Raw genomic sequence first — 288,358 nt, 5'->3', positions numbered from 1 at the left:
ATTAATATTTAAATAAATTTGCATAAATATTCAGAGTTTTCAGCTCCAAATAATTGAATTGGAATCATTAAAATATCGTTACATGCCAAGTATTTACGACTTTTTTAAATTGTCCTTTTTTCTTACCCTTATCCAAACACAATGATGTATGGGGCACTGTATCAAATATCCTCTCTGTCTATCCCTGTGGAGAAGCAGCGAAATGGTTAGTTAGCTGGTTAATAAATATTATTGGTCCCTTTGGATTCTTCCGATTTTTTAACGATCGTCTTCTTGGGCCCAACCAATCTGAAAAAAAAAATTGTATTAACCGTATATCTACAAGATTTTGAGTGTGTCCAAACACTTGTTCACAAAATCTAGATTATCTCCAGGATTCGGACTTCACATACTAATATAAGTGTTTTTGCTTAGTAAAAATCTTCTTAACATCTCACCAATAGATGTCTCTAGTGGAGTTCTAGAGATTCAAGAACAAGGTTTCTAAATTGGTTCATATATATAGAACTTCCAAGAATTTGAGTAGTGTGGTTGTCAATAATGGGTAGAATTGGTGAATGTTACATGTGTAAAGTGATCACTTAAACCAGCCTATGACTGTCGTCAGCCTCGTAAATGCACAGACTTCCATATTCATCTTCATCTTAGATGAGTCAAAAAATAACCGTAAGTATATCTAATTTTTTATTCACAAATGTGAATTTGACCACTTACGAGTTATTTTAAATTAACATTTCAATAAAGATGTAGAATAATAGGAAGTATGGGTATCTATAGGGCTTATGCCCTGGCATATGGTAGTTTGAGTGATTTGAGTGGTTTGACACTTTAAATACGTTTAACTTTCAACATTCTTTCATGAGAACCATGTGAAAAATGTGTTGATTGAAGCGTTATTACAACTTTTGAAAATTTAATTAGTGTGGTCGTCAATCATCGGTAGAATGGTTAATGTTACACGTGTGTAAAGTGATCATTTAAGCTTCCTTAAGACAGGGCATACGCGCTTTAAATACCCTGATTTCTATATTGTTTTTCCATTTGTGTTGAGAAATTGATATCTTCTTCTTTCTTCCCATATCCGCACATCCGTTATTCCTGTTTCACTTTATTTTTATGGGTTCTCCAATATTTCTGATATGATATTTCAAGTATGACAGAATGACAATCTAATACAAACAATCTATCAACGAAAGAAAATCATTTTGATTTCGTTTAATACGCTTCCATCTATCAATATTAAGAATGGTTGATTAACTGATCACAATAGTTTATTTCGTATGTTATTTATAACAAATATCAACTATCTAGTAGAAATTCAAAGTACAAAGTATTCTCGAAGAGCTTTTAGTGATCAATCAAAATTGATCTTGGTCTTACGTTGTTGCAGAGGGAGGGCTGAAGGATGATCAATCAGTTTGGAGAGAAATGGCACCAAGCAGAATTTTATGTACTCAAAAAGCTACAAATTTCGTTGATTCGCCTAGAAAGATTGACTTCCTTAAACAGTGAATGTGACATATTGTGATACAGTTCTTGAAAAAATAATGAAACTTAATATTATCATATTTTTTCGGAAATATTTTTTATAAGATGTTGGATAAAAATACTGAGGTATATAATTGCTTTATGATTTCGGATCAAAAAGTGTCAGAAAGACCGATGGGTGTTATTTTTTTATTCAATACTTTTATTTTATGACGTCAAAGATGAAGAAGAATATACAAGTCTGGGCATTTACGGGGCTGACGATCGTCAAGGCTGCTTTAAGCGGCGGTCAATTTACACACGTGTAACATTCACCAATTCTACCTATTATTCACAACCAAACTACTCAAATTCTTGGAAGTTCTAAATATATGATTTAATTTTGAAACATTGTTCTTGAATCACTAGAACTTCACTAGAGACATCTATTGGTGAGATGAAAAGAAGCTTAAAATAAATGCCCAGACTTCCATACTCGTATTCATCTTTGATCAGATGTCAAAAAATAAAATAAAAACTCCTATAATTGGAGATAATCCAGATTTGTGAACAAATATTTGGACACACTCGATATGGATTCAAAACTCATTTTTATCTCAAAAGACAATTTTTATTGATATTTTTAAATGAGTATTTTACGAAAAGAAGCATTCAATTTTCATATAAAGATCCAAAGTGTATAAAAAAACTCAAATGTTTTTTTTAATTTCCTCGTTTAAACTGCATTTCATAAAAATTATATACTTAAAACTGACTGTTTTGCATTATTATAGTTTCATATTTTTTAAGCGAAAATATGAAACTAAATCACTTAACACTCACTCACAAAACTAGTGTTTTAATAAAAAAAATACATACTTATTTATTTGCAAAAAAATAATTAAATAATAAGCAAAACTATTTTTGTTCCCCGCAGTTATCAAATAAAATAAATTCAAGTAAAAAACATTAAAAAAAAAACAAACAAAAAATATTTTACAATGATTTATTTTCTTCCTTTTACTAGTTTAATTATAAAATAGTTTTTTTTGTAAAAAAAATATAATTATATCGGCGGGTACGTATGAGGAGATGCATAAATGTGGATGAGGCGAAGATTGTTAAAGACATATTGAAATGGCGTTCTTTATTCTCTGCCCTATCTTACGGAAAAGCGGTGCTATGGTTAGTTACTTAGTTCTATTTTGACGGTTGATAAAAATGTAATTAACGTATTTTTCTTCATCTTCTTTTTTTTCACTTTACGATGTACATATTCAGCCTCTGTTCGTCATAATATGCTGAACTCAAAGTACTTCATATTTTTTAAAATTATTAATCGGTTGCAGTTTTTAACATTTTTTTTAATTCACTTAATAATAGTTTTTTTTATGTTTTAATTTAATAATGTGAATATCACTAAACCAATGCCAATTAAATGTTTTAATAGGTGAAACACTAAATTAAGCCTTTGATTTTATATCTTTAAGATTTTTTAGTGTTCTTTTCATTTTACGAGTTTTGTTCCTCCCCTCCATAACGCAGCGAATCAATATCGTGATTTTTCTTTTCGCAGAAAATAAATCTCTCACTTTCCTATCGCGAATTCGGGCCTTTGCCGCTCTTGTTAAATTTAAAATAATCTACGTCTTAAGTGTATTCAGGCAGACAACATAAATGGCATTTTAAAAGAGAGAAAACGGTCCTCGGTATCTAATAAAGGATCAAAAATGAGATTGTTAAGCGAAGAAAGAGCAGAGAACCAAGCGAAGTAATTTGAAGAAAAAACATCACATAATCGGATTCATTTCTCACTGCGAAATAATGTATCCAGCGGCCGGTAACCCAAGGCGTTATTTATCGCTACGATATATTTTACTTAGCTATGCTCCTCAGTACAAATTTAGTTCGTCGTTCAATCCTGAATCGATTATTGCAAAATAAAGCGATGAGAATAGTTCTTAAGAAAAATAAATATAATAATATAGAGAAAATGAGAGAAGAACTAAACTGGTTATCTATAAAAAAGAGGCTAAAATTTATTATGCTGATATATATATATATATATATATATATATATATATATATATATATATATATATATATATATATATATATATATATATATATATATATATATATATATATATATATATATATATATATATATATATATATATATATATATATATATATATATATATATATATATATATATATATATATATATATATATATATATATATATATATACCAAATAAAAACTTTTCTACTTCTTTTCATGAGTAAAGTATAAAATGTACTTTATGATTATTAAGTTTATGATATCTAACCTTTCTTTAAATGAAATAATCTCATACTTTATATTGTCCTTAGGTCGTCTGAGAATCGCTCCATTTACTTATTTCATGTAAACTAAACAGCCCAGTTTTCATATTTCTAATTCATAAATAAACTATACACCTTTGAGTTTATTAATTTAAGCACAACTAGTTTAGAGAATATGTGTAGTTCTCAAAACAACTCGTGTTTGCATAAATAAACTCGAAATTGATCTAAGGATGTGTATAATTCATCATGTTTTCCACGAAGTTAATGTCAAATCAATAAGTTTAACAAAAGATAATTCAATTTCATACATTTTTGCACTCTTATTCATAATATTAGGTATCAAAGATCTAATATTAAACACAAGACTAGCATAAAAAGTTTTGTTTGTAATTTTTTTTTCTCAATATACATATTTGTATTCATTTACCATAATATTTATTATCCGTTTTCACAAATCTTGCTAATATTTGACATTGTAAGGAAAACTATGCAAGAAAAAAGCTGGCTCTCACTCTCTGCAAACCTCATCTAGTTAAAATTTGCTTTCTGCATAGATTTTTTTGTATATAAGTCCAGAGCGACAGTAATTAAATAAAGAATTTGATGCTTTTAATTAGATGAGAGATAAATAAATGTTATAAATTAATAAACATACTTGTTAAATGATTGTAACGATGATGGGTAAAACGAAAACGTTCAAACGACTAGCAAATAAATATCTGACATACGTACATATATACTTGAGTCCAAATGTTTTGTGGGGAAGCTTGGGGGAGAAAGGGAGTGACTCTGACATAGCTCCATTAGATCACACGTAGCACTACATATCTCTTACTCGGCGCAAGAAACAATGTGTAATTGTATCGCCTCAAGGATCGTGGGGGCTTTTTCATTTGATCAGTTTTTCACTAAATAACGTTTTACTTTCAAATATGACATTTATAGGAAGAAAATAATAAAACAAAAAATATGAAATAAAACTTATTTTATTTTTTGACATCTCATCAAAGATGAAGAAGAATATGGAAGTCTTGGAAGTTCTATATATATGAACCAATTTAGAAACCTTGTTCATGAATCACTAAAACTTATAACTTATATATAGAACTTCCAAGAATTTGAGTAGTGTGGTTGTCAATAATGGGTAGAATTGGTGAATGTTACACGTGTGTAAAGTGATCACTTAAACCAGCCTATGACGGTCGTAAGCCCCGTAAATACCCAGACTTCCATATTCTTCTTCATCTTTGATGAGATGTCAAAAAATAATATGAAAATAACTACTGTAATTGGAGATAATCCAGATTTTGTGAACAAGTATTTGGACACACTCAAAATGTTGTAAAAACTTATTTTTATAACAATCAGAAACGTAAGAAAAAATAAACACGAGAAAAAAAACTTAACATAAAATTTTTAATAAAATCTGCAAATTCCGACGTTGGAAAGTAAAACATTCATAAAAAAACTGTGTAATAAATTTGGAATATAAAAAAAATGTTCTCATGTTTTTGTTTTTAAAAATCTAATTAATACTTGTTTAAATGACTTTAAGAGATGATAACAGAAAACTTTTAAGAATGAACGTTTTTCAACTACCTATATATAATGTCATATCTATCTGCTGTCTTGTATTCTGTTTATTTTTTACCATGTTTTAGTAAAAAATATTATAATGGCTTATTTTTAAAAAATGGCTGGGCTTTGAAAAACTGATCCCTGTGACGTGTGCGAGATCACACCCCTGGAATACAAAAACTTCACTACGGTCCAGCGAGCTTTTTGCCTTATTTCATGGTATTGTGAGAAAAGCTCGCCTTCCTGGAGTTGTCGACCTGAAACACTTTCAAGAGACAATTAACTTTACTGTTGTAGGTAACTTCCTACCCTTTTAAATAGAATAATTTTATGGAGTCAGAATTCGTTTTGTTGGCTTTTTTCTTTAAATAAGTATACATATTTATGTATAGTAAATATTATGTATGTTTCTGCAACATCAAAAATTAAAGTTTTATTGGTATTTTATCAGTTTCATATAAATAAAACACTCTCATTATCATTCATTGTTTACTATGTGTAATACCGCTTTTACAAACACTTATTTGTGAAGACTGGTTTCAGAAAATCATTCCATCATCAAGTCCTTTAAATTTAAAAAAAATATATCCAAATCATTAAATTTGTCACATAAGCTAGCCGATGACAAGTCATAACCTTTTAAAAAAAAATTCCAGATTCCATATTCACTTTAAAAATAAACTCTTATTCTCGGATACAGATATGTTGAGAGTTTTATTGACACACTGAGTTATTTACCTACCAGTAGAAACTGTATGTAATATAACTGACTTTATTGTATTTAAAAAAAAAACAAAGAAAATAAGACAAAGCAAAACAAAACAAATATAATTAACTAGAGTTCATTCAAACCCTTATCCACACCCCAATGGCATCATATAAACGCAGTGTTATCTTGATCATTAACACATGAAGGAAAGGTGATCAGCCCCCCGCTTCAGGTACCAGTCCAGGGTTACATTGAATAAATATTACAGTGAAAAAATCACTTATATTTATTCGACCCTCCCTGGGAATCGAACCCGGGACCTCCAGAAGGGTAGCCGAGCGTGCTGACCATTACACTACGGAGGCGGACAATTAACTAGAGTTAGAGCATGTATATGTTTCTTCTCCGTGATTTCCGTTCCATGTTGTTTTTTCAACAAGAAACAGATTTTTACACCAAGCAAGAAAACAATAGCGTTAATCTTATGTTAAGGATTTTAAGTAAGTCCACTTGGGGTTGTTAGTAAACTTTCCACTTTACGCAAGCGTTACGTTTCAATTGGTCTCATCTGTATTTCGCTGAACTTTAGATCTCGTACCAATGCCATTTTGTCGAGAAACTCGAATTTCTTTCAAAAGCTTTGTTTTTTTCTTTTAATGACTTAAGAAAATATCTGAGGCTTTGGAATATATACAGCCAAATCACGTATAAATATCATGATATCAAAAACTACTCCAGACTAGATTTTTAAAACTAAAACGTAATGACTAAAAGCCGACAGAAAAGCCTAGAGACAGTTTGTGGACTCCATATGCTCCACCTAGGGAGCGGATATGGTTAATATAAAACGTAATACAAGAAGAGCATGAAGAGTTTAAGAATTATCACGCTCTTGAGTAACATTGTTCACATTACAAGTGTATATTGTTCGTCCACCTACAAATTGTTGAGGTAAGTCCGTTTTTTTATTATGCTAGAGGTCCCGGGTTCAATTCCCAGAAGTGTTAAAATCATAACCTGATATTTTTTTCTATATTTATTTCATATTACCCTGGACTGGTTTCTGAATTCTATAATGATCCCTTTACTTTAACGATCAAAATAACATTACTTATTAACTAACTATTGGTTTCGTCGTTACCAATATCATCACACATCAGCCGTGTATATAAAAAAAACATGAACCAAGAACGCATTTAAAAAAAAATAGGTGTAAACGGCTGTCCGTTATATCATTGTTAATTATTGCATGTGACAGTGTAACAATTATAAGATACCACTGTAATTGTGTTTAAATTTCAAATGTGCGCGTATTTAAATGCAAGATTGTGACAAAATTTCAATGCAATTGGTTAATAAGTTCAGAAGATGTAAGATTTTGAACGAATTAACATAAACATTTTAATTTATACAGATTTAAAAAAAACGGCATAAAAAGTAATTATCTCGAAAATGAAGATGAATAAAAAACATACAGGGTGTAATTTGTATGAAAAATTAAACTGTTAAATAATTTTAATGTTTTCGTTAGGTCTCAAACAGTTGAAAGTTTAATGCCTTTTTTATAGCGAAAACGAAGCTTCTTTTGTTCTAATTAATTCTTTATGGCGCATCTACATACTAAAAATTCACACAGCACAGCCTTTCGTAGTTTACGGAACTGTTTCATATTATTATATTCTCTTGGGGGAATTCCGACCCGGCGTGTTTAAGTAACGTGCCACTGAATATTTCATATAGCCAAGTCCCCTTTGGACCAGTCTGCCCGTACAGGATGTCCCATAAAATGTTTCCGGGCTCTGATAAGGCCACGTGGGCAAACACGTGACGTCACCGGACTGCAAAATATCGCCACAGCATCTCCCCTGGGTAGCAGAAATCGGTTTTGTATGCAGCTATTGTATCCATTTCGTCTCTTATTGAAATTAAATAATATATAATGCTTCAAGCAATGTTTGAAACTGCTCACAGTAATATGAAACCGATTTTTAATAGAGAGATTCATCATTATAATACAGGAGGACTTAAATAATATACAATGCCTCAAAAAATGTTTGAAACGACTCACAGCAATACCAAACCGATAATTAATAGAGAAATTCATCATTATAATACAGGAGGACTTAAATAATATACAATGCCTCAAGTAATGTTTGAAACCATACTTGAAAATGAAAAATGCTTCAATTAATATTTAAGTCGACTCACAGCAATAACAAATCATCATTATAATACACGAGGACATAATGAAATACATGTGGAGCCGATAATCACATCTAAGCTTGGAGTAAGGTCCTTGCAATGTATTGCCTATAAGCAAATTAACCAGCTGCCTGACATAAAATAGAACTCATCGGGAATATTATATATGTGACTTATGTATGTAATTTGTTAAAAATAAATTAGTAAAAAATCAAAAGTATTTATTATTGGTGTCTCATCTGATATGAAGCATCTTTTGTTTAAATATGAATACAGGGGATGAGCATTCTTCGGCTTACGACCTGGCATTTATTCGGATCAACTGATCACTTCATACACTCGCAACGTTCATCATTCTGCCCATTATTTAACATTTATATTTAAATAATTTTATAAAAGGTGTATGTTAGCACTGTGGCTGTATTCTTGTCGATAGTAAGTTGTAATTTAGGTAAAAGTGGAATTTTCGCTATAGTGGTATTTTCCAGTTGTTGAAAAGTAGATGAATACATACATTCAAATATACAAGGGCGTGCATATAGACAGAAAAACGATGCCTACCCAACCTTATTCACGTGTCACGACCAGTGTCTACCCTATACTACTCAGTAGTACTTACCCACCCTACCTTGCTACCCATCTCTACAGCCTACCTTGAATAAAAACTCAATGAACGCCACTGCACAGACAACAATTTAAAAATACCTGCGGGGAGAATAATTGATTTGCTGGACAGCCTATAGAGAACAAGATAAATTTTTATTGAGAAAATACTATACACAAATGTTGACAATACCTTTATTATTTTTCATATGTATGATTTTTTTAAATGCTAATTTTTTAATATATTCATAAAATATTTTTTTACTGATATTGTTGTGATGAACTTAGAAATTGGATTGCAGTGTTTCCTTTATTCAATAAAAATAAATATTTTTCTAAATATTTGTATAATATATGAAAAAAATTAATAGCCGAAGTATTTTATAATAAAGTTTTTTTTAAATGAAAAAAATATATTTATATTTATTCATTCAGCAGTCATTTTATAATATGTATCTATTTTTAATTTAAGCATTACTTGGCAAAAACCACTATTTCTTTTTTAAAAATTGACATGATATGTTTCGATGCATTCCGCATCATTTTCAAACACTGATATATGAAGTAACACCGAAAGTCTTAATTCAAGAGTTGTATCCTTGCTTTCTCTCAAATTTAGACTTGGCTTCACATACGGTGTTTTAAAGTGAAACACGTTTCACAATAGATTTTAAAAATAACATTATTGTATTTATATTATGGAAAAGATTTTTATGATGACATTGGTATTATCAAAATATTCACCATAGAAATATCAAGACCACGCTGTATATGAGAGGAATACACGTTGAAATACCCCATAGAATTTGCTTGAAAACGAATATTGTCAGCTTAAAGGATGGATCGAGACTGAAGTACGAAACTGTCTGAAGTAGTTGGTTCAGTAATGATCCCCCGCTATGCATAATACCAACTCGACAAGTATGATTCTCGAGCCAATCAACGTAATTTTATTCATACACAGCATGCGTGTTAACGATGAGTGCAAAGAACTTTAATAATGTAATAAAATTAAACATTTTCCACGTGTTTTTATTTTTAATTACATATGTTTTAATTCGAATTGCATTATTCATTTTTCTTAAAAAAAAAACACTTTTCATTCTTCGTCAATCGATTTCAGTCCTAGCAGCCAAACTACGGACTGAATTACTATTTCTGACTGATCTCTGATGACTTTCAAAAAACGCCTGAAATATGATTATCTATTCTTGGAACCCTAACTGTTCATAATATTAATATTTTTTAGCTCCTCTACCTCTAATTCTCAACTCTATACCCCATCCTACTTCCTCTACTTTCCTTGTTTTCATCAATGTACAGTTTCATTAAAAAAATATATATATTTTATACTTAGTAAAAACCACTATTAGTGGTATTTACTAAGTAAAACATTGATTAAAATGGATAGATTTTACCAAAAAGTGACTGCCGAATCAATTAATGAAAAAAATCTTGTTTTTATATTTGCATTTTCAATTTCATGCAGCTTGCAATTCGACCAGATATTTTATTCACAACATTTTGAGTGTCCAAATACTTGTTTGCAAATCTTGGTTTTTCCACTAAGAAGTTATTTCTACATTTTTCGACATCTTTACTAACATGAATAAAATATGAAAATCTAGGTATTTACGGAACTTCTGACGTTACTTCTCAATTATTTTACATAATGGATATCAAATAAATAAAAGTGATAAATATCCCTTTCATATCCGGTATTTTTAAATATTATTTAAAGTTATTTTAACATATTTAACATTTACGAAGAAAAAGACAGTTTAATCTTAAGTTTTAGATTGACAATTTTAAAAATATTAAAAAATGAATAAATTTTTGTGTTTTTTATTCGAATAAAAAACACAATAAAACTTATAAATATAAATTATATCATCAACAAACATAAACAATAAATATTAAAGGTAAGTCCCTCTCCAAGCACAGGAGCTTAGTTTCTTTATTGAAGAGAACAGCGTACTTAATATAGTTAAGTAGAAATTTCTAGAAAATTATTAAATTTATAATGAGAACTTAAAAAACTCATTTACAACATTTTGAGTGTGTCCAAATACTTGTTCACAAAATCTGGATTATCTCCAATTACAGGAGTTATTTTCATATTATTTTTTGACATCTCATCAAAGATAAAGAAGAATATGGAAGTCTGGGCATTTACGGGGCTGACGACCGTCATAGGCTGGTTTAAGTGATCACTTTACACACATTTTCCAACTCGTTTAAATTATTAAATAAAAAAAAAACGTTTTTTCTGAACATCAGGAACAGATTCCAAGACACTGTATAACTTCAATCCATTTATGTCTGGATACCTTTGAGTTTACTCGTTGACATATATTTAATCCATTTAATCCTGACAATACCAAAGTTGCGTTGTTTTGGTGACCCTGCTACAGATGGAAAACTTGCCCAGTGCCGAGAAGTAGTGGAGTTGAGCCTTGTCGCTTGGCAGAGATAAATCGAGGGTTGTGCCGCGTGCGCTTGATTGTTTTCCGGATCCCTCGCCGTGCTACAATTTCCAAGAAATCCATTAAACTCCTCTTCCGCCCCACACAAATTTCACAAAGTTTCTGATTCACAAATGTGCGAGATCAATTGAGCGACCGAGTGGATTTTAAGAATACGTATCGAATTCAATTTTGACTAAAATCTTGCATTTCGTAGAATAAAATATAAAAGATATAGATTTAAAGTGAAAAAAAAATTTAATATAAAGAAGTAATTTGGACGATAAAAAATCTTAAAGATTAAATAATATTACGATATATCGTATTATTATTTCTAAAATAAGATAATTTTTTAATTTCACTTGTTGAGTTTTATTTCATTCAGTACTAGTTTCGAAAATCACAGTTGTTTTCATCGACAGGTGATTGTTAAAACTAACTAGGGTTTGTATATACAAATCTAATTAGGGTTTGTATATACTCGTTGAAGTTAGAACATGGTCTAATGTGTCATTCTACAAAGTTAATGCCAAATCAATAAATAATGTGATGTTGTGTTATTATGTAAAATAATTGTGTTTATACTTCTATCATTTAAATCATTTATCAAAATAAAAATTAATTTTGTTTCCATTAAAAAAATATGTATCTTTGCCCAAAAATAAAGATAATCGTCATTCGATACCTTTGTTTACATAAAAATATTTTAAATTTCTCTTCACATTAGTAAGAAGTGATATTTGAAGTGAAGTATATCATCGGATTTGTGCGCCGCAACTATTCATTTACTTATCACAAAAAATAGGTTTTTCTACTTTTTTTGACAAAAGAAAGGTAAAATTGCAAGTTTGATTGGAACAATTAGTAAATAATGTGCATTTAGTAACCTCTATATTGGTATATTAATCATATTTTAAATAATATATCCATCTGACAACCAACAATTTGTGATTAGTATGTTTGCCCTCAGAGGCATCGATAGATAATAATAATAATAAAATTGGATAACTTATATAGCGCCATTTTCGTAAAAAAATACCTCAAGGGCGCTTCAATATGTATTTATATTTTAGGTTTCATCAAACCTCTCAAAACCTATTTATGGTAGATTAATTTTTAAATATGATTAACAAAATAAATAAATAAGTAACAGTATTTTTCAACTGCAATAACACACTCTTAATTGTATCTTGTATAAATTACCATATACAAAGCATTGTTAATTTTGTGGCGTAGTAATATAACACTCTCCTTATCATTCTTTGTTCACTTTGTGTAAATACTACTTAAAATTTCTATTTCACAACTAGCGGTTTCAGAATATATATTCCATCATCAGGTCAATTGAAGACTATAGTTTACTCTTATATCTCTTGAATAGACTTGCAACCAGCACATTAACAGTTTTTAATTATGTTTGCTTCTTAGTTTTTTTTATACATTGTACGTATGTAAAACAAGCTTTATTATTTCTGTTATAACGTTTGTGTAAAAACTAGCCGTGCAACGTAGGAAAATCATATTTTGAAAAAGTTCTAACTTGAGTTTCAACATACCACCTTTCTATGGGCATTTTTTTGAGGACGAGCTTCAAGAAAATTAAAAATAACAATCCGTATACGACACTGCCGGCTCTCTATGACATTGTGGAAGCGTACACTCTCGAGTTTTACAGTAATTAAAGTTGTACACCAACCCCTTCTCTGGAGAATGGCAACCATCCCCTTCACCTTGCCGTAAAGTAAGGGTGAACTTGTCTGAGGCTCCAACACTAACTTGATAAGAATCTCGGCAACAATACACAGAGGAAATGTACGAGCCTCCTATGCACGAACTTTGGCAGATCAAAGAAGAAATTAACCAGGAACTTCATAAATATAGGTACCAATATATCATCGCGTTTCAAAAGCAAGAGATATTTTGGCGCCTGTTTACATTTGTCAAAATAATTGGAATTTCTCACGATTTTCAACAAACATATTTTAGGTTATACTGTAATATAAGCTACATATCTAAAGATTGACCAATGTGACAAGATACCTGAATATGTGCTTTTCACGTAACATTTCAACATAAACCGTATTTTTTTCAACTGTTAGTATATCCAGTGAGATCAATAAACATAAATGCATGTAAAGTTTGCACAATATAAGCAATGGTAAGTGCTTGAAAAACTACCTCCGTCCGTTTATAAGTATTGAAATAAATAATGTGTGGTAAACGCTGTGTTCTGATAAGTTATGTTAAATTATGCTTTTATTTTGTAATAAAATGTTCCAAAATTAATCTACATAAATAAATGACTTAAAAAATATTCGTATGTTTAAAATTTAAATGTTATTAACTGAACGTTTTGAAAATTTAACACAACGTAGAATTTGAATACGCGCGTGCTAAACATCAATGGCAGCGCCACCAGTTGAAAATAACAGCAATAACTGTAATGCTAAACAATTCTCATGGTGGACAGTTTACGTTTTGACACCTGTTTTCATACAATCATTTTTTTAAATGCACTGGTTGTTCCACAAGATATTTTTTTTAAAATCATGGGCTCACAAGTTATACAAAAATTAGAATTTAGATTTTTTTATTTTCTTTCTTTCCTATAAAAAAAATATTTTTTTTTACAAAAGTCTAAGTCGGGGAGTCACTTACAGCTAGTTTTAAATGAACGTTTCAATACGCTAATGCAGAATGTTCGCCTTTTAAAATATTAATATTGAAAATTTTTCACAATATTGTAAGGAAATTCGGAGGGGAAAACCTTTTTATATGAAGTTATCTCGCCAACATAATTTTATAATTTAGTTCAATGTCTCGTTGGCTGTTTTCCATAACAATAATGTCATTATTGGCGATACACGTCATATCTGTTATGTCATCTCTAATTAAGTTTAACACCAAAGCTCTTTCGGAATAGGCTCTATTAATAAAGAGTAATCAGTGTGTTTTATCTTTGAATAACGAGCCAGTGTAACAAACAACCCCACACCCCCACTTATTTCACTTCTCTTTGTATTGGGATAATTAATTGGCTGAAAATAACGGCTGCACTGTCAATAGGGGTTAATCAGCGAGGGTAGTTCCAGCATTCTCTTTTATCTTGTTTACACTAAATTAAGGACAATATTTTCGAGACAAAATGAATGTGATTTATTTACCCTATTAATCATGTATTCTTCTACCTATGGTATATATGAAATAATTTCTGCTTATTGTTTGTTTTTCTCTATTGTGTGATTCTTGTTTTTCTTTATGCCAACATTTTTCCTTTGTTTCTCTCGCGTATTTTCCTTCATCTATTTTTAGACGAAGTTTCAGTAAATCTTCATTCGATTTAACTGGGTCAACATTCAATACACAAGCTCGCATACGTTATAACTACTAATGTATCACAAAATAAATTATTATTATGATTTTATTTATAAGGATATCTATCAACTATGTTTTTTGATATCCTGAAAAACTTAATTGATTTTTAAATATTGCGGTTATATACATATAATAGACACAGCGTGAAAAGCATTTTTTTCCGGCTTTTTTTAAACATGCTTTGTTATGAGAAAACCCGTTTTCCATAGCGAATCTACTGCTGTAACGAATAAAAACGTTATGCAAGACATCACAATATGAAATTAAGATAGGTTTTCAGAAAGAATCTTCATGATTAAAGAAAACGCTTGTTTTTTACCACTTGAGTTTTATTATAGACTACATGTTTCAGAAGTTAAACTTCCATCATTCAGGTCTGAATAATAACTATTATTATAATAACTGTTATGTATAATAACTGTTATTTTACAGACCTGAATGATGGAAGTTTAACTTCTGAAACATGTAGTCTATAATAAAACTCAAGCAGGTATCACCCAAAATTGGGTGCTTTGCCAGTAAATTAAAAAAAAAATAAAACACAAGTGGTAAAAAAACAAGTGTTTTCTTTAATAATTGTAACATGTCTTACCAAAAAGTTAATGCCGAAACAATAAATAAAGAATCTTCATATCTTTAGATATAAAAAAAATTAAATAGGTGCGATTTAACCACAATCCCTATCTTGTAATTGCATTTCAGTTTGTCATTTTATATACATACCGATTATTTATCATTAAAATATAATTGAATTTAATTTATGCATGCGTTGGAATTCCGGATGTTATTGATAGATGGCCTGTAATCGCATATTTATCATTGCCCATTGTTCATAGCTCATTGACCATTGCCGTAGTGTTGTTATCTAAATTAACATCTCCTAACCCTTTCCTGCTCGTTAATTACGAACGGTGCTTTCATCACACCACTAATTACTTACGTTGATTTCATCATATGTACTACTTATTGCGTTCATATCCATATTTTTTTTACAGTATTTATTCAATTCACGGTACAAAGCATTATATGCATATACTATATTAAGTGTTATACAGTATATACATAAAAGGCGTATAATTATATGTATACATGTATATATATATGTATGAATAGATGTGTGTGTGCGTATTTTACTGAAAAAAGCTGTGTTATGTATTGGACATGTTATTATACAATAAAAATTTGAAAAAATATATTATCAAAGTAAAATATGTATATTCTGCTCTTTACTTACATTTTACCTTTTACGTTCATATATCTCTAACCTTTCATACAAATACTATTATTAATAGTGTTATTTTTATATTTTTGGAATTTCAACCTAGATGAAGAAATATATATAAGTCTGGGATTTATAATTATAAAAATAAAAGCATTAGTTACAAATACCAAAAAAATGTCATAACTCACATGTAACCTTTGCCATAATTAAAATGTTATTTATTATTATAAAATACTTTTCTTTAAATCAGTAAATTAAAATTCATTTTGTCAGAAAAAAAATTGTAAACTGATGGTCTTGAATCTCTGTTTTTAAAAAAAAGAAATTTGTTTAGCCTCTGAGATATCGGTAACGACGAAACTCCGTCACTAGTCAAATGAAATATACATATCGCACACTCCTTTCAACAACGTCATATATCAAAAATCGTCAATTTTCAGCTGTGTACGTTTTCGGAATGTCCAAAAAAACGGCATTTTTTTAAACTTAATATTTACCCGGTACAGGACATAAAGTGTTTTTTTTTGCATTTTGCAGAAAATGTATTGTTTAATTATTTTTTTAAATAAACATAATATTTTTCAAATGGAGAAAAAACATTCAGGTTTTACATTAAAAAATCTATTGCAAATTAAAAAGTTCAATTAGTGGCTTGTAATTTATTTTTAATATATTTTATCATAGTTTTAAACTTTAAAAATGATCTCCTGAAAAATCAAGTTTTTTTTATATACTTTTGACGTTGTTGAAAGGAGTGAGCGATATGTGAAGAAAACTTTTATTTTATAACATTAAATATATATTATTTAGAAAATTCATTTAAAAAACATAATTAGTTTCTTTTATTCCAGGTGTTTTGGCACAGAACCGAAGTAATTTCACTCTGGGACAGACATTTAGCGTAGTCTGCTACGGTCGCAATGGCGAGTAATAGGCGCGGAACACTGCACTCAGACTTTACTTTTATGCATGCTTTCAGTTTTACTGCATAGCGCTTGAGCGTACAGAACAAGCGTTCCAGAAACCATCAAATGTGTTTCGCCCTTAAAAATGAGACCAAAATTCAATAGCATAGCAAGCTTATAAAATCACATAAATGTTTTATTCTTAATAATACATCGGAAGCATATGTCTCTGTCCTAAAGATAGCATAACATATAAAATAGTCGCTCTGAATTCGAACGCATGACCAAATCCGAAAATTATATTATTAGCTTATTATTTTTCAGTCAACTGTCTTTTAACTTTTTACGTAGAAATGTTTACGTATGAAATAATATAGAATTTTTTTTAATACACAACTGTTATTCAATAGCAACTTAGGTATGATAGGTTTGAAAAAAAGTGTATCTAACTATCAATGTGCGTAGTCATTTCAAAATTTTAAACACCATTTTGCTTCCTTTTTTTCTTTTCATTATCACCTTGATTTTACTATCATGACCATTTTATTTACTATCAAAAAAATGTCTTTTTTCGTTAGTATACTTCTGTTTTGTATGCATTAATATATTTTTATTTTTCACTTGGTAAATACCAGTATTTCTTAAAACTATTATTACTCGTGTTTCGATACGTTTTCCGTCATTTTTAAACACCGTGTGTGAAGCTTAGTAAAAATTTTTGATTAAATCAAAAACTGATAAATATTATCAGGATGTGATTGCCGAATAAATGAGTGAAAATTTTTAAATGATTAAAAAAAACATTTGTTTTTTTACCACTTGAGTTTATTTTATGACGACTAGTTTCGGAAGCTAAGCTTTTCCATCTTTAGGTCTTAATGTAAACTAAAACATAATAAATAATTATCTGTTCTATAAATAAGGAGAGGAGTAAGTTAGGGGGAAGAGTGATTAGTCAAGGAGGTGGAGTTAAAAATTAAGGAAAAATGGAAAGCAAACGTGAAGAATTTTTAAACAATATATTAGTTATTAAATTATTATTAGAACTTAAGTTATTGTTTGTTATTTTTTTAAGTAATTAATAATTTGGTCTTTGTGTGGTACTAGGTGTAATAATTTTAGTTTAAGAGAGTGGTATGAGTGATTTGCATCTATTATGTAATTTGCAAATTCCGAAAAATAATAATAAAAATATTTTTTGCAATACAATTTAAAATAATAAAATTTTTAACATTTTATTTTTGTTATTGTCAACATCAACAATTTTTCTGGACAGTTATTTTCACCTGCAATAATTTTTTCCAAATTTCTACCTTAATCGGAACGAGTTTTTGATAAAATAGGTCTATTGTTTGGAATCAAGCTACTTTATGGAGAGTAAACACTGAAATAAACGTACAACTGCATTCATTTGATATAATTATTCATTGGTGTTTTGTCTGAAGGTTTCCAAGCACGATTCTCAAACTAGCTGTACTATTTTCATCTTGATGAATTATTTACACGTAACACTAAAAAGAAGTCGAATAAGAAACGTCCAAATCGTATGGAGATAAAATTGTAAGTATTTTTTTTTGCTTTTAATAAATAATATACGGGTTCTCCATTTCTGTAAATTCGTCTGTTTTTCAACTTACTACTCGACGAAAGAACATTGAATCGATATAAAATATTCAAATAGATAATATTTGAGTTTCTTCGTCAATGCACTTTTTTATAATCCGTACCATATCAATTTATGAAATGCATTTAAATTTCGTTAAATTTTGACATATGGAATGTAAATATGTTGGTAGTTAGCTAAAAATATAGTCAAAATCATGTTATTCGGGTACAATTATTCGTTAAATAAACAATTATTACAAAGAGAAACTTGTAACAAAAAAACTTTTGGTTTATAATGTAGAAGATGTTTTATTTCAAACCAGAAATACTTTTATCAAATATGCTACATTTTTCTGAATACTTTGAGTATTAACATGTATTCCCTGTACGCATTATTGTTATATACTGGTCAATTACTCATAATATTTTAATATTTAAATTGCTTGAAAAATACGAAAATCACACTTTTTTTAAACTGTTAAAGATGTTTTTTTTAATATTTCGGATGTAAGCGGTTTATTGTTAAACCTTATAAATATTTATTTATATTTCTTTTGAATTTATCTTTAAAAAATGTGCTAGAAGGGTAAAAAGTTCTTTCTTTTCAATCAAATGCTTTACATTTCAACTTTACCCAGGTGGATTGCAAGTGAGAAGGAGTTTTCCGAAAAACAAACAAAGCAAGAACTGAATACTCAAAAATAAACTTTGGTATCATTACGAAGTCTAAGCAATGCGAGTGCTGAATAAATGAACCCAAACTTAGTCCTGGAGAACAAGGTAAAGTGAAAATTCTTTGTTTCATGGTCATTGTAAGAATAAAAAGTTATAATGGAGTCGGTTCTCAAGATAAAGAGATCTTCTTAAAAAAAACTGAACGGGGATGAAAACACACGAAAGGAATTATTTTTATGTTGATTTTCTTCGTAATATAAGAAGTGAATCTGATATTGTTTGAATAGTAAATCTTGAGCTTAGCTTGAGACGAAACACTTTTTGAACTGAGGCAAATATTATCTTGAATACTGAAGGGGATATGCCATAAACCGGAGCATGGAGCCAAACATGATTTTAAATTTGTATGCAGCATAAAATTTTACCAGTTATTTTATTCTCAACATTCTGAGTTAGTCCAATTGCCCATTCACAATTCTGTGTTTCTCCACTTAGGAGTTATTTTCAAAATTTAACATCTCAACATAGATGAAAAAAAATATGGAGTCTTGGTATTTACAGGGCTATTGACCTATCATAAGCTGGTTAAGAATTCACGTTATATAATTTTTTAAACCCTTATCCGCGCTAGATAGTGCATTGGACACTGCATCAAATGAACGCAGTATTATCTTGATCGTAAACACATGGAGAACGGGTGATCAGCCCTCCGCTTCTGGTCGAAGTCTAGTCTAGTCGAAGGTAAGATTGAATAAATTGTAGAGTGAAAAATCACTTATATTAATTTGATACCCCATGTGAATCGAACCCGGTACCTCCAGTAAGGTAGCCGATCGTTCTAATCATTATACTACTGAGATATGCCCTTTCAATACCCAGCATTCCATATTCTTCTTCGTCTTTGTTAAGAAGTCAAAATTTTAATATATTTAATTTGTCAAATATTTTAAATCTGAGAACTTACAAGTTTCTGATAGAAGAAGAAACAAAAACTCGTTGATTTATTATATTTGCTTCGTATTTACTAGTAACTTGATAACTTTATTCCATAAACCCTGTTACTAACCAGACTTTCATATTATTCTTAATCTTTGTTGATATGTCAAAATGTAACTACATTCAACTCCTCAGAAATTTTAAATCTGAGATCTTGCAGGTTTCTGCCAGAATTTTGCCGCATGCTTTTTGGTAAAGTGAAACCAAAACTCGTTGATATACTTATTTATTTATATTTGCTTATTATTGACTAGTCCATAAATAACTTTTTATCAAAAGCTTGTTTATCAAAAGATGTTCTTCTTTATATAAGTTGACATATAAAAATAAAATTACATTTAATTCGTAAAATATTTTAAATCTGAGATCTTGATCTTGTTACTGCCAGAATTTTACCGCATATTTTTTTCTAAAAAGAAACAAAAACCAGTTGTTTTATTATATTTGCTTTAAATTCAACTGAGACTGCTCCAGCGATCCGGGAGCAAGACAGTTCGGGCAGGAAACATTCTGGACTCGGATAATCCAAGGTACGGTTTCCTTGTTGAATTTTACTGCGGATATTCTCCGGGGATTTGGGAAAATGTACTTCCCGAACGAGTAAATATACGACTGATCTTAGCCTCGCCTTAAGACTCCTAAAATGTGATGTCCTTTATATTGTTCGTAAATTTGACATTTATGTCAGAAAAATATGACACTTAGTATTATAAAGGAGTAGCATGTGTATGCCAAATCTTTACATACGTGACAAATTGTCTGGCTTAGTACGGGGATGACCCTAGTTAGTCAGACAACATAATGAATAAATAATGTATAAAAAAACAGCACAAAAAACCAAGCATAATTGTGATTTTTTTTCATATCAATGCCTTTTCCTCATTTCCATTATTCTTTATTTGTCCTTATTTCTTCATGCTTTTGAATTTCATAATTATTAATTTCTTTCACATTTTTCATAATGACACATTCTTTACGTAATATTTATGCAAGAAATCATGTAATATAAATATATTTTTAAAAATTGCACGTGCAGCACTGTACGCGTGATAGAATTAAAATTTCTTAAAAAATAAAGAATAAGAGAGATTTAGTACGAGAGACAGAGAAAACGAGAGTCGTTATGTTATTTTGATTATAAAAAAATACAGAATCCATAATATTTTTTTACAACTTTTGTAGTAAATTGAAGGTTTTTATTAGATATTCATGGAACATGGTATTACGAATTTATGACTTCTTTGACAAAATGATGTTATCATAGATGCCAAATAAAGTTTTTTAGGGTGCGTTAGAATAATATAATAATATTTATTTATACTTTTTTTGCAAGCGCAAACAAAAATATTATTTGCAAATAATTCAGAATAGTTTAGAACGCTTAACCAATCAAACATCTTGGCTGAAGGTATTCTGATAGAGACCCCAAGAAGAGCTTTACGAACTTTTTTTTTGTGCAATATCTATTAAATGTGTAGAGTGTAAAAACTCAAGTATTCTGTGCGACAACTATATTTTTCATTTATTCTTACACAAGAAAGTCCAATGTGGTTATTTCATTTGAATATTCAACCGCACTAAGCACTGGAGGTGTGTATGTATTCAAATCACGTAGGACAAAAGAGTCATTCAATATTTAACTTTTCCTACTTGCAATATTGTAACTTTTTATGTACCCATGTATGTATTACAACGCTTTACCTCAGTAAAAATTCCGCAATAAACCTTTAATGGACTTTTTTATCAAGTTATAATACGATATTTTTGTTTATTTTATTCCGATTTCTCCTTATGTTTTTTGTAATGTAGACATCTAAAAATAAATTATTAATAAAAATGAGACATGATTACTAAAAAAAGATTAGATTCACATACTACGCCTACGTTTAGTTTCTTTCTATTAGTTGTCATTTATAATTAAACTATTGAATAATATTAATAAATATATTTATATTAAAGAGAGATGTTATGAGATGAAATAATATATTTTATTAAGTATAGATCTCACAAGAATAATCTCTAAAGAACAATATATATGAAATCCATAATAAGACATTTTTATTTATATTTAAGTACTTGTAATACCAGGTCACGTGTTTCTGTAGCTCAGTAAAGTTAAATATAAAGAAAAGGAAATTGAGAATTCACAAATATTAATTATATTTCACAATGCTTGTGAAACGAAGAAAATAAAAAATATATGAAACAAAACTGCAGTTGAAAATGGTAAATGACAATTTATCAAGAGGTATGTTGTCCATCATTATTAACATTTAGATTGCATGTGTTGCTGTTATGTTCAACAAATGGCACTGCCATTGCGGCAAAATACTAATTTAAAGTAATATAAAAACATTCATAATTTAAGTCTTGTTCGGTAAATACAACTATCTATTTAAATATATTGCGACACGTGTTTCGATGCATTCTTCATCATGTGTGTTTAAAAATGATATAGAGTGCATCAAAATGCGTGACACAATAGATTAAGAAAAAAAGTAATATTTACCAAGTAAAACACAAAATGACTGCTGAATCAATTAATAAATCAATGATTAAAGAAAACACTTGTTTTTTAACACTTGAGTTTTATTATAGACTACATGTTTCAGAAGTTAAACTTCCATCATTCAGGTCTGTATAATAACAATAATATGAGTTATTATACAGACCTGAATGATGGAAGTTTAACTTTTGATACATGTAGTCTATAATAAAACTCAAGTAGTAAAAAACAAGTGTTTTCTTTAATCATTGTAACATGTCTTACCACAAAGTTAATGCCGAAACAATAAATAAAATACAATTAATAAATATTAAAAAAATACCAAATTCTTAATATGAAATGCTGTCCTCCCGTGTATTTTTTTAATAAAGAGCTTGAAGATGTCGCTTTGTGCGATATTTTTTCCAAATAAACGTGATTGGAAAACGATACTATTAAATTTACAAAATGGGAAAAATTACGTGGTAAATATATCCTACCTTTTCTGTTATATTTGATAGCAATAATCGCTTCAGAACAAAAGTATCCTTGAGATATTTCTACCTCTAAACGTATTAATTAATTGAACGTATCGATAGCTATTTAATCCATTCGCTCCATTTTTCTAAGACAATAAAAATCCCATTGGAGACATAATTTAGGAAATTCAGCCATCGACTCCAAATTTATAACCGAGTTGTAAGTCTCTCTATGAACTGAATGGGCATTATAAGGCTTTATTGGGATACTAAAAATACTGAGGTACTTAATGTTGTCAACCGTTACGATAAATAAGGCTGTACTTAAAACTCCATAGATTGGGAACATAAATATTTGTATATTGACCAATAAAAATCATAAATATATCGTTTTTATAACGATCGAACCAAGTTATTTTGATTTGTGGACTGATTAGCTATACCACTGTAAATTTGGTATTTCAAACACATACGATATTGCGTAGTGTTGTGAAGAATTATTTTTTTTATTATTTTATCTTCGTCTAATGTGTTTTAGGCTCTGGATTGTTGCATTACTGTCTTGATTGAGAATTAAACGAGGGTGAGGTAATTAATTTTACGGCTAACTTTATCGAGTAGTGCTTTAGCTCATAAAATGATTATTTATTTGCATCGTCATACGCTTATTGATGTTTAACTTTTATTTAATCGTTATCAAAAGGCGTTGCTCCGAGTCATTTCAATGTCATACTATGAAATAAATGTTGAAGATCTCATTCTTTGTATGTATGAGTGTTTAAAGTGATCACACGCAAAAGCCAGTTAACCCCTGGAATTATCAAACTTTCATCTTTTTATGTATAATAAGCAATTGATGCTTCATCACGGTAATGACGTCTTTAATATTTAAATATATATATATATATATATATATATATATATATATATATATATATATATATATATATATATATATATATATATATATATATATATATATATATATATATATATTTATTTATATATATATATATATATATATATATATATATATATATATATATATATATATATATATATATATATATATATATATATATATATATACATATATATATATATATATATATATATATATATATATATATATATATATATATATATATATATATATATATATATATATATATATATATATATATATATATATATATATATATATATATATATATATATATATATATATATATATATATATATATATATATATATATATATATATATATATATATATATATATATATATATATATATATATATATATATATATATATATATATATATATATATATATATATATATATATATATATATATATATATATATATATATATATATATATATATATATATATATATATATATATATATATATATATATATATATATATATATATATATATATATATATATATATATATATATATATATATATATATATATATATATATATATATATATATATATATATATATATATATATATATATATATATATATATATATATATATATATATATATATATATATATATATATATATATATATATATATATATATATATATATATATATATATATATATATATATATATATATATATATATATATATATATATATATATATATATATATATATATATATATATATATATATATATATATATATATATATATATATATATATATATATATATATATATATATATATATATATATATATATATATATATATATATATATATATATATATATATATATATATATATATATATATAGGAGGTCCTAAGTTCGATTCCCAGGGGGAGGGGTCAACCAAATATAAATGAGTTTTTTTATTGCAATATTTTTTCAATATTACCCTGGACTGATACTTGAAGTAGAGAGCTGATCACCCTTCGTTTGTGTGTACACGATTAAGATAACACTGCGATGATATGATGCAGTGCCATATACACCATTGTGTGTAGATGAGGGTAGAAAAAAATACTTTACATACTTTAATCATCCTGTATTTTTTTGGTTAAAAATGCCTGTTAAAAATGGTGGTACCTCACTCTAGCTCAGACGTTTTTATGTGATAAATATAAAGTAATTTACGAACCTTTAATTATACACAAATTAATTAAACCGTTTTTTCCTTTGTCAAAAGGAAGCAATTAATCACTGAAATCTTAATGAAGCATCGAATTTTATCGAGGCGCGCCGCGCTACCGAAAATATTTTTCCTTTCCTCGAGAGAGAAAGAAGAAGTTCATTTATTCCGTGCCTCGTTGTCTCCGCACAATGAAACAACACTGCCATTAATTACGAAATTCAATGACTTACGCCGAAATTTTCACCCAAGCATAGAGAAGCCCTTATCTCGACCGGGCCACGTACACCAGAGTATTTGCGCTTCGCAAGTCTGGCTCCTCACACTGTTCACGTATTCAAGGCTCCCATGCCGGCGTACTCCGCGGTTATTTATTCATGCTAACTGAATCAATTCCCATAGATTCTAAGTAAACAATGAAAAGTACCGAGGAATGTACGCTACATCAGCGCAGGCAGAGACTCGGAAACGTATCATAAGATACAAAGAGATTGTGAAGATATTGGTTTTCGCGCCGTTGACAAATAAAGGCGTGCAAATTTAAAACGTCTGGTAAATAAATATAAATGGTTACCTACATACTTAACTAGACTTGATATCGCGTTAACAGAATTCTATTCGAAATCTAATAGATTTCATTCGTCTTTTCTATATCTCCCATATAATACAAATGGATTTTCATTTTTACATTTTTTTTTTACTAAAACATCTCACAATTATTCACTGCAAAAACGTGGTTATGTGTCGAAAATCTGATACTTAACATAAGGGAAAGAATATTCTCAGCAAAAATAATGAAATTAAGAATTTATGAAAAGTGAACTTTATTTTCGCCAATAATTATTATTATTGATAACGTATTTTGTATATACAAAGCATTGTTAACTTTGTGGTATGGCAATATAACACTCATCTTATCATTCATCGTTTACTTTTTATAATACCATTTTAATAAACACTACCGGTAATTCATACTTGTAATCATTCCATCAGTAGGTTATTAAAATAAAAATTTTACGTTCTGACAATTAAACAACATAAAATTTTGCAGAGAGAAAAAACACAAAGGAATCACACTGAAAATATTTTTTGTGTACTTTAAATATAGTTGGTTATTTATTAATAAAGACCATAATTAAAATGACTCAACAAAAAGCACTTTACTTTAAGTATTTTTTTTTATTATTAAAAATAAGCTTTGTTTGCACTGTACGAAAATAAGGTTTGATTTAATGTTTTTAAAGCCTTAAAGAAGACTGTTTCGGGTGAGGTTCATTCATGAACAGACTATACAATAACATTATTATCGCCGTTCTTTATCGGATTAATTCGGTTTATTTAAACTAGGGAACAGTTATTTCAAACTTGTAATTAATTACTGGAAACAATAAAACAAAACTAGTGTGTAGAGCAACTATGGAAATAACTCGTGTTCAAACTTTACTCATCAGGAATAGTTTCAGGCGACCGAGCTTAAAACCGCTTAAAAAATACTAAAGGGAGTATTATTTCTAAGCTTTACATATTAATTAACTACTGCGTCTATGGATATATGAAATACTTATATGCAAAAATTATGAATATAAACATTTATAAGTATATGTAAGTATATGTATTTTTTAATATACAGTATACAAACCAATTAAAAAAATTACAATTTTAAAACTTTGCTTCTCACTATATATTCCTATAAATATTCTTATTCCTGTAAAAATAATGTTAGATTTTAAAATGTTTTGAGTGTTTACAAAATACCTGTTTACAAATCTAGGTTTTTTACAGATAATTGAGTTAAGGGTTAAATGAGATAAGAAATAATAAAACGCAAATTTGAATGAAATATTTTTTTTCATATTAGTACATACAAACTAGAACATTAATAAATATGACAAAAACTGTTACTGCCAACAAAATTTTAGCATTAAAAACAACTTGCTTTACTCAACCACGCAGGGTTGTAGCTCAAATTTGGTCAAATGAAAGAGTACGCATATCTAATTTGTTTCATATAATGTTTAATAATAATATTTTTTTAAATAAACAAAGCTTTGAGACAATGAAAATATTATATATAAGAAAAAACAATTAATTTAATTTGTTAAGTGACTGCACTTGTCAAAACTTGTCATCACGCTGTCCGCCATGAGAAATATATAGTTTTACTGTAACGATCAAAAGATAGCGGTTAATTTATCTGGGTTCCAAAGAAAGCATATTTGAAATCTTTCTGCCACATTTTTATTCTTTTAGATAATCCAAATCCTTTTTTACACATTACAAAAGGATTTCTAATATCTTTAAATATACCACATATTCTGCGTTAATCTTATTTATCTTATCTAGAATAAAAAAGTATTTTGTTTTAGAAAAAAATATCAATAAGGTATTACATAAATAGTGCAAAGAATTAACATGCTAATTTTACTTGTAAATATTGATGTGAATTTGACGTAATTTAAAACCTGGATCCAAACAACAAAGAACTTGAAAAATCACGTGCATTAAAATAACGTCATCGCTTTGATAAAACTGTAAGGCACTTTTTATCTTGTAATACGGAGTTATGATCCTTTTGAATGACAAATGGCGTAATTACAAGGCTATAAAAAAACAGTACATTGGCATTGGTTGAAAAGCGTGGAAAATTATTGACTATTTATTAGCATTTAATAAAAGAATGTAATATATAACATATTTATGGTTTGTTATAGGATTCCATGATAACATTTTTTTTAATCAATTAAATAACATTTCAATCATCATAACACATTTATCAATTGTTCGAATTTTCCATATGTGATGGGTTTTTAAAAAAAAAAATACCTACATTCTATATTAACTATTGATTTATTGTGGACATAAAAATTTAACATTTTTCATTTTTATTTCGTCACTAAAACAAAATATTGAAATTTCGAAGCAGCTGGTTAATAAAGGGTGATTTAAGATTGTGAGCAAACGAACTTTTACACTTCAATTAATATTTTTTAATCAGAATTATGACCCGTTATTAGCTGAATGTAAGTGGTCACATTATGCGCTTTAAAACGATCACTAATATATTAATGATAAACCATATCACTCGAAAGATCGACAGATGTTAATTAAATCACTGTGATGTGTTATCGATTTTTTTCGGTATTTTAAAGTGAATTTTTTTTTACAATTTGGTGTTTTGTGAATAATTTAAGACGGAATCTCGAACCTTTAAAAATTTTTTTCTTGAGTACTTTTTCATAATATAAAAATAAATACTTTTGTATTTTTTTTTATGTTTTAATCGTTTGTTAAATATAAAATTCTTTATGATTTTTTGACATCCCAACAAAGATGATGAAGAATATGGAAGTCTGGGCATTACGGGGCTTACAAACGTCATTGGCTGGTTTAAGTGATCACTTTATACACGTGTTACATTCTCAAATTCTACCCATGATTGACAACCACACTACTCAAATTCTTGGAACTTCTTTATATGTATATATATATATATATATATATATATATATATATATATATATATATATATATATATATATATATATATATATATATATATATATATATATATATATATATATATGTAATAAAATAACTAGGTACCTACCTATACATTTTATTAAGTACTTACAAAAAGTACCTACATAAAACAGTTCTACCACCAGATGCCGCATGCGTCGCTCACAATAAAACAAAAGACTTCCGATAATATTATTAACTGTCAGAATCAGATAGATAGATAGATAGATAGATATAAAAATTATTATAAAGATAAATTAAGAATAAACTTTAATTACAAAGCAACACATTGTTTATTTTATTATTATACACCCACTTTACATATTATTTACACTTAATTTTCAAAAGGAAAATATTACCACGTTATAAAACGACAATTTTGTTAATATGGAAATGGATTATGAAACATTAGATGTATTAAAACAATTACTACAATATGTTCGGAGTGAGAGAGAAAAATTAGAAGATGATCAAAGAAAACGATTAAAAGATAATCAAAGAAGACGTGGAAATCTAAGAACTAGTGATAAAATTAAAGATAAAAGTCCATGTAAGATTTGTGAAAATTTAAATAAGGGAACTCGATATCACTCTGAAGCAACGTGCTGGTTTAAAACAAAGGAGGATGATAAGATTAATAATAAAAATGAAGATTTACAAATTACACAGAAACAGTGCTTGAAGAATGAAAATAAAAATAATGTGGAAAAAATTTCTACAAAATATAAAATAAAATATACTCCAGAAAAGAAGAATTTCGAAGCAGATTGTGTGGGCAGGAATCCAGTATTAGAATCGAAGGAAAATGCAAATGAACAATTAAAAGTTGTAAATTTGGTTAAATTAGAAGATATTTCAAAAGATCAGAATAAAAATGAAGACATACAAATAACACAGAAACAGTGCTTGAAAAATGAAAATAAAAATAAAGTAGAAAAAACTTCTACGAAAGATAAAATAAAATATTCTCCAGGAAAGAAGAATTTAGAAGTAGATTGTCTAAGCAGGAATCCAGTTTGAGAATCGAATGAAAATGCAGATGAACAATTAAAAGTTGTACATTTGGTTATATTAGAAGATACTTTAAGAGATCTGAATAAAAATGAAGGAATTCAAAAGAAAAAAACAAATGGATTGAAAAAAACTGTGTCTACTTTAAAAGGGTCAAGAAAAAAAAATACAAAAAAAAGAAAGAAAGAAAAAAGAACGAAAAAAAAAGAAAGAAAGAAAAAAAAAAAAAAAAAAAAAGAAGGAAAAAAAAGAAAGAAAGAAAAAAAAAAAAAAAAAAAAAACTTTATCATATCACTAAACTTATACCAGTCCCTTCACTACAAGAAGATGATCCGGAGGACGAGTGAAAATTTTACTATGAATTTTCATCCCCAAGGGGGGAGATGTAATAAAATAACTAGGTACCTACCTATACATTTTATTAAGTACTTACAAAAAGTACCTACATAAAACAGTTCTACCACCAGATGCCGCATGCGTCGCTCACAATAAAACAAAAGACTTCCGATAATATTATTAACTGTCAGAATCAGATAGATAGATAGATAGATAGATATAAAAATTATTATAAAGATAAATTAAGAATAAACTTTAATTACAAAGCAACACATTGTTTATTTTATTATTATACACCCACTTTACATATTATTTACACTTAATTTTCAAAAGGAAAATATTACCACGTTATATATATATATATATATATATATATATATATATATATATATATATATATATATATATATATATATATATAAATATATATATATATATATATATATATATATATATATATATATATATATATATATATATATATATATATATATATATATATATATATATATATATATATATATATATATATATTTATATTTATATATATATATTTATATATTTGAGTGTGTGCAACTTGTTCACAAATCTGGAATATTTCCAATAAAAGGCGTTATTTTCATCTGATATTTAAATTTAGATAAAGATAAATATCAATATTCTTCTTAATCTTATTAATGATAAAACTTGAGATATTAAAAATAACTCCAAATTCGTTAAGTATTTGGATACACTCAAAATGCTATAAGAATTCTAATCTGAAGCACTTTTCAAGTAGATTAATTACATTTGAGTACTTTTTGAATACGACAAAAAATCATAACAATTTCCAACACAACTTTCCCAACTCAGTCATACCTATCCCATTTGCGGGGGCAAAGTTAATGAAGTTGGTTAATTAAACGTTAGACGCGAAGTGGTTTTCCCTGTAAACTAAGTGTGAAAGATGTGCCAGTTTCCTGATTTTCCCTAAGGACCCCGTAAACAGCCTTACTTATATTAAACGTGAAATGAAAACGAGGCTCAAAGGTTAAAAATTTTGATGGGAATACTGAGTGTCTTCCATTTCGCTTTTAAATAAATCTCGATTAAACATACCTGACGGAATGTAACATAAAAAAATGTTTGAAATAATTATTAAACTATCAAGACGTCAACCTTACGAAGTTAGGTTTTATGAGTTTTTCTTTCTATTTGTTGATTTGAATAATAATTATATTTGAGAGTGCTGAAATATTCGTTCCCAAATTCTGCATTTCTCCACATAGGAATTATTTATTTCAACTAAAATATCTAATTTTTAATCGAACTTACTAACTAACTAATCCATCTTTTACAAAAAAATATTTGCCTCTTCAACATTCTTGCATCTTATCGTACAAACCCGCCGATTTATAGAAAAATGTAAAAATGTAAAAACAAATATTATAATTCATAAACCGCTTTCTAAAGGTGATTTTTTCACAAAAAATGACTTTGGTAAATCGATCATTATTTATTATTCAAAGATATAAGATGAAAAAAAAATCACAAATGTATTTACAATTTATGAATTTTTATGGGGACAAACTTATTTGTTTAAATTATCGTTCTTATATTGAAATTCTTGCCAATCGCTCCGAAAATTTTACATTATTTGAGATAGTTGTTCAAACAAAGATAGGCACTGGCCTTTCCACAGTAAATTGAGAACTGGAGTTAAAGGTAAATAATGAAAAAATCTAGTAAACTTAAAATCTAGTAAACTAAAAAACGAAAAATCAAGTAAATTATTTTGGGTACGTTAAAATAAATAAATCTGCATTTGAATTGGTGATATCGCATAACTAAATTAGTTTTATAATACGTATTTACAAAATTTTGAGTGTGTCCAAATACTTGTTCACAAATCTGGATTATCTCCAATTAAAGGAGTTACTTTTCATATTGTTTTTTGACATCTCATCAAAGATGAAGAAGAATATGGAAGTCTGGGCATTTACAGGGCTGACGAAAAAAAATATATAATTGGTATTAGGTTTACGCTTTAAAAATTAGTAAGACGCCTTGAAAGTAAATTGATATAGTTTTTAAGTGGCAAACAATCCAGTGTCACAGTCTTCAAAGACGATTAGTTGGAATGGAGCCAGGAACAAGGTTTGACCTGCACTTCATTACGCATAGTAAATTATGCGAATATGCTACTAATTTCAACTATCAGAATAAAAGTTTATTTACGTATAAAATAAGGTTCCAAGCTTTATGGATACGATCAAAGAGTTAACCTTAAATGTACTATATAGAAGAACTTTCAGGGCGTCCATCTTATCCGAATTTTCCGATTTTCAGGTATTCCAAGTGTATTAGATATTTTCGAATGAAAGGGAATTTTACTTCCGCCCAACTTTATTTACTACTCTGAAAATTCAACCAGGGTTGACTTGTAACTTAAACCCCTATTTTGAGGCCTTAGTCACGTATCACGACCCCCTTTGAGCCAACTTATCGGATGTGTGGCTCGCAATACGCTTATATTCGTTCACAATCGTTGAACACATTTTGTCGCGAGTATATTTGTACCGAATTCCCAATTTTACGTTATATTTCACCCAAATGGATTCTTTCATTCGTCACTGTGAACTATGTACACTTTGCTAAACAAATTGTTTGCGTATATTCACTTGATGCTTACTGTGATATGATTCAAATAAAATAAAAATGTATTTTTGTAAGTATACTAGGTGATTCACTCACCTTTGGATATAATATGTGAAAATGAGCTTTAAAATCATCATTCAGAATCACGTAAAAAACTGAAATTTCACAAAGGATGCTTTTTTTAAACAAACCCAAAGTTTGTTAATTTGTCTAAATTTGGAAAAACCTTTAAATTACAAATGAAAATGTGATTCAAATAAATTATCACTAGACGGATAGTAAATCACATTTTCCTTATCATTTATTGTTCACTTTATAAAATACCACTTCAAACACAAGACAACCGGTTTTAGAATAACCATTCCATCATCACAAACGAAGACATTACAGAAGGCGAAGTAATCAGACATTTGCTCCAGGTTCTTCAATCTAAATGTCTTTAATTGATGGGATACAGATATTGAAGCTCAAAAAGCTCAAGGCGAAGGACATTATTTTTCTATAAAGAAAGTTATATTAAAATGGAAAAGGAAATGAAAATAACAGATAGGGCGCTTAGGTTTATATTCCCGTACTTACACATAATTGTGTACAAATCTTTTAGGGTAAAAAAAAAACAACTTTCTCATTGAATAAAAAATATGTTCCTAACTAAAACATCGAATCAAAAGCTTTTTTTTAGAGAAAAAAATTGATATTGCTTTTCTAAAAGGCAAACTCACTAGTGCTTATTTTATCAAAATACTTAAAAATGCAGTTTTATCAGGAAATGAAATCTTATCGAAATTGCGTGATATGTCGTAAATTAGGGATTTTAATAAAAATCAATTTAAATCATTTTTATATAGCGCCATTTTAGCGAAATATTACTCAAGCGGATCATTTATTAAATGATATCTTTGTTAAAAATATCTCACCTCTTATCTGTGCTCCATAATTTGTTGTATAAGGTTAGAACTTGTGGCAACCCACACATATAATGTACATCGACTATGGCAACTCAAGCTCAACGTAGCGAGCTACCTTCACGAGACCAGCAACGAACGGAACGAGCGAGCCCGCCACACTTCGTCGCCGCCCGTCCTCAGATCGACACGTACTTCGACTCTTCTCATATTAGAACCACGCGATTATCCTTAAGTATTTTCTTGATTGTAATTTGATAGAACTAAATAAATTTGTGTTAAAAAGTAATCCGCTTTCATCTTGCTTCCCTTCTGATAAATTAAAGTGGTATTCAACTAGAAACCATAAACTCTTCGTTAGTCTATCCTAGTATGGTATGTGTGCTGAGGCGAACATACCACTGGCGCTACAATGTTGGAGTAACTTCATGGGGCCCTGTATCTATTGTTGTAATGTATCAAATTTACATGGCATATCACCTGTGTGTCACTGTGTAAACTTCCACCAAAATTTACTCTCAAGATTTATCTTATTTTGAGGTAACCTAAATCTTATCTTAAGAAGATTGGATCTTATTTTTTTCTGTTACCATGATTGACTCTCGGATCTAGTAAAAATATACAATTTTTCCTATTTTATTTTAATAAAAATATGTGATTGACAAGTTTTTTATTGTAACGTGAATTGAAAATCCGTTTTGTAAAGAATAACTGTAATTGCTTATATCAAAATAAGCAACAGCATTTTTGAATAAATTCTATTAAAGGTATTCCTAGTACCACAACAAAGAAAACTACTTTATAGAGAAATTGGATTTTACTTTGAATGACAGCTATTTCAGGTAAGTCATCGAGGAAAGGTATTTAATCAAAAAATATAATATATCGGAGGTCGAAGTAGAATCGAGTACTCACTTTAACAAAAGCCATAGAAATAGCTTGAGAGAGGCTTTTCAACTAGCTCTCCAAAAGCTGTTACAAGGTCTAGTCACTTTCTTACAAAGCTCAAATTATTCTTCCCTTATTCTTAACTGCATTTAAGAATTGTAGATTGGTTAAGAACAATTAACAAAAACAGTTCTACGAAGCTTAAGATATAACAATTAGGGGCATGAGTAACATTTATATTTTTGAATATTGACAAATTTTTTTGACCTATTATTTTTTTACGTATAAAATAAAGATTGTTATTAAAAACGGAGTATTTTTTTAAAGAATTTAGTGTTTGAAAAGTAATGCAATCAATCATAATATCTGTTTTACTATATAATTAATATAAAAATCTCGTAATTTTGCTGACTTTTAGTCCCTCGATGTGTAGAATTGTAATAAAACCATAACGTGCGTAAATGTTGTGAATATCATCTGAAAGTAATTTAAATGTTAATATCAATCTAAAATTGCTATTGAGAAGCATTATTTTTTAAATAGTAAATGGGGAACTTACATCTTTAAAGTTTATAAAGACACATTTATAAAGTTTTGGATAGAAGAAAATTTAAAAAGTCGTTTTTTAAATACTTACATTTTTAACTTTAGATCACCTTTCTCTCACTATTTCTAACTTCTGGTGGAAAAAAACATTCCACGCTATTAGGCACGAAACATCAATGCTACACTGTCGTTGGATTTGTTCTGTATGATAGTTGTTATTTTGATAGATTGAGAATTTGGTCTCTGGTGGTACCCAACCTTGAGAATTTTTTAAGAAATCATGTAAAGTTTTTTCCAAATATAAATATCGATAACTATCCGTCCACTTAATAATCAAGTAATTGAAAAAAATTAAATTCTTCAAATAATAATTTGCCAAATGATTTATTTTAGAATACCAATTACAGATGAGTTAGCGTTTAAGTTAGGCAATGAAAATTACAATTGGATATCGAAACTATCCTAAGTTTGTTATTTTAGTTTAAAGATATTATTATAAAATAAGCAAATACATTATTTCAAATATAATAACAAAAAAAATTAAATCATGTATTCAGGCGTCTCCTTATATGTAAAATAAATCGAGAAGAATTGTACATGCGTTTTATAAGGGGTCTACCAAATAAAAAAGTTACTTTACTCAACCAAAGATACCATAGAGAACTCGTATTTGAAAGAATGTATGAATTATAGAATGTATATATATATATATATATATATATATATATATATATATATATATATATATATATATATATATATATATATATATATATATATATATATATATATATATATATATATATATATATATATATATATATATATATATATATACAAGTTCTAAAGAAATTAGTAGTGTGGTTGTCAATCATCGGTAGAATGGTGAATATTGCACGTGTATAAAAGTGTAAATTTAAACCAGTTTATAACTGGTCCAAAGCCCTGTAAATACCCAGACATCCATATTCATTTATATATACATTTGATATACATATTTCAATATGTTAAGATGTCATTTGAATACCCCCTAAGTGGAGAAACCTAGGTTTGAGAACAGAGATTTGGAAATACTCAAAAATGTTGTAATTCAAATTTGTAATCAATGAATGTTTGAGGAGCCCATGAAAATTTTTCGTAATGAAACACAAACACATACCGGCAATTCTTCTTTGTCAATTACGGCCATCGTTCCTTCCTTCGGGACAAAAAAAAAGAAATTGAATTTTGGATGTTTCGTTCGGCTCAAATTTTGGCAAAAGGAAATTGATTTAATAAACTAAAGGTAACGTGACAGAAATGTTCAATCTTCGTTGTTCGTCCGTCGAATTGTATATATCGCGTCTTCTCCGGCATAATTTGATCTCCCGAGTATTCATCCAAATCTTTTTAATACTTAAAGAGCGAATTGATTTGGAAATGCGAGATATCCTTCGCGTCTCTTTATTCCAATCAGAAAGGCGTGTTTGTGAAGATATTGGAATATTTTTTCCTTCCATGACGTACGCATTCGATGGAGATGATAAATAATTCAATGTTTATCACGTTTTCCGAAAATTCTCGTTGCACGATTATTAGGAGCTTAAATCAATGAGAACTTACCGTACATAAGTTATAATTCTCTTCAAATGTTTGTTCATTCTCGTATTGAAACATTTTAAAAGAGACCATAGAGAGCAGTTCTTTAAAAAATATATGGTTACAAGTTTTTTTAATATATTTTAATTCATTTTCTAAACATTTTTACTTATAAAAATCTTAAAATTAGTTTACTTAAAAATGTTCTCTTCAATAAAGAAACTAAATGTGCTTGGAGATGGAGGAAAAATAAGTTTTTTTAAAGAAATAACTTACAAAACATCCATTTTCATGCGTTTTAAATTTTAACATTTTGATACACGAAACAATTGGGCTTCTTTTATTGGTTATTCAAAGTAATATGCTATTTAAATCTTTAGTATGTAATTTACTGTTTATTCTATGGATTTTATGAACTTTAAAATTTGTAAATGCAAAGAGATTTTAGTAATTTAAGAAAAAAAGCATAAAATTTCTTCATTTAATGGTTCTTTATACAGTGGTATTGACCATGTTCATTAATTTTTTTTTTTAGTTAAAAGTGAATACAGGCAGTTTTTGCTGAATATTTTAAAATCGCAAAAATTTAACAAACTATTGTTGTACATCGTAAATATTTTATAAAATTGTTTTATATATTTTTTTAATATTTTCAATACATTATGTATTTTTGGTACAAATTGAGGATCCAACATTATCCGTTGGGCGTGTCAAAATACCACTCCGTATGTATAAGTACACATTATAGTACATCCCTCTCCATATAGATACTGCAACCTTATCTCGATTTCCTCCCCTAAATCTCTTCAAATGGAATATTCTCAGTGTGTCATTAAGATAAGTCAGCAAGGATTACACGTGTTAAATGGAACATCGTCTAGGATATCCGCAATTAGGGTAACCGTTACCGTATGAACCTTTTTCCAAGGGAGTAACCTCGACCAATAAGGACTCGGGGACTTACATTAAGGGTCCTGACGTAATTCACCTAACTGTTCATATCTTGTATTGTAACTTTAAAACATCTCTACCGGTTCTAGCACAAATGTCTTCTGAAAATATTTTATCGTTAGTTTACACAAAAACTCTATTTTACTGAGAAACTTATGAAATTATACAGTAAATATTAATTAAATTTATGGCGAATTATGTATGCTATGAAAACTAAAGAAAACAAAAATATTTGAAGAAAATAATTCAATAAAATGGTACTTTAATTACAATGTAATAAAATAATATAAAACGCGACGATTTTTAAGCTTAACAAAGCCATTGATACCGAAATTTAAAAAAAAAATACTCTTAATTAATTAGTCAAATATTTAATATCGATCGAAAAATACTATAATTTTAATTTGAAAGTCACTAAATCACATTTTAAAATAAAAATTACAACATTTTTTCACTGTGTTTCTGATATCATAATTAACTTCAATTTAAGCACCTAGAAACTATATATGATTTTAAGGGTGAATTCAAAAGACATTAGTCGTATTCATATAAATATTGCATGTAATAACGTTATGGAGCTCGCCACAAGCGAGATATTGTCAGTAGCATATTCATCCACTGAATGAATGACCGATGCTAATACACTCAACTGCGTGAAAAGTAGTGAAAATAATCGAAGTCTCAAAAAATCAATACAGTTCAGTATAGCTTTGTTGCTTCTATACGGCTGTTGCGCGCAGTAGTTGAAGTGAAAAGAATAATATAAAAGAAATTTTATGGGTAAACAAAGATCATACGTTAAAATGTATGCAACTTGCGGCGATATGGACCAGTCGAATATTGTAATAAAATAATAATAAAACCCTTATCCGCACCCCAATGGTGCATAGGGCACTGTGTCATATAAACGCAGTGTTATCTTGATCGTTTATACATAAAGGAAAGGTGATCAGCCCTCCGCTTCAGGTACCAGTCCAGGATAGTATTAAATAAATATTGCAGTGAAAAAATCACTTATATTTATTTTACCCCCCTTGGGAATCGAACCCGGGACCTCCAGAACGGTAGCCGAGCGTGCTGACCATTACACTACGGAGGAGGATTTATTGCATGGCTTTGAACAAAAATCGCAAGTATAATTATCATAACGATGAACATAGAATCACAATTTTGAATATTTAAGTTAAAAAAATGCTTAATACATAACATCATTTTTTTTAAATTAAATTGATCAAGTTTTCGATTAAAACGTTGTTTCAGGGGATTCTTAATCCCTCTCTTAAGTCCAGGTAGGCTAAGGGTATCTTATACGAGTATATGATAAATCAATTTCTACATATATGCATAATGTTCTAATAGATTAATCAAGCATTATCCTTCGAAAATACATTTCAGTTTTCAATTTCACTTGATACTTAAGCGGAAAATGATACGCTTTTCAGAAAATATTAAACTTTTAACAGAATTAATTAAATGTCTATGTTGACGTTGTAACTTTAACGGAAAACTCTTGGAAAGTGTAATGCAATTTAAATATCTTACATTTATTTCGTCTGAAGTGACATTCCGGGTTACTAATGAAACTGTCTTAAACTTTGACCCGGATATCCTCTTAAGTACACTTTAGAGGAATAATGGGCTCTTTCCCCACCATTACTCGAGGCGTCATATTTTATGAGGTTTTTTAACTGCTTGTATTGAAATACTTGACATAACTTTAACGTACTTGTATGGATGTACTAAGCACAAACTGAAAATAGTTTTGCAAAATAAACAAAGTTACTCATCAATATAAAATAGTTGTGTATTTTTTCTAAAAACAAAGTAATGTTCACAATCTTGAAGGTTACACATTGTTTACGGCTTACACATATTTCGTAGTCACACAGAAGAAAGTGACCAAGTGCATTTTTTATGAAAACGCGATCACTGATTATAATAATATCTTATGTACTAGCTTAATATTGCCCTGAAAAAAATCCCAAAAGATTTTAAACTTGGAAGTATAATATAGTGACTTGTTAAAAATGACTAACTGCATTGATGTTTATTTTCTTACCAAGCAAATGTGACTTAAATGGCATTCAAAAACATTTTACGATTTGTTAGTTGGTCACTTTCTCCTGTACGACCACGATTTGTTTGTTTCAGGAATCTTATGTTGTGAAAGTATGCACAAATCTGTGCATTACAGAAACCTTATGTTATGGCGGTGTGCACATATTTGTGCGTTTCAGAAACCTTATGTTGCGGAGGTGTGCACATTTTTGTGCGTTTCGGTTATTTTTTACATTATATATAAAAAAATCTATTTTCCTATCATGTTTGCTTTGCTGTAAAGTGGAATACTGAATAAAGTGGAAAGGTCTCACATTAATACAAAAAAAGTATTCATTCTTTCCTTGTTTCAAAATATGGGTAAAAGCCTATCGATGCAATCTTATATCACCCGCTTCAAATCAAATTTATTTTACCAACTTCTGCGTAGACGATGTTTTAATTGGAGCAATTTTATAAAATCCCATATTCAAAGCCAAGACCAGCAAACACTTATGATATAGATGTAAAATGTTAGCAAGGAATATAATTTACTGATAAATGTTGACAAATTTAATGTCATGTTTTTTTTAAGATGAATGTAGCTCCTCGTTTCACAATTTATGATGTATTATTAAAGAAGCCAATTATATCAGTAAACTGATAAATTGATGAATCAGTGAACCAATGAATCCGTAAATCAGCCAGTACGCTGGTCAGTGTTCGTGAACGAAATTCACTCTAACTTGCGATCCGGTCACTCAATCAATTTATTTATGAACGGGTCATTAAGATCTGGTCGCTCGCGAAAGACCTATGTTTACAAGATACCCGTTGTTCCAACCCCTAGCGTACGTACACTCGTTATAAAGGCAGCTTTATGCATGACTCTATTACGCCAGTCCCATTGACAGCAACCATCCATCTGGCGATCTCCACTTCATGCGGGCCCTCTTGTACGCCATATAGAGCCTACGTGGTCCTTCAATGCCAGGCGCTAAGAATTATTGTTCCTGAATAAAAAAAACCCGTCGGGTGAATTTCTTGTCGTAGATTCAAAAGACTTGGCGTAAACGGGAAGAAATTTCATTCTTTAAAAAAAAAAACTTATAAAACAATGTATTTTTTTTTTCACAATATTTTGAGTGTATCCAAATCTATGTTCACGTATTCTGGGTGAATTTGTAAACAAAGGATTGGACACAGTTAATATATTGCGAATTGATAACTGGTCAAAATAAAAGTTTCTTCAAAATTAAAAATGATGTTTTCAGGCGTCTCAGATAATTTTGGTATAAAGGAGCATATGAATAGTATTTAACGAAATCTCCACTACTTTAAGCGCCTTTGAAGTATTTTTTACGAAAATGGGGCTAAATAAATAATCCAAAATTAAGATTATTATTATTAAATTACACTTTTGATTCGTATGAAATTTAAACAAACGAAAATTTGACTCAAAAAAATGATAGACATAGTGATTTCAACATTTAAAAAATGAAATAATTTCGAATTTCATAACTTAAAATCACTATGGTGTTAATATATTTTGATAATCGATAAATGATACTTAAATAAATAAACACCATAATTAGGTTAGCATCATCAATTGTGACTGTATCACTTTGTATAAATACATGATTTTTTCGAATCTAATATATGTCCTTAAAACTGTTCTGAATATATAAAATATTTAACGATGTTAGTAAAAAAATAATATTTGTTTAATCAAATAAATAAAATATTAATGTAAGCATCATCAATTTTGACAGTATTTCTTTGTAAAAATATATGATTCTTCGAACGTATTAATGTCATTAAAACTGTTCTGAAGCCGATATCGAACATATAAAATATTTAACGTTGTAAGACTTATCGGATTTCAAGAAATAATGAGCAGGAATTCGTTTTGAAACGCTACACCGCGCGAACCATAAAATAAGCTGAAAAGTTACGGTTCTCGGTCGTACAGCCTTCAACCCTTTTCAAGGTGGTGAAACTATTTATTTGTGTGCGGAATGACGTAAAGAAGACGTTAATGGCGTCGCCCCGTTAGCGGCACAATAAAATAGTCGTTTTGTCACCAATCCCTTACGGAAATATTTACTTTACGCTGCAAGACGATGCTTCAGCTTAAATTAAGCAATGAAAACCGTGTTTTATTGCGAAAAGGAGATTCCTCAATTTTGTACGCTTTGTTGCCAAACTTAAGCAGCCAGAGTATAAATTGTTGTAATTTCCATTTATTGCATTTCACGAATTTAGGATACACAAAAAGTGATGTGTGTTAATATGTTTAATTGTATCAAATAACTATCGTTACAATTTGCTGTAAAGTTTTGGTCAGATACAAAAGTAAACGAAATCACCAACAAAAAAAAAATATGGATATATATATATATATATATATATATATATATATATATATATATATATATATATATATATATATATATATATATATATATATATAAATATATATATATATATATATTTATATATATATACATATGTATATTTATAAATATATATATATATATATATATATATATATATATATATATATATATATATATATATATAAATATATATATATATATATAAATATATATATATATATATATATATGTATATATATATATATATATATATATATATATATATATATTTATATATATAAACATATATATATATATATATATATATATTTATAAATATATATATATATTTATATATATATATATATATATATATATATAAATATATATATATATATATATATATATATATATATATATATATATATATATATATATATATATATATATATATATATATATTTATTTATATATATAAATATATATATATATATATATATATATATATATATATATATATATATATATATATATATATATATATATATATATATATATATATATATATATATATATATATATATATATATATATATATTTATATATATATATATATATTTATATATATATATATATATATTTATATATATAAATATATATATATATATATATAAATATATATATACAATATATATATATATATATATATATATATATATATATATATATATACATAAATATTTATATATATTTATATATATATACTATATCTACATTGTTGCTTTACGCATGCGAGTAGTAGCACCTCACCAAAGCTCGGAACAAAAACCTCTAATCTTTGGAAAAAACGAAAACTGGATGAAAAAAGTTGGTATTACTTTGTCAGCTATGAGGAAGTAAGGAAAAAAACACAGCGGTGCCTCATATCAGTGGAGACCTCTCACGTTCTAAAAAGAAGGAGATGGATATGTTTAAGACACGTTTGGAAAATCCCACCTTAGAGAATTAAACCCTCATGTCTTTTTTTCCAACCCCGAGCATTTTGGTGCCCTGGAAGACAGCTGATGAATATTCACAGGATGTAAAACTTTAGAATGCTGGCTTTACCTGAGAGGAAGCCAAAAAGTATACGGGTAACAGGATTGCTTAGAGACGAGTCGTAGTCTGATTGGGAACCCAGTAGAAGTCCACCCAAATGCAGTCTAATTTTCTTTAAAAAAACCTTCCCTTGTCCCTTGTCTTCTGTTACCTTTCATTAATTTATTAATTTTAATACGGAATATAGACATATTACCGTAAAAAAGGTTTTTCTAGAAACCATTACACATTTTATAATGAATTCTATGTTAATATAATCCAAAAAACCCAACCTATTTAGTGTAATAACCCTTTCTCGAACTTTCATTATATCTATGTTGGTTTATCTTGTTTCTGCTTCTTTGGTAACGTGCTTTGTGACGCTTGAGTTTATTCAATATTCCCAGCACAAACGAAAACTTTGAACTCCGGAGCAGTGGACATTGAACTGAACTTTCAACAAAATAAATACCCACTTGAATATAATTATGCTCTATATTTATTTACTTTGTTTCGATCATACAATATAAAGACAAATGTAAATATTAAATTTAAAATGGGATTTCAAAACTAAAACACTTTAATTTTTAGATAATTCGGATGAAGAAGGTTAAAACGACACGTTATTAAAAACATTTTGTATCGCAATGGCAGTGCCATCTGGTGATTGTAACAGCTAAACAAAAACTTTTCATGGTGATTTTACTTTACATTTGTAATGTATTCAATTCCATTGTCGATTCATGGATTTTTTATATTTTTATTCCTTCTCCAGTATTGCGAAAAAAATCATAAAAGAAATGTGGGCTTTGTTTTTTCTTTCCTTTTGATTTAATTAGACTAAGCCATTGTATTGCGTGGCCGAGTAAAGCTAGAAATAAATTCATATTCATGTTTAACAACGACGATGCAACTAAATTAAGTTCGGTCGACATTTACATAAATTAGTAAGAGAGAATTTTTAAATTGTATCTTGTAAAATTGTAAAATTGACGATAGGTACGTCAATTTCATAAATGATTTCAACTCGAAAGATGTAAAAAAACTATTTTTATTTTAATAAATAATGCAAATATTCATAATTTTCATACATTACTAAGATACGGTTCCTAAATAAATCATTAATTACTTTTTATGGGCTACCTTTTACATAACTTTTTTTTTCGACAACCCTGTACTCGGTTTATTTTTCAAAGGCTTAACTGAAATAAGATATTTTGAAGTTTACGTTCAAATTAAATATTAAACCTAGAATAAGAGAAAAATATAATTTTCAGATCTTTTCAAATATTCTCCTCTCATTAGTTGATTTCTTTAAATATAAGTATGCATGTAGTTATTTTTCAAAGTTATAAAGTGTCTTTCTGTCTGCTTATATTACATTCTTTCAAGTTCATCTGTTTTTAAGGTTCAAAGTTTTTTTATATATTTTTTAAGTAATAATTATCTCTCTTCTTGAATGTTTTTCGCAGATACTTTGTGGCACATTTTATAAACTTTATAAAATAAACAACCTAACTTTGAGTATTTCAATGTTTTAGAATTAGTACATAGACCCTGAGGATGACAAGGTTCTTGACAAAACCGGTTGGAAAAAAGTGTACCAATAAAAAGTGGTTAAAACAAAGTTGCCTTATTTAATAAAGTTAATAATAATCTCCTCCCAAGCAGTGAAAAGACAACCATGATGTATATTTTTTCATAATGAAGGATGTAGCGCATAATGAAATGTACATAATTCCGTCTTGAAAATAAATTCGGTATACTATTTTTCATGGAAAACAAATAAACGTCGACTGGAGGCAAATAAAAAATAAAATGGAAAACATTCACGATAATACCCGCGAGCAGTTTTTAAATCGGGTTTATAATATTTTTAATAATGTTTATATTTAAAACAGAATAATCAAACCACTTTTCTAGAAACTTGGACATAAATTATGTATATTAGCTAGTTTATGAAATAATATTTTTTTATTATTTCTTTTTTACTCGGTAAATAACAATATTTCTTTTGTGTAATAAATCAATTCTGTTACATATTTCTTTGCATTCAGTAAAATTGTATTAACAAGTAAAATAAAATCGACATTTATTACCATAAAATTACTGTCTAGTAATAAAAAAAAATAATATCTACCTACATTAAAGGTGTCTTAACTTGACATGAAATATCTATCGTTTTTACATGTAAGGAAATGGAAGTCTGATCATTCGAGGTTTTGAGGCTTGCCATTTGACAGGCGTAAGTAATATTTTTATACAATTGTGTAATGTTCACCATTCTGTCCATTACCGAGTTTGTGCATTTCCTTTTTTTAAGTATTATTAATGCGCCGCTATAGAATTCCTTTCCTAAGTAAGTTGAAATTTTGAGAGATGTAGAATTTCAACAGATAGTTCTGCCATAATAAAAAAAAAATTGTAAAATTTAAAGCAATATAAATATATTATTAACAAAACATATATATTTTTTATTGTAACCTTTCCCATCCAGTGCTAAAATAAAACGCGCGTACCGGTGTTGGGTAGTCACAACAATAAAAAAAACTATCGAAAAAATACGGACATTCATAGTTATTACCCTTAATTAAATGTAAATGAAGTAAACAATTATAATAATAAAGATTTATTTGCTGAAAACATTGAAAAACCATCTGGCAACGCTCACGGTAATAAGCATAGGTCCACTCTTGTCGGAAGCTCAAAAGGTACTGCCGCGGCATGCCGCTAGCTCACTAGCTAGCCAGAGAACATTGAGCTTTGAGCTTTTCACCCTTGCTTAGTGCATGTATGCAAGAGTGAGATGCGAATATAGTGTCGCGGTTCCCGCACACTCTTCAAGCGCTGTTTATACGCGAATTTGTTTCCGATATTCACAAAATACCTCCAATGTACCCGATAGATTCTGATTATTGTTAATATTACTTTTTAAATCAATGCGTAAATGATTTATAGAGGAATACCTAAAATCTTGGCCTTGTACTTTTTATATTTATAGAGATATTATGGTTATTCGAAGCAATGTGTAGAAGATACACAACATCGGGAAGGGAGGGTTAAGATAGATGAAGATGAATATCTTAATAATCTTGAAGTATGAAAAAGGATATTTACAGGTTTTAAGACTTTCTTATCCTGGCTTAAGTGATCATTTTATAAACGCGATACATTCATCTATGATTGACAACCACGCTGCTCAAATTTCGGAATCAGAAAACTCATGCTAGTCCTCGGCACCATCTTTGGTTGAGATGAGTATTTTTTATTTAATTAGCATATACTTTTATAAAATATATGTAAGAGTCTTTCTAAATTTGTGTACACACTAAGAAACGCTTGAAAACCAAATTCTCGATTTTGATTAAACTGATACTTTGACCAGATCTGGTTATTCACAATAGTATGGGTGTTGGTAAATCTTTACTCACAAATCGGCAACAAATTTCATGTTGTTTTCAAAGCCTTGTTCTTAACATTTCTGCCCTTAAATAGTTACTTTAATATTAATACTATATAAATAAAAGGTAACTGAATTGCCTCTAAATAGTAACTTCAATGCTTCATTTCCAAACAGCCCCTTAATAGTAACTTAATTAAAAAGCCCCTAAATAGCCCCTAAATACTTACATTAATTCATTAATACAACATCTCTTAATAGCCCTAAATAATGCTTTAGTACTTTAAAACTGCATTTCTAAATAGCCCCTACATAGTTACTTTAATACTTAAATACTACATCTTTTTGCGATAACCAAGCTACCGCAAAGATATGCGAATTTAACAACAAAAAACCTTTTCCAGTGTAAACATTTTTAATGATTCATTTACCTCCCAGAATGTCAATTTTCGATTCTTAAGAGCTAAGTTAACCAGCTAAAACAAAGGGATATGTTTTCTCTAACATTTTTTTTTACTTCAAAGATTGTTTTAGGAACTAATTACTTTAAGTGGCACTTAGAACGAATACTCCGATAGGATCGTTTTGATAATCCGGGCCCTTTTAAACGTGTGTCATTGTTTCGTCAGTGAGCGATTGCTCGAGCCTACCTCCCTCTTCATTGTTCCTAAGGGATGATGGATGCTGGACACACTCGTATACAACCTTCTCTGTGTATAATGTACATATAGATACACGAACGCGTTTTTCTAAAACATACAAAGCCAGAACGCATTATTCGTTGTTCAGTGGCACAGTATAGAATGAAAAAAAACACTCTTAGTTTTAATACATTATTCCAGAATTAACAGTTTTTGAAGATTCACTTCATTTCTGATTATTTTTTTTTTCAGAATTTTTCTCCTTTTTCTAATACTTATTGACCGGTAAACATGGTGCATAGGGCACCTTATGAGATTGACAAAATATTAACATAATTAATAACTTTACGAAGTCAAGGTCATAAACTCTTGAGCGTTTCTATTACTAGTTTTATTAAATAAATAAAAATGTTTGAACTTATTTTGTTTTGACTGCTTTACGAATCGAACCCGGTTTCCGGGAACAGCATAGCAGTTAAATGCGCTAACCATAGCTCATGTTACATTTGATTTCGACTATTTATAAGTTCTAAAATATTATTTAATTACTTGCTAACTGTATCGGGCCATGCGTTATTGTCTTAGTCTGGTTAAGCGGAAAAGAAAGAAAAAAAATGTTACTCATTTCACATTGCTTGTGAAGCAATGATAAAATAATAATCTTTGAATCAACAATGCAATTGAATACAATAAAAATGTTAAGTGACAGCAATTGTCAAGAAACACCCTGTCCGCCATGACTAATGTTCACGATTCTAAAGCAAACACGACGCATCTCTGCTATGTGACGATATGTATTTTAGTAGTATGCCATACACCCCCTTTCAAAATACCATATAATATAAGGGTGGGCACATATTGTATAGATACATTCCGCTATCTGGTCCATTCAGCGTCACTGGACCATGAGCAACAGATAATCGCGGTTAATAGACAATAAGTTAAACAAAATTACATATTTTTCAGTAACAATTTTACTATTATTTTTTGACATCTCATCAAAGATGAAGAAGAATATGTAAGTCTTGGCATTTACGGGGCTGATGACTGTCAGCCCCGTAAATGCCCCGACTTCCATATTCTTCTTCATCTTTGATGAGATGTCAAAAAATATTTATTTTAAATCCTGTAATTGGAGATAATCCAGATTTTGTGAACAAGTATTTGGACACACTCAAAATGTTGTAAACAATTTTACTATTTACTACCTGCACCTTGAAATGCGTTGCTGTCACCCAGTCTGGTTAAATGAACAAGAAAGAAAATAGTAAGAGAGTCAAACCACAACTATATTTATATACCTTTCTTTATTTTATCGATGATGCTTGTTACAGTCTTACATGCTTTCCTCATATCACCATTCAAATATCATACGTCGTTTTGCCGAACATTCGTCTGTCCAATCGCATTTTGATTGTATTCCGTATACCTTTTTTTCAAACTTAAGCTTCACTTACATGAACTTGAGTTGGAACCAGGACTGCAATGTGCACTGCCGGTTAAGCTTTCACTGAAATATTTTATTTTCTTCAACTGATTTCAGTGCATCATTCACTCGGTTCTCAAAATTCGCTTTCCGTTGTATTTTATGTATCCTTATCAATCCATCCCTAAAAAATATACTCATCAAACATACGGAACATACGAAATCATCAATATATTCTAAAATTTCCCCATTTAGTATTATTTTACATCCAAATTCAACACTTTAAAAAACTATAAGTTTGGATTAGTCAATATTCATCAGCAAATTACTTTCTTTGCACACATCCTTATACATCTTTACCGTTAGCGCTTGTCGGTCTAAATAAATTGACTAAATCATCCTTTTTAACTCATAGGTCGCTATGAAGTTTGTTAAATAAATGTGATTTGACGAGGGCGATGTAAAATCGCGTGAAAGGAATGATGAATTTATGTCACATATACTATTTTATAGCCACATCAAGATTCATCTCTTTCAAAAATTCATGATTAGATCAAGGGTTTAAAATAAAGGCTTCAAGGCCCTAACCTAGCGTAACCTAACCGAACCAAACATTTCCATTATTATGGATTTTTTTTCATACAGTTCATTTCAATTCACTGAAAGAAAAATAAAACGTGTTATTTTTATACACAGCAAACATCCCTTCTCGTGGGGTGATATTTAGAATAATGGGAGCTGAAAATCGCCGAGAAAATGTGGGATGTTTCGCGAACTCATTTCGTTTCCAGTTACTTTATTGTGTTGACGTATAAGTATAGTTAATGTTTGAGCGGAAGAAAGATAGTGTCAAGTAGTGTCGGAGGAAGAACGTTTTCATTTCCGCTTCCGACTCGAATTTACTTTCTTAGGATGCAACACTCGATGTTCATTTACACCCCGATGGCGGTAGAACAAATTGATTGGAATGCTAAGTGGGTTGTAAAGAGATTGTTTTTTTTTTATTAGTAAGAGCTTACGAATAATACAATTCCTTATTGGTTGATCAATGTTTCTCAACGTTTAATGAATACATTAAATGTATTTCTACTTTGTTGTTAAAAAAAGAAAAATATTTGTGTTTTTATTATTTACAAATATGTATAACTCTGACTCAAGAGTCCATGACACCAACCACGGGACCACAACTCGAAACAAATTTAATTTTTGTAATTACAAAAAAATGATAACATACTTTTTACATGTATAACGTTCACTATTCGACACAAAATAAAACACCTATTTAAAAAAAAAAAAGTAGTTTATATTCACTGCTGTAAACTATCTTTGTTTATGGTATAAGTTGAAATTTTGAAAGATATGGAAGCATAACAGATGACGATTTATAAGTTGATAATTTGTGAAGTTTTTTCTAGTAAAATATGGGTGAGCTTCATTGTTATGTTTATTTGTTCTCATACATATTTTTTAGGATAAATAACATGAAATAACATTATATTTACACACACATCCAAAAATCTAAGCATTTATAATGTAGTTTATTCATATGGTACATATTAACTATGTTATATATTTTCCATTTTGGCATTTCAAGTAAAACTTCACCCTTATAATTAATTATTAAACGTGGTATGCAAATAATTAAAATTAATAATTCCAGAGAACTAATTAATTTCGTTAGTATTGTAGAATAGCTGAAATCTAAAGCAATTAACATCTCGCGTAAGTCCTAATACCAATATCACATTCCTTAAAGAACATAAGAAGGTAATATATTATTCCGCTTTCGTCTGCGTGATATGAGAACATAACAATACGACTGGAAAGCCTCTGGATTTATTGCGAATCTTTTGTGGCTTCCACATTGTATTACTAAGCCAAACCAAATAATGAAAGACGCAAGAGTAACATTCGTTTTAAAATCAGTATTAAAATACTTCGTCAGCAGTTTGTATCCCGGTATTTTGAGCTATTAAAATCACATCGTTCATGTTTTAAATGAATCATGATTTCACTTAAAACATTTGAATAAACTTCTTGAACGAAAAATTATAATATCTTTTTTCGAACCGAAAGAAGTTTTTTGACTTATAAATTTTATAAAATAAAACTCAAGCTTTGTTTCAAACCACATTTATTTTTAGTACATTTTCAAATCGGTTTTGACAAACACCTCATCATCTTCTGGAACGGATATGCGTGAAAATGGCAAGTGGCAAGGTGCTTGACGAGACCAGTTGAAAAAAATACTTAAAATAAAAGTGATTAAAAACAAAGGTTTAATTTTCTTTTCCTTTGAAAAGTCCTTTCATAAATTATCTTGATATATATTTTTCAGATTATGTAAAAAAATCACAATATTTTCCATCTAGTATTCCAATTAACCTTTCCTACTCATACTAGGAATACAACTTCTACAAACTATTTGTACCGGAAATTTATATGCAACCTAGGCATTCGTTAATCGAATATTTTGTTTGGAGAGACGCGTCAGTTTTGTTGACCCAGTCGAATCCCCCGTAACCTTTGATGCTGCCCTCTGAATAGTAACGTGGTGGAATTCAACGAGAATTCCATCAGTGCCTCTAAGAATTTACATTGTTAATAAGGGAGCAGTATAATTAATTTGAGGGATATTTAAACAAAAACCTGACATTCGTCTGACGGAGAACGATTGGCTGAAAATAGTTATTGAAAAAAAAAAACAATGTGTTTTTTTGGTTGTTCTAAAGGTTGAAACCTACTCCTATATTTACTCCTTTTTTGTTAATTTAGGGATAATTTGAGTATTTTAAACATCAAATGGAAATTGGTCACTTCTTTGTTCGCCTTAGATATGTCCTTTTTTTATTGAGTAAAATTAAAATATACTGTTACATTAATTATTTATTTGATCTGTTATTATAAAATAAACTAATCAGAACAATGCTGAACTTAGCGTACCAGGTGCTAGGTTTTTAATTGATGTTTTATTTCTTTTTCGGGTTTCATTAAAATAAAACCAGTGAAAAAATGTCCATTAACATTTTGCAATATGCATTTTTTAGTAGTTAAAATAATCAGTAATATAATCCTGAACGAGTTTCTGTGTGAACGTTTTTGTCCAGTAAAAGCTTGGAAATAAAATACCAACAATCTGAAAATAAAATTATTAAAATAAATTGTTAAATAATGTGAAAAAACGTACAGCCAATAAAACGCAGTAAAAACATATTATATATAATTGGATATAGAGGCTTATAGAGTGGTAGAGACAAAATAAATGTACAGGTATTATATTGAAATTATATCACAGTGTATTTTTTTCTACCAGTTTAGCAGAATAAAACAAACGCAAATAACAACTTTAATACAATCGCTTTAAAAAAAACTAACTTACCATCACGCCGCTTCCCCGCAGGGGTAGGCAGAGAGAATAGAACGCCACACCACTATGTCTTTGCAAACATTCTTCGCCTCTTCCACGTTCATGCATCTCCTAATACATACCCGCAGATTGTTACGACTCCTAACCTGACCACTTTCAAGTATTTGGCATACCTGATCGTGCTAAGTTTTTCTCGGTCTTCCTATGCTCTTTTTTCCACTTACATTCGCCTCATAAATTTGTTTTACCGTTCTTTCCTCACTCATTCGTTCTACATGTCCAAACCATCTCAACACACCTTTCTTAATTTTATCGATAATGCTTACCTCAGCTTTGCATTCCTTCCTTATTTCACTATTCGCACATCTATCATACATCGTTTTGTCGCACATTTCTATAAACTTATTTATAAAGCTCATTTAGCGCCATTTTAAGTGCTTTTTACTTGATCTGTTTGTGATTAATTGTTTGCAAAGAAGTACCTTATAAAATTCTCCCGTACTTTTTTTTTGTTTTACATAAAATTTATTAAACAAACCCTTGTTTATGAATCGAAAAACAATTTGAATAAAGTAAAGTTCCGAAAGTACTAAAATTCATATGGGCTGATCGTTTTCTTCCTCCTCGTGTCATCACTTTTCAAAACCTTGGGAAATGTATTGGAAACAGGATAACTGGGTACCAGGGTAACAGGATAATATAAGAGTGAGGGTTGAACATATTCCAACATTACCTTACAGCTTTATGTCAATAGGGACTAAAGTGCTGACGAAGCCTTGACCTCAAACTTTGCATAACAAGCAAAACTTTTAGCGTTTGAATAAGTTCGTGGTCCATAATAATTTGACCCACACTTTTCGAGGCACGCTGTCAACAAAAAGTCACACTTTATTTCTGGTCAACATTTATCCGTGTGAAATTAATTAAAATTAAATATTTTATTCAGCGTTTCATACGAAAAAATCTTATTTAGGTATAATGTCGTTATCTGTTAAATGTTCAACGGCATCAAAATAGACAAAATCTTATTCCATAAATGTTCTATATTTTTAATATTATTTTTTGACATCTCATCAAAGATGAAGAAGAATATTGGAAGGCTGGGCATTTTCGGGGCTATCGACCCTCATAGGCTGGTTTAAGTGATCACTTTGCACACGTGTAACATTTACCAATTCCACCCATTATTGACAACCACACTACTGAAATTCTTGGAAGTTCTATATATATGAACCAATTTTAAAGCATTGTTCTTGAATCACTAGAACTTCACTAAAGACATCTATTGGTGAGATGAAAAGAAGCTTTTTAATGAACAGAAACTCTTTTATTAGTATTTGAGGTCTATATTTTGTAACAAAAATTGTATAAAGTGTGTTTTTGGTACTGATTACAAAATAAAATTAAGACGACACTTATTGTTTTAATAAAATAATGTTATATATGTACATTAGTTTAAGGTAGATTTTTAAAAAATATATTAAAGTTAATATCAAGGTGGCTTGGTGGTCTCTGCCAAAAAAAAATCAAAATATGTGTAAATTGTGATTTAAATAAATGTTTATAAATAATTTAAAAAAATAATAAAAAATAATAATAATAAAAAAATATAAAAATAATAATAAATAAAAAATAAAATAAAATAAAAAGTTTTTTTGAGATGATTTGGACGTGTGAATGAAATGAAAACGCTGAATAGAATGAGGAATCCGCAGAAATCTTGTTCCAGTATTTGAAATACTTGATAGTGATCAGGTTGGAGTAAAAATAAATGGCGGGTGAGAGTGAATTAACTGAATGTGTAAGTGCCGAAGATTGTATGCAAAGACAGATTGGTATGGCGTTCTATTGTGCATATACACTCACACATAAACACGTATGTTTGGTAAGCTAAAGCAACGAAATATTTTATTATATTTTATGGCCTCGTCAAACCAACAACTTTAATTGTAATTTTATGCAAGACTATTAAATAACATTAGCAATCAATTTTGCCGGAAAAATATTTTGCATGACTAAATAATATTAGACGAATATGTGGGTTCAATTTATTTTAACGAGCTACTACTACAATAATACCAGTATAAGGGTTCGTTCGATGGAAATTCAAATAGGAATCTGTTCAAAAATGCGCTTTTACGTAAAGTTTCATTACATGGAATAAATAAATGTAATCAATTTGATATTTCACGTTTAATATATATTTTCTAATTACTTTTACTAAATATGTTAACGTTTACATTGCAATCAGTTTCTCGAATAAGCACATTATTTAAAATAAAATTTATTTTAGTTTATTAATTTAAACGTGTTTATTTCGTTTATAAATTTATTTTCCTGGTCAGTTTTTGAAACATCCTTTTTTGGTCCAATTGAACTGCTTGTTTTAAATTTATTATTGGGTAATTACCCACATATTTTTGAGTTGTAGGTGAAAGTTTTAATTTTGTTGTATTATAAATTTACATAATATTTTAATAAAAATGAATAAGGATAAACACGACGGAGTATTTCAACAACGAATGAATCGCATTCAAAAGAATACCGATGTATGAAATACAACTTAATTTTACTTTTCATATAAGGGTTGATAAAGTTCGAAAAGATGTTTTGCCTTTCAATCTTAAACTAGACAAAATATACATTCACCAATTTTTTTAAGTACTTTTTTTTTAAGTTTTTCGTTTTAAAACTGAAACAAAAATATAGATAAATTATTAAAGAAGCCTTTTACACACTCAAACAAAAAGGAAGAAAAGTTTTTAAAAGTTAACCGAACCGTAAAGTTAATGATTTCCTAACAAGAACTTGCACGTATTTTTTTAATTAAACCCCAAGCATCTACTTAGAAAACCTTAATATTTTTTGAAAATTGCGATTAATCATGTTCAGTGATCCCTTAATTGACATCCTACCTTTAATAATTAATAAACCCTCCAAAAGAAACGATTTCATCGTTGTTTCACACATCAATAAGTCGTGCCGAAAAATCTCGGGGCGCCTCGGAAACCTTCGGGAAAGTTCGGCTTGTCACAGACCGCATCTCTGATCTACGTAGTCAGTGTGCTTAAAGCTCTCGGGGTGGACGTAAGCTAGTTTCAACAAGTAAATTAAGTTTCATTATTAATTGAAATACTTTGGATACTGAAATTGTGAAAGTGAAAGAAAATTTTAATATAAGTTTCGATGAAAAAGTTCGAAATACTTTTGTTAGATATTAAATTAAATACACTCTTAGTTTGTGCTTGCGCTTTGACTTTCGAAAGTGTAAAACTTAAAATTTGGAACGAAAGTTTTTAGTTCTCTTTGCGCTGAAATGTTTTAAATAATTAAGTTAAAGTCAAAGTTAAACTTTGCATGAAAAAGTGATTATATCAAAATATTTATGATTTAAATCAACAGTTGTATTTAAACCATACCATAATAATTGTACTGCTTCACATAAAACTGGTTTATAAAAGTGATTTTCAGATTTGAAATTTTCGAGGTGAGTTAAAATTGTTTTTTTTTGTACTGTCTTAAATATTTAAAATACTGTTTTTGGAGAATATTTTTTTTTGAAATTTGAGAAAACACAGAGTATATATTTTAATAGATTGTGGTCATATTTCTATGTGTGAATTTGTCTTCTTGTTCTTTGAATTTGTCTTCCCACAATTTGAATTTTGAATAAGCTCAACCACAAGATTTGCTTTAATCCTGTAAAGATCTTTGTGATTTTAGGTCCTCTTCAAATCTTCAATAAAATTTATAACCGAAAATTAAACTTACTTCGTAAATTAAACCAAAATATTATTTTTAGCTCTAAAATTATTAGTAAAAAATGTTGTTGTATTTTTAAGTATAATATTTTTTAATATATTACAGTAATATCTTTAAAATATAGTTTTAAATGACTTCATTAATGTTAACCTGTTTTTTGTTGAATTGTTCAAAATTTCAAATTTATTTAAATTTATTCATCGATTTGATTCAAAACAAAGTGTTACTTTTTTTTCTTTTTTGATGTTCATCTTTTTTTGACGCAATGGCATCGCCATATATTTTACCAAATAGCAACACGCGCAATTCTAAACATTGATCATGACAAACCTATTTCTTAACAAAATCAAAAGCCTACAAATGGATATACATTTTTTTGCTGGATGTTCATCAAAGGGTCATGATTGTACAATATAATATTTGGTATTAAAATTCAAGAAAACTTTATAAATTCAATGAAATTTATAATTTTTATTGATTTTTATTCTTTGAAAAATATCAAATTGACCGAAGCTTTATTTTAATTTCAAAACAGGTCAGTCAAAAACCACTAGATTTGGTAGGCATGCGGTACAGATTTCACCAATGAAACAACTTTTTAGTATCATAGGATTTTTTAATATTTGTACTGAAGGCTATTTTTTGCGATGATTGGTCTGCTTCTTTCATGGTCAGTCTCCACTTTTCTCAATCCTTCGCCCATCTCTTCAATTCGTCATACCTGCTCCAACGTATATCAGAAATAATTTAATACATGTATGTTAAGCGGGGTCATCCTTTACAGCTTGTGCCTTTGCACATGCCTTTCTGAATCGCAAGAAGGCCATAGTTAGGCCTATCTATTTGACTAACTATTGTGTAACTTTGTTAAGTAAGCATCTAATCTCCTTAGCACTGCTTAAAATCTCAATGTTTCCTTTATATTCTGACCAATGTATTCCCAACATGCGCCTCTAGCACCTCAACTCAAACGCCTCAAGCCATATTGTAGTAGTACAGGAGAAAGTGACCAACTTACCAAACGTAAAATGTTCAGGAGGGCTATTTTAATCATTTTTTCTTGGCAAGAAAATAAACATCAATGCAGTTAGTCATTTTCACCAAGTCAATATATTATACCTCCAAGTTTAAAATCCTTTGGGATTTTTTTCAGGGCAATATTAAACTAGTAAGATATCAAATAGTCAATGATCACGTTTTTGTAAGAAATGCACTTGGTCACTTTCTCCTGTATGACTATGATATATTTATATAACGTTAAAATAATCATCTTTATGAAAAATCTATGTAGGAGATAAAAATTATACATTTAACCTTTAACTGCTGAGGTGGGGGCCGCTTAGGCCCCGAGAAAGTAAAAATATTGAGTTATTCTCTTCCCTCACGTACGATACACTCGTATCTTCCAGTAGGTACCTTCGAGTTTAGTTACACTGAGGCTGTCAACGGCAATCCACGTGTTTGCGTAAGCAATTTCAGTAAGTAAATTCATTTTGAAAATTTTCGTGGGCCTAAATGAACCCACCTCAGTACCTAGTTACGTAACTTTTTTGTAAAAAAGTTTTGATTTAGTTTTCTTTTTTTGTTGCTTCAATTTGAAAACTTTTACAATATGGAACCCATTACGATATCCGAGAGAAAATGGTTTATCGGTAATAATTATAACATGTAGTGAAAAATAGAAGAACCGTAGTGCCAGGAAACAATGATTTTGACTCAGCCGTGATGTCGCAGATAGATCGTGAAGACTCAAGTGGTTCGAAGGCTGAAGATATTGATGACACCTTTACATCGGAGCTTCACAAGCATAACTCAGATACACATAGTGAGTCGAAACCCTAATAACAGGTTGACAATGTTCTCGAAGAACAGACGTCTCCCGATGACGATGTTCCTCTGTCATCAATTCAATCCTTTATGGGAAAAATCGCTACAAATAGGTGCGTCAACCACTATCTAGAGCCATTCGAGTTCCATAACTTAATACATTTAGACGAACTAACCTTTCAAATCTAAAGCTAACGAGCGTTGAAAGAGAGGTTTCCACGTGAGCTGCGTTTGAATTTGGCACGTTGTGCTGGGAAAGGATATGCCTGAACCTGACCGTCAAGAAGTTGACGAAGAAAATTTTAAAACAAGAAGAAGGTGCTACATATGTCCTTCGAAGCTTCAAAGGAAATCTACAAACACGTGAAAAAAACATGTATGCCTTCAATGTGCAAAACAGGTTTGCCCAGATTGTGTGTAATTCGCAATAATGGATGCGTGTAAATTTTTTTGTTCCAATTATATTATAAAAATAACTGATGTGCCATTTGCTAGAAAAACTATTCAAAATTAAGATTCTAAGATAATTTTTTGATTTTTTAAAATATTTTTTTAAAACTTTGTTATTTATGATCACATGTAATTTTTTTCCAAAAAATGCTAAGTGTTTTCTTAACATTGATGTTATAGTTAATTTCAAATAAATAAATTTACCAAAAATGATTTTATTTTGTTTAAATATATTCACTAAAGCTAATTATTAAACACTTAGCCTTAAAACGTAAAGATTTTTAAATATTAGCAAATATATATACGGGCCTCTGCGGCCCCCACGTCAGTGGTTACGTGAAATTAAATCCACCTCAGTAGCTACAGGTCAAAGATATTTTGATTTAAAACCCTTTTGAAATTTTTCAAAATTAACAACTTCATATTGCTGATATCCTTAGAACACTAAAACAAAAAACGCGTACACCAAAATGTAGATAAATTAACCGGAAATTTGCTGGTGAGGCGCCTGAAAATTTTAAATTTTTCAAGATTTTCAATTTTTATAACCTCATAATTAGATTATCACTCATTATTATCAATTATCACTATGTTAACTATCATCTTTCAAAGATGCTGGCATGTATCTCAGCTCACAATCATACCTATCTAATAAATAAGAAAACATATTGTTTATCCGCCGAGTCCGCCTCCGTAGTGTAATGGTCAGCACGCTCGGCTACCGTTCTAGAGGTCCCGGGTTCGATTCCCAAGGGGGTAAAATAAATATAAGTGATTTTTTCACTGTAATATTTATTCAATACTACCCTGGACTGGTGCCTGAAGCGGAGGGCTGATCACCTTTCCTTCATATGTAAACGATCAAGATAACACTGCGTATATATGACGCAGTGCCCTATGCACCATTGGGGTGCGGATAAGGGTTTTTATTATTTATTATTTATTGTGTCGGCATTCACTTTGTAGTAAGATATAATGAAATTATAAATAACACACTTGTTTTTTACCACTTAAGTATATATGTAGTAATCTAGTGGTAAAAAAACAAGTGTTTTATTTATAATTTAATAAGGAAATGTATGGAAAAATTACAGATTGAGAACGATTGACATAAAGTTGCATTTTTAGGCCCAGGAAAAATATACTCATCATATCAATTCCAAGCCCTTGTAATTACATAAATATTCCCTTCCGTTTAGGTGGAAAACATCCAATTTGACCGCAAATGCGACCACGGTGGTTTGCTCCGCACACACGGATGGATGTTCTCTATAATTAATTAAAATAATTCTCGTGCTAGAGCTGGGTGTGGTGACCTGGTGCTGGCTGGTATCACCGAACCTCATTAGCGACATGTTATGAACTTTATTTACTCTACCTGACCTTACTCAGTTTAACCAGAATACAAACGTGATGTAATAATTAGGCAGGATTTCCATATAAAACACGTGACACTAAGAACAGACTAAAAATAATAAATTAGGTACAATAAAAGCGTTGTTAACTTTGTGGTACGGTAAATTTTAGGAATTGGTAAAAATCACTTTCACTATGTACAACCAAATAACAAAAGCATCAAAAGTAATGTATGGCCTAGTACAGAGGATTGATGGTAACGTATTACAATAATTTGTTCACCTATGTTCTCTGTATTTTCCAATGTCCTAAATAAATATGTTTTACCTTATTAAAAAGGAAGTTAAAACTTTTAAATGGATTTTCCCCTTTTATTTTATCATGAATTGTTATTTTTTAAAGCAGTTTAAATATTAGTATAAAATTTGAACGAGAAATATTTAAGTCATTTATAACCCTTGAATTTTATCGCTTCTTATAAATATTTTTTCTCAGATATTAGGGATTTTTTAAACACAATAAGCCGACTACCCGCAAGCTTTTGCTTTGGGTCAATATTATCTCCTTTTTATGAGAATAGAGTATTCATTTATTCACTCATTTAAAATAATGCTTTTTTAGGGTCGGGATTTAAGTTTTTTCAGAAATCTTTATCGACAGATCCCCTGTATTCCTTAAGCCCAAATAATATTGGAAAAAAATATCTGAAAATTAAAAATATTTATCCAGTCAAGTCAAAGGGATTCATAAAAAATAATTTATCAAAAGTTTATTCAATTTGGTTCAAAAGTGTATTCAATTCAAGAATGGTACACTGAAATCAGTTATAGCAAATAAAAACCCATTAGCGAAAGCTAAACTGGCAGTGCACAACGGAGTCCTGGTTCTAACTCTAATGTATGGAAGTGAAACATGGAGTTGACAAAAGAAGGATGAAATTAGACTGAATGCAGGCGAAATGAGATCTCTCAGAAGAATCTGCGACAAAACGATGTATGATAGATGTTCGAATAGTAAAATAAGGAAGGAATGCAAAGCTGAGATATGAATTATCGATAAAATTAAGAAAGGTGTGTTGAGATGGTTTGGACATGCAGAACGAATGAGTGAGGAAAGAACGGTGAAACAAATTTATGAGGCGAATGTAATTGGAAAAAGGAGCAGAGGAAGACAGAGAAAAACATGGCATAATCAGGTGTGCCAAATACTTGAAAGTGGTCAGGTTAGGAGTCGTAGTAATCGGCGGCTGTGTATGAGGAGATGTATGAACGTGGAAGAGGCGAAGAATGTTTGCAAAGACAGAGTGGTGTAGCGTTCTATTCTCTCTGCCTACCCCTGCGGAGAAGGGGCGTGATGGTCAGTTAGTTAGTTAGTTAGGATTCTATTTGAATTTTACCTATAGTTTCAACGATACTAACACATTGAGATGTTGTTGTTGTCTCAAGAGAGTCAAAATAATAAAAATTACCAATTCTTTCTTATCATTTTTATATCATCCTGGACTACATTAAGAAGCTCAAGACCTTGAATTCGTTCAATAAATGATCATGATAGCAATTTTTTCATACAATTAAGTGCCCTATGCATCACTGAATGCGAATATAAATATATCAACCATCATTGTATGTAGACGAATTACGAAAAATATGATTTTATCTGCAATGCAGTATGTTATGTTATTACTAAAGGTGTGCAAATGAATATCAATGAAATTACGTTAATTTGTGTATTGATTGAATAAAATAGTAATGTGAAGACAATATTGTTAGTCTCAGTCAAAAAATCATGTTACAATAAAACATAATATTTACTTGCGTTTACAGTTGTGTGTTGAGTATGTTGAGATGTTTTGGACATGTAGAACGAATGAGTGAGGAAAGCACAGTAAAACAAATTCATGCGGTGAATGTTATTGGAAAAAAGAGCAGAGGAAGACCGAGAAAAACTTGGCTCGATCAGGTATGCCAAATACTTGAGAGCGGTAAGGTAAGGAGTCGAAACAATCGGGGGGTGAATGAGGAGATGCATGAACGTGGAAGAGACGAATAATGTTTGCAAAGATAGAGTGGTGTGGCGTTCTATTCTCTCTGCCTACCCGTGCGGGGAAGCGGCATGATGGTTAGGTAGTTAGTTAGTTTGCGTTTTCAGTCAATAGACTTTAGGTCTGCCAATTTCACAGTTTGAACATCAGAATGAACAGTCCTCAGATTTAAATGACTTAAATTCAAGGAAAATAAAAGGCAGTTATATTTTCCAGTAACCATGTTTAGCATCATCTAACAACAGATGGTGTCGAAGACGTGGCATGTGAAAGAAAGTTCAATTTAAACATAAAAATGTCCTCCTAAATTTAAAAGTGTAGTTATTTATCATGCATATAATGGTGAATATTACACGTCAAGTGATCATTTAAACAATCCAGTAACAGGTCGTAAACCCTATATATTCCCAGACTTCTATATTTTTATGTTTTTTATTGTTTTGGCGCTCACTTGGTTTGTTTTTACATGATAGAATTATAAATAAAACACTTGTTTTTTACCACTTAGGTATTTTATGTATTTATACATTTAAAGTTTATATTTATACCCGTAGATAAGAGCATCTACGGTTTCCAAAACTTATCATAATAATAAAACATTTGAGTGATAAAAATTAAGTATTTTATTTTCAATAAAATTCCATGTTCTTCTTCTTCTTTCTTGAAAATCAATCAAATCTATCTGTAATTTCTTGTTTGTCGGATAAAATAATCAGAATTCGAAAATTGGTAAAAGGCAAGTTAAAAGCTAGTTTTTTTTAATGTTTAATTTCATGAGCAAACACTCGACCTTTCTGCTTTCGGAGATACGTACTTTTATACTTCTTCGTTCTACGTTTTCCACGTGGTAACAAAACCGCCAATAACGTCAATAGTCATCCGTAAATTACTTTCCTTTGTGGCGGTCTCATACAAAGGCAAGTGACTGACTTTAGAATGATATCAACTAGATTTCTTGATCTTACAAAACACAAAAACAAAATTAATCACTAACCCTTTGACATTTAGTACGTACAAAATTAATGCTTTAATATTGATTTTGGGGTTATAATAAGTTATCAGTTTTAGATTTTTAAATTACCTAAAAAAGTTAAGACTAACGAAAAATACAGCGAAAAAATTCCATGTAAAATTTATGGTTATTTTTTATTGAGTTTACACAATTATCTCTAAAAAACACAATCTTTAAGTATAATAATCTGATTAAAACAATTCATCGTTGAAAATGACAAAAATGTGATCGGGACAAAGGATCCTTTATTAAAGACATGCTTTGTTAAAAAAAATAATGATGTAATTGATATCGCAAAACATATGTGGATGAGGAAGTGTATTAAATAAAGATGACGCAAAATCTTTATAAGAACAATTCTAAAACCGGAAAAAACTCAGATTTTGTGAACAAGAGTATAATACTATAAATGCTTTTTATATTATTTATTCAGTAATTTGTTTGAAGTGGGATGAAAATTTATATTTAAATATTACATTTATTAATTATTATGTTACAAAAAAAATTAATTTAAATAGGGTCATTAAAAATTATTGAAATTTTTATATGCATGAAACATAAAATAATGAATTTAAAAAAATATATTTATATATATATTTGTACGATACATTAGTGAGATAGCCATGGACACAAATGTATTGATACTCACATCTTTCAATTGATGTTTCGAGTGTAAATAATACTTATTTCATCAAATTATCATTTAAAGATGAAAAGAGAAACTAAAATTAAGATTTTAAAAAAGTTTTAGATATTCGTATAATATAATCTACACCACTGGAAGTGTGGAGCACGTGAGACAGCCATGAACATAACTCAACACAGATTTATTGATTCGTACATCTTTCACATGAGTTACGAGTGTAATGCTTATGTCATTGAAAGTATAATATGAAAGATGAAATACAAAATTGGAACAATATTAGATTTATTTGATATGTTCAGTTTCATCAAGAGTTGTTGTGAGTGATCGGCTTGCTTCATTCGTGACTCGGATGGGAAATACGATTGCAGGAGGAAAACACGAAAACTGAAAAGCCTTCGTACATATAAATTAGATATACAGAATAGAGTTGGTTCATCTATTGAATAACAATGGGAATCCGAATATGGATAACAGCACGCTATGTTAACTTGTCAAAACCCTAATATAAAATACAAAATTTACTTGCATTTGCAAGGCTGAAATGCTTGAGGTTAGTTCATACTAACATTTGAATATATTTTAAAAAAATTCAAATGAAACTGGCAAATCAATCCTACCTTTTTCATATTCTTATAATATTATGTCGTTAATTATGGCACAATTTTATTAAATTAAATAACATTTAATTTTTATATGCTTGAAAGTATAATATTTTGTTGCAATGTTTCATTTTACATGTAAAGTAGGTATAACTCCAATTCAAAAGATGATCACTGTCCTATCATTAATATTTTACTTTGGGTAATACCACTTTTATTTTTTGACATCTCATCAAAGATGAAGAAGAATATGGAAGTCTGGGCATTTACGGGGCTGACGACCGTCATAGGCTGGTTTAAGTGATCACTTTACACACGTGTAACATTTATCAATTCTATCCATCATTGACAACTACACTACTCAAATTCTTGGAAGTTCTGTATATATGAACCAATTTAGAAACCTTGTTCTTTAATCACTAGAACTTCACTAGAGACATCTATTGGTGAGATGTAAAGAAGCTTTTTATTGAGCAGAAACTCTTATATTAGTGATTTAAGATATTCTACTTCATCTTTGATGAGATGTCAAAAAATAATATGAAAATAACTCCTGTAATTGGAGATAATCCAGATTTTGTGAAAAAGTATTTGGACACACTCAAAATGTTGTAAATACCACTTTTATTAAAGTAGTAGGTATTACACAAAGTGAACGATGAAGGATAAGGAGAGGGTTATATTACCATACCACAAAGTTTACAATGCTTATAATATACTAAATACAATAGATGAACTAAAATACAAAATACAATAGTTTAACTATGCTTTTCACCAAGTTTTATTCTCCTCAAGATTTAGGTATGTCTAATGAGGTACCTACGTAAGATTTAGGTTTTCCTAATGAAGTACTTAAGTAAGATTTAGATATTTTTAATGAGGTACCTGTGTAAGATTTATATATTTCTAATGAGGTGCCTAAGTAAAATATCGGTATTTCTAATGAGGTATCTAAGAAAGATTTGTTTATTTCTAATGAATTATTTACGCAAAATTAAGATAATTCTAATAAAATACTCACGTAAGTCAATCACAAAACGTAAATATAATCGCCAAAAAGATTACAGAAAAAAATACCTATATTGTAAGAAAACATTGAATATCAAATATTTACAGATATTTAATTTTAAACTTAAGGTACAATCACGATATAAATATCTATACTCAGGTTAAAAAATAATAGACAATTATTTTTTTTTTGAATTGGTAGATTTTATTTAAATTCTAACATTATAAGGAACTTAGTAAAATGAAATGGAGTATTGTTCTTCATAAACGAAATCGGATGAAATTACCATATTTTGTGAAAAGCATTTTTGCCTCTAATGGACTCTCTAATGACTCCTAGCCTGTTTTCTAGCTAAATGACATGTTGTGAATACAACGAAAACGATGAAAAATTACAAATCCAGCTTTAAATAAAAAAACACCCTCATTATTTAAAAAAATGTTTAAATAATGAACCTATATCAATTTATATTAATTTAATTTGTATATTTTAATCGTATCCTGAATCTGCTTTTCAGTATTGGTAGTATCTTCATAGTGAAATTCATAGATAAGACTTACTAACCATTATGAAAGGGTTCTTAAAACATTTATTCCTTTTTTAATTAATCTTTTACATAGTAAATACCACTATTTTGGTAGTAAATACACACAATAATGGTATTTACTAATTAAAACATTAATTAAAAATGGACAGATTTTACCACAAATTGACTGCCGAATCAATTAATGAAACATTTATTCAGGTGTAATTTGTTCTCATCTTTTTCACAGTGAATTTTGTAACTCTAACTTATATTTGAAACAAACAGAAGGTGAAGCATATTCATTACTGAGTAAGGATATATTTATTATACCCAACAGAATTTTAAAAATGTTTTTGTCTTAAAACTGAAAATGAAAGTAAAATGGTTATCTGATGTATCAAAATTTAATAGGATTTTCCTGAAATCAATTCGTTTATTTTCTTTCAGTCTGAAAAAGTGAATGAACGACCAAAACAAATTTTATTTATCATTTATAATATTACTATTTAAATAAAAATACGCAATTTTTTTCAAAAATATTTTTTTGTTGTTTTCAAAATCATATTTTAATTAAAAATTTAAACGATATCAATATTCATTACAATATAACTATTTAAATCCCGAATGGCCATTTTAGATAAGACTTATGTACCAAATGAAAAAAAAACTGAGAATAAATATGAAAAATTAAAAATAGACTTTGGAAAATACACAAAACTATTAACGTATAGTATTGAAATATTTATTTCAACATAGACGAAAAATAAAATGGAATTCTCGGATTAACGATTCATCAAAGACTGTTTTAAGTAATATAATTTGACTTTCACCATTTTTTACTCAATAACAGCGAAGGTTGATATAAGTAAATTTTTTAATTTATGAAAAAAATATTTAGATACATCTAAAATATTGTGAACCTTATAAAATATTTTACACATAGATTTGATATGCTAAAAATTAATTTTATAATGAAAATTAAAATATTATTCTTACCCTCTTCCTTACCCAACGTTGACAGTGCACTGCATTAAATTTATACAATATTAAGTTGATCATCAACGATTAAAGAAAACACTTGTTTTTTACCACTTGAGTTTTATTATAGACTACATGTTTCAGAAGTTAAACTTCCATCATTCAGGTCTGTATAATAACATTAGTTATTATACAGACCTGAATGATGGAAGTTTAACTTCTGAAACATGTAGTCTATAATAAAACTCAAGTGGTAAAAAACAAGTGTTTTCTTTAATCATTGTAACATGTCTTACCACAAAGTTAATGCCGAAACAATAAATAAAAGTTGATCATCAATGAAATGAAGGGAAGGTTATTATTTATTTACGTTTAAGGTCATATTAAATTATTATTAGAAGGGAAAAACACTTCTTTACTTTGACACCTCTGGGAATCGAACCTGGGACGTCCAGCATGGAAGCCAAACGAGGTTGCCACTGCACTTTAGAGGCGGACATAAATGTTCACCACGGAAATCGAACCCGGGACCTCCAGCACGGTAGTTAAGCACGCTGACCATAGCACCGCGGAGGCGGATCGATATATGGATATAGAAATACAGTGAGTTTATAGGCGACACGAATTCGATTCACATATTTATATGTTATAATAGTTTACATAATTTTATATTCATAGCTCTGTAAAAGTCTTAAAATATATTTTTAAAGACCAATCTAGTACTAAAACAAAAGCTCTCGTAGAATTTAGGGTAGAAATTATAATAAGTAATGTACCTTTCGTGAACAAAACCTTAAAAGGGCTGAATAAATTATGTCTGCATTAGTAAAAGATTACCCCCTAAAAATGGTTACAGGAAATGTAATAAATGTAATGGAAGGGTTTATGGGGGGTCAGATTGTTAAATATACATTTGTGATAATTTAGAAAACAATTGAAGAAAATATAATTAATTCTGGTGATTTATTTCGGCTATCGTTAAAACATTACTGTGACCTTAAATGGTTAAACCGCAAATATTATTTTACATATTACTTTCCCCTACATTTACTCTAGTAATAAAATTATTACTTTAATTTCCACATTGGAAACTAAGAGGTAAGGATATTATGTTAAATTATCATTACCATTTACATATTATTTTATAATAATACCCTATCAAAAAAAAAACCTTTAATAATTATATGTAACAATATAATATGTTTATAACATTATGTTTTTCTTCCACTGTAGTCTGTTTTTCTGTGGTGGGTATTAATTTTGAAATTTGATTTTTGGTCGGCAAAAGTTTTATAAGTTATCAGTAAAATTTCAAAATGAAAAGTAATTATTTTAAAAAAATGTTGAAAGGACAGCAACTATCAGAAAACACGTTTTATTTCATGATCAATGTCTAGTATCGCGTGTGTTGCTATTACGTTCAACAGATGGCGTTGCCATTGTAGTAAAAAATGTTCTTTTAAATTTATTTCTAAGGTGTATGTATAAACACGTGGATACTTATAAGCAATTCGGTGTCAAAAATTCAAAGTTATCGGTGCATAAATTTGGAAGGTTTTAAAATTTCAACAAATAAATATTTTAAAAAAAATGTAATTTACTTTCATTCATCGACTATATTTATCGATAGTTTTTTTGTGAAAAAAGCTTACTTGCTTCCTCAAAGTTATCTCAAATATTTATTATTACATCAAACAATTCGGTTTTATTTGCCAATCAAAATAATGAAAATTGATGTATTATACTGCACTATAAATCAGTTCATTACATAAATATTACGCAACTATGGCCTAAGTATACTTTTATCTTATTACAATTTGATACGGATCAAAAAATTACTGACATATTCAGTGTTCGAAAAAATATTCAATTAGCATTTGTGATAGCGACTCAAAATAGGTCAAAAAATGGCGAATCCATTAGACGTGGATCTAAAGGTCTGACGTTGCGTCGCGACGCAAGTGACGGGTCGTCTTTTCCCGATGAGTTTTTTTTTGTAATTTATCATTGCAAAGGCAGATGCCAATAAGTTTCCACGAACATATTAACATTCCACCATCCTGTTCGATTTTTAAAGAAAAATAAGTAGGACTTTACAATATATTATAAAAATATTTCAAATAAAAAAAAATACCTGTAAATATAAGCCGAATATATCATACACATGCAAACTGTAACTCAAGAAAAAAAAAATTAAAATAAACGGATTTGAGGGGCATGATATTTCAATAGTTTAATTATGTAACCATATTTTTTTTTTTAATTTGAGTATATATAGCTCTAAGTCATTGGTTACTAAAACTGTTCGTATATTCTTATTATATATATTTTTTAAATCTATATTAAAAAATAATATTTGTTTATTGACCTGTAAAATCACTCCGCCAATAGTCTGCCTCCATAGTATAATAGTTAGCGTATTTATCTACCGTCCTGAAAGCATTGGATTCGACTTACAAGGGAGTGGGTTAAAAGTATTTTTGAGTGATTTTTCACATTAAAAGTATACTCATTTTATTTTGTCCTGGATAAGTACCTGAAGTACTGGATTAGTCAAATTACCTTTAAATAAGTAACGAAGAAATACTACGTTAATACGAAACAGTTCAAAATTATGTGGGGAAAAAGAAAAAAAGGAAAAACAAACGGTTGCCGAACAAAATTAAGCAGGTTTTTCATTGATTTTTCAAAAAGAATTTTGACCATATTTTGAATAAAATTTTACATATTTTTAAGTCAATTGAATTGTTATTTTATTTAAGTGAGATAACACAACGTTATAATTTGGTTAAAACAAAAAGCTTTCTTTAACAAAACCCTTTTTTACAAATGAATAAAATATTTATAGCCACCATAAAATTGCATTAAATCTAGTGGAAAGGAATAATGATATCATTACTATTGCGAAATGGAACAATGGAGCAATTTGTATGCATAAAAGTTACGAAGGCCTCGGAAACTTCATACGTTGGTTTCCTTGGCAAGTGCTTTGGGAACTCGCCTTAGCCTGCCCGTGCAACTGTCAAATTTCGCGCCAAAAGCACCTCAACCGGAAATTGATTATACGGATATAAAGTGCACTTTACGAACGCAGCCTTTTTCAATCTTAGAATTATCAATATTTTTAAAGATTTCAAAAAATTATTTTTGACATCTCATCAAAGATGAAGAAGAATATGGAAGTCTGGGCGTTTACGGGGCTGACGAACGTCATAGGCTGGTTTAAGTGATCACTTTACACACGTGTAACATTCACCAATTCTACCCATTATTGACAACCACACTACTTAAATTCTTGGAAGTTCTGTATATATGAACCAATTTAGAAACCTTGTTCTTGAATTACTAGAACTTCACGAGAGACATCTATTGGTGAGATGTAAAGAAGCTTTTTATCAAGCAGAAACTCTTATATTAGTATGTGAGATCCGAATCCTGGATTATAATCACACACATGAGAAACGCCAGAAAATACCATTTTCATTTTTATTATTTAAGCTTATAATTTAACCAGACAATTTATTTACAACATTTTAAGTGTGTCCAAATACTTGTTCACAAAATCTGGATTATCTCCAATTACAGGAGTTATTTTCATATTATTTTATTTATTTTATTTTAAAAAATTATGCATTTTAGGATTAAAACATTTTATCTTGAAATTTATTCCGTACTCAAGTCATCCGTTATTGCAAAATCTTATTCTGAGATTATGCAGAAAATAATTTTTTGGCAGACAATGAATTGAGTCGTATAATTTATACATTGTATAAAAAATCTATTTATTAATCGAAAGTCATTTAAAAAATTCAAAATAATTTAGCACTATATCATTGGGTATTTAAATCAAGTTGTTGATTAGTTTTAAAATTAAGATTACAGATTTGAAACTACAAATACCATTTTTATATTTATCACGTATTATAAAATGAAACCAAGGGGGGTAAAATAAATTTAAGTGATATTTTCACTCTCATATTTATTCAATATTACCCTGGACTGGTACCTGAAGCGGAGGGCTGATCACCTTTCCTTCATGTGTAAACGATCAAGATAACACTGCGTTTATATGACGCAGTGCCCTATGCACCATTGGGGTGCGGAAAAGGGTTTCATTATTATAAAATGAAACCACGTAAAAACCAAGAAAAATAAATAAATAAAATTCTATAAATAACGCTCGTACAACATATAAAACAGCAGAATAAAAAGATCGAGCAATAGATACATAAGTTAGAATCTATAAATAGTACATCACGTATTTTTACACAATAATAATCAGTTACGGTATTTCAAAAGGAATAAAACAATTAAAATCCATAAATCATAATTGACTTGTTTAACACGATAATTATTAACAATGAAATATTACAAGAGATATCAAACACTACATCTATATTTCACAGATTAATTAGCAACTATAAATAAAATATTGCTTGTTTATATAATCAAATCAATTGGAATGGAAATATTACGGATTGATGCATAATCCTTTCTAGGTTATTCATATTATATGAAACCCTGTTTCAATTTGAAGTACATTAGACGTCATGGAAGGTTAATCGTATGGAAAATTATTTAAAATCAGTTTTAATATTTTTACCATAAAGCATTTTTTAATGGTACGTTTTAATGACGGTTTTATAGTTATTGACTTTTGAAATTGATTGACTACAAGTTCTTTGATAAGCCATATTGATTTTTGTCGTGTAAGTAAATTTAAAAAATTTATTAGTTGATTTGGCGTTTCATTAATAGAACTCCATTTAAATATATGTAAATATTAATTTTTTAAATTGTATTTAATTGAAAAAACACATAAAAATGAAAATTGTGACAAAAATTTATATTCTGATACTTGTGTGTGTTGTGTTTGATGCCATAACTAGGCAAAACAATGGTTGCAATACTAATATTTATTTCTTTTTTAATTATATATAACTTGGTAGACTCAGAAATTAGTAAATGGATTTGAATAATGATTATCTAAAGCATTTTTAATTAATAAATTGACGATTTTTATTCACCTACCCTTAATTTTACAATATATTTTCTATATTTTTGGATTGAAATAATGTTTTATAACTTTTACACAAACATTACTTACTCCAAATGGAATCTTCAAATATTTTTTTAACGTTAAAATAAAACAGTTTAACATTTTTTTATGTTCAAATTAATGTAAACGATTGAAAAAAATATTGACCATCCCATATTTCAAATGGAATTATAAAAATTGAATTCGAGTAATTTTAAAATTAATTGATTTATTTATAAAATTTGATTTTTTAACGTAATAAGATGAAATTAACAATTTTTTTTCACTTTAATTTGTGAAACTTACCAACATAACATACCAATAGGAAAAAAATATATTATTCAATTTGATTTTTGATCATGAAGGATTAATCGTTTATCGATAATTATGATTACTTAGCTACCATCATGATATTATTACATTGGATAAACCTTACGCAGAATATATTGGATCAAGATAACACTTCTTATATACGATGCAGTGCCTTATGTACTTACTATTGGGTGTGAAAATATTTAGAAAAAACTCCAACTGTACAGCAAAGAGAAAAAAAAAATCTATCACACAGAGTCGAAAATTTATAAAAATTATGTTAATTCTTCAAATAAAAGCAATACACAATAAACCAATATTATATTTAAAATAGAATTACGTGGGTTCATAAATTACTCCGCGAAGTAAGAACTCAATAATTTAATGGCCTCTGTCGTGGAACTAAAGATATAATTATTAATTAATAGCATCCTGGCACCCCGTCCCAGGACTATGATCCAGTTCCCTAATTACACGTAAACACCTTTACGGCTAAAAGCATCTGACAATTTACAACGCCAACTTTAGAAAATACAGTTTTCATAATTTCGCTAGAACTCGAACTAAACATAAAACGAACGCACAGAAAAGTTTTGTGACTTGAAAATAAATTATGTCCACCAAAAAGGGTTGTGCCTGGCTTACTTTAGTTTACCTACAAACCATATAAATATTTACTAAATCAAATCAAACATTCTACCATTGTGAATACATATTAACATGAACAAATTGAATAAATACCGGGACAGAATAGAAAAGTGTACCTTATATGTATCGATCTATCCTATCAAACCATCGTAAGCGATAATTAGGTAAAAATCGTATTACTGATACAAAACAATTTTTATCCATCAGACCTGAGATTCTATACGTGAGTCTAACATTTAACTACTTTATATAGATAACATTTTTTTTATTATTAAGCCATATCCGCTCCCTAGGTGGAGCATATGGAGCCACAAATTGTCTCCAGGCTTTTCTGTCGGCTGCCAGCTCCCTTGCATCCTCCCAAGTCAGATCCGCGTCCCGAAGTTCTGACGAGAACTGCCGACGAATTGTCAGCAGTCGTCGTCCTGGGCGGCGCGAACCTGATGCCTTGTAAAAGAGGCTAGCTTGAAGGCTCTCAGGAGGCGTGCGGAGTACAAGCCCAAGCCAACCAAATCGCCTTTTCTTGACGACGGTTGTGACCAAGATGAGTTATTAATATTGCTTCAATACAATAAAAATTTATCGTAAAAAATTGATAAAAACATCAATTAAGTTAATTATTGTACTGATTGACAACCGGTTTAGAAATGAAAAAGGAATTATGAAAAAAACGTGTAATTTTGATTATATTTCAAAATCTAATAAGATAAATATTTGTGTTTTTTTATTCGTGTTTTTTTTTATTCACCCAAAAATTTCAATTTCATACTATTTCTGTGATCCTAAGCGGCTCATTAATAGAAATAGGTATTTAATTGTGGTAGAGCGGGTTCGAACCGAGAAACTCTGATTTAAGAGTCCGCGACAAACCACGGGACCACAACCCGACACTTTTTTTTTTCATTCAGTCAATATACTCTGTATATGTAAGGTGAACCATTTAGATTTTCACTTTTCACCTCAAGGTTTGGAAGAAAGTTAAAAAATATTATAAATAAATGAAATAATTTTAAACGTATTTATTATAACCGATAAAAGTTCTTAGTATATTTTAAATATAATTAATAATTGAACATTGTGTATGAAAACGATATTTTTTTTTTTGACATCTCATCAAAGATGAAGTAGAATATGGAAGTCTGGACATTTACGGGGCTGACGACCGTAATAGGCCTGTTTAAGTGATCACTTTAGACATATGTAACATTCATCAATTCTACCCATTATTGACAACCACACTACTCAAATTCTATAAATATGAACCAATTTTTAAAACATTATTCTTTAATCACTAGAACTTCACTAGAGACATCTATCGGTATTTGAACACACTCAAAATGTTTTGTAAAAAACATTATTTCATTAGACTCAAAGTTCATCAAGTCGTTCGTACAATGGATGTTTTTCATTTGTGTTTTGTCTATACTAAGCTTTTCAAATCGTTTTATTTTATAGGTAGGCAAGTATTCAATTTCGGCCTGACTTAGAAAACTGTTAAAGGGTTAAATGATCGGATTTTCATCATAGCATTTAGTCATTAAAATTAATTGTTTGGATATCTCCCAGGGTTTATAATAATCTTCTGCAGAATCCGTTTCTCAGTTCCAACTTACTCCATTAATATACATACATACTTATCTATGAGTGTGAGCTTACATACAAGTTCCAGTTGTAATGTACCCATACATCTACATTCTTGACTAATACTTGTTAATGGCTCCATTAAATTATTTCTGGGGATTTTAATGTTAGCGGGGCATTTAGTTTATTGCGAATTATGTAAATTCCTACATTCGTATTGTTCAATGAATGTTTTTCGCGAAAGTAAATTCGTTTTTTTAATGACGATCACAGAAATAATTGTTGTTTTTTTGTTTTTGTTTTTAATAATATTTAAAAAAAGGTGGAGGTAAAAAAAGACCAAAATTGTTTGCAAAGACAGATTTATGTGGCGTACTTACCCCTGCAGATAAGCAAAGAAGTAGTTAGCTACTTTTAGTTTATAATATTTCAATCTCACTTTTTTTCCAACAATAGAACCATCGTACATTTTGATTATTATAAAACAACATATACCTAGTTGCTATGGCTCATTCTGATTTAATAGAAAAAAATCATAATCTTTCGATGTTTGAAGCACTTGAATCATTCTTATTTGTGTTTTAAAATTGGACATACTTAAGATACTGTTATTTAATCGTGTCATTGAGCTTTTGAACATCTGTCGTATCTGTTTTTAACAACATTTTAAATGAGGACGTTTTTATACGGTTATAATTACTTATTAATTCATTAGTTATTACTCTAACATATAAATATTCGATACTATTTTTTGAGATCTCATTAAAGATAAAGAAGAATATGGAAGTCTGGGCATTTACGGGGCTGACGACCGTCATAGGCTGGTTTAAGTGATCACTTTACACACGTGTAACATTCACCAATTCTACCTATTATTGACAACCACACTACTAAAATTCTTGGAAGTTCTATATATATGAACCAATTTAGAAACCTTGTTCTTGAATCACTAGAACTTCACTACAGACATCTATTGGTGAGATGTAAAGAAGCTTTTTACTAAGCAGAAATTCTTATGTAAATATGAGAGGTCGAAATCCAAAATCCTTATCCTAATCTGAACAAGTATTTGGACACACTCAAAATGTTGTAAATATTCGATATTTAATTTAAGATTAAATTTGTGTATTTATTATAAAAGAAAAAACTTTTTTTGTTGTTGTTTAAATCAACGATACTTGTTCAATGGTAAACAGATACAGGTGTAAAATTGAGTACATGCACGCTTAGAAAATCTAAGTTAATCTTTTCTAACTTAAATTTCGAAAATTTCAATCATAATACTGAGTAAAAAATAATAATAATGAAAAAAATATTTAAAAAAACGATTAAAAAGAAAAAAAAATCTATAAAAACAAATATAATATTATATAGAATTGAAAATTAATCAATTAGAGAGCCGGAAGTGGAATTTTGCAATGTAGCAAGTTATCTATTTCATATAACATATAAGACGAAAATGGTGAAGAGATAAAATATGTAACCATGAATTTTATATTACACTTTTTATATGTTGAACACTGATAAAATATTAACAACTGATGTTTTTATGTTGTGTGTTTCGTAAGCAATCGTATGTTTCACGATTACGGTAAACTTAAGTTCGCAACTTGTTATTTCGAAGTTACCAATCAATACTCTTATAATAAATTTGCTGATTCGTTCAATCGCTCTTCATACGAGGGAAATCTTAATCCAGACTTCGTCGCTCGGTTTTGTGGGGTTTATTCAAAGCCAACCCTTGTTTCGTTACATCAAAGTTGGGCCGTGGAACATCCAGGCAGCCTTCGGCCATAATGGAAGAATATAGAGGAAATGAGAAAAGTAGTAATAAGGAAAAGCCTACCCCGATATAACACATAAGTGGAAATAGTACAAGTATAAGAAAACTACGCTTAAAGCTTAGAAACTTTGAGAGCCTTGGCGCACTTATAAATTGTGACGTACGCCGAGAGAACGGTATTTGTTTTCTCCAAACTACCAACCTTATGAAAGCTAATACATGTTTTTCTAATATTATTTCTAATATTATTAACAGAGTGAATGGTGCATTTAAATCAGTTACAACAAATAAAAACCTATCAGCGAAAGCTAAACTGGCAGTACACGATGGAGTCCTGGTTCCAACTCTAATGTATGGAAGTGAAACATGGAGTTGGCAAAAGAAGGATGAAAGTAGACTGAATGCAGTCGAAATGTGATCTATCAGAAGAATCTGCGACAAAACGATGTATGTTAGATGTTCCAATAGTGAAATAAGGAAGGAATGCAAAGCTGAGATAAGCATTATCGATAAAATTAAGAAAGGTGTAAAATTAAGACATGTAGAACAAATGATTGAGGAAAAAACGGTTAAACAAATTTATGAGGCGAATGTCATTGGAAAAAGGAGCAGAGGAAGACCGAGAAAAACATGGCACGATCAGGTATGCCAAATACTTAAAAGTGGTCAGGTTAGGAGTCGTAATAATCGGCGAGTATGTTTGAGGAGATGCATGAACGTGGAAGAGGCGAAGAATGTTTGCAAAGACAGAGTGGTGCAGCGTTCTATTCTCTCTGCCTACCTCAGCGGGGAAGGGACGTGATGGTTAGTTAGTAAGTTAATTAGCTCTAATATTATCAATTTGTCTGCCTTCGTAGTGTAATGGCCAGCACGCTCGGCTGCCGTTCTGGAGGTCCCGGGTTCGATTCCCAGGGGGGGTCAAATAAATATAAGTAATTTTTTCACTGTAATATTTATTCAATATTACCCTGGACTGATACCCGAAGCGTATACAATATTTCCTTCATGTGTAAACGATCAAGATAACACTGCGTTATATGACGCAGTGCCCTATGCACCATTGGGGTGCGGATAAGGGTTTTATTTTATTAATATTATCAATAAAAAAACATTTTTCTTTGATCAGTAAGTTTTGACAGTTGTCCGCCTCCGTAGTGTAATGGTCAGCACGCTCGGCTACCGTTCTGGAGGTCCCGGGTTCGATTCCCAAGGGGGGTAAAATAAATATAAGCGATTTTTTCACTGTAATATTAAGTGATTTTTTCACTGTAATATTTATTCAATATTACCATGGACTGGTACCTGAAGCGGAGGGCTGATCACCTTTCCTTCATGTGTAAACGATTAAGATAACACTGCGTTTATATGACACAGTGCCCTATGCACCATTGGGGTGCGGATAAGGGTTTTATTATTTTATTTGACAGTTGCTTATTTTTTTTTATAACGTGGAGTTATAAAAACGTTTTTATAACGTGGAGTTATAATATTATTTTTTATAACGTGGAGTTCGCGAGAAAGAAAATCCATCACATTAAGGATACATGATTGTAATAGCAATTCATAAATATTATTCGTTTTCAACATTTCGAGTGTGTTCAAATACATGTTCACAAATCTAGATTATCTCATTAGTTTTTTTTTGACATCTCAACATAGATGAAGAAGAATATGGAAGTCTAGGCAATTTGTGTAGTATGGTTGTCAATCATGAGTAGAATTAGTGAATGTTACACGTGTGTAAATTAATCACTTAAATCAGACTATGACGGTTGTAAGCCCCGTAATTGCCCCGCCCTCCATATTCTTCTTCATCTCTGTTGAGATGTCAAAAAATTATAAAAAATTATTCGTGGTGTCCAATGACGTTAAGTCTATTTGTAAAAGATGAGGAAGATTTAAATAAAAAAACGCATGAACCTAGTACTACTTTCCGGATCACTTCCGTGATAAAAAGTGAATTGAAAGTTATAAAGAGCTGAAAGCAGCCGTGCTTTCGTATCTGAATACACTGGCAGTGAAGGAATATGACGCTGTGATACAAAAACTTGTCACTCGTTAAGACAATTGCTTGAATAGGCTATGTGACTATGTAAAAAAGAAGTCAAAGGTACATTTATTTACAAATAAAAATTCAATTTTTTTCATTTAAACCACGTTTTCTATATTCCTAAATAGGTTTTACTTTCTGGTTTTACTTCCTCGATTAAATATATTAAATTATATTTACGATAATCGTACAAAAATGATTGCGTTATTTTCTGATAGTAATATTGTGTTATATTCTGAAGGTATATTTATCATTGCTTGGGAAGATATTTTTTTTCTCAGTTATATTTTAAAAAATTTGAGTTTATAAATAATATATATCCAAATATATGAAGAAACCTTTGTTGGTCGTGCGTGATGTCTTTAAATAAGAATTCAAATACAGGAAAGTACGGTTCAGATTCAACGGAATAATCGAACTTCTTTAGCTTTACATAATCACCAAATTTGTTTATTATTCAAATAACAAAGAAAGAGAGACATAACGCAAATAAAACTTATCGATTTACGAATAAGACGATGCCGGTTATAAAATAGAAATAAAAATAAAATGTTATGATCACAGCTACTGCTCACGATAGTTTTTCTAGCAGATTCTGATCATAGTCTGGTAAGAATTTATATAATTCAGGAAATACGACTGTTATCTGGATTATAAAACTTCTTAATATATAATTTGTTCGGTCGCAATGCGATGCTAAATAAGAAACTTGCTTAAGAGGGAAGTCCGTTCCTGATAATGATCCGTTACCTTTTTTTTAAGTGTGTATTTCTTTTATTCATTTATAAAATAATGAAATAAAAATAGCGCACACACATTCATGTATAATATAAGGAAAAGAAAATAAGACACTCATATCACAATATCATAACTGCATTTTAAAAAATATATAAATTAGGTTTAGTTTAATGGTGTTAATATATGTATTTTTAACATATAAATTGAGTGTTAGTAACTCAAAATTACTGTTGGTACAATACTTATTAAACTGATACGTGAATCTTTGATGAAGGTAAAATATTTTCTAATTAATCTCTTGTAACCTAAAACCGGAATTTAAATAAAAAAATCAACGTTGTGAGTATCAATCAATTTACAAAATCAATACCTTGTGCTTTTAGAGAAATAAATTAACGTTAAAATAGACACTAAAATAAAAATAAAGTTCAAACCTTATGGTATAATTTTAATGTAAAGTTTAATTCAACCATATCCTACAAGAAACGCAAGTTTCTTCGAAATATTCTTATCGAAATAAACGTTGGAAATGTCATCTTATCTGTTCACTTTATCGTTAAGATTTATAAATCACTATAATATATGGTTAGTGCCTTGGCTGTGCTCGGCACTTTTTGCGGACTGTCTTGTACCAACTAATATTTTACACATATCCGGGAGTTTGTGTTAGTGTTTGTAATTTTGTTTATTGTGCCTGGAGCTCCGATTTAGAAAAAATAGCTACAAAAAATATATATTCAGGTCTGTATAGTTATTATACAGACCTGAATGATGGAAGTTTAGCTTCTGAAACATGTAGTCTATAATTAAACTCAAGTGGTAAAAAACGAAGTGTTTTCTTTAATTATTTTAGCTACAAAAAACACAAATCACTCCATTTTTTTCAAACCTTAGATGCGTTTGCGAAGATTTTTGTACCTTAAGTTCATTGATTTTATTTTACGTTTTCAAAGCCGTTCAGATTTTTTAGGCTATAGATAAAAATTTGGGCCGTCTGTCTGTAAAATTTCCTACCATAATTTTAGATTACATCTAGCGTTCATCATCGGTGCTGATAATACATATTATAATTCGACCCGAAACATCCGCGTCGGCTAAAAGTGCTAAAAACGCTTCTTATAACCAAGAAAATTACAAAACGTATAAATTCACTAGTTAAATATTTATAACGACAATAATAAAAATTGTTAACTTTTTATTCAATTTTAAAACGTAGTAAACAAAAATATAAAATTGAAAAGATTGCAACGCTTTTTTTTAATAAACAAGATTTAAAACAACGATAGTATTTTTTTAAACTAACCTTTTCTGTTTTTTAAATCTTTTAAAATAAACACAAAATAATCATAATATTATACAATAAAAAAATCAAAGAACTTATTTATATTGACAACAAATTTTATATTGGATTTTTATCTATGTTTTTTATTATATCAATAACATTTAAAAAGTAAAGATGTCCCATTATTTAATTCAAAGTGAAGGTGCACCTTGATAATTTCATTTGCCTTACATTTTATTAAAAATTAATATATTTTGAAAATAAATTCCATTTCTTGAAATATATTTTATAAAAATTACTTTCATCTAATTACTATTCACAATTTTCAATCTTTCTCGTTTGTTTTCGCTCAACGGAGGTAAATTTTTGCAATAACGACTCTTATCCTATTCATCATATAGTAAAATAACAGACTGCCCTCTTAAGCAGGCTGATAGAATGGAGCTTGAAAAACCGTCACACGGAATATTGATTCTGAGAATAATATTTCCCAGGTTAACAGGAAGTTCGCGGGCCCTGCGCCCAACTTTATGTGACATTTCAGCGGAGAAATACATTTTTCCGCGATATCTCCACGGAAATTATGGCGCCCACATTTAGAGCAGATACAAATTTATAATACATATTGAAAGCGAAATTACGTGAGTGCTCTTTGACAGTAGGTCGCTTTAACTTCACAATGTTCCGCTATGCCTTCTTGTTTGATCGCTCAGTAGGTAAAAATTCGTGAATATTTATATCACATTTATTTATTTAATATTATTACATGTGACTTAATATAACATATGTAAGTCATATATAATATTCCCGATGAGAAATTTCCATTTATCATTTTGAACATGGAATTAAGATTAAAAAGATTGAAAATCAGATGAGAATGTAACATACAAGAAAACACGGGCAAAATGGAAAATATAAAGCAATAAAAGGTACAGTAAATTGACGTATATAAAAAAAAAAACAAAAGGTAAGAAGCATGTTTAAAGAAAAAAAAAGAAAATATAACAAATCATTAACACAAATATCTTTCGATAAAGTATTTTTTCAGTTCATTCATTTTGGATCCCTGACTGGATTCAATTTTCTATAGTTACTTTATTTTAGGAGGCTGGTTAATTTTGGTATAGGTAACTAATTAATTATTTTATATGATTTATGAAAATATCTCACATTTTATTGTATAACGCACATGTCAAGTTGTTCTTCTTCGGCGTCATTATCCCCATTGGCGAGAACCGAAACCATCCTTTCTTCTTATCAGTAAAATTTTTTATTTAGTTGCCCTCCATTTCTTCCGAGATACCATCATCCGTATCGCTCCAACTACTGATGAACTTTCCCAACATAAAATCCTAGCTTCCTTCACGTCCATACATCTAGTCATACATTCCCTCCGATTACGTATATTTTTGGCCCCAACTGCTTTAAGGTTCTGATTGACCTAGTCGTGCCAAGTCTTTTTTGGCCATCCTCGTTCTGTTCTCTCATTCACATTTGTGGATAACACCAAAATGTTACATTTCCAATATTGCCCAAAAAATCTTTTAAATGTAAATCTGTTCTGTTAAGTGTATTTTATCAAAATCTTAATTTAAATTGCTACAAAACGTGACCAATCCTGTGTAAAACTAATATGAAATCACACAAAAACGCAACAATTTTACAAGCTAGAATTCCTGATTACTAAAAATCATGTATAATGGAAATTTAACGTTTAGCTGAGGACCTCCACATTTGCCAAATATACTTTATTAGTATCTTATTTCACATTTTATTGTTATTTGTTCGCAAACCGTTACACGATAGATTAAATAATTTAAAAAATCTAAAATATTCAACGCCATGATTAATTTATTTAATGAATTTATTTTATGAAAATGTTATCAACGCGAAATCAATCATCAAAACATAAATTACATTTCCAAAGTTATAAACTGAGAAGAAATAAAACATTATTTGACATCTGGCACCGAGACCATAAACTCGGACGAGTAGATGCACTAATGCAGGGATGGCGAACCTTTTTGAGCCTGAGTTCCATTTTTTTTCAGTATGATAATATGTCGCATGCCATGGAAATAAAAATGCATCAAATGTTTGTGTTATTTCAGATTTTTAATATAAACAAAGCATTACTACATCGAAAAAAAATAATTACTTATTGATGGCAAGAAAAAAATTAATAAAAATTAAAACTCAATGGAAAAAATGCACAACCATTAAAACGTCTTTATTCGTGAGATGTTTGTTGTTGGATGCTAGATGTCATTTTTTTTATATCGGGTTCATAGCTGTTAGCTTTTAATATAATACAAGCAGTAGTACTTTTGTCTGTAAGTATACTTATTATTATTTATTAAATAAAGTTCATTGAAGATAATAATGATTGAAGAAACGATTGATGAACAAAGAAAATACATGTGGCTATTTAAAGTTATAATTTTTTTTATGCTATTTCTAAAACTTTTTTGTTTTTTTTTTGCATAATCACTTTTACTTTCCACTCCATTTGCGTGCCAAGCAAAATCGTCTCGCGTGCCATAGATTCGCCATCCTTGCACTAATGGCATTGCAAGTGTGCTGGTGCGATCCCATGTGTAAACCGCTACGAATAGTATATAGATTAAATAGTTTAAATTTTCATTACACACATTGCAATATATTAAATGTTTGTCTCAGTACAGGACACTACTAATATATCCTAGTGCCAAGTGCAGTGTGAAAACCACATTGCCACGAATCTACAATACCACCCTTATTATTTAACACATTATTTACGGTGTGCACATATATTTGTGCGTTTCGAAAACCTTATGTTTCGGTGGTGTGTGTATTACAAAAATACTATCGATTCTTTTCTGTCGTCATTCTAACGTTCCGATCTAATATCGCCCGCGTCAAATAACATCTTTTTTACAAATTTCACCATTACCGATATGTTTTTATCCTTTTTTGCAAACTTTTCTTGTAAAATTCTTTTTACAATGCTAGCGAAGAAATTTTTAAATTTACAAATATATATGAATCGAGAATGCAATAAAAAATAAATAAAAATTCTATATGGCAACAAATTTGTCAAGAAGTACGTTGTCTAGAATTGCATGTGTTGCTATTACGTCCAACAATTGGCACTGCCATTGCGACAAATTTTTTTTTAACAAGATTTTAAACATGTCACAGGTACATAAGAACATGAGCATATTCAAATGCAACGTTGCGTTGAAATGTCAAAACAAACTGGAGACTATTTTAATTAATTATAGATTTAGAAAAAAACGAACATTTACATGTTATTCATAAACATTTTTTAATTTTAAATTGTACACATTCTTTTCATGTGATAATATTGGATCCTACTCTTATTTTGTATCAAATTCAATTCAAGTTATTTTAATTGGACTTAATCTAATAAAAGCATTTCGTCAAATTTAGTTTTAAATTTAAAATAATGGGTTTAAACTAAATTCAGTTTTACCGATTCCAGTTAGCTTGTGGAATTTTAATTAAACATAGTACCACATGTATGTATTTGAGCAAGTGTGTTCCTCGTTTGTAATCTAATCTACTGGATAACACGATATTCAAAATAACAGAAACTATTAATTAAGACGATATTACTTTAATAACGTGCTAACTGTATCATTTCAACATATGATTCCACTCCTTTTGCCTGAAAAATACGTTAATTTACATATTTATGGCTTTAAATATCAAATAAGCTTCCTTACACAGGATTCCGTCACACCGAGGAGCCATGGTAATCCTAAAGGACACTTTATATTAATTACTTATTTCAATATTAAGTAGTTGTGATGAAAAGGGTTTAATTAGCATACAATTACTTTTGGATATGAAACCCTTAAGTAATTTAATACTTTAGCTTTAAATAATCCTTTCATTCCCATACATAATTTAATTCATGAATCTAACATATAATTCATTCGCGATATTTTGAGTTTGTTCAGAAATTTGTCAATATAAAAAACGTGGAGAATCCGAGATTTGGGCACACTCAAAATATAACTTTGTTTTAAAATCACTATATATGTTACATTTTAATTATAAAATGGAAAATTACAAAGTTAGTGCTTCAAATATAAATTATACACTCAAAATATTGTCAATAAATACCTAGTCAAATTATAAGTTTAATAAAAAATTGTAATCTTGTTTTCAGGTGTTTCCTAGAATAAAGAATAATTCATGAAGAACCTTTTAGTTATAAAAGTTTCTTACAAACAGCCTCAAAATATTATTTTAAATGTTAAAGTTATACAATAAAGCATTATAATGAAGCATAAAAAATGAGAATGATAAAACATTGTATAAGACCATTTCTTGAAGTTTATGAACGTGAAAACTACAGATGTTCTCATAAACAGGTGTAAATACAAAAAAAAAGTATTGATGAAAAATGTGTCCTTCTTGAAACTAGTGTTTATATTAAAAATCTAAAAAAGTCGTCTTTTACAAGTGCTTATTTAAATATTAAATGAATATGACATTTCACAGAATACATGCTAAATCAACAAATTATTTATTAATTTACGCTACGAAAATAAATAAATAAATTTTAAAACAACTTATTAGAATTAAAATGATTACTACGAATACAATCAAAAACACATTGGCCCACAGTTTCCCCTATATAATAAAAATAAACAATAAATATTTATTTACCTGTAATTTTTCATTCTACCCTAATTCATCAAATAAAGTTAATTACTACGATATTTTGACACTGATTAAACTATTATATCAAAGCCTCTGTCAATCTTACTCATTTAAGGAGAAAGTTCATATTTTAAAGCTGGTATTAAAAGATACTGATCTATATAACATATTTATCTTAAAAAACAACTATCTACCAAATAAGAACTCACAAGATTTAAGTTATTCCCCAAAATGATTGATGGAAAATTTTCCAGAAAAACTTATTAAAAGAGAATTTAAAATCATATTACCGCGGGTGGCGTGGTAAGCGAATCTGAAAACAAAACAAAATTGAACACGCCTTCTAGTTTATTTTCAGTTTGCCCCGAGGTAAGCTGAAAATAAATTAAACATACGAAAGGTTTTCCCTAAGCCAAATGAATAACTCAGAAAATACAATCGGTTTTTAATACCTGCTTAGGTTTTTGGCTGAAATATAAGTATGAAATAAATTTATACTAAAAAGCAAATAAAAATTGTACAATTTGTTAGTTTATACTTCTTTAACCTACGACTTATTAGTTTAATATTTTTGAAGGTTTTTTTCTTAAATAAGTTAAATGAAAGAAAGTTTTTTTGTAATTTAATCAAGCTAAAAAATTTAACAAGCTAACTTATTTGTTGATATTTGTGTTTTAAGTTTTAAAAAAATTTACACCTAATCGAGACCGGAATCGAACCCGCGACGGCAGTTTCGCAGCCGAGCGTCTCCTCAACTACGTCATGGCGCCTGCCATGTTTTCATCGTTATAGCAACCCACCCAATACTTAATGTTGTTCATGGCAGATAGCGTCTTTCTTGACAGCTGCTGATACTGAGCATTTTCATTTTTTTTCAATTGCATTATTATTTCAAAGATTTTTAATTTATTTATCGCTTCAAAGGGCTTTGGAAATAATGCTCACATTAGACATGGCTGCTTCCTTTTTTCTTCTTTTCCATTTTACTAGACTAAGCGGTGACAACGAGGGTGGGTTTAGCTGGTTTTCTTACATAAAAAGCTTTTTTAATCCTTTCTTGTTAAACACATAACAATTTTCAAAAATAAAACATTATTCATATGAAATACTCGAATATACATATAGTACATATTTTACAGTACTAATACCTTGCTAAACTTTTAAAAGCTTCTTCGAGTTTGCACCTGGAAACCCACGTGCATTAGTTAGATTTTTTAATCATTTTGCTACGTATTTCTTTGGTTCATCTTCTTCCTCATTTGGCATTTATGTCTTTCTACCTGCACTCCATATATTACATTAAACATACCCTTTTAGAAACATATATTTTACTCCTAGATCCAAGAACCTAGTTAGCGGAACTGAACACCATACCTTCATATACATATGTTATTTACAATGAAAGGATCCTTTGCACAATTCGTTGCTGATAGGAGTTAAAAAAAAACATTCCAAATTGAAAAAATGAACTTTATCATAAAAAAAAAACATCTTTTTTTTATGATAAAGTTGATTTAACAAACTGAGTAAAAATTTACATTATTGTAATATTCTATTTAGTACTTTTTTCATACGGTTGACTTTTAATGTTCCAACGTTATCAAGATTAGTAATCGTCCACAACAAAATGTAAAACAACTGTTTCCTATTTGAATTCATTCAAATTATGTCGCTCCACAAAAAAATATACCAGATTCTTCAATTTTATTTTGCTAAATATTTTTCATTAATTTTAGCCTAAGTTTAAGGGAAAAACATGGTTTTGGTTGCTAAATCAGGAGTTTTAAAATAATTACTCTATTTTTTTACTATTATTGGTAAAACATTTTTTTTCAAGGGTGTTTAAAGTGCGTTCGGTGACTATTATGCGGCCCCAACGGACCCGAGCTAGATGTACCAGATGCGATAAATTTGAGTAGGTAATCTGATGTTTTACCCAAAGAACAGTAACATTTTGACTTTTTTTCTTCTTCTTATTTTGTTCAACAATAAACAATGTGTCGTGTAATATTACAGCAAAGCGCCCTTAAGGAAATATAAAAAGAGCAATAAAAATTATACAAATGTAGTTTTAACTAACTAACCATCACACCGCTTCCCCGCAGGGGTAGGCAGAGATAACACACCTTTCCTAATTTTGTCGATAATGTTTATCTCAGGTTTGCATTCTTTCCTTATTTCATCATTCGAACATCTATCAAACATCGTTTGGCCACACATTCGTATGAGGGTAGTTTTAATATTATAAAATAATGTTTCACGTCATGATAAATATATGAGTATATGGAATATAAAATCATTTAAATTCTGACGTCCAAATATCATCATCAATCCATGAAACGTATAAATTAATAAACATCCCCTCAAATATAATATTTGATTTATAACAAATTATACACCCACCACGAATTCATTGAATGATTTTAAATAAAAAAATATTTAATATACGGTATTTGAATAGACAAATGAGTAGATTTTATCACTTCTTTTTGTGCCATTCAATAAATGATGGAATACTCACAAACTTTACCCATCAAAATAGTTTTGATATAATAATGTATGTTTTTGACGACACTAATACGAAATACTAATATGCTTATATTTCGACATATGTTTTCTTCAACAAAATTTTTGACACAAGTGTCACAGTACTTCCCCATTAGACCTTCACTATATTTAGTATTTGGGGACTGTGTTTCCATGTTGATTCACTCGGGTGACCATTACGTCGCGTTATCCTCTTCGCTTGTTTTACTCAAAACACGGATGAAAGCAGGTCGTCTAAAAGTTTGTTATCCTATTTATTTTGTTCTCAACTTTGAAACTAAAAGTTGAATACAAAAAAAATTCAAACGTTTATTTGAAACAAGTTTCAAATTAAAATTTTCCGATAAAAGGGGTATTATGGAGGGTTATAGGATTCGTAGAAAATATGTTATCTCTCAGTACTTAAATTTTAAAGGTTCTTTTTGTATTTTATTATAAGCCTATCAAATAAAATCATGGCATTTATATAAGGGTATTTACAATATAACAAGTAATATATTTATATATTTGTTACGTAAAATATTTTGGTTATCATAAAATATGATTTAATTTTCAGTGAATACTACGCAATCAAATATCACACAAAGACTATTTGTTCGTTATTGTTTCAAAAATAATTTTATTAAATATTTTAATATATTTTTTGTACTGGTGTGCATGATTTCCATTGATTCTCAGAAGAAGAAAAAAAGTTTTTTTTTTTTTTTCAAAATAATATTCATTTATCAATTATTACGGTACATTAGGTCAGCAATTATCAAATAGCCTTTTTGTGATGAACGATCAAATAAACACTACATTAATCCGTTTCGGTAACTATGTAACATTGATTTGCATAAGACCTTAGATAATCAAGTTAATATCAAATATATGTACGAGAGAAAAAATGTGTTCTGATTAATCAAAAAAATATTTTTGTACTGAAATACATATTCAAATACAAAAATAATGTATGTGAATTCACATTCCTACAAATAAAATCGTTCGTTTATATTCGAACAAAATATATACAAACATGACATTGAGAAATATTTTAATATCGTGACATTTTAATTCTGCTTTGAAATTGAACGAAAATAATAAACATATACGTTTTTCACCGAATGTAGAAATTTTAGGTTAAAAAAATGGTTTAGAAAAACACGAATATTTATGTATAAAAAACGTATTATTCATATTTACACCTACTTAATTCATTTTAAGTGCCATACCGACGCCGATCCATCACACATAATTTCAAATCCATTTTGAAACACGGGCAATTTTTACTTCGTAAGTGGTCGAGTATTAATCGATAAAGGTCCGCTTCGACTTACAAAAAATATGGCTAAATAACAAACTAAAATGGAATAGTTAAAAAGCAATTAAAAAAATGACATTTTCTTACCCTTATCTGCAGCCAATGGTGCATAAATCAATGCATCGAATTGACGCAGTGTTATCTTGATCGTTGCTTACATTAAAGCAAGGTGATCACTCCTGCGCTTAGGGACCAGTCCAGTGTAATTTTAAATAAATATTCGAGTGTAAAATCAGTAACATTTATTTTCGTCCTCCCTGGGAATCAAACCCGGGACTTTTAGTACAATAGCCAAGCGGGCTGACCATTACACTACAAAGGCGGCCATTATTAGAAATAAAATTTAATAAAATATTTATGTTAAAACGGTAACTAATGTTGGAAAATTGGTATGCGTGTAATTCTAGTTTGAAAAAAAAACGAATTATAGATACTGACTAATTGTCTCTATAACGAGAGTGCTTAGCTCGTCATGGCTGCCTTATATTTTGTTAAAATGCTCTGAATTCAATTTCCTTTTTAAATAAAATATTTCTTAAATAAAATTAAAATTAAATGTTTCAAAATAAACTTGTCCGTAAGTCAAATTAGAAATACAAATCGTGGTCTTACCAGCTAACAAAACGTAAAATGTTCAGGAGGGCTATTTAAGTCACTTTTGCTTGGCAAGAAAATAAAAATCAATGCAGTTAGTCAATTTTAACAAGTCAATATATTATACTTCCAAGTTTAAAATCCTTAGGGATTTTTTCAGGGCAATATGAAACTAGTAAGATATCAAATAGTCAATGATCACGTTTTTGTAAAAAATGCACTTGTTCACTTTCTCCTGTATGACTACGATTTATTGATCATCATAGTCGAAACGCGCCTTAATATTTTTTTCAACAGAACGAAACATATTATCAAACGTTTGAACATTTTTGTAGTGTGTAATACATACCCCCGGCACGCAATACTATTCGATTTTAAATAGAGAAATGAAACGACTTTTTAATAGGACGCATTATATTCCTTTATATTGAATGTAAATACCCAGTACGGTTGTATTCGCGTGCAGGCAGAGTACAAAATAAAAATATTAGTGAGTGGCGTGGCCGACCAACCTTGGGAGAATAAACGAAAAAATGTACCGTAATAATTTTGGAAGTTAAGTATGTATGTTGATAATTATTTTTCGTATCGTAACACGCTCAAAGGATTAAATAATATTTCTCGCGGCCATACATACTAAAAGAACAAAATAATTTAACCGACCATTTTCACACCTAATATATATATATATATATATATAAATATATATATATATATATATATATATATATATATATATATATATATATATATATATATATATATATATATATATATATATATATATATATATATATATATATATATATATATATATGTATATATATATATATATATATATATATATATATATATATATATATATATATATATATATATATATATATATATATATATATATATATATATATATATATATATATATATATATATATATATATATATATATATATATATATATATATATATATATATATATATATATATATATATATATATATATATATATATATATATATATATATATATATATATATATATATATATATATATATATATATATTTATATATATATTTATATATATATTTATATATATATATATATATATATATATATATATATATATATATATATATATATATATATATATATATATATATATATATATATATATATATATATATATATATATATATATATATATATATATATATATATATATATATATATATATATATATATATATATATATACACAACTACAGTCGGTTAACAGATATTTTAGCTGTAGTTTTTTAAAAAATATGTATTTATACTGCCAAATAAATAATTGAAAAAAATGTTCACAGTTATTTTACAACTAGTTTTTTTTTTTTGTTTTGTTATTTATACTGCCAAATAAAGATAAAAAAACTGTAGGTAAAACAACTTTGAACAGACGTTATATACCCGATAGCTCAATTCGAAAGTTGGGACGCGTCTACGGTCCCGTTGGAAGACGTTTGAGCATCATGAGAAAGATACCTAGCTTTTTTCCTGACTATTTTCTTTTTTTGTTATTTATTTCATCATATGTTTCTAACCCTTATCCGCCCTCAATGGTGCATAGGGCACCGCATCCAATTGACGCAGTGTTATCTAGATCGTTTCTTACATTAAGGCAAGGTAATCACTCCTGCGCTTCAGGGACCAGTTCAGGAAAAATATTAAATAAATATCAGAGAGTAAAATCTCTTATGTTTACTCTTATGTTTATTTTTACTTCCTTCTGAGAATCGAACCCGGGACTTCCAGCGCGGTAGTTATAACGCTAACCATAACACCACGGGGGCGGCCGTTTTCATCACGATTTCATCAAATACAATACATAATTAGAAATCACAATAATTTGCCCTTACTGAGTTTTCTCGTCCCGCACATTTTACAAAAATTGTTTTTAAAACTATATAAAAGAGGATTGTTTATGACATGCAATTAAATACGACTTGAAAAATGGTATGCTATTTCAAATGTACCCACTTCCATTATCCATTTTTGAATTTCTCTTTTATACTAAGTAACTTTTTTATTTAAATCACTTTATAGATAGTGGAAGCAGTTTGTACAACTTTATTGCATAATAAAAATTCTTTTAAGCAAAAGAGGTGTGTAAGATTTTGTTTGAATAATGAGTAAAAAACGGTAAAAGATATTGATGAAATGCATGTACTTGAAAATAGGAGCAAAAGAAGACCGATGAAAACTTGACATGATCATGTAGTCAGAATTCATAATATAAGGAGCATAGGCAACGCGTGGTGTGTACAGAATTTAAATAATAAAAATAGTATATTATAAGTGAAAAGTCGTAATTAATATCTCAATTAAAAAAATATATGAAGGTATATTTATTTATTCTCCATAAGAATTTTTTTTTTTAATATTCAATTTAAAAAAATATTGCAGTTTAAAAATTGCTACTGGGAAGACACTGACATAAAAACTGGTGGTGTAGTTTGGATTGCTTTTCATTCATTTCAATTTAAACTAGATACTAACAAGAACTCTCAAAGGACGAAGATATTTCTTTTGGGTGTCGTTCGCATTGCTGTGTTTTTTTTTCATATCGTTCCTCCCGATCTTTTTATACCGTCTGTACTTTTAAAAGGTTACGCGAGCTGTTTTAGTTTTACTAAAAAGGTTTTAAATTAAAAAATAATACCCTTATATGAGACTTTTTTTTACGGGTTTGTTAATGTAGTAAACGCGATAAGTTTTGAGAATATTTGTAGTTCTCAAAACTAGTCGTGATTAAATTAATGAACTCTTAAAAGATTGTCTCATACAAGCAGATTATTTTTGTGTTTATTTCATTATGTTAAAAATCCACAAAGCCTACGCCAAATCAATACATTATATTGTTTTCACGTTTTATGTATTTAAATAAAATTCAATATTAAAATTGAAGTATTATTATTAAATCAGTTAAGAAAGAATAGTTAAACAAATTTATGAGGTGTATTTGGTTGGTAATAGAAACAAAAAAGACCGAAGAAAACTTGGCAAAATCAAGTTTTTCAAATACATGAATATGGAAGTGGCGAAGATCGTTTCCAAATATAGATAAGTGTGGTGTTCTATTCTCTCTGTCTAACCCTTTCGGGAAGCGATGTGATAGTTAATTAATTTGAAGTTAGTTTAATTGAATATTAAATAGGATGTCAAACTTATATTTATTATCATTATTTCTTCATTATTATTTCTCCGGGAAACATTACCAAATTCATAATATATTTTTCTATCAAATATCAAGGAATTAATGTTTTCACTTTGTGAGGTAATAAATTGAAACTTTAAATATACGTTTACGATAAATAACAAAGTTCATTATCATTTGATGTCATACTTTCTGAGTTGCTTCAAGGAAAATATTTCTTTTAATTCATATTTATCATTCTCTGAGAAATATTACCAAATTCAATATTTTTTCTATCAAATATCAAGGAATTAATTTTTTCACTATGTGAGGTAATAAATTGATACTTTTATTATACGTTTACGATAAATAACAAAGCTTATTATCATTTTATGATGGGAATCAAAATGTGTTCAGTAAATGGAAAATTAGACCTTGGGTTCATTTCATTGTCCTTATTTAATTTTCGTCAAAATGGGCCAAACCGTAAGCTTTTATAATAGGCCTATATGTATGTCAGTAGTTTGGATACCCACATTTATATCAATCTACATAAAAATGTGTTTGTTCGTTTGTTCAAGATTCTGAATCCCCTAAAGTAATTCATCGATTGTATTTAAAATGTTTAAGCAAACTACTTCAGGCAGGTGTTTTTACCTGTGATAGCTTCAAACATGTTTTGTACAGCCTTATTTAGCACAATTGCAGGGGGCATCTCTTGAACGTAATAGAAATGCACACAATACTTGTCATTGCTAATGGCAGATAGCCTGCTTCTTGACAGTAATTTAGCATTTTTAATGTTTTCGATTGCATTCTTGTTTCAATGATTGTATACATATATATTCTCTGTTTTGTTTACTTTTCATTTAATCAGACACACTCAAAATATCGTGAGTAAAAAAACTGGACAAAATATTTGTTCCACGAAAAATTAAGAAGGTCTTTTCAAGTGTCTCCTAGTATGATAATCATTTAGAAACAATCGTACATACATTTCACAGAGGTTAAAAAGTTGAAAACCCCACCAAAGATGGATATAATAATAAATATCTGAAAGATTGAACTGATCATTTGAAACATAAATACAGCATCCGAAATTTGAGAAGTGTGGTTGTCAATCATGAGTAGAACGGTAAACGTTACACGTGTGTAAAGTAATTAGTTAAATCAGCCTATGTTAGGTCATAAGCCCTGTAAATACCCTGACTTCAAAAGTATCCATTATTTTTGTTGATATGTTTATCAGTGAAGTTAAAGTTTGTAAGAAAAAAAAATTGTACATTAAAAAAGAAAAAAAAACGAATGTCATTAATTTGTTATGTGCCTGACTCACGGTTAAAACAGCCTCTGTTATTTCTTTATTAAATATATCGTATTTAAGAAATAAATAAAAAACTAGTTAAGTGAGTTATTCAATAGATTTATTTTTAATTTCTAATTTTGATTTAACTTTTATTTCCTTATTATTTTCATACTTACAAAGATACAATAACTATAGTTCACTTACTTTAACATTTCCGTTCCAATTATTAAATGTATCCATTACGTTCAAGATCTCTTTCAGTTTATATAGAATTTCAAAAATCAATCTGGGTTGAATTTCTTAGAAGGTATAGGATCGGGTACTAACACGCTTCCTAATGGGGTTAAATTCAAGGTTTAAGGGTCAAATTAAGGGTCCACATTCAACACAGATCAAACTATAAAATCAACAAATATCTGATAATCCATTGAAATACCTTCAATATTGTATTTAAGTATTCAGATCATAAAGTTTACTATTTGCAATACATTTCATTTCATCAATTTTATTTAATTCTATATACCTCATGTTTTGTTAGACCATTTTATTTCAGAAAATATCTGTCAATGATTAAGAAAAAAATAATAGGGTTTTATATCTAAGAGGTCCCAGAAATATTAATGACTATAAAATTACTTTATTTAAATAATTTTCATACAGAATGAATTAGAATAAACTTTTAGAAAACAAAGGATTATGTTTTCTTTATTAATGCTGAAACAATTAATAATAAATTAATCATTGTTTTTATTAGCATCATAAGTGTCTCCAGTTGAGATGGAACATCTATTGTCTTTTTAATCATACAAAAAATGGAAGTCTGAGGATTCTAGGGCTTACGGCTGGCTTAAGTGATCACTTTATATAATTTATAATTATTTATGCACTTTATATAATTCGATAAAAATTGGGATTTGGATTTATAATTTATATTAATTATGGTTTTTATTGAACACCACATTGCATTAATTTTTGGTACTTGTACGTATGTAATGGTATTGAATCTCTTTCACGTGTAGGTACAATTTGATAGGTTTGGAACTATGATTGATTGAGGCGTCATGAATTGAAGTGTAGATTTGCGTCTATGTCAAACCACGGTTATTACATGTTATTATGCAATCGTTAATGCAATATGGTCCTCAGATCAACCAAAAACGCATGTAATTAATGTTTTGTGTAGTTCTAAAAGTGTGAATAGTGGTATGGTAGTGACGTGTAATATTGTTTGCATGCTGGTGTAGTGATTGTCCCGACGAAGAGACGGGTACGTCTCGAAACCGGTAGACTAAAATCTCATGAGTGGGAAGAAATGAGATGTAGTAAAATTATATATTTTCTTATACACTTGAAGTTTCCTCACACAAATAATCCACTCAAGATAAATATACCCCCTCTTTTCATTTGTCTAATTTCATTATTAATTGTACAAGTCTGTATGAAAACCATTATAAGCATTACGGGAGAGAAACAGAAAATAATATGAACCTTTTCATTGGGTTTTCAAAAGCACTCTTTTTCACGGTAAAAAAACGTGAATTCTTTCCTTTTATATTTTTGTATTCCAATACACTTCCATTTGATTTAGCAATCGATTTCGGTTTCCATTTTACCCTTTGAAATCAAGTTTCCATACATTTTTCTTCTTTCAAAATGGTAGGCTTTTGTTTATTGGTCTACCACTTTACATTGACGTGAATACCTTTTATCCTAAATAAAACGCATAGTGCTATATATTGTCTTCTATAACCATTTCTTTTCAAACCATTCTATTACAGAGTCTAAAATATTACTAAATTTACAAGTTATGAATGTTGTAAAGCTCAGTTGAAACAAAAAGAAAGGAAGCGAAAAAATCCTGCGCTACCTTCATAAAAATGTCTCTTTTAAACGTGAAAACTCATTTCCACCGGCAGATTTGTACCAAGTTCACAATATCTGCTTTTCTATTTGAAGTTTTTATACAGCACTTAAATGAATTACACTTTTCCGGATTTTAAATGCAGTACATCACCCGTTATTAAAATAGATGCATTTATGTCTTTGCAGAAATAATAAAGGTGAAGTAGAATATGGAATATTTATTATTATTATTAATGTTTTTTGGCCTATTATTTATATTTACCTTTCCCATCCTTACAATTAATAATCCTCTGAAATAGAAATTTTGTTAATGCACCCTTTAAAAATATGTATTGTGATATTACCTATCATAATATTAACAATAAAATTTTCAAAACAATTATTGTCTAAAGCTTCAAAAATATTTATTGCTTCACAAAGCTTTGTCAATAGATTCTTCTACATTTTTCCTATATTATAAATTTTCCTAAAAACAAATATAAGTACCTACATTTCCCATTACCTATTAAACACTTGGCCTCACCCTTAACAATTGTTTCTCCCATAATTATTACTATACAAGATATACCTGATAAGATTAAATATTACTTTCTTAAATACTTAAGTACCTAGAATTGTATGGCTGTATAAGGACCCTCAGTCTATTTAATCTTTACGGTTGTTTTAAAATGCCATAACAAGGCGAAACAACTGTCACAAACTTTATTTTTATGTGTTTTTAATAAAAAAAATACAATTTAGTAGAATCTAAAAATCTACGTTTACTTCTAATAATTTTTAAAAAATGTATTCCATAGAACGGGGCTAATTGAACTTTGATGTGTTACTTGAGCCCAGTACAAAAAAAGGTTTAAATCTTTATTTGGTCTACAATAATGAATGTATAAGTGTCACCTGTCAGGAAAACAATGAATCATGTCGATACGTTCATTATTGTATACCAAATACAGTTTTTTTGTACTGGGCTCAAATAACACATCAAAGATCAAGTTGCCCCATTCTACGGTACAAACAAATATATAACCAAAATATTTATGTTATGGTTTAAACAAAAAAAAGTTTTTTAAGTATTAAGAAAAAATATAGGAGGCACTTACCTTAAATCTGCGCAGTTGGACATGGCTCCATTCGGTAGAAATGTAAATGTATGCAAAAAAGAGTTGATTTATAAGGCGTGTGCGTACCTACATTCGAGTATTCCAAGGTAAAGAGACATTTCAGCAGAATGTCAGCGGCAGAAGAGTAACGTATTATGTTGTGCCATAAAGCGTAAAGTGCGCTATATCCCAAGTTTACATAGCAATAAATCTCCGGGTTTTTTGTTGCACGGGAAAGAAGATTGCGCAACAAATCACAAGTTTAAACTGTAGGTACGTTACAACTCGCCCCGGTATGACAGTTAATAATAACCGTTACTGCGACTGCCGACTAGAAAACGCTACAAACTTTACCAATATCCTAAATTCCTGAAACAAAGTTAGGCGGGATACTTACAGCAGTACTATGGCTACATCTGTTGACGTTCGGCGTAGGCTTCCGCTTTCGGTATGACATTTGTCAAACTCGGAAGTTAATTGATTGTAATATTTCACACTTTCGAAGTTATTTTAGCCCAAGATCGATGACTACAGAACCCTCAGGCATTACAATCATTTTCGGTGAAATATGTCTTTCTGAAAATAACAGAGAAAATAAATATAAAGTTGGTCATTTATCACAGTAACGTAGGAAGTTATTTAGCCGCATAATAAAGAATATAAACGTATGACAGATTATTACAGGACCTCCAACACGGTAGCCAAACGCGCTGACTGTTTCACTACGGAGGCTAATATACAAAATATTTGTTTTGTATTTCTATAATTGGAGCCAGTTTCGTAAAAATTAAAATAAATTTGATTCATAGAAAATACAAAGATTTTAGAAATATTGTTTTATAGTTTTAAAAATTTTGAAAGAGTTTGACTTTTATCGTTTTATCCATTTATTTAAAAAAAATCTATTTTAAAGAATCCCGTATTTCAAAATATGGGTTAAGATTTCCAATAACCACCTCAATAAGTAAAATAAACTGCTATGTTTATTCAACGACTGTCATATGATTTTTTTCTCAGATTTTACCATCAAGTTCAGTGGGTAGGATTAAAACACGTATAGCTTACTTATTGAATATGGCAAATATGGTTTTAATATTTAAACAAATATTTTTTTAAAAACTATGCTATTTTACTAGTAAAAGTGGGAAAAAAATTTTTATTGACTTGGTGATATGATTCCTTAATAATGATGATGAAAATACAATACTCAAAAAATAAGCGAATTTTCGAGAAAATGTTAGTAATGTTTCGTAAGAAAAATGGGATGACATTTTGATTGATTACCTGGCATATATACAATTTTCAATTAAATAAAGTTCAAGACATATTTCCTTAAAATTATTTTTTTCTTTCGTTCTCAGAATTTAAATGAAATTATTTTAAACTGCGTACACCTTATTTTAAATTACATTTTAACGCAAATCAAATTAAGTCAAACACATCTTGGAATTATATTTTTTTACAATATAATATCAAGATATATTTCACTGTACGGGTCTTAACCGTAACGTAGTTTCTTTTGTTTGCTATAAGATGTTATAAGAAAATTAAAGTTTTAGCATTTCGGGGCATAAAAATTAAAGTTTTGCTCAATATCAAATATTAAAAATAGATTTCTTAATGTTATATTTCCATATAATATAGTAAAATATGTTTGAATTAACTTAGAATAAATCTCACCTATATTTAATTAGAAAATTCTATATACTTACTTCAGAAATTCTCAATAATGGTAGCACCGTTTATCCATGTTGAAAATTTGTGCCTTTGAATAAAATTATACCTTTTTCAAAGTTTTGAATAACATGGGAAAGTAATTACACAAATTAAAAAGAAATAACTTCTATAAATGTGATATTATTTATACATCACTTCATGTGTCCATTTTGTTTTTTTTTAAAAGTAAATTGCGTACTGGAAGCACAAACCTTATAGAAATTAATTGAAGAAATAAAGAATTTCGTTCAATTTCCAAGGATATTTTTGCTGTGCTCCAATTCATCGAAATTTTAATGAAGTCAAAGAATAAAATAATTTATTTCCATCAAATATTTTTAATATTTCAAAAGACTATCTAACATGACAAGTTTTATGAAGGATACCAATCTCTGTGTTATTATATTTGGGTTGCCTGAAACATTATAGTAACCAATTTTAATCACAAACATTCTCATATTTTGCTTTGGATATTTTAAACATGTTGCGAAATTAAATAAACCTATTATATTTTGATGCTTGAAAGCATAGAGACGAAGGCTCTGTAGGTTCAGGAAGGTTATGTAGGTACATAATATTTGTTCAGGTAGGGAAAGGAAAGTGCCAAAGCGTGTTACGAATGAAATATGAAGCTTTTACTTCGTATAATCTGAATATAAATACAAGACACCACCGGAATCTTTAACCATTTTTATGAGTATTCTGACTTTCACTCACATAATGTATTATCATAAATATAATAAATAAAAATATTTCCGTCACCAAAATATTAACAATATTATATTACACGTTTTCATGAAATCTCATTTCATAATCTGTAGTCTGCTAGGGTACCAGAGGTCCATATCTTTAATCGTATGAATTGTACAGGATCTAAATCCTGTATGAACTGCATTAAGACAATCACACTACCAAAGCGGTAGACTAGTAAACGTGGCGGGTTGTGGTCCCGTGGTTAGTGTCGTGGACTCTTGAGTCAGAGCTTCTCGGTTAGAACCCATATTACCAAAACTTGATACCTATTTCAAATAATAAACCGCTTAGACTCACAGATATAGTATGAAATTGAAATATTTTTGTAAACAATAAAAATCAAATATTTCTCATTCATTTCATTGTTTATATGCACACAATATTTTTATTAATATATTTTTATTTATAAAACATGCAAGTGTTTTTAACACATTTACTATTGCCAGGTGAACTGCTTTTTAAACAGATGTTAAATCTTGCATTCTTTGAATTTTGAAGGGTTTCAATCGTAGTTCATTTTTTAATGTGCCCCTCATGTTACGAGCAGACACAATTAGATTGTTTACATTGAATTGATGTTGCTGTTTTTGGATGTCCTTTTTGATGGCGTTTTTTGATGCTACTGGTATCATTATAACTTGTTATGGTCCGATACACAAACATTTAGTTCACATGTAAATGTCGTATCTCATTTACAGTGGCTGGTTGAAAATTTCAGCCAAATACAGAGCTATCACGCTGTTGCCTTTGAATTCCATTTTGGTAGTTTTTTTTATCAGCGACATAAAACAATATGCTTTCATATGCTTGTTAACAATATTACAGGCCGACGCATGTCAAAATATGAGTGCGTTGTCATCATCCGTTTGGTTGCCACTGCAGCGTGAAATTGGTAACACTTCGAGCGCCAACCCCTGTACTTATGTTTTTATTTGCTCAGTTTTACTATTCTTCAAACCCTCAACCGCACTCCAATGGTGTACAGGGCACTGCATCATATAAACGCAGTGTTATTTTGATCGTTAATACATGGAGAAAGATGATCAGCCCTCCGCTTCGGATACCAATACAGGGTAATATTAAATAAATATAAGAGTGAAAAAATCATATATATTTATTTTAGCCCCCCCCCCCCCCTGGGAATCGAAACCGGGACCTCTAGAACGGTAGCTGAGCGTGCTGACCATTACACTAAGGAAGCGGACTAAAACGGAGGGAGGCATTATTATTAATACCATATATAGTTACTTAATTGTAAAAAATATTTATACATACCTACCACATATATTATGTAGGTAACCTTAAGTTTTTTTTTTTTAATAATGGCTCAATTTTCTTGCAGTAACATATCCCAATATGACAGTTATATTACCAGTACGTTTAAGCCGAGATAGAGTGGGAATATAAGGGATTTTTATGACTCCGATATTTTAGGTCTCCAGAAACGACTCAATTATATGAGAAACAAGTTGCCCAAACTAAAGTGCGCTTTATGAACCGCCTCTGTGAGCTCTCGGCGGTGGTTTTTCCCTTGAAACACGTTACTTTTGATTAAAGTGGTCACATTATTTCGCAAAGAGATATTTTATAAAGTAACGGTATTAAAATTCCGCGGCGAGGTACGCCTCCGCCATTAGATCCTCCCTTACCCAAAATGAGGAGAGAATTTGGATACTGACGCGTGCTCATACTAGCTTAGCATTGCTTACTTGTACATGGGTGTATGGGCTCTTTAAACTAAACTTCTTTATTCATTACCTTCTGTCAAATAAATGTTCTAAAAGCTCGAATTCATATATATTTTTTAAATATATATAAAATGATATTTGTTCACATCAAATATAATTCTTCTTAAAACCTATTGTCACACCTGTTTAGATACATTCCTTATCATTTTCAAATGCCATATTTGAAGCTTAGTATTAATTAAACGTTGTTTGAAAATTATGCGGAATGCATAAAAATACTAAACTTATAAAAAACGAAGAAAAGCTGTATTTTATATTATGATAGATGTATATACTAGTCAACATCAGAGACTGTACTATATATTATGATAGATGTATATACTAGTCAACATCAGAGAACTTAAAGCTTTCTCGGTAAATTAAAGCTTTTCGTGGATAGAGAAAACTAAACAAATAAATAAAAAGAAACGTAAGCTCGTTTTATTACTGTCTTCACTTAGAACGAAAACAATGCTGAGAAGTGCATAAATTGGAGGGAAATGTAAAAACTCGCTCTGTTTTTCATGTTTAATCCAGGAAAGGATGAATTCTTTCTGAATAATTAAAAAAAATTGCGGTGTATTTAAATTAATTGTACCAGGATATTTGTTGAAATATATATTTACAAATAAGTATATAAAATAAAATAATGTGTAATGTAAAAATTAATTCAATAAAATATAAGACATGTACCTTTATAAAATGATCATTTTGTTAACAAAGTTTATTCTGCACTATCTAATAGTTGATTTGTGTGAGAAGTTGAATCTACTTTTGGCGAGATTCTTGTAAAAATAATAGCAATCTTCCTCATATAAAAATTATTTTAATTAATTAACACATTCTTAAGAGACGCCAGAAATTTCAATGAAACTTTATACATTAAGGTTTTGTTTGTATTTTGTTTTTTTTTTTTATTAAGATTATCATTTGTGTTCTTACTATTGAAAAAAAACAATTTCTTACTATTTCTGTGAGCCTAATCGGCTCATTATTAAAAATAGGCATCGTAGAGTGGGTTCGAACCCTGAAACTCTAACTTGAGAGTCCGGGACACTAACCACGGAACCACAACCCAACACAATCTATTAATTGCGTGTGTTTTTAGGGAACTAAGTGAGTTCACCCAAGATGTGAGCCTTGATTAAATTATTTTACTGTATCTTATGGTAAATACTATCAAATACCATATTTAAAGGTTTTTTTAAAAAATTCAGTTAAGGAATATATTTTGACTTAAGGTATAATTTTAAATACAAAAAAAGACATTAAAATAAGGTAACATTAATCTTATTTGTGGGTTGCTTAGGTCGCATCAAATTATCATTTTACGAGTACATATCAGTCTGAGGTTCATATTCTATGCAGCTATATTTAGTCTTAAATTTTAACCTCCCTTACGCGAAGTATCAAAAAATGTATTCCTTGCTTCCATGTTGTTGTGGCGCACAGTAGTTAGAGCGTTAAAAATAAAATGTTTCTGGTAAACGTAAATAACACACGGTACACTGACCATTCGACCATTCAATTACGTATCGATGTATTTGACCTATGAAATATTTATCGAATCAATGAATTGAAAATTTAATATTTAAAACTAAAAATACCAAACTATTCCTAAGAATACAACAAGTATTTATAATTTTTCAAAAAATTATAATTAATTGCTTGAATGAACATCAATTTATCGAGTGAAATGTTGTTCAAGGTGGATTTCCAATCCCTCTCTTAGTTCCAGGTAGGTCAATGAAACAAAAAAAACCCCTGTGTATAACCGTAATAGAATTAAAATTATCAACTTTAATACCTACCTGAATACAGAAAATAAATTATTAAGGGACGTGTCGAAATTCCGGCTTTAGTCGTAGCAGCGATCAAACTGATATTACTTTAGCTACCTACGGAGAAGTTATGGAGCCTGAGGTAAGGTTTATAGCTGAATTTTCCTGACTTTGATATCTCATATTACGTAATATTACTTTATTGATCGTCTAAAGTCTTGTCGAAATATTCTCGATAAACGGTAAATTTTCATTATTTATATTGATTCTGTATTAAGTTTGTGAAATAATATGGGTAGGCTTTGGAATAAAACACAAGTTATGACTGCTTTTATTTATGACAACATATTAAAACAAAACAAGCTTCTAACGGTAATGATCATGGGTGAAATTGCGGCTCGCTTTATTACAAAAAATACAAAGTCATCCACATAAATATAAATAAACGTTTTTATATTATATAAGCTATAACTGGCCACATAAAGAGTTTATTAAATAATTTCTATAAAAATCTACATTATTATTTTCCCCAATTAAATCACAGTGAAGTGCCCTTGAGACATTTGAAGTATGTTACGAAAATAGCGCTCTACCATATTTAAATTATCGTCCAATTTTCCAAGCAATCGGTGAATACCTTAAAAATATTTTTTTTGCAAAAGTACATTTGCATTTATATTTATAAAGATTCAAACCATTATTTAAATTTAAGTATGCATTAAATTATATACCTGGTGTATGTTTTCTTGACCATTCCTTAAAATAAGAAACTATGATATATTCGGCATATTTAATACGTGATGTTTATGTCAAATCACTAAATATAAAAAAAATGAAAATGATAAAGGTCTCAAAATTTAAATCAGTTAAAATAAACATAAGTTTTGGAATTTGAGTATGGCCATCAATCATTTGTAAAAAAAAGTATATATTACTGTATTAAGTGATGACTTTAATAGGCAAATATTAAATTTTAATTCCTGTGAAAACCCTTACTACCTTATTTCCACAGCGGTATAACACAAGTTCATCGTTACATGTTTAATCAGCGACAAAAAATCTTAAAAACAACCTCAAGTGATGTTTTATCATCCTGAATTTGTGAACAACGATATAAATACCATGAAAATATTGTTGATATCAATTTGCTCGATTGAGGGTAAAATTAAATAACATTATTTTTTCGGAGTTGAATTTTTTTTGTAAAAAATATCTCCTATCTGCTTGATTCGAAGTTATGCCAACACGTATTTTCGTGAAATGTTTTATTTTACAAAGGTGCGAGGATTCCCGACGTGAACATTTGATTCCATCAGAAAAACGTGAATAAATTGTGACCAATCATCTATTCCCATACATTCCGTGATCTGTTTTTTGTCCCTACCTCAAATTTTCCAATAACAAAAGAGGGTTGGCAATTTGTAGAGACATAGCTTATACAACACGTGGAGGGTATTCAAAAGGCCTGACTATACATTACGCTATTCGATGGTCACCACAAGAGATTTCACACTTGAACTATGAAAAGGGTGAAACAAAGGAATCCTGATTGCGTTCTATATTTATTTTAAACCCTTTGCCGTCAACTGTTAAACTGAATAAAAAAAAAATAATTTAATTAATGCAAACGATATTTCTGCAATCAGAAAAAAATGCCATACTGACCCGAACATGGAACTTATTAGACCTTTGGATCTACAAAATCAGAGATCTCGCTTTATATTCAATCTAAAAAAAAACATAACCATGACCTTCTTGCTCTGAAATAAATAGCTTAATTTCGATCTCTTTATTTATTTTATAATATTCTTAACCCCAATGCACCTAAATATCTAGTAGAAAAGTTTATGGACTTTTTAGAGCATGGTATTTTGCGTCATTCTTTTCAAAAGAGAACACATAACATTCCTCATCATAGCACATAATTCATTAGTAATTCCTTTTTTTCCTAGCAGGCAGACTCTTTTCAGAATTTTCCTTTACTATAACATTCAAGAAACGCATGAAACTACCATTAGAAACCTAACTGTCCATCACATCATTCTTCTGCGGTTTAATTCCTTACAGTCGCGGCTCATTTGATATTATGAAGTAAATATTTGTGGGTTTGTTTTGCATTTTTTTTTTTAAATATTTTCGTCAGTTCTCATGTACTAGTACTATCTGCCCTATACAAAGTAGGTATAGCCTTAAATGAAAGTAAAACATGGAGTTGACATAAGAAAGATGAAAGTCAACTGGACGCAGTCAAAATCCGATTACTCAGACGAATGAAAAAATTGCTTTAATTTTTTTTAAAGGTGTGTTGAGACAAGTGGTATAAAATGACCATGTTATAATCAGTTAAATAAACGATTTAATTGTAATATAAACTGAATTTTCACTGGTCGATGAGAACATCTAGTTCTCGAAACTAGCCGTGTTGTCATCAATAAACTCAAAAACAGTCGGTTACAAAGTGTTTTTAATTTTATACTTAAAATATTTTCAACGAAAATAAACGATATATTTTCTTCATCGAATTTTTAAGAAATCAATTCACGCGTTATGCCGGATAGAGAATTTAGTAAAATATAAATTAATATAACGCTATATTGTAACACTGAAAGGGTTAGTGACTGTAGATGAGATCTTCCGTTATTCATTTTGTGGTTGGGTACTTGAGATGAAGGGTATGTACTCTTTTGTTCCGGGAATAATAATGATATCACAGGAACGGCCAATATATTTGTATTTGGTATAGAGCAGTGAATTACATACTGAGTATTATTTAATTATTTCTAGTCAATTTATAATAAAAAGAGATAAAGTTCAGAGTTTTTATTGATTTATCTACATGTAAAGAAGAATATGGAGGTCTGAGTATCACAGGGCTGACGACCTGTCATTGGGTGGTTATTTAGTGATCATACACTCTATTACATTTACTCTTCTACCCATGATTGATAACCACATTACTCAAATTTTGGCATTGTATTTTTATGTTTAAATAGGAAAATTCAACTTCATAATTACTTCATCGATGACATATCGCTCACTCCTTTCAAGAACGTCATAAATCAAAAATCGTCAATTTTCAGCTGAGCATGTTTTTGGGATGCCCAGAAAATGTACAATATCCCAGCAAAAGCGGCATATTTTTAACTTAATATTTACCCGCTACAGGGCAGAAAGTGTTGTTTTTACATTTTGAAGAAAAGGTTAATTATTTTTTTTTAATTGTACTAAATATTTTTCAAATGGAGTTTTAACTAAAAAGATATGTTGCAAAGTAAAAAGTTCAAAAAGTGGCTTGATATTTATTTTTAATACATTGTGTTCTATTTTTAAAATTTAAAAACATTCTCCTGAAGTTTTTTGATTTAGGACGTTCTTGAAAGGAGTGAGCGATATGTGATAACATCAATATCGTCAACATGTAGATATGTAAATCAGATTGTTTTAGCAAGTTAAGTTTAGTTTAGTTTTAGTTTTTCTCAGTTTTCTTCTGTTTCTTTACCATTAACATCCCCCTCATTCACATGTCCAAACCGTCTCAACGTACCAATCTTAATTTTATCGATAATACTTGTCTCACCCTTGCATTATTTTCGTATATTACCATTTGTACCTACATCTTTAACTGATTTTTTTGAGCGAATTTGTCTCAGAGGTCGAATTTCGACTGCATCCAGTCAACTTTAATCTTTCATTTGCCAAATCCATGTTACACTTCCATACATGAAAAAAATAGCTTGAAAATATTCGATTCTCATTTAGGATAAATCGTATTCACTGTATCCTTACTACTCGTTTATCATATTAGCTTATACATATAATCTCATTGCTACCCTAGTTTTTATTTTGTTGGTTAGTTTCTTCTTTCCAATATGTTCAAAAGATACGTTATGCGGGAGCAGATAAGTACTTTGGCTAATGGACCATTTCTTCTTGTATCGAAAATTAAGTGTTGTATCAATATTTCATCTACAACAAATGTTCCGTTCAATAACTCCTACAAAATGTTTCATCATAAATTATAACTTGTTTCTCGTCAGTAATAATAGTATGCCAAAATTACGAATTCATCAGAAAATCACAAAGAAAAGATGAATACTTTTCATTGACAGAATATCAAATTTACTTAAGAGCAAAAAACTGTTGGTATTTTTTCATATCTGTCTGGTTTTAGTAACATAATGGTTTTTTCTTCATTTCGGATACTAACAAGTATAGTAAAACATCGATTTAACGGACCTCTATTTAACGAACTTCGGATATAACGAAATAAAAATCCGGTCAAATGAAAACAATTAAAAGTTTTACGTCCATATTATACGTGCTTAAATTCAAGTGTCACCGCATGTAAACATTTTTTTGCGGCCATGATAATCACAATTTATGTTTTAAAACATAAAAAATGCAAACAAAACATAATTCCTTTTTCGAAGAAGGATTACTGAAAGCAAACACTTTGATATCAAACAACAACGTCACTTCACGGCGAGTATTCGAAGACAATAAATAGAATTTCGTTTGTATTTTGTATTGTTTATTTACATCTTAATACAGTATTTATTTTTCAAAAACTGTTTTTTCAAATTTATTTTAAACCTAATTTTATATAACGAACTTCTGGCTTTAATGGAACCCCTACACCCTTAGTTAGTCCGTTATATAGGGGTTTCTAACTGTATTTTCATAAAACCTTGGCTTTCACAACGGTAATGTAACCACTAAAACACAAATAATATAGTATTCGAATTTGATGTATCATATAAAGCGGATAAAAACATTTTTCGTGTGGACATTATGTTTTTGACATCTTATTAATTTTGTGAAATAGTTCAAAGCTACAAATGGTTTGTTCGCATTTTCACTAAAAGTGTGGAAACGATTTCAAATGATTTTGGGAAAAAAAATCTTAGTCAAAAGAAAGTTAAAAAACGAAGAGTTTTCAAATTGCGAAACTAAATCTTGTTATTGATATGTTCAGTGTATGCTTAAGGTTGATGAGAGAAATTATTTTTCCAAATTTAGTACATCTATGCAAGTAAAAATATATATGTTGATTATTCACCGATTGCTATGAAATTTTGACACAGTGTTACATTCGTAAGCGTGTGTTTTAATATACATATTTTCCAGTTTTATTAGTTTTTTAACAAAAGTTTTGTACCATAATGGCAACACCATCTGTTGAACGTTATAGTATAATATATAAAACTTAACATTTTTCATAGCGGACAGCGTGCTTATTGACATATACTTAAATACTGTTTACCCACAAGTATTGTGAAATTTAACATTTTATAAATGTTTGTTTTTTTCTTAAATATTTAAACAGATTGAGCCACATCAATGCTTGGCCAGGTACAATTAGAAAAATCATTAAAAAGATTTCTTAATTTTTTTACTAGAAATGGCAAATTTTATCTTATGTAACCACGCGACTTGATGGCATATCTTTCTTATCGAATAGTTATGTATTTTATGTATCAGGTAAACACATAAATCTTGTAACAATTCAATAGCTACTTTATCGCGCTTGTCACCTAATAAAGCTATACAATACAAGAAGAATCTCTCTCATAAATTTAGGATTAAAGCAAACCGCTTTTGATCCAAAGGGTACGGAATTGGTTTATGCAGTGTTATCTTAATCATAAATTATATCTTAACGTCGTGGTTAGCCTAACATTCACGCGAAAGTCTAAATCGAATAACGTTGTTGATTAACACGTTAAATTCTCAGTTGTGAATTGAACTTTTTACGTATAATTAAATAAAAAAATTCTGTGAGTATTTTTTTGACTAAGGTCGTGAATTAATACAGTTGAACCTGTATATGACGAGTCTCAGGGGGTTTAAAAAAAAGGTAAATTAAATGATTTATTGTATGAAGGCTTGGACACCTAAAAACCCGTTTTATTAAGGTTCATTCTTTTTATGGAATTCCTGTTAAAACCATTAATGTGTGTGGTATGAGAAATAATACAGTTATCATATTGTTATTGATAACTTAACATACTTCTGGCAATCAAAGTTTTATTTTAGATAAAACTTCTGTGTTCTTGTATTGTACATACTAACATTACATTTGCATACAAAATAAAAACTATCTTGGTTTCTTTACATCCAGCTTTGTTAATATGCAGTTTTAGTTAAATGGACTTATATTTTTCATTTAATTCTATTGCTAATTCAACGGGATTTCAAGAAATTATGTCGTGAAAAAATCAGTTTTAGTCAAGTTGGTTACATTAAAGTTCCACTGTTCTATTAATTGGGTAGTCCTAGACTACATTTTTTTGGGAAAAATCATGCTTATTTACTCTTATCAACATTTCGTCCACAATTCCAGGGACCATCTTCAGTCCGCTATTTAGCAACGATTATCTGTGATATGTATATGTGATATTTTGTTCGCCTCCGTAGTGTAATGGTTAGTACGCTCGGCTACTGTTCTGGAAGTCCCGGGTGCGATTCCCAGGGGGGTGAAATAAATATAAGTGTTTTTTTCACTCAAATATTTATTCAATATTACCCTGGACTGGTACCCGAAGCGGAGGGCTAATCACCTTTCCTTCGTGTTAACGATCAAGGTAACACTGTGTTTATATAATGCAGTGCCCTATGCATCATTGGGGTATGGATAAGGGTTTGAATATGTGATATAAAAATTAAATGATACGCATTTTATAACGTAATAACAATGCCACGTAATTCTTTTTAAATATGACAGAAATACGTCGTTAGTCAGAAAAACTTAATATTTTTTCGTAAATACACTATGCTATAAAAACTCATATTCATTAAACTAATAAATTATATTACTAAATGTGTTCAGCTGAAATCGCAACCATGGGTAAATATTTAGTAGGCCATATTTCTTGGTTTTAACCCAATATCTTTAATCCTTTCCCATCTCAAAACTTATCTTGACGCTTTTCTTAACACAACACCCATAAATTATTACGCGAAGCATTCAGATTTGGGAAATATTTCACACGTTTAAAGTGTGCCAACAACATTAAATATAATTAAATTTAACCAAAAATGTGTACGCTTATAAATACAGAGACTGTGTTCTCTCTACTAGACCTTCATTATCTCAAGCATTCAATCCCACCATGGAGCAGAGAGATACGTTTTAATCTAATTTATTTTTATAATATTTTGGGTGTGTTATAATTTTTGTTCCCAAAATTCAGGATTTGGTCCACTTAGGAGCTTTTTATATCAACATTTTTCAATGATATCTCACATATCGCTCACTCCTTTCAAGAACGTTATAAATCAAAAATCGTCAATTTTCAGTGGTGCATGTTTTCGGAATGCCCAGAAAACGTACTATATTCTAGCAAAAGCGGCATATTTTTCACATAATATTTACCCGCTACAGGGCAAAAAGTATTGTTTTTGCATTTTGAAGAAAACGTATTCTTTAATTATTTTTTTGAATAAACTAAATATTTATTAAATGGAGAATAAACCGCCAGGTTTTACTTAAAAAGATCTGTTGCACAGTAAAAAGTTCGATAAGTGGCTTGATATCTATTTTTAATACATTGTATTATATTTTTAAATTTTAAAAACGTTCTCCTGATTTGTTAATTTTTTTTGATTTAGGACGTTCTTGAAAGGAGTGAGCGATATGTGGAAGTCCTGAGTAAAAAATTACATTTTCAATATTGTACAAACAATTCTTTCAATGCAAATCTATTTTTTTAATTGTATTTTATCGAAATCTTAATTTACGTTGCGACAAAACGTAACCAATCCCGTGTTTGACTAATATAAAATCATGAAATTGCACCAAAACGTAACAATTTTACAAGTTATATTTCTTGATTACTTAAAATCATTTTTAATGTAATGGAAATGTAATGTTTTGATGAGGTCCACATACTCGTATGTAGATGAAGAAATGTAAACGAAAAACTACCATATTCTTATCTGACATCCCAACATAGATCGTAAGCCCTGTTAATGCATAGAAGTCTGTGCATTAACAGAGATTACGACCGTCATAGGCTGGTTAAAGTAATCACTTTACGCAAGTATAACATTCACCAATTCTACCCATGATTGACAACCACAATATTCACATTCTTGAAATTTCTAGATATATTGGTTAAACTCGTAACACAGTACTTGAATCCAATAGAATTCACGAGAGACATCTATGGTGGGGGATGAGACAAGCTTTTTACTAAGCAGAAACTCTTTCATTTGTATGTGAGGTCCGAATCCTGGATTGTTTTTACATATGCTTTCCTACATTCTTCTTCATTAATGTGAAGAAAAAAATATTTTTATTATATTGATTTCGACGACTGAATTAATTAAACCAATTTGGGTATTCTGTTACTTAAAAAAAGAGTGTTTTTTTTGTACTTATATACTTTTTTCTTCAGAATACTAATGTACACTGGCAAGCTAAGAAGCAGTATATTACATCCATCTTAAAATTGATCAATGATACTGTTCAAGATTCATACTTTAGCCGGTCCACACACTTTGTATCCAAACCCCTATGTTGTAAAGAATTCATGTATTCATATCTAATAATTACTGAATATTTCTTTAACTTTTTATATTCTCTTATATTCATGACTCGTATTTATCAATTTTTCACTTACACAAGATAAAACACAAATTCATTTTATGAACATCCGGGATTTTTTTCCTTACTTTGACTATACGATACCTATTGACCGTTTTTTATTAAGTAAAACATGGTGTTGAAATAAAAACTCATCAAATTGTATTTATGAGAAGATCTTATGAATTCGTTTGAAAAACGAGCTATTGGATATTTTTTCTTCAATAACTAACAATATCTCATAACTGCTTCAACATTGCCCGTCTGATTTTTCATTTAAAATTTTTTCATTTAAAGATTCCCTTTTTTCTTTCCAAGATCAAATTTTGAGACGGTAGTAATTGAATATTACTCTTTCATTAAAAATGCTTTTTCCTGGTAATATTTCAAAGAAACCCATTTAGTATTTAATCGAGTTGAAAATCGCAAGCAGAATTTATAAGAAAGTGTTCACGAAAATTTTATTATTTATTATTTTATTTATAAAAATTTAGAAGCGATTTAGGTTACGAGGAAGGAGAGGTACGTTAATGAATTCAGGGAAAGATTTTATTAAATAAAAACCTTCGAGTAAAACAAGAAAGGGTTTACATAATATTTGCCATTGGGTACCCATTTTACCTACAACAAAACATTATTAAATAATACCCCTTCGTATGTATTCTTGTGAAATATTTTAACATACCAAATAACATGTTTGTATTAAAGATACTATGAACAACAGAAAAAGCGAAGTAAAATACAAAGTTTGTTAAATATAAAATTGTTATTCAGCTATTCTTTGTCTATCGAATTTGGAATTAATTACTTCTTCATCTCCAATGACATAAAATACACGAGTTCACCTGAAACGTTAATACCTATTGGAACCCTTACTGTCCATCTAACTACTTTTCTTTGATTCCTTAATCTTTCTCTTCTCAATCTTTACCTGATTCTACTGATTTTCTTGATTCTCATACATTTTAAACACAGTCAAAACAGTACATTTTAGTCACAGTAAAAAAAGGATTGTTAAAATTAAGATTCAAAAGAATATAAAAGTCGTATAAATATACGACCCATGACCTGTTATTGGCTGGTTTAAGTGAAATCAACATACACTATGTAATATTCACCATTCTACCTGTGATTGACAACCACAATACGCAAATTTTAAAAATTGTATTTGTATGCAACATTTGAAAATATCAAGTGCAATCAACTTTGATTCAAAGTGTTTTTTTAAAGTTTTTTTTTGTAAACAGAAACCTTCTTAATTTGTACGATTGATAGTTTTTTTTAAAAAAAAATTATTAACATACGCAAAGACGCCTTAAAATATACTGAAAAAAAAATTCCTGTTTTTTTGTTCGCAATATTTTGAGTGCAAACAATTGTGGGCAAAAATTTAGACACACTTTGAATATTGCTGTTTAACATTTATAACTAATTTTGATCAAATTTGAATAAACTGATTTAATTAGATATTGTCGAACAAGTTCTTAAATATTTCGTAAAATTTTATTCACTAGCAAACTTCTTCAAAACAAACCCAATGAGGCGATTAGCACATAGTTAAAAACGTCCATTATATATTGAAAAAACCGTTTTGCTATTATTTTACGAAAAAACCTTTTAAAAATAATAATAACAACCCCAATGTGTTTCGCCATTTCGACGAATAGGGGCTCATAATTCATATTTCTGACTACCCTTAACATAAAGTAATCATATTGCAATATATGTATAACCTTCTAACGTGTAAGTGGATAATTTAGTTTTCCATGAAAACTTTTAACCCCTTTTTACAAATTATCTTGGATCTAATGGTTACTTAAACTATGGCTCTAAAGCCTGGTTTTTATTCTAACGATAAAACAAAAGTATTAAAAAAAATATTTACCTTGCTATCCATTCATATCTTAAAGTGGCTATTTTTAATTTTTTTTTTGAGGTCAAGGAATCTTGCATCCCTTATGTCACTGCGACCATATTAGGTCTATTACGACTTCCCTCTGTATCACAGCTCACTGCCGAGGCCTACGTGAGTCATGTAACTCACGACCTGTCTTGGTGGTAGGAGCTTCACCCTCTCGGAGACCAGTAGAGGTCCTCCAAGGATGTGACTTCGTTTGCGAGCGAGTACGTCACAATTGTAGAGAATGTGGATTGGCGTTTCGTTATCCTCCATACAAAATCTGCATACTGGGGAGTCATGAAGTCTAATTTTTATCATGTATCATGCAGTGTCCTGTCAAGGTCCTGGTTAGAATCCTTATTTGTTTTTTGCTAAGCTTAAGAGCTTTTGTGGTGAATTTCCGCTAGTACCCCTTGATCATATTTTCCAAAATATTTCCCCAAATATTTTCTTTGCTATCCATTCGTATCTTAAAGTGACCATGGTGTTTATTCAAATGTCAAATTTATTTTTCTTCTTCTGACCCTTAACGGGTATCACTTGTTACAAAGAGTACTGCATGGTATCGATGCAGTATAATCTTGTTCGTTAATTACTTGAACGCACAGAGAGATCAGTCGTGCGCTTCTTGTGAGAGTTCAGGGTAATTAAAAATTAATATGAGAGTAAAAATCACTTATATCTATTATGACACCCTATAAATTTAACCCTGGACCTCCACCACCGTAGCTTATCGCAGCTTACACTACACTGAGGAGACGGAAGATTCGTTTCAATTATGACGTTTATTATTATTGTTAATATAACTGTCAATTTAAAAGCGACCGAGTTTTGTCTTTACAATATTATATCTAACCAGCTCACATTTAAATTATACACCTATTTAATATTAAAAAAGATATTCAAAACTAATCATTAAATAATATTCCTGAAAAAAAAGCGTCTCGATGTCATTTCCTGTTATAAATATCTAAAAAAAATACAAATAGGTACTGATTTTATTATGTAATTTCACTTGTTATTCAATAAGCCGAAATTCATATTATTATTATTATTTATATATGAAAATTCTTTGAACCAGCTAATAAAGGATCAATATATAATTCCTGCGAAAGTATTGGTTTTGTATGTAATGTACACGGATGGGTAAAAAGCAATTATTTTCTTGATTACTTCGAAGAAATTCCGCAAATTGAAATAAATACGCTCTGTACTAATTAATCAAAATAACTTTGTTTTGTGAACCGTTGAGATCTATTTCCTGAAATTTGATCGAGATCAACATGCAAGACAGTTTGATATACTGGACTGGATAAATATGGAGTTTAAATTATAGCGAAGCCTCGAGTTACGACCTATTGGTTTCATAAAACTGTTACTAACCTAACATTAAAGTTTCTACAAGAAAGGAAAAAAAAAATTATAAAACCTGTCCAATAGGATTTTTTTCTTGGATTTTATTGTAGATATTGATGAATTCAGATATAAGTATTACAATACCACCAATTAAATTGATACTGCAGCAAATGAGTGCACTCTACTCCATGACGCACAGATTTCATTCAAAAATATTTAGAAACATCCTTAGTTTATTATTTATCTTTAAAATACACAAATATCTATCATTGTCCTTTAAAGTCTCCTTTAAACTGTTCAAGTCGAGTTTTTCATTCGGTAATAATGTAGTTTTCTGTTTGACAGCCAACATTTTGTTTTTAACTGTAATTCCAGTCATCTGAGATATTATTTTGTCGGAATTTTCGTTCTTAACTCGGAGCGATCGTATGTAGAGATATCATCGTAACCCAAAGTTCTTTTTTATGTACAGAGAAGAAAATAGAAAACGACAATAATCTCTCTTCACGAAAAATCTTTGCCTCTTTCACATTCACGAATCTCCTCATACTTATCCCTGATCACTTATCAGGTATTTGAAATACTTAAGCATGTCAAGTTTTCCTAGATCATCTTCTTCTCCTATTTCCAACTACATACGCCTCATAAATTTGTTACTCTTCTTTTTTCACTCATTTGTTCTACATACCCAAGTATCTCAACACACCTTTCAAATTTTTTTGATAATTCTTAACACGGCCTTAAAAACTGTATCACTGTTTTTTTTTATAATTCCCTAATATTAAAAATTACTTAAGTTCATTTAAAATACAGTTCTTAACACTTTCCTTAAAAACTGTATCACTGTTTTTTTTTATAATTCCCTAATATTAAAAATTACTTAAGTTCATTTAAAATACAGGCGTATACTTCTTTATATCAAAACATCAAGCAATATTTTGGTAAATAATTATTTCACCCCATGTAAGATACATAATACCATTTTTTATTTATCTTTAAAAAAGACCGGTTAATTTCCACTTATATTAATTAAAAATGTTCCTTCAGTATTTTACAATAATAATTATTTTTACAAATTAGTATTCCGAAATGAAGCCGATAATCTTTATAGAATATTGCCGGCTTAGTTTGCAAAACGTCTAATTCCATCCCAGCTTACTTTACAGAAGATTGTAATGTAAAAACAACAAATTTAGCTTGATGATAAATTTAAATACATATTTGTTACTCTCTCTCTCTTCTTTAATAAGCCCAGATGGAGTTGTACACTTTACGCATTAAGTAAATTATTCAAAACCATGTCTAGCTGACATTTATAAAATAAAAATATTTATAAACGGTTAAAGTAAAACTAAACACTAAAAAATAATTTAGTGTGGTAAAATTAATCGATTATGGTTCAAGGTATTTTAACGGTAAATGTTTACTTATTCCAAAGTCTAAAATGACAATGGCTATCATCTATGTAAATATAGAATCGTAGATCATAAATTATTCAAGCATTTGAAAAGGCTAAATGAAATAATTGAGTAACCGATTATACTATATTATGCCGATATAATCGAATGAAATACATTCGTAAAGAAAATTTATTGTAAAAAATAGATTTTTTAGTATCTGGAATTGCTTTACAATTGGTCCTAATCTTTGAAGCATTTAGTTAAACTACGTCAACATTAAATACTCATATTATTTTTGTATTATTTTTTGACATCTCAACATAGATGAAAAAGAAAAAGTCTGGGCATTTACAGGGTAACGACCTTAAAGGCTGGTTTAAGTGATCGCTTTACAACTAAACTAGGAGTGTATGTCAGGATAGACTAATTTCATTTTCTATCCTCTCTTCTTACCTTTGCAGAGAAAAAGCATGATAGTAGTAGTATAAAAAGTTATAGAACTTCGCATGTGGGGATGTCTCCACCACTGATTTGTTCAGATATTGATTTTCAGAATATATTACTATTTGGAAGTCGAAATACAGTTCAAGTTACTTTTCCACTTGATGCAATTTAAATCGGTTAAGAATCACATTTGTGTCTCAAAATCGGCCGTAAATATTCCGTCTAAAAAGTTTCACACGAGATCCTACCAGCGTGAATTATGAAGAAGGATACCGTGCCCAAAAGCTTGAAAGCTTCTGCCGTTGAACTTTCGGCTGCTCCGTGTTGCTCTATCTGTAATATTGCGTACAGCTTATCTCGAGATAATGGCCAGAGTTGGGAGCAAAACCAGCCCTAGATGTAATAAGTACTAACGCCCGGCAGTAGTTATACCGTATGCCCCGCGCTGCCTACACCCCGGCTGGGTATATACGCATTCAAAGGTGTACTCCAGTTGATGGTTCACCCCATTTCAGGCATGCCCTAGTTATGCGTTATGTTCCAACCTGTTTTGGGGTTAATGTGCCCACGTACAATCAACAGTCTCAATTATCAAAGTATCCACTCTATACATTGTCCCTTACAGCTAGAGTGTCTCAAGTCGAAATTGGCATTGAAGAAAACAAGTTTTGTAATTGGTTCGCTTCAGCAGCCATCACAGGGTCTATCGTCGGGGCAATGCGTTAAGACATTGGATTTTTAACAAATTTTACCTGCGTTTTGAAATTTATACCACAAGGAAGCAATTACGATATCTTGTTTGCATTTTTTTTTCATAAGAACCATCAATTTTTGACTACAGTAATATATTCACGAATATTTTGACCATCAAGACGATTAAAATACCCGTCTACGTTTTGAAATAGATATCATGTTAAACATAATACGAGTGGTAATTGATACAAAACAATGATCTTACTCTCCTAGTAAAACTTAATTTCGCAATTATTATGTGGTGCTAGCGAGATGCAGATATATTTCATCGAATCACGATAAATTTCTAAATCAAAATTATGTCATGTAACTTTATATTTTTCTTCTGCGTTGTTCTCTGTAGTATCAAGAACTAGCTACATCTTAAGCCAAAAATCATTTAGACTCAATATTTATTCCCAATATAACATCGATTTTTTTTTCAAAAGTTATCTTTGAGATGATTAAAGAAAACACTTGTTTTTTACCACTTGAGTTTTATAATAGACTACATGTTTCATATTGTAAAATTATTACACCTTATTCCATATAAAGGCCAAATTATGAATTATCTTGAAAATTTAGAAATCCAAAAAAACCTAAATTCTAATAATAATTTATTAAATAATATAATGTTTCAAAATTCTTCACCTTTGCTTTCCATTTTTCCTTTGTTTTCAAACTCCGCCCCTTTACTAACCCCTTCCCCTTACTTTCCCCTCTCCTTATTTATAGAACAATTTTATATTTTATATTTTAGTTATTATACAGACCTGAATGATGGAAGTTTAACTTCTGAAACATGTAGTCTATAATAAAACTCAAGTGGTAAAAAACAAGTGTTTTCTTTAATCATTGCAACATGTCTTACCTCAAAGTTAATGCCTTAACAATAAATAAAATATCTTTGAGATATTCCAACAAACACTTTTGACTTAAACGCACTGGTAACAAGGAATGTGGTATACTCCCTGCTAAGGCAAAATAAATATATACATATAACCAACTCCCACTCGTGACTCAAACACATTAAGAAATTAATTTATCCTAATATTACTAACAATATTATTACAACTAAACCTTAATAAAACCGGAGGATATTCATATATACATGTGCATGAAATAATTTAAATACGTTCTGATATTATTTCTCAAAGCCCTCATTAAGATTTAATCAAAACAAAAAACATTTCCAGTCCCATTATTTTTTATTGAGAAAATATTTTACGTAACACAATGTCAAACAAAATGGAAATTAAACCTTGTAAAATGTTTATATAAATTACTTTGTAATAATAGGTGTTTGCAAATTTTCATTTGCGTGTCTTCGCGATATTAGGACTCCAAAATTTCGCATGAAATATTAATAATCCATTTAAGCAAAACTCAAATTATTACCACCTTTTTGGAAATAATTTTTCGAAATTAATATTTTATTTAGTGAAGTTCGTACTTTGGTTCGCAATATTTTGAATGAAACATTTACACACAAGTGAGATAAATATGAACCATAAGGTTGTTTGCAGGTTGGCTAGAGTATTATTTCCAGCAACATTTTGTTGGTTGTACGTTTTGTATTAAGCAAAAGGATCAATTCGTCAAAGTTTATAAGTTCACAATCGACATATTTCCCACGTTAAAATAATGTTTTCTTCAAATGAACCTGCAGACTTGTATTGACAAGAAATACTCCCAAAATTATTTAAGATAATCATGTAATAGTTTGTATATTGTCATATTTATCTGTTCCTTTATATTTATTTACAATTGTCTTAGTAAATTCTATATCTTAAAATCTATCAACGATGCATTTAATATCATTATCAAACACCCTTTTAAATTAAAACAATATTAAAAACAACAAAATTTTTATTACTACGTTGCTGCCGAATAAATTTTTGAAATAATAACTGTTGTTTAAACCACCATTTAATTATAAAAGCTTATTTTAAAGCTTATTGATATAAGTACGTATTTCTTTTGTCCTATCCATCTGATGACCTATTTGATAGCTAAAAAGTTCAGAACGAAAGACAATTATTTATTTAAAAATCACTAGTCCACATTTGAAAACGTAAAGAAAAGTTTAGAAGCAAATAAAATACACAGACGTGATCAGATATAAAAATAAACTTTGTTAATTAAAATCGTTAAAAGTTTTAGTAATTATCTCAGAATGTCTTTTTTACTGGAGATTTTAATTTTAAAACGTATAACCTTTATTTGGATGTACATTTTTATTACTAAAATTTTATATCTTTTTAAAATTATTTAAATTTAAATATGCAAAGAGAAGCCGGTTACCCATATTTTTGAATAAAATAATCATTATTTAGTATGTGGGTACTAGTAATAGTCCCCTTGGTCAAACAAATGGCAGTATAAACCAAGCATTTTTAGCTTATAACACAAAATAAAAAATAAACCATTTAAGGTTGTTAAATCATAATTAATTCAAATATTTAGCAATAATGTTTACTGCGTTGAGCAACGAACTGAAAGGAGTCACACGGTGTTGATTAGTTTATGACTTTATCAAAATGGGAATAGTGATTTTAAACGCAGAAGATGAGTAAATATATAACTAATTTTAGAATTACTTCTAGAGTGGGAAGGGGGTAAATGTATCGAAGGCCAACCCACAATATTGTTCTCTTAAATGATTTTACGTCTCTTCCATATAAAATTTCCTCGTAGATGCATAGACCTAGTATCGATTCATATGTATCGATTGTTCGTTTGTCCATTTTCAAATATATCATGTATCTAATCACGTCACATATCGCTCACTCCTATCAACAACGTCATATATAAAAAAACTTGATTTTTCAGGAGATCGTTTTTAAAGTTTAAACATATAATAAAATGCATTACAAATAAGTATCAAGCCACCTTTTGAACATTTTACTGTGCAATAGATCTCTTTAGGTAAAACCTGAAGGTTTTTTCTCCATTTGAAAAATATTAAGTATATTTCAAAAAATAATTAAACAATGCCTTTTCTTCAAAATGTAAAAACAACCTTTTCTGCTCTGTAGCGGGTAAATATTAAGTTAAAAATATGCCGCTTTTGCTGGGATTTAGTACATTTTCTGAGCATTCCGAACACATGCACAAATGAAAATTGACGGTTTTTGAAATAATACGTTGTTGAAAGAAGTGTGCGATATGTTACAGTTTTACTTGATTTCTCTTTCCAGTTACATAAACAGGTATACTGATAGTTCTGATGTCTGATTTGTCCATTTCCAAATACTCAATGTACCTAATCACGCTACATATTGTAGTCTTCTTTATTTCTTTTCAAGTAACATTAACATATGTAAACCGTTATATGTGTGGTCTGATTTTTTCATTTTCAAATATATTATGTGCCTAACCACGCCACATATTTTATAAAAGCTTTCCTTAATTTTTATTTTCAGTTACATTTAAATTATAAATAATAAACTTGTTTTTATTGCATAATCTCTAGTGGTTAAAAAACAAGTATTTTATTTATAATTTAATCATGCTGTACCACAAAATTGATTCCAAAACTATAAATAACATACACATATCTTATATAATCGTTGCAATATGTAATATCTTTAAGATTAGAATAATGGGAAAGAAAATAATTAAAGTATTCATGAAATACGAAAACAATTTACTTTATCTCCAGCACATGAAAACGCAACACAATTTTCTTAAAACGTGTGTTTATTTAGAAGGATAATGGATGTAAAATTAAATTTTCGACACTTTTTCGTGCGTCCCTCAGTGCCTACCTCCTACATACGTGATAATGGCTGAACGTATTACACGCCTACTATTATATAAACCGTTTACGTTATAATACGCAGGTACCTACGTACAATATAACAACCCAGCACAAAGTCACCCCTGTTATTTTGCTTACTAGCATTATCGGATTTGGTAGGGCTAAGAACACCTGAGGTGTTTTTTGGCAAATTCGCCGAGTTTAACCTAACCATGTGTGAAAATTGAAAGCGAGCAACACTTAATAAACTTCTTTCAGTCTGTAAATATATTCTGTCCAAAACGTTTATTTTTATTAATATTAAATTTGTTTATTTATTTATTTTAACTTCATGTACAGAAAATAAACAAGTACAATGACTGGCTTATTGCTAAAAATCAATTATCTTCCAACCTACCAAAAACAGACTAGTGATTTGATCAAAACGTTTGAAACCTTATTTATTTATTTCACAGGGTAGATGCAAGATACAATCAGAGGGTAGATGGTCTCAGAACATAAAAAAAAAATGATTTTCAATTTTTTAATTATTTGTACTATTTTTTCAAAACATTTTCAACATGCTTGTATAATGGCGAGTTACTTTAAGAAATTATTTGCAAGTTATCATAAATTGAGAAGTTTTACAACATTTTGAGTGTGTCCAAATACTTGTTCACAAAATCTGGATTATCTCCAATTACAGGAGTTATTTTCATATTATTTTTTGACATTTCATCAAAGATGAAGAAGAATATGGAAGTCTGGGTATTTACGGGGCTTACGACCGTCATAGGCTGGTTTAAGTGATCACTTTACACACGTGTAACATTCACTCAAAATGTTGTAAATAAATTATCTGGTCAAATTATAAGCTTAATAATAAAAATGAAAATGGTATTTTCTGGCGTTTCTCATGTGTGTGATTATAATCCGGGATTCGGATCTCACATACTAATATAAGAGTTTCTGCTTAATAAAAAAGCTTCTTTACATCTCACCAATAGATGTCTCTAGTGAAGTTCTAGTGATTCAAGAACAAAGTTTCTAAATTGGTTCATATATATAGAACTTCCAAGAATTTGAGTAGTGTGGTTGTCAATAATGGGTAGAATTGGTGAATGTTACACGTGTGTAAAGTGATCACTTAAACCAGCCTATAACGGTCGTAAGCCCCGTAAATACCCAGACTTCCATATTCTTCTTCATCTTTGATGAAATGTCAAAAAATAATTTGAGAAGTTTTAGTGGTAAAATAACGCTTGTAAAAATACGAAAACTAATTTGGCGGTATACTATACAGTATATTATTTTTCCCAGAAAGGATTTTCCGCGATGCACTGCAGAAAACTAAACGGAATATATAATATAAGTTTTTACATTACAAGTAACATTTTATTTTTCACGTCTTTGCAGCAATGCCTCGACGCCTGTTTGTAGTGAACTTACGTAAATCCGACACTGTAAGGTATTATTTATTGACTTGGCGTTTAATTTGTGGAACTGCATTTTAATTTATGTATTAATTTTAAATCAAACACAGATTTTTTGAGTCTACTAAGTTGTATTTTATTAACAAAAAACACATAAAAAATTATATTGTGACAATTGTTTCGCCTTGTTAGGGCATTATCAAACGAATGACATTCGTTTGATAATGCCCTAACAAGGCGAAACAATTGTCACAATATAATTTTTGATGTGTTTTTTGTTAATAAAATACAACTTAGTAGACTCAAAAAATCTGTGTTTGATTTAAAATTAATACATAAAAAAAATAATAAAAAAAAATAAAAAAATAAAAACTGTAAGGTATTCTCTACTCAAAGAAATTCTCAAAAATACTATGAAACTGTTTAGTAAAACACCTACTGTTGATTTGGGTAGTGGTGTCACTTACGTGAAGCGTTAGGGTAGTCAGAAGCTTTAGGTTCGACCCCCACTTCGCCATAATAAGTGTCGCTTGGGCTTTATTAAAAATTGTTTTAAAAACTCACATTTTTGTTATTGATAACTAAACGCATAGTGAAATGGTCAGCACGCTCGGCAACAGTAGGTACTGGAGGTCCCAGGTTCGATTCTCAGGGGGAGTCAAATAAATATAAGTGTTTTTTCACTCTAATATTTATTAAATATTATCCTGGACTGGTACCTGAAGCGGAAGGCTGATCCCCCTTCGTTCATGTGTAAACGATCAAAATAACACTGCATTTTTATGATGTAGTGCCCTATGCACCATTGAGTGTGGAAGAGTGTTTTAAAAAAACCTAAATGTTACAAATGAAATTATTTTCCTTTTTGAATGGTTTGGAGACAGATATAAATTGTTTTGTATTTTACAACGTGGCTTTTCATGTTTAATTTATCTTGATATTCTCATTTTTGACAATTCAAAACCTCTTTATGCATACATAAAAACTTTCATAAAAATTCACAACAAAATACACAATGAAAGAGATTGAACAATGCAACAATTAAGAAACAATGAGTCAAAATTGCGACGAGACGTGCTGATCAGCCTTTGATAACGCTTTGCAGCCAAAATATCGCTTTGAAATGCTTGTAAAAAGAATATTCTGTTTTTGATCTTTCAATTTTATTTTGTGTATTTTTAAAAACACTTATATATTAATGAAAATTAAATTTTGCTAAAAATATTAAAATTTTCGCTTAATTTAATTCTCTGAATGGAAGACTTGAAAATTTTTACGTGCGTTGGTTTATATCATATGTAAAAACAACAAAAAAACTCTTTGGATCCTTTATTCTTATAAAAGTGATTTTTGTATCGAACGATAAAAGATTGTTTTTTAAATCTTACGTTGTTTTTTTTTATACAGTACAAGTATTAGAATAGAAATATCAATAAATTTGCTGTATTGTATAGATATTTATATACAAATATAAATAAGACCCCTACAATTTTAAGACGGAGAAGACCTTGGGAGAATAAGGAGGCGTCGGTAAACCTCAAAAAAGATGGTCCGACGACATAGCCTCTGTGGGGGGTAAAAATTTGCTGTGAGCAGCAACCGACCAAGAAAAATTAAAGAATATGGAAGAAGCCTACATCCAGCAGAGGTAGATAGAAGGCTTAAGAAGAAGAAGAAGAAAAGGATAACAATATATCAAATATTAAAGCAGATACTGGGTAAAAACCTTGTACGGCTATTATACAACGCGGACTTGTTATGTAGGGGATTACGCTTTTACCTTTCACGCTAAGATAAAATGGTTCGCCTTTCCTTCGTTCAGAATGAATCCGTTTTATGTAAAAGCACCTGCCATCGACTTTCAAAGTTTACCATTTTTCTTCAAAACGTAATATTTTAAGGGAAGGATTTTCCTTCATGTACGGAAATGCATGATTAAAAAATAAAAAAAAATAAAAAAAACAAAAAAAAAAAAAACAAAATAATATCTTTATATGTCAATCATGTGAATGTTTTATTGCCTTACTTAAAACATATGATGTTTTCACGCTACTGAAGTATCAAATCAATCATTTCTGTGGCCATTTTGGATAAGTGGACAAAAAGAAAATAAAACGCTAACATTTCTAAAATGTTTTACTTCACAATGCATATATGTTGGTATATAATATTTTAGCAGCTCTCAACAACAACGTTGTCCAGCATGAGCAATTTTAAGTATTGGTTTTATTAATGTTAAATTCATAAGATAACTCTGTAAATTGTTGTTAAAAAATCTCTTAACAAATCGCCTACTCCTTTCAAAAACGTCATAAATCAAAAAACTTGATTTTTCAGGAGACCGTTTTTAAAGTTTAAAAATATAATACAATGTTTTTAAAATAAATATCCAGCCACTTATTGAACTTTTCACTACGCAACAGATCATTTTAGGTAAAACCTGAAGATTTTTTCTCCATTTGAAAAATATTTAGTTTATTTAAAAAAATAATTAAACAATACCTTTTCATCAAAAAGCAAAAACAACACTTTCTGCCCTGTAGCGGGTAAATATTAAGTTAAAAATATGCCTCTTTTTCTGGGATATAGCACATTTTCTGGGCATTCCGAAAATATGCTCAACTGAAAATTGACGATTTTTGATTTATGACGTTCTTGAAAGGAGTGAGCGAAATGTGTTTTTGCATGTCACAGGTATGTAAAAACACCGAATATTTTTATGAAACTTTGTCAAAATTTTAAAACAATCAGTAAAATACTATAGGAGATTAAAGTATTTTGTTCAAACGAAATTTCATATTTTTACCTATAAAGATAAAATCTGGTTCATGCATCGTAATTAATGGTTTCTTAAAAAAAAGATTCTGAATAGATTTGGTGGATCTTAACATTTATTTGATGAATTCGAGGGTTAAAATACAAGAGACCGTAAATTAATTATAGTCAGAGACAGAAAATCATTATGCTTTAGGTGTGAGAATCTAATTTATACAGAATTGAAGTCGAAGCTTGGTTAGGTATCAATTGAAATGTATAAACTAGACATATCAAATGAGATACGAACTAAGTTCATTATTGTTGACATAGTTCAAATGGACAAATTTGAGGTATCAATTTGAGTTTATTGCTATATCTAAATATATCAAAGAATGGTGTTTCAATGCTTACACAAATTAACAATAAAATTCTCGTACCAATTTATAACACTTTATTTTATTTAAATGTGAGATTATTCAAATCATAAGTAAATCCCATTAAATTTATCAATAGACTTTTCATACAAAAGAATATCTTGGTTTTATTAAATTCGATCGACATACGTCATAAATAATAATCCTGACTAATTTATTGGGTTATACTAATTTATTCGAAATATATTTTGTAAGAAAGAGAAGGGTTATATATAAAATTAATGTCAAATATTTATATATATATATATATATATATATATATATATATATATATATATATATATATATATATATATATATATATATATATATATATATATATATATATATATATATATATATATATATATATATATATATATATATATATATATATATATATATATATATATATATATATATATATATATATATATATATATATATATATATATATATATATATATATATATATATATATATATATATATATATATATATATATATATATATATATATATATATATATATATATATATATATATATATATATATATATATATATATATATATATATATATATATATATATATATATATATATATAAGGTAGTAAGAAAAAACAAGTCTGGAAAAGTAATGAATTTATATTCATTCAAAAGCCTTCAATAGTTAATCAGCAGGTACTACATTTTTAATTTCATTCAAATAGGTTAAAGATATTGATTTTACATTTTCTCAAAATTATCGGTTATCCAAAATATATTGAATAAATAATCGTTGAAAATATCGAGGTATTTTAAGCGTAAAATTTACTTTTACTGTCATTTGAAATAATAAAGAAGAAACGGAAAACGTTTTTCAATCATCTTCGATCACTGGAAACAAAATAAATCATGAAAATACATAAACGAAAAACAAGTTCGCTTGACCAATCAAAGTACAGGAACCTTTCTCTGGTATCTTTCCATTTAATAATTGATTCGATAAATTCCTTACAGAAAACGAATATGGCGTTTATTATTTTTCCGTCTCATTTTTCAAAGGGCCTTTGAAATTCAATAAATAATATTTTTTACTTTACTTGTTTCAGAAAACAGATATCGGGATCTTAATCAACATTGGAATCCTTCGACTTATTCTGGAATAAGAATAAACTTTTCAACGTAAATAAGGACTCGAGTTACGTTCACTTTTGCTGATGAAAATTTACGATCTCGGTTTTTGTAAATAACAGAAAGCCGATTGAAATAATGTCGTCTGACTTTCGGTGACTCGGTGTAACTCCAACTTTGAATCGATGATAAAACTCCAATGTATTCGGACCAAGATATTTCGATGAATTTGTACCAGGAATTGGAACTTGGTAGAAGTTGGTGACCGACATTTGGTCGGCATGGGGGCGGTTCTGCTGCTGATGCTGTGCCTGCCAACGGTCCTCCTGTCATCACCAAAACACTCAGGTAATAATTTATTCACAATATTTTTAGTGTGTCTTAATCTTTGTTAAATTCACCATTCTACCAAATTTGTCTTATAATTTGGTAGAATGGTAAATGTTCCCCTGTATGAAATGATTATCTGAACCACGTCTTGACAGGTCGTAAGCCCAGACATCCATAATCTTCCTTCTATAGAGACACCTCAGCATATGTATATTGACACCTCAACAAAGTTTGGGGTGTCAATATAATCATCGTTTGTTTATTTTATTTGAAATCATGAAAATAATGTTATTTTACATAAATGTTAATTTACCTGTATAGCTGAAATACAAAAATTAATATGCCACTACAGTATTAGACAGGAGTTTTTCTCTTATTTAATAATAATTTTATCAATAATTTAACAGCAGGTAATGAAAGAACAATATATCACCATTAAAATTATAATATTTTTTATACTGAATGTGTAAGTGATAAATTGGATGGAATTTAAATGAAATGGAAAAAAATGATTGGTAAAATCCATTTTAGATAAGAAAAAAAAGATGACATCAGAAAACATGTGAAATAAATAAATACTCTGTGTTAGTCTTTTGCTAACCATAGGTCTCTTTTTTGGAGAGTCACATCGCAATTGGAAAAATATATTTTATTAAGTTTATAAGTAGGTACTTTACAAACTAAAGTTTAATTTATTTTATAATAATCTTTTTTTTAATTGTTTTCAATTTTATCAAGATATACCATAAAACAGAAGTCATATGTGCTATAAAAATAAGTGAAAATAATATCCTTTTTTTTTTGACAAAAGTCAATATCGTTTTGTAAATCTACTCTAAATAAATAAGTATATTCAACAACAACAAAAATTATTTTTTGAAAGGATTTTAATTTACCATTAATATGGTAATTAATTTTATTTTAGGTTATGCTTTCTTCATTGTCTCTTTTTTTAGTCCCTGTTAGTCTGTAAAAAAAATCATTTCAAAATTTCAAAATACAAATTCAAAAAGTCAATCATCTCTTAGACTATCATTTATTACGTCAACTCGACTGGTCAAACAAACAGTGTAAAAATCATTAATTTATCAGATGATTGTTATTTGTGGTATTCGAAAATTCTATAATAAGAAAAGTAAATTCGTATATTCAAAGCACAAAAAATAAACGTTAAGATATACTTAAAAAGAATGTAGAGTCCTTATGGAAGCATCACTTTTGTTTTTGAACCTATACGTTCCTCCAAATAAAACAAAAATTTATATTTTTACTTAGAATAAATAATATTCACTAGAGTGCTCATGTGAAATGTATTCTATTTTACATAGATGATTCAACCTTTTGTTCCCAACTAAACGAGTTTCTTATGTAGAGGTAGAAATTTATGAGAAAAAGTATAAAATTTCTTTGTTTCATTCATTCCTCGATTCACATATTTTTCATGACATACTCGTAATATTTAGAATGTTTCGAGGCGTATAAAAATCATAATACTGTAATAAATTCAAATATAAACTAAATTTAGAGAAAAAGAAATATAACGTTATTCAAATGAAAAAATGTACATATTTCATCAACCCTGCTGGCAATCTACTTGTATTTCTAATAATAATAAATAATAAAACACTTATCCGCACCCAATGGTGCATAGGGCACTGCGTCATATAAACGCAGTGTTATCTTGATTTTACACATGAAGGAAAGGTGATCAGCCCTCCGCTTCAGGTACCAGTCCAGGGTAATATTGATAAATATTACAGTGAAAAAATCACTCATATTTATTTTACCTCCCCTGGGAATCGAACCCGGGACCTCCAGAACGGTAGCCGAGCGTGCTGACCATTACGCTACGGAGGCGGACATTACTACTTGTATTTCTAGGACAACTTGTATTTCTAGGTCTAAACTATTTAACTACGTTATGTAGATAACTTGAACTTTACCTCAGAGTTTTAAAAATAAAAGAAACAAATAAAAGTTAAGTTCAAATTATCGAAATTAAAATGTAAAAAGGTGAAAGGGTCACCTTTAAGCAAATTATATGGAAGAAGGATGCTGAGTTTAAAAAAATATTAAGGTAAAATTATGGAAAAGATTTTTCCGAAATACTTTTGAATTATTTAAGCCTTATTATTAATCATAAATTTTCATGTTTTCATTTATCTTTTTCAAGAACTTAAGTAATTTTCCTCTATTTAGTTATAAGCGTCGATTTTCTCTTTGGTATTACCTGATTATAATCCCTTTTAAGTATTCAAATAAGATAAAAAGGATTCGATCCTCAGAGGCATAAGAACAACAATTTGGGTCCGTAATTGACTGTGATTATATTTATAGATGGTCGTAACAAGGATAAAGCATGGAGGTACGAATGGCACAGCAACCACAAAGGATACAACAAGCTGGACAGACCCTTGGAAAATAATACTATCACTAACGTGACGATCCAACTTGGGACCACGGCTTTCCTCCACTGTCCCGTGAGGCACTCTAGTGATAGAGGGGTAAGTGACACGTTTCTACCTCATTATTCATTGTTAATCTTACCTTTTAAGGAAAACTCCTCCACAAAGGTACCTTAGGTTTTGTAAAACAATTTTAATTACCCTTTATCGTTAAACATTTTTTTTATATAACAAAACACTTATATAACCACTTAATGAGTTTTATTTCAATCAATGGTTATACAAACGTTTAATTATAAAAAAAAATCAACATGTCATTTCACAAAGTTAATGCCGAATAAATAAAATATATTAATATTTTATTGTTGTTTTTGTCATAATGTACGAATATTGAAGTCAACAGGAGAGGTTCAATAACATTATCCTTATCATCATCGTTTACTTTGTGTAATACCATTTAAAAACAGGTTTTTAAGTAGCATTTCATAAATTGAACGATGAATGATAAGTAGAGTGTTATAGTATCATACGACAAAGTTTACAATGCTCTTAACATACGAAATATAGTAGAGGTTCAGCCTAGAATTTTATTTTATTTTGTATTATAAAAGCATTTTTTACTTTGTGGTATTGGTAATATAACACTCTCCTTATCATTCATCATTCACTTTGTGTAATATCACTTTAAAAAACTAATTTTCCTGAATAATCGGTTTCGGAATAATCATTCGATTTTCAGGTCAAATTTGAACTTAAGTGAAATTATTATGGTCTGCTATTTATGTATATAAAACTATTTTTTTAGAGAGAGACAGAAGATAAATGAATCACATTTTTTTTTATAAACATAGCTAATTATAACAATTTTATTTAATAAACACAAATGGTATTACACAAAATGAACGATTAATGATTAGGAGAGTGTTATTGTACTTTTTGTAAGACAAATATAATCACTTTTTTTCAAGTTTAAAGATAAATATTATAATCGTTGTTTTCCACATATCCCAAGGTTATTTATGTTGATAGGAGAGGCTCAGAATACAATTTGTAAAAAGGTAATTAACCACCAGTCTCTTTCTGCTGGATGAGTTCTGATCATTCCCCTCGTTTTCATCTACAGTATGACTTCTTTCAGGATTGGTACCTTTTCAGACCGCAATAGTAGAGCCTTCGGAAAGTGTGCTTCTTAACAGCTACAGTCACTTAATAGTTTTAGTGTTTCCGGTTGTAATTTTATTTCAATTAATATTTGTGTCATCTTGTAGTTAATGTTTCAGTCAGTCTCTTGAAATTAATCTTAACCTTCCCTGAATAATAATGATATTAAATAAAAGTTTTTTTTGAGGACAGAAAAATATATAAATTCGTTCTCATAATTTGAAGATATGACGTGTCTGGGCATTTAGGAAAATGAGATATTTAATTATGACCTGCGTCTATTATTCCATATGATTGATGTGAAAATATAAAGCTCCAAAAATAGCTTTCCCATTATTAACTTTTAAAGCGGCATCAGCATGAATAAAAGTCTAAAGCTTTTCTAACACATAATATTAAAATTGGGATCGATGTTTCGAAAGTTATCTAATTAATTTCAAAGATAAATCACAATTTGTCACGGAATTTCAATTGGATTTTCATTTATTTTCAGATTTAAATCACCTTTTAACAATAGTCAATCAACATACCTGACATGATGTCTAAATTAATTTTAATCTTTATTACATAAATTTATTAAAGTTCATTTAAAAAAAAACTATGAGAGGTTTCGTATTTTTGTGGCTCAGTCTGGTTGAATGCTTAAATAATGCAGCAGTAAATTGTATTTTTTTCTTTCTCATTAATACTTTCTGTTCAAACACTATCTACTCTCTGATTGCAAATCGCTATATATGTAAGGTATCAAACATTTCGATTAATATCACTAGTCTATTATTGGTTGTTTGGAAAATATTGCTTCTTTGCAATAAGCCCAACAATGTACATTTTATTAACGTTAAAATAATTAAATAAATAATTATCCTTTAAACCCGTATCCACATCCAATGGTGCTTAGGGCGATGCATCTTTCAAAAACAAAGTTATCATGATCATAAGACACGTGAAGTAAAGTTGATCAGTTCAGGAACCAGTCCAAGGTTATATTGAATGGATATAAGAGTGAAACATCTATTTTATTTATAAGTCCCCCCTGGGACTTCAAACTCGGGACCTCCAGTACTAAAGTTGAGCGTGCTGACCATTACACTATAGAGAAAAACGTAAGATAAATAAATATAAGCAAATTTCAGCACTAAAAGGGTTAAGAAAAGAACCTAGGACCCCATATAGCTAAGAGGTCTATTCAGCGGTATTCTTCTTCATCCTTGTTGAGAAAACAAATAAAAATATGAAAAATAACTCTTATAATTTGATATATTCTAGATTTATGAACAAGTATTCGGACACACTCAAAATGTTGCAAAAGCTCCACGGACTTAAACAGACAGACATTAGATTTATGCTGCGGAACCCGCCTAGATATTATTCTCTTTCCCTGTGTCCTTAAGATTGTCCCTAGGGGATGGTAGTTTGTACTATTCTTAGTGCTACTGACACATAAATTAGGTGTAGTGAAGATAAGTACGTCCCCAATCTCTTTACGCACGTTCGACGAGGATAAACAAGCCGGCTAATGAACCTGGTTACTTGGCACTTTTATTTATTTTTATTATTAAAGCCCCAATCTGCCAGAAGCCGTTTCAATAAAGATGGAAAAACGAGAATATCTCCCGAGCGTATTTTTTCCATGGCGTTTTATTTGTTTTTCATTCTTAGCCTGGAGAAAAGTCGATTTCATTGGGAAAATTTGATATTTTAAACTTAAAATTCAGAAAGAAACATTTTGAGGAAATAATTCTAAGAGTGTATTCATTGAATGGGTATCTTTAATTTCTTTAATTTGGGGTTTCAAACAATAGGGTTAATATGTTGGTACTATTATTTGATTATCAAAAATATGGCTTCATTTTTTTAATGCCAAAACTGTGTCACCATTATTAAAAAATTACAAGTATTAAAAAGTATTTTTGAAGGCCCAAGAGCACGTTTTCAGAAACATTGGTCAAGTTTTTATCCATTGTATTGGTTATTGCAAGATAAAACATACTTATCAAACATAAGTAGATATACTTGTACATACGTAGACACGTGTGTGCGAATTCACTTCAAAGGGTTAGTACCCTTAAATTTGAATTAACTGTTTAGAAATGGCTACACACATCCCCGTTAGGTGGAAGCAGTAGGAGTTTGTGTGAAATATTTCAACCTAATGTGACAGTAATTAGGCTCAGCCAAACAAATTAACCGTGAGTATTACAATACCGTGATTTTGGGTGTAACCATAACAGCCTCAATTTGTCGATAAGGTTTCAATTCATTCATGATGACGTATTATTCCCCCCCCCCCTGTCCACCAACGTAGTGCAGTGATCAGCATGTTTGGGCATTTTCATGTGTATAAATTTTTTTGAGAATATGTATTTAACACCTTTACATCATATTATTAGATTAAAACCAATATTTTTAGCTTTTCCACTTTATTTTTATTTGACCAGTGACCGGGTTTCGTCGTTACTGACATCATAAGACTGGATCAGCTAAAAATCAAAAATCAAAATCATCAGCTTAAAATATTGGTTTTAATCTTATAATATATTAAAAATGCAATTCCATCACGAATTGTCAGTGGAGAGTATAAACCTTTGCATCAATATATTTTCCGGTTCAACTGAACACAAACAATTTTCATATTCGTAAAATATGCAAATACATACCATTATTTATATTATTTTTTGACATTTCATCAAAGATGAAGAAGAATATGGAAGTCTGGGCATTTACGGGGCTTACGACCGTCATAGGCTGGTTTAAGTGATCACTTTACACACGTGTAACATTCACCAATTCTACCCATTATTGACAACCACACTACTCAAATTCTTGGAAGTTCTATATATATGAACCAATTTAGAAACTTTGTTCTTGAATCACTAGAACTTCACTAGAGACATCTATTGGTGAGATGTAAAGAAGCTTTTTTATTAAGCAGAAACTCTTATATTAGTATGTGAAATCCATTATTTAAATGGATTTTTTAAAAATAATACAAAGGTTATAGTTAATTTGTTTTTCTGTTATAAAAACAAGTAAATAACGGACTAATAAGGAGGAAGAGGTGTTCACATGCTGTGACGCTTAAATTTAAGCATGTATAAATTAACAAGGTGTTTTAAATTTATTTCTCCGGATTCTTGTCTGTTTTATCTGAAATTTGTTAGAATTAAGTAAATAGTAGATTATAATGTACTTTTACAGTTTTATATATTTTTTAATAAAATTAACGTTTTTAGAATTTTAATTGGTTCCTACACTTTCAATTATTATTTATTTGTTTAATATTTACTCATAACTAATGTATACACTTCCTATTTTGTCACTTATCTTAATAAAAATATCTTTGAAAATATCAATTGATGAAAAATTTGTAAAATGAAATAAATTATATCTTATAATAATCAAATAATACTTCAATAACGAGTTTTTCTATTATAAATTTCTTTTGACGTATTCTGTATATCGCTCACTCCTTTCAAGAACGTCATAAATAAAAAAACTTGATTTTTCAGGAGACCGTTTTTAAAGTTTAAAAATATAATACAATGTATTAAAAATAAATATCAAGCCACTCATGGAACTTTTTACTGTGTAACACATCATTTTAGGTAAAACCTGAAGGTCATTTTTCCATATGAAAAATATTTAGTATATTCAAAAAAATTATTAAACAATACCCTTTCTTCAAAGTGCAAAAACAACACATTCTGCCCTGTAGCGGGTAAATATGAAGTAAAAAATATTTTGCTGGGATAAAGAACATTTTCTGGGCATTCCAAAAATATACACAACTGTAAATTGACGATTTTTGATTTATGACGTTGTTAAAGGAGTGAGCGATATGTTGAAACATTGTAAAAAATTAAGATTTTATTAAATTTTATAAATGTGTTTTTATAAAAGAAAACAACAAATTGGGTTCACTTTTAGCATTTATGATGATAATTTATGGTAACAGGTACACCGTCTATGTAATGAGAATCCATAAAACACCTCACTTTGAAGAGAAACCAATCAGGTTTACAATTTTGCATAAATCCGTACGAGGCTAAAAGCGAACAGATCCCATGCATTCAGTATGAACCCAATATGGCCGGGATTCTCTTCTCAGATTGAAATCCGCGGTGAGATGCGACATTACCGAACACGGTTTTTCCATTGAAACAAGAAAATGTCTTAAGGGGAAAGTCATGATGCAGAAAAAATGACATTTATTGTTTCTAAGGATAGGCATTGATATTTTTTGTGTTTTTTCCCTAATGATATTGAGGTATTTTTAAAACATATGTATCGTGCTTTTTATTTTGCTCTTTCAATTTTTTTTTATTCTTTTACGCTTTTATTCACAGAAACATATGAAGTAAAAATTTATTTTCATAGACGTCATATAAACATTTATAATACTTTTATTATTAAGGTACTGTTACAAATTGAAAATCATACAATGTTTTTAATTAATAACTGACATGAATGACTCAATAAACTTGCTTAGATTTGAAAAATCAATAAAATGACATTTAAAGTTATAAAGTATGTTTTTTTTTAATGTTTTTCGCAGATACTTTGGCATATTTTATAAACTTTATAAAATAAAACCACTTTGTTTTAACCAGTTTTTATTGGTACACTTTATCGAAACCGGTTGGATCAAGTGTACTAATAAAAAGTGGTTAAAAACAAAGTTGTTTTATTTTATAAAGTTTATAAAGCATCTCTCTAAAACTGACGTTGGTTTTTCTCTGTCGCATTTTTTTTATCGGTATTTTATTTCATTCATCCAATTTAATAACCAACATAATTTTTAAGGAAACTTATTGACATTTTAGGCAGTAGGCACAAAAAATTAAATATCACACAATCTTTCAAATCATCTTCGCCTCTTCCACATTTTTGCATCTCTTCATACATATCCGCCAATAATTCCTGACCTGACCACGCATGATTAACTATTTGAAATATTTGATCATGCCAAGTTTTCTACGTCTTCCTCTCCTCCTATTTTTTACTACATTCGCCTCTTAAAATTGATTTCATGTTCTTTCTTCAGTCATACATGTATTTATTTCATAAGACAAAATTTCGGTAGTAAATTCAAATGCTGCTTTCTGTTGTCAATTTGTTGGTGTAAAGTAATTAACAAAATTGTTTCTGCTCAATAAAAAAGCGTCATCGTCTTACCAATAAATGTCACTAATAAAATTCTAGTGATTCTGTTCAATGTTTCGAAATTGGATCATATATATAGAACTTCCAAGTACATGAGTAGTGTGGTTGTCAATCATGGGTAGAATTGGTGAATGTTACACGTGTGTAAAGTGAATACTTAAATCAGCCTATGACGGTCGTATGCCCCATAAATCCACAGATTTTCATATTCTTTTTCATCTTAGTTGAGGTGTCAAAAAATAATATTATAAATAACTCATATTATTAAATATTTTCCAGATTTGTGAACAAGTATTTGGACACACTCCAAATGTTGTAACCTTTATATTGTTCATGATTTCATTTTATACACGAGAAAAAATTACGGTTTTGACATCGGGAATTTTTTTAAATACTGGGTATTGACGCAGAACGCGGACTGTCGTCTTATACTCCGACATCCACGGCACGAAATGTCCCATTTTTCACGAGTCGCCTAACAAGCAACTTGAATGCGAGCCATTAGGGCATATTCGTATGCTTAGAACAGACTCACTTAACCACCCACCCCTTTGTGCCTAAAAGGGTAACTTCTGATGATGAACCATTATTCGGTGAAATGAATCTTTTTTCTTTATTTTCGTCAAACAGGGGACGTTCGTACATTTGTTTCACTTGAAAAGATAGATACTGACAAAAAAATCTAATGGGCATACAAGTTTATTACTCGCTTTCAAAACATACTTTTCGCCAAGGAAATGTCTTGATGAATTTAGCTTCAACTTTGCGACCTCTAACGTACATACATACAGATAGGATCTATACTTTTCATGCGTTTCCCATATTAATTTGAAACTTTCTACGTATAACATGTATCTCACGACCCGATCTATGAATTACTGTCACTATTAATGATTCAACGTTATCGGCATTATAATTAATTAAAGTAATGCTCGTATAAGCATATATCTCCGAATATTATATTTAAATATAAAAATAGAACATTTTTAATGGACCTTTTTTAGTTCATTATTGTAGACACAACTAGTTGAAACAATTAGATATTATCGAAACTACATACAAATGTAGATATGAAAATATTTAGAGTTATTTTTTTGACATCTCATCAAAGATGAAGAAGAATATGAAAGACGGGGCTGATGACCGTCATAGGCTGGTTTAATTGATCACTTTTCAAACATGTCACAATCACAATTCTACCCATTATTGACAACCATACTACTCAAATTCTTGGAAGTTCTATATATTTGAATTAATTTCAAAACATTATCACTAGAACTTCACTAGAGACATGTATTGGTGAGATGAAAATAAGCTTTTTATTGAGCAAAAACTCTCATTTTAGTACGTGACATCCGAATCCTGGATTATAATCACATACATGAGAAACGCCATCTTCATCTTTAATGAGATGTCAAAAAAGTAAAAAGTATGCAAAATAACTCCTATAATTAGAGATAATCCAGATTTGAAAACAAGTATTTGAACACGCTCAAAAGGTTATTTCTAGAGTTATTGAAACTTGTCGTGTTCACATTGATAAACTCAAAAGAAGTCTTGTACAAGTGTTTTATTTTTATGTTTAAATCATTATGCAATTCTTTTAAGTTTTTACCGAAACAATAATTTAAACCAAACACAATGTCAAAGGTAAACTTATCACATCAAACCGCATCGAAGCTTTTTTTAATCTTAAATTTGGCTTCATAAAAATAAGATTGACACAGTTTTTTTAAAATATTTCTTTTTATTTTATTTTTAACATATTGTAGGGAAGTAGTCACAAATAAGTGTTTTAAAAAAGTGGTATTGCCCAAAGTAAACAATGGATGGCTAAGAGAGTGTTTTATTGTAGGGTTTTTTTAAATCATTTAAAAATTAGTAGAAAATATTAAATAACGTTAAAATCTTCTTTTGAAAAGTTCATAAAAAAAATAGAGAATTTGAGAGAGATACGCCTCCCAACTTTTTAACACAATTAAGTAGTTCTTAAACAAAACTCAGTAATTGATATGAGTAGCTAACGATAAATTATGAATAACGATAGCCGAATGAAAAAAGGATAGTATGTTTATAAAACAGTAACAATACTTATAAATTTAAAAGTTAATATTTTTTTCCAAAGAATCTTTTTTGTTAAGTTACAATCCTTAAAATTTTACAACGATATTCCTGTTTGAATTTAATAATATAACAATTTAAGTTATAAGTTTAGTACCTTAGTTTATGCATGATAGAAGAGACGTTTCAACGTCAAAAATATCCTTTTTAATCATAAAGCATTTTATGGTGTTTTATATCATAATTTTACTCCGCTCATTACACTTTTATAAATTTACAACATAAATTATTCTTAAATAATATTTTTATTGGTGTTTAAAACTTTTAAGTTTTTACATTCTATACAAAATATTTTGATATCCTATATCATGCTCAGGGTGAAAAAATATACGGGATTTAATGGAGGAAATTTTCACGCCATACGAGTTCGATGCTTATCTTAAATTTCCGTTTAAAATGTCGTTAGGAAATACTAAGCAAGTGAGAAAATAAAAAAAATTGGAGGCACATAACAACAAAAATAGTAATCTCCATATGATTTTATAATTATATTTATTTATCTTATTACTATTAGGAGTTTATATAAATTAAAATGTACACTATCGTTTGTTCGAAATCTGAAATTTCCCAACATTCGAAATACTCAACATTGCTGTTAGCGGAGAGCGTGTTTGTTGACAGTTGCTGTCATTATCATCTGCAATGTTTTTCTATTGCATTATTCTTTCATCGACTTATTATATTTTCATTGCTACAAAAAAATGTATTACAAAACATATTACAAATGTGTGCTTATTTTAGTGTTTATTTGTAACCAGACAGAAACAAAAAAAACGAATGTACAACGTAACTGAATTTTAAAGAATATAATAACAACGACTAAACATTTTCAACTTTTTTAACGACGCCTGAGATTTGATATTATAGGTCATATTAAAATTTGGCTACTGGTCACAAAAAAATGAAAAAATAAAAACATAAATTCTTGTTTTATTTGTTCATCCTTGTTTAGATAAGTACTTTTTGAACCAATTATATATTTACACATTTTTTTATACAACATGTAATATATAACATGTACAAATTGACTACGGCCGGTAATAAAGGAAAAATAAAAAAAGTGAAAAACGCTGTTTCCACTTGTTGTTTTACTATAATAATTTTAAAGAAATAAAAATATGTAATTATTTTGAAAGGTATTTCATCGAATCGTTATTGCTACGAGAGCAAGTTTTATTTTTAAACTGTATTTAATTGCCTTTTTATAAGTTATTAAAAATCAAATTAAATTCCAAAGGAATATTTCTAAATATCAATCTTCTAAAAAGGAATATAACATAAAAGCTATTTTTATATTTGATATTAAATGTATCGATTTCTAAACATCTTTAGTAATCAATAATTTGTTTTCTAAGCCACGTGTGCTGTGGCTAAGTCTGGATAAATAGAAAGAAAGAAATAATAAAGCTTATACCATAATTTGTTTAATATCACAATGCTTGCGAAACAATGATAATGTTAAAAACCAATGAAACAAAAATGCAATCGCGAACAATAAAAAAGTAGCAGCAGCTATCAAGAAGCAATTCGACCGCCATGAGAAATGTTTGATATTGTCTGTGTTGCTGTTACGCTCTACGGATGGCGGTGCTATTGTGAACCAAAAACTGTTATAAAAAAATATTGTGTTTACTTCTTACTTGTATTTTAAGAACACTAGTCATAGGCGAATCTATAAGAGATTTATTATTTTAAACAAAAGAACCTTTATATTTTTATGGCGTTCTTTTTATCATTCATCGTTCATTTTATGTAATATCTCTTTTATGTATTATAATATAAAGTGAATATGGAGAGCGTTAAATTACCATTTCACGAAGTCAACAATGTTTTTTTTTATAAACAAAATTAATTTATTTTTATTTTTACACATAAATTAATAAAAACACGCTCGTATCCAAATAAACTTGTGTGTAAAAAATCTTTGCAATCGGTGAACAACTTCAGGTGAATTAATATTTGAAACGAGCGAATATAAACATTTTTCATCAAATGAAATGTATAAAACACTATTACTGCGTCTTCAGCAGGTTTTAATATTTTTTTACCATTTTTCATTTCCAGCCGAACTTAATCCCTTTTTTAATAACTCCTTCTTTTACAGCAAGTCTCCTGGGTGCGGTGGAGAGACTGGCATATTCTGTCTTCTGGAGTTTTTACATTCACAAATGATGAAAGATTTCAGGTAAGAAAACTTTTTTTGTTAATATTGAGGTCTGATTACTTTTTACGTCGTCTTATAACTAAACCTTATCTGTTTTTTTTTTATTATTTAGAAATGAAAAAAACCTTGATTTTTTTAGTTAATATGAAAAAAAGGTAAAAGAACAACAGTAAAACGTAATTAATTAAGCGCCGACATGTAATTAAGTGTAAATTGATTTGTTTTCAATAAGTAAAAAAAACAAACTACACAAAAAAATAAAAAACCTATTAAGTTAGTATGGAATTACTGAAAATTATATGATGTAAAAGCATATTAACTAAAACAAACATTTAATCATTTGAGGCAATACCGGTGTGGTAGTATATCCATTTTTAGTTTATGTTTTACTTGATAAATATTATCACTCCTTCAAATATATTGTAACATAATTTTCGATGTATTCCGCATCATACGGTGTTTGAAAATGATACGGAATGCTTTGAAACACGTTGTCAAATTAGATTTAGAAAAATATTTGTATGTACCAAGTAAAACAAAAATTAAAACTTTTTTTTAAATGTTAATCATTTGAAATCTTTTCATATTGTTTATTATTAAAAAAAAAAATTAAAAAAATTTTCTATGTCCCAGCCTAGTATCAAGTTATATTTTTTTAAATAATTCAAATATAAATTCCTTTTAAAATTATAAAGTCAACTAAAAGCGTGGGTAGGAGCAAATATAAAAATGATAAGAACTGTGTGTTTCACTTTCAAATTTAATCAAAATCAACTTTATTATAAATATATTATTTAAACTCATATTTTTCTGATCCAAATTATAGATACAAATAAAATCAGTTTTCAGTAACGTGGAACGAGAATAAAATTATAAATTGGGTGTACCTACTTAATTAAAATAAGCGAACTTTTTGTAATACTTTATTTTTCAAAGCTCCCATAAAAATATTTAATTAAGAAATTGGAATCTTTTCAAAGACTTTAATGTTAAAAAGCATTTAATCAACTGAAGCGCGTTTTGTAATATATATGAACATTTTTTTCCGGAATGTTTTATTGAGATACATGTAACAAAACACTTATTTACATTAAAAATAGAACACAATACCGTCTTAACAATTCTGACGCAAATCTTAACATATTTTTTTTTGTTTTGAATAGTATAATTGCTTTTCTTAACGAAGTGAACAAGAACTCTAGTGAAATTGGATATAACGAGGGTGAAACTGATACATTTATATTAAGTTTCAATTTCCTCTGACAAAAGAAATAACCTTTTGTTCGTTATAAACATAGAATCACGAGAAAAATAGCTATTCATTGTTAACTACATCTCCTATCAGCAATATCTCCTGAACAACCAATTACACATGACTGCAAACACGAAAACAACTTTTTTACTATATTTTTTATCGATTTAAGGTTGAAGACGTTTTTGTGCCAAAATGCAATAGTATATAGATATCGGAACATTTTTTTTTGGTATATAGATATCGGAACATTTGGAAAACGAGAGTGGGTTAAACAACTTCTTTGCTTTTCTTGAATGTTTTTCGCAGATACTTTTTGGCACATTTTATAAACTTTATAAAACAAAACAACTTTGTTTTAACCACTTTTTCCAACCGGTTTTAACAAGAACCTTCTCATCATCAGGGTTTATGTACCTACTAATTTTAAAACATTGAAGTACTCATAGTTAGGTTACAGATAATTATCCTTCCCTTACGATACAAAAAACTTACACGCAATCCTTTTTTGCGCAAAATTCGATGTTTCTTTGAACAAAAGCGTTTAATTTTATGTATCTTTTGGTTCTGTCAATGTTATCATAATTTATGTTATTAGTGGATTTGTGGATTTGTGTGCTGTTTTTCTGGGAGGCGCTTTCTTGAGATTTTTGAGATGTTTCATTTTTAAATGCACATGTAACGATTATTCTAGCTTATTGTTCTTTTAGTATCATGTTAAATTAATGATCAAACAGGCGCCGTGGCGTAGTGCGTTAGACGCTCGAATGCAAAACTGGCTTTGCGGGTTCAATATCCGCCAATTGAAAAATCAATTCAAGAAATATTTATTTTCAATTGGTCAGGGTGTTCGTGATGTATTTTTCACATTTACCATCCCTATTCTTTCTATTCTACCTCTAAAAGAAAAAAATATGGGTTATTAATTTTTTTTAAATGCATCAATTTGATGCAGTGCCCTATGCACCATTGGGTGCGGATAAGAGTAAGTAGCAATATAAATAGATGTTTTATAAATTGTAATAAAATTTAAATGGTAACATTTTAAATGATTGTTTTATATGTTTTCATTGTTTCCACAAAACAATCAATTATTTTTCTTTTATATTTCATTTTAAGGGTCATCAAACCAGGAGTATTTTTTGAATGACCTAATGTCCAATCGACTCTGAATTCTAGCCACGGCTTATGCAACACCACTTATCATGCCCCTACTCAGGCTTCAACTTTTTAACTTTCATAGCCCATGCCTACTCGTGAGTGGATTTACTCTTTATATTTAAAGTTACTATAATTTCATGTAATTCGTGAGCGAAAATTCTAGGCAAAAACACTCGCTACCAAGGGTTTTATTGTACACCGGACACTTATACCTGACTCTAAAAAGATCACCTGCGCTCGCGGCTGCCATAAACAATAAAAACCGTTCAAATTTCAAATTTCCTCCCTTCTCGTTTGTGACGTGAAATACCATTGCGACGGAAAATAAAAGAAGGTTCGCATAGATAAAATGTTCTTGTAGTATACAATTTAGGCAAAACGGAATCATTGTTACTTGTGATTCACGTATAAATTTTGGTGACATCATAGCATTTTACCTTCCTAAGCTCTCATTTTTCCATAAGACAGTTATAATAAAATACAAAATTGTATGAATCAAATACAGAAGGTATTTTGTAATCATTACGATGTTATTTTTTGATATCTCGTCAAAGATGAAGAAGAATATGGAAGTCTGGGCATTTACGGGGCTTACGACCGGCATAGGCTGCATTACGATGCATTAAATTAATAAAGTTAGACCCTATCCTTATTGTACGTAAGTATGTATGTATACATCTAACTTTAGACGAAAATGATAGTAACTATTTTCCTATTATTTTTTGACATCTCATCAAAGATGAAGAAGAATATGAATATGAAGTCTGGGCATTTATGGGGCTTTCGACCGTCATCGGCTGGTTTAAGTGATCACTTTACACACGTGTAACATTCACCAATTCTACCCATTATTGACAACCACACTACTCAAATTCATGGAAGTTCTATATATATGAACCAATTTAGAAACCTTGTTCATGAATCACTAGAAGTTCACTAGAGACATCTATTGGTGAGATGTAAAGAAGCTTTTTACTAAGCAGAAACTCTTATATTAGACTTCCATATTCTTCTTCATCTTTGATGAGATGTCAAAAAATAATATGAAAATAACTCCTGTAATTGGAGATAATCCAGATTTTGTGAACAAGTATTTGGACACACTCAAAATGTTGTAACTATTTTCCTAAAAAATATTCATTCAACTATTCGAAATTGGTTTTTACAATTTCGATGTGTAAAATCGAAAGTTTCCGTGACAATAATATAAAAATTCAATAATACTACCCTTTTCAAGCTTTAGTCTAAAAATTTCGATCTGAAGCAAATTGAACGTTATTTTAATAAAGGGTTTGGCACCTTTTTCAGGTATATCTAGCTATATCAGCGAAAACCTATCAGCGAAAGCTAAACTGGCAGTAAACAACGGAGTCCTGGTTCCTACCCTAATGTATGGATGTGAAAGATGGAGTTGGTAAAAAAAGGATTAAAGTAGACCGAATGCAGTCGAAATGCGATCTCTCAGAAGAATGTGGGACAAAACGATATATGATAGATGTTCGAATAGTGGAATAAGGAAAAAATGCAAAGCCGAGACAAGCATTATCGATTAAATTAAGGAAGGTGTGTTGAGATGGTTTGGACATGTAGAACGTATGAGTGAGGAAAGAACGGTAAAACAAATTTGTGAGGCGAATGTTTATGGAAAAAGGAGCAGAGGAAGACTGAGAAAAACTTACGATCAGGTATGCCAAATACTTGAAAGCGGTCAGGTTAGGAGTCGAAACAATCGGCGGGAATGTATGAGGAGATGCATGAACGTGGATAAGGCGATGAATGTTTGCAAAGACAGAGTGGTGTAGCGTTCTTTTCTCTCTGCCTACTCCTTCGGGGAAGCGGCATGATGGTTAGTTAGTAAGTTAGTTTATCTAGCAATAATTATTGGTTATATCTAACATATCGCCACTCCTTTCAAGAACGTCATAAATAAAAAATCGTCAATTTTCAGTTGTGCATGTTTTCGGAATGCCCAGAAAATGTACTATATCCCAGCAAAAACGGCATATTTTCAACTTAATATTTACCCGTTACAGGGCAGAAAGTGTAATTTTTGCATTTTGAAGAAAAGGTATTGTTTAATTTTTTTTTTAATTTACTAAATATTTTTCAAATGTAGAAACAACCTTCAGGTTTAACCTAAAAAGATCTGTTGCACAATAAAAAGTTCTATAATTGGCTTGACATTTATTTTTAATGTATTGTATTATATTTTAAAACTTTAAAAACCTTCTCCTGAAAAATCAAGTATTTTGATTTATGACGTTCTTGAAAGGAGTGAGTGATATGTTATTATCAATAATTTAACACTTGTATTAAACCACGAATTGAGTTGTTTTATTTTATTTCACACGACTAGTTTCGTAACTATAGAAGTTTTTATCTACATTTTGTTTTTTGTGATCACCTGTGGATGAAAACATTTGTTTTTTCGAAACCAGTCGTGTGAAATAAATTTACTAAATTGTTTTCAATGTAATGTTGAAATAGACGTTATTCAAAGTGACGGCTACTATATGGTTCGTATCCAGAAAATTTTCTCATAAGACTACCAACGACTCTTTTTCTTTCGCTTTGCATACCCAAATCACCTTGAAAATTTTTTTTAATCAAATTAATATACCTTTGCCCCCCTATTTAAAAAATAAATATTTACTGTCAAACATCTATCAAATAAAGAGTCACTTTTATTTGTTACGTGTATTATATATGTGGATATATGTGTGTATATATTGCAGTATGCTAACAGTAAGGGTACATGTTATCAAATTTAATATTACAATATTTCTATATAAGCTGTCTACGAAGTAAATTTAATGATGAAAGAATATTGACAGGCTTTAAATATGATATTTTACGTAAATATTGATTACATCTACAATTCATTATATTTATTATTATAAAGACATTACATATATGCTATTTTTTAGATGCGATATCAATTTCGTATTGTATTATTTTACAACATAAAACCTTAAAATATTAAAATATTTGTTTCCAAATGATGTAATCAATCACACTGTGGTATATTTAATGATAAATTAACCATGAACAATTTTTCAACATAACTTACGTGATGCCTTTGTTTAAATTGAAATAAACTTTTCATTGAAACAATTACTTTCCTTCTATTGGTGTGTTACAATTTTCGAAAAAAATGAATTACACGATAATATTACACTCATAGTGTATAATATATTTTTCGTCTTTCAAAAAGGTAACATTGTTTAAAAATATATTTACCTAAAATTAAAATATCAGTTTATAACGGTTGGAACAATTTTATTTCATTCCATAAATACGGGTTTGTTGATAGAAATAATTTTAAAAAATATATTTTCGTCAGACACCGGATTTTTCACCCCACGATTGATATTTTAACATACTTTTTTTTTTCAATGTTTCGTGGTGATAATTCTTTATTAAAACTTTATTTTATTGAATGAAAAAACTACTATATAGTTTTTTCCACTTAAATTATATTTGACCAAAAACCGAATTTCAGCATTTCTGACATCAGACGAAGTTCGGTCTCTGGTCAAATAAAATAAAAAAAGGAAAAAATACTATACAGTTGTTTTATTTTATGTGTACCTACTTCGTGAATTCTCAACTGATTGAATATTCATGTTTAACGACTTCCGAAAAAGCGATTTTTTTTCTTTTCAAAAAGTTTTTTTTTACATAAAACCCACTGCATAATAGAAAATCGTGGTGTAAAAAACTAAACCTTTGCATTGAAAATTTTTAACTAGTTGTTTTTCATCAACGACTAGTGAGTTGCATATTTTTATATTTTTTGCTGCAAATTGCATATTTTTTTTTAAACCCTCATCCGCACCCCAATGGTGCATAGGGCACTTTATAACATCGACGCAGTGTTATCTTGAACGTTAATTGCACGAAGGCAAGGTGATCAGCCCTGTACTTTGAGAAACCAGTCCAGGGTGATATTAGGCTAATATGAATGTGAAAACCACGCATATTTATTTTGACCCCCCTGGGAATCGAACCCTGGCTCAAATCGAACCTTTAGCACGGTAGCTAGATGCGCTAACCGCTACAAAGTGTAATACATAACAATATAAACAGAGAAATATTATAAACGAATTAACTAGTTTAATATCGGATGAGAAAATAAAAAATAAAAAAAATTACTTTATATTCTGAACGCGCTATTGCGTAGCCGTACAGGAAAAAGTGACCAACTAACAAAACGTTAAATGTTCAGGAGGTCCATTTAAATCACTTTTGTTTGGCAAGAAAATAAACATCAATGCAGTTTGTCATTTTTAACAAGTCAATATATTATACTTCAAAGTTTAAAATCGCTTTGGGATTTTTTCAGAGCAATGTTAAGCTAGTTAGATATCAAATAGTCAATGATCACGTTTTTGTAAACAAATGCACTTGGTCACTTTCTCCTGTACGACTACGATTGGTGTATTGATGAATGCCAGTTTACCACCGTACGAACACATTTAATTTATCATTCAAGACAATTGACTTATGACGTCAGCTTGGATTCCACCCGTCCGTGTTCTCTCCCGGCAATGCAGAATACTAACCACGGAACGACAAATTAACGATCAATGGTCCCATCTGATTAATTCTGCTCGAATTGTATGGAAATCATGCGGTATTAAACGCGCGCAGATATAAATCAGATGAATCCGGAGCCCGAATATCCAATATTAATCCGATTATTTGGCCACGAAATACCAGACCGTTAATTCCAAATAAAATATTTCCATATTTAACGATCAAGTATTATAAATTCGTATTTCGGATTATCAATTCGTTTTTCTTCTCCATACGTTACTAAACCTGCAGTTATATTTCAAATAAACTCACTTGAACAATCATGGTTTATATTTTGTACATCAAAAGTATTGTTTACTTTGTGGTATGGTAATAAAACACTCACCTTAACTTTCATCGTTCACTTTGTGTAATACCACTTTAATAAACACTAATTCATGACTACCGGTTTCAGAATAACGTTTACATCATCGGGTCATTAAAATAATATTATTGCGGTCTGAAATTTATACAAAAAAAACGTTTAAATGTCAGACCGTAATTATTTTATTTTAATAACTTGATTATGTAATGATTATTCCGAAACAGGTAGTCACGAATTAGTGTTTATTAAATTGCAATAATATAAAAAAACGATGAATGAATGATAAGGGGAATATTAATTAAGATTTAGTTTATTCAGCGTTCAAAGTTTAAACTTTGGTTCAAAGTTTGAGCATGGAAAAACGACCTTGTAAATCCTCCAGACATCAAACCCGAAACCTCATAGGTATAATATTATATATTGATTTGGCATATAATCATGTGAAGTAAGATTACAATTTTTATTTAAATACTTATTCAAGATTACTCTTGAATTTATTAATGTATACACGACCAGTTTCGAAAACAACAGACGAACTCATCAATAAGTGAAAAATCATTTTTATTTATAATATTTTTACTAGTTTGTATTTTTCACTTGTTTTTAAGAACATTTGAAGTTTTCAAAACTAGTCGTGTTAACATTAATAAACTCAAAAGTGGTAACAAAATTTTGAGTCTGTCCAAATATTTTTTCATAGATCTGAGTGTTCTCCACCTAGAAATAATTTTTCAAATTACATCTTAATATAGATGAATCAAAATAAAGAAGACTGAGTATTTACAAGACTAATGACCTGCCATAACCAACCGTTGACAGGTCATTAGCCACGTTGATACTCAGACTTCCAGATTCTTATTCGGTTATGTTGAGATGTCAAAAAAATAACAAAGGTGATATTTTGTAGTATTTTGTTTATATATTTGACTGAAAAATACTACCTTAGCGCAGTAATCGGTACGCCACGTAGGGGAACAAAACTTATCATTAGATAAATTGAGCATACACTTCTACATCAATTGTTTAAGACGTTCGTATAAATCTTACCACATATCAAAACAACTTTGATTAAATTGACCTTTAAAACTTCTACAAACAATGAAGACTTTTATTAGTTTTGACTTGAGCGAATAAGATACTCTTAATGTTTTTACAAAAGTGTTGGTGTATATAATATGTATATATGTCATGATTCATAATTAACAGAACTCTACAGTCTCTGCTTAGAGTATCATACATCTTTATTCTTTCGACTCTGAAGTCTCTGACAGGCAGATAAGTAGCGCGGGTGGAAAGTTCTCGACTTTCCAGCTATATCCTCGAAAACATGCCAGACAATCGCAAACATCTTGGTAAGTCAAACTTAATAATTGGACTATACAAACAAGTGCTCGTATGCCAGGCTGATTAATGCAACTACTTGAAAGGGACTTCAAAATACATAAATAGATTAGATTATTGGAAAACCAAATATTTGACATATCACTCACTCCTTTCAACAACGTTTTATTTCAAAATCATCAATTTTCAGTTGTGCATATTTTCGGAATGCCCAAAAAATGTACTTTATTCCAGCAGAAGCGGCATATTTTTAAATTAATAATTACCCGTTACAGGGCAAAAAGTGTTGTTTTTGCATTTTGAAGAAAAGGTATTGTTTTTTTATTATTAAATAAACTAAATATTTTTCAAATGGAGAAAAAACCTTCAGGTTTTACCTAAAAAGATCTGTTGCACAGTAAAAATTTCAATAAATTTATTTTTAATACATTTTATTATATTCTTAAACTTTAAAAACGATCTCCAGAAAAATCTAGTTTTTTTTTTAATTTATGACGTTAAGCAGCGAGCAATATGTACGAGTTAATAGATAATCTACTTAATAATGTTAAAAATATACCTCATTTCAAAAGTTTTTTTTTTAAATTGGGTAATCGCTAAACTTCAAAACTGTTATCGTCGCTAGAAAAATTTAAGAAAAATATTTTCAAAATAGTTCCAAATATTATGTTTTATTATTGATGTATTATTTACTTTTATTACATGAAGTTTTTGCGAATAAAAAATAACTTTATAAAAATAAGTTACTCATGACAGGTTGTTAGCCCTGTTAATGTCCAGATTAATATATTTTTCTTCGTCTTCAATGTTTAAGATATCACAAAAATATTGTTACAAATAACTCTTTAATTTTTAAACGTAAATTTATACCCAATTAAAATATTACGAATTTATATAGACTTATATTTACAGTATTAAATGTATTTTTTTCAATTAGCTCGTTAAATAAGATTACATTTTTTTAAATTAACAAACACAATCTTAACCCTAAAAATTCGATGAAAAAATTACTCCCAGTTTCACTCTTTTTAAAATGTAATGGTTTTAAATTTGACAACCTCCAAAAAGTAAGAAAAAACAACATTTCGTTTGTCACAGACTTTACATTTTTCCATAGGAAAAAGGATTTCGGATTCTTTGGTTTAGATTGTCAGAAAATCTTACTTCCTCTTAGTCAGAGATATTCCAGTACCTACACTTCATCAAAGAAGATATAACAGTGGAGACCTAAAAGAGAAACAGGCTGACACTAACTTCAAGAGCCAGTTTGACACTTATACCGTGTAAAGTTGACAAGTTAGAAAGGAAGTATAAATAAGAAAAAGCATTAGTGCCAGTCATACAATTCGAACTAGATTAAAATTAATATATCTTGTAATTTAAATACAATGGACAAAAAGGAAACGATTCGTTTTCACCCAAAGCCGTGAAATTGAGTTTAAGTAACTTTTTTTTCAATTTAGTCACAACTGAGTCATGATTCAATAAAAAAAAAACTTTATATCAAACATTCGTGCATTCATGTTTTTAAAAATACGTTTCACTTAGTAATGAACTTTAATTAAAACAATTCAATGATAATAATTAAAAAATATGATTGCATATTTTTAAGTGTTTAAAAATACTTATACAGAATTCATTATGTCAACAAAATGAACGAAACTTACCAAAATTGACAACCAATTATTATTTGGGCATTAATTTTTATTCATTTCTTTACAGTTTACTTCAGTTTGTGTGTGTGTGTGTGTGTGAGTGTGTGTGTGTGTGTGTGTGTATGTGTGTGTGTGTGTGTGTTTGTGTGTGTGTGTGTGTGTGTGTGTGTGTGGACATATATTTTTAAAACCCTAACAAGCAAAAAAAACATATCCACTCATCAGCAAAAACTATGAATTTTTATTGCAATAAAATATAATATTTTTCTTAAATTTTTTTGCCTTTGGAAGCAATTAAAATATAAGCAATTTAAATCTTTTCAGTGATTAACGGAGTTATCTAACGCAATTTTATCAATTCATTAAAAAAAAAACTACATACAAAAAAATAAATACAGTCTCGTACATTTCACATTACAATCCACATAAAATTTCTGTGACAATCTCTAAAATTCAATAAAAAAAGTCCATCGAAATTTATGGCGGCGTGTTTCCCAAAGACGGTTGATTTTATCCTTCGTCTCAATGCCTAAACTTTTACCAGACAAGACACTTCCAGGCAGCTAATGGTTATTTCTTTTTGTGTATTTTTTTCCAGATTCTCCATGGAGACAGTTCAGAAGATTGGACGTTGCAAATTAAATATGTTCAGAAGAGAGACAACGGATCGTACGTTTGTCAGGTGAGTCATTTATCATTCTATTTATGTAATAAAAATCTTTTAACCCTTGATAACCAGGAAACGTTTAAGATAAAGCGTTACATCTGAGTAAATAATTCATCATGAAATATTTGTTTATTCACATCATTTGCCTTCTTCCATCCCTACTTATCGTCTTTGTAGACTGTTGGAGTCAGCTCTCCTCATCCTCAGGTCATAGGGCTTTTTTATCATGAAGAACGTCGCCTAGGCATGCTTTCAAATCATGTTATATTTTTGTAGCATCCATGATTTTTTGGTCTTCCTCTAGACGTTTTTCGAGGAAAATCCATAGCGATTGCTTATTGACAAAACGTTCAAGTTCTCTTCGTCTTTTTTGCTTAAACCATCTCAATTGTCTTTCTTCTACCTTACTTTTGATGACAAAATATGATGCATACAATAATACTTGATAGCGGTCAGCTTAGGATTCGAAATGATCGGCGGCCAGTTGTGAGGAGATGCGAGGAGTGTTTGCAAAAACAGAGTGGTGTGGCGTTCTATTCTCTCTGCCTACCCTTGCGGGGAAGTGGCGTGATGGTTAGTTAGTCAATTAGTTAGACAGGCGCCGTGGTGCAGTTGGGTAGACGCTCGACAGCGAAACTAGCGTCGCGGGATCGATTCTTGCCAATTTCAAAATAAATTCAAGAAAGATTTATTTTTAATTGATCTCTGTGTTTGTGATGTATTTTTCACATTTACCTATCCTATCATTATTATCCTACCTGCAGGCAAGACTCTTATAGAGGCTTTGCGGGTTATTCCTTAAATTAAAAAAAGTTAGAATCTTTCATCGTCCGTAAAACCTTTAATCCTCAAAGCCTTCAGGCACGTTACCAGAAACAAGAACACAAGGCAGTGATTGGTGGTAAAGATTTCTAGGATTGTCATTTTTTTAATAATAATAATTACGATCCAATCAATGTTTTTCACAAAGATCTTTATTCAAATAATGTTTCATACGAATTATGTATGGTAATTATTGCGCATCAAAACACATATCATACATAAAGGAAAACAATTATTAATCAAACATGAATACATGTATATGGTATATGCTTTAAAAAATTCAACAACTTCGTTTTAACCACGTTTTTTTATTATTAGTATACTTTTTAACTTACCGGTTTTGACAAGAACCTTGTCATCATCAGGGTTTATTAAATTCTAAAACATTAAAAACATTAAAATACTCAATTACATTCCCTTACCAAAAACTTCCACACAAGTGAATGTAATTGAGTATTTTATGTTATAGAATTAAATAAACCCTGATGATGACAAGGTTCTTGTCGAAACCTTTTTCATCTTCATCTTCAAACCCTCATCCGCACTCCAATGGTGCATAGGGCACTGCATCATATAAACGCAGTGTTATCTTGATCATTAACACACGAAGGAAAGGTGATCAGCCCTCCGCTTATTGGCGCAATTATGGTCAAAACCGGTAGGTTAAAAAGTGTACTAATAATAAAAAAGTGATTAAGACAAAGTTGTTTAATTTTATAAAGTTTATAAAATGTGCCACAAAGTATCTGCAAAAAACATTCAAGAAATAAATATATGCGTTTTCAATTACGTAAAACATTATAAAGTAATGCTGTTATTCAATTAAATATGAAAATATTCGAGAGCTGGTAGGTTCCATAAGGCGGTTAATTGGTCTTAAATAAAGTCTTACATAATACATAAGATGAACATCTTCAAATAGCCGTTACTAAGGTAACGCAAAAGGGAAGGGGGTTTTGATATTCAGTGTAGCTCTTTCTTAAGTCCCGAAAATATGACTCGAGCCTTAATCGAAGCAAAACAACTAGGGGAAGGATTATGAACTTTGAATATAGCGCGATGCTTTCTGAATATAATAAAACTTCGTTATTACTTGTCACGTTGGGGAAAATCATACAATGTTTACAAAGTTCATTTAACGTAAGTTTTTCTATAACTTTATGGAACGTTCATCAAATATTGTGTTACTTTATTTTAAGACCCTTTTAGCAATGAAAGAAAAATTGTCACATGTTTATTTGCCATGTTGATATTTGAGATTTTCGGCAAGTAAAGCTTCTTGGAAAAAATATTTGCTGAAAAACAATTATCATTTGTTTGAATTACGAAAGATTTTTCGGAAATGCGTAAATATTTAGAATGTTGAAATTAGACTGAAAATGAAAATTTACAGACAAATCAACTAAATATATTCGTTAAAAAAATATATATCTATTGGATTCATATACGTTTTCAATAGTACATAAAACACTTTTGTCATTAACTCGGTATAAATATGATTTTTCTAAATGCGAAGTTATAATTTATTTATACATACGTTCTACATACAATGCAGATTATCAAACCAAGGAGTCGAATATAATAATAAGGATATAGATTATATAAGGACTACTGATAGCTATGCAATCTTTACGGACCGTTGTCAGATGTTCCGACAAATTGGACCAGGCAATCTGACGTGCTACCCCAAAAAATTAAACCTTCGATTGGACTATTATTATTGATTTTTACAAAAATAAACTATCTATAACGTTATTTCACGGCGAAGTCCCTTAGAGGTAAAATTGTTCAAAAATGACACTTTATAAATAATCAAAAATTACTAATTGAATCAATCATACATTATTTGATACCAAGGCTATATATAAACAACCACTCAACAAAAAAAAAAACAAAAAAACAAAAAAAAACGAAAAAAAATAGTACTTACTTAAAGACTTCTAGTTAAAATGATTTTACGCTCTGTTAAAATTCAACATCCATTTAAAATATGTATCTTTCGCTCGAATCAAATTTTCAGAATATTTCAGTGACTTTCTTTGAGCACACAAGATAAGGAGCATGTAGGCTTTGACCGAGAAGATAAATCGTTATTATATTCTTTTGTGAGATCATTCTTCTTGACGCAGAAAAGGGTATGTTTATCTATTTCAATTTGAATCTCCCTACGTTTGTTATGACATTATAACTGATTATTTTTATGAATAAGAAACATCGTATGGTTGGTAGACTATTATATATCCAAAAATATAATATATAAATAGAATAACGTTGATATTCACTTATCCTCATCCAATCTTCATTTGGAGCATATGTAATCCACAAACAATCTCTAGGCTCTTGTCTTAATGCTAGCACCACAAAATGTTAAAATGTTTTACGAATGAGGTTTTTTTTTTAAATATCTCGATCTACGTAAAAAAAATCAAAATTTACGATAATTTATTGAAACATTTTTATAATTTAAATTTTAAATAATTTTAAACTTTTTTTATAATATTCACAAATGTACTAATCGCAATTAATATTGAAAAAATTTAAACATTTTTCTAATATTAAAATAGTTGTTTTTGTTAGCAGTAGCTGCAATACTAAAACATTATTATCTATTTTTGGAACCCAAACTGTCCATCATATAATTTTTCTTTGATTTGCTCTACCTATCCCTCTCAAATCCTTTTCTGATCTTTCTTCCTTTAGCATCCTCGTTTTCATCAATTTAAAACTTCGTAAATAAAATATAATTTTCTCCTTACTTATTTATTCAAAATGCAATCTGTAATCATATTCTTAAATCATATTTATATGTTAAAGCAGTTTAAGGAATCCGTATGACAAATCTAATATATCTAGAAATATCCTTTGACTAAACTAACCATTAAAATGTGGCCAAAACTCGAAAAGGGTATCTTGTTCATACTTTTTTAATATTGTGTTTAATATATTATACGCTTCGTAATATAATATATGATACCGCAAAACCCGTTTATTATTATGATTCCATATAAACGTCGACGATATCATCTTTGACGTTTCCGCAATATATTTCACCTGAGAATATTTATTTTAATAATAGAAAACGTGTAATTCTAACGTACGAAAGATAATATAGAAAAATAACAAATGATGTAATAACCTAATATTTGTTTAAAGAGCTTTAATTATTCATGATTAAAGTTTATCTATGAATCATTTTACTTTTTAAAAAAAAACACACACACACACGAAAACAAAAATTAATGAAAATACAAACTGTTAACCTTGAATTTTCACTTATTAACAATTTCATGTTTAGTTCTCGGAACTAATCGTTTTTACATTAATATACTCAAAAGAGGTCTTTTACAAGTATTTTATTTATATTATATATCAAAATCGTCATATTATTCCACAAAATACTTTTTTGAGAAACAACATTTTTACCGCAATGGCAGTGCCATATTTTGAACAAAACATAACTTAAGCAATACTGCATTGCTCATGTTGGAAAGGATGCTTTATGTTTTTTCTTGGAATTTTGAATGACCTCAATTGCTTTGTAGTTTTATAAATTTATTATTTTTTCATTACTTCACAAGCATTGCGAGAGTAAATTTATAATAAATGTATATATATATATATATATATATATATATATATATATATATATATATATATATATATATATATATATATATATATATATATATATATATATATATATATATATATATATATATATATATATATATATATATATATATATATATATATATATATATATATATATATATATATATATATATATATATATATATATATATATATATATATATATATATATATATATATATATATATATATATATATATATATATTGTACATATTAAGCTAGTCGATTTAATTAAAAATATTTTTTCTTTCCTTTTTGGACATACCCCAGTTTGCCTCTCACATGCAAAAATCATTGTCTTGGCGACAGACGGGAGACAACAATATTATGGCAGTGATAGATTGTTTTTCCTATAGGAAAATTCCCGTTTGCCTTTTTCAATATCCCTTATTTCAAAGAGCCTTCGTTCTTATCGTTTTTGTTTTATTATCCGGAAATATTAATCATATTTAGCAAATTAAATAGTGATAAATTGTTTTTCTTGTTCAAAATTTTTTATATCGCTCTCTTAACAGTTAAAATTGACTCCCAACTCTAGTTTATTGTATTCGTGTCAATTTTATGAATGAATTACCTTTTTATTCAATTTCGTACGCCAATGGTTTTCTATACACACACATACACACACACACACACATCAACTTAACTGACCACTACCCAACTTTGAACTGCCATAGCACGTTTAAATTTAACAACCCATATATATCTTACGACCAACAAATTAAAAAATAAAAATTTAAGTATCAAACATGAACTGATTCAGTTTAATATGAAACGTGGAATTATGTGTTTTTACATTTCGATCCTAGCCTTTCACTTAACATTTTTAAGACATATTGAATAAACACATTGAGAGCAGTAGCCAACTAATACCAATACTAAAAAGAAAACACAAAAAACATGGATTATCCGTGAACTAATAATTTCTTTTCAACAAAGAATTAAGCTTTTTAAAATGTATACCCACACATAGGCCATGCCATTGTGGAATGTTTTTTGTATTAAATAATATATTTTTTTTATGCTTGTATTATATAGTAAAATGCAAAAGAATTCAAAATATAGAAGAAGAAAAAAACATAAATTCTTTACTTTGACATAAATGTTGGAATTTCAATAACAATTGTTGTTTTTTCTTTCCCAGATTTCAACCGGTGCAGGGGTGATATTACACAAAGTGAACCTGAATATAGTTATCCCGGAAGCTTTCATCTTAGGATCAGGAGAACATCACGTCGATACAGGAAGCGTCATCAACCTCGTCTGTATCATAGAAAACGTAAGTTGAAACTGTTCCCCTCTTGATTGCTTCAAACAAACAAAAAATATATATTTTATGACATCTCAATATACATAAAGAAAATATGGAAGTATAGGCATTTACGGGGCTAACGACCGTCATAGGCTGGTCTAAGTAATCACTTTACTTTACTTTTTTTACTCCGTGTAAATGCCCAGACTTCCATATTCTTCTTCATCTTTATTGGGATGTCAAAAATCATATTAATCAAAACTTCTTTATTTATTGTAACTGCAGACAGTTGGTAGAATTCCATATTAAATTGTTGGTTAATATATCCAAAATAAACAAGTTTTTGTTGGATTGAAATCTACATTTATTTATGTTTATCTTAATACGTGACACGTTTCGTCTTCTTAGGACATTATCAAACACAGTGTTTGTAATGTTCTAAGAAGACGAAACGCGTCACGTATTAAGATAAACATAAATAAATGTAGAATTCAATCCAACAAAAACTTGTTTGATTTTGGATATATTACCCAACAAAACTTCTTGCATTGGAGATAGTCCAGGTTTATGAACAAGTATTTGTATACACTCAAAAGGTTGTACAAAATTGTTTGTATATTATATTTTCTTCCATTGGTGATTTAACATATGGATTTGCAGGCAATTAAAAAAGGATTTTTCTCAAATCAATGCTCAATGCGAATCCGAAAAATAACTAAACCATAGATTAAGGAAAGTATACACATAAAAAAAAATCTTGTCACCCATCTCAAAGTAGCTGAATCACCATCCAATTACAAACTTATTCCTTATTTCGCAAGCTGTGCAAGGAACTTGGTAATTATTATATGAAAATCTGCAGAATCATACTTTCATTTATTTTTTCCGTTAACGAGTGTCAGTATGGTACGTAAGATGTGAAAAGTAGAGCGAATATTAGTTTATATTATACTTAATTTTTTTCGAATAATTTCCCATCAGAATAAATTCAATCATCTTGATCAAAAGTACCTAAATAAATTATTAACCTATTAAATATTAACCTATTAGATTGGTTGTATAAAAATATAACCATTGATCTCAATATGTTCTCTCAAATAGGTATTCAAGGTGTTAATATCAAACATTAAATTATTCACCACCAAAAATGAGTTATTAATGCAAAAAATAACACGCTACAGAAAATATGTGGTTAGAATGGTTTCTAAATAACTTCATAACGAATTTCAAATTTCAACAACATTCAAAATATGTATTTTATAAAACTATCAATAGTTTACGTAAAATATATATAATTTTTTTGAGTTTTATACAGTGGAGAATTCTTATTTTGTATACTGTACATTTAGTTTCCATGAACAGTGAATCCAAAATATCGTCATTGAATTATTTATCAAATATCAGATAAAGTGAACCGATAAATCATTTGTTTTTTGTATGTTTTAAAATAGCAGTTTTTTTATTATTTTGGTTTAAAATTTAAGTGTATCTTTCAATGAAATATTTATTATAGAATCTTTTTTAGAGGCTTACTTAAAGGTGAAAGAAAAAAGTTCATATGAAAGTAAGAAAATGGATATTAAAATCACAACACCCGGATTGACTGAAAATAAATCTATCAATGCATTTCGAAAAATTTAGAGGGAATCGAGCTTATCCATTTACGCTACGAGTAAAACCCTATCAATTTACAATGAAATTAAAAAATATTCGCTTAGTCTTACATTCGCTAAAAAATACTTTTTACGAGTTTAAAAAAGATAAGCAATTAGTTTTACTTGTAGCAAAATTTTCACTTCAATTGAAAATTCTGCTACCCTTTAATTTTATAACAATAGGTACCCTTGATATGAAAACGTAAAATGGTAAATGATACTTTGACCTTAAGACCTTTTTAATTTATTCTCAAGACAGTGATACATTATTCTTATACACTGTTCCATGTATCATTAGTTGAGAATACACGGTGATTTTTTTTTAAATAAATTTAGTATTCGTACGATATTTATCATTCTACTGTTCAAAAAATATTCAACAGTACGTACAAACATTCTAATAATCACGATATAGTAATGACTTTTTAAAACTTCTTAATACCGTTTATGCACGAATCGCAAAAAAAAGCGAATGAAAAATGGTCCCTCAATAAATACAATTGAGAGTCGTTCGTCTTCAAATAAGAACTTGGTATTTTTTCCGAGAAAATAAAACATTCGAATGGCAAAAGAAACGTTATAATAATATAGACATTCGGTCGACTCAAATGTCCTGTGAATGATTGATTGAATTCGGAATCACCCGAAACAGTAAAGTGTAATTTAGAACTATTATTTCTAGAAAACGGCTGTAAAATACGATATTCCGCAGTATGCTCGGAAGCGGTACGTACTACGTAATATTTACCCGAGTGTAAGATATGGCGGGTCACGTGATTTGAATATGCGTCAATACCCCCGTGCGGTCAGTGGGACGCGGACGCGGACGCTACGGTCAAAACGAAGCATCTAGGAAATCATAATTTTACCTACTAACGCTGCATTCACACTGGCAAGTTTCACAATTTATGTGAAGATATCTGCTTATACTTTTTTTTACAAAAATGTTAAAAATATTAGTACCTTTATAATCGCTATACGGTGAATATATTATAAAACTATTTTTTTGTAAATAAAAGATAAAAGTTAAAAATGACTAACCGCAAAGTAAATGCTTTAAATATTAATAAAATTGAGAAACGCTATATTTTTTTCATTGATTCCGTAAAAATTACTTTATTTCCTTTTGATTTTAAAGCATTTAAAGCATTGCCTAATATTTTATCATCTCAAGAAAACAGAAAATTTCTAGAAATATCGTAATTTTACCTACTAACGCCGCGTTCACTTGGCTAAATTTAAAATTTATGTGAAGGTATCGCTGATTTATTTTCTTCCATCAGCAAAAATCACTTTATTTACTTTTGAATTTAAAGCAACGTTTGAAATATAATTTCTTTAGTAAAATAAAAAATTCCTATAAAATCGTAATTTTGTTTACTTTTAATTTTAAAAGCATTTTTTATGAATTTTTAAACTCTTTAACCGAATAAAAATGCGTTTTAATTTTTTTTTTAAATATATATTACACAGGTTGCTAGCGGCCTGTTTATAGTTCCCTACCATTTTTTACAACGATGAGCGTTATAGTTTTAACTTTTAAAGACGCCTTTATTTAAAAAATAAAAATATTATATATCAGCAGCAGTCATTTAATAATTTAATATCTATTATTTCTTATATTAATGAATTCTTTCTAAAAAAATTAAAAAATGTAAATACAGTCATTTTAATTTGAAAATATCTAATAATAAAAATTGATAAAGGATATCTATTTTAAAATGTGAAAAAGTGACAGTCATTTCAGATTTAGAATATCCAATACAGCAACAGAAAGTATCCGAAAACAGGGGAGGATGGGGTGTGACGCATTATGGGCGATAAAGCTTTGAGAAAAGCATCTAATCCTACCATCTATGTTCAAAGCACGGGAAGATCTGGCGGGCACGTTCGTACCGTTTCATCCCACGTTCCTCTTTCAAATGTTCGCGGTGAATTCGAACTCCAAAGATAGTCACTAAAATTCCATTATATCCTCGTCTGGAACTTGTCGTAGAATCTGACTGCACGTATAAAAGCTTCTTGTACTTTGTAGATCATAGGTACAAATATAACGAACACTCCCTATCATTCATCGTTCACTTTGTGTAATACCACTTTAAAAAATATTAATTCGGGACAACTGGTTACGGAATAATCTTTTCATAATAAGGTCATTAAAATGAACTTATTGACGATGGAATGATTATTCCGCAACCTTTAAACACAAATTAGTGTTTTTTTTAAAGCGGTATTACACAATGTGAACGATGAATGATAAGGAGAATGTTATGTTACCATACCACAAATTTAAAAAAACTTTTAATATACTATATACAAATATAACATTTCTAACAAAACTATTTTTTAACGTTTAAATACAAAAAATTTACAAATGTGAAGTATCCAAATGCAAGCACGACTAATTTTAAGAACTAGAGATGATTTCCATCAACGTGTGAAAATACAAAGCACTCACACGTTTTTGAGATCTCACCCCAAAGGAAGAAGTATATGGGCGTCTGGGTGTTTACAGGGCTTATGATTTGTCTAAGGCTAGTTTATAATCAGCCTATGACAAGTCAAAAACCCAGACCCATTTAGGTATGACCTCCGTGTACTTCTTTATTTACGTCGAGAAAGTGGAGAAAACCCACATTTGTCTTAAAGTATTTGGACACACTCAAAATGTTGTAAACAAAGTATTCAGTTTGTTTTTCACCAGTTTAGAACATTTTTTTAACCTTTAGTTGTACCCAATGGTGCAATGAACAATGCATCGTATATAAGCATCATTTTCTTAATCATTTAACACATAAAGGAGAGGGTATCAGCCCTGTGCTTTTGAAACCAGCCAAAGGTTAATATTGTAGAGAAAAAGCTCTAATAATAGTGTTTATTTTGGCCCCACCCCTAGAAATCGAACCAGAAAGATTAACCATGGTAAAAATTATGACCTTAATTAAAATTATTGTAACAATATATATTAAAGATGTCACAGAGATTAAGGGAAAAGAATGTGTATGTCTTAGGGCATTTAAAAATGTCTGATTTTAGTGATCACTTTGTACACGTGTGTAACTTAAACTCTCCAATATTACTTGTATAGTAAATTTTTACATCAATCTAAATATATTGTATGTTTATATATGTATATAAATGTGGGAGCGTGTAAGTGTTATCCAGAACTTCCACGTAAAATGTGTTATTCTCTATCATAAAGTGATATTGACAATGACAACAAGCGTAGAAAGAGAATTAAATCATAAACATATTTGTTATCTTCTAAAACTTCCATATTCTGAATTAAATTTAAACGTAAATAAATAGTTATACTTTTGTCATAAATAGTTATAATTCCTTCTAACGCGAACATTTGAATCCTTTGTCTGATATGTATGGACCTTACTATCTATATGTCGTTAGTAAACTTCTAACTTAAAATGTATGTTTATATGTTAACTAGATAACAAAGTACATTATCTATACTGTGTCTACTTATTATAATACTTTAGTTAAATATTACCATAGTGCTTTGGCACTATGGTAATACAGGGTTTGCCCTGTAGAAATTCAGGTAGATCTACCAAAATCAGCCCAAATCTAACGATTAACCAATGAACGCTTGAAATCTACCTCTTTTAGGGTTAGTCTGACTGATTTGAATATATTTTTAGCTGAAAAAATTTGTATTTTCTTCGATCATAGGTTTAAAATTGGCGCTCAATCAGTAGTCGCTTAAGCTTTTATGGCTCCCAAAGCTTGAAATATAAATTACTTATAAGGGCCATATAAAATTTGTCGAAAAATGTATCTCACATTCCAAAACATCGAGTCGTTTTTCATCTATGTATTACGTATATACGTATATATCTAGCTATATGATGTACAAAGAAGGTATATCAATTTCATAATTATTTCGCTCGAGACGTTGGAAGCCTTGAATAATATAATTAATTTCGTTAGATTTCCAAATATCAAAGCGACTCGCTAAACGTATGTTCCGACTAATGAGAGTTTCAATTTATCTCTTGAACATCACAAAATATTTGTAAATTTAAGCATAAGCACATTAAAATAACATCTAAGAATTTACAAATTGAATAGTGTACATTTTGATCATTTCCTTTGGGTACCTATTTATAGGTACCCAAATTCACATTAATTCTACTTACACTTCTTAAGAAAGTCGTAATTATCATTAATCATACAAGTTTAATTAAAATTAACGTCTAGAAATATATTTTTCGTGTTAACTATACCTAGCAGGGAAAGATAATGTGTTAAATGTTTGCTTTTATTTTAATTTAACTTTTACTTAATTATTTCACTCTTCCTTGTTCACTTTTACAGAAAGAACTTGATTTTTTTAGTATATGACTAAGGCTGATTTTCGGAATTGAACTAGAACTGGAATTCAATTCACGATCGAAGCTATTCTTGATACTGAGAACAGGTGCGAAGCCACAACGAATTCGCAAATGTTTAATCAAAATCTTTTGACAGGGTTATGTAGTAATTTACGTTAGTTTGCGTCGTAGTTTTTGTTTAGTAGTACCTACGTAGTTATAAGATGAGAAGCGTTTATAATGATTTTGCTATTAGCAACATATTACCACGAGCTTACAAGCTCATAACTACCTGTTCTGACGCATTCGTAAGGAGATTTAATGATGTTGCAACATTCAACAATATTTTAGTTTGTGTACATTTTTGGGTGCACATGTTGGATCAATTATTTACTTATCTATATTTCAAGCATTGATGTGAAGTATGTAAGCTTCTGAGGTTCATTTGGTGTATACATTAAAGAAAAAAATATTTTAAAAATTTAATAAGATTCAAATATTGAACTAATTAAAAGAAATAACAGTAAATTAAACTAAAAATAAAATCAAGTGGTCCAGAATTACCTGACAGAACTAACCAACTACTAAACTGTATCACTGCCAATACTAAGGCACACCAAAAAACTTGGTGATGGCTTTCCGGTGATATCTGTATTTTCGCGATGATATCTGTATTTGTTTTTTATGCCAGGCCATGCCTTTGAATCACGTTTTCTTTCCGCAGCATTAAAGAGTTATTTGGCATTCTTCTAGATGTTACTCGAGGAAGATCCACGGCCAGGTTCACGATAGGATCAGGTTCTCTACGTCCTATGTGCCCATACCGTCTTAATTGCCTTTCCACTACCTTACTATTGATGTCAGTGCTTTCACGAATCCGTAAACTTTTAATTTTGTAAACCCTGATGATGACAAGGTTCTTTTCTAAACCGGTAGGTTAATGTGTACTTATAATAAAAAAGTGGTTTAAACAAAGTTGGTTAATTTTATAAAGTTTATAAAATGTGCCAAAGTATCTGCGAAAAATATTCAAGAAATTTTAATTTTGTCTCTAAATCACACTCACATCGAAATTTATAATATAATTTCGTATTTATTTGACTAAAGTAGTCATCTGACGGTATACTATTTTAGAATTTTTTATTTTATTCTCAATATTATTAATATTTAAAGCATTTACTTTGTGGTTAGTCATTTTTACTTATTTATTTTTTTCCAAAAATGTTGATAAAATTAGTATATAACCACTCACCGAGATTTTTACGTCTACCGGTTTCGAGACGTACCCGTCTCTTCGTCAGGACAATCACTAACACAGCATGCAAACAATACTACCCTTCACCACCATAGCACCATTTACACACTCAAAACTACACAAAATGTCTTACACCTGCGATTTTTGGTCGACCCGAAGACCAACATGCACTATAGTTTTCAATACAGACATGCGTTACGAGCCGAGGTTAAACGTACATTTAACAAGTTACGTTAGTTTGTAAATTTAACAATTTATAAACGTACATTTTACAATGTAAAAAAAGTTGAAGCTTTTAATTAAGATAAATTACCAAAATGACTTGTTAGGTCAACACAACCAACTGTTAATAGCCACACATTTGTTTCTAATATTAAAATATAAAAAAATGGGGTAAAAAGAAGAAAAAAAGGATTTTTTAACGGAAAAAACCTTCTTATATCTCTATATAAAACTAAATAAAACCATTTAGTAGATAAATTTTCATACAAAATAATAAAATCTCTGTGCAAAGTTTTATCTGACCCAAATATTACACAAATTGGTAAATATTTTTATTAGAATATTCATTTTATTATCTCAGTAATATATTTAGGTTAGATCTTACTTTCATCACATGGATAACACTACTCTCCCATACGACGCGATAACACCAATATAGGGCACTGTGTTCTAATAAAAACTTATGTATAAAGTTGTTGGGGAAAGATAATAGTGCGATAAGTCTCTAGCTACATTTTATCGTTCATACCAATTATACCTTCAGTAACAAGGATCTCCCTTTCAAAGGTACATATTTTCAGAGCTTACAATATTTTCAAAATACCAAAATGTTATATATTTATTCTATACCAGCTGTACCCGGTCACGCGTTGCTATGGCTCAGTCTAGTTAAATGGGAAAAAAAATACACAATTGTAAAATGCTTAATGTTCGTGAATCAATGAATTAATATATTACAAATTTACGAATGCAATGCAATAAAAAACAACCGAAAACATTAAAAATTCATTTGTCAAAAGGCATGTCTTTCCCGTAAGCAATACTTAGTATTGCGTGTGCTATTGTTACTTCCAACAGATGGCACTGCCATTATTGTTTAAAAACAACAAAAAAAACAAGGCGTGTTTCGATCAGTCTCCGGTATAAACGCGTGAATTTAAATACAATATTGTGTCAAAAATGTAAAGCAGTCGGCCAAAAACTTGAGAATATTTAGGATTTTGAACAAAAGAATCATTACATTTTTACTTTCCACGTATCCAAATTTAACGTTGTGTCAAAATTTCAAAGTAATCAGCGAATAATTTTAGGTGATTATAGATTTTATAAACTAACGAATTTTAATATTTTTATTTTGACAGATAATGCGAGCAACAAAAAATATGTTTCCACGTTTAAAAACAGTTTTATTACTTCGATTTCCGTCGTTTACACAAAACGAAGAATTATGACTACACACAGTTTTTTAGAATGTACTCGCGGACCGCGTTTTATTTTTTAAAAGCATTCAACCATTGAATAAAACATTGTTTCGTGATTTAACAAGCATTTTTTAATGATACTATGTAGCTGTAAAAATATGCTGGATCCTACGTGAAATAAATAAGGTCAAAGGCCAACCATAATTTATTACTTTTTCCCATACCAAGAGTAACTACATCCGTTACTAAATTGTATTAAAAATACCATATAACAGATTTCACATTTCTGTGGTTATCCGCGTAATTTATGAATTAGGAACTGCGACTATTATATTATGACTTGTACAGGAATGGTTTTTTGTCAAACGAAGAAATATATTTTTTTAAATTAAGGTACATTAAATTTAATTACTTTTAGTTCGTACATGACTATAGCATTAAACATAAAATTAACTTTACAACATTTTGAGTGTGTCCAAATACTTGTTCACAATATCTGGATTATCTCCCATTACAGGAGTTATTTTCATATTATTTTTTGACATCTCATCAAAGATGAAGAAGAATATGGAAGTCTGGGCATTTACGGGGCTGACGACCGTCATAGGCTGGTTTAAGTGATCACTTTACACACTTGTAACATGCACCAATTCTACACATTATTGACAACCACACTACTCAAATTCTTGGATGTTCTTTAAATATATATTTACCAATTTTGAAACATTGTTTTTGAATAACTAGAACTTCACTAGAGATATCTATTGGTGAGATGAAAATAAGCTTTTTATTGAGCAGAAATTCTTTTATTATTATGTGAGGTCCGATTTTTTTCCGAGAAATTTTTATATTATTTTTATCACTTAAACCAGCCTATGACGGTCGCCAGCCCCGTAAATGCCCAGACTTCCTTAATCTTCATCATTGATGAGATTTCAAAAAATAATATGAAAATAACTCCTGTAATTGGAGATAATCCAGATTTTGTGAACAAGTATTTGGACACACTAAAAATGTTGTAAAGTTAATTTTATGTTTTATGCTATAGTCATCAAAAGTAATTATATTAAATTTCCCTTAATTTAAAATGATGAGATATCAAAAAGTAATATAAAATTAACTAACTAACCATAATGCCGCTGCACTGTAAGGGTGAGTAGAGAAAATAGAGTACCACACTAAGTTTTTGCATACAATCTTCGCTTCTTCCATATTGAATAATCTCTCCTCATACATACCCGCTGATTATTCCGACTTCTGACCTGACCCCTTTCAAGTATTTGAAATCATTACAAGTTTTCAATGGTCTATTTCTAGATTTATTCCCGACTGCATTAGCCTCATAAATTTATTGTACTGTTCTTTATCACTCAATCGATTCACATGCCAAAACCATATAAATAACCATTTAAATCACATTTTTTTCAATATTCTTTAAGAATGTGTAAAATTTATTTTCTTATTCTTCTTACCCTTATCCTTTATAAGTATAAGTCCAGGGCAACATTAAATAAAAATTACAGTGAAATATCACTTTTATTTATTTTGACCCTCACGAGAATCGATTGCGGGGTTTCTATCACGGTTAGGCAGCGCTCCAACAACTCGGTACTTTATGAGGGTGAAAAAAAATTGCATGAAAATATTACTTTGTAATCTTACACAATACTTTTTTTAAAGGAATAACTGAAACTTTTCTACTTTAGCGGGTTATTTGTGGGTAAGATAGAAAAATTATTGCAAAGGCGAAAGGTAAAGTTTACACAAGAGTATGAAGTGATTACTTTAGCTAGTCATATGCTAAGTTATACGTTTTGAGTCACTCTGATTTCCTTCTTCTTTCATTTAAAAAACGATAAATGCTCCGTCTTAAGTTAAAAAGCCCATCATGAAAAAAAAACACCGGTGTTGACTTTTTTCATATTAAATATTATTCATTCAAACAATGGTGCACAGGGCACTGCATCATATAAACTCAGTTTTATCTTGATAGTTAACACACGAATGAAAGGTGATCAGCCCTCTGCTTCAGATACCAGTCTAGGGTAATATTGAATAAATAATAGAGTGAGAAAATCACTTTTATTATTTGACCCCCTCCTGGGAATCAAACCCAGGACCTCCAGTACGGTAGCCCAGCGTACTGACCATTACACTACAGAGGTGGACTTAATAATAAAACCCTTATCCGCACCTCAATGGTGCATAGGGCACTGTGTCATATTAACGCAGTGTTATCTTAATCGTTTACACATAAAGGAAAGGTGATCAGCCCTCCGCTTCAGGTACCAGTCCAGGGTGGTATTGAATAAATATTACAGTGAAAAAATCACTTATATTTATTTGAATGTTTATTTATGTTATTTTTATTTCATTGATATATTTCTTTATTATGTGTATTGAAATGTGAATCCGGATGAATGGGAGAGAATGACATAAAAATATAATACATCAGACATATTTGATTTACAACATGGGAAATGAACACATCCCCCTGAGTCCCGCGAAATGTACTTCCAGGGGTGGTATCAACCCCCATTTCTCTCAAACGTATTTCAACAAAATCCGGAAAGCATTTCCTAGAATTCGTGAAAAATGTAGCTTTGGAAATACGTTTATTTTTTGTTATCTCGAATTTATTTATTTTTACAAAGAGAAAGGTTTTAAACGAATTCAATTGTTTATACATTGTTCATTTAGTTATACGTTGAAACATTTTGTAATCGGTGACATCTCCTTACAAAGGATTTAGTTTTACATTGGATGCAACAGATCTATTTTAATGCATGAAAATGGATTTAAATTTTTTCAAATACATATCAGAAGGTAGGAAAACGTTATTTATTTGTACGATGGGGAAGGATAAACAGGGGTTTTTCAGACAAGCCACAGTTATTAACACTTCAAAATTTCAAATGTGAATATTATCTAATAATAAGCACATGCTTGAATTTTGATTACCTCTTTTGCAAACTATAAAAATCCTGGCTTTATAAGTAATTTTTTATGTTTTTTTGTTAGTGAAATTAATAAATAAAAACCAATTTTGGTAGTGATTTTTTAAATTATATTGTTATTTTACTTCATTAAATATTTGTATGAATTTATAATATTACTGATAAAAAAGAGTTAATGAACTACAAAATTAAATTGAAAATACGATTTTGTAGTTTTTTAAAACATTGTTTTTCATATTATACGAAAAACAACCAGTAAAAGAAATTACTTTAGTTTTTAGATACTATACACTTTTTGGTGAAATTTAAAATGAAAATTCCATAATAAAGTCCAGGACAGAAAGACCTATAACCTGAGGACGAGGAGAGCTGACTCCAGCAGCTTACAAGGACAATAAGCTGGGACGTAGCCAGGAAGAAGATGAAGAAGTCCTGGACTAGTAATATTCGATAAGAAGTATCAACTCTAGATTGTATCGATTTGATGCAGTGTTTTATGCACCATTGAGTGCGAAAAAGGTATTACCATTAGTAGAAATATACTGTGAAAAAGTTGTGAAATCTTATTAAGAACGGAATAAGAATTTTCAACTAGACTCCCATTTACGTTCATATTGTATAGATATAGTTTGTAAATCGTGAAAGAAGGGAAAATTTCCATGGTTTATCTGTAAAGTCTTCATCATGATTGAGAGATCGCTTGAATTTAACCTTTCACTTATTTGGGCCATAAATACGTCACTGGAAAACTGCTAGATAACGAATGGCTGCTAGCAAGGCTTGAAAAATTGAGAGGTTTGGTTTATTTCTGTACCATGAAAATAAGGTAACTTGAGAACATAAATATTTATAAATAGTATTAAAATATTTACAACATATATTCTGGTACCAACCAAAATGAATGGAAGATTTGTATGAAATTGGTAAAAGAAGGATGAAAGTAAAATAAATGCAGTAGAAATACAATTATCAAAAAGAATCGATGTATGATATATGTTTAAATAGTCAAATAAGGAATAAATCCATAGCTGAGATAAGAGTTATCGGCAAAATTCAGAAAACTGTATTGACATGGTTTGGACATGTGGAACGAAGGAGTATGATATTAAAATATATGAGGTGGATAAAGTTGAAAGTCGTAGCAAAATCGACTATAGAAAATTTGGTTAGATCAAGTACTTCAAATTCTAAAATTTGGATGTGTCAATTGTCGGAATAATCGGGGGGCATGTATTAAGGGATACATGAACGGGGAAGAGGCAAAAAAATTGTACAAATAAAAAGTGCTGTGGCCTTTTATTCTCTTTGCTTACCACTGCAGTGAAGCTGCAAGATGGTTAGCTAGTTGAATATTTTGAAGCAAAACCGATATGATGGGCAACAAAAAGTTCATTTAAGGAAACATAAAATGAGTGAACTTTAAAAAATGAAACAACTTTGTTTTAACCACTATTTATTGGTAAACTTTATCCAACCGATGTTGACGTATTCACTACGCAATACACAATAAAAACAACATTTAGGAGGGTTTTAAATCATATTTTTTAAATTGTATTTTCATATTGTGTATGGAGCGCGTGGAAGTTTTTGGTAAGGGAAGGGTAATTAACTATGAGTATTTAAATGTTTTAGAATTCAATACATAAACCCTGATGATGACAAGATTTGTCGAAACCGGTTGGATAAAGTGTACCAATAAAAAGTGGTTAAAACAAAGTTGTTTTATTTTATAGAGCTTATAAAATATGCCACAAAGTATCTGCGAAAAACATTCAAGAAATAAAATCAGTGCATTAAAATTTTAAAATTTATTATCTTGTTCCAATAAAATAAACATTACATATATTTTTTTTGCTTTACCTGGGGCATTTTTAAATGCAAACATGTTTTGTTTAATTTTATAATATTTTGAAAACGACATATTTAATATTATTCGCATTTTTGTAAAGAGGGTTATAGCTCAATTTGCAATAAAATTTCATATTCATAAACTACATTTAATAGGATAAACAAGTGAAATGTTCACTGTAAATTCTACAATAATATTACATAAATAAACGAGATTGAAACGAAATATAAAATACACAACTTTTGAATAAATAAAAGGTATTTCGTTTCAATTCGAGTAACATTACTTCGAAATCGTATGATGTAATATTTCATTTCTGTGTATAAAAAAAACTTTACCTTTAGTACGTACGCATATCACACTGAAATTATGTAAAGAATATGAATTGCATGAATAAATTCATCCATTATGAAAAAATATACAGCGAAGGAATGATGAGGTTTCAGGATATTGTTTTAATGAAGACGTAATTTACATTTTACCGTTTTTTAATTTACATGTGATTATCTAAAAAAGAGAAAAAAGTAAATCAAGCTTATAAGATATTGTAACACAATTTTATGTGCTTGGCATATCATTTGAATCATAAAATACCATAAATGTAATTATAATAGCTATCCGTTTATCCAACACCGTAGTGTAGTGGTTAGTGCATTTGGTCGCCATGCTGGATGTACTAGTACTGGGTTCGATTCTCAAGGAAGATAAAAAAAAACATCACGATATTTACTTCCTAACTAACTAATCATCACGCAGTTCTTCCGCAGGGGTAGACAGAGAGAATATAATGCTACACCACTCTGTCTTTGCAAATATTCTTCGCCTCTTCCTTATTTATGGAGATCCTTAAGCATACCAGCCGATTATTTAGACTCCTGATCTGACAATTCAATATTTATTTATTTAACCCTGGACTGGTACCTACTCTAAAGCGTGAGACCGATCAAAATTACTATGTTTCTGTACAAAACAGTGCCCTATGCACCATTCAGATAGGGGTGAGAAGGAGAAAATAATTGTTATAACAGTAGTTAATGTTATGGTATATTGAAATTAAACATTGTTTTTTTATTCCCAAAAAAATTATTAAAGCACATCAAATTTTAAGTATTGTATTATGAAAATCGTTATTTCAATTTTTGTCACTCACGCTTGCAAAGCACGTTAAAAGCTTTCTTTATTTTTTGAATAAAAGTAAAGTAAAAAGTCTGAATATTGGCGGTACTACTCCCCTGTGGGCTTTGGAGAGGTGTTCTAAGGGGATAATAGAGGCCTTAGGAGACAAAAGTGGGCAATATATTGTACTTCTCCCCCTTCTCTGTGGGGGAAATTCTGGTAATTTTCTTTCCCCTGTCGACAAAGAAAAATAGCTGGAGGGCGCTTCACAAAAAAGGTTGAGAATCTATAGTCCAGAATAATATTTACTGGAATAACCGATATCAGATATGGTGTATCTACCGGAGCTCACCGGGCGGAGAGGTAGAAACAGGAAAGTTGAGGTACAAATCGTCCTCATACACAATGCAGCCCTTAGTTGAACCCATCACTGTTGTGGGTATAAATTCCATGTAAACTGTAGACCCCTCCTAACACCCCTTGTTCAAACACGTCCCTCGTTCAACCTGCGGAATCTCTTTTTTCCAATCATCTGCCCACCGCTGAAAACTAAATTTTTCCAGGCGCAGAGATTGTGTGCTATTTTAAAATCAATATTAGCATTTTGATGAACGATTCAACCAAGTTTCTTAAAACGATTTAAAATACATAATCTAAATATTTAGTGATTTTCCATTTAACAATTAAATTATAACTTTATTTCAAAATCACTATAAATATTTTATTTTAACTTAATTATAATGTCTCCCGGTTTCGAAGCAAACCGCTTCTTTATCAAGACTGATTTTTTGATAAAGAAGCGATTAGCTTCGAAACCGGTCGACATAACAATTAAGTTATAGTAAAATATTTATAGTGATTTTAAAACAAAGTTATAATTTAATTTAATTATTAATAATTTATCCTCACTAGACTTCTTCTAACCCTTATGCGTACCCAATGTTGCATAGAGCACTACATTTTATGGAAGCAGTGTTATCTTGACCGTTAAATACACGAAGGAAAGGTGATCAGCCTTGCGCTTCAGGTATTAATCCAGGGTGACGTTAAATGAATTTTAGACTGAAAAATCACTAATATATATTTTGATCCTCTTGGGAATCGAACCCAGCACCTCCTACATCGTAGCCTAGCGCACTTACCACTATACGGCGTATAAACTTAGAAGTGAATTTAAATATTGAAATTAAACCTACCAAGAAATATCTTTTTAATTGAAGCATAAGTATAACATGCGAGATTCGGAAAATGTTTCCAGTTTAACAAGTCTGTAGAAATAATGTTGCCAATAAAAAATCAAACCTAAAAAACCCTATACAATATAACGTCCAATTTGATTTGAAAAGCGACATATTTGGTTTGTAAAATCGTCCAATTTGATTTGAAATTTGTTCAATTTGGTTTGAAAAAACTTCCAATTTGGTTTTATAAAAGCTTCCATTTGTTTTGTATAATCGTCCATTTTGGTTTAAAAATGCGTCTAACTTGGTTTGTAAAACGTCTTAATTGAATTGAAAAACCTGTAACAGTAATGCAGTAATGGTACACTTTCTTTTTCGCAGAGTCCGACGCCTCCTCAGTACGTGTTTTGGTACCACAACGAGCGCATGATCAACTATGACACTGCTCGCGGAGGCATCACCGTGGAGACTGAGCCTGGACCTAAGAGTCAATCTAGGTTGACCATCCGCGGGGCGAGAGATACTGATTCTGGCAATTACTCCTGCAGTGCTAGCAACACTGAGCCTGCCAGCATCTATGTCTTCGTTACTGAAGGTGGGTACTGGGTTTTCTTCTCATTCTTTTCTACCTAAAATGGTGCGAAGGGTACTGTATCGCATCTACCCAGTGTTGGTTCACTATTTACATGAAGGCAGAATTATCGGTCCTACGCTTCAGATACCAGCCCTGGGTGATATTAAATATATGTAATAGAGCATGGTCGGCAACTTAATACCCGGGGGTAATTGAATTATCCACAAAAATATTTTGAATAACCTTTAATAATTTGAAAATATAATGATGATTTTGTATTTTCATTTTTTAAATTTTAATTTATTACAAATAATCGTAACAATAATGATAAAAGTAAAGTAAAAATGTATTTTTTTAATATGCAAATTTCGTCATTTCGTATGTTTGAAAATGTATGTAAAAGTAACTTCATAGATTTTTTTCTTATTTTTTTTACTGTTCTTCAATATATAATAAAAATAACATTTTGTGTGGACTGACAATTTTACTAGAAAATACAAAAATTTATAAATTTCAAGCCTCGGCTGAGGGACAATGATTGGAAACGTTTTGAATATTATGGAGAACTTTTTTTAATTACTTTTACGTAGAGTGCAATCCAAAACGCGACTTTTTAGACATCTTTCTCTTTAATATCTTAACAAAAAAAATACACATCATCGGCCCATTTAAATATATAGGGCGTTTAGAGAGGCGTTTTTAGAGGTTTGAAAATAACAACATTGTTTCTACAGACTGTCGATTTGACCGTTGACAGTTAATTTGTAGTCAATACGTTTTGCATTTCACAAAAAATAGACTAAATGACCATTATTATGCGCAACTTAGGCTCGGTAAATGGGCCGAAAACAATATTCAGCTTTATGCTCTTTTCAACGCAGAATTTTGATCACCGATGGGATACACTTTCGGTTAAGTGGCTATGTCAATAAGCAGTATTGCTACATTTGGAGTGGCAAAAACCCTACAGCCTTTGTCAAGACGCCCTTACATCTATTTAAAGTCACTGTTTGGTGTGCTTTATGTTATGGGCAGGTGGAATCATTGGCACATATTTTATTAAAGACGATAGCAGCCGATGTTACGGTAATGGAGATCGCTACAGAATCATGATTACTGACTTCTTCGTACCTACCTCAATTGAATGGCATTGATGTGACAGAGCTGTGAATTGAACAAGATGGTGCAACATGGCACACGGCGGGTGCCACCATAAATTGATTGCGGGAAATTTTAATATTTTCACCTCTAAAAAACATCCCTCACTCCTTTCAACAACGTCATAAATAAAAATTCGCAAATTTTCAGTTGTGCATGTTTTTAAAATGTCAAAAAAATGCGCTTTATCTCAGCAAAAATGGCATATTTTTAACTTAATATATACCCGCTACAGGGTAAAAAGTGTGGTTTATGCATTTTGAAGAAAAGGTATTGTTTTATTATTTTTGTAAATATACTAAATATTTTTCAAATGGAGAAAAAACATTCAGAATTTACGTAAAAAGATCTGTTGCACAGTAAAAAGTTCAATAAATGGCTTGATATTTATTTTAAAAACCTTTTATTATATTTTTAAACTTTAAAAAAGATCTCCTGAAAAATCAAGTTTTTTGATTTTAGACGTTGTACTGTTATTTTTACGACAATGTAAATCATAATAAAGTGTTTTTTTTTCAAAGAGATATTCCGGCACATGTTTCAAGTATACAATACACGCATTAATTTTAAATAAAGCCTATTCTTTATCCAGGGTTTTTCCTTTTTATGACTAGTTGTCTTTTCCCACTGACCTACTTTGTCCTACCTTTATTATTGGGCGGACCATTGAATTTAAATGTTCTCATTACTCATCAACATGATTACATAGTTCCCTTCTGAATTTTTCACGAAACATTAACGTAATCAAAACACTTTTTTAGTGTGCTTTAACCAAAATTGTTTTAGCCTAAAAAAAATGTCTGTCTTCTTTGTAAAGAATATTATACTTTTATGTTGGATTTAAACATTTGAGGACATTCATAGCTCATGGATGGAAAATCAGAATTATTTATTATTTGTGTAGAATAACAAACACAAATAATTTCTGCAAGAATGCAAAAATGTACTATTTACCATATTCGTATAGTTGAGTAAGACGCTGTAATCTAGCTTAATTCCGTTTTATCTGCTGAAACAAGTAAAAATACTTCTTCGCCATTTATATCGTTCAATTATTGATTCAATTTAATGACTTGAATAGTTTTAACTCAATAATTATTGAATTTACATTCTTCATTGTTTAAAAGTGTCCATAAACCCCACTTATATGTATGGACGCTACACTGACTGGGCATTAAAACTCATATATCTTAAATTATTTTTCAATAAAATGAAATGTTTTTCTTTATTTATTGACGTAAATTTCTAAGTTCTGCTACTACTACTACTACAACCATCACGCCGTTTCTCCGCAGGGGTAGGCAGAGAGGATGGAACGCCACACTCTTCTGTCCTGACATACACTCCTTAACCTCCTTCATCCACATATGTATATTGAGATGTCAAAATGAATTTTAGTTTTTTTTTAAAAAATAAAATCAGTTTGAAAATGTATCATTTCCGTAAGAATGTAACAACTGTCATGTTTTTGAGAGATATTATTCTATAAATTCATAAAAATATATAGATACCTTACTTCCACAATTAGAGTGAACGGAAAAATTCTTTGTTTATCATGGTTTTTAATCAATACAAATATTTAGTTACTCATCGTAACTTTGAGCATTTTTTTTTGCGAATACCTACACAAATTTGTGTATTAACATTTACCTATGGCAACTGAGTTTAATAATAGAACCAAGGCAAAGCGAACGCAGGTGCCAGAAACTCCAAAGTCTTGTCAGGTACTTACATACATATCAATTGTAAACTATACTATAGTTCACCCGATGTGCTAGCCGTTGTAATATTAATAAACAAATGTGTTTCCAAGAACCATTACGTAACTGGGCATTATTCAGGAAAGGCATTGAAATGTATTTATTCAAAATTATCCTATGAAGCTTTAAAGCGTTAACCAGGTTAGATGTACGGAATCGACAGATAATATTATAATGGCACGTTTGAGGGCTTTGAGTACATTTCGGTATTGTTTTTAGAGGCTAGAGCTAAATATCTTAATGAATATTATTGATGGATGTATACAAGATGTACAAATGTACGAAAATAGACAAAAAGTTTAAGGGGTTACACCACCCTGGCCTTCAGAAAAAGAGACAGAAATAAAGTTTACTTTTGAAAATGATTTTCATACAAGTATAAGTAATCTTTTTTTTTTTTAAATAAATAAATAAAATCAAAATTCAAAAATGGCGGACACATGAATTATCAAGGACTCTTTCTTCGCTGACGTTGGGCTTTATTTCACTGTTACACATTATTGGAAATAAAAAAAAACACAGTTTATTTTAAAAAGTAAGAACTTTCAATTCATATAGGAGATAAGGATAAAAGAAATATTTTTTTATGAAACGTTTGAGCTAAGAAAATATATAACTTTTGATCATTGCACCCAATTAAAAAACCCTGAAGTCAACCGATAGATAATATCATATTGAAATATGTATTGAAATGTAAACAGTATCGGTTGAGTAAATCTTGAGATACCTTATCAGGCACGATAATGCCCACCAGTTTGAAAAAAGCAGTTTCGAGAAAAACGTGACAGAAAAAGATAATACGGCGTCAGCGTCTTGAAACATTTTTTTAATAATGACCTTCATTCTGCTTTTAAGTCACATTTGAAGATACATATTGACAAACTAAAATATACTTACACTTCTTCATACTTTTTGAAATCCACTAGCATTATACCTACATATATACATACATACAATCAATAAGTTGGTACAAATCCTCGGTGTGAGGAGGGTCATGTATACGTCCATGAATGCTTGTAGAAACACAGACAATAGACATCTTATACGAGTATACTTCAGCATATATGCTATGACCAGGTACACAAGAATCCTTGATAACTTTGACCCAAGTTCAGTGCCTTCTGTATTGATTTTAGTAATTTAATATTATCTCCTAGTAAAGATATATCAATTGTTTTACATCATTATTTTATTGCTGTGATTATTATTTCGATTTGAATTTCAAATTGCAACGTTATAATAACAATAATAATTACTTTTATCTTTGTTTAACATTGTTATAAAACAGAAGATTATAATCGCTACCTGGGAAAGTAAATGGAATATTAATATTAATAATAATAAAATAATAATAATAAAACGCTTATCCGCACCCCAATGGTGCATAGGGCACTGCATCATATGAACACAGTGTTATCTTGATCGTTTTACACACGAAGGAAAGGTGATCAGCCCTCCGCTTCAGGTACCAGTCCAGGGTAATATTGAATAAATATTACAGTGAAAAAATCACTTATATTTATTTGACCCCCCTGGGAATCGAACCCGGGACCTCCAGAACGGTGCTGACCATTACACTACAGAGGCGGACAAAATATTAAAAGTAGATAAAATTAATTGACAAAAAGAAATTGGGAGTAGCGTCAAACGCTGAAGTATTCGGAGTTGCATACTTGATTGTAACTTGTGAAAATTAGACATTATTTATGAGTTCTCTGGGGAATTTTTTTTTTTTCTTTTAAGATTTTTTACATTTTTTTTGTTCATACTTAGTGTCACATTTTATAAACATTTTTTGAAGAATAGAACACAAACATTGTTTTTATTTGTTCATTATATAAAGTATACATACCTGAATAAGAAAAGGTATTTGTTGAAACCGGTTGGAATAATAGTACTTATTATCAAAGTGGTTAAAAACAAAGTTTGTATTTTTTAAAGACATTAGGTTAGTAAAAATGAACCTTTGACATTATTAAAATCTGAAATTTATAAAATATTTTTGTTTCAGGTGACAAGATGGCGGTTATATCGAGGAGAAATGTGTCCATTTCAAACGTAAGCCCAAAGTTAAAATCATCAACAATTATTCAAACTACAATCATCATTGTAGCAAAACTGACCATGGATCTTCGATGAGAGACGATATAAAGACTTTTGTTGAATTCAATACGTGAATAATGACGCTTAGCGGTGATTAATAATATAACTGTACATAACAAAAATTAAAAGTGAAAAAAATAATAAAAAGTGAAAAAAATTTTAATTTTTACTTTTTTCGTTATAATTTTTTTAATCATAAATAGTTATTTATTTTGCACTTTTGTTGTGTTTTAAAGACATCGCAAAATATTTTTTTATACCTTTTATTCATAATCTAAACTGATAATTATATCATGTTATTGCACAATTTTGAAATTTTATAAACGGATTTTAAACAAAGTGATTTATATTTTTTTTCTAATAAATCAAATTTATTATTTTTATGCAAAGATAAATGAATATATCCAGTAAATATATTTAATTTGATTGTCAATTTATACGGCGGAGTTATTTCATGTATATCAATACCTGCTTTCAAAAAATATAATTGAAATTATAAACTTTAAAAAAAATCATTAATGATAAAAATGATATATTTTTAATTTTCTTTGAGTTAAAAAAAAAAACAAATGTAAAATGTTTTATCATAAAATAAACAATAACGGCAATTTCAAGTTTTAGAATACAGCTTCCCTCTTATAATATATATATATTCAAGAACCATAAAATAGAAGGGACAATGTAATATATCGCTCACTCCTTTCAAGAACGTCATAAATTAAAAATCGTCAATTTTCAATTGTGCGTGTTTTCGGAATGCCCAGAAAATGTACTATATCACGGCAAACGCGGCATATTTTTAACTTAATATTTACCCGCTACAGGGCAGGAAATGTTTTTGCATTTTGAAGAAAAGACATTGTTTAATTATTTTTTTAAATAAACTAAATATTTTTCAAATGGAGAAAAAACCTTCAGGTTTTACTTAAAAAGATCTGTTGCACAGAAATAAGTTCAATAAGTGGCATGATATTTATTTTTAATACATTGTATTATATTTTAAAACTTAAAAACGTTCTCCTGAAAAATCTAGTTTTTTGATATATGACGTTCTTGAAAGGAGTGAGCGATATATACATTCAAGAACCATAGAATAGAAGGGACAATGTTATGTATAGAACTCTATTCTAATTTTCAATTATATATGAAAGAACAATTTGCGATTTTACAGAATTGTCATTATTACTTGTATGAAGATTAAAACAGCGAAGAACTAAAAATATTTCATTCACGAGAATTAAAGAAAAGTATTACAACTATTGCAAATCGACATAATTTGATTATTCACTTCGACAGCACATCGCCTCCAAGAATATCGTAAAGGACAAATTGAGGAAAACAAAATTGAAACACTATCGAGTCGTCAATATTTGTACCCACGATGTGAAAAACTACCATATTTTAACCCTTCACTGCGCGCTAGTGTACATATGTATCAACTTAATTTTTGTTATTTTTTTTTCTAGTATAGTGTATTTAGAAACATACTCCTTCTTTATAATACAAATCGAGTATATACACATTAAAAAAAATTGATTTAACATCAGTTTTTCAATTACAACTACCTACATTCATATTTTTACTATCTGCATTCAATGGTGAATTTAATTTATCGTTAATTATTTGAAGGCAAGGTGATATAATTCCAGGTAAATATTAAAAGAATAGTAAATTGAAAACTCAACACTTATTTATTTTTAACCAGTGAGAATCGAACCCCGGAACTCCGACAGAATAGCCAAACATGGGAACCAGTACAATATGAAGGTAGAAAAATATGTACATATTTCTCAGACCATAATTTACTAAAAATACTATCGTATTTTGAAAATGAAAATTTTAGTACGCATTGTAGGGTTAAACTTACTTTACGTTTCATACAAAAATATGAGTAAAGATTATTCTCTGTAAAGTAAAATACTTTAACAAAATATATACAACCACCTTAATACAGCGTTTTTATTCCTTTATAAATTTCTATTTTTCTATCCTTACGATCTGCCAGGAGGATAAAAAAACAGTATTTTTTGCATTCAAAATATATCATTTTTATTACACAAACATCAAATATTACGTAAGAAAAATACAAACTCGCATAAAAAAATGTTTGCAGACACGCGTAGGAAAATAGATATACTACGAAATTAAACTTCCCTAAAAAGTCTTTCTTTATATTTAAGGACCGATTTAATGAATAAGGACATCGCTAACGTGAAATATGAGTCATTGCTTTTTACTAAATAAAAAAAAAGTAAAATTTACCGACAATTTGATATTTCCTTAGATAACGCCTTGGAAATGGCAACACTGGTATTAACAATACTGTTGATTTTTTTTTTTCCAGTTTTTATCAAATACGATATTATTAATAGTCGAAAAGTTATTGGTTTTTATGTTTTTTCTATTTTTGGATACCTAGCAATGGTTAAGTTGCACTTTTTATTTCACCTCAAATTCACATAATTTTTAAATCATGGTTCGCATTACCTAATTTAATAAAAAGGTGTTTAATTTACTATAAGAAAGATTATGAATAAAATTCAGATAATTAAATATAGACAATATATAAATATAAAATAAGATTACACAAAATAATTTAAATTGCCAAATAAAGAAATATTTATTTTATAAAATATATTAGTAAAATTATATTTTAAAAACTATTGTAAATAATAGATTTATTACAACCCACAAAATTTTTATTTTTAATGTTTGAAAAACTGCATAGTTAAAATAGGTTTAAAAAAATTTAATTAAGTTACGATATTATTAAGATAATTTTATAATGTAAATAATTTGTACATCGTAAAAAACAAAACATTCTTATATTTAAGTTATACGATTAATTATAATAATGTAAAAATTTATTTATAAATAAATTAATTTAATAATAAAAAACTGTTTTTATTATACTTTGTTTATATTTTTTATGAATTTATTCCAATATTGTCAATATGATGAATCACAAAACTTTTTAGTTTTTTGTGAGGAAAGAGTAAAATTGGCATTTACTGAAATGTTTACAAACAGACGGTTAATCAACTAAAATTAACAAATAAAGTAATTAAGTGAGTGCATCTAAATATTGACATAAAAAGTAACTTTGAGTATCATTATCATGAAAAATATGCAAAAAATGTCTGTTAAAAAAATGTATCGTATTTCGCAAGTCCTGTTTTATTCAATATATTTTTTTTTATTTGACTTATTTTATAAAATTAATGAAATGCCTAGAAGTAATAACTAGCAACCTCCCACATTTAGATTTGTGATGCTGGTCAAAGTTTAATTCTTCTACAACTTTTTGAAATTAGAGGGCAGATAGTGTTTATATGTAAGTATAAACTAAAAATAAAGCATAAATTACAATGATTTTTGAGCTAACAATTTGTCATTCGGAGTTGACGTATTTGCTATGCAACGCGCAATAAAAAAAACATTTAAGAGTTATTTAATTCATATTTTGTAAATCATATTTTCATATGGTGTACAGAGTGCGTGGAAGTTTTTGCTAAGGGAAGGGTAATTAACTTTGAGTATATCAATGTTTTAGAATTTAGTACATAAACCCTGATGATGACAAGGTTCTTGTCGAAACCGGTTAGATAAAGTGTACCAATAAAAAATGGTTACAACAAAGTTGTTTTCTTTTATAAAGTTTATAATATGTGCCACAAAGTATCTGCGAAAAACATTCAAGAAATGAGAAAATATTTTTGATGAGTCTTGGAAAAAATCTCTTTACTTTGTGCATGTAGTCATTAAAATGGAGTTCTAAACTAAAGAAAATAAGCAAAAGAAAATATGGTAATAAAGGGTTTTTTTTTGTTTTTATTATTGCTCTTGATTATTATTTGGACTTTATTTAAAGAGGATATAAAATTAAAGAAATTTTAAGTTTCTTTTTATACGTCATTATGCATAAGTGGTAGGAACATAATGATCGTTATATTGATGAAGATTGATGACAGCAAATCCAACAGAGGATAAGAAAATTGGTGATCATCGAGAATTCAACATGGATTTAAAGCAAAATGATTTATCAAATTTCCATACTCAATTTTCAAATCTTGTTCCATAAATCAAATTCAGACCACAACGTTCAATATTTAAAATTTTCCGATTTCAGAAAATCACATCTGAATCCTATAAAGTAAAAATAGTTATTATTTATTGATATTTTATTATTTTTGGAAATGATGATACAGATATAAAATAAAACACGTGTATAAGACTACTTTTGAGTGTATAAGTGTAAACTCGACTGTTCTTTCAAATTTGTCATTAGATGTTTGTGCAACATTCTAATTGGTCATCGCATACCTTCTTTAAAGTGGTCCTGAAAAGGTTATTTTTAATATCGGGAACATGCCACAGTTTTCCCGATTTTAATGCCAATATAAAAAAAGATACAACAAAATTATCAGGAAACATAATATACTGAGAACATCTAACTTGCAGAGAATATGAAAAGGTACAAAAGCGGATCCTTAGTTTAAAAAATATCTGGTTCATTGCAAATTAGTATTATTATTTTAAAATTTTAATTAAAAAAAACGCAGGATTTTAACCTACTTTTTGAATGATGACCCAAAGTTAGCGCAATTAAAACAATTAAAAATATTTATTTTCGTTTCAGTGCTGGCACATGATACAAAGCATAAAGCCCCAAATATAACTTGGTTTAAAAAAATATTAATATTTTTTAACTTACTTTCTACCGGTATCCGAAAAGTGATACTAACCAACTCCTTCCCTTCATTTTATTTCAAAACCCAAGAAAGCGATCTCACTCAAGGTTAAGATCAAATTATTATTTTGTCGAATCTTTTTATGATACTGGCGAGAATTGAACCCGAATAGAATGGGAAAAATATGGTAGCCAATACTACTTCACGAAAGCTATATAAAAAATATACTTTATAATATTTTTTTGATATCTCAACATATAAAGATGAAGAAGAATATGGAATTCTACGCATTTACGGGACTTACGACCGTAATAGGCCAGCCTATTAATAACTATAACGTGAAAACTCATTTCATATTATTTTTTTGACATCTTATCAAAGATGAAGAAGAATATGGAAGTCTGGGCATTTACGGGGCTGACGACCGTAATAGGCTGGTTTAAGTGATCACTTTACACACGTGTAACATTCACCAATTCTACCCATGATTGACAACCCTCAACTTCTCGAACTTCTACGTATATTGTTCAAATTCGAAACAAAGTGCTCGAATTCACTAGAATTTCGCTAGAGACGTCTACGGTGAGATGAAAGAAGCTTTTTATTGAGCAAAATCTCTTTCATTTATATGTGAGGTCCTATCCTGGATTATAATCACATACATGAGAAACGCTTTAAAATATTCTTATCATTTTCTTTATTTTATCTTACAATTTGACCAGTTAAGTTATTTATAACATTTTGAGTTTGTCCAAATACTTATTCACAATTATTTTTTGATATCTCATCTGTCCAATACATACTGTCCAATACTTCTTCATCTTTGATGAGATGTCAAAAAATAATATGAAAATAACTCTTGTAATTGGAGATAATCCAGATTTTGTGAACAAGTATTTGGACACACTCAAAATGTTGTACTTATTTACAAATCTAGACTCTCCGATTCGTAGATCTTTGTAATAAAAATTAAAAATAACTCCTAATTCGAGATAGTCCAGATTTGTGAATAAAGATTTGGACTCACTCAAAATGTTGTAAATACACTTTAACTTGCGTGCAATTAATTTTAGAGGAGATTAATTAATGTACAAAAGAATAAATATTTTACGGTTCTACTGTTTTTAATGTTACTTTTATGGATTTGATATAATCTCAAATGGCTTTTGCCTCAAGGTTTCCATTAGCTAACTGTGATTTATTGATGCACTTGGAAAACAGGTGCAAAACAAAATTATGTTCCATCTAAAATGGTTTTAAAACGTGTAAACCTGCTTAAAACTTTTTCATCGACTTAAAATAAAATTTATTACCTAATGAAAGTTTTAGTTTAAAAATAAACTTGAATGAAAATTAATATTAGTTAGTTTAAATATTTATCCATCACATATTTTAAAAGAGCCCCTAACAAAACACAAGTGGTGACAAGACGTTGAATTAAATAAATATGCATACGAGTATATATATCGGCCGGGTCAGAAGTAAAATTAATCAGCGGGTATGTGTGAGGTGATGCATGAATGTGGAAGAGGCGAAGAAAGTTTGCAAAGACAGGGTGGTATAGCATTCTATTCTCTCTGCCTACTCCTGCAGAGAAGCGGCGTGATAATTAGTTATTTAGTTTTCATGTATATATAAATAAATAAATGTAGATTCGAAAATTTTACTCGAAACTCAAAAAAATATTTAAACAGAGAATTTTTTTTCGATAGATTTATATTATCCACTGACACTTCGTGATGGAATCGCATTTTAATATATTATTAAAACCAATATTTTTAGCTTTTCCACTTTATTTTTATTTGACCAGCGACCTGGTTTCGTCGTTAATGACATCATCAGACTGTTTTTTTTCAATTTTTCCAATCACAATTTTTTTTAATTATTCCAAACACAAAGCCGAAAATGTTACGATGACCCTTTTGTCACGATTTGCTTAAAAATAGATTTTCACATTTACTTTATAATAGACAAATAATAGGTTATTTTGAAAAATAAAATTATTATGATTTCTTATTACATTATTATTTTGTACGGTTTGGGTAAGGATCTAGTTTTTAAAAATAGGCTAAAACCGATTCACCTTTCGTATATTGTTATACCTGTTATTTTCCTACGAAATATGGAATGCAAGGTTATATGATTTACAAGGGTTAATAAATAGGGGTATAGTACAGGCGTGTTTGACCACTTATAGTGAATAACGACACCTGATTACACTGGCCTAATCGCCTTATTTCCCGCCGGTTATCCCGTCTTTACTTGTCTGATGACAAATTAGGAATATAAGTGCTTCCATTAGCCAAGACTAAATACTACTTAAACCAAACATGGAGATTTATAATACGGATTCATTAAAATGAGCGTTGTTAATCAAAACCGACCTATTTTTAGCTTTAACAAAAATGAAAGATAAGATATTATATTATATATGTAACGTCTTTTGGATTTCTCAACAAAAAAAGTATATTTATTACTTATTATTGTGTTTTAAAAACTAAAAAAATTAAATTTTGGTAATTTTGCACAAATAATATCAGCTTTATTTTATTGGTGGTGTCACATTTACAAATTGGAAACACATCAAATATATATATATATATATATATATATATATATATATATATATATATATATATATATATATATGTTTATATATATATATATATATATATTTGTATATATATATATATATATATATATATATATATATATATATATATATATATATATATATATATATATATATATATATATATATATATATATATATATATATATATATATATATATATATATATATATATATATATATATATATATATATATATATATATATATATATATATATATATATGTTTTTATATATATATATATATATATTTGTATATATATATATATATATATATATATATATATATATATATATATATATATATATATATACATATATATATATATATATATATATATATATATATATATATATATATATATATATATATATATATATATATATATATATATATATATATATATATATATATATATATATATATGTATATATATATATATATATATATTTATATATATATATATATATATATATATAAATAAATATTTTAAACACACAATATTAACTTAAAATTATAATTAAATGGAAACCTGCTAGAACAACTTTTAAGTAAGTTATGTATCTACCATTAATTGGTTTCGTACTATCAAAAACAAAACCATTTTTTTAGTTTTCAGTTTACAAATAGTTAGAATGAGGGTTTTATTTGAAAAAATATATTTCTAGTATTTCACCTCGTTTTGAAATCATTAAGATTAAGATTTACACTCTCGTTTTTTGGAACTTTTTATTTTTCCACACATTATTATGTTTTGCTTTTGGTGGATATGAATTTGAAAGTCACATTGAACAAGTAAAAAAAACTACTTAATAAAAATACTAACAAAATTTAGCATAATGATATGCGTTTTTTTTTCTTTATACTCCATTAGACAATAGTACATTAATGAATTTTTTTTTTTTGCAAATAATTAATTATACAATTATTTAAAATATACCTATGCAGTGAACGGTAATAAATAATATGTTTTTTTTACAAATTAATTACTCCATAAAGAATAAAGGTGATACTCCATTTTGTGACTTCCCATTATATTGAGTTATAGGTTAACTTTTCAACCAGCAAACGGATGAAGTTCTGCAATAAATTATAATTATCAATAGTGAAAAGCTTTGGTAAGCAATATCGATATTTTACTATCAAAAATGACAACTTGTATAAATAATTTGAATATTCTTGTAAACTTGTTCATGTTTATTTAGAAAAGTTATTTTCCACTGATTTAGATAAAAAAGAGTAGCCAATTTACAAATGCTATTATTTCATTAAGATAAAAACTAGGAGGAAGTTTTAGAAGATAATCAAACCAGCAAATTGAAAGAAAAAGATGATGATTGAGTCGATCAGCCTTTGGAAAACACAGCCTCATACTCAGGAACTATAAGGCACTTCAACACCTTCTTACACATAGCCTCAAACTTCATACTTTCTGTACTATATTATGTTATTTATTTATTTGGCATTAACTTTGCGAAATAACACGATGATTTAACTAAAATAAGAATACACACGTAAAGACCACTTTTGAATTTTAAATGTAAACAAACTCAAACATTTTCATTTTCACCTATAAGTACATCTGTAGTTCTTTCTTAACTAGTCGCTTTTACATTCATGAACGTTAGAGTGCTAAACAAGTATTTTTTATATAATTAAACACAACATCGACTCTTGTACTAAAAATTATGCCAAAAAGCCATGATTCATGCAATTTTTTCCCTGAAAGAAAAAATCCATGTTTTATTGAAGAAATTTTAAGATTGGAGAACAAAATAGGCGTCGGAAGACCCCAAAAGAGATGGTCCGACGACACCGATAGAAGGAAATGGAAGGATATAGAAGAGGCCTTATATTCAGCAGTGGAGGTTAGAGGGTTCACAATGAAGATTGAAGAAATAATTGACGCATAAAAATCATCTTGTATGTGTTTTATTTAAAAAAAACATTAAAACCTCGATATAACAGACCTCTGTTTAACGGATTTCAGATATAATGGACACATCCTCCAATAATTAGTCCTTTAAATCGAGACTTTACTGTATCGCGTTTTTTTAAGGAGAGAGAAGAGACATTGTAAAAATTCACGAAAAAATAATCTAAAACTCGTTGAAAAAACAATAAAGTCATTTTTGACTTATTGCTGCCTCGGTTATTTTTGTAGCAAGTAAAAATACACGAAGAAAACAAATTGCTGCGGCCACATTTCGTTATTAATTTTTATTTTTCCATTTTTCTGCCAACATCGAGGGGACCTTTATTTCCCACAGTGAGTTAACTCGGGAATGTATTCCAGCCAAATTATATTTTGAGTTTTACATTTCCGGGGAATGATTGCACCCCTTTTCCGTGGTTCATGTTTCAAATTAGATTTCAAAGATGAGATTTAAAATACAATGAATCTCAAAAACATATTTCAAATATTTTAAAATGCATAAGTTTTTAATGTACCAAAAATCAAAGTTTATTGATCGCTTGTTCTCAAATGGGAAAAAAATATGGTTTAGGAAGGAATGATGAAAAAAATAGAAATAAAATTAAAACCTGAAAACATTATAACGAATATTAATTTATATTTTTCAAGTCAGTAATGTTAATGAGCTATAAATAAATATAAAAAATGGGAATTTTATTTATCATTTGTTGATGTGGCTCAGTCTAGGTAAATGGTAAAGAAAGAACCTAGAAAGCCCGTTATAATAAATTAAATTTCACATTGCTTGTGGGTACACAATTTTATTAGCTGTCATGTAGCACACTGTCTACCATTAGCAATATTTGTTATTGCGTACATTGCTGTTACGTTCTACAGAGGCTCAGTAAAAAACTGTTACAAAGCATAAATAGAACTTGAAAAATTAATGCAATATAAATGTTCAATAATGTGCCGAATAGTAAACGTTGCACGAGTGTATAAGTGATCATTAAGCTATTATTTTTTGACATTTCATCAAAGATGAAGAAGAATATGGATGTCTGGGCATTTACGGGGCTGATGACCGTATAGGCTGGTTTATGTGATCACTTTACACACGTGATTCACCAATTCTACCCATTATTAACAACCACACTACTCAAGTTCTTGGAAGTTCTATATATATATGAACCAATTGTGAATTATTATTCTTGAATCACTAAAACTTTACTTGAGACATCTGTTGGTGAGATGAAAATAAGCTTTGTATTGAGCAGAAACTCTTATTATTTTATATTCCATATTCTTCTTCATCTTTGATGAGATGTCAAAAAATAATAAGAAAATAACTCCTGTACTTGGAGATAATCCAGATTTTTAAGTATTTGGACACACTCAAAATGTTGTAGATTATTAAGCTGTTCAAATGCCGGTGCCTAAGCCCTGAGATGCTCAGACTTCCATCTAAGTCTCAAGTTACAATTTTAATAACATTCAAAACAGTCGGTAAATTTTTTTACAAATTCGTTTTCAGATTTTTCAATTAGCCTTCTTCACTAGATATTGCTAAGTATGCTCCTAAAATTCTTCATTTATTACTTTAAATTACATTGATACGAACCTTTGTATCGTTTAATATCGTCTGTTTTAATTGATTTTATTCAGACTTGACGATGTAAGCTTAGCTTCCAAAACTAGTCATTAATAAACTCATGTGGTATAAAAACAAGTGTTTCCTTAATAATTTTAGCATGTCTTATGAAAAAATGTTTTTTTTATATTAACCGAATAAATACACATTAACATCAAGTAATAAAATGAAATTCAATGAAAGTTTTGGCTTATAATCCTGAACGCTTCGGTTTCTCTTTCAGAATAAAATATCGAGTAGTCAGATATCGGAATACTGCGTGGTTGATTTTTCCGATAATACACAGTATGTACGGACAAAGTAGGAAGCGCTAAAGGTTAGAGGCTCTTTAGTCCATTAAATTTCCTACCAGTTTTATATTTTGAGTGACGGTTTAACAGACGGTTCATGTCAACGACATCCGCACCGAAATTAACGTTATAGCATATCGACTTTAAAATCAATATTATATGTGCCTCAACTTCAAACGCGACATCTATCGTTTTGAAATAAAATGGAAGTCTGAACATCCCATGGTTTACGATGTGTCATTTGGCTGGCTTAAGTGATCACTTAACATTATTGTGTAACGTTCACCATTCTGATTTAATGAACATCCGTATTGCACCAAAGTTTGGAACTTGTATATATATGCAATAGTCTTAGATTCTTTAACATGTGGGTAGTTAATCAATAAATTTGGATGGTTGATTGTGGTCTGTTCAGTTGAGAAATTTTTTGATATATTTATGTGGATATACATATATATATATATATATATATATATATATATATATATATATATATATATATATATATATATATATATATATATATATATATATATATATATATATATATATATATATATATATATATATATATATATATATATATATATATATATATATATATATATATATATATATATATATATATATATATATATATATATATATATATATATATATATATATATATATATATATATATATATATATATATATATATATATATATATATATATATATATATATATATATATATATATATATATATATATATATATATATATATATATATATAAGGCTAACTCCAATTGTTTTACATACTTCACAAGTTTCGAACTTCTTAAATAAAGCCTTGGTATGCTCAAACTTCCATCTTCCTTCATATAAAACGATAAATGTTTCATCTCTGAAATACCTATAATATTGATATGTCATCCTAAATGTAAGAGTGATAATCTAGTATCTGAAAAAAATATTGACATAGTTTTATTTTTTTTAAATTATAATAAATCTACACTTAAAATACATTTTTTAAATTTTATCAATACGTATTAAATATTAATATGTGCGTATTTAAAAGACACTGTCCTTTTAAGTTGGCTTGCAAATATAATAAAAACGAAACTGATACGATTCGCTCTTTTAGGATTTGATGAATATATCTTGTATTTATTTTTCAATGTCACTCTGATCTCAATGATAAAAACATGTTTTACTACTTGTGAATACAAAGAATAAGTACCAAAAATAAAATTTAAAAATTCACCCGAAACGGAAAAAATGCTTTTTCAATACGGGCCCAACTGATTGAAGGATGATGGCGTTTTCACGGGTTGGTATTTTAAGCTAAGGTCACGTGGTACTATAAAAATTACAACCCTAAATCCTGAATATTTTACCACAAGCATCATAAACCATTTTATAAGGATACGTATATCACTTTTCCCTACTAACCTTAATTATATTCAGCATTCGTACTGAAAAATCTACAAAGGAACTAACGGAGAAAAATAAACTGGCAGTACACCATGGAGTCCTGGTACAAACACTTATGTATGTATGTAAGTGAAAGAAAAAGTTAGTAAAAAAAGGATTAAAGTAGACTAATTGCAGTTAAAATACGACCTCTCTGACTAATCGCTCACTCCTTTCAAGAACGTCATAAATCAAAAATCGTCGATTTTCAGTTGTACATGTTTTCGGAATGCCGAGAAAATGTACTATATCCCAGCAAAAGAGGCATATTTTTAACTTAATATTTACCTGCTACAGGGTAGAAAGTGTTGTATTTGCATTTTGAAGAAAATGTATTGTTTTATTATTTTTTTAAACATACAAAATTTTTTTCAAATGGAGAAAATACCTTCAAGTTTTACCTAAAAAGATTTGTTGCACAGTTAAAAGTTCAATAAGTGACTTGATATTTATTTTTAATACATTGTATTATATTTTTAAACTTTAAAAACGTTCTCCTGAAAAATCAAGTTTTTTGATTTATGACGTTCTTGAAAGGAGTGAGCGTAATGTGCGGCAAAACGATGTGTGATATATATTTGAATCGTGAAATAAGGAATGAATCCCGAGAAATGCATTATCGATAAAATTAAGAAATGGGTGTTGAGATGGTTTGGACATATGGAACGAATGTGTGAGGAAAGAACGGTAAAAACAATTTATGAGGCAAATTTTGATGGAAAGTAAATGAGATTACCGAGGTAAATTTGGTAATAAGATAATAAGGTCGAATATTTGGTCAGGTAAGGAGTAGAAGTTATCGACGGGTATGTATTCATGAATGCGGAAGAGGAAAAATTACTTTCAACGACAGAATGGTGTGGCGTTCTATTATCTCTGTCTAACCCTCCGGGAAGAGGCATAATGATTAGTTAGTAAGAAAAAACCGCCTTCTCTAAAAACCTATTTTATTGAATATGACGTTTTCTTAATAAATACATGTTTTGGCTTTTTTTATCTACAGAACTCATTATTTAAAAAAGTCATATTTTTTTGATTAAATTTACAAAGCTTTATTTGACGATTTGTAACTATGACTTTTGACTTTTGAATGGAATGAAGTAATAAAAAAATAATGTTACAATATCATTACTTAAGTGGATAGTCCACTTTTCCGATGAATTTTGCATTATTCAAGAATTTCATTATATTACCTTATACACGATACATGCTTTATCCATTAGGTAAATATTTTCATCTTTATGGGACGTTTATTGTTGATTTATTATTTAAACATTCAATACTTTTATCCATTGTCTATTTCCGTTTTATACGGAAATAGACAAGAAATTTAACCCTTAAATGCATATCGTTGCAATTCTGCAACAACAATTTCACATCAGTTGAAACATCCTTTAGTCGCCTGGAATTGTTATAATTCACACTGTTGCATATTCATCACACATCTAGATGTTAGAATTAAGTCAGTCTTTTATAACTAGAAAGCGCTATGAGTAGGTACTTCCTTGGCATTTAGTTATTGTTGCCAGAGATTTTGAAATAATTTTTTTCTTAAATCACGCATTGGTTAAACTGATAAAACGATACTTAAGTGTTTTTGTAGTATTATTTTAGTGAAATTTCTAATCTATTGTATTTCAGTTTTATGTGTATTAAATTTATGTTGCTCTACTTTGCCCCAAAAATTATACCTTAAAATAAACTGTTTTATTGAAAAAAGTATGTTAGACTATTTTTTTAATATTTTTTTTTACGACATTGTTATGACTTGACTAAAGGTGTGAGCCAATTTTTTTTTTACAAAATATTAATTAATACTCAATTATTGATTATGTTTTTTTTAGTTTGAGTATCTTTTTTCTCTAACAAATCATGTATTTAATACTTTGTTACGCCTTATTTGTATGTATTAAAAAAAAAACAACGTGATGTGTCCTCGATAGACATTTCGACAGGTGAAAAGACGTGAACCTTGGCGGTATAGGTTTTCAACTAAAAAGCTCAAAAACGTAATTTCTCTACGTTAATTATGATAAAATCTGGTGTCACATTAAATTTTACGTCAACCCGTCTTAATACGTATTTAAAATGAGTGATTATGGGAAAGCCTGCTTTGCATTTCAAAAGATTAAATAAACATGTGAAAATGGGAGATTCCATAATTTTCATCATGAAGCATTTAAGTCGCTTCAAAGTATAATGTTACTTGGAATTAAGTCTAAAATCTATACTGAATAAGGGTATAAATCAGAATTTTATAATTAAAAAAATATATATATTTTCTTTTTTCCTTTTCTATAAAATTTCATACGTTATTGCATATTATTCTAAAAAATAAGAATTTACTTCATATACAAAACTAGTAGGTACTTTTGGACATCCATTTGACTTTAATAAAACCCAGAGAAGGAATTATTTGCCCCATAACTTAATAAAAACATTGACAAGAGTTTAAGTGGATTGCCTCTGTTAATTTCTGACATTTTCAGGGCTCATCAAAACTTGGCAATTTGCCTAGCCACCTTATTAAAATTAAATAAGCATTTACCACAAACTTTTGTAATACAAAACTTTTTGCTTCACTTGTGAATAATATAGAGATATTAGCAATCAAATATTTATAGTTGCCTAAAATCCTGGAACAATTTACCATATACGTAAAATAAATACGTAATTTAACATTATCTATGTAGTTTTGAGTAGAAACCTTTTAGTTTATGAGTTGAATTCTCAGAATATGATTTATATAACACGGTAATACCCAATGTGTTTCAGTACAAAACTTAAAATTAAACACTAACGTTTTTTTAAATATTTTTTTTCTATTTCCGAGAGTGGCATTTGGCAAATAAATTTCATTATTAATTGAATCAGTAGTCACATTTTCGTAATATCTCTCCATTTTAAATTTAAGATTTACTTGGTAAATACAACTTTTTCTTAAGATCTAATATGACACATGTTTTGATGCATTATACGTCATATTAAAATACCGTGTTTAACATATGTTTATAATCTATATAATGTATCAATTTCGTAACCGTATAAACTGACATAAAATAAGTACATAAAACGATGACAAAAAAACATTGTGCCACACAATTACTACATTAGCTATATGTAGGTCAAATCTACATACAAAAGAACTTAAAAACTATTAAATGCTTCAGGACGTTTGCAAACAATGAAATCGCGCTGTGGTCTTTAGTCGACTGTGTGAGAAATTAAGGTTGTTAAGGAATAATGTGCAGATAAATTAATAGATGGGAAATAACAGCAATTGAAAAAAATTTAAGCTGATGAAATTGATGACGGTTCGCCTTAAATACAACATAACTTCAGCCAACCAGGAGTGGTCTTACAAGGCGTAGAGTGGCAATTCTGCAAGAGGCTGATGAAGAGCTTTAACCTCATCATAAATCTACTTGCGGAGCGCCCATAATGGTTGAACGTGTGGTAGCATTGTGCAATGTTGCGATTGAAAGCATCAACAGTCTTCTGATCACTGATTTTCATTAATCATTTTTCCAATAGTATTTACTATCATTTACAATATTTTAACAGTAATAATAATAACCGCATAAATATATAGTGTGTATCTAAATCCCTCTCCTATTACAAATCCAATAATAAGGGGTTATTCAATTAATATATATTTTTCATGAATGTTTTCTTTCTTTACTTTTGTTTGTTAAACTCATATTTTAAACAAAAATTTCTAAATCAAATAACTAAACTCGTGACTGTTGTACCTATTTTCATTGATCTTACGCTGTTATAATAATAATAATAATAAAATTGGATAACTTATATAGCGCCATTTTCGTAAAAAAATACCTCAAGGGCGCTTCACGGTGAATGAATTGGGGAAAATATTATGGTGGAAATGATTTAGCAAACAAATGTGTTTTTAGTCTTTTTCTAAAGATCATCTCACTCTCACTATTTCTAACCATTGGTGGAAGAGCATTCCACGCCGTCGGTCCTGCAACAGCAAAGGCACGCTCGCCAAATTTAGTGCGTTGGTTGCGAGCTGGTAAGATAACTTTGCCCATTGCAGATGTTGTAGCCGATCGAAGCGTGAGACGTCTATCAACCAATTCATCTGGAATACACAGCTCCTTAAGATACTCTGGAGCCATATTGTGTATTGATTTATACATGAGTAGGCAGAGTTTATACTCAACCCTTTCGGGAAAGCGTAACCAGTGGAGTTTGTGAAGTAGTGGGGTGATGTGACTGAATTTAGAAATTCCAAAAATTAGTCTCGCTGCTGCGTTTAACACTGATTGCAGTCGAGTCATTTTATTGTTTGGTAGACCCGTGTATATACCGTTACAATAATCTACTCTCGATATTACAAACGCATTTATTAATTGACGGGCAGCATCAACTGGCAGATTCTTGCGAATGCTTTTAATTTGCCTTAGCTGATACTTCATATGATAACCTGGATTGTTACTTCATATGATAACCTGGATTGGATACGTAAATAAATATTTTCATAAAACATTCACATTTGCAAATCAAAATAAGACGTGTTTTACTTCGAAATTCAAAAGTTCTTGCATGTTGTATTTTTTGTTTTGCATATTAAATAGTTTTCAATTTTATTCTCAAATCAGACTTATGGGAACGTGTGCGCGTAACACAACGAGGCTCTAATGGAGAAGGGATTTAGGGATTTTAAGCGAAACAAGTCATAAATCCACGATATTATAAAAGCTATCCACGGAAACTTTATCCGATATTATATTTTTTTATCGTCTTTTTCTTTGTTTTTGGAATTGAATGAAGTTTTAAGATTCCCTTTTCCATATTTAATGGAAATTATATATTGCGGGGAAAATGGAAAAACTCGTTAGTTAGATAGCGTCAGTTAAGGGATCCCTTAAAACTGAAAGGGGTTTTAATATCGCTTTCGCTTATATTTTAAGGCTCTCTGCTTTTTTTTTCAATATAATTTTGAAAAATCTTCTAAAAAAATAAACACAACATATTTTTGCCTTATACTTTTGGAAACGGTTTGTTCCGGGATTCAGAGTTTTTTTGGTAAAATTATATGTGTATTTATAATTCGATGTAATTTTTTTTTTTCAAATAGATATATGTAACTTTACTTGATGTGAGGAATGAATATTGATGATATTTTTTTTACATTGGGCAAATTTGAAAATTAAAGAAAACTAAAAGATGACTAAGAAATACTACTAAATTAGAATCTAAAATCGGATGGTATCCAATCTATATAACCTAAGCGGCATGTATGACTGATTAAATATAATGAATAAAGATGTAGCTAGAAGTCTTTATCGGATATACAAGTGTGGCATACCATCGTCTTTATCTACTTCTGTAGGGGAACGGCGTTAAAAGCAATATTTAGTGGTTATAATTTTAAAAATCGTTTAAAGAATATATTTTTTCTTGGTCATGAAAAAACATTTTTTTCTTGCACCATTAATATATTTATCAACAAACTTTTTTTCCTTTGGGGCGACATTCAATATTGACACAAAATACCAGTTTTTTGTCCACATTTTTTTACAGAGTAAAAAATTATCGAAAGTTCTCGTAAAATAGATGGCCGGAGAAAATAAATTGAATTTGAACCACGCTGGTAACAATTTGCAAACTCGGGTTTCGGAAAAAATAACAATTAGTCTTATATAAGTTGGTTGGGTTCCCTGAGATAAAGTTGAAATACGACTTTGAAGATGGGTGGAATGATATTAATTTCACAAATTTGTTGATAGTTGTTGTTGTTGATAGAGTATCATATACGTACAAGTAATTTATTAAGACTCCGTTTTATAATAAACCATGTAGGTATGTTTGAAAAGACGACTAAATGAACTTTATTACGAACAACCCTAAAAAATTACACTTAAATAAATTAAAAATTACAAATTAAATAAATTTAAAATTGTATGAGTAGGTAGGTATGCTTTGTCCAACTCCATAGTGTAGTAGTTACGTCGCTAGGCTACCATGTTAGAGGACCCGGGTTCGATTCCCAAGAGAGTCAACAAAAATATTTGTGATATTTTAGTCTAATATTTGTTTAATATGACCCTTGACTGGCACCTCAAGCGCAAGGCTTATCATATTTCGTTTAGTATTTAACGCTCAAGATAACATTGCTTCTGTAGTGCAGTGCTTTATGCACCATTGGTTGCGGATAAGAGTTAGATGGAAGAAGAAGGTTGGCTAAATTTTAAATATGTTAAACATTTTGACCCACGGAACACAATACATCCTTCCTCCCAAATAAATGTCCCGCAAAACTATGTATGATAAATGTTGAAATGGTGATACAAGGAAGGAATGCAGGGCTGATATATGCATTATCGATAAAATTAAGGAAGGCATGTTGATATGGTTTGGGCATGTGAATCGAATGTTTGAAGGAAGGATAGTAAAACAAACTTAGCGTTGAATTTGGTTGGTAATAGAAGCAAGGGAAGACCGAGGAAAACATGGCATGATCAAGTGTTTAAAATACTTGGAAGTGGTTAGGTCAGAATTCAGAATAATCTACGTGCATGTATGAATGTGGACGAGGCGAATATTGTGTGCAAAAAGAGATTGGTGTGGCGTTCTATTCTCTATACCTTCTCCTGCGGGGTAGCGACGTGATGGTTAGTTCGTTAGTTAGTTTTAATTGAAAATATATAATTTATGATAAAAATCATACACCAACCTTATTGAAAACAAAAATCCTACACCAGCAATCAAACATGTCAAAGTTCTCAAATGGTTTCAATAATCGATTCCGCAGTCAGTTTGTGGCAATATTTTTTTTTATTTTTAAATTAAATTTTTAATTGAGAAATACTACTTTTTTTAAAAAAAGATTACAAAACGGATAATGATGCATTCCGTATTATTTTAAATACTGTTTTTTTAGACATCATATTATATAATATTTTTGTTAGAATAAATATTTCAATTTTATATTAATACTGCTGTACACCGTTATTAAAAATAAAAATCAAGTTGTGGTAGAGTGGGCTCAAACACAATTCATACAAAGAGGTAATGACGGAACCGTGATTAGATTTTAAATTATAATTAATTTTAAAAATTGAAGCTAGGCGAATTAATAATTCAAAATCGTAAGTATGAAAAACTAAGTAAGTCACAATCATAAATTACTAATTTACACTAGTGTAAAGGCAAATAAGTTCAAACTTTGGTTGATATTTTTATTTATTTAATCCATCGATAGATTTATTTTTTTTCCATTTTAAATAAAGTGCGGTGCCCGACCAGCATAGACAAGCACGACACGGACAGCGACCAGATAACGATAGAGCACAGACAAGTACCGCGGACGAACGTGACGTTACCGAGCGGATCCTATAAGTAGCAAGGAAACATGGGCCCCGGTCTTCTCTCATCATCGTTCGCCACTGGAAGGACATCACCTCAACAACTAGTTGCCATTCGTATTATAATGATATCAGTTCAATATTAAAATATTTAGAATTAAAGAGTAACTTAATCAGGGAAAATTATTTTGTATTGGAATGTAACTTATCGATAGATTATTTTGATTCTTGTCAAACGTAGTATTCTAGAATAAACAGTGAAACAAGTAAGTAAGTTATTTAATTTAATCATATTAATAAACGCATCTTCTGAGGAGAAACAAATAGTGATTGGGAGCGCATCATAGCCGTGCTAAACCCATTCTCCACAACTAGTGACCCGACGTACGAAAATTCTACAATATCGAAAATTGGACATACGACCCTATTTCTTGCACGAGTTCGTCTTTTATGCAAAAAAAGAAAACTGTATTTCAACACTAAGTATTTCCAATGCACGATATTCCATTTAGGTTTAATTTAATTGTATTCAGTTGGTAGCATTTTTTTGCTTTTTCGTTAATCAACACCACACTCAATTTCGTTCATGCTACGAACACACGCCCCCTTTGGGACGTGTTTAATTAAAAAAGGACATTAGCAGAAATACACAAACACATAAAAGGATCCACACAACCGACTACTTAAATCAAACCTGTTTAATCTTTTACTCTGTACCGAAATTAAAATTCAGAACATAGCGAGATTTGAACAAATATAATCATTGTTATATTCATATCGAAGCGGATGAGGGTAATACAAATTCATTTATTTTAATTAATTATTTTAAGACTAGAGCGATGATTACAAATGACAAATATAGCCTTCGTAACATTTTACGGATATTGTAACATCAATAAAGATGAAGGACATTATGGAAGTCTGGGTATTTACAGGGCCTACGATCTGTCATAGATTGATTCAGGTGATCACTTTTTACACGTGTAGCATTCTCTATTTTACCCATGATTGACAACCACAGCAGTAAGAAAATTTACATATAAGTACTATTAATAATTTTTCAACAAACCTCTGATCAAACGAAAAAAAATATTTTCTTCAAATTTTTTAATAACAACTTTCCGGGAATCAGAAGGTCTAGGGCTTGAATTTTGACACAATCTTATGTAATTAACCCACAAAAGCTCTTCGTGTGAACATGGATTCCACTGCGTGGTTTCATCATCTTATGTCGGCTGTCAGCTCGTTTGTGTCTTCTCAAATCAAACCTTCGTCTCGTAGTCCAGAAGAGAACTGCCAGAAAGCTGTGATGAAAAGACATTTAAGGGTTTTTTACTATTCATTTTTAAATTGAAATTAAACTTATCTTTTTTTTCCGCCTCCATAGTGTAATGGTCAGCACGCCGGCTACCGTTCTGGAGGTCCCGGGTTCGATTCCCAAGGGGGGTAAAATAAATATAAGTGATTTTTTCACTGTCATATTTATTCAATATTACCCTGGACTGGTAATTGAAGCAGAGGGCTGATCACCTTTCCTTCATGTGTAAACGATCAAGATAACACTGCGTTTATATGACGCAGTGCCCTATGCACCATTGGGGTGCGGATAAGGGTTTTATTATTATAAGTTAAAATTTTAATTGGTGAAAACTCACGTTTTCCTAAAATTTATTCTGATGTGTTTTGATACATTCTGCATCATTTTCAAACATTGTTGAAATAACACCGACAATGATGCGGAATTTTTGTCCGCCTCCGTAGTGTAATGGTCAGCACGCTCGGTTACCGTTCTGAAGGTCCCGAGTTCGATTCCCAGGTGGGTCAAATAAATATAAGTGATTTTTTCACTCTAATATTTATTTAATATTACCCTAGACTGGTATCTGAAGCGGAGGGCTGATCACCTTTCCTTCGTGTGTTAACGATCAAGATAACACTGTGTTTATATAATGCAGTGCCCTATGCACTATTGGGGTGCGGATAAGGGTTTGAATGAAATGATGCGGAATGCATCGAAACACGTGTAATAATAGACATTAAGAAACAGTGGTATTTATCAAGTTAAACTTAATTTAAAAATGGATAGATGTAACCACCAACTGACCACTCTACCACAATTTGATACCTATTTCTAATAATGAGCCGCTTAGGCTCACAGAAATAGTATGAAATTGAAATATTTGTGTAAATAATAAAAACACAAATATTTCTCTTTAAAAAAAAAAGCAGAAAACAAAGCCTTAAATGCACAATTGTGTGTGGATGAGGGTTGGAAAAAATCAGTGGAAAAATAAACGTTTTTAAATAAGGCGGCCTCCGAAATTTTTTTGTCAACGTCGTCTCGAAAAAATCAATCTCACTCGTTGAAATACTTGGTTAATCCATTAACTTACATTGGACAAGAAATCCAACCGATTCCGTTAAATCAAACTGTCAGCCGAAACTCTTAGTTGTGAAATATTGATTGGCCAAGTGAAAACTAAGTGCTCGTATACGCATGGGACATTCAGTAAGAAATGGTTGTTTTGGTTGCAGAAATTGATGACCAAGGAGACGTTTTCAATAATAATTGAAGTAATGTGATGAATGATGGGCCCATTTCAATCACCGCGTAAACCAATTTTTTTTTCTACTTCATAATATTTTTTATAACCTCAGTTCTACTAAATATCTTGTTGAAAACTTATTGTACCAATTACACCGTGGTCTTCCATAACATCAATCTTCAGTTGTTCGTATTCAGCCCAAGCGGTCAGATTGTGTTAATTGTACAAATGTACAAAATGTATTAAGAAATACAAAAAGGCGATATATCTTTCACATTCTACGCGATAAAAGATATCAAATACTTGAAGGATTTTTTTTATTAACACAAATTGTATACATGTATTTCAATCAAAATTTTAATCATATTTTTTAAAAAATGCACAGACCACCAAGCCACTTTGTGTGTCTTGTCGGTGGAGTTCTTATTGAATACATTTCTATTTGTTTTTAACCATTATATACACAAAAAAGAGAGAAAATTTAAAATATAAACATTTTACAATTATCATAAAATTAACTCTTAATCATTTACCTTGATACATTTCCTTTATTTTGCCTTTGTTTCATATTTTATTTTGACCTCTAACATCCGTCGGCAACAAATTAAAAATGTTCGGGATGAAATATTGCAGTGTTTGACTCCCATATTTATTGTTAATTTTTAGGACTATCAAACCTTCGTTAACCTTAGTTAAATTAGTTTTAGCTACAATTGAAATAGTCCGAGGGCTGTTTCAGCTATCTGAAGGTACCTGTGCTATCACAAGCAATATTTCTGAAAGCACGGCAACGTCCGGTAAGCCAGACAAGGCACTTGAAAATTTTTAGGTTAAATATCTTTAACAATAATTATATTTGCTAATTCAAAGTTTGAATTTTTCACCGAAAACTTTTCTCATTAAATGTCCGAATACTAAAACTTGATTTACGTAAACGTACTTTTGTTGATTTACTTATTAAAGAAACTTAATTTTTAGCTGAATAATTTTCAATAATAATTACAATACAAGACGAAGATGTAAAAGTTACATAATAATATTGTAAGATAATTTAAACGAAATTATTTTCAGAAAGTATGTTCTTGATTTAAGTTTTGTTTGAAATATTTTATTTAATAAAAAGGATATGTTAAAATTTATTTGTAAAATCCATCCGCCCACGTAGTGCAGAGTTAGAGCGTCTAGAAGTCTCCAGTTCGATACTTATGGGGGTCAAAAAAAAACATTTTTTTTAACTGTTTCATTTTTTATATATAAACCTAAGTGTACCTGGAGCGCAACACTTTTTTTTTAAATGGGAGTTACATTTATTATTATCGTTTCTTATTATGAAAAAAGTTTTTGGATCATTAAGTGGATTTATATTACCTATAGGTAAGTTTTAATTTTAATTTTAATTTTATTCTGTATTGGAAACAGGAGGATAAAGTAGTGTTGGTCAATCAGGAACTTTTCAGTATTGGGTGATTGCTGGGAGGAAACCACGTACTCATTAAGAGAAGCCGGACTGTTGACATCGTCAACGGGCCTTCCGTTCCCCTCGAAGACGGTTCGGCATTTTGTGTCCTAGCTTGGTTTATTGTACCAATATCCTTCACTATTTTTATCATGTTTGATACCACTTCTCATGATAGGTTTTCAAGAACTATCACGAATCCGATGTCGGATAGGTCCTCACCCAAGCTCCTGCAACGCGCTTCTAGCTATTTTCTTGGAAAGAGCGCAGGACTGCTTTCCTTGCTTACAAGTAATTAACAATTAAGTCAAGTAAAGATAATAGTCAAGATAAAAAGAAAAGGATAAAGATTTAAAATTAAATAAAAAGTTTTACGTGCTTAACCATAAAAAAACTTGCTTCAATAACGTTTAATGTATCACTTTATTAGCACACTAAGTTTTACTGAATAAACAAAATAATATAAATGTAAAATTTTATGCGGTATGATTTTTATGATGATCATAAATAATTGTATTGTAATTATATTTTATAAGATAATGTAAATTAATTTTTATTTGAAACTTTTTTTTTTAACCATGATATTCATCTCGAATAAACTTGGGAACTTTTTGTAAACCATTATAAAAATACACTCGTTTAACTGGCTTAATAATTTAGTATTTATATACTTGCAAAATTATTTCTTATCTTTAAAACAATATATGTATCTTAGGTAAAATAGAGCGAAATGTAAAATTGAGATTTAGGATTAAGAACCAAAATACACTTTGAGATATTAATTTTTTGTAATTGTATGTATTTTTTTAAGACATTTTTGTCATTAAAAGATAAAGGTTAACACGGAAAAGTACTAATTTACGGTTACAATTGAAGAAATCCTTATAGCATATGACATCAAACATAGGTAAAAAAAAAAAAAGTCTGGGCATTTACGGGACTGACGACCGTCAAAGGCTGATTTAAGTGATCACTTTACACGCGTGTAACGTTCACCAATTCTGCTCATTATTGAAAACAATACTACTCAAATTCTTGAAAGTTCTATAACTAACTAACCATCACGCCGCTTCCCCGCAGGGGTAGGCAAAGAGAATAGTACGTCACACCACTCTGTATAAATTACCAAAATTTTAGTGTGGTACATATATTTTATCGCTTTGGAAATCTTTGGTCTTGTTTCTTAGTGAAAACAACTCTTTTGAAGCAGAGAAGTTAAGAGCGATTAGTCTGACACTAAAACCCATTATTGAATATACATTATTTACTTACATAGTTTCTGTGGAGACGAATGTTTGTAGGCCCTCGTTTAATGCCGGTTAACAGCCTCCGCTAAAATTGTAGAAGTTTTGTTATCACGAGACGAACAGTTTGGGGTTGACGAATTGTTCCGAACTATTTATACGATCGTTAATAATAATTTACCACTTGATGTGAATGCTGGAGAATAACCGAGTTTAGTATTTCCACGAGAGGCTTCGAGTTTACTGAACACCGGATAAAACATTTTATTTATCTACGAGATAATTAATTACGCAAATACGCCGTGTTTTTTATATACTTACTTGAACGTTTATTAATGTAGAGGTCCTATCATACATATACACATTATATCGCTATTTACACAACAATATGAATTATCTTATTGCATATCCCCCTCATGGTACACCATGGCACCTTACAAGGGCCCAGAGCAGCCATGTACTAAGCTTTGAGGATAGGTGTCTGCGGAGAATTTTAGGCGTGCGGTGGTTTGACTTTGTAAGGAATGAAGAGATAAGGCGTAGGACGCAGCAAATCTTGGTCACAACTATCATCAAGAAAAGGCGATTCTGTTGGCTTGGCCGTGTACTCCACATGCCTCCTAAGAGCCTTAATCAAGGTTGCCTCTTTTACAAGGCAACAGGTTCGCGCCGCCCAGTTTCGATATTAAGAGTCCTGTGGCAGTCTGAGTCAGTCCTGAGTCCTTATTGTGATATCATCCCTCTACTTGTTTGGACTTTCCTCTTGCGTTTTTATCAAAATACTGGAACGCCTATCCACGCTGCAAACAGAATGTAGTCAGGTGTTTTATTACCTCCGATATGTTTTTGATGGATCAGTCGGTCTGGAATATTCGGTATATATATATGGCTTGGTTTCGAAATTTTTAATCGAATTTTTGATGATCTGATCTTTTTTAAGGTAAGATATATGTAGTCAAAGATAAATTGAGGGTTATTTTTCTTCTTAAATTACACAATTTAATATGTGCATCTTAATGAGCTGTTTTTACGATATTTTTTTCGATAAATCCCTGAATAAATAAAAATATTTTTTTTTGCAGTTGCGTACGTTAATTGAAATTCTTTTAATATAATAAAGGCCGCGTTGAGTAATTAAATTATTTTTATGAAGTCAGCTTTATTGCATAAAATCGCAGCTCATTTTACTACACATATTTTATAACTCACATTCAACTGATAAAATAAAAAGATAAACAATATTAGCGAAATGAATAAAGTTTTGTAAAACAAAACCAAATTTTTCTTCGATGATTAGCATTTTAACTCATTTTCCAAACACATATCGATTGACAATAATATGAATGCTTAAAAACTACATACATTGTGTAAAAGTTTGTCTTTTATGTTTTTAATAAAATTATGTGTCGTAAGTTTTTACAATATACCTACAAAAAACAGTTTTTATTTATTTACAGGTAAAAATTGGTAGAATCAAGGCCTCTAGGTACTAATAACTGCGCTAATGTTTAATTTTAGACAACCCAATACATAGCCTTTAACAGCATCATGAAAAATTAAAGTAAATATATTTATTTCTTTGGATTGACTTTTTGATATGTTTTAACTACTCAACCGTTTGTTTATTTAATTTGAAAATTTTGTTATTTAAAAAAATATAAAAAGGTGCAGGTATAGTCAGAAAAGTACTAAGTAGCGATTTAAATTGAAGATATCCTTCAGAAATATTAAACCGAATTGGTATAAACGTTCAATTTATTTAACTGTTCATTAATTCTCAATTATATTGTTTGATCTTTCAAATGAAATTACTGTTATGATTTTAAGAGTAATTGAGAAATCTTCCATTTCATTTATTAAATTAAAGTAAGGAATAAGAACCAATATTTTTGAAAGTGCTCAAATCTTTTGTTCATGACTACTGGATTTCGCTTCACTTATTTTAGGAGATATGGTATTTATGTAAAGATTTTAATTATTTTTTTAACGAATTTGAAAGACATTTAATTGTTATGGTAAGTTGTACATTAGGAAATTTGGTGGGTTTTTCATATTGTGGTAAAAACATACGTTGATTTATCAATAAAAAAAATGATAGAAATAAGCTTAACGTTTGTTGTATTATAAAATTTACTAGTTTTGTAAGTTTTTATTAAATATCTAGTAAATAACATTTGTTGGTGATAAAAATAAAGTAACAGGTCAATAAAATATGTTTGTTCTATCCCGAAACTATTTTTTTCGTTACCATTATTATCAATGTATGTTAGTTTATTTTTTTTTGTTTTCTCTGAAAAAAATTACAGTATCAACTTATATGTGAAGTTATTATAAATTTAAACTTTTTTAAAACTATTTCATATTTTTGATGTACGTATGTGAACGTATTTAAAATTTAAACTGTTCCTAAAACTAATTCATATTTTTTGATATATGTATGTAAACGTATTTAAAATTCATACTTTTTTAAAAACTATTTCATATTTTTCGATATATGTATGTGAACGTTTTTAAAATGTAAACTATTTCCAAAAGTATTTCAATATCACACGTAGAATAATAAAAGCAGAAAACAAGCTTAAAATTTTCGTTGTTCACCCACAATGAGACCCTTTTCATTAAATATCAATGCTAAAACATCCACTATAGAAATCAATTATTGTTTCTTGCCGTAAGAATTTCCTAAAATAATGATAATTATAAAAATAGTCGAACTTTGAAATCACACACCAATCAATTAAGGAGGTTTGAAATTAACATATTTTTACTATGTATTTAGATGCGCTTGGAGGATATTCACTACTTTTTGGTATCCTGATAGAGATCTTATACATAATATTGAGTATTTTTTTCATGGTTTATTTTCCTTTCCGACATTATCATAATTCGATGAAGGAGTCACAACTTACATATTTTGGCCATAGATTAAGGCGGGATAATCAATAGCCCGCAATTCATTATTTTTAAAACACAGATAGCATTAAATGTTATTTCATTTTCGCTTGTAACACCGTTTTTGTATTAAAATAATAAGTTTTTCTTTAAAATAATCACCTTTTTTTTAAAGAAAGAGTTATTGAAAGATAACGAATTTAAAAAGTTATAAAAAATATTTGTTCTCCAAATTTCAATATACATTTTTAATTGTGCGCGGACATCATACTGTAGCGTACTGACTTTGTATATTTAAGAGTAGGTACACCTTAACATCCCATTTCTGATTTTTACAAAACTATAATCGTTTTCTTTTCAGTTCTAAAAGATTCAATGCATTGAAATCTAATTACTGTATTATATGTAAAAACCTATCTAAATAGAAGTAGATACTTAAATATTTTTTCTAAACATTTTGGGGGTTTTAAAATTAAAAATCACAATTCCATACCACAAACTTGTCAATGCTTTATTATACAAAATATAAATTACAATTCCTTTATCTTCTTAGAATATTGTTGACAATCACATAAAAGATAATATATTTGACAGTCATATTTTTTGTAACAGCGATTTCCTAGTATATGGATGATATATAATTATGAAACCATAAATTATATTTCTTTTCTTGTTATCTATGGATATGAATCACTCCACTCAATACCCGTGCCCCGACATAAGTTCAAACTAGCAATCCTCAAGTCGAGTCGGTTGGATCGCATTATTAGCACAAGAAATCTATTTGCATAAAGATTTATAGCCATGCCAATACACTTACGTGACTGAAATTACTATTCCTGAAACTGAACATTGATAAAACACATCTTTCAGCAAAAGAGGAAATTTCAGGAAACTGTTTCACTACCATTCTCGTTTGACTCGATCGACTGATAAATTTCAAACTCGTGTTTCAAATGTGTCTGCCTTAATATTCAATGGAGATGATATTAATAAATGAGCACTCAACCTCCAGGGTAATTTGTTAGCATTAGGCAAGAGGTTTCCATTAGTTTGCTTATGATATTCTATTAAATACAATTACATGATAAGTACACGGATGAAAGATTACGGAAATTTATGATTAAACATGGGTTTTCATTTCACAAAGTGGGAAACCAATAAATATTAAGTATTTTTCAAAATTTAACATTGTAAATGTGTATGTACAGATTTATCAATGTTTATTTAGACAGCGCTGTGACGTAGTTATGTAGATGTTCGACTACAAAACTGACATCACGGTTTCGATTCCCTCAAATTGCAAAATAAATTCAAGAAATATTTATTTACAATTAGTCTGGGTATTCATGATGTATTTTTCACATTTATCTTCCCTATACTATCCTACCTACAGACAAACCTCTACACGAAGAGGCTTTGGGGGTTATTTCTTTAAAAGCAGACTGCATGCAGTCGAAATGCGACTTTTCAGACGAATGTGCCCAAAAATGGCGAGTTTTTCCTTTTTTTAAGCAAGATTTTCAATTACGAAATTGTAGTAACAATAAAATATGCAGTTAAATGTTTACATTTGAGTTGCAACAGTAGGTGCATTACTATAAAAGTATAATGATTTATATACTTACGCCTTAAGAAATACATATTAAACACATGCGTTATTGATATGTTTGAAGACTTGTGCGTACATGTTGGTACATATTGATCTTTGGAAATAAGTGAATAATATAAATATAAGAATAATATATAGTATGAATGCTAATTGAACATATTTTTTTCAATCTGAATACCTACTTATGTTTACCATTCTATACAACAACATAAAATCTGTACCGGCCTTCCATCAGTAGCGTGCACAGAGAATTAATTAGGCTGGGCAGAGAATTAGCAGAGGTAGGTACTAAGGTAAGCTGGTACTGCTTACTAGGGCAGGCAGAAGAAGAAGGTAGTAAGGTAAGCTAAGTACTAAGTAGTATATGTAACTTCGGTAAGTAAGGATAGGCACTGCTTTTCTGCCTATATGGAATGCACGTCCCTGCCTACCATTTACAAGCAAAATAAGTAATGTGTACTCGTTACAAAGGCAAAATTTTCATTATCTGTCTTTATAATAAAATTTATGAAAGGTGTTTGGGAGAAAAATATTCATTTATCCTAAATACGTGCGCTACGTGTAAATAACACGTGCTTTCTAAAATATACGTTGAATATGAAATGGGGTATTAAAGAATAATGCAATATGCAAAATATACCGCTCCACAGAGCGAGCTCCAGTATGCATTATGTATGATAATAGAACCAATTGCAGCAAAAATGTTCAAATCGTGAATTTTTGCCGTTACTAAACTCAAATCCACGCCATAGTATTGTAAGACTAGCATTTGATAAAATTATAAGCTGTTCAGATTCAATACGATAAATGAATGAACACGCTTTGAACCTAACATTAACCTAACATTTTATTTTTACAGTGAGACAGTAATGCATTTAAAATAAATATATAAATAGAAATAAATAACAAACATAACATTTATGACAACTCAACATAGATGAAGAATAGTATGGAATTCAAAGTATTTACAGAACCTGACCTGTTATAAGCTGGTTTGGTGATCACTTTACACATGTGCAACATTAAGCGTTCTTTCCATGATTGACAACCACACTACCTTAATTTTTGTTACCTCCAATATATTATTTCTTAACATCTCATCAAAAATGAAGAAGAATATGGAAGTCTGGGCATTTACGGGGCTGACGACCGTCATAGGCTGGTTTAAGTGATCATTTTACACACGTGTAACATTCACCAATTCAACCCATTATTGACAACCACACTACTCAAATTCTTGGAAGTTCTATATATATATGAACATATATATTATCTCCAATATACATGTTTCTTGACTTGTGAGTTCTTTGGTGCAATCTATGGCTGGAAAGGGAAAGCTTTTAATTCGCATAGACCCTTTATTTAGATGTTTGCCAGGACACAATCAAAATATTGTGAGTACAAAATATTAATTATTTTTCATTTTGTCTAGATGTTAGTAATATATTTTCGACTGCATTTTTTTTAGTTATGCTTGCGGGTTATTCCTTTAAACGCTACTCGGTATGTAAAGTGACGAACTAAAGCAGCCAATCAAAGGTTGTAAGACCTGTAAAAACCCAGATGTCCATTAAAATTTAATTTTTTTTTTTCATCTTCAGAATGAAATAAAAAAGAAGAAAGAACTGGTTCCTGCTCACAAATGATGACTTAAATACATTTAAAAAAAATAATGTATTGTATTTAAAGGATGTTTTACAATTTTTTGATAAAACGATTTGTGTTACACGTGTTATTGTTTCGGTTCGAGTCTTATCAAGTAATACGCTTAAAAATGTGTACTTACACAAATACGATTTGTTAATAAGACATGTATACTGACAAACATTTCCGAGTTTCTAATTCCATTTAACGATATGTTGGAATTTCAGAAACAAAATATTCTCGTATTGAAAAGACAAAGCTTTGATCTCATACTTAAAATTATTTTTCTTCAAATATCGACAAAATTCTTGATAAGATTACAGTAATCGGATTTGAAGAATGTGAATTGTATAAATTTTCTTTCCGAAAGAATATTTTTCCAGAATCTTCCCCGAGATAATGCACAATGAAGGAATTTGATCATGCTTTGTAGAGGCAGTCCGTGATTTTTTTTAAATGAATAAATTAGCCTATCGTTTGATTTAATTTATTTCAGTTATTCTTCCAAAAAATTATGTATTATATTCGTATAAACAATAACAAATCCGTTTCAATGTTTTGATATTATATTGATTTTTGTTAAGATTTTCCGGTCAGTCAAAAAATATGTGTTTGACTAAATAGCATTATATTTATAAACAACCTATATAAATTTTGTGATTATTCTTAAAAATTGGATTTCACTTTAGGTTTTGATATATTTATTCAAGTATATAATTACGTATACCTTTAAGTTAATACATACTTGTATACAAATTTATATTTTTTTAGTTTATCTTCCTTAAATAGGTTTGCCTGTTTCAACGCAAAGCCAACTTATTTATTTTTACATGATTTAAATGATTACTTAAAAATATCTATGATATGTGTTTTGATGTATTTTACATTCTGTATGCTTGATAGTGATTTTAAAAAACTAAATCATGTTTTAAAATAATAAATAAATAAATCAGTGTTTATTAAGTAAAAGTTAAATTTAAATCCTTCGATATAACTAGAAAATAATATTTATGTTAGTATTTTTTAAATCTTTATTTAAAAATAAATTGCGAAATTCTCGTTAGTAAATAATTTGATTCGTTATTAATATTATGACATGCGAAAAAGCGGTGGGAACAAACTGCTCCTCCTGTACCTACATGCGTCAGTTCGTGAAAGCTTTATGGAAGCTTTAGGCGAAAAAAGCCCAATATAAATTACGCACCATAATAATAAATAAAGTTTAACTACATTACTTGTTACGAAGTGTAATAAATTAAATTAAAAAAGGGTGTAAACCTGTGTTACGTCAGCTCATTTAAACTGCGTGATATTTTCATAAATAATAACATAGTTTACTTTCTCGTTTACGTGTGGTTTTAATGCGATGTAGCCTCCTGTATCGCATCAAGTATTGACCTTTGGAGCTCTGCTGGGGTAGATACAGTCCTAAGTCGGAAACAACCTTTTACTAGTCGCAAGGGTCGTAACTTCTATCTTGCAAGTCTGAATAAAATCATCCCCTGGTATGGAAATGTAAATGTATTCGATAGTTTTAATTAATTGCCGAGTTAATGGTTCCAATTAAGGGGCAGAGTAATTTATTTCGTCGTAAATTGTGAAATTTCACAGCACAGTGGAGCAAAAATTGGCGAAAAGATACGGAATTTTAATTCGTATTACTTTTTATAGGCATTTAGCCTGCTGCCAGATTTGAAATTCGACCAAACGATGTCATACTTGAAAACTTTCATTATTTTTCTTAATTTTAATTAGTCTTGATAATACTTATACCTAAGTGGTAGAAGGTAAAATTAAATACTTTTTCATTATCTGAATGATAATAGGAAAAGACGCAGGGCCAGTCTTCGAGTAAGTTATATTTTTAAGCTCAGTGATCATTACTTATCGGATTTTTTTTAGTTATTTTATGTTAAGTTGATTTTTATAATTTATCTTCTAATTTCTATTTAAGACGTGTATTCGCATTATTCAGAGTAGAAATATGAAAATAACGTTATAAATTACGAACTGAAACTTTATTTTTAATTCCATGTAATTTCAACTAAGTAGATGTAGAAAGGAACTACGCTTGGAAGGCTTGACTCTGGCCAATATCTGTACCCAATGGATTCTCCAGTTCTTTGGACATGTTGCGCGTGGCAACGAGGATAGCCTGGAACAACTAGTTGTGATCGGTAACCTGGAGGGAAAGAGAGGGAGAGGAAGATCCCCTACACGATGGACCGATCAAATTAAGGTAGCGGCAGGCACCTCAGTGGTTGGAGCGCTACGTGCAGCGCAGTCAAGGGATAACTGGAGAAGAGTCATTGCTTCTGCAAGGGTCACAGCCCTCAGCAATGAGGATTAAGACGGAGAAGAGATGTAGAAAAGTTCCTATGAATGGGCCACAGCCAACCATCCTTTCCGATCCTATCACAAAGATACTAAAAAATCCTTTTACTGAATATAATACCCGTATGCCTTGTATATTCTAAGTAAGGCAAATAATAATTGCAACTTCAATTTTAAAAAGGGCACAAAAGGTGTTCTTTAGTCATTTACAAATCTAGGTCTCTTTTTCTTTAGGAGCTATATTTATATTTTGACATATCAACAAGATGAAGAAAAAGTTTGAGTATTTACAGGATTTATGACCTATCATAACCAGCCTAAGATAGGTCATAACCTATTTTAAGTATATACAAAACACCAGTCATAGGTAACACGCGCGTATTATAATGCAACGTTGTGTTAAAATACCAAAAAATCGGTAAATAACTTCAGGATACTCAAAAATCGGTAACAACATTTAGAAGTGCCGTAGCGTAGTCGAATACACGCTCGACTGCGAAACTGGCTTCGCAGGTTCGATTCCCACCTTTTGCAAAATAAATTCAAGAAATATTTATTTTCAATAGGTGTGGGTATTCGTAATGTATTTTACACATTTACCTTCCCTATCCTTACTTTCCTACCTGGAGACAAGCCTCTATAGAGACTTTGCGGGTTGTTCTTTTAAAAACTACAATTAAAATATTTCGGTTTATATGGATTTCGACTCGCTAGATTACAGGACCTTAATTGTATGTCACAAATTTCAGAGTTGTTATTTTCTGCAAAATGAATTACTCAATAAAGCCTCCGATATATCTTAAATGCCATAGTTCGATTAACGTTATAAAAGGGGACGCCAAATACTTAAACGTTGATAAATACATTTTGGAAACACCCTTATAATAAAACAGATGCGATCTGTTGGGGCGTAAACAGTAATCGATAGCGATTAAATTCCTACCCCCACGATATTCTGAGTAAAGTAAACATATTTTATGATTATATTTTCTCCCTAATTTGTAACTAACGTTGGTTCTTCGAGTAAGATCATTGCATTTTTACCAAAATTTCATAGTTTACCTATTCCAAAATCATTAACTCAAACCCAGGGTTCGATTCCCACGGGACCACAACCTGACATTGTTTTAATATTATTATCCTAGACTGCTACTTGAAGCACAGGGTTGATTACCTTACTTCAATGTTAGTTATGATCAAGATAATACTGCCTCAATCTGTTGCAGTGCTTTTTGCACCATTGGGTGCAGATAAAAGATGGGCGAAAAAGAGCACCAAAATGAAAAGAAGAGCAAAAGTTTATTTTATATTTACAGAAAATATTGTGTGGATATAAACAGCGTGTAATTCAATATAAAGAAAAAAATGTGACATTTACAAGGCTTACGACTCATCATTGCCTAGCTGATGTGATCACTTTTTAATCAGATCATTGAAATCACCTTTTACCAGATAAACACAATTGAAAGTTTGCATGTATATATTTTAAGGATTCTCAAAGATTATTATGTGTATATGTTCTATTATTTATTGATTCGGCATTAACTTTGTGGAATGACATGATAATTTCAATTAAATTAAACACTTGAACAATCCACTGAATTAAGTTTTATTTTTATTTACGACTAGTTTCGAAAACGACGATTGTTTTCATCTTCTGGTACAAATTAAAACTGAAACTTTGAACTGTTTGAATTAATGTATATGTTCTATTTAAACTCCCGTTTTCAACTTCTGTTGAAATTCAAAGATAAGACCGCCACTTATTGAAAACATTGTAAATTAAAAATAATTTAAATAACTTAAAGATACGTACCCTCTGTTGAAACCGTTAAGTCCAATGTGGGGGCGTTTCAGAATTTAAATTAATTTGACTTAATAAATTAACCTATACCGATGTAAACTTACCCCTCCTTGGGTAAAACTAAACTCGAAGATACTTAAAGGTACCTGCATATACTGGTACTGTGAAAGGGAAATGAGTGTTCTCGACTTTCAATTATTTTATTTATAGCATGAGTCCTGAGAAGTCCCTACGTTGGATGGTAAAGGTTATTCAAACTGAGCTAAAATTGTTTTAACATTTGTCGATTTGTAGCTCTCAACGTGAAGAATACAATTCATTTATTTATTTTTCATCATACTCATAAAAACAAATTTCAATAATTTACCTATACTGGATTTTCCCGTACTGAGGGCTTATTTAGCAGTGCTAATTCATTGAATTCATTTCCACAGGGCGGTATATATTTCCAAGAAAATAAAAATATTAAAAAAATTAAAATGATTTTTCGCGAATTTATTCGATATCACCATTGACTGGTACCTAAAGCGCAGAACTGATCACCTCAACTTCATGTGAATAACGATCAATGTAATACTGCTTCAATTACATGCAGTACCCTTTGTTTCACTTGGTTCGAATATGGGTTACAAGTGAGCAATTTTATTATTATGTTTTCAAATGCTTAAGTGGCAGTACACAACGGAGTCCTGGTTTCAACCCTTATGTTTGGAAGGGAGGCATAGAGTTGGCAAAAGAAGGATGACAGCAGACTGAATGCCATTGAAATACGATCCCTCAGACGAATGTGCGGTAAAACGATGTTTGATAGATATTCGAATAGTGAAATAAGAAAAGAATGCAAGGCTGAGATAAGCTTTATCAATATAATTAAGAAAGGTGTGTTGAGATTGTTTGGACATGTGGAATGTATGAGTGAGGAAGGAACGGTTTCGTGAGGCAAATGTAGTTGGAAAAAAAGCAGAGGAAGACTGAGGAAAACTTGGCACAATCAGGTATGTCGAATACTTGAAAGCGGCCGGGTCAAGAGTCGAAATAATCGGCGGGTATATATGAGGAGATGCATGAATGTGGAAGAGGCGAATAATGTTTGTAAAGACAGTATAGTATGGCGTTTTATTCTCTCTGCCTATCCCTTTGGTTAAGCGGCGTGATAGTTAGTCAGTATTTTTTAATGATTTTCATAGCCTTTTATTTACCCAAAGCTTTCGTTGGGCCTTGTTTAGTAAATAAAATTTTCTACACAAGGCCTAACACCGTGAATGAATAACTTCACAAAGCAGGTTCACAGGGTGGTAAGGATAGAATTAGGCATCCTGACAGATTGTCTGCTGGCCCAACTTTGAGTGATAGATGAGGCCACTATCTTGCTTGTTATTACTCGTATTACGTCTTAAGCATGGTTTACATCGCTAGTTAGCGCATTTACGTTCCAAAAAATTCAGATTGATCCACTCTATAAGAAAGACCGAATAGTTACAGATTTTTTTACAAACTTAATTTACGTCATCATTAAGTTTATTTTTACAAAATTAAGTAGTTATTTTTATATTAATCTAAAATTTAGGAGTTAATTTTATATTTTTATTTTACATATAAATATAGGTCCTCATTTTTGTTGTGATGTGAAAAATAACAGTCTTAATTTTTTTATTTACTATCTATCTTGACTTCTGTGATTCTGATTTACGCAATATAAATATTAAATTAGGAAGGTGACAAAAAACTCATTTTCGAATCAAACTTTTAATTTAACATGGCAGACTTTTGAACAAACAAGACAATTCTATCAATTGAACGTTAATTATTTTTTTTATAAATTGTTTAATTCACTTACTGAGTTTTCTTTCATTACACGTGACTAGTTTCTAAAATTACAAATATTTTCCTTAACAAGTGATTCCAAATATTAACATTAGTTTTTGTAATCATCTGTTGAAAAAAAATATCTGTAGTTCAGGAAACTATTCGTGTGTAATGAAATAAAATTCAATAAGTTGTGTTATATTAGTGTGGTGGTATTTTTTTTTAATAATTATGCTGTTATTCCATAAATTTGGTGCCAAATCAATTAATAATATAAGTAAACGTTCACAAAGAAATCACAATAGAGATAAGAGAAACATCAAAAACGTGTTTTTTGCTTTACTCTATTTGCTAGTAAATTTTGAATTTTTTTTTAAGAAACTATAGCGCTAGTTAAAAAATTCTTTATTATGAGTGAAATCCTGAATCTAAATTGTTTTCATCTTGTTTCGTTTTTTAGTAAACTATCCATTAACAAAAATATCTACTATTCAAAAGCATAGGATTTATATTAAGTCTACGTTCACTACCTGTAAACTACACGAACAATGTGAACAAAGCTTTACTGCTTAGGTACTGAATACTCTCAAGATTGGTATTTGGTTTTCCCCACTCAATATTATATTACTAACTTAATCTACTTTCCCTGTATTTCGTGAAAGGGTACTTATATAAATGAACGATTTGAAATATGTCCTGAATAATACATTTTTTAAATAAAACATAAAATAAAATATTTTTACTAATCCATAAATTAAATTCCTATTTCATGATAAGATGTTATTTTTTATATTCTAAAGAAAATGAATATCAATAATAAATAACAATTAATATTTGAAATATTGTTCAGGCCACGCTAAACATATGTAAATATGTTCAGTATGAATTATTGCCATCGGTATGTTTAAACACAGGTTTTTCACTTCGAATCGGACGTTTTACAAAACAATTTGGACATTTTATCGTATTTAAAAAAAGGAAGAATTTCTAAAAACATATTCATAGTAGTACTTACTGGCTTACAAACTTGATGACTAACGTACTAGCTGGTCTCAAGAATAAAATATATGGACAAGTATTTACACTTTTGGTTTATCTATGTAGTAGTTTTATGAATATATTTTTAAACATTCTAATTTTTGATCAAATACAATTTAAAGCCATTTATTTTTTAAAACGTCCAATTCGATGTAAAGAAACCTTGATAATAATCATTTTTATCTAATAAAAATATATTAAAACCACTTGTGTTATTAATATTTCGATTTGCAAGGTTAACAGTTTGAATAAAGTGTTTTGTTTAAAGAAAATTTATTTAACTTTGTATAAAACATTAATATTTGAAATAATTTCTAGGGCCCTTTTTAACGTAGTGCAATCTCTTCAAGAAAACTGAGGTTAACACATTAACACACGATATATATTTATGTTCTGATGGTACTTTTGCCATCAATATTAATTCGCAAATCTCATGAAAACATCCAACAAAGTTCTGGAGATAGAAGATAAACAATGAACACAGTGCTTTGATAAAATTACTGTGTAAGTAGTTATTTACAGTTTGTAAACTCTCTTAACTTGTTACGGTTAATGTTATATTTTGTTTGATATCCTTTCATAGATATGGAAATCATTTAACGAAGTTTGGTTTTAGCATAAATATGTTCAAATTAATTACATTCAAAACAAGTGTAAGGGCTCATCATCATGATTCATCCATCAACAATAGAAAGCCAAAATATATAAATGTACTTTTTTCAATAACATTTTATAAGCGGTATATTTTTCGACTATACATACTTAACCTAACTTTCAATAAAATCAATATTTTCTTGCTATTGTTATAGAATCTAAATTGAAATTTAATTTTCACTTCTTCTTAGAAATACTATTACACTAAATAATCTATTTTCATTGTTATTTTTAATCAAAATTGATATTTAAAAAAAAAAGTTGTTTTTAAAATGTTAGCTTTAACGAAGGTTCAAAGTTATTTTTATTGTAAATATTATTTTTACGTTTCGCTACTAATTGTTAAGTATATTTTTTAATGTTTTTTTTTGTATTGTTACTTAAAAACAATAACTTTTATGAGTCATATTATTTTATTAATGTATTATAAATTAAAAATTAAAGACATGCATTAAAAATCAAAAGAAATTTACTTCAATGAGCCGAATTGAACTCTAAGAGTGCAAATATTAACGTTTTTAATTAATTCGATTAAATTAATGTTTAAAACATGTATGAAATATGAGAAACTGGACTGGTTGGTCGGAAATAGAAACCATTATGTCATGATATTGGCACTAGAGAGAAAGAAAATGAAAAAAGACTTTAAAAAATCGATTTATTTAAAATCCCAATTTTCACTATTTTATATTATTTCGAGAAATAAAAATACTTTGTGTTCTGATCCACTCACATTTTTATTAACCAACTAGTTTCGACAACAACCTGTTGCCCTCTTCAGGGTTACATTTATTACTGTGTAATAAATGTAACCCTGAAGAGGGCAACAGGTTGTTGCCGAAACTAGTTGGTTAATAAAAATGTGAGTGGATCAGAACACAAAGTATTTTTATTTCTCGAAATAATAATATCAATATGATTTATTATTTAATAAAACACATTCGTTGTTTTTAATTAAAATTTGACATCTGGAAATAATTGCGTCAAACAATTCCTGGTTTAAAAAAAAATCTTGATGTATCAAGATATCTCAACAGAGTATGAAGTTATCGAAAAAAAAAAACAAATATATTGGTGCAGACTGCATCATTGGGTAAGGAAATGTCTGAAAGATTATAATTAAATACACGTTTATAAGAGTCCATAATAATGTATGTATGTTTCTTTTAAATGGTATAATTTATCGTAAATGATTACTACATTAGATATTCATCACAAAAATATTAAATTTCTTAGGATGTAATAACCGTAAAAGATTTCAATGTGAAATTTGTATTCTTCTTTTGATACAAATATGTTTCAGCCTGTTTGCACACGTCTGGATACAAATAATAATAAAGTGAAAAAACGATAAAAGCTTTTCATATAAATTTTACAGTGTCTTGATTTTGTCTTCCTCCGTGAGCAAATCTGGATATAAATTTCCATACACGTGTAATATAATTTAATATGAAAAAAATTGCCCTCCTTCCATCACATGTGACAACATTAACTTTATACATTATTATGCCTGCAAAAAAATCTGTATTCTTGTGACATGTTTGTTATGAATTTTAAAATATTATTATTTGAAAAATATCTCTCCATTTGCAATTACATGTTTTAACTCGTACCCATATATGTTGGTAGAACTATTAACGGGACTTAGTGTCTCATACATAAATGTGTGTGTGTGTGTGTGTGTGTGTGTGTGTGTTTGTGTGTGTGTGTTTCAAGCATACTGACAGAGTACAATAACTTGAAATAGTGTGTTTAAAGCCTCGTTTTAACTACGTTCAAAGCCTCCCTGGTGTATCATTTAAAAACATATATGTTAAAAAATGAGTTTTGAATAACATAACTAATGTATTTATCAATGTTTGGTATTTGTTTGTAAATTTATTTCGCAGGGAAAATATATGGATTTATTAGTGTCAAAAATGTGCTTTAAACTAATTTTACATATTTAACAATGTTCACAGTTCAACCATTACATATTTAAGGAAACTGAATCCAAATATTACTACTGGGAAAATATCTTAAAATTATGTGTAAAAAAATATTTTGATATTTTGATATCCTGTTCAAAGGTATCTCGTGTTCAAACACATATTTTGTCCTACATTACAATACTAAAAAAACGAATAATGTTTCGTACGGTGTTTTAAGAGATATGTGGAATTATATTCTTCACTAGGAAATAAAATCGATTATACTCATTACATTTAATTCACCTCAAACCGAGCTGAAATTGTAGTACTAGCAACTCAATGGGAACGCATTTATCTGATCAGTTAACTTGATACTTCCAACCCTTTCTCTAATTTCTTTTTAAGAATATCACTAAGCCAGGAAAATTGTTCACTCACTAAGCTTAACCTTTATTCCTGCTCTCTTACGTGGGTCTTACGAGAAACTTGCCAAGGAGAATCTTGGCTAAATACATTTTAAGAAAAAACATTTTCTTGACATTAATATAACTTTTTTGACTCATGACCTATAAAAACACTCGTGCAAAAATATAAGGCAAGTACTTTCACAATTCATGAAACAATGTCCTTTATACTTGTTTTATACACGTAGTTTTATAGGATCGATTAATGCCTAAAACATTTATCAATATCTCAACGTTAAATCATTTACAGGACTTAGAATATGACAGTATTTTGTTTACATATGTAATTACGAATGACATATTCTATTAATTAAAACAATATATGTAAACCATTCGCTTTACTACGTATGATTAAACATGATCACATATATTGATATCTCGAAACAGATAGATAAAAATATAAATGTTTAAATATTTACATGACTTACGACTTGTCATTATCAACCCAATCAAGCAACCGAATAAGTAAGGCTTACATATAAGTCACATCTCTGGAGAAAGCATTCGAAGAAAAAAATTATCAGTCGTTATAGTACCAAAAAAAATTAAACTCTCTAAGAGAATAATTTAATATTTGAGATGCAAAGGAAATCATTACTTAATGTATTACTTATTGAAAATAAAGGAAAAAGTTAATATCGTGTAAAATAAAGAAAAAATGTCAATATTAAAAAATAAGTAAAAACGTTTGTATTTTAGAGTTGATTTTAAAATCAGCATAACAAAACATTACAATTTTGAACTAAAATAATATTTTTATTTCAAACATATATTTGGAGTTTTAATTGTATTTCTAAAAATCAAACCTGATTTATTATTACTTTAAATTGTTATTTCTCAGCTATTTTTAAGACAAATTTCAAATTCACTTCTAAAAAAACCCTTTTATTTCAAACCCTCGATCACGAACCGGGAGCGATAAGTCATTAAAATTTCACATTGCATAACATTCAGTCTTTATTATTAATCGCGAAAAGTTCGCCATAATTTATGCAATTAAGAGGTCCATTGATATTTAGATCTGATCAATTTATTGAAAGGGAATTGATTTTAGGAAATTCAATTACCTTTATCAAAACTGCGCGAGTAAGTTTGAGAATGCTTAAGGAATTTATTTTTACATTGGAAATATTTTTTTAAAAATACACCTAAAATGCGACAGAAAATGAATAGAGAGGAAATTGGTGGGAGATGGGAAGATGATGATGAAGAGTATACAAATGCAGGAATGTTGTAATTTAGAACAAATAAATATATAACTTTCCATTTTCTTCTTCTAACCGTTATCTTCACCCAATGAAGCATTAAATATAAACTATGTTGGCCTATCCGTTGAAACTAGTTTTGCGCAAAAAACCTTTTCATTCCTTGCGCCAAAGATATTTAATTTCCTGCCCGTAACCATTAAGAATTCCAGTAGTGATCATGTATTTGATTACGCATTTTTATCGATTGTTGCGCGGTATGATCGATAATCCTGAAATTATCCGGAACATTGGTATGTATGTTCCCGATAGTTACCTAAGACAGCGTCGACATAGATTGTTTCACATTCCTATACACAGGACCAACCTGCCGATGATTATGCCTGTAGGAAGAGCTACCGCTATGTTGAACAATATCACATTGGATATTGATCTGTTCCATGTGTCCGAAGGAGTTTTCCGAAGCGAGATTCTTCTACACCTTTAAGTCTTTTTGCTTACTTTAATATATACGCCTTGAATATTGTTTGTTTTGTATATATTATTTTTTTGTTGAATAAATTGAAATTGAAAAAAATTGAAATGTCTTTAAGAACAGTGTCTGCCGATGGTTGCTTCTCGTTCGAAGGGACAAGGTAGAAAGTGAGTTAATTAAAGTCCAGGTGTAATTATTTTATTGTAAAACTCTTGTACTGTAAATTGTTATTGTATCTATTGTTTGTAATGTATATAATCAAATAATTAAAAAACTAATATTAATAAAATTAAAAAAATGTATTAACATGTAAGTATTTCGGCTCAACACAGGCCATGCCTAAAGAGCCGTAATACATATTGTAAAAAAAATGTATGTATCTATGAAATAAATAAATAAAACAAAACAAAAAATGGTGCATAAGGCACTCAATCGTATAGAAACAATGTTTTTTTTTTAATCCTTTGATACTCGAAAGATAGATGATCAGCCTTTCGCTTAAGGCACTAGCCCAGAATACTTTTTGGGAGCATAAGAGTAAAAAAATTCTTATATTTATTTTGACTCTACTGGGAGTCGAACCTTATACAAATACCCAAATGAATGTCATATAAATGTATGTATATACAAATTTTCAAATAAACTTTATCGATTTTTTATACTTATGTTTGTTTAAAATTTGATTTGAACTGAATTGTTAGACTTTTTATTTTACCAAACCTCCACTTGTTTAAGAGTAATTTAGGTCCAACAAACAGAATACTTTGTAATAATTATAAATAAAGTTTATCAAAGAGATAAAGAAAAGTAAAAAAAAAAAACAATTATAATAATTAACTGACATTAAGGAAAATAAAAAAATTAAGTATTCGGTCTACGTTAACTAAATTATATTAAAATGTAAACTGTAAAAAAAATGTAACCTTCAAGAATTCTACTCATAGGCCTTGTATTTTTATGAAATATACTAAGCTAATTTTAAAAAAAATCGATTACAAAAATAAGTTGAAACAGAAATAAATACTAGTATTTATCGAAATTCAACATGAGCTCTGAACATTGTTTCAAAACTATGTAGTTTTGAGTTTTAATCAAACATTGCTAATATACTCATTACGTTTTGTACATTAAGAACAACCATTTATTTACTCTACCCAATTTCGAATTTGGTATTTGAATTTGTTAACCGATTTAACATCAAAATTGACGTCTGACTTATTTACACTGTATACTCGTAATATACGGTACGTAGTTGGAGCCTTTCAGTGCTCGCTGATTACTGTTTATTATAACAGTTGTTTATGCTGTTAATTTCACTTCTAATTAAGCAGAGTAATATTTCACAAAGTCGAAGGGTCTGATTTATCGGGAGTAGAGATAAGGGTCAAATTATTAAATTTTCTATTGAAGGCCCCAGTCAACGAATACTAGTTTCATTTAATATATTTTTTACATAAATTGTATACATTTACGGAGGACCTCATCTTTCGCACATTCGACTTTCGCACAATTCGCTATGTGAAAAAAAACTTTTTTGGGCAATAATGCAATAATATTTTGTTTCCGTGTAGTTATTTCCCTTTCACACTTTGAAATGCATTTGCACCGGGTCCGTACTGTAAAAAGTGTTATGTACGTAATGAATTGAATGTGATCTCAATGGAGAACGCATATCGCTCACTCCTTTCAAGAACGTCATAAATAAAAAATCTTCAATTTTCAGTTGTGCATGTTTTCAGAATGTCCAGAAAATGTACTATATCCCAGCAAAAGAGGCGTATTTTTAACTTAGTATTTACCCGCTACAGGCCAGAAAATGTTGTTTTTGCATTTGGAAGAAAAGGTATTGTTTAATTATTTCTTTAAATAAACTAAATATTTTTCAAATGGAGAAAAAACCTTCTGGTTTTACCTAAAAAGATCTGTTGCACAGTTAAATGTTCAATAAGTGGCTTGATATTTATTTTTAAAACATTGTGTTATATTTTTAAACTTTAAAAACATTCTCCTGAAAAATCAAGTTTTTTGATTTATGGCGTTCTTGAAAGGAGTGAGCAATATCTCAAGTGCTTAGGGCGATCCATAATAGTACTTACAGAACTCTCTATGAAGAAAAAAAGAGTAAATACAACTTTTAACCAGTTTATTATTTTCAATCAATATGTATCAGTGTGAAAAAAGAAACCATGTCATGTTTAAAAGTGAAAAAGGGAAAAAGAAGAGCTACAGAGTAACATTCACACGTCGAAACCATCAAAACACGGTATGCTTAATTTAATATTTAATGCTTTTTATTTAACAGATTTGCATTTTTTATTATTTTACAATTCAAACATCTATCATCCATCGTGTGTACATGTGTGCATATATAAAATATATAAAAATTTAAATTAAATTCGAAATTTTAACGAAATATGATCTAAAACAATCCGTGCAACACGGATTGGCTTTAAAGCCAGTATAAAGTTACCATTACTACAAAATCAGCATTAATAACTTGACATTCCAAAAGCCATTTGTGAAGGCATTTGAAGCAATTTCAAACGATGGAGAAAGTCGTTGACATTCACCAATATACAATGTTACACTAATATGTATCAGACCAGCTTTCAAAGGCCTTACTATTAATGTTATATACCGCTATTATTTCTTGAAAACGGGCAATTTTAGGCTTATTCTTCCGATTTTATGGTCGCAAATAGGTTATCGAGTGATCATTTTTCAACGATTATACTTAAAATACACTAGTTTAATTTATGTTCATAAATATGAAAATAAAAGATGACACAACGTGGATATTTATAAATATATTTTTATATATTTTAGTTATTATAAGTTTTCTTTTATGTGCCGTAGAACGGGGCTACTTGAATTTTGATGTGTTACTTGAGCCCAGTACAAAAAAAAATTAGATCGTAGTATCGATCGAAGTATCGTGACAATAAGTGTCACATGTCAAGAAAACAATGAATCATGTCGATACGTTCATTATTGTAGACCAAAAACAGATTTTAACCTTTTTTGTACTGGGCTCAAGTAGCCTCGTTCTATGGTACTAAATGTAAGATCGACACTGAATTTTCGGATCTACTAAGTTATTTATAAATATTTTTTTTAAATTTTTAATAAAATTAGTATAAAACCACTCACCGAGATTTTTATGTCAACCGGTTTAGAGACGTACCCGTCTCTTCGTCAGAACAATCACTACCACAGCATGCAAACAATACTACCCTCCACTACCATATCACTATTTACACACATAAAACTACACAAAATGTTTTACACATGCGATTTTTGGTCGACACGAAGACCAAAATGCACTAGGGGTTGCAGCACAAACATGCGTTAAGAGCCGAGGTCAAATATGCACTTATATGTTTTTTTGTTAAAAACACACATAACAATAAATTTTGTGACAATTGAGAAAAAAATAATATTTATGTGTTTTTTAACAATAAAATACAACTCAGTAGACTCAAAAAATCAGTGTTTGATTTAACATTTAATACATAAATTAAAATGGAATTCTACAAATTAAACGCAAAATCTATAAATAAGTTTCTTTGTACCCTAATTATGTTACGTCATTTATTATAACACGATTAAAATTTGTAAAATTTAAAAATATCGTTAAATGTGATTTGAATTTCAGATTTAATGTCTATCACGTTTCGGGAAACGCATTAAAAAAACTTTATCTTAACTCAATATTTTCTGAAAATCATCTCCGAGATTTCTCCGTGACCGAATATAAAAAAATGTAATTTTATACCACAACTTAGGATTAAAAAACTTCGCTGGACTCAACTTTCAATGGTTTTCGTACCGCTATCATGCTTTTATTATCTTTTATCGAAGGTAACTGCTAAACTTTTATGAGAGCTTTATCCGTTTGGATAATCCATTCGATATTGAGATATAATGAAATAAATTTGATGTGTTTAAACATCTCTTACAAGAGACAATTCATCTCATTTTATTTTCAATGTTACAAATTCGTTCATGCAAAACAAATATACCAGCCGTACCTGACAAATAATTATTTTCTTCGAAATGAACTGGTGGTACATTACGTAATTACGTCATTAGCTTTAAATAAAGTAAAGTCAAATACGACTGGGTCAAATTTGAAATACGATTTAAGTAGAAAATTTCATAGTTGAATAGAGCCTGAAAATAAAAACTGTTTTCAAGTAAAACTTTTTAAATATTCTATGAATATATTTACAAATTCAATCGAAATAAATATATATTTTGAAAAATATTTGCTTTCTTTTAGGCTCTATGATGTGAATAGACCTTTAAACGTAAAAATTCTGAAGTCTAAATGATTTAAGAATCAAATATGCATAAAATAATCACCCAGTAGGGAAAATAGTTAGGATCTCATACAAATACAATATTTTTTATAAGACTTTTTCTTCACAACCGATGGTGCATAAGGTACTGCATCTCATCGACGCTGTGTTATCTTGATCGTTTATTTCAAGAACGCAAAGTGATTTGTTTTTTCTGCTTGTGCCAGTTCATGGTAATATTGAATAAATATGAGAGTGAAAATCACCTTTATTTATTTGACCCCCATGGGAATCAAGCCAGCACCTCTAGCACAGTAGTCAAACTTACGTACCTATACACTACGGAGGCAAACACTAAAAGACTTCATATATTCTTATTTTATTTAAATAATTAAAGGACGATATAGTTTTTACTAGATACAATTATAATATTTAAAAAATATAAAATAAACTTTTGACATTTTCCTTCATTCAAATTATACAAGTACTGCAAATTAAAAAAAGTTTTATATTTATTTTATGTTTCAAAAGACACAACGGTTTCTACTTAAAGTAAATTAATGTAATACATTTCAGGAACGATGTTTAAATAATACTAGAAATATTATATATTACTCAATAGCAAATACTTATTCCTCATATAAAACAAACATCGGTAAATTCAAACACAATATTGATTTTAAGATGGTATACTTTGTACGAACTTCGCAAATTTTCAAAATGATTTATAAATATCTAAAATAATCGACTGGTGTATGGGTGTATACATGGTGTGTACATTCGACGATTTTTTAACAGAAGTATTGATATTTGCGAAGAAAGATTTAATTTAAAAATGGATAGCTTTTATCACAATGACTATCGAATCAATATATATTTTTTTTTCTCAAAAAATCTTAAAAAAAAAAACTTTTTGAAAAAATCATATTCCAATGGTAATCATTCAATATGTCTTATATGTTACCAGTTGCAAGTATCAGGAACGCAGAACATTTCTTAAAGACATCGTCACTATCGTATATGTATATTCTGGAATTCTCGATGAATTTTCTAATAAGCTTAAAGTTAAAAATTGGTCCGGTTTTTTAAATATTTTATATTTAAAAGCAAAAGTTTTACAAGCAAAATTAACAAATTACTTAAAATAATTAAAGAAAACACTTCGTTTTTTACCACTTGAGTTTAATTATAGACTACATGTTTCAGAAGCTAAACTTCCATCATTCAGGTCTGTATAATAACTAAAATATAAAATATAAAATTGTTCTATAAATAAGGATAGGGGGAAAGTAAGGGGAAGGAGTTAGTCATGGAACGGAGTTTGAAAACAAAGGAAAAATTGAAAGCAATGGCGAAGAATTTTGAAACAATATATTATTTAATAAATTATTATTAGAATTCAGGTTTTTTTGTATTTCTAAATTTTCAAGATAATTCATAATTTGGCCTTTATATGGAACAAGGTGTAATAATTTTAATTTATGGGAGTGAAATGAGTGATTAGTATCTATTATATGATTTGCAAATTCCGAAAAATAATTACTAACAAGACCGCTTTGATGTTCTTTAATTCTAATCTTTAAATTTCTCGCAGTTTGGCCAATATATTTTCTATCACAATCTCCACACGAAATTTCATAAACACCACTTTTTTGTAATAAATCAATTTTAGATTTTGAGTTATCGAGGATTTTATGTAAATTATTATTTGTATAATATGCAGGTTGGATATGGGAGGGTAAGATTTTCGAAATATTTTTAGTTATTGAACCCGTATATAAAATTTTTCGCCAAGATTTATTTTTTATTGAATCATTATTAGGTGCTGAATATATGTATTTTTTGGTAAAATTATTTTTAATTTTATTTTTTAACATTTTATCTATTAGCGCGCTATTATACCTGTTGTTTTTTGCTATTAGTTTAATTGTGTTTAATTCACGATTATAATTTGAGTTACTGAGGGGGATATTAATTAGTCTATTTAATAATGAATGGAAACTGGCCATTTTATGTGAAATGGGATGAATGGAATCAGCTGGAATGACTGTGTCAGTGTGTGTTGGTTTACGATATATATTAAAATCTAATTTATTATTTATAACTTTAATCGATAAATCAAGAAAATTTAGGGTATTATCGTCATTTTTTTCCATGGTAAATTTAATATTATTATGTAAAGTGTTGATGTGGGTAAGGAATGAATCTAATTGTCTATCAGTCCCAATAAAAATACAAAAAATGTCATCAACGTACCTAAACCATCTAAAAATACATGTTTTTACAATAGGATGATTAGAATTTAATAATTCTGTCTCAAAATCATTAAGGAACATATCAGCTAATACTGGCGAAAGAGGAGAACCCATTGGGAGTCCGTCTCGTTGTTCATAAATTAAGCTATTAAATTCAAAATAATTTTGAGATGTACAAATATCATAAATTCTAGTCATTTCTTTTACATACAAATCATCTAAATCTGAATCACATAATGGTTTCATAAAAACACTTTTGGCATCATCTATTGGGACGTTTGTGAATAAATTTACAATATCAAATGAAATAATTTTAGCATTAGAAGGAATATTTAAATATTTAGTTTTCTCAATAAATTCCAAAGTATTCTTTATGCTATATGTTGGTGAAAAAATTTTATGACATATAATTAAATGATTTAGTAATTTACAAAGTTTATAATTTGGCGCACTCACGTATGATACAACTGGTCTAATTGGAACATTTATTTTGTGTAATTTAGGTAACCCGTATAATCTTGGAATTTGGGGATTTTTATTAATAATAAAATCTTTAATATTATCAACAATGATAGTAGGGCAACGTTTAAGTACTTCTTTTAATTTCGTTTGATATTTAATCGTTGGGTCTTTTTTCAAAATTTCAAATTTTTCACTATCCAAAAACTCTTTACATTTGTTTATGTAATCAGTTTGATTTAAAATGACAATGCTATTTCCTTTATCTGATCTAGTAAAAATAAGTTCTTTATCATTTAAAGTCCGTTTTATATTGTTAACCAAAACACTTTCATTGTTCACATTCTTCTTTACTTTCGGTATGTTCTTAAATAAATCAGCACATCGATGTTTTAGAGATGGAGATTCTTTCCAAAGAATTATTGTAACATGTCTTACCACAAAGTTAATGCCGAAACAATAAATAAAATTACTTAAACATGAAATGTGTTTATTTATTTATAATTTATTATGTATTACGTTCCAAAACTCGTATTTCGTAAATTAAAAACTAAATTCGTCAACTACGATATATTTTTGTTTGATATTTTAAAATACAATACTTTTGTTAAGTAAATACGAGATAGTTAACTTAATTTGGGTTACGCAAAGTTATTTGTTTAATAAAACTTATTTTACAAGGTCTTCAGTAGACATTATTATTTATTAATGTATGGTCGTTTTTCTGTATGAGCAGAATACAATAAAGAAAAGTTTGTATCATCTCGTGAGGCTAGAATTTTCTACGCAATAAAATCTGGTGCTCAGTGGAAGAATAAACTATTATTCTCTGAGAAGCTAAGCTTTGAGTAGACATTACGTTTAGGCACCGATACAATACAACTAAACATATATTAAATAAAATACAACCTTAACGGAGGCCTCTGGCTTACATACCATATATGAGTAAACATATATACCTACTCATAAAAATTCTGCTGTATATTAAGAAAACATTTTAAGTCACTTTTTTCAATGAGTTAAGTGTACTCATACTATACATTTATTTGTTTCGTTTTTATTTATCTCACTTATTTCAAACCTTAAAGTGAAGTGAAGTGTGAAGCAATTGAATGCAATATTTTTTTTTCATTTAAATAAATAATAGCTTAATACGAATAAAAATAAATATAGTTAATAAATACAATTTATACAATTTATAAATATGCTTGTAATATTTAAAAAAAATGGTCAGTATCTGCAAAATTTCTACTCTTTCACATTTAGTTAAAAATTCCCACATTAGCGCCACAATCAGCCATACAAGTTACAAAAATTTATATAATATGGATGTTTAATAATGGGCAGAATTATGAACGATACACAGTAGTTAAAATGGTCACATTGGCCAGCCAAATGCTAGGTTGTAAGCTTTGGGAAACTCTGACTTCATTCGTATAAAAAAGATAGATGTTTGGTCTCAAGTTGAGATACCTATAAAGTATTAATGATTTAATTTAATAATATGAGATAATATTTTATGTTGGAGATAACAGCATTTCTCTGAATTACTTTTGTGTTTTTAATTCTCCTGTTTACGTTACATCGTACTTAAAGTACCTCAATACACAGGTATACCGCAATGCCTAGTATCCAACCCCTTTTCACCAAAAACGTATTAAAACGAGGCCTTCTCTACTGACGACTAGAAATCGAAGCCTTGGCAATCGGTGGTATGTCATTTCTATGCAAATGAAGGACTATTTCTGGTGTGAGGGACGTATAAACCAGGTATTCAAAGGATATACGGCTGTCTTCCGGAACTCTACGTTATTGCTTTGGTCAAATTGGAATACTTGGGTCACCTTAAATGAAACTTTTGTGGGTATAGGTTTTATGGTGTAGCTGAAAGTTTTTTTTTTATGAATATAAGGTAAAGTGAGTCTGAGAGAGCGCGGTGTAATAAGGTAAACACAAATTATTTTTGATTATAAATATGTTTTAATCATCAGTATTTGCGCGTCAAGGATTGATAGTAAGGTAAGGCTAGATGATTTTTAAGTCAAAGAAGTTCCTGCATTTCAGTCTTTATATAGAAAGAGTGTATTTTTTCTTTACTTTTTTTCTGAATAAAATAACCTGTTCTGAAATACCTGTTAGGTAGTTACTACACAGATTACACAATTTAGCGATGTTTTAAAAAAAACATATTTTTCGTATCATAATTTTTGTATCAAATATAAAAAAAACTTTTTTTACATTAACAGTGTATGAAAATCTGTTACTTTAAATTATGTCACTACTGTGATATTTATATGCCATTTATATTATTATACAGAAATATAAAGTTATTAACCGATTGTTTTGAAATTTCGATAAAAACTTGCCTTTTGAATACGTGCGTGTTCCCTATGACTGATATTTTTACTTATGACAGGGAAAAACATTTTTTTTTTTAAAAACAATTTCATACCGTAATGACAGCGCCATATGTAGAACGTAATACCAATACACGCGACACTAATACAGCTCACAGTGGACACAGAATTTTCAATATTTTGCCTTACTATTTCATAGATTTTATATATTTTCATTGTCTCACAAACACTACAAATGTGTGTTTCCTATTTCTATGCTTTTCTAATTTGTCTTGTTTTTAGAAAAAAAAACATTAAAAATAAAGGGTATAAATTTATTTCCCTATTATAAAAACAAATATTTCAATTTCATACTTTTTTCATAAGTCGCCAGTTAATAAAAAAAAATCAAGGGTAGAGTGAGAACTTTTAAATTCTTATTTAGAGTTTGCGATAATAACCGAAAGACAATAAAAAATATTCTCAAATTAATTTTAATATTGTTAACTTTTTATGATAATACAATATAATCTATTATTTTTTCAAGATTTTAACGAGAAAAAAAAATAGCCGGAATATTTTTAATTTGCAAATGTACCTAAGCACATCTCAAATCATGTACTCTTAGAGTGCTTTCCTTTTTGTTTATCCGAAGGCTCTTTTCTTTACGTAGAAGTACGTAAACTTTTACAGGTGCCAAATGTCGATCGATAAACTTTTATATTCCTGTATTTACATGCATTGCGCAGAAATCCTTCATGCAAATTTTCACCACATCACAGACAAAGGAATACATTTTGAACTTTATGAATAACAAATGCAATTACTTTTAATTGCATCCTCAGTTTCCAAAAACAGCCACAACGACCATGATTGAGCATAGTTTTCTACGAATCTCGACTAATTTTCCAAAAATTAAATATAATTCCTAAAATTAATTACATCCTTAGTCATGATGTATGCTTTAAAAAATAAAATAATTGAGATAGAAATCTGAAAATGATAGGGATTAAGAACAATTATTGATTTGTTTGAGTGATCACTTTTAAGCATGCACTGGCAATGCAAGTAGATTAATTATCTTTACTGCTGTAACGCATGATTTGCCTTATAAAATTAATCTCACGCATGTCACCGTCCCAAGGAATTGAAAGATTTTCATATCATTATAGTGCAGAATAATGTGCAAACTAAAATATGCACAGTAATTCATTTGCGTATGCGTATAATAGAAGATAGTTTGGCAATAGTTTTAGCGTACCTTTCGTAAGCAAAAAATACTAATAGATACTGATACTGAATTGCTGATATAAGTCAATTTAATTGTGTGAGAATAAAAAGTGCATTACATATCGCTCACTCCTTTCAAGAAAGTCATAAATAAAATAAAAACTTGATTTTTCAGGAGAACGTTTTCAATGTATAAAAATATAATACAATGTATTTAAAATAAATATCAAGCCACTTATTGAACTTTTAACTGTGCAACAATCTTTTTAGGTAAAACCTGAAGGTTTTTTCTTCATTTGAAAAATGTTTATTTTATGTAAAAATAATCAAACAATACCTTTTCTTCAAATGCAAAAACAAAACTTTCTGCCCTGTAGCGCTTAAATATTAAGTTAAAAATATGCCTCTTTTGCTGGGATGTAGTACATTTTTTGGGCATTCCGAAAACATGCACAACTGAAAATTGACGATTTTTGATTTATGACGTTCTTGAAAGGAGTGATCGATATGTGCAGATACTAAGAAACTGCGTATGATTACAAACATCAACACACAAAGAAGTAAAAAATATTTCGCTGATCCAACCATTTTGGACTTTTTCTTCTTTGTCATACTTTTGATATGTTGGGACAAAATTCAAAAAATTACTTAGTTCCTTAAAATTCCTCGCAAAAAACAACACAATTGCGAATTACAAAAGGTTGATTTTTTATTACGACCGACCTCAAAAGTTGACCCGGGTGTAAACCCTTTTCCCTAAAACACACAAAAAGAATATCATATTAAAACTTTTAAGGGTCGTTGGAAAGAAAATATAAATATTTAACCATGGTCGGTTTTTTTTATTGGGATAAATGTTATTTCTTTGCGCATTATTTTACAACGCTTCATAAATCTCGTAGATTATTTACGCCGACATATTTGGTTGAAACGGGCAAACGACCCAAAATTTATTGAGAACATTTTTTTACGCATCTCGCTAAGTCGGATGGGACTGTTATGCAATTCAGATATTATCTCACTTACACTTAACGTATTTATTAAACTGTATTAAGTATAAATTTGTGATATGTTTTAAAAAAATCACATGTAAAAATAAAAATGATTGACTATATTGGCCGTACTCGCCGATATAATTTTTTGAATGTTTTTTAATTTTATTTTATTTTATTGGAAGGAAGAACAACAGTTACAATATATGTTACATACAGAATACAAAAAATTAAATCACGAGAACCAATTATAGTTCTTCACAACTATGCATAAGAGAGGTCTATATAAAGGAAGAGACATGAGACAAGGATGGGATTTTCACAGATACTTTGTGGTACATTATATAAACCTCATTAAATTAAAAGTGACATTCATAAATAAAAATAGTACATGTTCAACACTGATAATGACAAGGTTCTTATCGAAATGAATTGGAGGAAAAATGTACCAATATAAAATTTGGTTAAAAATAAAGTTATTTTATTTTATAAATATAATAAAATATGCCACAAAGTATCTGCGAAAAATATTCCATATAAAATTATTGGTGTTATTTTCATTAATTGATTCGGCAGTGACTTTTTGGGTCAATCAATTTAATTTTAGTTTTACTTGATTAATATCACTATTTCTGAAAGTGACATGTGTTTCGAAGCATTCGACATAATTTTCTCACAACGTATTATATTATGGTATTTAAAAATGATGCGGAAGACATTGAAATACATGTCAAAATATATTTAAAGAAATAATCGTATTTTTTAAGTAAAACATAAATTAAAAATAGTGATATAATGTTTGATTATAGTAATATACTGAGCATAGATTTTTTCCCGTAAGTAAGTTTTTATTTTTTATTGAGAGTAATACTTATTCAAATGTATTCATTATGAAATATAACAACTAACTCTTGGTTGTCTTACAAAATATATTATTATTCTAAATCTTATCTGCACTAAATGGTGCATAGGGTACTGTATTGTTTCGATGCAGTTTTATCTTGACCGTTACTATATGAAATAAAGGTGATTATTCCTACCCTACAGGGAAGAGTCCAGTGTAAAATAAATCTTAGAGTAAAAAATCACTTATGTTTATTTTCATCACCCACTGGGAATCGAACCCGGGATCTCCAGCACGGTAGCTAAACACGCTAACCATAACACCATGGAGTCAGATAAATCAAAATACTTTGACGAAACTTCATCATTAAGGGATAGACAAATAAGGATTTAAGTATGTAATGATGGAAAAATAATAAATATACGAGTATTATATAATAAAGGCCAACTCAAATGTGCACCACAACTCGCAATTTATGACTGGTCCGATTAAGCGCCACAAAGGAATACAGGATTTGCTTTATCTAATTCCAGCGTTTTGCTTTCTTTGGGCATAATTTTAGGGGCGGTTCGGATAAACAGGGCAGATTAATTGAGATGAAACATATCCTAACCTCCTGTAAAAATACTGAAAACAATTTCGACACAAAAGAATCTCGAATGTGCTTTTCAGCAGCCTGAAAGAATCCTGAATTCAGTGTTATTTCAGGGGATTACGTATGCGAATTTTTGTTTTTCATACAAATGTGTTTCACGTGCTTGGAGAGTACAAGATGTATTTTACGACTCCAGGTTTAAACAAAAAAATGCATAACATGTTCTTCATTGTGTTACGTTTTCTTATCAGAGAAAGCTCATAACCTTTTCTTATATTTACTGTATATCATATTTTCTCTTCTATCTACGTTTTTTTACTGTTCGTCTATGCTCAGCCAAACTGAATAAAATGGAATAGCTTTATGAACTATAAAAGTACAGTATGCAGGTAGGTACTTGCATACTTATTTACAGAAGGCGTTCTCAGGAAACCCCTGGTCAAAAATATAAGTTTAAAAAAGCGCCTCCTTTCTATTTGCATGCTTTGGTTTTCTAGAACCTAGGACTTGTTCATTTTTGTATCGATCTTGAAATTGTACTTTTGCATCAAAAATGTTATTCATTCGTTAATTGATTTATCATAAAACTGTACTAATCCGTCAGAGATTTTATTCATTAATTAATACATTTTTATCGAAACTGTACAAATGCATCACTAATTTTATACAATTATTCGAACTGTAGTTATGCATCAGAGATGTTATTCATTCATTATTCAATTAATCTCAAAACAATACTTATGTATCAGAAATCACAAACTTTTTTTAATGATTTTATCTTTAAACTGTACTAATGCATCAGAGATGTAATTTTTCAATTAATAAATTTACCTCAAAGCTATACTAATATATCAGAATTGTATACATTCATCAATGATTTTATCTTTGAAGTGTGTGTACTTTTGCACCAGGATGTTATTTAAAACATTGATGAATTCAACTCAAAACTACTAATTTATCAGAAATTTTATTAATTCGTTAATGAATTTATCTTTGCAACATTTTGAGTGTGTCCAAATAAAAAAAAAGCTTCTTTACATCTCACCAATAGATGTCTCTAGTGAAGTTCTAGTGATTCAAGAACAAGGTTTCTAAATTGGTTCATATATATAGAACTTCCAAAAATTTGAGTAGTGTGGTTGTCAAAAATGGGTTGAATTGGTGAATGTTACACGTGTGTAAAGTGATCACTTAAACCAGCCTATGACGGTCATCAGCCCTGTAAATGCCCAGACTTCCATATTCTTCTTCATCTTTGATGAGATGTCAAAAAATTATTTATCTTTGCACGATACTTATGTATCAGATATGTTATTCACTCTTTAATGAATTTATCTTTAAACCCTTTCCACTCTGACCATTTTTCTCACAAATCATCAGCTACTCTGATAAAAAAAAATGCGACGTTTTTCTACTATTAAAATAAATATTTTGGCTCCCTAATTTTGGGACACTCTGTCTGGCAATTTGTATGACCATGTTAATTAAGATTAACTGTATGTATCTGAAATATTTTTAGGTAGAATATACTTGGGTGATAGAGAAATCAGTGATTTAAGCTATACCTACGCCCGGCGCGCCGGGCCAGACATTGTGGCCCACGGAGCTACCTACTAGAATCATACGGGCCAAAATGTTTGGCCTACAGAGTGGTAAGAGTTAACAAAACTTATGCAATAGAGATTTTATTAATTCATTAATGAATTTACTTTGAACAGTACTTATGTATCAAAGATGTTATTTATTTATTAATGGATTTATCCTGAAACTGTTGCGATGCATCCAATTTCTTAAATCATTCATATAGTTCAAAAACTTTTCTTAAGCATAATAAATAAATGTATCTCGACACACACCCATCCAATGAGATATTTACAAGCTACATGGTACTAGACGTACGGCAACTGTTCGTCAAGGAAGTACTGATTCACTTCTGGAATAAAATGGAAAAGGTAAGAACGCAACAAACTATTCGAACCCGGGCAGCATTAAATAAAAATTATATTGGCCCAGCCGTTAAAACAAGTTTTGCTCAAAAAAAATTTCATTCCTTGCTCCAAAAATATTTAATTTGCTGCCCGAAACCATAAAGATTTCCAGGAGTGATCAGGTCTTTAAGAACAGTGTCCGTCGATGGTTACTTAACATTGGAAGGGACATGGTAGAAAGTGAATTAATTAAAGTCCAGGTGTAATTATCACATTGAAAAACCTTTAACTATAAATTATTTTTGTATCTCCTGTATGTTATGTTTATAATCTAATCATTAAAAAAATATTTTATTAAAAATTAAAAAAAATTAAAATATAAATTTTGTATTACCATGTTAGTATTCGGCTCAATACAGGCCATGCCTAAAGAGCCGTAATACGTATAATAAATGTATATATGAAATGAATATGTATATTGAATGTATCTATGAAAAATAAAATAAAAAATAAAATAACGCCTTTGAAAAAAAATACAGGTTTGTTAATCAAATTGCTTTGGGTAATGCTAGAATTAATTATCCATTTCTCTCATGACGCCAGTGTAAATTAACCTTAATTAATATTCCAAAATGATAATACAATTTGAACACGTGATAATTGAACATGCCTAAAGCGGCTTCGGAAAATTAAGAGCCTCGGCTTCGATAATAAGTCTAGTTTACTAGCCCGCCGCAACTCGGCGATGGCGCCAGTATCGCTGTCTTGTGAAGCAGGAGGGAAATAATGGCGCTATTTGCTCCACTTATTTATCTACTACGTAAACCATTCCGGGGGCAAAATCAAATTATTTTAATTATACTTCATATAAGAGTTCTTTGCTGGCTTCTGGTTAATAGCTTTCTCAATTATGGTATTATTCTTATTCTTAATAAGCGTCTCCAAGATAAAAAACATAAGCATTAAAAAAAAAGTAATACGAACAATTAAAATGAAGTATTTTGCTTTTTTAAAAAATTGCGATCTCCGAAATCCAAATTGGCAATTAATTTTTTTTTACATATCCATAAATGGATTTATATTTAAATATTTTATGACGCCATTTGCAAAAATTATAACACCTTCTCAAAGGGTGATTTATTTTGTGCCACCATGTATTTGTTTCATAAAAATTCTCTATAAAATTGTAAACTCGAAGGTAGCTTTAACTTAATTTAGAATAAAATAAAATATTTTTCATAAGTTTTTATAACATATTTTGCCGTAAAAAAAAGTATCTGTAAAAAATTAAAGAACTTTTTCATTCGCTTGCTTTCCTTTCATATAATTTTCTTCGTTATAAGAGCTTTCCACTCTTCAGGGCGTCTTGTCTCTCTTTGTCTCTTTGTGTATAACACAACATTATTTTAAGCTCCCAGCTCCAACATCCATATACATATGTATAATAGATTGTTTCTTCTTTTTAAACTTAATTACGTCTCTAATGTTAAATTTTATGTACTTTCTTTATGAAACTAAAAAATATATTTTATTTTCTTAATTTGGTATTTTTTTTAATAAAATAATATTTGATATAAAAATTGCCAATCCTGTTTTCAGCTGTCTCCTTGTGTGTGAAATAATTAAGGTTGAATTAAAAACAAGGCACTCAGCAAAATAAAAATAAAACTTACTTAACTCAACTGTAGACGCTGTTGAGAACTCACATATGTAAAATTGATAAAACGGAGACAAATGTGTATCAATATTGACGGTAGCCACTTGACGGATATCACCTTTTCAACTTAACAGAAAAAATTAGAGATTTAAATTCGAACTAAACTAGATCTAGCCTAAAATTAAAAATCAAAGAATTTTATTACTAATTTTTTTTTTATTAAGTAAAAAAAGTCGTTCATAACCAAAATCGGATGATTAATTTTGCGCGACCTTGAATTTGTTTGTATACTGCAGCTGTCTAGTTCACAAATGTCAAATACAATTGACGCACGACGCCATTTGCAAAAATTATAACATCTTCCGAAAAGGTGATTATTTTGTGCCACCCTGTGTTAACTTAATTTAATTTCGCAATATTTTCAACATGTATATCTTCTAACATTATAAAAACGCGTAAAAATATTTTTAGTTAACTAATGGTTTACTCAATTAAAAAATAAATTTCATGGACCAGAAATACGTCATGATAAAAATATCCTCCATCATTATTAGAAGGAAAATTCTTTATAAATGAATTTGGTGGATGCTCTTTTTTTCTCAGCCTTTTTTCCCCGTTTTTCCCTTAAAACATTCAGTTTCACAAAATGTGTATTACGTAATGTATTTTCAACCTCAATGGAATAAAGAAGAGAAGACCCCATAAATATTTTACTGTTTCGGAAGCAAATTGAACAATAAAACATTTTCTTACTTCGTGCTGCACATTAAATTTTATTTTATTATTCCGTTCACTAAACAAATATATTTTAAATAATTGAACATACATCCTTTAGAATAAATGTATCTTACAACATATGCTTGTATAAATCAATGAACTTTACAATAAATGGTAGATAAAAAAAAAATCTAGATAAAATCACTGATGTTAATAATCCTTGTCCATTACGCATCTTTATATGAAATCCCGTTTTCTTCTTGAGCTCCTGCGATGTCAGTTCCTAGCTGTCAATCCATCTCTTTGGTGGTCTGCCCGGGAGTCATCTATCATTGCATTGGCCGTGCAATGCAAGGTGGGGAAGTGTGGTTCGTTCCATTTTCTTCACATGCGCATAACATTATCTTCTTCGTTGCCTTTTCCACCTAATGACATTTTCAATCTCTCATATTTCTCTTATCCTGGTTTTTCTTCTTCTATCTTTCCAGATATGCTGCTAAGAGTCTTTTTTCTTTCATATTTAACCTACACCTAATATTCCCATAGAAGTCGGAAATAAATATCGGTGATTTTTAACTCTTATATTTATTAAATATTACCCTGGACTGGTACTTGAAGTGCAGGAGGGATAACCTTGTTTTCATGTAAGTATCACTTCGGCAATAAGATGCAGTACCCTATGCACCATGGGGTACGAATAAGGGTTTGAAGAAGAAAAATAGGAAATCATGACAGGACAATAGTTAAATAAAAAAGTGAATTTGATCTCAGTTTAAAATTGTCAATTAAAGATAAGCTATTATGCTCGTTAGATAGTATAATAACATGTACAACATTTTGAGTGTGTCCAAATACTTGTTCACAAAATCTGGATTATCTCCAATTACAGGAGTTATTTTCATATAATTTTATAAAATAATATATATTTATTAAAGAAAATGAAAATAACTGCTGTAATTGGAGATAATCCAGATTTTGTGAACAAGTATTTGGACACACTCAAAATGTTGTAAATAAATTATCTGGTCAAATTATAAGCTAACATAATAAAAATGAAAATGATATTTTTTGGCGTTTCTCGTGTGTGTGATTATAATCCAGGATTCGGACCTCACATTCTAATAAAAGAGTTTTTGCTCAATAAAAAGCTTATTTTCATCTCACCAATAGATGACTAGTGAAGTTCTAGCGATTCAAGAACAATGTTTCAAAATTTGTTTTACGAGTATATATAGAACTTCCAATAATTTGAGTAGTATGGTTGTCAATAATGGGTACAATTGGTGAATGTTACACGTGTGTAAAGTGATCACTTAAACCAGCCTATGACGGTTGTCAGCCCCGTAAATGCCCAGACTTCCGTATTCTTCTTCATCTTTGATGAGATGTCAAAAAATAATAAATAATAACGTCTTCAAGTTTTCATATTAATAAAACTTCATCATTTTTATCGATCTTTTTAACTTTTCAAGTTCAATCCAGACATTTATTTTATCTCATCCTTCAATACTGATTTGAAGACGAGCGGAGAGAAATCAAATTTAAAAGTAAGTATCTCTTCCAGCGTGAGCGAGTCAAAAGATCAATTTTAGTTTCAGTTCAAAACTCAGGCAGCTCTACTGAAATACTATAGGAAGTCATGTCAAGATTCGTTACACATAATCGTTGATCTTTATTTGAACGGATTTTAAAGAAAATGAAACAGTATTACGAACCCTTTCGTGTTGAAACGAAACTTTGACGAAAATGATTTTCCTTTGACTTATTCGTTGACTGTTCCTAGTTTTTCTCTTCTTTTCAAAATGAAAAATGTCAAAAATTTTATGTAATTTTAACGAATAGCAGTTAACTTAACGAATAGCAGAAGTTTAAACGATAAAATTATAAGTATAATATAAAAGTAACATTGTTTAAAAACTTATTTAAATAAAAAATCATCACACGAATAAAACATACATTATTTAGAATTTATTTTAGGGGATACATTTGAAAATTTAGAAAACTTCAGGGTCATCGGTACTCATGACTATTAAAAATGAAAAAAACGAGATACAAATAGTATCTACATACCTTTTTTAACCTTTAAGAGGGAGTATTGTACTAATAGCTAGACCACTCAGGATTATATGCACTAAAGTGTAATTTGGACACAACAATTGGGTAAGAGCGTTAGACTACCGTGGTAGAGGTCCAAGATTCGATTCTCTGAGGATCAGTGATTTTCACTATCATATTAATTTAATAACACCCTGAATTCAAAAAATATGCAGAGCTGAAAACTTTCATGCAATTAACGATAAATATAATACCACATCAAAACCATCAAGTGCAATATGCACCATTGGATGCGGATAAGGGTTAGAAGAATATATATATATATATATATATATATATATATATATATATATATATATATATATATATATATATATATATATATATATATATATATATATATATATATATATATATATATATATATATATATATATATATATATATATATATATATATATATATATATATATATATATATATATATATATATATATATATATATATATGTAATGTAATGATTTATATTTATATAAATCATGTATAGGTACATTAATATACAACCTAAGTAATTGGAAATAAATAATTAACTTTACACAGTGTATAAGATCCGTCCGAAGACTCGTCTGCCTCCGTAGTGTAATGGTCAGCAAGCTCGGCTACCGTTCTGGAGGTCCCGGGCTCGATTCCCAAGGGGCGTAAAATAAATATAAGTGATTTTTTCACTGTTATATTTATTCAACATTACCATGGGCTGGTACCTGAAGCGGAGGGCTGATCACCCTTCCTTCATGTGTAAACGATCAAGATAACACTGCGTTTATATGACACAGTGCCCTATGCACCATTGGGGTGCGGATAAGGGTTTTATTATTATTATTATAAGATAATCACTTAATCCCACCAATGCTAGGTCGTAAGCCTTGTGAATCCCCATACTTCCATTTTATATTCGTATAAATGGATGCTAAATCTCTTAATATATATTGTATTTCATAGTACCTCGATATACTTCAAGAATTGAACCCTTTGTTTAGATAAAATTTAAATAAAATACTGTTATCTTTTCTAGATTTTATACAAATATTTTTTCATGTTTTTTTGTGTGTACAGATTTATTTGTCATTTAAACTAAAGGTATCATTTCAGACGTGTTAAAAATGGATTACTATATTTTATTCTGAAGATTGAAAAAAACCATTTGAAGGATGCCATCTGCCATAAGCAATATTATCTTTATCGACAGCTGTCATTTGCAAGGGAGAAAAATATATACGATATGAAAATAAACCTGTCAAATTCCGATTACTTTTTTACCATTCTCTTTGAATAATCAATTTGAATTACCTGATTAAATAAATTCTAACAAAGAACCTTCACAAGTAACCAATGAATCACCTTATAAGGATTGCACCAACTTTTATTCGATCAATTTTTCTATCATGGCCAGTTATTTAATTATCGGGTAACATCTTTAGTTACCAAGGAAGAGAAGGTTATTTTCTTTTAATTCTGTCCCTGTTCTTAGGTTAATACTGAAACTTATGTGGATTATAAATCCAAGAGTGCTTACGCTCGAACTGGGTTAGGCAAAGTACCTTTATACATAGTTCAAATTACAAAGTTAAGTAAAACGTACACTAGTTACCTCTACGTTAGAATTACGTACATAATAATATTTTCTCATAATCCATACAAATGGAGCGCAGGGTATTAAGTATATCTAAATAATTTTTATCATAATTTTATAGTTAGCAACGTAAATGCAATGAAATAAAAAAAAATTCTTTATGTACCGTATAGTTTAATTTACTACCTTTATTATGTTTATATTTCATATAAATGTATAATATTTTGAAATCCAAGATTATGGTTTTTGAAAGAAAAGAATGCAGATCTGAACGTGAAATATTGGTAAACGGAGAGATTTGGGAACAGGTAGATGATTTGTATTTGTATAGGTAGTGTATTTGGGTAGTATGTTTTCTAGGGATGGAAAGATTGATAAAGACATAGAAAGGAGAGTGAATGCAGGGAACAAAGTGAATGGTGCACTGAAATCAGTTATAGCAAATAAAACCTATCAGCGGAAGCTAAACTGGCAGTGCACAACGGAGTCCTGGTTCCAACTCTAATGTATGGAAGTGAAACATGGAGTTGGTAAGATAAGGATGAAAATAGACTGAATGCAGTCGAAATGCGATCTCTCAGAAGAATGTGCGACAAAACGATGTATGATAGATGTGCGAATAGTGAAATAAGGAAGGAATGCAAAGCTGAGATAAGCATCATCGATAAATTTAAAAAAGGTGTGTTGAGATGGTTTGGACATGTAGAACGAATGAGTGAGGTTGGAACGGTAAAACAAATTTATGGGGCGAATGTTAGTGGGAAAAGAAGCAGAGGAAGACCGAGAAAAATATTGCACGATCAGGTATGCCAAATACTTGAAAATGGTCAGGTTAGGTAAGGTTAGGTTAGTCGTAACAATCGGCGGGTATGTATGAGGAGATGCATGAAGGTGGAAGAGGCGAAGAATGTTTGCAAGGACAGAGTGGTGTGGCGCTCTATTCTCTCTGCCTACCCCTGCGGGGAAGCGGCGTGATGGTTAGTTAGTTAGTTATTTAGTTTAGTTTGTATAATATTTTTAAATAAATAATATATAACTCTGTTTTATAATCACTATTTATATTTTATTATAACTTAATTATAATGACTACCAGTTATGAAGCTAACTAACACTTTATAATTAAATTAAAATAACATATTCATAGTGATTTTAAAACCAGGTTACATTTTAATTATAAAATAAAAATCACAAAGTTAGTGCTCCAAATATAAATTATAAATAAAACAAGTTTAATGTTTTCCATATTGTTGATGTTTAATATAATACTTCTAAATTAAAAGTAATTATTTATTGTAACTGCAGACAGTTGGTAGAATTCCATATTGAATTGTTGGGTATGTATCCAAAATTAAACAAGGTTACTGGATTGAATTCTACATTTATTTATGCATATGTTAATACTTGACGCGTTTCGTTTTATTAAGACATTATCAAACACTGCAGTGTTAATAATACGAAAATAAGACGTATTGATAATGTCTCAGTAAGACGAAACGCGTCACGTATTAACATATACATAAATAAATGTAGAATCCAATCCAACAAACCTTGTTTAATTTTGGATATTTTACCAAACAATAAAAGTAATTATTTTTTCTTAACATTATCTGCACCTAATGCATAGGGTTCTGTATCGAATTGACGCAATATTATCTTGATCGTTACTCACATGAAGAAAAGATAATCACTCTTGCGCTTCAAAGACCAGGTATTTTTACACTGTATGTAATATATTTAAAAAATATTACATACAGTGTACAATCACTTATAATTATTTTCACCCCACCCTAGGAATCAAACTGGGGACCTCCAGCATGATAGCTAAACACACTAATAAAACACGGAGGTGGACACAGAAAAGTATATTGCTTTCTTTATACATCAAATATTCAAATCAAACACTGATTTTTGGAGTCTACTAAATTGTATTTTATTATTAAAAACACAAAAATAAAATTCGTGACAATTACGCCTTGTTATGACATTTATTTCGAAAATGCTATAACAAGGTGAACAAATTCTCACATTTTTTTAAAGATGTTTTAAATAATAAAATACAATATGGTAGACTCAAAAAATCAGCGTTTGATTTAAATATTTAGTGTGTAAATTAAAATTGAGTTCTACAAATTAAACGCAAATTAGTTTATTATGTTAAAAGATTTGATGATGAAGATAACATACATTTAAAATCATACACAAACAATCATAATTTATTAAAATACCATAAACAAAACTGGAAAAAAATTACATCCTCCTTGATATTTTTATATATAGTACATACATATATATCATGTTCTGACCCAGAATCAAATTGGAAACGGGATTTCTCACGTTAAAGGAGGAAATTAACGTCGAAGACCCAAAATACCCCCTTAATCTACGTTTTCATTTCTGCGATTTGTCGTAGAACGTAAATTCATAGAGCTCACTACGTCACACTTCAGTAAGGTGTCATATTTACGCACATCACATCATATACGTTTATGACGACAAGTATCACATACGCCTCCAGCGTACTCAATTAGGCCCAGTTTTTCACGTACATTCTTGAAATATTCAACGATATTTTCACATTTTTTTATGTCTCAACAAAAATGAAGAAGAATATGGAAGTCAGGACATTTACGGGGCTTACAACCGTCATAGGCTAGTTTATTTGATCATTTAACACACGTTCAACATTCACCAATTCTACCCATGATTGACAACCACACTACTCAAATTCTTGGAAGTTCTAAATATATGATCCAATTTTGAAACATTGTACAAGAAGCACTAGAATTTTCAATAGTGACATCCATTGGTGAGACGAAGAAACTGTTTTACTGAGCAGAAACTGGAATTTGAATGTGATAAATAACTCCAATAATTGGAGATAATCCAGATTTGTGACTTTATTTAGACACACTCAAAATATTGTTTTTTTCTTTTATTTATTATATTCGTATTTTTGTATGACAGATACAGTATTTTTTATTTACATTAATCAAATAACTATTACATTACTAGCACTTGAGATGAGATTGGACCAGAATAAGTAGTTTGGGAGGGCTATTATGCAGAGTTGTTTGTTGTTGCCAGAAAACCTTTCTTCAGAGTGATCGCAAACGGAAGAAGAAGCTGTATACCTTCACTTCAGACATGGTTTGTTTTACCAACCCTGAACTTACGAGGGTTTCAGTTTTCATCAATATGATTCAAATATTTGAAGGTTTTTTTTTTAAAACAGGACACCAAATTATAATAGAGTAGAAAAGGAATTTGAAAATGTGAAGTTTTTGATACTGACGTGAGACCATATCCTAAAATCACTTTTTTACTGTCATCCTAGTCCATCTTTATCTGAATCAATAATTATGCAAAATAGTGACACAGTGTTTATTACCTGAGGTGTTTATTTAAGGCAGTATTTCTCAAAGTGGGCGATAACGCCCCCCTGTGGGCGTTCTAGAAAACTTTTACATGACATAAGAAGCCCAAAGAGACAGATTAAAGTGCTTTGAAGTAAGATTTGTATTTTTATTCCTTCCCTTTTTCAATGATGGGACATTCTGGCGATTTTATTTTACCCTTTGACGAGAATTTTTGATAGGGGGACGCCAGACTAAAAAACGTTTGAGAGCCTGTGATTTAAGGTATAAGCTAATTAACTCACTTTTGTTTAATTAGTGGAAAATATAAACCTTTATTAATTTAATTCGAACCTTTAATAACTTTTTTACAATTTTTAAATAATTTTTTTCGTTCTAGAAGAAACGGGTAATCAGCATCTTAAAACGTTAACATTTAAAATAAACTTTTCCTGAGCAACATATTCAAAACATAAAAAGCTTTCTTATTAATAAGACAAAGAACGAGCTGTAATTGTTTTCATCACTTGAAGCTTCCTGAAATGGAGTTTAATTCAATGTTATTGTTTTAAACTACCATTTAATAAACGGCTCCCAAGGGAAAACGATCGGTTCGTTTCATGAACCATTTACCAGAAATATGTCTACATACATATGTTTGTATGTTTTATACCTTAAAATCTTTGTTTTATATTAAATGTATAACCTTTAACTGACTAGAAAAAGAGAAATTCTACGTCAAAATAACACGAATATCAAAAGCGGGAAAAATTTTAACGGTATGAAAAAAAAAAGTGAATTTTACAAACAATTTAAGACAGCAGACTTCATTTTCTTCTAAGTATTTTGAAAAAAATATATAAATTTAACTAAAAGCAATTTAAAACATACATATTAATCTTATTTTTAAAATATAAATATGTTTTTTTAACAGTGAAAAACTGTTTTTACAATTAGAATTTCATTCAAGTTTTAAACTAAATTTGCGTTTTTTTATTTCATTTTATGTAGTTTTTCTCATACTTCCTCGAATTATTTGAGATTCGGGTAGAAAAAAAAATGAAATAAGATGAGGATTTTAATTTTTCATGCCTACTTACTATCCAACACCATCGATTCTTGCGCGTGTAAATCGGGGAAACTAACCACAAATAAAGACGGAAAGATCCACCAGCTGATTAATTAAATTTGTCTAACACTTCTACTATTAACCCTCATCTACACCCAGGTGCATTGGGCACTGCGTCAAATTCATGCAATGTTTATTTGATCTTTTATTACTTGACGGCAAGGTGATCAGTCCTACGCTTTAGTTACCAGTCCCCAAGGAATCAAAAGCAAGACCTTCACCATGTTAGCAAAATATTCTCACCACTACACTAAAGATGAGGATGGAATCTATTTTTTTATGTAATAATAAAGCTTTTTTTAAGTAAGTTGTGTTGAGATTGGGAATGTGAATCGAATGAGTGAAGCAAGGAAACTGAAATAAATCAAAAAGGTGAAAGTGGTTGGTAATAGAAGCAGAGGAAGACCGAGGAAAACTTGGCATTATCAAGTACTTAAAGACTTAAAAGTTGTCAGGACAGAAGTTGGAATAATCAGGGTGTATATATGAAAATATGTATGAATGTGGAAGAGGCGAAGATTGTGTGCAAAGACAGATTGGTGTGGCGTTCTATATTTTCTCCCTAACCCTGCGAGGAAGCGGCGTTATAGTTGATTAGTTATTTTTATAAAATATTTGTGTGGATACGTTTTTGTTTTCAAATTTAAAAATTCAATGAAAAACTTGCTTGAAAGCGAAAATGGAAAAAAAAGTAACAGACCATCCTAATGATAATCTCCTTTAAAGCATTTATTGAAGGGAAGATATTGGGAAGAGAAATTATGATATCAAACTGCCTTTTAACGTGATTTTCCATATTTTTTAGATTAAAACTTTGAAATATTCATTCCTAGGTGCTTACTTAAATTTTTGAGATAAAAAAACGCCAAGATGAAATGTGTATGAAGCTGATTAAAACCAATTTCCCGAACCAACACTTTCTTTTAATAGTCCAATCTTATGGGATGACAGTCTCAATTTCCGTCTTGAGCTAGATTAACTCCTGCGATAATTGTGTCCTATTTGAATTATTACATCAGGACTAATGAAATGACGCAATTAAAATCAATGGCTATGAAGTCCATTCTGAAAATAAACCATAGGTTTTTTGGTCAAATTTCATGCGCTGTCTTTTTTTCGTCTTTATAACTATTCTATTATATTAATTATTTTTTGTACTTCATGTACAGACCTTAAACAAAAACTAAATAAATGGTCGTAGAAGAAAAAAAATTAAGACAAATATTTTACTTGATAGTAAAAATATTTTTTAAAAAATCAATTTGTTTATTTGGGCACCAAAATTACTCAGAATGGTGGATCAAAATGAGAAACAATTCGAATGAAGCAAGTAAGAATAGATTTCACTTATTATTATCAATGAAAAACCAAGCTTATGATGGTCGTAAAAGTTGTATTTGCCAAGACTACCATATTCTTCTTCATCTATGCTGAGATGTCATAAAAATAACATTAAAAATAACTCCTAATTAGAGATAGTCCAGATTTGTGAAAAAGTGGACACACTAAAAATATTGTTAATATCAAAAAAAATCACTTAGGTCTACTTGAAAAAAGTTTTGAATTCAAACATTTAAATTTGAAAAGATAACACTTGCAAAATTTATTGATTTGGCGTTTAATTTGTAGAACTCCCTTTTAATTTATGTATTAATTTTAAAGCAACGAATTGTCACAATATAAATTTTTTATGTGTTTTTGTTAATAAAATACAGCTTTGTAGACTCAAAAAATCTGTGTTTGATTTAAAATTCATTCATTAATAAACACTTGCAAAATACCATTTTATTCGCAAAAAGTTGTCTTTTACAAGCATTTCATTTTTACATTTAAATCATCAGGTTATTCTTGGTGATTTAAATATAATATCATAGATTGTGAAAACCAAATCAATAAATAATGTTTATGTTGTGTATATCTCTATTTTTATTCTCATCCACTCATTGCTGAAGGAAGATATCCTTCAATGCTACTCCGTATAATATCATTTCCTTTGTGTAGATAAGAATATTTATTTTTATTTAAATATCTCCTTCTGCCGAAAAATGAATATATGTTTAATAAAATAAAATAAATCTTGCTTTGAATAACACTTTTTAAATTATATTCATGGGCTAACTCCTACATATTTTTACTTGAAAGGCTAAATTACTCTAAAGCAGTGGTTCTCAAAGTTTGTTCCGCTGAGCCCAGGGGCTCCCGCCAGGCCTCTGAAGCCTAATATATTTATAATATTGCTACGATTAAAAACTGCAATCCAAACAATTTAGCTTATACGAATAAGCATGTTACGACTCTATGCTCGTCAGAATTGATAAATTAAATAATTTAACAATTCTCCAATCCATCAGTGATAATGTGCACATCTTTTAAGACATATTTTTCAGAAGAGCGGATTACAAAACTGAAAATGGTCTGACAGATTTAACATCCTTTAATACAAAATTTAAAGAAGCTTTAAAACATGCAAAACGGAATCTAAGAACCTTTTTTAGATTTGACATCAGATTCAAGTATGGAATGATTGTTTAAAAAAATATTACTTCATAATTTTTGATGCAGGACCCGTGATAAAGCTACATATACTAACTGTTTTTTTTTCCTCCCGTTCCCAACAACATACGTTTGTGAAACAAAATTCTCAAAATACCAAAATAAACTGGATCCTTCTTAACTTAATAAAAGTATTCAACTCCTCTTTATCGCATTAAAAAGTCGATAAAAAATGGTCATCTTACCTCCTTTTGAATTAAAACTATTATACTTTGTAAATTTACACTGGAATTAATGCAGTGTTATTTTGTGTATAACGTTATTGTGTGTTGTTTTGATTCCCTTAGTAAAGTCAGTAGTGTAAAATGTACTTATTTTTTAAGATTTTTATCAAAGGACTATTTTCAGGTATTAAGCATAAAACCAGGTTTTGTTCATTTAGAGCCCCGTAAAACATTTATATTTCAAAAAGGTTCCATCACCAAGTAAATTTGAGAACCGCTGCTGTTAGTATTTAAAATTTAATGAACTTGAAATAATAACATTTTTATTACGATTCTTTTTACCCTCACCGTTAATTCCTATAGCGAAGTGGAAAACGCTTATAATTTTAAAAATACAGCTTTTTCATATCAAAAGATTCAGAATTATGATTTATATAAATTGTGGAGTACGTACTTATCTTGAATACTCCATTAGCAGAGGCGGATGTTAAAAAGGACTTAACTATGATTTATTCTCACCATGCGATAGGCCATTTTTTTGTGATACCGAATCTTCTTTTTAAAAACGATCGTTTGTTTTAGGTCAAGAATAAATCTGTCTTGAATCTACGGAAATGAAATAGACATATCCGATTCTTTATAACCCGAAGAGGGGAAGAAAACTGTTCCAAGTAATTGTATAACTTATTGTTGGATAACTGACTTAGTGACCGTTGCGCAAGTTTTAGAAGGAAAAGAGAGAAATGTAGAATATCAACGATATTTTTCTTTGACGTAACTCGAACAAGTATTAGGTAAAAGGCTTCCAGCATGTTGTACATGATAAAATATTCATTTTCTTTTCGTCGACAATTTCGTAAGATTTTCGATTAAAAAAAAAGTTTTTCCTCATATAAAAAATAAAAACCGAAAATACCTTTTTTAAAGATTGCAATGAAAAAATATTACAAATAGCGGCAATTGAATAGAAGAAGGTAAAACTGAAGATGTGAAGCTGGCAGCATGAGAACGAATCCCAGAAAACGAATTTTTCGTTAAACTGGTCATGGTTTTAGTCATATATTTTCTATTTTATTTTTCCCATCGTCTGTCTCCTAGTATAAATAAACCTAAAAAAATTGTGAGTGTTTAAAAAAACGGTGGAAAAATCAGCATATAATCAAATAAAAAGATTGTTCGATTCTTCTTCAGAAAATGTAAAGGCTTGTGAGATTCTTGCCTAATCGCGCATAAATAAACATTATTAATGCATTGAAAAAAAATTTTTTTAAAAAAGTATTGAGATGAAATTTCACATATTGAATACGCCGGTTAAATATTTTTTTTAATCACAGACGCAGTGAAATTGAGTAGACACTCGACTGCGTCACGAGTTCGATTCCTGCCAATTTCAACATGAATTTAAATTTTATTTATTTTCTATTAGTTTTGGTGTAAGTGATGTTTTTCACATTTACTATACGTCCTTACTTACCCTACATCCATACAAGTCTCTTAAAATAGAATTTTTAAGATATATTTATTTAATAAAAATAGTTAGGCAACCCGAAGTCAATAAGATGAGGAACACTTTACCCTGATAAGACATTGTTTCAGTTATTACGGGTATTTCAGTACAAAATAGAAAGATAGAGAAAATTACAAGAGTGTGTTAAGTTTATAGATGACTAAGAAGAAAAAACGCCTCTCACGCATTTTGTGCCTGGAGTACAGCACAAGAAAAAGGTTCGTTACATTATAATACCTTATAATATACTATTATTATGTACTAAATCTGAAAGTGGTTTAATATTCCGTTCACGGGGCTAAAGGCCGATAGTATCAATAAGCTATTTTGTGAAATTATGTTCAAGTGTTTTTACGCATTGCTCCCTCTCGCTAAGTGAGAGTTTATCGATATTACGAGATAAATTTTAAGCTGTACGTTCTTAGTAAATTCACCGCTTATTATGTTTTTTTGAACAGAACTGGGTGGTTCTCGTTTTATCACATATAAAAGTCATGTAAATTTTCGCTCTTTTCTCCTATACTATAATACTTTTCGTTTATTTCATGTAACCGCACGAAATACTATGAACCATTGACGTGGGTAGTACAAACCTTCAGGGTGTATAAACAGAAATAAAACGCAACAGTATTTATGTGAAGAAAAAAAATCATTTATTTATAGTTTTGCTTGTTTGTCCGCCTCCGTTGTATAATAGTCAGCACGCTCGGCTACCGTTCTGGAGGTCCCGGGTTCGATTCCCGGGGAGGGGGTCAAATAAATAAATGTGATTTTTTTCACTCTAATATTAATTCAATATTACCCTGAACTGATCGGAGGGCTGATCACCTTTCCTTCATGTGATAATGATGACACTGCGTTTATCTGATGCAGTGCCTTATGCACCATCGAGGTGCGGATAAGGCTTTAAAGTTGAGGAAGCTGATACAATTTAAAAAGTAAGAATTTAAAACATGAGCCACAAAGTGTCTGCGAAAAACATTAAAAAATTATTAAGTTGTTGATTTGTTCTCATATAAAATTTAGTATACTATGAAATATCAGTAAAAACCCTATATTTTTATATTACTTTAGGACAAAAAGGTCATTTTTAAATGAATTATCAATATTTTAAAACCAAAAATGTAACAATGCAAAAATAATTGTAAAAATGCTTATAAAAATAAGATCGAGTTCACGGTATGGAAACAATCTTTTCTAAAACCTTAATACCTTCGTACCTTAAACACTGCAGACGAACTATTTCAGAATTAGTGAAATATTAGACATGGTCATAAAAAACTTAAATTCCTTAAGAAAAAATATTCATATTAATTTTTGACATCTCATCAAAGATGAAGAATATGAAAGTCACTAGAACTTCACTAGAGAGATCTATTGACATCTATGACGGTCGTCAGCCATGTAAATCCCCAGGCTTCCATATTTTTCTTCATTTTTGATAAGATGTCAAAAACCAATATAAGAATAGCTCCTGTAATTGGAAATAATCCAGATTTTGTGAACAAGTATTTGGACACACTCAAAATGTTGTAAAAAATATTTAAATAATTATAATGGTAACATAATTATAGATTTAATTATTTATTTTATATTTTGTGCCTCGACTTCCCACACAGGACAAAGTGGGTTAAGAATAACATTTGAGTATTACAGAATCTTTGAATTAAGAAGAGGGGCGGACAGAACAGTTCAAATTTTATGAGATACTTAACCAGGGTCCGAGGGATAGAAATATTTCCAGTCATATTTCTCGAATTTATTATTTAACTTTTCTTGTATTTATAACGGAGGAAGAAACGTTATTTTTCTGGATGAATAGACCCAATTTGAGTTAAAAATCTTACGTTATAAATTTCGGTCGTTATTTTTCTTTGATTGTGAATTGAGAAACGGTGGAGGACTGCACAAAATGAGCTTTCACCGAAACAGTAATCTATAAAATATTCAATGATTTTTGCTGGCAAGATTTTAAGATAAAATTTTCTAGCTACTCAATTATTGAATAAAAAATAGATGACGAGATTTTCTTTAAAGTAAAATTGTAAAAAAAACACGGTTTTTCTCAATCGAAAAATCTTTGAATAAAAAAATTCAATTGAAAAATTTAAAAAAAGGTGTGTTGAGATGGTTTGGACACGTGGAACGTATGAGTGAGGAAAGAACGGTTAAACAAATATATGAGGCGAATGTAGTAAAAATTAGGAAAAAGAAACAGAGGAAGAACGAGGAAAACAGTGACCTACCTTCTATGCTTACAAATATTTACTCTCTTGGTTCAAGAATCACGTCGTTATAACTTGCACTTACAAACAAATATATAGCTTTAATATTCGGACTACTTTCTAGAGAAACTCAAAGTATACGAGAATATAGCTTTTTAGAATTACATGTATACTCAGTACCTTTTTCTGTGTACATGATACATTTTTATTGGTTGTTTATGTCTACTTAAGAAAAATGAAGTCGATTCATAAAATGTTTACAAGGTTAGACGAAAAAAATTGTCACAAACCCCATACTAGGGGATAAAAATGAGAATCATCATTACATACACGAACTCAAGCAATTTAGGAAAATTAAACGTGGATTGTACTGTACTGTTTTTATATACTGTACTGTACTGTTTTTTGTGTAATATGGTATGGTGTTTTTTTCTTATTCAAGAAATTATCTTTTTGTCTTCGTGTCTACTGAATTCCGTGACTATTTTGTCGGATTTTTTAAAAATAATATAACGATTTGAACAATAGACAATATTAAACGTCATATTTCATAAACACAATTTTCACAATATAAATACACAACTGTTGTATAAAGAGAAAAATTACGTTACAAACAGTTTTATTACTTTTTGATTTGCCATCACATTTGTGTAATTTCATGATGATTAAAATTTAATTTAAATATAATGAACTCGTATAGTATGTGTCCCACTTTCAAGTATTTTAACAAATGTGGAATTTTGTAATTGGAACAGTACAAGTACTTGTTTTGTTATACTTGGAAATGTTTGTACTTGCTGTTACTGACCTGTTAAATTCGAAAAATTAAAAAAATAATATAAAAAATATATAAAACCCTTATCCGCACCCAAATGGTGCATAGGGCACTTTGTCAATAAACGCAGTGTTATCTTGATCGTTTATACATGAAGGAAAGGTGATCAGCCCTCCGCTTCAGGTACCAGTCCATGGTTATTTTGAATAAATATTACAGTGAAAAAATCACTAATATTTATTTTACCCCCCTTGGGAATTGAACCCGGGACCTCCAGAACGGTAGCCGAGCGTGCTGACCATTAGACTACGGAGGCGGACAAAAATAATATAAAATAAAAACACTTCTATAAGCTACATACTAGTTTTAACATTACAAATTTCAAGAACTTGAGAACAAGATATTTTCATTAAAAGGTAAAAATAAAAAGTATAAACAGTTTTTAACTGGTATTTTATATGTATTTTTATCATACACTTTTAAAAAAGGTAAATATTTATTTTTTTAATTTTAGACTAAAGTGATATTATCTCATTATTTTGTTGACTATTAATAATATTTTTTCTTAAAAAAAGATTTTCCTTTGAAAATGTTATTTCGAATGCTCGAAATAAACGTTTCTTAAATCAAAGTAGAACTTTTAAAAATGTATACTCGATATTTTAATATTTAAAAAACTTAGAATAATATAACTTACAGTTAAGTTACTGTAACATCCTTTCAATAATATTTAATCAGTCTGTTCTTTTAATTATCTTAAACTTATAGTTCTGAGAAATAAATTTTTCATGAAATTTTTGTCAAAAGTTTTACTTTGTTATTGTTATTAACAAGGTTTTTATTTTTCTACTTTATTCGCTTCATCACTGAAATATTTTATTACGCTTCATCACTGAAATATTTTTAATTATAAAACAGAAAGATTTAGTTGCCTGAGCTGTAGATCTTTATATCTAGCAATGGAATATGTTTTATTCAATACTGATGACGTATGTGAGCTCAAAACGAAGCACGTTGCTATGAAGGAAAAAAAAGTAAGGAAGAAATTTTAGGTAATTTTTATTAACAAGAGAAAAAAATGTATTATATACACGTACTCAAATAAGCTTATATTGATATTGATATTTTAAGTATGTTAAATTAATCTCAATACAACTGATATTTTGGTAATGTGATTATCAGGTCATATGTCGAATCGTAAATGTAACATAGTGGATAATGGGATCAATAGAGTCAGCTAATTATAGATCGTAATCCATACAAATACCCTACTTCCATATTCGCATCTCATAAACTATTCCTATTCTGTTAGGATATCAATAAAAACGTGATATTTTCAATAACGATGACTCTCTTCCTCATAAGATGACTTAACATGATCTTCTCTTAAATCATCCATGAGATGAATAAAGTTTATCTTAGCAATCCCTCGGGGGTTAAATCTAGTATTTCCAAAACCAACTAAAACATTATTAATACACGAATCCTTTTTTGTATAAGTGAACTTTGAGTTTCAGCAATTTGAAGCGTGCTCTCATAGCCAATTGTTGTAGAGTTCTGAAGTAAATTGCGATGTTTGCTAGTCTCTAAATAGCAGTACACACACATCTGTACAGAAAACCGTCAACTCCACTACTTTGATTGAGTTTCAATTGGGCGCTATGAGTAGAGTGGGTTTACTAAGGGTTGCAATCTTCACCCGACTACCTGCGACACCAACTGGAGCTTTATTTGACATCAAACTTGCTCGAAGCTCGTATTCAAATGAGATTTAAATTAATCCACTCTCAACTGATATCTTGCGACTAGTTTTACTGCCAATTACACATTTGACTGCGTTTCAACATCGCACGACAACGAAATAGAGTTCAAACATGATTATTTCATTAATTTATTAATTGGTACAAAAATAGTAAGAAAAAATATCTACAATAATTTGAGTTGAATAACAACCATAATATTTTTCAATACAAGGTAAAATTTCCGACACGTTAACGTGTTTGGCTACTATGCTAAAGATCCCGGGTTTGAAACCTAGTCTAAATTTAAAGAAAAAAAATCATAAATTATGTTTGGGATTTCGCCAATAAATTAACATTTCAATAGCTCTCAGTGCAACAGAAATGTCACAAAATATATGTTACATTCATATTTCCATCGATAAAAGAAAAATCATTGAATTTTTTATTAGATTTAAGTTTTATGCTTACATTTCTTTATGAAATTTTCACGTTCGTTTTATTTATCAAACATTTACCTGTATTGTTTGTTTACGAATGGGTACCCATTACAAAACAAACAATACACACTAAAATGTTGATAAGAAATAACTTCCGATACTTTTATAATTCAAATAACGCACGATTCCCCATACAAATGTATGTTAAGTAAAATGAGGTGAGACCAACTGATTCAGATTCACTTCTATGTTATTTCAATACATTTTTAATTAATGTTTTAATCCTAAAATTTACAATTAGCTTCACAAACGGTGTTTGAAAATGATGCAGAGTGCGTCAAAACACGTGTCACTGTAGATTTTAAGATATAGTGGTATTTACTGAGTATAACATTAATTAAAAATTGAAGGATTTTACGACAAAGTGACTGCCGAACCAATCAATGAAATTATTTTAATACACCTACAAAATCCTTTTCTTTAAAAAAATGTATAATCCTACTTAAAACCTTTTCCATAACTTATAAATAATAATTTTTATAATTCACTAATTAATTCATTGAACATAAATTCATTTTGTCAGAAAAAGTATATAAAATCGTGGTTTCGAACCCCTGAATTATTGTGTATATAACATAGCATTTCACCTAGTTTCCTACCAGTCTGATGATGTCAGTTACGTCAAAATCTGGTCGAATAAAACAAAAGAAAAAAAAAACATTTTGTTGTTGTTTTATTGTATTTATAATTTGCTTTGAGATTTAGAAAATTTAGACAAATATTTACCCATGATAAGACTCCACTTTTTACATTTAAACATCCTATAATTGACCTCCAACGTACGCATCAAAAACAAAAAAAGATTATAAAGAGATTCCGTTAAAAATAAAATCACATTTTAGTGAAATCATTCCACAAATGCCATTTTATAAACGAAATTGAATAATCTTGGTGTATTATCTATCAATGACGTTAATAACCAAAAATATACACGTGTAATAATAGTACAGAAAACATACATTTTGTTACAGTTTATTTTTGTTCTCGCTCGGTGTCATCGGCGCCGTGGCTTAGTTGGTTAAAGCGCCTGTCTAGTAAACAGGAGATCACGAGTTCGAATCTCGTCGGGGCCTGCAGAAAGTGTTGACTGCTTCATTCATTTTTGTTTTATTTTTATTTATTTACAATTTTTTTTACATCTAATTCATTTTCTAAAATAAAATAAAACATTCAAATATATCGAGAGAGAAATTTAAGGTCATAATTTTCGATTGCAAATTTATGCTCTTTACTTATTATTATGTAAAGAGCATAAGTTAATATTATTTTGGCGGTGTCAAAAGTCTGCGCAATCGGAGGGCATGTATGACTAGATGTATGGATATGAAGGAGGCGAGGAGTGTATGTCAGGACAGAAGAGTGTGGCGTTCTATCCTCTCTGCCTACCCCTGCGGGGAAACGGCGTGATGGTAGTAGTAGTAGTAGTAGTTATTATGAATTTTGAAATTCGATGTGTGAAAAATCAGCATGTTTAATTTATAAGTTTTCTGTTAGATATCTATGTATTTCATAACAATTCTGATAATAAAAACGATATTTAAAATCTGTTATCTTACGAACATAAACGATTGTTAGAGTAATTACATTTCAAATTTATTGTTTTTGTGTCAAACACAATTTACAGTATTTATCGCATTATTTTGTATGTAAATTTAAAATTTTATTTTGTATGTAAATTTTACTAGGTAAAAGCAACTATGTATCTCTTAAAATCTATTGACACGTTTTTCGGTACATTCAATGTCACTAACAAAGATGGTGTTTGATAAAAATAGATCTTAAGACATTGTTATACAAAGTGGTATTAACGACGCATTTTTTTTTAAAGATGCATAAAACCACGAAGTGGTTGCCGATTCAATTCAGGAAAGTATTATTTTAAGTACCTTTTTTCAAGAGAATTATTTCAGTCCACCTTAATAGTGTAGTTAGCCTAATGTGCATGAGGTCCCGGGTTCAATTTTGAAACTCAATTATATTTTACAATATTTTTAGTATTTTTAAATTTCTGTGATTGACATGAATTAATGTAAACTTGGATACAATGACATTTATATTCTTTTTAAAATGACTGTCACGTTAACACCGCATTGATTAGATACGATGCCCTTTACATTAGTGGGTATGGCACAACCTCAATTTATATTTTATCTTGTTCTATAAAACAATTTGCTAAAATTAGATTTTAATGGAAAAAAAATACTAAAAAGAAGAGTTTTCGGTTAATATTTATTCTTTTAAAAGGAGTTCTACAAATTAAACCCCAAATCAATAAATAATATTTATTGATCTTGATTTTTTTTAATAGAATCACAAAATTTTGTGATGAAAATAAAAAATGGAGGAACGCGTTTTTTTCTATATTCAACAATTAACATACTCAGGGGCAATGGATGTAAAAACCGCAGTAGAGAAAGCTTGAATCTATTATGGAAGCGGCTAATTTAGTGCGCTATTCATGAAGTGCAGTCTCAAACCTGCAGTAGGAATTTGCAGTATACTGATACCTACGGCGCCATTCATTGCATCTTCCTTCCATCTTGCTCCAATGCGCTTTCCCACAATGAAATGCAAAGGCATTAATTAGGCGCATTTACAGGTAGACGACAAAAGAAATTTCATTTCCCTTTAAATTCAAACAAAGATCGCGTTAGAAAGCTTAGAAAATAATTTACCGTTGTGAACTCTAGTAAAATTTAATATGTTAATTTTAAAATGAATAAAAAAAACCTCTTAAAATGTTGGATGGAAAAAAATTATAACATATTAGATTATGTACCTACGCTTATTCGTGTGAGTAAATTAAACATTTAAATTAAGACTTACTAACATGGTTTCTACCGATTCTAATTTTCTTTCTTTCTTAACAATTAATTTTTACACCATCACTTGAACTGTCGTGATTGGTCTTATAATCTTTCTATCCAGGCATATCATCAAATTGTATGTACAGTTTAGTTTATCACTTAAGTACAGTATATCACTGTGAACTATCTTATTTTGAAAGTCGTAAATATGCACTATTTCTTTTATTTGTCGACAGATGAAAATATGTGGCAAATATAGCTTTCTTCAATTGGACATGAGTGATTCTTTCCGAATCAATTTACGTAGAAGGCCAAAATAATAACTCAATTGAGATATCTATAATCTTATCTTGAAGAATAATCCAATGTCTGATACCGTAAATAATAGTTAATTGGTATGAATACAATAGAAATATCAAAAATTGAATAATAAAAAAACACGATACTTCGATCTAGTTCTGACAGTAGGTACCTACAAATACATGCATAGATTTTTTTCTAGTGTCAAAAATTACCAATCAAAATTTTCCGGATATATTATATTTTGTAATATATTATATATAATATATTATATATGATATATTATACAATATATTTTTTTAAATTTCAATTTAAAATATTTAAATCACTACACACTCCACATTGTTTTAAAATACATTTAACAAACCAAATTGCTCTTCAAGAGAACTCATGACAGAAGAAGACCACCTGGAAGACCTCCAAAGCGATGGCGTGATAGCTGGCAGTCCACGTCACAAGAGACGAATCAAACAGACAGATCATCGGATCTGTAAGAAGAAAGATGAAGAAGTACCTAAATATCTTTCATCTCACCAATAGATGTCTCTAGTGAAGTTCTAGTGATTCATGAACAAGGTTTCTAAATTGGTTCATATATGTATATAACTTCCAAGAATTTGAGTAGTGTGGTTGTCAAATAATGGGTAGAATTGGTGAATGTTACACGTGTGTAAAGTGATCACTTAAACCAGCCTATGACGGTCGTAAGCCCCGTAAATGCCCAGACTTCCATATTCTTCTTCATCTTTGATGAGAGTCAAAAAATAATATGAAAATAACTCCTGTAATTGGAGATAATCCAGATTTTGTGAACAAGTGTTTGGACACACTCAAAATGTTGTAAAGAAGTACCTAATTGAGTGGCACATTTTATTTTTCTATACCATTTTGATAGGCCTTTAAAATAAATACGAGTAAGCGTGAATATACTTGGCGTATTCTATACTCACAAAGCGATAAACTTCCCAAAAGGTAAGTTGAATGTGGAATTTTTGGATAAAATCGACAGAATTTTTCTTACGTTCGCGGAAAAATACAATTTTGTGTGCCGATTTTGTACACAAAGAAATTTACATTTGATATTGACATTGGCTTGTATCAGTTTTTTCAATGGCGAAGACGGATTAAATTAAATTTTGCGAAGTGAGTGGAGGGTTTTATATTTTTAGAATCGTCTTTTTTTCCTAAGGCGTTCAATTTTAGGACAGTACATATTAAATTGCCAAAAAATAACTGTTATCATGCTTCATAATAAAATATTTATAACGAATCCTTTTTTTTTGTCTGTTTTTTATAAATGTCTTATTTTATAATATCTCTTTTTTTGTATAAAAGATTGATGAAAATAAAAATGATAGGGTATTTTTAGAGATCATAACTTTTCTTTCCTTTTAGATCTTTTAGCTAGAAAAAAATCTCAATGAAAGCTTATTCATTTATTAAATGAACTTATTGTACCAAGTGAATTGTATATTAGCTAAGAAAAAAATTATTTTAACCCACCAAAAACCAACTAGTAATACAGATCTAGAATTTTACTTTATATAGCTTTTTGGAATTAATATGCAGATAGCTCTTGCACGTTTGTGTGTGGAAATAAAAGCATATACAAAATATCGCTCACTCCTTTCAAGAACGTCATAAATCAAAAAACTTGATTTTTCAGGAGAACGTTTTAAAAGTTTTAAAATATAATAAAATATATTAAAAATAAATATTTAGCCACTTATTGAACTTTTTACTTTGCAACAGATCTTTTTATGTAAAACCTAACTGTTTTTTTTTTCCATTTGAAAAATATTCAGTTTATTTTTAAAAAATTACTTAAGCACTACATTTTCTTTAAAATGCAAATCAACACTTTCTGCCCTGTAGCGGGTAAATATTAAGTAAAAAATATGTCTCTTTTGCTGGGATATAGTACATTTTCTGGGCATTTCGAAAACATGCACACCTGAAAATTTACGATTTTTGATTTATGACGTTCTTGAAAGGAGTGAGCGTTATGTAAACAAAAATTATAATGAGTTTCACTACATGAGTATGAGTACGATATATGAGGGTATTTAAAAAAACTAGATTTATGAAATTATACTTTTAAGAGAGTTTTTTTTTTTTAGAGAACTACCAAATTTTTTAAATAAAAGTGTAGACTTTTTAAATTTACTATTATTTGTATAAAAATGTCTTACATATAAAATAGAACCTTAGAAAGATAAAACATTTGTTCAGAAGTGGATAATTTATAAAAATGTTATTATAAAATGTAAATTTTTTCGCTAACATTGTAAATACAAATTACAATTTAAATATATCATGAATCAAAACACGTGCAAAGTATAAAAAAATATTAATATTCGCTAAGTTAACGATAATATTACAAAAGGATTAGTGCAACCACGAATTACCTATCGAATTTATAGATGTAATTTATTATAAAAATTTAAAAAACTACAATATTGTCAGACGAATATTGTAAATAAATATATACAAAATGAATAAATAAATTTCAGAGATAAGATACGTAATACGTATAGGCTCTGTCAGGTTTCTGGGGCGTTTTCTGTCTCAAAAAAGGTAAGGAAAATATTAAAAATTTATATAAATTCCTATTCTCCTAGCGCGACATGGTACCGAATAGCCAGGGAGATGGAGATACATATCCCTTTGGTATATTACATTTCTTGGGTTCTTGCTTATAAAAACACTGTAATATTTATGTATTTGGTTGTTCTTAATATTTGCCTATTCTTTCAACCCTTATCAACACCCAAGATGCTTAAGGCACTGCATCGTATCAACGTTGTGTCACCTTGACTGTTTTTGCATGAAAACGATGTGATCATTCTAATTTTTTACATTCGAATACAGGTTGACATCAAAGAAATATAAGAGTAAAAAAATATTATATTATATCGCCCACTCCTTTCAAGAACGTCATAAATCAAAAAACTTGATTTTTCAGGAGAATGTTTTTAAAGTTTAAAAATATAATACAATGTATTAAAAATAAATATCAAGCCACTTATTGAACTTTTTACTGTGCAACAGATCTTTTTAGGTAAAACCTGAAGGTTTTTTCTGTACTTGAAAAATATTTAGTATATTTCAAAAAATAGTTAAACAATACATTTTCTTCAAAATACAAAAACAACACTTTCTGCCCTGTAGCGGGTAAATGTTAAGTTGAAAATATGCCGCTTTTGCTGGGATATAGTACATTTTCTGGGCATTCCGAAAGTATGCAGAACTTAAAATTGACGATTTTTGATTTATGACGTTCTTGAAAGGAGTGAGCGATATATGATTTGTATTTTCTCGTGTTAATGTGAACATATGGGGTTCTTGAAACTAGTCACGTTTTTATTAATAAACTCAAAAAGTGGTTTTATTCAAGTGTTTAGTTTTTATATTAAAAATTAAACGATATTTGTTAGGACATGAATTTGCCAACTTTTCAACTGCTATTATAAAGTTTTATTTATATTATTTTGCTATATTAGAAGCAATGTTAAGTTGATCGTTTATTTTATGAAGGCAAGGTGATCAGAGGTCACTCTAGGGTAATATTAAATACATATTCGAGTGAAAAAACACTTAATTTATTTCAAACCCAAGACCCCAAGCATTGTAGACGAACGCGATAACCAGAACACTATGGAAGTAGGAAAATATTTACATTTATTTATATAGATGAAATCGAAAGTAACGGAAAGTATCAAAAATTTTAATATTATCTTTTATATGGGACACATTACTTTATTGGCATAGAGTAAACTGGGGTGGCAAACGTCAAAAGTGGTTATCTGCTCTAGAAAATAATTTGTATAAAACAAGCCTTTTTTATTAATTTTTTTTTTTAAACCTACGTTAATGGAGTTTTAGAATAATATTGTGTTTGGTGGTAGTTCTCACACGATTAACACTACCTTGTCACACGAGTAACTCTAGCCTTGGCGTAAAGGGAATAAGTTAGTTGTTTATAGTACTTAAACTATGTCACTAACAAAACATGAACTGTAATCAGTTATGTAACTCGTTATAACTTGAATATCGACAGGATTTAGTTTAAAGTGGCGTATTTGGCAGTCAAGGGGGGAAATACCATGTTATAACGGATCATCACAAAGGGAATATTCAAAAAATTACAACTTATAAAATTTATTTGCTAAAACAATATTTGCATTTGCATTTAAGAATCATTAAAGCATAAAACCAGAAAAAAACGTCGCACAACAAAGCACACAAATCACAATTAACACATTTCATGGAAAAGTAGGTACATAGAACTACAAAATCCAAAATACAGAAACACATCAATCAAAACCTAACATATTGTCTCTTTTGGTCAAAAGAACTTTGATTTTTATACAATAAAGTTGTACAAATGCTTTGATTATCCATTAACTCATTGAACAAAGAAACTTAGTATAAAAAACTATTCAAAGATGAATTATGGAGGTAGATTGATCTTCAATTGATTGTATCATTCGGCTATACCGTATTTGATTGCATGTCATAAACAATTTTCTTTCATGTAGTTTAATTAATAAATAAGATTTGTAAAATATGCACATAATTATAATTTGCAATTATACATTTGATGAAATGTGAATAAATAAATCTTATGTATTTATTTTAAATCAAACACAGATTTTTTGAGTCTACTAAGTTGTATTTTATTAACAAAAACACATAAAAAATTATACTGTGACAATTGCTTCGCCTTGTTAGGGCATTAATCTTAGTGCAATTATAGTAACATCTAAAATCATTTTATTAATCTGTTAAAAAACTGAATTTAAATATATATTTAAAAATAGTAACTTGTGTTTGCGTAGGTTTCTAACCCCTTATCCATACCAAATTATGCATAAGTCACTGAATCGTATCGAAGCAGTGTTATATTGATCGTTAAATACATGAAGGAAAGGTGATCAACCCTGTTTCAGGTACCAGTCCAGGGTAATGCCCTGGACGTAATGCCATTGAAGCGCCCTTAAAGTAGTATCTTACGAAAATGGCGCTGTATAAACTTATACTATCCAAAATTATTCTAATTATTGTTATTGCATTTAGCAAATATTGGAGTTCACATCTCAACAAAGATGATGAAACATATGGAATTCTGATTTATTATTGGGGTTTTCATCACAATCTATTACAGGCTGATTAAAGTGATCACTTTGAACCGTATAACATCTACCATTTTACCCATGATTAACAACTACACTACTCAAATTTCGGAAATTGTATTTCACCTTCAATTGACATAAGTATTTTTTTACCGGTGACAAGTTAAAAGACGTCTTTTCTTAATAATTTAAGTTTTTCAATGGCAGCGCTGTCTGTTAAACCTAAAAGCAATACAAGCTATACTAAACTTTGCTCATAGCGGACTATCGCTTAATATTTTTAATGTTTTTATGTGCATTGTTGGTTTAAAGATTTTTAATATTTTCAAAGCTTTATAAGCATTATGAAATAAAATATATAATAGTAGAAATGCGTGATTTCTTTTACGTCTACACCAGATTGAGCCACAGTGACGCGTGCCTGGGTATAACTACTGTGATAAATATATATTCTCTTATTTAAAAGATGATATTAATATTTTTTCCTTCAAACCCTCATCCGCACCCGGTGGTGTATAGGGCGCTGCATCATATAAACGCAGTGTTAACTTGATCGTTAACACATGAAGGAAAGGTGAACAGCCCTCAGCCCAAGGTAATATTATCACTTATTACAGTCCAAAGTCCAGGGTAATATTGAATAAATATTACTGTGAAAAAATCACTTCTTTTTATTTGAACCCTCCTATAAATCGAGCCCGGGACCTCCAGTACGATAGCCGAGCGTAATGACTATTACACTGCGGAGGCGGACAATATTACTTTTCTCCAAAGTCAATTAATTTTTCAAACATTTTTTCGGAAAGTCATATTTTGTTAGTCTTCAGTAAGATGATATTGCACCATTGTAAGGATATGATTTGTATAAGTACTGACTTATCATACATTTTTACAACTTATTTTTGTCGTTATCGCTTCCATTTTTATTCTTTAGTATCCATTATATTATGGCCCCATTTAACTGAATTAAATAAATTACATTAATAAATAATAATAATTACGTATGCATTACAATCAAAATTTCCAGACTAACCGAAGGTATCGGGTCACAACCTTACCGATAGAGAGTTTGATGAAAGGGGTTTCCAGGATATAGCCACAATGTATAGCGCGTCAGGGTAGGCGTCAGGGATAATGAATGTCCCTAGAGGGCGCGAGACTGTGACTTATGAGGGCGTCTTATCCTAGTCCGGTTCTGAGCCACGCGAACATCCTTCACACTACCCTCGCTTCCGCTTGCTTCGGGTACATTTACCACGAACCTAGGTTGGGCATATGGTTTGATCCATCAATATACTACACCTATATATTACCATATACGTATGCCATGGCAGGGAACGTGGTTCAGTACACCTTAATTTATATAACATGTACGTATGAACTTTATAGGGGCAGAAAGTTCGCAGAACAGGTTTATGTAGCAGAGAATCGAAAATTTGAGCATTATACTAGCTTTATTTATCAGATATCAAAAAATTGGCTAGTGTGTATGAATCCGCCTCTGTGGTGTAATTGTTAGCGAGTTAAGTTGGAGATCCCGGGTTCGATTCACAAGAGAGGGGGAAAATAAATATTTGTAATTTTACACTTTAATATTTATTCAATATTACCCTGGACTGGTTCCTGATGCGCAGGAGTGAGTAACGATCCTTGCCTTCATGTTAGTAACGATCAAGATTAAAACTGCATCAATACAATACAGTGCCCTATGCACCATTGGGTGTGGATAAGGGTGAGAAATGTATGAGGAAATGTATGAATGTGGAAGAGGCGAAGATAGTTTGCAAGGACAGATTGGTGTAGTATTTTATTCTCACCTCAAAAATTTGTTATATAATTCTTTTTTCACCCTTTGAATTCACTTGCACAAACCATCTCAATACACCTTTCTTTATTTTATCGCTTATATTTGTCTTAACTTTGTATTTATTCTTTATCTATCTTTCATCTTTTTGCCCTACATCTGTGTGAAAAAACGCATTTCGACTGCATTCAGCCTACTATCACCCAGGAGTTTTACGTGCTTTCCTCCCTGCAATGAGCTAATGCTGAGAGGTTCCTTATTGTCTCAAATTATACTATCTCTCCTGTTCCTAACACAGATTAAAATAAAACATCGTTCTTAGTTGGAAAAAATAAAAACCCGAATAATTATCTATAAACCAATAGTTCACAATAAGAAAGGAAAATAACAAATTAAATCTTCATATAAAAAAAAAAACCTGCTATCATCCTTCTTTTGCCATCTCTACCCTTCGTTATCATTAGGGCTAGAACCAGGACTCCATTGTGAACTGGCAGTTTGACTTTCATGGAAAGGTTTTTTATTTTCTATTACTGAATTCAGTGCACCATTCATTCTGCTACCAGCATTCACTCTTCGTTCTACATCATTATCTATCCTTCCACCCCTAAAAAGCGTACTTCACAAATATACGAAATTATCCATCTGCTTCAAAATATCCCCATTTACATAATTTATTGATTCGGCATTTACTTTGTGGAATGACATTTAGATTTTTTTTTCAATAAACACTTGCATAATACCACTTGTTGAGTTTTTTTTTTCATTACACACTTCTAGTTTCGAAAATATATTTAAAGTTTTCGAAACAAATCGTGTATAATGAAATAAAATTCAATAAGTTGTACTTTATGAATGATAAGGAGAGTTTACTAAATAATTGTTTAGTTTTTCAATAAAATCAATAAGTGGTAGTTTATGAATGATAAGGAAAGTGTGTTGTTGTTAATTTTTCAATAAAACTCATTAAGTGGTACTATATGAATGATAAGAAGAGTGTTACAATACAAGTGTTTAATTTTTAATAATCCCCATTCACTACTAGATCAACATTCATCTCTTTCAAAAACCATGAAATTTTCCTAATTTATATGCTGAAATTTGGGTCAAAATACAGACGAAATACTTCATGATATACGATTAACAGGTTAAACATCATTTTGCTTGCCGCGGTTAAAAATAACGTAACGTTTGTCCTTCATACAGGGGGGTTACGCTTATCATTCATCCCCTCTAAACATATTTCACCGGAGGGTAATCTCAAACCATCCCCCTCCCCTTGGCCTGCGTTAGGCTCAAAAGGTCTCGCATGGAAAAAGATAAAATCGTGATAACTGAATTCCACCAAAAAAGGTTTCATGTCACAAAAAATATCGTCAGCGAAAAGGCAAATTGACGTATCTGCCATTTTTTTAGGAAGATGTGATGCAGTTTTCTTTACGCTTTTTCTCGTATCTTTCATTCAAAGTCACGTGCTTTCTACAATTTAAAAATATGTTTTTTATTCGGTTTTTAAAATTCGTCTTAAGTTCCAACTGAAATACTTGATGGAAATATTTGGGTATGATTTTCTTAAGCTAGAGTATTTTAGGACTTTAATAATATTCGCTTGTAAAATAATTTATTCACCTGAATGGTGGTAAACGCGCTTGGCTATTGTTTTAAAGGTTCAGGGCTCGATTTCCAGGGGGGTTGAAAATAAATTATTGATTTCTCATTTCAATAATTTTATAATATTACCCTGGACTAGTATCTCAAACGAAAGGCTAAAACGAGTATAACACCAATTCTATAAAACATTTGCGTAAAACCACTTGAGTTTATTAACCTTTCCGGTAGTAAAAAAAATTATTTCTAATTTTTTCTGGGGAGTGGGTTCTTTTTACATGAAAAATGATGTATTATAAAGATAGTTATTATGTTAAAGTATTTTTTTTTAAAACACCTTGTCGAAATATTTTTCAATTACGACAAAATTACACATAAATATCCATTGATTTTATTGCCATACAGGTTACATCATAGTAACTGACAGACGGACTTCGACGTACATTAACGTCGATACTCCTTTAAGGAAAATTTGCACCGACGTAACGTTCATTTACGTCCATACTCCCGGAAAGGTTAAAGAAAATATGACTTGTTTCGAGAACTACAGATGTTCTTAACAGGTGAAAATACAAATTATTTGATATAACATTTGTATCTGCATTAGATTAATTATTTGAGTTTACAAAAATTCACTAAAACCTGGTCTTAATCAAGTATTTTTTATTCACTTCACTCATACTACATTTCACGGAAATACCTTGTTTTGTTATGCTTCAACACACACAAAACATAATATTAGTTAATAATATTTATTTCATATTTATCTGGACTGGAACCCGAAGAGTGGAGCTTAACACTTTTCTTTAATGTATTAAACGATCAAGATTACACTGTTTATATAAAATGCCCTATGCATTATTAATTACCTTTGAGGACTAGAAAAAAAAAATATTAAAATATAGTGATTGAATCTCGAATATGTGGAAAAACGCTAACTATATTCAAAGGTAAATTTTTGCATGACATTGCTTAATTGAAAATGTGATATTTCTTTGATTATTTTTTACCTGATTCTGACGATTACATCGATTACTCTATCGCTAATGATATAATATTTTATATTTCTATCCTATATTTTCTGCTTCATGGGAAACACAAACAATATTTCAATTTATTTTTACGGAAAGCTAAAAGTAAAATAACGTAACTCAAATGAAAGATTGATTTGATTAGAAGTTGTTACGTTTTTTTGGAAAGTTACGAAAGAAGCGATATAATTTTATATTGAAATACATGAAGTGACTGAATTTTCGTGGAAAGGGGCCCTTAAGAAACGGAGAACATGGAAAAAACTAATATAACCAATAAAATTGGTTTAAATTTTAACGGAAAAAATAATATTTTGTAAATCATTACCGTTTGTTAATTTTGACTAAAAATTGATGAAAAAAACATGTCATGCCAAAATAATAATTTTCTCATAAATACTCAATCTACCTTTATTTTTGATATTACGAAAACAATTGTTCAGAATTTTTTTAAATATTAAATCCATAGTAACTGTGTTTTTCTCCCTCTATCTATAATAATAAATAATAATAAAACCCTTATCCGCACCCAATGGTGCATAGGGCACTGCATCATATAAACGCAGTGTTATCTTGATCGTTTACACATGAAGGAAAGGTGATCAGCCCTCCGCTTCAGGTACCAGTCCAGGGTAATATTGAATAAATATTACAGTGAAAAAAAATCACTTGTATTTATTTTAACCCCCTTGGGAATCAAACCCGGGACCTCCAGAACGGTAGCCGAGCGTGCTGACCATTACACTACGGAGGCGCACATCTATAAGGCTATCTATAAGGCTAAGATAATCACTGTCATTAAAATTAAGAAAGGTATGTTTATGAAAGCTTTGTATATGTACATTCTCTCTGCCTACTCTTGCGAAGAAGCAGCGTGATGGTTAGTTAGATAGTTAAATAATAAAAATATACGTAAAAATATTTTACAAATACAGCATATACTTATATGGTCAGGTCAAGAGTCGGAATATTCGGCGAGTATGTATGAAGATGCATGAATGTGGAAAAGGCGAAAATTGTGTGCAAAGACAGATGAGTGTCTATTCTCTCTGTCTACACATGTAGGAAAGCGGCCTCGTGGTTAGTTAGTTAGTTAAATAATAATATATGTAATATGTACAATGTTTATTGTTCATGCAGCATATACTTATGTGGTACAAATATAGCTAGTAACATGTTGGCTTACCCGCCCAAATTCGGTTTCATTATGATTATCATAACTTAACATGTTGTTTATACAGCGCGCGTTGTGATATATCGTGGTTTTCCACATAACCCATAACACTTTGTCGTCGCCGGGGGCGACATTTAAAGCCTTACTGCTCGAGCTTTTGATTGCTATCCGGAAAAAGGCGTTTATTTGTGTTTTTCGCACGGCAAAGTTTCTTGATTTCGCCGATGTGAAAAAGAAGGCCATAAATTGATATCGCGAAGGCCAGTCGTATTTACTTCCACACTTTGCAACACTTGTTTGTTTATTTTGAAAATTACAACGTCGACTTTTCTTTGCAGAAGGGAAATTATTTATTTTTGGTTTACGTTAATTCCACGAAAACGGAGGAAGTAAATCGTTGAAATTTACCATTTATATATATAGAAACACTTACTTTTCTTCTTCTTCTTCTGCATCTTTCTCCTCATAGATCCGAGAATCTGTCATTTCCGTTATCCGTCTCTTGTGGCGTGGACTGTCAACTGTCACAGGTCTTCCAGGTGGCTTTCTTCCATCTAGGTTATCTTAAGAACAATTTGAGCCAGTTTTTTTCTTTCATTCTATTGATATTGGTATTGTAGGATCGTTTTCGCTTTCTTTTTGTCTTTCTCATCTGACTATATTCACTATACTACACATTTTCCGAATTTTTGTGTTCCTTATTCGGTGTTATAACGTGCTTCCAGTTGTATACCTCTATGTCCTCAATTCTGAAGTTCTTAGATGAATAGCTATTTAGGCATTTTATATTAATAATAATATTAGGAAAATTCTTTTAAATAATAAAGATAAAAACAATATCCTAGACAATTTCGGTATGTATCAATTAACTTGTGATTCATGTCCTTCTTTTAATATATTGGTAGAATGTCGCGTAATTTTAATATAAGAATAAAATAACACATACAATGTCTAAACAATAATAACTTCTCCGAATTTGCCAATCACCTTATAGATTCAAATCACATCTTCATCTAAGATGTGGTTCTCACTGTGTTTGCTCTGGTCTGTATCCTATAATCTATAAAAAAAATCTTTATTTCATTATTAGCCTTACCATTATCTGTTAGGAGAGCTAATCTTTTACTTTTTATTCAAATATGAAGCAACAATCATTTGTTTTTTGAAGAATGTAAGGTTGAGATAAACATGATCGATAAATTGAGAAAGTTGCGTTGAGATAGTGTGAGCATGTGGAATGAATAAGTGAGAAAATAACGATATAACAAATTTAAAAGGCAGACTAAGTAAAAAATACGAGCAGAGGAAGACCGAAGAGAACTTGACATGATCAAGTTTTTCAAATAATTTAACGTAGTCAGTTCAGAGGTCTTGAAAATAGGCGGATATGTATAAGGATATGAATGAATGTGGAATAGGTGAAGATTGGTGTGGCGTTCTATTCTCTCTACCTCTACGAGGAAGCGGCTCGATGGTAAGTAAGGTTCTAATAAATATTTACCCAACATTTTAAATATCTTACATGCTCAGTCATTTTTTGGTGTTAGTCGATGGCTGGCTATAGACAATTTCATGAAATTTTACTTGTTAATTTGAATATTTTCCACCGATTTAAAGCCTACTTCTTTTAAAGTAACCATAAAATTCTTTTTTCCTAAAATATTAACATAATAACTGGTGACACACCGTAAATTATTCACGCTTCTCCTCTCCACGATATTAAAATCACGTGTCACGGTGCCCAATTGAATACTAACTTTACTCTCAATGTTATGAAGGAATAACGGAAGAAGGGGGTGGGGTAAAGGACAGTGTTGCCAATTTGGAAACAACAATTTGTTATTTTATTAAAATTAAACACTTGAATATACCACTTAATATAACACTTGAATATACCAGTTTTAATTTGTACCAGAAGATGAAAAGATCTGTCTCATTAAAGTGGTATATTCAAGTGTTTAATTTTAATAAAATAATATAACAATTTGTTAATTTATTAACATTCCCTTATCAATTATTTTTTGTGTAATTCCACTTAAAATGTATAATTCTAAATGTGTAATTCTACTTCCGTACCGGTAACATGAAAACCATTCCATCATCAGGTTTATAGTTGACATGATGATAGAATGGTCATTCCGAAACCGGCAGGCGTGAAGTAGAATTTTTAAGTGAAATTACACAAAGTGAACGACGAATGATAAGGAGAGTGTTATATTACCATACCACAAGGTTAACAATGCTTTTTATGTTAAAAATATTCAGTTTATTTATTTATTTAACAATTTATTCAGCGCTGCAAAAAATCACCTCATGAAGACATTAAAATTTACATTCATAGTGTCTCGAAATTCACTTTCAGTGAGTAGGAACCCATACACATAATAAATACCATATTGCATGGCCACAATGTATAACATGCTGGAAGTCCCGGTTTCGATTTCCAAGAAGGTAAAAATAAAAATTAATGAATTTCAATTCAATAATTATATTATATTACCCTGGACTAGTATTTGGAAGCGCAATCCTGGTATAACACCAATTCTCAAAACATTTGTATAATACCAAACACAGCTTATTATTTAATACACGACTAGTTTCGAGAACTACAGATGTTCTCATCAACAGGTGATAATACAAACTATTTGATCTAATATTTGTATTTTCACGAGTTTAACCATTTGTGTTAACATAAACTAACTCAAACATAGTCTTACACAAGTATTTAATATTAATATTAATTTTATTCATACTACATTTCACGGAAATACCTTGTTATGGAACACTTCAACAAACACGAAATATGATATTAGTTCACCAAAATTCTATGAATTTAATACACCTATACAAACAACCTTTTGATACCAACACCTGAAAACCATACCTTTAGAAATCATAATATTACTTAACGAGATGGAAAATTATAACATAATAAGCATTTGACGTATAATGCACGAACTTTGTAGTTTGCATTACAACGCAAACAAGGGTTAGCGAACTTTAAAGTGAATACAAATGTAATCTTTCATCGTATTTGCCTCATCATAAGATAAAAAATATGATCATATTAATACTTATTTATTTTTTTACAAAAATGTTAATAATATTAGTATATAACCTGACGAAGAGACGGGTACGTCTCGAAACTGGTAGACATAAAAATGTTGGTGAGTGGTTATAAACTAATATTATCAACATTTACGTAAAAAAAATAAGTAAAAATGACTAACCACAAAGTAAATGCTTTAAATATTAATAATATTGAGAAGAAGCTTATATTAATAATCAATAAATAAAATATCATCAGTTTTTCTTCCCAAAAATAATAGATTCTTAATAGTTTTTGAGAACTCAAATTGTAATATAAAAAAACATACTATAAACCTTAATCCACTTCCATAGTATAGTAGTTACCGCGTTTGGCTACCATGTTCGAGGACCCGAATTTGATTCCCAGATGAGTCAAAATGAATAGAATTTTTTTACTTCAATATTTCTATAATATTATCCTGAACTAGTCTTACACTCCAAAACTACCTTATAATGCAAAAAAGAAATAATGCTTACATATTTTTTGTTTGTTTTAAGAAATGAACCCCCTATTTTTTTAATAAACGTAATATTTCTTCTACTTCTTCTTTTTTTACTGATCCTCGTGGTGTATAGGGTACGGCATGTAATTGACACAATGTTACTTGATTGAGAATAACGTAAAGGCAAGATAAGCAAGCACTTAAAGTACCAGTACAGTATAAAACCAAATGCATTTTTAGATTTCTTATTAATTTGGATATTTGTGGGAAAAAATATTTAAAAAAATGGATAAAGAAGATGGATCAATTTGCTGGTTAAATGCCAAAGGGCCACAATGCAAAAAAAATAAACTCTTTATTCCAAAAATGGTATCTGGATTGTCAACATTTTCAAATTCGAAAAAGACACTCATTATTCTAGAGTAAAAAGTATCCATTTATTAATGATAAATACTTAATAAAATGGATAATTAAGTAGATATTTAAAATGCATAAATAATTAATAAAATGGATAATTACGTACCTACAGTAGCAATATTTACGGCAATCAGGGTTGCATAACCCTATTCGTACAAGCTAGTGTGAGACAAACTACCACAAAAGCGTACGAGTCCTTTGAAGACAATTTAAATTACTAACGACTTAAATGCTTCCCTTTTCAAAATGTGTCTAATCCCCGAGAACCCAGACCCCTTGCGGACTAAACGTTATTGCTGTCGGAAGTATTGCACCGGAAGCAGGAAGCGAGCGCTTCTGTTTAGTGATTTGTATGAATTATGTAACACCACCGTACGGCCACCTATGAATACGTTATACAAATGGAACTGTTGTTTTGCTGCTGAAACAGAGACAGGGATATTAATTATTCACCCCAACCCGTCTCTTTCACACGAGTGATAACAAACCCTAAAAACCTATTTTTACGGGGAACCAGTTTTTATTTCTAGCCCTACCCTTCACAATTTTCTTTGCACAGGTATTACAATGATATAGTGTTGCCAGTAATAATATATATGTTTTGATGTAATGTTTTGAAAGCACCAACAAAAAATAATAAATCTAACTTTGTTTTAAAATCACAATAAATATTTCATTATAATGTCTACCGGTTTCGAAGCTAACCGCTTTTTTTATCAAGACTGATTAGTATTAATCAGTCTTGATAAAGCAGCAGTTAGCTTCATAATCGGTAAACATTAAAATTAAGTTATTATAAAATATTAATAGTGATTTTAAAACAAAGTAATTATATATTTTAATTATAAAACGGAAAATCACAAAGTTAATGGTTCAAACAAAAATATTTTATAAAAAATCCGTCATTTAACTTAAGTTGAAATTCTATTTTAGATTGTGTTATAATTTGAGTTGAAGTTTCATGCTAGAATGGAATATAATTTAGTTCAGGTGCAAAACCGGATTGGGATATAATTTGAGTTCACGTGCAATGCCGGATTGGAAAATAATTTGAGCTATGATTTCATGCCAACGTAGGATGTTATTTAAGTTGAAATTCCATGCTGGATCAGGATTTTATTTAAGTTAAAATTACATGCTAGATTAGGATTTAATTTGAATTCAGGTTTTATCTTAAATTAAGATAAGAACGGATCACCCAGGATTGAATTCATTGACAGAAATTGAGTGATGCTTTTACCCAAAACTTGGCGAAAAATTGCTCGTTAAGTAATAGTAAGTGAGGTTTCATCATGGTGTCATTGACTTTAAGGTATTGAGATATAATTCTCAGAGAAAAATGACAAAGAATTGACAGAAGGGCACTGTGCTGATCTCAAAAGTCCAGGAGTTGTTTTGGTTAGTGAATGGTGATCACAAACGTTCAAGAGACCGAATAAAGGAAGAAGATTTGATAAACCGCTAAATTTGGTTTGAATCAAAAGTTTTTTTAGTGATTAATATGTATTGCTGAAAAAAACTGGATGGACCATGTATATTCAGACCACAATTAATAATGTTGAAAAGAAGCTACCAAGAACTAGACGCAGAAATTTTAGTCATCAACAACTTAGTATAGGGGACGGATAATAACTCTTATATAGAAAGAAAATAATAGTTCAGAAGCTAAACGAGGTGATACTAAATGAAGAAACTGCATGTACCCAGCACTGGATATATGCGGGTTGAGAGAAAAAGATGATATATCATGTGACATTTGGATAAGACGTGGAAAATATATATTCTGGATAGGATTTTTATTACAAATCTCGCAAAACAGTATCGCGCTATTTTTAATGAAAAATCGCGTTCACTTTTTTATTTAGTTTTTAGAGATTTAAAATAATGAAATTTTCAAATTTGGCCTATTTATATAGCGACATTTTTACAGAATATCGTCTCAATGGCGCTATACCATACATTTTTAATATCCTATGCACGAGCTTAATTATAATTCATTTGTTAGATCTAAATTAAATAAAGAACTTATACTCCACAGAAAAAAAAGGTAAGGAAAATTTTTTGACGGAAAAAAGCTTTGAATTTATAATTCAATTCTTATTTCATTTTAATTGGAAGGATGAGAGATTTAGAAAACGTGAGTTGTAATCGGAACTGGTTGGGATTCTGGATTATCATTAAATGTAGAGGCAAACGGTTCAGAGATATATCTATGGACAAGTATTGATCGATCTAAATTCTGGTTTAAATTGGGTGTCGTGAGGTAGTCATAAAGGAAAATATATTTTGTCCTTATAATCTCTATTTTAAAATTAATTTAACCTTTGCAATCAAAGAGATATTCTTCTAATATAAAAGCAAACGGTCCACATTTATGTTTCTTCAAGCTTTGATAGATCTTCATTCTGGTTTAGATTAGCATTTTATTGATTAAAACACGTTAATTTTATCTTTAAAACCTGTGCTCGAAATTTATTCTTATGGTTTTAGATAAAAACTTGGGATTATAGCAAATATTCGTAAATATGAAATCAAAAAATTCACATATACATATGTGTTTATAATTATTTTTTATAATTTGTTTATATATGTGTACATAAAATATATTCTATTTAATTTTGTAACTATCGGTAAGGCAGATCTCGTCACTAGATGTCGCGCACGGCATTGCTGATAGAACAAGGCGTCAGATGAAAAAACAATATGGAGTTCGGAGAAGAAAAATAGCATGGAAGATTCATTTTAATAATATAAAAATAAATGTGTTATAGAATAACCTTTAATTGTCGTTTCTTTGATAACAGGTGGGTTTCGATAAAATAATTGTTAAATACCAAAACTATTTACAACAGCCGTCAGCCCCGTAAATGCCCAGACTTCCATATTCTTCTTCATCATTGATAAGATGTCAAAAAAATAAAAATAATAATACCAAAACTATGATATGAGTTATAACTTAAAACTAATATAAAAAAATCTTTGATTACAGAGCAACATATTTTTTCATACTTGAAAGCAAAACATTACTTCGTTTTATAAGTATATAAAAGAAAATGTGGTTAATTCTTTATGTTATTGATTGACGTCAGTATATTTTGTCCTAAAGATCTGTATTGAAAAAGTCATTTAAGATTTATTAAGCTGGTTTCTTTGGAGTAAAAGGCCAGTAATTTAAGGAAATTTAAAATACATCCATTTGAATTTTGTACCTCTCTGAGCTGCACAATTCCTACCCCTAAAACGCCCACCCTTATCCCGAATTCACGGAGATATAAATATAATGATGGCTTTATGAACCATATTATGATAGCGCCGGCGTTCTCTCTTAGTCGGGTTAATATAAAGGGGATGTAGCATGTTGCTTATGTGTGAGTCACGGCGCTATAACTTTTCAGGTGGCATGTGAAATCAGGCCTGAAAAATTACTTTCATATTTTCATGATATAAGTAAGGATACGAGAAAAAAAGTATTAAAGAAAGTTTGAAAAGGATATTCGGAATAAGATTATTTCTTCAGAATGTATATTGGCAGTACCTACATTTTTGAAAGTTCATTTCCATATTTTGATTCAAGTTTATATACTTTTACTCTTTGTCACAATATTTTGAGTATGTCACATTTATTTTTTACAAAATTTACCCCATATTCATTAAGATTTCTGCTTACTTAATAATTTTAACCACGGACATTTAAAAAATGCAGTTAATCTTTTCGTTGGCAGCATACATACAACATTGCAAAATTTGAGTTATGTGCTTGTCAGTCATGATTAATATCACAAAATTTTGTTTGAAGTAATCATTTAAACCAACCAATGATAGTTCAAAAGTCCTCTCCATGCCCAGACTTTCACATTTGCTCTCGCAAAGGACTTTTTTTACCTACTTTGAGAAATAATAATATACAAATAAATGGTGATTTATTAATAAATAAAAAGTCTTTTAAATTTCAATGTATACATAGATACTAGATACATACAAACCAATGTTGAAATTGGTTGTAAAAATACAATCAAAATAATAATTTTTTTCATTCAAACCCTCATCCGCATCCCAATGATGCATAGGGCACTGCATCATATAAACGCAGTATTATCTTCATCGTAAACATATGAAGGCAAGGTGATCAGCCCTCCGCTTCAGGTACCAGTCCAGGGTAATATTGAATAAATATTACAGTGAAAACATCACTTATATTTATTTGACCCCCCTGGAAATCGAACCCGGGACCTCCAGAACGGTAGCCGAGCGTGCTGACCATTACACTACGGAGGCGGACAATAGTTTACATACACATATATGTTTACATACACATATATGTTTACATACACATATATGTTTACATCCACTGATATGTTTAAAATTCATATAATCAGTTTACATACACATATACATATGTTTAAAATTCATTCATCAAACGAATTAGCTTGAATGAACTATGTAAAGTTTTGGAAACTAATTTTTTGTGCTTTCGGTTGCAAGCGTGTATTTTTTTTTTACTAAACATTATTTTAATTGTAACTGTTTACAGATGAGGTCATAAAGATAATGAAGTATCACCTTTATAATAAATTCAGATAAGGTCAATGTTATAATATTCTTGAAGAGCTATATATGAAAAGATAAATTTGAAATTTCAATGTTTAGTATTATGCCTTTATGTGGTGTCCGCATTTCCAGGTAAATCCTGTGATTTATCAAAACATTCCTCCCACAGATGTGGTCGGCAAGCTAATAACAAAATTATTCAAGGATTTGTTTTTTAATAACAAAACAGGATAAAACAATATTATCGTATTGTTCTCCGATATTCTAAAGAGCGTATTGTTTTATAATTTAGAAACGTGGAAGACTAATTTAAAGATAAATGAATACCTAATTAAAGAACTTACCTATCCAACAACACACAAAGTATGCTCGTTAATCAAATTATCGATTGCCCTCCCCTGCAAAGTTGAACATCACCAAACAAGTTCATAACCTATTAGGGCTTGAAGCGCGTCAGAAATCTTCCATTTTCTTTGCTTATTTGCCTTTTGACGTTAATTTCAGGCCTTTGAAGTTCGGAAGGGGCCGAATATTACTATAAAGTTTTCAAATCCATTGTTTACCGAGGACTAAGGGTACAGAGAACGGACCGTGTCAGCGGAACAAGGAGGAAATGGGAAGAGGGGTGAACAAACGTTTGATAAGAATGAGTGAACTTAGTTCAGTAGCTGACAAGGCTTCACTTCAATATCCGTTGTATTGAGTACCTGAAAACTGAAAAGTACCAAAATCTGAAAAGCCGTTGTAAGGAAAATCTAAAAATATTATTATAAAAGTAGAGACCTTTTAAAAAGTAATATTAAAATGTTACATACACAAAAGAAATTAAAGTAATAATATTAGTTTTGTTTTAGTTTCTCGGTTTTTTGTTTGTTATTCTAGCCGTTCTATTATTACTCGTTTATTCGTAAATTCAAAAGAAAATCTTAACATTTCAGTGTTTTATGTTTAACGGGATTATTTGACTGCCGTTGATAAACAATACATCAATATCCGTTATATTGAGTACATTTACCGAAAAATTAAAAAGCTACTTCCAAAGAAAATCTAAAAAAAAACAAAGACATTCAATATTGAAATGTAAGATAGACAAAATAATATTTTATACTAAAATTATATGTTCTTGAGCGCCTCCGTAGTGTAATGGTCAGCACGCTCGGCCAACGTTCTGGAAGTCCCGGGTTCGATTCCCAAGGGGGATAAAATAAATGAAAGTGATTTTTTCATTGTAATATTTATTCAATATTACCATGGACTGGTACCTGAAGCGGAGGGCTGATCACCCTTCCTTCATGTGTAAACGATCAAGATAACACTGCGTTTATATGACAAAGTGCCCTCTGCACCATTGAGGTGCGGATAAGGGTTTTATTATTATTATTAAAATTATATGTTCGGTTTTTTGTTTGTGATTTAAGTAGTTCTATTTGTACTCGTAAATTCAAAGAAAACGTAAAATTTCATTGTTCTGTTCATTCAGTGTATATTATTGACATTAATACAAGAAACGCAACTATTTTATTACTAGCTTTACACAGACATGCGTTTCTGTGACTCTAGTCAAATGACGAAAAAGAATACAATGCATATACTTATGTGTAATATGTTTAATTCTACAACGCGTGTGAAGTAATGAAAATACGAAAAATCAATGGAACAAAGTCTAATCAAAAACATTGAAAACGCTCAGTGGCAAGAGTTGTCAAAAGGCATGCTGTCTGCCATGAGTAATTTTAAGCATCGTATGAATAACTGTTAGTTTAACAAAAAAGCTGTTTAAAAAAAAACATGTTTTACCAGTTATGGGTATTATCACCTCTCCCAGATGTTTTCACCGGTGAATAATTTTAGGAGATTTAAGACGTTAAATAAACGAGCATTGACATCTTTATTTAAAAAGATATCGAATAACCCTTTGCTCTCTAAAAACTTTTGAAAAGTTTATCTGAACAGAGACTAACTCGTTTTACATAAAGATAATTTAATCACCTTGGTTTTATTTTACACCAATTAAAATAACGATGTCCGCCTCCGTGGTGTAATGGCCAACACATTTGGCTACCGTTCTGGAGGTCCCTGGTTCTATTCCCAGGGGGGTCAAATAAATATAAGTAAGTTTTTCATTCTAATATTCATTCCATATTACCCTGGACTGGTACCTGAAGCGGAAGGCTGATCACCTTTCCTTCACTTGTTAACGATCAAGATTACACTGCGTGTATATAATTCAGTGCCTTATGCACCATTGGGGTGCGGGTAAGGGTTCGATATGATATAATATTAATGTGGAATGACCAATTATTAAAACCGACTAAAAACTGTATCTAAACTGGCAGTGCTCAATCCTATCCTGTATCCAATCCTAATGTATGGAAATGAAGCATAGAGTTGGCAAAAGAAGGATGAAAATAGATTGAACGCAGTCGAAATGTGATGCAGTGCCCTGTGCACAATTGGGGTACGGATAAGGGTTTGAATGAATTACAATTAACGATCGATGTAGTATTTATCACTTGTTTTTTAGGGAGTGGAAGAGAACAAAAATATAAACTTATTTTAGTTTAGTTTTAAGTACGTAACTAATATTTAATAGAACGCTCACATAAAGCTTCATGAGATTTATGATATGTAAGAGTTACAAAAATTAATGTAATGTAATTTTAAATCATTGGTAGAATGGTGAATGGTATACGTGTATAAAGTGACCACATATCCAGTCAATGACAGGTCAGAAATCATAAAAATAACTTTTGTTTTATTCTTGTGTGTATGTATGTTGAGATGTCCAAATGTAAAAACAACTACTCAAATTTTTGGAACTCATGCTCAAATATCATAATGTTAAAATAACTCATAATATGAGTATTAGTAAATATGAATTATAGATTAATTGTAACTGCAGACAGTTGGTTGAATTCCATATTGAATTGTTGGGTAATATATCCAAAATAAAACAAGGTTTGTTGGATTGAATTCTGCATTTGTGATGTTTGATTGATTAAATTGAGTTCGTTGGATCAATCCAAATTCAAATTCTACATCCATTGTTTGATAATGTCCTAAGAAGACGAAACGCGTCACGTATTAATATATAATGATTAAAGAAAACACTTGTTTTTTACCACTTGAGTTTTATTATAGACTACATGTTTCAGAAGTTAAACTTCCATCATTCAGGTCTGTATAGTAACTAAAATATAAAATATAAAATTGTTCTATAAATAAGGAGAGAGGAAAGTTAGGGGGAAGGTGTTAGTCAAGGGGCGGAGTTTGAAAATAAAGGAAAAATGGAAAGCAATGGTGAAGAATTTCGAAACAATATATTATTTAATAAATTATTATTAGAATTTAGGTTTTTTTGGATTTCTAAATTTTCAAGATAATTCATAATTTGGCCTTTATACGGAACAAGGTGTAATAATTTTAATTTATGAGAGTGAAATGAGTGATTAGTAAAAACAAGTGTTTTCTTTAATCATTGTAACATGTCTTACCACAAAGTTAATGCTGAAACAATAAATAAAATATTAATATATACATAAATAAATGTAGAATTCAATCCAACAAACCTTGTTTCATTTTGGACCCAACGATAAATTAAGGATCTGGATAAACTCAAAAATATTTTTAATTTTTTTTTATCGGTTTGATTATTAATCTAACCCCGATTATCGGATATGTAATTATCTTTGTCTCGCGTAATTACGCGACACAGTTGTCGGTTAGTTAGTTCTTAATTAATTGTACAAATAACTACGGAATATTTCTGGCATTCTGCTCACTATCTTGGTTAATAATATTATATCGAACCTGCAGTACCCGACAAAGTAAATTAACGCCCTCCCAAGAACCAATACAGATGTGTCTCTTGTGGGTTCCTTTTGCTCCGATATGGATCGAATTTGTATTCTGAATAACAGCTTCCTCTCCACTTCCGGATTCTCGTTACATTTCTTCATAGCTTCCTGGAATGTGAGTCACGGATCCAAGCGTTGCGCTAATTTCATTTTGATTTTTCTTTACGGTTTGAACTTTTTCGTATCCGTGCACACAGAACGGTGGTAGAAAAAGTTACAGGTAGAACAGATGGAGAAAAATATCAACCGGTGAAAAATATTTTTTGCCGGGAATCATACAGCTTATACTAGTGTGTGTGTGTGTGTGTGTGTGTATGTGTGTGTGTGTGTGTTTGTGTGTGTAAGAGTGGAAGTAAAAGGTTTTGAAAAAGAAGAAAAGTGGAATGAGTAAGAGAAAATATCTGATTAATTTATAACAATTGGACTTTTCAGCAGTAACAAATATTGAAGAATAAAGAAACTCGTACATATATCATTGAAATCTCATTTCACTTCATGTGTGAGTTCGCATTATTATCTTTGGTTGATTTAAATAATTTTTTGTTTGGCAGAGACCCTTTTATTTAATCGTGTGTTAGATCTTTACTGAATCATTTTACATTCTGGGAGACGTCTGAAAACATGATTTTAAATTTTGTATGCAGCTTATTTTTTGACCAGTTATTTTATTCACAAATTTTTAGGTGTATCCAAATCTTTGTTCTTGAATCTGAGCTTCTCCAATCAGGAGTAATTTTTATATTTAGACATCAATGCATAGGTGAAGAACAATATGGAGATCTGTGTATTTACAGGGCTTATGCCTGTCATAGACTGGTTAAGTGATCATTTTATACACGTGTAACATTCACCATTCTACCCATGATTGAAAACCACACCACTCATTTTTTGGAACTAATGAGTTAATGTATGCACTTATCATATAAACCCCATGTCACTTCATGTGTGAGCTTGCGGCAGTATCTATGATTGATTTGAGAAAGCTTATAGTGGAGACCCTTTCGTATAAATTTATGCAAGATCCTTTAAGAATTATTTTATATTTAACGCTAATTTAATGTTGGCGAAAAATACTATTAAATCATTAATTAAGTACAATCAATTAACATTAAATGTAAGTTCCTCTCAAAGCACAAGAGCTTAGGCTTTTTTTGGAGAGGCACAGCGTAACTAGTATAGGATATTTTATAAATAGGAATGCCTAGTAAATTAGTAAATGAATTTTATTGGTATATTTATTATTACTTTATTAAATAAATAAAATATTTTATTGATAGACATAGAAAATGTATTTGTGTATTATTAATTTGAATGGTATTTTGTCAAAATTTAACATCGTTATTTATAAATGCTATTTTTACTTTTTCAATTTGTTATAAAGACCCTCATTCTAAAGCTTATTACTTTTTATTTATTCTTTTTTTATTATTTGTTCGGGAATTGTACAGCTCTACACATTAAAAAGTATATAATAAACGATAGTTACATTAACAATAATAAACATAACATTACATTAACAAAAACAGTTACATAAATAAAAATAAAGCCAATTAAACATTTCCATATTTATGTTTTAATAACTATTTTAAAGAGATTAAAAAAAGTAAACTATAAAAAAATAGATTTTGCAGGAAGGAAAACTAACTGTGTGTTGTTGTCTCATGGTTAGTGTCGCGGACTCTAAAGTCAGAGTTATCGGGTTCAAACCCACTAACCCACTCTACCACAATTTGACATCTTTTATTAAATAATATGAAATTGAAGTATTTTTGTAAATAATAAAAACACAAAGATTTCTCATAAAAAAATATTTTTTGGGTTTTTAGCCCTACTGCAATAGCTTAACTTTCAAAAAATCAATATTTCAAAGTCTATCTGGAGGCAAAATATGATATCCAATATGTATAAAAAAAATTATGTGTCCCAAAAGCATCATTTGGCACCTTTTCCTTCCTGTGCCCGATAAAAATCAGACAAAAAATAATTCTATGCAACTTTTGCCAGCCTAATAGACATATAATTATTCCTAGCTATCCTGACTAATAGTGCATCATACCTCTAATTATCACAGCAAGTTAATTGAATAATTAGTACTCTAACCACAAACCACCCCTACCGCATGACCATGCTATTCTAACTGGTGGTAACATACACTCCACCCTTATGAATTACCGCCAAGTTTCACCAAGATGCAGTTCGTTCATTCTGTTCCACTCTGTACCGTCCCTTGTAGGTAAAACGTATTATAACACGGTCTGGCCATTATAAATGGAGATTACTATCCAGAAATTATGTATGCGGGAGCTTGAATAATTACTCTGAAATGGAAACTATATTGTTTTATTATCCCGGAACAGTATGCACTCCTTGGAGCTTGTATGAATATAAAGTTTCTGAGGTTTTCAATATTTGTGCTCTTAATTATTCCTTGCCGTTAAAGTGTCTAAACCAACTACGTTTCCATTAAATTTGTGTTAAGTAATAAAAATATTATTTTCTCACAGTGTGTATATCTAATCCACAGTTGTATTCATTATGTAATTTATGATATTTCTTGGTGAATTAGCAAATTATATGAAATAACAAAAACCTTTAAACATTTTTTATTGATATCTCAACTAAGATGAAGGAAAATATGTAAGTCTGCATATTTACAAGGCTTACGAGCTATCAAAGGCTAGTTATAGTGATCACTTTAAACACGCATAATGTTCCCTTTTTGTATGATTAAGAACCACACTAATTTTTTTTGACATCTCAACATAAGTGAAGAAGTATATGGAAGTCTGGGTATTTATAGGATTAGAACTGTCAGTTTGGTTTAGTGATCACTTTACATACGAGCAACATTCACCGTTCTATCCATGTTTAACAGCCACATTTCTAAAATTGACGGAACTCCCAGATATATAAAGCCAGCCAAATGCCAGGTCGTAAGCCCTGGGATTTCAGACTTCCACATTATTTCATACAAAGAGGAAATTAGATGTTCTATTTAAATTGAGTCACCAATAAAATAAAATAAATACTTTGCAGTTTTGGCACCTAACACCTCTACTTTAAGTAATACGTGTACAATGTCTACTCATTCAACTAGGTCAAAAATACGCATTATGATTGATTGAAAATATTTTAAGCAACTAATTACTTGGAATGAAAACTTTGTACTTAGTGTAATGGTTAGCGTGTTTAGCTACCGTGCTGGAGGTTCCGGGTTCGATTCCTAGGGGGGGGTCAAATAAATAAAAGTGATTTTTTAACTCTAATATTTATTTACGAGTAATATCACCCTGGACTGATATCTGAAACGGACGGCTCATCACCTTTTCTTCAGTGTTAACGATCAAGATAACACTGCGTTTACCTATGCACCATCGGTTGCGGAAGTGTTAAAATAATAGAAAAGTTGGGAGTACTTAATTAAATATTTAAAACTAAACCTAAAATTAAACCTGAAGATGGAAGGACAGCTTCCAAAACTAGTCGTTTTAATTAAATAAATATGGCTCAGGTGGTAAAAAAAGTACACTTTAATTATTACAAAGTGTGACATTTTACGTTTTTTAGTCACTTTTCGTTGCAGATATTTTCAATTACTTTTGTATGAAAATTCACAGGGAGCGCGAATTAAAACGGGTTTACGAATATAAAAATAAAATATCAGATAACAAACAGATCCACAGGGTATTGTATTGTAGCGCCGATTATTCCCTGCAAATACGTATACCCATTAATATTCCTGTATAATGTATACAATTACCACGCAAACTCGTCTTTAATGTTTGGCTCCCATGAACAGAGTTTCCATAACAGTATCGCCAGATATTATACCGCCAAAATAAACATTGAAAAATTACGACTGAGGTTATTCCAGGCGGGAAATGTCAGTTGAACAAACAGAAATCTGCATTGCCGACCGGAGAGCAATGCGCCAATGTTCTATTCCCACGTGATTTCCCAATATCATTGACATACAACTCGATGGACCAATTTAATTAATTTTATATATTTAACTTCACATTCAAAGGTAAATTGTTAACGTATTTTTTATTTATTTTTTCATGTGGAAAATTGACGCATCAATTCCTTCGAGTTTCTGTTTTTTTTGTAAATGCTGTCTGTTTTTAACGTTATTTTTTTTTTTATTAAAATTTACAATATTTATTTCATTCTGATTTAATTAGCCTCCAGAATAATTTTTTCATAGAAATTTCATTTATTGTTTCGGCATTCACTTTGTGGTAAGACATGATAAAATATAAAAGAAAACAGTTGTTTTTAACCACTTGAGTTATATTTATTTATTTTAAACCAGTTTTTGTTTAGAACTTAAGATAGAAGCATAGCTTCCAAAACTAGTCGTTAAAATAAAATAAATATAACTCAAGTCGTAAAAAACAAGTGTTTTCTTTAAATTTTTACTTTAGAGTATTTGAAATGTAGTACTTTATAATATGTTACTCGATTTATTAAAGATATTTTTCTTTTCTTATAGACATCGAGTATATAAATATGAATAATATTGAGGAACATTTTTCACATAAAAATGTGGTTTAAAAAATTTTGATCCTTATTTATTTTACTTTTCAAAACTAGGAAGAAAATATTTTGAATTATAATGAAGTTGTACAAATTAAACGAAAATAACGAATACCTAATGTTCCTGTTTATTTCGTGCTTTAAAATATTGCATTATTTTCTAGGGTTACACTGGTATCCATAAAACAACCTTTCGAAGAGCGTCTCTAATTCCCTGTTAGCAAAATGTGACAATTTTCAGTACTGTATTAATAATCATGAATATAGGAACTGAAAAATATTAATAATCTAACCCTTTTCTTATCCGAACTCTAGTTTGTTCTTCCATTCCTAGGATGGTAACACCAAAGTTCTTAAGGATTCTGTCTAATTACCTCAGAGTAAATGGATTATACTTACAGCATGTCCTTGGAAGTCGTTTATTTGTAAGGCTGTATCAAGTGACTATACTATACCTTTGGTTTAAATATTAAGAGACTGAAACCTTGGGCTGTTTTAAATCTGGTACACCGCCAGTGATCTTCCTCAATAATTACAAAAGAAAAATATATATTTCAATAATCGTCCTGTGTAGTACGATTCTAATTATAAACTATACAGATAAAGAGAAATATTGGCCTGGTCTTGATTAAGGTCACCTGTTTGCTTAAAAAATATGGACTGATAACTAGAATTGCCTAAATCTGAAAAATACTATAGCAGCTGGCTTATATTTGAGAATATAAAAATTACATCACAATTTTTTTCATTCTTTAGTTGATGCCTAAATTGAACAAAGTTGAGGAAAAAAAAGTAACAAAATATAGTTATATTTTCTGTTTAATTATCTTTGGCTGTAGATAATAATTTTGTCCACCTACGTGGTATAATGGTTATCATGTTTAGTTATTGCACTGGAGGTTTTGGGTTCGATTCCCAAGGGGGGTTGAAAATAAATATTACTGATTTTATTACACTCTTATATTTACATATTTAATATTACACTGGGCTGGTCCAGGAGTGATAACCTTGCTTTCATGTAAGTAACGATCAAGATAACATTGCGTAAATACGATACAGTGCCCTATGCCCCATTAGGTGCGAATAAGGGTTAGAAGAAGAAGTCGATAATAACTGATAATATTTTAATGGTACATGGCATGTACCCTTAACGATATTTCTCCAATAATATGCATAGAGCATATTTATAAATTTGTAAAAAAAAACTCTATTTTAAAAAAAATATAAGTATACGGGATTATCTTAAATATCCATTTGAATTTTAAAAACATGTAAAGCTGTAAACTTTATAAACTAATACCATCATCAAGATTGCCGCCCTTATATTCAAAATGGAGAAGGTTAAGTATATTTCTTTCCTAGAAATAATGTTTTCCGGAGATGAATATTTTTGTCAAGTAACGTAGCTACTTTTATATAAGTTTTAATTAATTCCATAAATTTAAAGAGGCTCGTCTTGAAGGTGTGTTTTTTATCGCCAACTTCAAGTCTGCAGCCTTCATAAAGTGATACATTTTCCACGTATTATGCTGGAAATTCCGTGTACTCATTATTTATATTGGATTTTTTCAACGAGCAGCGAGATAATACGATTAGGGAAATTTATGACCTTCGTGAAATGTTTTTTTTTAATTTCATATGAAATGAATAATTGTGAAGAAAAAATCATTAATTCTTAATGAAAAGAAGCGAAAAGACAGTGTGCAAAACAGTAATATGTTTAATTTTACAATGCATTTCAGTATTGCGTTAGTTTCTGTTAAGTTCAACAGATGGCGCTGCCATTGCAGTCAATAAAACTGTTTTGAAAGACACATTTTTCTTAGTTGCAAGTATATGAAAACACACTAGATTATTCACCCTGCGGAAGATATATCAATATGAGTATGAGTATTATTAAATACTATATACTCATACAATATTTAGTATAATATTATATTATATAAAATATTATGTGTCCTAACTTGAGACGAGCATCTTTTGTTTTTATTGGAGAAAAGATAGAAGTCTTAGCATCCCAGAGCTTACGACCTGGCATTTGGCTGGCTTATTATTTTATACACTTGTGTAACTTTCACCATTATGCCATTTTTGAACATCCATATTGCATTGATTTTTAAAAGACGCAATGTTGTTGGATTACTTTCATATGTTAGTTGTAGTTTAGAAGGTATTTCATTTGACAGTGCTGTTATCAGTTAAAAATACGTTAATTTTAAACA

At 29.4% G+C, this 288,358-nt stretch overlaps 1 protein-coding gene and 1 non-coding gene across 2 annotated transcripts; both read left to right on the top strand.

The window, feature by feature from the left end:
* Window positions 1-54,982: 54,982 nt before the first annotated feature.
* On the top strand, window positions 54,983-177,868 carry LOC148311765 (limbic system-associated membrane protein-like). Its single transcript, XM_088278438.1, has 8 exons — window positions 54,983-55,415; window positions 125,956-126,325; window positions 128,645-128,811; window positions 139,262-139,342; window positions 150,232-150,315; window positions 155,919-156,053; window positions 172,173-172,386; window positions 177,295-177,868. The coding sequence occupies exons 2-8, from the start codon at window positions 126,259-126,261 to the stop codon at window positions 177,420-177,422; spliced, it is 876 nt and encodes a 291-aa protein (XP_088134564.1). The 5' UTR covers window positions 54,983-55,415; window positions 125,956-126,258; the 3' UTR covers window positions 177,423-177,868.
* A 78,514-nt stretch (window positions 177,869-256,382) lies between these two features.
* Window positions 256,383-256,456, top strand: TRNAT-AGU (transfer RNA threonine (anticodon AGU)). Its single transcript has one exon. It is a non-coding gene; the product is annotated as a tRNA-Thr (tRNA).
* The last annotated feature ends 31,902 nt before the right edge of the window (window positions 256,457-288,358 follow it).

Source organism: Brachycentrus maculatus, unplaced genomic scaffold, assembly GCF_059751285.1.
Source record: "Brachycentrus maculatus isolate JH-2025_06_01 unplaced genomic scaffold, ASM5975128v1 h1tg000057l, whole genome shotgun sequence".
In the NCBI taxonomy this organism is placed as follows: Eukaryota; Metazoa; Arthropoda; class Insecta; order Trichoptera; family Brachycentridae; genus Brachycentrus; species Brachycentrus maculatus.
This window is presented reverse-complemented; position numbering and strand designations above follow the sequence as displayed.

Bases quoted from the DNA above. Each gene is read 5' to 3' on its own strand.
- LOC148311765 (XM_088278438.1), top strand. From the start codon at position 126,259: ATGGGGGCGGTTCTGCTGCTGATGCTGTGCCTGCCAACGGTCCTCCTG. The intron at 128,812-139,261 runs GTAAGTGACACG...CTTCTTTTACAG, and splicing joins GGCACTCTAGTGATAGAGGG to CAAGTCTCCTGGGTGCGGTG. The intron at 156,054-172,172 runs GTAAGTTGAAAC...TCTTTTTCGCAG, and splicing joins TCGTCTGTATCATAGAAAAC to AGTCCGACGCCTCCTCAGTA.